Genomic DNA, 243,793 nt, shown 5'->3' on the forward strand with positions numbered 1-243,793 from the left:
ATTTCGGGGCACCTGGGTGGCTCAGTCGGTTGAGCGTCCGACTTTGGCAAAGGTCATGATCTCGTTGTTCGTGAGTTTGAGCCCTGTGTGGGGCTCTGTGTTGACAGGTGAGAGATTGGAGCCTGCTTCAGATTCTGTGTCTCCCTCTCTCTCTACCCCTCAGTCGATCATGAGTGCGCATGTGCACTCTCTCACAAAAATAAACAAAAATTTTTTTAAAAAACTAAACTGTTTCATATACATTAATGTTAAATTGCTAACATCACCAAAATAAGCCATGAAAGAGGCCTAAATTCCTATCCAAAGACTACTGCCATATTCAAGTTATAATAAATCTGTCAATCTTTTTTTTCCTAATATAGCAAGGGCCAACCCAACACATTGTGGGGAAGCTGCATGAGTTACAATTCAAAACATGTCCCAGGGTACTTGGTCATAGAAATGAAAGATTGGCTGGCTCAAAACAGTCTAAACTCCAATGCTCCAGATAAATGATTTGAGCAAGCCACTTTCCCTCCAGAATCTCATTTTACTCACCGATAAATTAGAAAACATTACACTTCGAACTTCACAGGGCTGTTGTGAGGCCTGAGAGAATATGGAGAAAGCACCTCTGACACGGCTACATAGTCACAGCCGTAGATCCCCACCCGGTCTCACACTTGGGGTGCTAAGCTGCTGACTGAGCTTGTTCCCCACCCCTCCCCTCCAGTGCCTCTGAACCGAGCCAGGTGTGTGTGTTTAGGTCCCCGACCCTGGGCTCCCACCAAATGCCCACACCCTCGAGGTCAGAGACAACAGGTTTCAACACTGTCCCATGGGCTCTAGCTCATGCTGGTGGGGTCCGCCTGCCCTTGCTCTCCACAACTTTCTGTCTTTCATTCCTGACTGCCTGCCTCATGGACTTCAAGCTCCAGCATCAGACAGACACGGAGATCACAGCTTTATAACCAGTTCCCATGACTGAATAAGGTCAGATCCCTTGGTCCCCATCTGCTACTGATTCTGCTCTCTGGCTGGACCTTGACTGACACACCCACCCTCATACCACCGAGCACCACAGTGCTCACCACCGTCCTCAGAAGAACTGCCCAGAGCATGGCTTCCCCTCCCTCCAGCTCGTCTCAGGAATTCCCTGGATCTTTGAGCTTTTCCTCTTTGACAGCAACTTTGTCAAAGGCCATAAAGCTGCTTAGATTTTCCACAGGTTTGAAAGAAAAGCCCCTCCGTGTAGACTGGCGTCAATTCAGAAGGGAATTTGTCAGTGTGTACTAAAACCTTTTCCAAAATGAACATATCTGCTGCCCCAACCTGCTCTGTTTTTAAGATTTGAAAGACACAATCTTGGATGTACACAAAGGATTATCATGTCAGTTTAATTTATAATGGCAAAATATTGGGAAAATATTAACCAGAAGACTGATTAAACTATATCTTAGCCATATGGTGATGATTATGCATCCATTAGAAGAGGTAAAGGAACAAAATAAATTGCATTTTACAGAAGAAACATACACAGCCCATAAAAATATGAAAAATGCTGGGGCACCTGGGTGGCTCAGTCAGTTAAGCATCCGACTCTTGATTTTGGCTCAGGTCATGAGATCATGATCTCACGGTTTGTAAGATCAGGCTCCATGCTGATCCTACTTGGGATTCTCTCTCTCCCTCTCTCTCTGCTCTGCTCCCCCTGCCTCAATAAATAAACACAAAAAAAGAAAAACATGGGACTTCTGTCCTCTAAAATAATATATATATATAATTTTAATCAAAAAATAAAAACAAACAAAAAAGAAATATGAAAAGTGCTAACTTCGTTAAGATTTAAATAAATGCAAACCAGGATTACAAGATACAATTTTACAGCCATTAGTTTGACAAAATTTAGAAGTTTGATGGGGCACCTGAGTGGCTCAGTGAGTTAAGCGTCCAACTTCGGCCAGGTCATGATCTCATGGTTCACGGGTTCGAGCCCCACGTCGGGCTCTGTGCAGACAGCTCAGAGCCTGGAGCCTGCTTCAGATTCTGTGTCTCCCTCTCTTTCTGCCCCTCCTTCACTCATGCCCACATGCTCGCTCTCTCTCTCAAAAATGAATAAACTTAAAAAAAAAAAAAAAAAGGTAGATCTGGGGTGAAGGTTAGGAGACTGTAATAGGAAAATGTAGATACAAGTTTTGGGTAACATTCTAGTTCTTGGATTCAGTGATAGGTACACAGTATTCATTATTAGGCGTGATACCTAATAGTGATGTTACACATAATATTTTGTGTATATCATTTTTTTTTATTACAAAAGACATTTTAATTGCAAAAGTCAAGTGAAGTCAATTTTGAGGGTGGCCAGAGGAGGGTTGGTTGGGGCATCGCGCACTGAAGGGTTAGCTCTGTTGGCAATATAAAATACTGAAAGAAAGAAGGACTATGTAAGACTACTTTTTGTTTCTATATATTTCTACCTGTTTCTTCTAACCATGTTTCTGCATATTTCATAAGCTCTGCTTCTCAAAAAAAGGTCCTTACAAGGTAGTTGATGCCATGTAAGTTACTTCTGCCAAGTCTCTGAGTAATGCGTCTGAGCAGCTGAATAGCATCATAGTATAGTGGTAATGAGCTCATGCTCCAGAGTCCACCTGCCTGGCTCTGAACCTGCTCTACCAATTTCTAGCTATGTGACCTAAGGCAAGTTTACTTAGTCTCTCAGTCTCATTTTTGTAATCTTTACAATGAGGATGATAGTAAGAGTCCTACCATATTTCACTCATGTGAGAATTAAATTATTTAATTGTGTATTAAAATGCTTGACCCTGGATATTTAGTAACAAATTTTTCATTTCTGGAAATATGGTACACTAGGTACCCATGACAACATTCCTGCAATAAATAAATACATAAATAAATACCTCAAAAATTTACCACATAAAATATTTTATTTTTTTTTTTTTTAATGCATCCTCAGTCAGCAAGAAAATAAAAACTACTTCTATCCTAATTTTTGTCTCTAGTACCATTCCCCACAAAAAGAAACCAGGGCTCCCTGGAGAAAGAGCTGATACCAGAAGTAGAACAGGAAGAATAAAAGGGGAGCCTGGGACATTTGGGTAGTGCTTAAAAACAAAGACACTTTGGGGCGCCTGGGTGGCGCAGTCGGTTAAGCGTCCGACTTCAGCCAGGTCACGATCTCGCGGTCCGTGAGTTCGAGCCCCGCGTCGGGCTCTGGGCTGATGGCTCAGAGCCTGGAGCCTGTTTCCGATTCTGTGTCTCCCTCTCTCTCTGCCCCTCCCCCGTTCATGCTCTGTCTCTCTCTGTCTCAAAAATAAATAAACGTTGAAAAAAAAAATTTTTTTTAAATAAGAAACAAAGACACTTTGAAAGATTAATGGAGTCATAACAAAAGGACCCAAGACTCAGTTAAAGGAGATCTACATGGCCTAACAGTAGCATTAAAAAGAATAAATTAATAATAATGATATAATAATATTAATAATAATAAAATAATAAGAGTTGATACAAGAGAGGGCAGGGGAACATCTTCACAAAGAGAAATTCATGCCTTGCTCTTAGGCAGATAGGAGGAAGCCTAAAGTCTTTCTGCATCTGCTATTTCCCGATTGCCATTTTTCAATCAAAATAATCCTCATGCCAGGGGCGCCTGGGTGGCTCAGTCGGTTGAGCGTCCGACTTCGGCTCAGGTCATGATCTCACAGCTCGCCGATTCGAGCCCTGTGTAGGGCTCTGTGCTGACAGCTCGGAGCCTGGAGCCTGCTTCAGATTCTGTGTCTCCCTCTCTCTCTCTGCCCCTAACCCACTCGTATTCTGTCTCTGACTCTCTCTAAAATAAATAAACATTAAAAAAAATTTTTTTAAGTAATCCTCATGCCAAAATGGCATATTTTGAGATGATATATTCTGATCCCCATCAGTGGGTAAACAACATGTAGTGAATCTTTACTCATACTTTAATCCTACTATTCATCAGTAAAAAGAAACAAACTTCTGATACATACAACATGGCTACATATCAAAATAGCACATTCCATATGATTTCATTTATATGAAATCTAGAAAAGGAAAATATCATTTGTAATGACAGAAAAAGACCACTGGATTCCCAGACACTGGGAGGACACTGACTGGAAGGAAAACAAGGAAACTTTTCGGGGGGGTCATGGAAATGTTTTAGATCTTAATTCTGTTGTTGGTGACACAGATGTATGTATTTGTCAAAAGTGCTCAAACTATATACTTAAAATGACTGCACTTTATGTAAATTACCACTCAAGTTGGTCTAAAATATAAAAAATATTAGCAAACTGAATCTAGCACTGCAGAAAATGAAACAAACTCATCCCCTGCCAGAAAAGAAAACCCCTCTCATGACCAAGTTAGTTTTATTCCATGAACAAAGGTTAGTTTAGTATTAGATGAACACTTAATGGCACTTACTACATTAATAAATTAAAGGAGGAAAATCTATAATCATCTATAGAAAGATCATGAGATAAAAGTTAGCAACCATTCATAACTATATGAATTTTTTACTTTGGCAATCTAGGACCAAAAGGGAGCATCCTTATTCTGATAAAGAGGATCCACAAAAACCCTGCAAGAAGTCTTTAGTTAGTATTAGCTATAATTACACATTCAGGTGCTACCATTTAATGGCTAATGTGACATGTTCCACAATTCAAGAAGCATTGCTGAACCTACTAAACGCCAGATTTGGGCTGCAAAGAGATAGAATTTATAGATCCTGACTTCAAAGACACAGAAAATCTGTTGATGGAGTTTTAAACATAATCATTTAAGAAACTCATTCATTTGAAGTGAGATTTAAACATTTATTTTAAATGCAAACTAACACGGGATTAATACCAAGTGGTTGATATCTTTACTGCATTGACAAATTTTATATATATGCATGTATATATATATTTTATATTTATATTTATATACATATATTTATATACATATATATATATATATATATATATTTTTTTTTTTTTAAGAGAGAAAGTGAGCACAAGCAAGGGAGAGAAGCAGAGGGAGAGAGAGAATCTTAAGCAGGCCCCAGGCTCAGCGTGGAGCCTGACCAGGGCTCAATCCCATAACCCTGGGATCATGACCTAAGCCAAACTCAAGAACTGGGTGTTCAACTGACTGAACCACCCAGGCACCACATTGACTAATATTTATTGAGTGCAAGGCACTATGACCAGATGTGAAAAAAAAACAATGAACCAGAGTTGGGAGACTTTTTTTTTTTATTTTTATGAAATCATGTCATGTTCTAGGGATTTGTCATACAGGAGAGGTAAAATTGTCTCCTCAATTACGTTTTATTGTCTACATTTTGTGTTTATCATTCAAGAGTTGTATTATTGAACAGGTTTCCCAATGCACAGGCTCATGAAAAATTCAACAGCTTATTAAGGACTGGGAATTTTCACAGCAAAACTAAGACATGACATATTTCTGGTTTAGGGTGTATAATAAATTATTAATAAAGACTCGTACAATTGTTTTTTCGAGAAAACAGTGACAAGGGGAAAACAAAGATCAATTGGTTTTGCAACAAAAAGGGCAGCAGTGACTGGCTAAATATAAGTCAGCATCTCTCGCCAGAGCACAACTTCAAACAAATTGAAGAAAATTACAAGCTTTGGTGTGTCATGAAAAACCACATTGTTAATCTGCTCCAGTGTCTGTTCTTTGAGTTCCCTTCTCTATTTAGAAGAGCATAATTACTCGGCTTCAATAATTTTGCATTTACTTTTCCTTCTGGCTTCTTCTTTCTAGCATACACTGTAAAGTCACCAGTACCCTAAATGGCCAGCGGTCTCTTTTCAGCCTCACCTCTCCGCTAATTTCATAGCTGGCACTCTTTTTGTTACCCCTCTCCTCACCCAACTTTTGTGATGATGCTTGTGTTCCCTAATTCTCCCTCCACCTCCTCGAACACTTCCCCCCAGTCTTCTCTCTCCCAGAAGGATTCTCAAGTAACCCATGGTTGCAGCCTCCACTGAACAGTGATGGTTCCCATACCTGAACCCCTCCCCCCTTTCTCCTGCACTCCAGGCTCCTGCTTCTGCTCCTGGAAAACGCCACTTCACAATGTTCAAAACTGAATGTACTGTCTGTCTTTCTCTTACTAAACCTCTACCTTCACCTGTGCCTTGCCACTAATAACATCACTGCTCACCTGAATGCCAAGGCACCAACCTCAGAATCAGTGCCTCCATTTTTCTCATCATTGCCATATCCAAAGGGTCTCCAGTTTCGCCGACTCAGCTCCTGAGCATCTACTACTTCTGGACACTCCTCATCTCCAGCTGCCCTAGTTAAGCCTTCATCCTCTCTTACCTAGATTATAGGTGCTAGGCCACCTGCCTTCAGTCTCTTGCCTTCACCCCATTCTGCCTCCAGGGTGTTATTTTAAAATACAATCTGCTTAACTTGCTTTCCTGCCTGCTTGAATCTCTCAATGTTTTTCCAATGCCAACAGGTTAAAGTGCTATTTCCTTAGTTTAAGATGTAAGGCTTAAAAAAAAACTGGATTCTACCTATTTTTTCAGCTTTATTTCATATTTTTCTCCACACTGCACCCCCACACAAAATACACATGCACACCTGTTTCTCCCACACTCACATTATGCTGCAGCCATACTGAACTGATACTTCTTGAAGACGCCTTTCTCTTTCGTGCTTCCTTGCTTTTGTACATGTGAGTCCTCTGCTTGGAGTGCCCTCCCTTATATCCAGGGTCACCAGATTTAGCAAATAAGAACATAGGATGCCCACATAGATTTGAATATTCCTATATGACATGAAGTATATCCCATATACCATGTTAACAATTTCACCTTTTACTCACCGATAAAACTCGGGTTGGCATTCAACGCTAAGAACATACCTCCCTCACCAGAGTGTGGCAGAATGTGGCCTCTTGCTTTAAATGTCACAGAAATGCATGTCTGTCTCAACTGTGGATGTTGTTTTAAAAGCTACTGTTATTCAGTGCTATGATTAGGCTAAGGGATTCACATGCATTATGCCTTGTTTATCATTTCAGTTGTCTTTGAGGTAGGTAATATTACTAATTTTCATTTCATAGATGAGGAAACCAAAGCCTTGAGAAGATACAGAACTTGGCCAAAATTATATCATAAGTGGAGAAGCACCAGAATTTAAACCCAAATAGCCTCACTGCAGAGCTCTTATGATTCATCTTTGTGCTTTAGTAACTACTTATGTTTGCATAGTACCATGCACTTTATGAATTGCTTTTTTTCCTCTTCCTCATGAGACATCTTGCAGAAAACTATAAGAACAATATGACCAAGACTCATGTACCACCATCCACAAAAATTACAACACAAATAAAGCCAAAGCCCAATAACATTCTCTTCCCCAGTACATACCATGTTTAATTGGTGCTTACCCTTCTAATTCCTGTATATGTAGTAATACAGCGTATAATATTATTTTATATATTTAATATACTATTTCTATACTGTATTTGTCAGCAACTTGCATTTTTCTTTCCTATTGTATTTTCTAGACTTAGTCAATGTTGATATATGTCATCCTAGTCATTCATTTTCACTGCTATATAATTCTTCATTGAATGACTACATCACAATTCATTCATTCTCTTGTTACATGGATATTGTTGCCACTTCTGGGTTTTTGTTTCTTGCTTTGGCTTTCATTTTGTTTTGGATTTTTGCTTGGTTGATTTTGTTTTATTATTGGTTAGAAGTAAAGGCTATTATTTAATTTTTATACATGGCTCCTCACACACACATGCAGGAATTTCTCTTTAGTAAGTATGTAAAGAGAGGGGTTTCTCTTAAGTGTATGTCCATTATTATATTAGAGGTCCTAGACAACAGAGTAAGACAAGAAAAAGTAAAGTCACAAGAATTAGCGATTAAACTGCCAGTGTTTACAGTCAATTTTATTGACTACATACAAATCCAAAATTCAGGGGCACCTGGTCAGTCAGTTAAGCATCTGACTCTCCATTTCAGCACAGGTCATGATCTCACAGTTCATGGGTTCCAGCCCTACATCAGGTTCCACACTGACAATGTGGAGACTGCTTGGGATTCTCACTCTCCCTTTCTCTCTCTGCCCCTGCCACACCCCACCCCCTACTCACATGTTCTAATAAGTCTTTTAAAAATCCAAAATTTAATAAGCCAAAAATTGTATGAGAGCTCAACAAAAGTAGCTATACACTTAATGTTCAAAAATCTGTTGCATTCTTATACTATTGCAACAAAATAATTAGGACATATAAAATTTAAGAATAATTAGGAATAGGGGCACCTGGGTGACTCAGTCAGTTAAGCATCCAACTTCCGTTCAGGTCATGATCAAATAGTTCATGGGTTTGAGCCCCCCATGGGGCTCTGTACCAACAGCTTGGGGTCTGGAGCCTTCTTCAGATTCTGTGTCTCCCTCTTTCTCTGCCTCTCTGCTCACTCTCTCTCTCTGCTCTCTCTCTCTCTCTCCCCCCCCCCTCTAGAAAATAAGTATTTTTTTTAAATGGAATAATAATTAGGAATAAATTTTATAAAAGATATATAAGGCCTTTAGGAAGAAAATGATAAAAAAATATAAGATGCATTATAGACCTAAATAAGTAGAAATACTCAATATCATAAAATGTCAGTTTCTCTCAAAGTAATCTGTAAATTCATTGCAATTCTAATCACAGTCCCTACAAGATCACCACAGACTGGGAGAAAATACTTGTAATGCATATATCCAACAAAATATCTGTATCTTGGATATAAAAAGAATCATACAAGTTAAGTGAAATAAGTCAATCAGAGAAAGACAAATGCCATATGATTTCACTCATATGTGGAATTTAAGAAACAAAACAAGCAAAGGTAAAAAATGAGAGAGAGAAACAGACTCTTAATTATAGAGAACAATCTGATGGTTACCAGAGAGGAGAGGTGTGGGGGATGAGTTAAATAGATGATGGGGATTAAGGAGTACACTTGTCATAAGCACAGGGTGATGTATGGAACTATTGAATTACTGTACTGTATACCTGAAACTAATTTAACACTATATGTTAACTAACTGGAATTAAAATTTTTTTAATTTTTTTTAAAAAAGAATCATAGAAGACAAAGTGAAACAAATAACATAGGAATATAGGCAGTTTATATGTTGTGGTTCAAAATACATCACAAATTCTATCCACACTTCCTTCAAAAGGCAGAGTTAATTCCCTTCTCTTTGAGAGTGAGCTGGGTTTGGTAACTCATGTTGAACAAACAGAGTAAGATGGAAGTGATAGTATGTATGTGATTTTTAAGACTAAGTCATAAAAGACATCACGAACTTCATTTTTGGGCAGTCTTGGATTTATTGCTCTGGAAAACACTTGCCATGTCATGAGGACACTCAAGCAGCCCTCTGGAGTGGTCCAAGTGGTAAGGAATTGAGAACTCCAGCAAATAACCATGTAAGTGATCCATCTTGGGATCAGATTCTCCAGCCCAAGTCTTCAGATGACCACGGTTCCAACTGATATATTGAGATATTATGAAAGATCCTGAGACAGAATAATATAGTTAAGCCACTCCCAGATTTCTAACACTCAGAAATTATGAGATAATAAATGTTTGCTCTTTTAAGCTGCTAGTATAGGAGTGATATGTTATAAAAAATGACAAATACAGGCAGTTGTGTATTAACAGCATAGTCACTGAGAGCACAAATGCTGAGCCAAACTGTCTGGATTCAAATTCTGGCTTCACTGCTGATTAATCAAGTGACTTTAAGAAGTGACTAGCTATGTGACGACTTCAGTGTACTTATCTGTAAAGTGTAGTTAATAACAGACCGTATAGGACCACCATGAGGAATAAGTGAGAGTTGATACAAGTAAAGCACCAAGGAGAGTATCTGGTCCACAGGAAGCATTCAAGAAGTGGTAGCTACAGTTATTAATTCATGAAAGAGTAAATGTGAATTGAAAGTTCAAAAGAATAAATAACACAAAAAACCCAATCCTCTCCCTCCTCTACCCTTACACTAGAAAATGCTCTGTCAATATCAAATACTGGCAAAGATGTGGAACAGAAGAGCTCATATCTTGCTGGTGAGAGTATAAATTGAGACAGCTATTTTGGAGAACATTTTGGAAATAGTAGCAAAAGTGAAAATGCACAATATTTTACTTGAATAATACATAAACTTGCTCTATTATTTTTCTGTATCTTCTTCTAACTTTCATTTCTGTTAAGATGTTGATGTGAGAGAGGAGTGCCTGGGTGGCTCAGTCGTTGGTGGTTAAGCATCCAACATCAGCTCAGGTCATGATCTCACGGTTCGTGGGTCCAAGCCCTGTGTCAGGCTCTGTGCTGACAGCTCAGAGCCTGGAGTCTGCTTCAGATTCTGTGTCTCCCTCTCTCTCTGCCCCCCTTCCACTTACACTCTGTCTCTTTCTCTCAAAAACAAATAATAAAACATTTTTTTTTCTTTTCTTTTTCAACGTTTATTTATTTTGGGGACAGAGAGAGACAGAGCATGAACGGGGGAGGGGCAGAGAGAGAGGGAGACACAGAATCGGAAACAGGCTCCAGGCTCTGAGCCATCAGCCCAGAGCCCGACGCGGGGCTCGAACTCACGGACCGCGAGATCGCGACCTGGCTGAAGTCGGACTCTTAACCGACTGCGCCACCCAGGCGCCCCAATAAAACATTTTTTAAATGAATTGTTGAGATGTAGAAACCCAAATTGAGCTTCAGGTTCCCCACAGGTAGAAAAGCTTAAGGCAAGACATGAAAACTGAGAAAGGACTAAGAGAGGCAAAGGGGAATAGAGAATGTTTTGGATAATAGGAGAATCATAAGAACTGGAGATTAGAGAGAACACAGTTCTTCAGAAGAACGTTCAAAAGCTCACCATGGGGGAGGTCTCAGAAGAAGATGCAGAGTAGGAGGATCCTGAGCTCACTTCCTCCCACAGACACACTGAGGCAACAACTACATGTATTGTAACTTCCTCTGGAAATGATCTGAGACTGTCAGAGAAGATCTTTCACAGCTAGTCCTAGAGAGAAGCCACATCAAAAAGGGTAGGAGGGGCAGAGATGAGACCAGGAACCAAATCCCCAGCTTAACTAACCACAAATGGGGAGGACAGCACAAGCACAGAAGAGAGAGATCAGACCCCACACCAGACACCCCCAGCCCTAAGAACCCACACTAGGAAGCAAGTCCACATAACGTCTAGCTTTGCAAAGCCCACTGGGACTTAACTCTGGGAGAGCCAGAGGATGATAGAAAACTGAGTCTCTGCAGGAGCCAGCACACTAAATAAATTGGTTAGAGACACAGACAAAAGCAGCAGTTTGAAAAGCACCTAGGGTATACCTGAAGGGGATTTATTTACTAATTTTAAGATGTGGTGTGCCAGATAAGCAGAGATCTGCATGTTTCTCTGGGAAGTAAAGTGCTGGCCTGGACAATTTTTCTTGCCTTCTGTGAACTTAGATGGCTGGTGGCTTTTGGGAATCCCTTCTAACACTCTTCATCTACCTTAGCAGCACGCCAGCCCCTACAGACCCACCCCATCCAATCCACCCACCACCACCACCACAACCCTCCAAAGCAGATCCCACATAACCACACCTAGTAGGCAGCAGCAGCTAGGACCAGCACCCCTCCAAAGTGACTCCTGCCCTGGGAGGGAAGGGAGCAAACCATGCCCCCCAGCACAACCACAGCAATCACAGTGGCTAATTGCAGACAGCCTAGCTGAGTGCTGGCCCCATCTACCAGTGATCCCAAGGCAGCTGTAGGCAGGCCCTTAAGCCAGCAGTATGAAAAGGAAACCCTGCCCACCAGCATGTCCACAGTAGCTGTAACTGGGCCTCACAGCTAGACACACAGGAAGCAAGTCTGCACACCAGTGCACCCACAGTAGTCAAAGCTCAGCCACAATGGAAAAGTATATGCAACACACACTGGGGACACCCTTGAAGTGCATGATTCTGGTGATGAGGATTGTGCTACCAGGGGCACTACAGAACCTCTTTTACACAATGCCACTACTTTCTCAAAACCAGGAGACATAGCTGACCTACCTAATATATAGGAACAAACACAAAGAGTAAGACAAAATGAGGAAACAGATGAATATACCTAAAATAAAAGTACAAGACAAAAATCACAGAAAAAGAGCTAAACAAAACAGGGATAAGCAATATGCTTAATAAAGAGTTCAAGGTAAGGATAAAAATACTCAAACTTGAGAAGAGTAGATGAACTCAGTGAGAACTTCAACAAAGAAATAGAAAATATAAAAAATATGGGCACGTGGGTGGCTCAGTCTGTTAAGTGTGTGACTCTTGATTTCAGCTCAGGTCATGATGTCATCGTTTGTGAGATGAAGGCCTGTGTCTGTGCTAACAGCACAGAGCCTGCTTGGGATTCTCTCTTCTCTCTCTCTCTCTCTCTCTCTCTCTCTGCCCCTCCCCTGCCCATGCTTTCTCTCGCTGTCAAAAATACATAAACTTTAAAAAATCCTTTAAAAAAAAGAAAATATAAAAAAAACAGACTGAAGAATACAATAACTGATATGAAAAATATATTAGAGGAAATCAGCATATGAGAGGGTGCAGAAAAACAGATCAGCAATCTGGAAGACAGGGTAAGGGAAAACTACCAAGTTATACAGCAAAAAGAATAAAGAATAAAAAATGAGGATACACTAAGCGACCTCTCAAGCAAAATAAAATTTGCATTATAGGAGTCCCAAAAGGAGGAGAGAAAAACAAGGAGACAGAAAACTTATTTGAAGAGGTAATACCTAAAAATTTCCTTAACCTGAGGAAGGAAACAGATATTCAGATCCAGGAAGCAGAGAGAGTCCCAAACAAGATGAACTCAAGAAGGTCCACACCAAGACATGTAATAATTTAAATGGAAAAAATTAAAGATAAAAAGAGAATCTTAAAAGTGGCAAGAGAAAAGCAAACAGTTGCTTACAAAGGCAATCTAATAAGGCTATCAGCTGATTTTTCAGCAGAAACTTTACAGGCCAGAAGGGAGTGATATATTCTAAGTGCTACAACCAAGAATATTCTATCCAGTAAGATTATCATTCAGAAATGAAGGAGAGAGAAAAAATTTCCCAGACTAACAAAGTCAAAGGACTTCATTACCACTAAGTCAGCCTTATAAGAAATGTTAAAAGGGATTCTTTAAGTAGAAAGAAAAGGCCATAACTAGAAGAAAATTATGAAAAGTAAAAATTTTACTGGTAAAACTAAACATAGAGTAAAGGTAATAGATCAATAATTTACATAGCCAATAGAGAGATTAAAACACAAAAGTAGTTAAATCAAGTATATATACAAAAATTAGTCGAGGAATACACAAAATTTAAAACTGCAAAATATGAGCCACCCAGGTGCCCCCAGTCAGCTAAGCGTCCGACTTCAGCTCAGATCATGATCTCACAGCTTGTGGGTTCAAGCCCCGCGTCGGGCTCTGTGCTGACAGCTCAGAACCTGGAGCCTGCTTCGGATTCTATGTCTCCCTCTTTCTCTGCCCCTCCCCCACTCGTACTCTGCCTCTCTGTCTCAAAAGTAAACATTTAAAAAAAATTTTTTTTAAACTGCAAAATATGACATCATATGCATAAAAATGGATAAGGAAGTAAAAATCTAGTGCTTTTATAATGTGTTCAAACCTAAGCAACCATCAACTCAGTACAGACTGTTATACCCAGAGGATGTTATATATGAACCCCATAATAACCACAAACTAAAAACCTATAAACGATACACAAAAAATAAAGGAATCAAGCATAACACTAAAGAAAGCTATCAAACCACAAGAGAAAAGAGCAAAAGAAGGAAGAAAATAAGAACTTCAAAGACAACCAGAAAACAAGTAAAAATATGGCAATAAGTACACACCTATCAATAGTTAATTTAAATGTAAATGGACTAAATACTCCAATCAAAACACAGAGTGAAAGACTGGATAAAAAATAAGACACATCTATATACTGCCTACAAGAGAATCACTTCAAACCTAAAGATACTTACAAACTGAAAGTTAAGGGATGCGAAAAGATATTCCATGCAAATAAAAGTGAAAAAAAGCTGGGTTAGCAATACTCATGTTAGATAAAATACACTTTAAAACAAATACTGTAACAAGAAACAAAAAGGGTCATCATATAATGATAAAGGGATCAATCCAACAAGATGATATCATAATTGTAAATATCCATGCCCCAACATAGACACACCTAAATACATAAGACAAATATTAACAGATATAAAACGAGAAATTGAGAGTAACACAATAATAGTAACAGACTTTAATACCCCACTTATATCAATGGATAGTTCACTCAGACAAAAAAAATCAATAAAGAACTGGTGGCTTTAAATGACATATTAGACCAGTGGACTTAAATATGTACGAACATTCCACCCTAGAATAGCAGAATACACATTCTTTTCAAGTGTACATGGAACCATCTTCAGGATAGATAACATGTTAGGCCACAAAACAAGTCTCAACAAATTTAAGATTGAAATTATATCAAATATCTTTTCTGACCACAACAGTATCAAACTAGAGACCAATTACAAGGGGAAAAACAAAACAAAACAAAACTAGAAGAAACACAAACATGTGCACACTAAACATGTTATTAAACAACAAATGGGTCAAAGAAGTCGAAAGGGAAATCAAAAAATATGTGGAGACAGATGAAAACAGAAACACTACAGTTCAAAATCTTTGAGACACAGCAAAAGCAGTTCTGAGGGAAAGTTTATAGTGATACAGGCCTACCTCAAGAAACAAGAAAAATCTCAAATAAACAATACAACCTTATACCTAAAGGTACCAGAAAAATTGGAACCCCCCCCAAAAACCCCAAAATTAGGGAAAGAAAGGGAATAATAAAGATTAGAGTGGAAATAAATGGAGATTTAAAAACAATAGAAAAGATCAATGAGACTAAGATCCAGTTTTTTGAAAAGATAAATGAAATTGATAAACCTTTAGCCAGACTCATCGAGAGTGTACTCCAATAAATAAAGTCACAAATGAAAAGTTACAACTGAAAACACAGAAATACAAAGAATTATAAGAGACCACTATGAAAAATTATATGCCAAAAAAACTGGAAAACCTAAAAGAAATTAATAAATTCATAGAAACATACAGTCTTCCAAGACCAAATCAGAAAAAAATAGAAAATCTGAACAGACTAATAAAATTATATCAGTAATCAAAAAAACTCTCAACAAAAGTCCAGAATCAGATGAATGCACAGATGAATCATCAAATATTTAAAAAACAGTTAAAACCCACCCTGCTCAAACTATTCCAAAAAAGAAGAGGAAGGAATGCTCCAAAATTCATTCTATGTGGCCAGCATTACCCTGATATCCAAAACAGACAAACACACTACAAAAAGGGAAAATTACAGACCAATATCCCTGATGAACATAAATGCAGAAGATCTCAACATAATATTAGCAAACCTAATAAAAAATACATTAAAAGGATAATTCGCCGTGCTTAAATGAGATTTATTCTGGGGATGTAAAGATGGTTTAATATACATAAATCAATCAATATGATACATATTAACAAAATGAAGGATAAAAATCATCTGATCATCTTAAACATGCAGAAAAAGCATTTGATAAAATTCAACATCCATTCATGATAAAAACTCTCAACAAAGTGGATATAGAGGGAACATACTTCAACATAATAAAGACCATATATGACAAATCACAGCTAACATTACACTCAGTGATAAAAAGCTGAAAGCATTTTCCACAAGATCAGGAACACGACAAGGATGTCAAATATCACCACTTTTATTTCAACATAGTACTGGTAGTCCTAGCTGTAGCAATTCGACAAGAAAAAGAAATAAAAGGCATCCAATGTGGTTAGGAAGAAGTAAAACTGTCACTATTTGCAGATGACAGGATACTATACATAGAAAACCTTAAAGACTCCATCAAAAAATAAGTATTAGAACTAATAAATAAGTAAAGTTGCAGGATGCAAAAATCAACATGCACAAATCTGTTTCATTTCTGTACACTACTAATGAAATAGCAAAAAGGGAAATTAAGAAACAATCCCATTTACAATTACATCAAGAAGAATAAAATACTTAGGAATAAATGTAACCAAAGGTTTAAAAAGTGGTGAAAGAGGTGAAAGACCTACTCTCTGAAAAGTATAAGAGATTAATGAAAGAAATTGAAGACAACACAAATTGAAAGACATACCATGCTATGGTTTAGAATAATTAATATTGTTAAAATGTCCATACTATCCAAAGCAATCCACAGATTCAATGCAATCTCTATCAAAATACCAATAGTAGTTTTCAAAGAACAAGAACAAAATATTCTGAAATTTGTATGGAACTACCAAAGACTCTGAACAGCCAAAGCAATTTTAAGAAAAAGAACAAAGCAGGAAGTATCACAATCCCAGATTTCAAACCATCCCACAAAGTTATAATAATCAAAACAGTATGGCTGGCACAAAAACATATATAGATCAATGGAATAGAATTACAAACCCAGAAATAAGCCCATGCTTATATGGTCAATTCATCCAAGACAGAGGAGGCAATATATACAATAGGGAAAAGACAGTCTCTTCAATAATTGTGTGGGAAAACTGGACAATTGCATATGAAAGAATGAAACTGGACCACTATCTTCCACCATACACAAAAATAAAAGCAAAAATAAACAATTAAGACTACATTAAACTAAAAAGCCTTTGCACGATGAGGGAACCATCAACAAAATGAAAACACAACCTACTGAATGGGAGAAGATACTTGCAAATGATTTATCCAACAAAGGGTTCATGTCAAAACATACAAAGAACCCATGCAACTCAATACCAAAACAAACTCAACCAAACAAATAATTTGATTGAAAAATGGGCAGAAGACCTGAATAGATATTTTTCCAAAGAAGATATGCAGATGGCCAGACATATGCAAAGATGCTCAATATCACTAATCATCAGAAAAATGGAAATCAAAACCATAATGAGGTACTACCTCACACCAGATAGAACATCTAGGATCAAAAAAACAGGAAATAACACATATTGGCAAGGATGTGGAGAAAAGAGAACCTTTGTGAATTGTTGGTGGGAATGTAATTTGGTGCAGCCACTATGGAAAACAGTATGATGTTCCTCAAAAACTAAAAATACAATACAAGCTAGTAATTCCACTTCTGGGTATTCACCCATGGAAAACAAAACACTAGTTTGAAAAGATATATGTACTCTTATGTTTATTGCAGCATTATTTACAGTAGCCTAGATAAGGAAGCATATCCACTGATAGATGGATGGATAAAAAAGATTGGTGTATGTGTTAGTATTGGAAGTCTTGGCCTCTGCAAGCAGACAACACAAAGACATAAAAGGCATCCAAATCGGCCAAGAAGAGGTCAAACTTTCACTCTTTGCAGATGACATGATACTCTATACGGAAAACGCAAAAGATTCCACCAAAAACTGCTAGAATTGATTTATGAATTCAGCAAAGTTGCAGGATATAAAATCAGTGCACAGAAATCAGTTGCATTCCTATACACCAACAATGAAGCGACAGAAAGAGAAATCAAGGAATCGATCCCATTTACAGTTGCACCAAAAACCATAAAATACCTAGGAATAAATCTAACCAAAGAGGTGAAAAATCTATATCCTGAAAACTATAGAAAGCTTATGAAAGAAATTGAAGACGACACAACAAAATGGAAAAAGACCCCATGCTCCTGGATAGGAAGAACAAATATTGTAAAATGTCGATATTACCCAAAGCAATCTACATATTCAATGCAATCCCTATCAAAGTAACACCAGCATTCTTCACAGAGCTAGAACGAATAATCCTAAAATTTGTATGGAACCAGAAAAGACCCTGAAGAGCCAAAGCAATCTTGAAAAAGAAAACCAAAGCTGGAGGCATCACAATCCCAGACTTCAAGCTATACTACAAAGCTGTAATCATCAAGACAGTATGGTACTGGCACAAGAACAGACAGATCAATGGGACAGAATAGAGAACCCAGAAATGGATCCACAAACATATGGTCAACTAATCTTTGACAAAGCAGGAAAGAATATCCAATGGAATAAAGACAGTCTCTTCAGCAAGTGGTGCTGGGAAAACTGGACAGCAACATGCAGAAGAATGAACCTGGACCACTTTCTTACACCACACACAAAAATAAACTCAAAATGGATGAAAGACCTCAATGTAAGACAGGAAGCCATCAAAATCCTCGAGGAGAAAACAGGCAAAAACCTCTTTGATCTTGGCCGCAGCAACTTCTTACTCCACACATCTCCAGAGGCAAGGGAAACAAAAGCAAAAATGAACTCCTGGGACCTCATCAAAATAAAAAGCTTCTGCATAGCGAAGGAAACAATCAGCAAAACTAATAGGCAACCGACAGAATGGGAGGAGATAGTTGCAAATGACATATCAGATAAAGGGTTAGTATGCAAAATTTATAAAGAACTTATCAAACTCAACACCCAAAAGACAAATAATCCAGTGAAGAAATGGGCAAAAGACATGAATACACACTTCTGCAAAGAAGACATCCAGATGGCCAACTAACACATGAAAAAAATGCTCAAAAGCACTCATCACCAGAGAAATACAAATCAAAACCACAATGAGATACCACCTTACACCTGTCAGAATGGCTAACATTAACAACTCAGGCAACCACAGATGTTGGTGAGGATGCGGAGAAAGAGGATCTCTTTCGTATTGTTGGTGTCAATGCAAGCTGGTGCAGCCACTCTGGAAAACAGTATGGAGGTTCCTCAAAAAACTAAAAATAGAACTACCCTACGACCCGGCAATTGCACTACTAGGCATTTATCCACGGAATACAGGGGTGCTGTTTCTAAGGGACATACACCCCCATGTTTGTAGCAGCACTATCAACAATAGCCAAAGTATGCAAAGAGCCCAAATGTCCATTGATGGATGACTGGATAAAGAAGATGTGGTATATATATACAATGGAGTATTACTCAGCAATCAAAAAGAATGAAATCTTGCCATTTGCAACTACGTGGATGGAACTGGAGGGTATTATGCTGAGTGAAATTAGTCAGAGAAAGACAAAAATCATATGACTTCACTCATCTGAGGACTTGAAGAGACAAAACAGACGAACATAAGGAAAGGGAAACAAAAGTAATATAAACACAGGGAGGGGGACAAAACAGAAGAGACTCAAATATGGAGAAGAAACTGAGGGTTATAGGAGGGGTTCTGGGAGTGGAGGATGGGATAAATGGGATAAAAAAAAAGGGCACTCCTGAAATCATTGTTGCACTATATGCTACTTTGGATGTAAATTTAAAAAAATAAAAAATTAAATTAAAAAAAAAAAAAAACATCACACTTCTTCCCAAAGCAACAACAACAAAAAAAAGATTGGTGTGTGTGTGTGTGTGTGTGTGTGTGTGTGTGTGTGTGTGTACATACACGATGGAATATTACTCAGCCATAAAAAAGAACAAAATCTTGCCATTCATGACAGCATGGATGGACCTAGAGGGAATTATGTTAAGTCAGAGAAAGATAATACCATATTATTTCATTTATATGTGGAATCTAAAAACGCAAATGAACAAAAAACAACAACAGCAAAAAGAGAAACAGACTCATAAATACAGAGAACCAACTAGTAGTTGCCAGAGGAGAGGTTGGTGGGAGGATAGGGATAATAGGTGAAGGGGATTAAGAAGTAAAAAATTCCAGTTATATATAGAGAAAAAAACTTTTATCACAGGGGAGGTGGGGAGATGGGTAAAATAGGTGATGGGAATTAAAGAGTGCACCTGTGATGAGCACCGACTGTTGTACGGAAGTGCTGAATCACTAAATTGTACACCTGAAATTAATATTACACTGTCTATTAGCTAACGAATTTAAAACTTTAAAAATTTTTCAGTTATAGGGACGTCTGGGTGGGTCAGTCAGTTAAGCGTCTGACTTCAGCTCAGTTCATGATCTGTGAGTTCCAGCCCCGTGCAGGGCTCTGTGCTGACAGCTCAGAGCCTGGAGCCTGCTTCAGATTCCGTCTCCCTCTCACTCTGCCCCTCCCCTGCTTACACTTTGTCTCACTTCGTCTCTGTCTCGCTCTCTCTCTCTCAAAAATAAATAAACATTACATTTTGTTTTAATTTTTCAGTTATAAGATAAATAAGTCACGAGGATGAAAAATACAACATAGGCAATATAAGTCAATAATATAATAACTCTCTGGGTGACGTATGGCAACTAAACTTACTGTGGTGGGCATTTTGTAATATATGTAATTGCTGAAACCACTATGTCATGTTGTATACCGAAATTAATGTCAACTATACTTCAATTAAAAATAAAAAGGGGTGCCTGGGTGACTCAGGCGGTTAAGCCTCAGACTTCAGTTCAGGTCATGATCTCACAGTTCATTAGTTTGAGCCCTATATCAGGCTCCGTGCTGATGGCTTAGAGCCTGGAGCCTGCTTCAGATTCTGTGTCTCCCTCTCTCACTGCCCCTTCCCTGCTCATGCTCGCTCTCTCCCTCTCCCCAAAATAAGTAAACATTAAAAAAAATTTTTTTTAATAAATAAATAAATAAATAAATAAATAAGAGGGCCCCTGGGTATCTCAGCCAGTTGAGCAACCAACTCTTGATTTCTGTGCAGGTCACAATCCCACAGCTCAGAGCCTGGAGCCCTGCTTGGAATTCTTTCTCTCCCCCTCTGTCCCTCTCCTACACTCATGCGCTCTTCATATATAAATAAAAATAAAATATAACTAAAATGATTAAAAAAGAAAAAGAAAAGTATACCAATACCAAAAAATAAAGAGTTACATTAAAATTTAAAAATAAAAATGAGAAGAAATCTCATCATTACTAGAACATGGAGTATGAAGAGTAGTTCTAGAAAAGGTTTCAGTAACACTGAAACGTCAGACCAAAACTTTTGGCTTAGGCAAATGGAAAAGCATCGAAGGGCTTCAAGGTGGGAGGATGAGAACCTCATCTGTAATGTAGACAGGACTCCGGCTTCTAAGCACAAGATGAAGAAGATGTAGTTCCACACTTGATTTGGCAAGCAGTCATGGCGATCTCATTCCCCTTTGCCAGGACTGGTCTGGCAGTGGATGTGTGACTAAGTTCTGGCCAAGGAGACATAAGGCAGAGAGCGTATGAGCTCCTGAGGAAAATTTCCTTTCACTGGGAGGAGGGGAGGGGCAGAGATACATTCCTACCAAGATTCGTTACCTGACTCCTATCATGAAGAGTATCAGAAAAGCCCAAACTGAGGGACAGGAGACTGACCTACACCCAGGAACCATCTGGAACAAGCATGAAGATGAAAGCTGACATGCTGAAGGAGGCAGAATGTAAAGATGGAGATCATCTGGGTTCCTGACAACTGTGTTTTGCTACCAAATTAACCAATTCTAGATCTAATTTTAACCAGAATTTACATGGTTTATTATTTAAGCCAAATGAACTTTGTGATTTTGTAGCATGTATTTAAAAAGTGATATTTATATGACACATGGGTAAGCAGATAAGGATATCCATGCTTAGTTCCTCAGGGCTCCAGGCCACCGTAGGCTTTTACCTGGTTGCTCCAAGATCTAAGGAGATCAGTATCTCAGAGTACCTGCAACCCACCTACTGCACACTACTGAGCCTGGGCACACTGGCTGCTAAATGCTGGCTTAAGCCACCGTTAGTTGGGTTTTTTGGTTCTCTGTAGCTCAAAGGTTCCAACTATCTGGCTAATACCCGAGTCAACACACTGTTCCCTCAACCACCCAATCTAAAAACCCAGGAGTCATCCTGCACTCACTCCCATCATTCACCCCCTCATGTCTACCCTTCTCCCTCTTTGAAATCTCCATATTCTTTTTTAATTTTCTTTTAATGTTTATTGATTTTTGATAGAGGCAGAGACAGAGTGCAAGTGAGGGAGGGGCAGAGAGAAAGAGGGAGACACAGAATGCAAAACAGACTCCAGGCCCCGAGCTGTCAGCACAGAGCCCAATGCGGGGCTCGAGTTCATGAACTGCAAGATTATGACCTGAGCCAAAGTCAGACACTTAGCCCCTCTCTTCACCCCCACTGCTATGGCCTTCACCCGGATGACCAAAAGTAGCCTCACATTGCCCTACCTCCAACTCACTAGTCTTTAATTCATCCTAACATAGCCAGCAAAAGCTCTGAAATGCAGATCTTCTCAGACTACCACTCTCTTTCAATCACTACTGGAGGCCACCAATCCTAACTTTGCATCATGATCACTTGTGATGAGCCCCACAGATAATTTGTTAAAGTAAGAGTCAGAATACTAAAGTGTGCTGATGATTTGCTATTGAATATAAATGAGAATATATCCAAATTTGTCCCAATAATATTTGTTTTACATTCTGACATGCTTTTTTGAATGTTAAGATTTACTGGAAGAACACCAAAAATTTCTGCAGCAACTATTTACCCTCTCGTGTTCCGTTCTACGTAAGAGGGAGTAGAAATGAGATGAAGGGAATTATCTTAGCTTTGAAAAAAAAAAAAAAAGACACTTCCTGTGAGACAGGAGTGAAAGAGAAAAGGAAGGACAAACATGCAAAAAGTTGAAGAAATTGAAACATCTAAACTTAGGAAGTCTTAATCTTTTCAGAATAATAGGTATCTTTGTATCAAGAGAAGGTATACCAGATATCTTGTTTGACTTCCAACTTTTATCCTTCTCTGAGCCTGGGAGGCTGAATTTTTTGAGCTAATTCAGTAAGACCCTTGCCTCCAAATCAGAATAGGACTCACCAGTGGGAGACTTTGACAGATCAGAGCATGGAGGAGATTGAGGTTGAGTATTTTTCCCACAGCTCCTTCCCTATCAGGTACCACAGGTTGGCTATGTACTTGCATCCAAGACCACAGATGCTGGCAGGTCAGGTTTCCATGTAACTACCTTCCTGATATTCTAGTAACCATCTCTTTCTGTTGTGTCTTCAGGACTAAGGTGATAATAGCCCCCAGCTGTCAGTATGGCCGGGATACTACACTATCGTCCATTGACTTCCTTAAATCCTGTACATATCTTTGTAAATAATCCTCTTTTTAAACTCTCCTCAAATTAGTCGGTTTCAGAATGCCATCTGTTTCCTGCTGGGGCCCCCAGTGATTTTGACTTACAGAATGGGATGTGGGTCAGGCTGGAGGAGAATGGAAAGTTTTGACAAGGTCAAAACTAAGACCGTTATAGGCGTTTACTAGGCAAGCCCGTGAATGCACCACATACATGCACTCATCCTTCCTCATCTTTGGGAACAGAAAATATTTAAGAAACTGATGATTTATTGGGCTGAAACCACCAATCAATAAATTTAATTTTTATCATTAGTAATCAATAATTACATATTATTATAATTATATTATCGCATTATTGACCACCAAATGATCAATATTTTTCACTCTGCGCCTACTAAAGTTAGCTATGATTATACACGCGTTTCCTTTTCTGTAACTAGATAATCTCTAAATTCCTTTATGACTTCAGCAATCTGTGATGATAGGATTACAATATTAAACCCAGAAATAAAAACAGGGAAGATGGAAAGGTAGAAACAGCAAGGACGAGTCGAGAGCACATTCCTCGTGTATGTACCTCTGTACTTTCTCCATGAATCTTTACTAACAGCAGCCCTGAATAGTAGCTCTTTTCTAAATGTTGATGGCACAAATCCTGTATCACAAAATCCAGCTTTCCGTTACAGGTTTTATGCCACCCTCTTACCTCTAAACATGGCCCAGACATCAGTTTACCCTTGCCTTTACGCCTCCCGAGCAGCCACAGGCTCATCAAGAGTAGGGACTACACAATGTATTCCTCTGTCAAGTGTTGCCCAACACTTTTTTTTCAGATATTCAATATACGTTTACTGAATTGAAATGGTAAACACAAGATGACTCATTTCCATGTATCAGGATGGGATACTAAACCTTCACCACATACTTTTATTTTCATTTGTGTTTGTTTTTGTGGATGTGTTTTCGTAAGAGGAAAAAGGTAGATTGCATTCTGGGGCAGGAGTTAATTTTCTCCCAATTTGTAAATATTTTTATTTACAGAACTGCTCTATTAGTTAGGATAAGCTAGGATGTGGTTACAAACAAACCCCAAATTTCAGTTGCTTAACATAACGTCCATTGCTTAGGGAACACAAATTTATTCCCTCGCAGTTCTGGAAGTCAGAAGTCTGGTGAGCTTAACTGTTTCCTTGCTCTGGTCTCACAAGGCTACGATTGAGTTGTCAGCCAGCCTGTTCTCTCACCTGTAATTTCTAGGAGGCATTCCAAGCTTATCCAGGTCCCTGTTTCCTTTCTGTCAGCCAGTGTTACTTTTTAGCTTCTAGGGGCCTCCCTCCAGTTCTTATACATGGTCATATGGCCCCATACCTCTCAGGATCAACAAGGCAGTAGCACTAACCCTTCTCAGGCTTGGGAACTCGGACTTCTCATTCTTCTGTATCTCTCTGCCTCCAGCCAGAGAAAGTCCTTTGCTTTAAAGGGCCCATGTAATTAGTTTGGAGCCTCATCAACAATCCAGGGTAATTTCCCCAATTTTCAAGTCTGACACCTTGATTATACCTGGAAAGTCCTTTTTGCCGCACGATGTAACTTCATGGGCTTCATGGGCTCCAGGGATTAAGGTGTAGACATCTTGGCGGTGGGGGGGGGGGGGGGCGGTCATCTGCCTACAATACATGGTTTTATATTTGTGCCACACGCTATCCTGGATGCTTTACATACATCAACTGATTTTTTTAAAAATCTGATGATTTGGTACTTTGAATATCATAACTTTTTTTTTACAGGTGGGGACCAAAGCAAAAGAGGTGAAATAAGCTGACAAAAGTCACCCAGCTTGTAAGTCGCACTGGGGAACTTCAAACCCAGGGACTCTGGCTCCCACACCTGTGCTCTTTACTGGTACGCCACACTCCCTCTATAGGACTGCTTCTGCAGCCCAGAGCATGTGTTGTCAGAGGGCTACATGGATGGGGCACATTGCCAAAATCATCCCAGGCCCAGCCAATATAAATTCTTTACTTTTTTTTAATATATATTCAACAAAACTACACGTTCCCTTCAATTCTTCTTAATAGTTGTTTAAACCCACATCAACCTTACATTTGCAAATAACCAACTTGCCCACAAAGGCATTTATTAAAAATCAAAGTCAATCATTTACTTAAATAAAAAAGCAATTTCCTAAGAAATGTATTTCAATGTGCTGATTATAAAAAGATTATGAAGTTTGGCAAAAAAAAAAAAAAAAAAAAAAAAAACTATACACACACACACACACACACACACACACACACACATCCCCAAAAGTTAAGGAATCTGTTTCTAGTGTCCAAGACTTACATATAGTGAAAAGAGATTACCAGATGACTTTTCAGTGGAATACTAGCCTAGTTGTTTTAGCTATCTATTACTGAGTAACAATGACCCCAAACCTTAGCAGTCTTAAAATACATCATATATATATATATATATACATATATATATATATATACATATACATATATATATATATATACATATACATATACATATACATATATATATATATATATATATATATATATATACACATATTTTTTTTTTCTACAGGTCATAAATCCAGGAGAGACTCAGGTGGGTGGTTCTACCTCGGAGTCTCTCATGAGTTTGCAGTCGAGGGGACAGCCTGGGCTTCCGTTATCAGAAGGCTTGGCCAGAGCCAAAGGAGCATTTTCCAAGATGGCTCATCCATGACACTGCTGTAGGAGGCCTCCGTTCCTCACCACCTAGGCCTCTCCATAGAGCTGCTCAAGCGTCCTTACAACACAGTAACTGGCGTCTCTGTGTGATTAAAGTTGGTCTACAACTTGCTATCACTGTAAAGTGACTGAAAGGTCGAAAGGGGATATAGAACCATTACCACCATTACTTTTTAGAAGCTACTATGATTTATCAAAAAGAATTTAAGGGACCTAGGGGAATTCACCACTAACAAGTGGCAAAAACACATCAAAATCCTATCCATCTGACATCAAAGACTATGTTCACTCCTCTACCTGACACTGCCTTACAGAATTATCATTCTGAGCTGTTTTCACTATTGCTAATAACATTTCCTAGCTGTTCTTTGTGAATATTTCTGAATCTTGTGATTTTCATCTTATACAAGCTCAGTATATGAAAATCTGAGTTTTTCCTAAAAAATAAATGGTGTAATAAGATTGAGATTCTTCATTTTTCAAAAGGTCTAACAAGATTTGTTTCCTTTCAAAAGAAAGTTTTTTGGGCTCATTTAAAATGTGATGTAACTTATGAAAAATTAATATACAGAGAACATGAGCAAAGACAAAGTAGAAAGGATAGGGTGTTGAAGGAAGAACAAATAATCTAATTTGGCTGGAATATAATGTATATGTCAGGAAGTGTGAGAGATAAACCTGGAAAGGTAATTTATTATAATTATTTATGTATAATATCACATGTGACTGTGCCTCATTAGGCGACATCTGCTTAGTCTCAGAAGTATCTAATCAAAAGCACAGATAGAAATCTAATTAAGAAGATATTGATGTGTAACGTACAATTTTCAAAAATGACTTTGCTATAACTTAGATATTGTAAAGGACACATGTCTTAATTGTATAGCTAAAAAGATTTTATGCGTTTACTCCCGCAGATCAAAATACAGAACAATTTCAACACCCCAAAAGGCTTCTTCATACACTCTAGTTAAAACTCACCCCCCACCCCAAAAAAGAAACTCAATATTCTGACGTATCACCACAGATTAGATTTCTTGTTTGTTCTTTTTTTTTTAATAATTTTTTTAATGTTAATTTATTTTTGTGAGACAGAGCAGGAGAGGGGGAGGGGCAGAGAGAGAGGGAGACACAGAATCCGAAGCAGGTTCCAGGCTATGAGCTGTCAGTACAGAGCCCCACGCAGGGCTCGAACCCTGAGATCATAACCTGAGCCAAAGTCGGATGCTTAACCAACTGAGGCACCCTTGTATGCTCTTGAAGTTCATATAATTTGTGTGTCTTTTTTTTTTTTTTTAAGTTTATTTATTTTGAAAGAGAGCATGAGCGGGGGAGGGGAAGAGAGAGAAAAAGACGGAGGGAGGGAGGGAGGGAGAGAAAACCCCAAGCAGGCTCCACACTATCAGCACCGAGCCCGATGCGAGGCTTGAACTCACAAACCAAGAGACCATGACCTGAACCAAAACCAAGAGTCAGACGCTTAACCAACTGAGGCACCCAGGCGCCCCAGCAGCTGTAGTGTTTTATTGCTGTGAGGTTCTCCAATGTATGGATATGTATTTGCAATACTAATACAGTTAACACCTCCATTCAGCTGTTGATGAGTATTTGGATTATTTCCAGTTTGGAACCATTATACATTTGCAACGAACATTCTTTCACATGTGTTTTGGTGTGCTGAATGTTTATTCTTGTTGCCTATGTACCCAGGAATAGAATTGCTGGATTATAAATGATATCTGGTTAACTTTAAATGTCTTCTACCGGGGTGCCCTACATTGTGTTCTGTGCCGACAGCACAGAGCCTGCTTGAAATTCTCTCTCCCTCTCTCCCCTGCTTGCCCCTTCCCCCACACACTCACTCTCTCTCTCTCTCAAAATAAATAAAATAAAATAAATGAATGAATGAATGAAGTGTTCTACCAATTTATACTCCCACCAGCAATATAGAATTCCGAATGTTCCACAGCTTCCCCCAACACTTGTTATCATTAGTCTTCTCATTTCAACCATTCTGGTAGAAGTATAGAAGTACCTTGTTCTGTTTTTTGTTGGGTTTGTTTTTTTTTTTTTTGTATTTATTTATCTGTTTTTGAGAGAGAGAAAAAGAGAGAGCACAAGCAGGGGAGGGGCGGAGAGGGAGAGAGAGAATCCCAGGCAGGCTCTGCGCTGTCGGCATGGAGTCCAATGTGGGGCCCAAACCCACAAACCATGAGATTATGACCTGAGCCGAAATCAAGAGCCAGACACTTAGCCAACAGAGCCAACCAGGCACCTCCTTCATTCTGGTTTTAATTTGCATTTTCCTGATAACGTAGAGCACTTTTTCATGTTTCATGTTGCCATTAAGCTATCCTCTTTTGTGAAGTGTCTGTTCATGGAATGTAGACTTTACCCAAGTTTTTTTTTTTTTTTAAAGAAATAAAGGTGTAGGCTTTTATACAACATAAAGTAAGCCCTCCCCCAAAATCCCCCTTAAGTATCTTTCTTTCTTCTCATGGCAGTTGCTTCATTTTTCCCCCCTCTCCTCTGTCTTCACATAAAGATAAAACTACATATAAGATCTTCTCAACTTCTCCCCCACACTTCCACGAAAAAAATTCTTCATTCCTGCTCTACAAGATAATAGCTAATCAAACTTTACTCAGCAAAATGCACACTTGGTTCACATCTATTGAGTCATAAACTTGCTGCCCAGGGAACCTCAATACAGCTCATTCATAACAGGTCTTAAATCTACTAGACTATAAACCCCTCCCTTCAAACTCATCTTGTTTATAAGTTAATTTACTTAATTTCTATCTGTTCTCAGTGGAAGTTGTTTTGTTCAATGTTGAAACGCAAGTGCCTAGAAAGAGTGCCTAATACATAGTAGGTGCTCAGACACTTATTAAATAAAATGAAGATTAAAAAGAAAGTACTGATTACATGAAAAGATGCTCAACATCACTAATCATCAGGAAAATGCAAACCAAAACCACAATGAGATATCACCTCACACCTCTTAGAATGGTTGCCATCACACATAAGCCATACAGAGAAAGACAGATACCATATGGTTTCACGCTTATGTGGTTCCTGAGAAACTTAACAGAAACCCATGGGGGAGGGGAAGGAAAAAAAAAAAAAAAAAAGAGGTTAGAGTGGAAGAGAGTCAAAGCATAAGAGACTCTTAAAAACTGAGAACAAACTGAGGCTGATGAGGGGTGGGAGGGAGGGGAGGGGGGGTGATGGGTATTGAGGAGGGCACCTTTTGGGATGAGCACTGGGTGTTGTATGGAAACCAATTTGACAATAAACTTCATATATTGAAAAATAAAAAAAAAATAAAAAAGGAATGGTTGCCATCACAAAGACTAGAAATAACAAGTGCTGGTGAAGATGTGGAGAAAAGGGAACACTTGTGCACTGCTGGTGGATATGCAAACTGGTGCAGCCACTGTGGAAAACAGTATGGAGTTTCCAATAAAAGTTAAAAATAGAACTACTGTATGATCTAGCTATTCTACTTCTGGGTAATTACCTAAAGAAAATAAAAAGAGGAATTTGAAAAAATATGCACACCCCTATGCTCATTGCAGCATTATTTACAATAGCTAAGATATGGAAACAACCTAAGGGTACATCAATGGTTAAAGAAGATGTGGTATGTATATTACATGTGGTTTTTTTCAGCCATAAAAAGAAGGAAATCCTGCTGTTTGTAACAACATAGATGGACCTTGAGGGTATTATGCTAAGTGAAATAAGCTAGGCAGAGAAAAACAAATGCCATATGATTTCACTTATAGGTGAGAACCTAGACAAAGAAAAAGCTAAGCTCATAGATACAGAGAACAAATTGATACTTTTCAGAGATGGGGGAGGGGGAGCAAAATAGGTGAAGGGAATCAAAAGGTATAAACTTCTCATTATAAAATAAGTCCTATGGGAATGCAAGCTGGTGCAGCCACTCTGGAAAACACTATGGAGGTTCCTCAAAAAACTAAAAATAGAACTACCCTACGACCCAGCAATTGCGCTACTAGGCATTTATCCACGGGATACAGGGGTGCTGTTTCAAAGGGACACATGCACCCCCATGTTTATAGCAGCACTACCAACAATAGCCAAAGTATGGAAAGAGCCCAGTGTCCCTCGATGAACGAATGGATAAAGAAGATGTGGTATATATATACAATGGGGTATTACTTGGCAATCAAAAAGAATGAAGTCTTGCCATTTGCAACCATGTGGATGGAACTGGAGGGTATTATGCTAAGTGAAATTAGAGAAAGACAAAAATCATCTGACTTCACTCATAGGAGGACTTTAAGAGACATAACAGATGAACATAAGGAAAGGGAAACAAAAATAATATAAAAACAGGGAGGGGGACAAAATAGAAGAGACTCATAAATATGGAGAACAAACTGAGGGTTACTGGAGGGGTTGTGGGGGGGGTGCTAAATGGGTAAGGGGCACTAAGGAAACTACTCCTGAAATCGTTGCACTATATGCTAACTAATTTGGGTATAAATTTTAAAAAATAAAACTTAAAAAATGGTAAAATAAAAAGCTGTATTATATGCAGATCTAAAATAATGACATTCATTCACAGAAAAAAATATATTAAAATCCAATACTTAACAAGAAGAGGAAGGCAAAGAATGGGTACAGTTATTGGAATTTGTGTTTTTCTTTTTTAACTCACCAACCAAAACTAAGGTACTACCCATAGTTTAATGCTATATGGACAGCAAGTTGGACTCACATTAGAATTAGCCAGGTTTTGAACTGACAATCCAAGGACAAAGCAAATCTGGTTGTCAGTCTGAACTCAGCTTTGGTTTCTATGTCAGTTAATTTGCTGTTTACTTTCAAAACTTTAAGTTGTTGCCATCCTCAAACCTTGAGAAATGAGTCATTTGTTTCTGTCAAGTGGATAAGGACAAAATCAGCAGGAAAGGAAATAAAATAAAATAAAAAGTCTTAGGTTGTAACGTACAGACTATAGTGACTATAGGCAATAACGCTACATTGCATGTTTAGAAGTTGTTAAGAGTAAGTCTTAAAAGTTCTCAGCACAAGAATTATAACTATGATGATAGATGTTAACTAAACTTACTGTGCTCATTTTGCAAATAGACAAATATTGAATCATTATGTTGTACAGCTAAAATAATGCAATGCCAGTTATACCTCCATAAAAAAAATAATAATCCTAAAGCTTCAAGCTTTAAAAAAAAAAAAAAAAGTACTGAGAATATTATTGTATCCTTCCTGACATCCAAACCCCTCTAATAGGAAACCATCCCAATTTCAGACTAAGTATCCACATGTACCCAGTGAAGCCCATATCCTACCAAAGAACCCAATCCCACCCCTCTCAAGGGGAAGTAGGTAGCACTCTGAACCACATAATCCTATCTTCTGGCCATAGCTAATGGTCCTATGTCAGCTAATGGGATTGAGGGCAACACCAACTGAAGAATTCTAGAGAAGAGTGTTTCTTGCTATTCGAGAGACTTTCTGGAAACCATCTGCTCTCTCCCCACCATACAATTACCTCCACCTCAGATGTGGACAAGGGGGTAGGTAACTCAGGGGTGGTCAGCAGCTGTCTTGTAATGCCAGCCTTGGAATGAAAAGGACCCAATAGAACATGGAAAAGGAGAAATAGGGGTTCTTTGTGACATCACTGAGCCACTGAACCAGACCACCCCTGAAGCCTGTCCTACTACTTACATAAATCAATAAATCTTCCTTATCATTTAAACCCAGTTTGAATTGGGTTTGTGTTTCTAAGAACAGAACATTCACTGTAGGTAAGAGGAACAGCAAGAGCAAAGGTAGAGAGAAATTGAATAGCATGACCTTAGGGGAGCTATAGGGACTGCAGTATCTGAGCATAGAATAGGAGGAAAGCGAGGCACCTGAGTGGCTCAGTCAGTTGAGCATCTGACTTTGGCTCAGGTCAAGATCTCACAGGTTGTGAGTTCAAGCCCTGTGTCAGGCTCTGTGCTGACAGCTCAGAGCCTGGAGTCTGCTTTGGATTCTGTGTCTCCCTCTCTCTCTGCCCCTCCCCTGCTCACGCTCTGTCTCTCAAAAAATGAGTAAATGTTACAAAAAAGAATTAAAAAAAATAAGAATAGGAGGAAAGCAAAGTCAGAATGAGACTGAAGATGTAGACAGGGGTCAGAATAGGAGACTAAATGTGTGCCATGCCACAACACATTGATTTCATCCTATAGGTAGTGGCTTAAAATGAAATTTGAGGGGGCAGAGCTGTTGCCTCAGTTTTTATTTGAGATAGGTCACTAGCAGGTTTGAAATGGGTTAGCTAGGAAAGAAATTGTGAAAACCTGAGCAAAGACAGAGTAGGGAATGTAGATTAGGGAACAGGTGTAAGATTTCAGAAGGTTGAGCCTACCTAGTTAGTTCACCTAATGGATGGGAGTAGTAAAGGAGAGGGAGGGGTCAGGGCTCATGCCCACCTTTCTAGCTTGAATTTCCTGGCTGTCAGTGGCATCATTTACTGAAATGGAGAATACAAACTAATGAGTTCCTCTTTTTGACAGATTGAGTTCCAGGAGTTGTGAAATATACAAGTGTTGTTTGACAGGTATGATAATGTCCTGCATGGTGCTTTTAGCTTTTTAAAATCAATTGCTGATATTTCATGATTGTATTTTTAGCATAAAAATCCAAATTTACCCCTTCTCTTGAAAAATCAGAAGATCTGACCACATTGAGCCAGTATCCCCACATGGTAAATTTAAATTGTGCATGTGCCCTTCCATTAACCATTATAGCATGCATCCCATTGTCTTACACCCAGCCTGCTCCAACTGCCCCCCCCCCTTAGGGATCTGAACTTTCAGCCCCTCATACTGATGCAACTGATGTCAATGGAGTATCACCCCCTGAAGCAAGTTTCCATCACTCCCATGTACCCCACATTCTAGGTACATTTCTAGTGGCATCTAAAGCCCTTCCAGCAACGAACTCTCTGGTTACCACGTACTACCACCTTCTGTAGTTGGGTTTGCTACTACAGCTCTCTCCCAAAAAGAGTGCCTGGTTTCCAGGTCCCATGGCCAATACCTCTAAGCTCCCATCCAGCATTTCCCCCTTCCGTTGTATTTTTTTAGTTCTTGTTTCTTCTGATAGCAGAAGGGTAGACCTCTGTCAAGAACAGAAGAGGAAGGGTCAGAAATATATCAGCCTACTCAGGACAAACTGAGCTAGATTGGAGGAAACTAAAGGTTTCCAGGAAACCAGCCTCCCAGGAAACCCAGGGCTGCCACTTTAACGGAAACGGTAATGGAGATGATAACACACTCACATGGTACTCTCCTGTGGCTAAAATTACCCATTCACCAAAATCTCCTCCCTTCCTCCAAAATGACTTCTTCTCCTATCAACTATATTATCAAGTACTTTTTCTTTTTCCTTTCTTCTTCCTTTTTTGCACAACTCAGCATCTTCCTTTTTTGCACATCTCAGTCATCTACATGACTAAACTTTACTCAATAGTTGAACTTGAAAACTCAAGTAATTTGCATCAAGAAGTGAGTAAAATTGAACTCTGCTATGGATTCTGGCATTAGGAAAAGAAGCTTCCTAGCTTAGACGATTAGTAGGAAGTTGTGTACCTTGGGGGCCCTACAGTCAAGTGCATTTCTGAGCAGCCACAGAGCAACTTATTAAGAGACTATTCTCAGTTATGCCCAGTTTATACCAAAAGGAAAACAGCGGAGTTCTTGGTTGCTGGCATTGTACTGATCCTGGGTTATCTGCACAGGGAAGCCTGGCATGTGCTCTTTGTCTGAAAACAGGCTGTTCTCATTAGCACTAATGTCCACATCCGGCCTGCTCATGAACACTAAGGAAATAGAAGCTCTTCACTTCCTTTGCCTTGAATTATTGCTTCCTCTCTTGGCTTTCAGAATTGTAAATTGAATCTTATACAGGAAAATGTGTCTTCCGCACACTGGCCACATGCATGCTTATATTTAGAACAGCTCCCTCTACTCTTCTCTATACCAATAATATCTTATAGGTCTTATGTATCTTGAAAAGGGCACCGCTAAGAGAATTATTGGTGGTGGTGATGGTACAGGTGCTGTGATTTAGCTTCATTAACAATATTAAAGAAAAAAATGTTGAAATAGTAATAAAATCTAAATCCCACTACCCTTACATGTTTTCATTTTTTATATAGCTTCATTCAGTGTGTCCATATTAAATGTATTGTTTTATAATGTTTATATTCTTATCATTTAACATACATTTAAGTACCTAGTGGTGTGTAGTTTGTTGGGTGATTGTGAGTGAGATGACCATCATTCTCACCAAGTCTTAACTAGATGTTTTCATTTATCAATACAACATTAATCTTTACTGGCTACCAGAGCTCATGGATATTTCCTTAAATAGCATTTGAGAAAAAAAATCTCAGATGTGTTTTTCCACACCACCAAGCAATTAACTCAATCTTCCAAGGACACAGACCGGGTGTCCTACGAATTTGACTCTGTTCTGACACTATCTACTTGGAGATAGCCACTTCCAATGCAAATCGAAAGTCCAAGTTATCTCCTGTGCTTCTGACCCACTGGCTAAAAATCAGAAGTTCCACAACCCACTCTTTGAGTTTAGTTAATCTGACAGAGCAGCTCGTAGAACTCAGGAAACCATTTACTTACCAGATTACCGGTTTATGACAAAGGATACAAATGAACAGCAAGAGGTCCTGAACACAGGAACTTCTGTCCAGGTGAAGTTTGGGACCCGCCACGTAGATGTGTTCCGGTTTACCAACCCGGAAGCTCTCTGAAGTCTGTCCTTTGGGTTTTTAATAGAAGCTTCACTACACAGGTGTGATTGGTTAAATTATTAGCCATTGGCAATTGATTTCACCTGGAGACCCTCTCCCTCTTCAGAGGTCAGGGGGTGGGACTAAACTAGTCACAAGGTTGGTTCCCCTGGCAACCAGCCCCACCCTTAGATGCTTTCCAATAGTCATCTTATTAACGTAATCTCGGGTGTGGTTGAAAGGTGCTTGTTAGGAATATGAAACTTTATCACTTAGGAAATTTCAAGGATTTTAGGAGTTCTGCACCAGAAATAGGGACAAAGACCAAATATATATTCCTTATTATAAATCACAGTATCACCCTGAGGTGATATTCTAAGGAGGGCATGTAACCTTTAACTCTTTGCTTCCCGACCCTTGTGGAAAGCTCAAACTTGAGAAATAACATCCACGTAGAATTGCATGAATGCCCTAATTCAAGTATTACTTTATATTCTACTCCTCGATCAAGCAAGTCCCTGAAGTTGCTACCGAACTTGGACTTTATTTGACTGAAATCTACTGTGTTAAACTCTTAGTGTACCTCAAGAGACATTGACAGAATTAATCATATCAAATCTTATAACAAGAAGTATAAATGGAAATACATGAAAATTTGTGTTATCTCAAAAGTCATCAAAGAAATTTAAACAGTGAGATGACTATTTTTGCTTATCAGATTAGCAAAGTGTTTTTTTAATGGATAATGAGTACATTACTAGATAACCACAAGTGTTTTGATCTAGGTGGAGCATCAAGCATGAGACAGGAACACAGGACATAGAGATCCAATATATTCATTCCTGCATTCAACAAATATCTTTTAAGGTCATACTGACGTGGGAAGCAAAGTTAAAAGAAAAAATTAAATTTCTTTACAGTGTACAGCCCACTGACAAGTCCTTGAGACAGGCAGAGTGACCTTCCTCTAGGAACGCAACTGCCTTGGTGTTAATATTAATACTTAGCCAAAGGCAAAAGGCGAAAGCTTAACATTATCCTGACCCCAATGGGATCCTGTAAGCCTCCTTTAAGATACAAAAATTCCTATGGAAACTTCCTTTATCTCTACCCCCCAAGATAAGTGTTAGCAATCATCCTCCAAGCATATAGCCCGTTGATATACATCTCATGGTCTCATAACTAAAGGTTTATTAGACAGTAATAAATGACCTTTTCCTAACAATAGCTAACCCCCTCAAGGTCCTGGAAACCTTGCTTCCAAAATTCCTTAGAGACTTATGCCATCCCTAACACACTCCCAACTTGAAAGTACATAATCAGCCACCTATCACAACCCCAGTTCAGCTCTTTCTGCCCATGAGTCCTCTCCCTGTACTTTAATAAAACCACATTTTTGCATTGAACACATCTCAAGCATTCTTCCTTGGCCATCGGCTCCAAATCCCAATGTTTCCACATCAATACGTGTGTACCGCGCACTGGGATAGATGATGAGGACATAATGGTGAGTGAAACAAATATGATACCTGCTCTTGTAAAGATTACAGTCCTAGGGGGATAGATAAATATCAATCAAATAATCACACTAATTAGTGTATCATTGCAATCTGGGTTGCCTGTACTGCCACAGAAACCACTAGGTGTCCCCATATCCATTCACTCCATCTACAGTAACAGATCTCCAGGTTTAAAGCTGGGCATATGGCAGCCAAAATAAAGACTACTTTTCCCAGCCTCCCTTGCAGTAAGATGTGGCCATGTGACCAAGTTCTGATCAGTGAGAGGTGAGTAAAAGTAATAAGCACAATTCCTGAGTCATGCCCTTACAAGGAGTGATTATGCCCTCCCTTTCCTCTTTCTCCCTTCCACTGACTGAAATGGAAATATGGTGGTGAATTGTCTTAAAGCATGCTGGTGAGGGTAACTTAGAGATGTCCACAAAACAAGGTAGAAAAATTCTGGGCTCCCAACATCAGAGAGACTCTAGAGAAATCCTGGGCTGCTAAGGCCAACATTATATTGTCAGCAAAAGATAGAGACTTCTGTCTTATTAAATTCACCATGGTCTCTGTTTCAGCAGCAAATCTATGTTCCAAAAAGAAGAGCATTTGAGAAGACACAGTAAAAGTGTCCTGACCTACGTTGGTCAGAAGGTGGGCTTCTCTGAGGAGTTGAGGCTAGAACTTGGATTGATGGATGGATGGATTTAATCAGGCTGGAGGTTGAGGTGGGGTAGAGAGGAGTCCTGGAGGAAAGCTTGTTTAAAGAACGGAATAGAAGGCCACTGTGGCTAATTAGCCTACAGAAAGGATGTGTAAGAATAATGGTGGGAGCTGATGCTGGCTTAGAAGGACTTAAAGCTGTATCAGAGATATGGATCTTGATTCTAAAAACAGCAGGAAACCATTAAAATGTTTCAAGCAGGGACATGAGATGACCAAGTCTGTGTTTCAAATACATTGCTCTAGTTGGGATGAGGGTTAAGGTTGGTGTTTGGATAATATTGCAGAAGTCGAGAGAAATTATGGTGCCTTGTCAACTGTTGTAGGCCTTGTGAGCACAGGGTACACATACAAGATTGTTCATGGCAACATTGTTTGTAATAGACAACATGAACAACGTCATGTGGCCACAAAATGAATGAGTCTTACAAACACTGTGCTGACCAGAAAGAAGACAGAGGTAAAAGATTACATGCAGTATAATTCTATCCGCACAGTTCAGAAACAATCCAAAGTAGCCTGCATTAAATCTAGGGTGCCATTGATTGTAAAACACTCCATTATTTTATATTTCTGTATTTATATTTTATACCTTTTCTCATAAAGAAAAAAATGCTGCAAATTAGACCATGACAAGCCATCATCATAAGCATATCTCAACTTCAGATATGCTAAAATATGAAAAAGAGATCTTCTTGGATTTGGTAAAATGAGGCATAACGTTTAAAGATTCATACACGGGAGGTAAAATTTAAATGCAAAAACACTGGGCACCTGGATGGCTCAGTCTGTTGAGCGTCTGACTTTGGCTCAAATCGTGATCTCACGATTCGTAAGTTGAGCCCCACATCAGGCTCACTGTTGTCAGCACAGACTTCAGTTCCTCTGTCTCCCTGTCTCTCTCTGCCCCTCCCCCCTCATGCTCTCTATCTCAAAATTAATAAACATTTTTTTAAAAAAGCAAAATGCTATCATAGAAATCAGGACAGTGGATACTTCTTGGAGAGAGGGCTGATTGTGTAATCAAGAAAGGGCACTCAGGAGTGGGGAGGCTTCTAGAAAACAGCAATGTTTAATTTCTTAACCTAGAGAGTGGTTTATGATTATTCCCTAAACTGTGCATGCAGGTTTTGTACACTGTTCTGCGTGGCACACTTGGCACACTGAGGCTTGTGGGGGACAGGTTGATTCAGATGTGCTAAAGGTGGAGGGTATGAGGGCAAAAGACCCAAGGCTGCAGAATGAAGGATGGGTAAGAAAGAAAAGCCTAAAAGCACGAAGACCAGTCAAGAGGTATATAAGCCTGACCTAAGTAGCAGCATGAGTATAGAAGAAAGGGAACAAATGGGAAAGGTGCTTGGAATTTAACATAACATGGTCTTGGATCTGGCTAGATATACTGGTTGATTGGATTATGGTTACATTGACACAATCTTGATTATCATTACCATAGGCATCATTTGGGGAGAGATTACTACATTTCAGACAGTGGCATTTTGCACACATTGTGTTAATAGTCTTCACAACCATCTGAAGTGTTAAATATTGTTATCGCCAGTATTTTAGAGATGAAAACTGAGGCTTAAGTCACACGGTTAGTGGCTGAGCCAGGACACAAAGCCAGGTATGACCAGCACTCCCACCATGTCTTTACTAGTCCCCTATCATTGCACTCCAGGAGCAGAGTAACTTTTCTCTTCCGTTGTGTGCACAAAGATTGTGTTACTGGGCTCCATGCTTTATCCAACTTTCTTTCTGTTTTGTTTTTTTTTTATCCAACTTTCAAAGTGAAACAAGCAGCCTGATCTTCCATTCACCCCTTCTCTACCCCTGCTGTGTGCACTGGCCTGTGAGACTGTGACAACTAGCCCCTTTGCATTCTGGTTTCATTGGGTTCAGTCAGTGGAGAGCCCAGCAGGAGATCTGAGGGAGGTAGCAAAGTGCAATCCCTCCCGGTGGGGCTACTTCCAGCTGGTCTAGATGCACAAAGGAGGTAGGGGGTCTCAGCATCTCTCAGACAGACACTCTCTGTCTCCAATTCCTGTACGCGGTCCCCTACTCTTGAGGAATAATGGAGTCCACTGATCCTAACCCTGGGTACTGCGCTATTCTGCATGGTTTCCTTACATTTGGTCCTCCGTAAATAGTTCTTTATTAAACCCTCCTTAAATTATCCTAATTTAAATGTGTCATCCGTTTTCTGCTGAGACCCATCCTGACACAGTAATAATACCTTACAGCTAAAGGCTTTTACAGTTTCTCATTAGTTTATTTGTACTTGAATAGCACTTTTTCAAGTTTTCTTTAAACAATAGACCTAGAAATGCAAGTGTCCATGTTTGATTCTTAGTCACTCTGCTGTAAGTAGAACTGAACAATCTCTTTGTTCTTGTCACAGACATTTTTATAGACTTTGTGTTTGTATTTCCATCCGTTGTTCCCTGAGAGGTCTTTATACTTATATAATGTTAAGGCATGAAACCGCTCCTTCCCATTTGATCTTTGCTTTTTATCCTCTAACCTCTGGACTCAGAAGCCTGTGCAGGCCTCAAAGACAGGGAAGTGTTTTTCTATTTGTATCCTCTGCATCAGTCACAGAGCCTGGCAGGGAATAGAACTCAGGACGGACATTTTGAATGAATGGAGAATGATGTCTATTCTGGATCTCAGTTATTGGGGAACAAAACTCATCAGACAATAGTCTCCTGATAGAGCGTTCGTGAGAAAAGTAAATAACGCTTGGTAATCAAGTCAGAGAGGGGTGTCTACAGGGAGGGCAAAGCATATGGAGAACTTACGGGCAATCAGAAGTTGAGGTAGCTCATAGACTTACATTGCCTTATACTTCCCTTCTTCAAAAATTCAAAGATGACCAATTCTTTTTCTCTGAGCAAATTATCCCATTTAAACATTCATGAATTAACCACATTAACTTACTTCTAACGAAGAGAAGAAATAGTTTCTGTCTCATACATTTCAGCTATCTTGTACTCAGGAGATTGTCAAGTTGAAAGATTTCTTTTTACGTTCCTCTTAATCCACTCTTTCCCATGAACAAAAATTTACTTCAAACTGGGAAGTGAGAGTTTGGATTCATCTGTAATTTTTGACTCACATTATACAATCTAGCTCTAACTAAGCTGTAAAAGCATACAACACTCAAGACAAAATGAGAAAATAATAGAATTCTTTGACAGAGTAAATTATGTGTAGGTTTTCCTGTTTCGTCAAGCCAGGACCATTAGAAATGATCCAGTTCAAACCCTTCTCTTGGTAGATGAAGAGAATAAAGCCTGAGGTCAGATTGGTGGTAGGTCCAGGTCTAGGGCCATTGTTCCCTGGCTGCCCACCTGAAAACCAACTAGAAATGGAGGGCTCTGGGCTCCTGGGCTAGTCCAATGGTAGAGAACTTGACCCACCTGAGCGCTACCTGGCCATCTTCTGAAGCACACCCAATAGCTGACAGGGACTGGCCAGACTCTGGAGAATGACAGGCAAAGCTGAGAAGCAGCTGTGATTGGTGACAGCCAAAGGCCACTGAGACAAAGAGGCCTGGAGGGCCAGGCCCTAAGTTTTGTTTTAAAGCATTGCTAGTTTCCATCTTTGGATAGGTTAGTATAAAAAGAAAACATGGAAAAGCAAGGTCAGGGGAGATAAATACCATTTATGTCAAACCTACCACATTCCAAGTTCCCTCATCTTAACCTTGCACCACTTTTGTGAGGTAAATAGTTCTACCCCTAATTTATTTTGTATACTGGAAAATTTCATTTTTATTTTGTGTAAGTACTACGTTAAATTATTTCAAATAACTGGAAGCTCTTCGCCTTTTTTATATTATGGAAATTGCCTGAGGTCATAAAGCTAGTTAATAGCAGAACAAGAACTCAATTAAGATATGTTTAATGCCAAAGTCCTGTAATGAGTTCCATCTCCTAAAATTCTAACAAGTTGAATCTTCAGAACATCTTTATTCATATATATTACATTCTTAGTATTTGATTTCCACTAAACTATATGCCTGGCACTTGGTCATTATTTTAACCTTTAGAATGCCAAAATTTCAGTTTTTAATCTTGCCTAATCATCCTTTTCTAATTCAAGTCATAACTAAGAATTCATCCATTTTTATCATATCAGTTAAATTTTGCTCTTGACAATTTAAGATGTGTAATGTGTAAATGTGCTTACAAGTATCCCATAGTTGGCTGGGCTGTCAGAAAGCAGGTATATTTATATGTTACAAGAAACAATGTGAATTAAAAAAAATAAAACATTAGGATCTTAAAACAAAAAGAAAGAAACAATGTGAATTAGTTCAACTTTCTGGAAAGCTATCTGGTAATATTTAAAAAAAAAACTATAAAATTATGGATGTCTTTTGTCCATTTTGGAAGAATACACACCAAGTGAGTAAACCACACCTATATATATGTGTGTGTGTGTGCGTGTGCGTGTGTGTCTATATACACACACGCACACACACACACAAATCTTCATAGTGTTGTTTCTAATTACAAACATTATAAGTAATCCATATGCCCAACAATAACAAGCAGAAAAGCAAAATGAAGCACATCAGGCCAATTCGAAATGACAAACGTGTGGGTCACCTAGCAACAACTAACATGAGCAAATTCCAGTCAACCTCAACCGGAAAAAGGTCACTGACAATGGCAGTGCCCCACTGCTGCCACATACTCTCTTCCCAGCCACCCTCATTGAGTATTTCACTTCATTGTTTTCAGGTCTAAGTTTGCATCTTACCTCTCCAAAGCCCTGAATAAAACCCTCCTGAACTCTGACAGCCAGAACCCAGCATCAACACAATTGTGATATACAAGATGTGGTCTTTAATTTCATTGACAGTCACTTCATCCAGCATGTCTCTCCAGCTCACCACCTCCAACCACTCTCCCTTCAGGGCACTCTTACCTCTGGATGACTCTGTAATCTTTTTTTGAGTTAGTGATCCTAATCTGCAACGATAAATATTCACTGCCATCTACTGTGTGCCAGACATTAGACACTGATGAATGAGACTATTTTGATTTGTGTATTAACCCGCCTATAGGCCATTTCCTCTTTAAAAGGAAATAAATCAAAAGTTGTCCAGATCCTAAGGGCTGAATTTTCAACATTAACTGTTAAGGACTGCAAAAGTCTGGAAACTGGAACTTTCTACAACCAATATATATACATATATACATATATATATATATATATATATATATATATATATATATACATATATATGTATACATATATACATATATATGTATATATACATATATGTGTATACATTTTTTTTTAATTAAGAAATTGCCTCTGGGGGCACCTGGGTGGCTCAGCCAGTTGAGCCTCTGACTTTGGCTCAGGTCATGATCTGGCAGTTTGTGAGTTCGAGCCTTGTGTTGGGATCTGTGCTGACAGCTTGGAGCCTGGAGCCTGTTTCAGATTCTGTCTCCCCCTCTCTCTGCCCCTCCCATGTTCATGGTCTGTCTCTGTCTCTCAATAATGAAAAAACGTTTAAAAAATTTTTTTAATAAAATAAATAATAAATAAATAAAATAAAAATAAAAATAAAAGTAAATAAATAAAAGTAAATTAAAATTTAAAAATGTATTTAAAAAACAAAGAAAGAAAGAAAGAAAGAAAGAAAGAGCGAGCCTCTGCAAGATTATAGCACTCATTTATCCTACCTAAGTGCCATACTCTTGTTGGAACATACTGGTAAAAAGAGCAGAATTTTGAGTGAGTCCACATCTCAAAATCTATTAGTGTGACTAGAAAGGTATAATGCCAGTATCCCTTTGTTTTTTTAAATTAATTTTTAAATTTTATTTTTAGATACTTTTAAATATCTTTTGTTTTATATGTATTTGAGAGAGAGAGATAAAGAGAGAGAGTGCAAGCAGAAGAAAGGGGCAGAGGGAGAGAGAGAGAAAATCCTAAGCAGTCTCCATGCTCAGCATGGAGACCTATGCAAGTCTCCATACCACATTCTGTCTCTGTCTCTCTCAAAAATAAATAAACATTAAAAATAAATAAATAAATAGTTTCAAATTTACAGAAAAGTTCCAAGGATAATAAAACTCTCATATACCTATATTAACCAATTTTTAACATTTGCTACCTTTGCTTTATAACTCTCTCTGTAATATGTGTATATATATATATAAAAAATATGTGTCTACATATATATTATTTTTTCTTCTAAACCATTCAAGAGAGGATTGCACATACCATGCCCTTTACCCCTTTTAAGCAAGGATATATATGCTTAGATAACAAAGGTAAATTCAGGAAGTGTAATAAGGAATTTGAATTTAATCTAAAGTGCACTTTTCATTCTCATTAAAGGTCCTAAGAATTTTTTTTATAGGCAATTTTTATTTGGGCCAAGATTACTTATTTCATTTAGCTGCCATGTCTCAGCCTTTCCTTGCCTCGTGACACAGACATTTTTGAAAAACACAGGCCAGTTTGTGTTTTTTTAATGCATCCTCCTGATAAGTTTGGTGCTTCTTGGCCGCAGTGCTACCAAAGGGTAGTGCATCCTTTCAATGAGTCCCCTCTGGAGGCACATGATGATGCCCATTTACACTTCATTGGTGATATTCATTGTGATCACTTGGTTAGGATGTTGTTCAGTTTCCCTACTGGATAGTTACTGTTTTTCCTGTTGTAATTATAATTTCTCTTCAAACTTTCCCTCCCTAGATTTAGCATGTATATTTGATTCTTCCCTAAGTGATATTGGACCATAATGGTTAAAAATGTTGGTTTTGGGCACCTGAGTGGCTCAGTTGGTTAAGAGTCCAACTCTTGATTACACTCAGGTCATGATCTCACAGTCATAAGATCAAGCCCCGTGACAGGTTCCTCACAGGGCATCAAGCCTGTTTAGGATTCTCTTTCTCCCTTTCCCTCTGCCCCTACCCCACTCATGCTCATGAAAATGCATGCATGAGCTTACTCTCAAAACAAAAGAAAAACAAAAACAGTGGTTTTGTAACTCCATTCTTCTTCTTTGTTTAAAAAAGGATATTTTAGGGGCGCCTGGGTGGCGCAGTCGGTTAAGCGTCCGACTTCAGCCAGGTCACGATCTCACGGCCCGTGAGTTCGAGCCCCGCGTCGGGCTCTGGGCTGATGGCTCAGAGCCTGGAGCCTGTTTCCGATTCTGTGTCTCCCTCTCTCTCTGCCCCTCCCCCGTTCATGCTCTGTCTCTCTCTGTCCCAAAAATAAATAAATAAACGTTGAAAAAAAAAAAAAAAGGATATTTTATTTATTTTGAGAGAGCAAGAGAGAGCAGAGGAGGGGCAGAGAGAGGGAGATAAAGAATCCCAAGCAGGCTGCACGCTGTCAGCAAGGAGCCCCACACAGGGCTTGAACTCACAAATCTTGAGATCATGACCTGAGCCAAGATCAAGAGTTGGATGCTTAATCAACTGAGCCACCCAAGCACCCCACTCCATTATTCTTCTAACTCCATTATTAGTTGGCATATAAGAAAGAACACTCCCTTCTCTCCTATTTACTTATTCACTTATTTTACTTACTTAATCTGTGTATTACTAGTAAGGACTCCTCGATTTTCTTTTTTCCTCAATGAGTAGTAATCTATTACTCTTCTTACACATATTGATGCACTAATTGGCCAGATTGTGGCCAGTGAGCAACATTTCAAGCTGGTTTCTGAGTATTTTTAACATGTTGCCATCAATGGGGGTTGGGAGGAGGTACTTCCTTACTTTTATGAATAATACAATGTCTTAGGCTTATCAGACTTTCCTTGCCTCAATCCTAAAATCAGCTATTATGTAAAGAGTACAGATTCCATTTCTAAATTGAATTGTTTGTTTTTTTTGCTATTGAGTTGTATGAACTTTTTATATTTTGGGATATTAGCCTTTGATCAGACACATGATTTGCAAATATTTTCTCCCACTCAGTAGGTTGCCTTTTCATTTTGTTGATGGTTTCCTTTGCTGTGCAGAAGTTTTTTAGATTGATGTAGTCCCACTGTTTATTTTTACTTTTATTGCCTTTGCCTTTAGTGTAAGATTCAAAAGCTTATCACCAAGATCTATGTCAAGGAGTTTACTGCCTGTTTTCTTTTAGGAGTTCTATGGTTTCAGGTTTTACTTGCCAGTCTTTAATCCATTTTAACTTAATTTTTGTTTATGGTGTAAGATCGTAGTCCAGTTTTGTTCTTTTATATTTAGCTGTCCAGTTTTCCCAACACCATTTATTGGATAGACTGTCTTTTCCCACTGGGCTCCTTTGTTGTAAATTAGTTAATCATATATGCAATCAAATAAACATTTTTGGGCTGTCTATTCTGTTCCATTGATCTATGTGTCTGTTTTTATACCAATACCATATGATTTTAATCTATAGCTTTGTAATATAGTTTGAAATCGGAGAGCATGATGATCCAGCTTCGTTATTTCTTCTCAAGATTGCTTTGGCTATTCAAGGTTTCTTGTGGTTCTATACAAATTTAGGCTGGTTGTTTCTATTTCTGTGAAATAGAAATTTTTTAATGGGCAGAGGATCTGAATAGACATTTTTCCAAAGAAAATATCCAGATGACCAACAGGCACATGAAAAGATGCTCAAGGAGATGCAAATCAAAACCACAATGAGATATCAGCTCATACCTCTTAGAATGGCTATTATCTAAAGGACAAGAAATAACAAGTGTTCGTGAGGATGTGGAAAAAAGGGAATGCTCATACACTGTTGGTGGGATGTGAATTGGTGCAACCACTATAGAAAACAGTATGGAGGTTCCTCAAAATTTAAAAATAGAACTACCACTCCTTGCAGATACCGCACCAGAGGAGTCACACATAGTTGTCATTGCCCTCTTTGCACGACTCTTACAGAAGTTTCTCTCTGAGCACATGGCGACTCTTAAGGAAAAACGGATGGCACCAGTTGCAGAAGAAGAGACAACGTCCCAAACAATAAGATCACTGCAATGGGTGTTGAACAAGTTGGTATGGCCTGTGCCATCAGCATTCTGGGAAAGTCTCTGGCTCATGACCTTGCCCTTCTGTACGTTTTAGAAGGTAAACTCAGAGGAGAAATGATGGATCTGTAACATGGGAGCTGATTTCTTCAGACACCAAAAAATTGTGGCAGATAAAGATTACTCTGTGACTACCAATTCTAAGATTGTGGTGGTAACAGCAGGAGTCCACCAGCAGGAGGGAGAGAGCCATCTCAATCTGGTGAAGAGGAATGTTAATGTCTTCAAATTCATTATTCCTCAGATAGTCAATCACAGGCCTGATTGTATCATAACCATGGTTTCCAACTCAGTGGATATTCTCACATAGGTTACCTGGAAACTTAAGTGGACTACCCAAACACCATGTGATTGGAAGTAGGTGTAACATGGATTCCACTAGATTTTGCTGTCTTATGGCTGAAAAACATGGCATTCGTCCCAGCAGCTGCCATGGATGGATCTGGGAGAACATGGCGACTCAGGTGTGGCTGTGTGGAATGGAGTGAATGTGGCGTTTCTCTCCAAGAACTGAATCCAGAAATGGGAACAGACAATGACAGTGAAAATTGGAAGTAAGTGCATAAGATGATGGTTGAAAGTGCCTATGAAGCCATCAAGCTAAAAGGATATACCAACTGGGCTATTGGATTAAGTGTGGCTGATCTCATTGAATCCATATTGGAAAATCTATCCAGGATTCATCCAGTGTCAAGAATGGTGAAGGGGATGTATGGCATTGAGAATGAAGTCTTCCTGAGCCTTCTGTGTATCCTGAATGATCGGGGATTAACCAGTATTATGATCCGGAAGCTGAAGAATGATGAAGTCACTCAGCTCAAATAAAGCAGATACCTTGTGGGACAGGACCTAAAAGACCTGTGAGTTCCGACTTCTAGGTTGTCGAAATTTAAAACTACAATGTGATTAACTGTGAGCCTTTAGTTTTTCATCCATTTACATGGATCACAGTTTGCTTTTATCTTCCTAAATATATGAATCAGGGCTCACAGAATCAGAGCCCATCTTTGGTTGAGTGCTTGCAACAGAGCCCTTGAACAAATAAAATTAACTATTGTAGTATGCTTCTAAAAAATAAAAATAATAAAAACAATAAAAATAGAACTACCATAGGGGCGCCTGGGTGGCGCAGTCGGTTAAGCGTCCGACTTCAGCCAGGTCACGATCTCGCGGTCCGTGAGTTCGAGCCCCGCGTCGGGCTCTGGGCTGATGGCTCAGAGCCTGGAGCCTGTTTCCGATTCTGTGTCTCCCTCTCTCTCTGCCCCTCCCCCGTTCATGCTCTGTCTCTCTCTGTCCCAAAAATAAATAAACGTTGAAAAAAAAAATTAAAAAAAAAAAAAATAGAACTACCATATAATTCCACAATTCCACCTCTGGGTATTTATGCAAAGAAAACAAAAACACTAACTCAAGAAGTTAGTGTTTGCACCTCCATGTTCATTGCAGCATTATTCACAATAGCCAAGACTGAAACAACCTAAGTGTCCACTGATGGATGAATTATAAAGAAATTGTGCTATGTACATACAATGGAATATTATTCAGTCATAAAAAAGAATGAAATCTTGCCATCTGTGACAAAATGGATGGACCAAGAGGGTATTATGCTAAGTGAGATAAGCCAGACAAAGACAAATACTATATGATCTCTTTTATTTGTGGAATCTAAGAAATGAAAAACAAAACAGTACTAGTCCATAGATACAGAGAACAGATTGGTGGTTTCCAGAGGTGGGTGTGAGGGGTAGAGGGGGGAGGAAATGTGTGGAGGGAGTAAAAAAAAAAAAAAAAAAAAAGAGTACCAATTCCTATTAGTAGGGAATTTCACTGTGTGCACTAAATTTAACCCTTCAATTAAAAGAGTTAGGAAAGATATTAGATATCATAAACTCAACTAATACCAATTCCAGTAAATCTTATAGGGTTCTTCTTCTTCCCACTGTCCATATTTGTATCTCCCTTCTTATGTAATGAGGACCCTACACTAACTCCCAACGAACTAATATATTTATTCCTTTGGTCAATCCTACAATACACACAAAGTAGCTTTAAAATTGCTATTTGCACCCTACTTTGTAGGGGGAAGAAAGAACTACTAAGAAGAACACTGTATAGAGAAACTTAACAGAAGACCGGGGTGGGGGGAGGGAAAGGGGAAAAAAAAGTTACAGAGAGGGAAGGAGGCAAACCATAAGAGACTCTTAAAAACTGAGAATAAACTGAAGGTTGATAGGAAGTGGGAGGGAGGGGAAAGTGGGTGATGGGCACTGAGGAGGGCACCTGTTGGGAGCAGCACCGGGTGTAGTATGGAAACCAATTTGACAATAAATTTCATATTAAAAAAAAAGAGACTCAATAGTGAAGAAAAGTAATATTTTAATACAGTCTTTTGAAAAAATCAAAGGAATGCAAAAATAAAATCCATGATGAATAAAATATTAAAAATTTTGATAAAGACAAAAAAAGAACGGTGTATAGTCAAATTATCGTATAGTCAAAAGTTACTTGGATTAGTTCTTTTTTTCTCCCTTCAATGTAGACATGACATTCATTTAAAAATATAATTGGCTTTATGTGTTTCTATTTACATTCCATGTTAGGAAATTTTTGATCCGTGTTGATTTCTTTTATTTCAAAATATCTAGAACATTAACATAACTCAAAGTCAAACTTATATACAAAGGTGTGGTCAGAGAAGTGTTACTCCTGCCTGTATACTTTTCATGTCTCCTCCACACACCCTCTGTATAGGTCACTAAGTTCATTAAATTTTGGCTAGTGAAAATAAGCAGACGTATGCATTTTCTTTAATTTCTCCTTCTCTCTTCAACAAAGCTGGGTACTACACATATACTTTTGCAATCTCCTTTTTTCACTTACTATGTCCTAGAAATCCCTATCAGTTTTAGAGATCATCCTACCTACAACCAGATTGTATGTATGTGACAAAATTAATACAACCAGTCTTCCATGTATGTGACAAAATTTATACAACCAGTCTTCCATGTTTAACCATTAAGGTACTTCCCAATATTTTGCAATTACAAGTAATGCTGCAATGAATCACCCTGGGCGTTTATTTTTGTATTGTTAGAGGCTATGTTCCTGGTGAATTTCTAGAAGTAGAGTGCCGGGTTTGTTAGATATTGCCAAATTCCCCTTTGTAGGCGTGGTACAATTTGCCTTCCCAGCAGCAATGTTTCCTCATAGCCTTGCCAACAGAATATATCATCAAGCTTTCAAATCTTTGCCAATCCAAAAGAAGAGAAATGGGGAATTTCAATATAGTTTTTTTTTCCAGTGTAGTTTTAATTGGATTTTTTAAAGCAAGTTTGAACATCTTTTTATATGTTTAGAGGCTATTTTATATAAATAATTCATGAATTGATTCTCTTCATAAAAACTTGAAGCACTATGGATACGTCCCTTTTAACCATCACCCACCATCTGGTCCCCTTTTCCTTTACCCAAGGATAACTACTGTGATTAATTTGGTGTATATCCTTCCAGTTCTTATCTAATGTCTTTATATACAAATATATGTCCCCATAGAAAGTACACTGTATACTTTGGCATGTTTTGAATTTTTTTCAATGTATCATACTATATATGTCTATCTATGGCTTAACATTTGTTTACGGTTTTTTACAGAGAAGTAAAACACTTTAATGCCTCAATAATTCCAATGTTTTAAATTACAGTGTACTAAATGTTTTAATATTTTTCCATTACCCTATATGCTTATAACCAGCAGAGTTTCTAATGTTTTGATTAAAATTTTTTATTGTGGTAAAACTCACATAAAATCATCATTTTAACCAGGGGCACCTGGATGGCTCATTTGGTTAAGTGTCCGACTTTGGCTCAGGTCGTGATCTCGTGGTCCGTGGGTTTAAGCCCTGTGTCGGACTCTGTGCTGACAGCTCAGAGCCTGGAGCCTGCTTCACATTCTGTGTCTCCCTCTCTCTCTGCCCCTTCCCAACTCATGCTCACTCTCCCTCTCTCCCTCCCTCTCTCCCTCCCCAAAATAAATAAACATTAAAAAGAAAGCAGATTCCCGTTGTTTTGAAAGAGACTCTAAAACTTTTCATTTGACAAATCTGAAACTCTGTATGCATTAAGCAATTCCCCTTTTCCCCTGACCAAGCTCCTGGTAACTACCATTCTACTTTCTGTTTCTTGACTACTTCAGATACCTCATATAAGTAGAATTATACAGTATCTGTCTTTTTGACTGGCTTATTTCACATATCTTGTCCTCAAGGTTTATCAATGTTGTAGCACTTGGTAGAATTTCCTTCCCTTTTAAGGCTAAATAATATTCCACTGTATATACCACATTTTGTTTATCCATTTGTCTGTTGGTGACATTTGGGTTGCTTCCACTTCTTGACTATTTTGAATAATGCTGCTATAAACATGGGATGCAAATGTCTCTTTGAGACCTTACTTCCAATTCCTTTGGATATATATCCAGAGGTAGCATGGCTGGATTATATGGTAGTTTTCTTTTTCATTTTTTTTAAGGAAACTCCTGTTTTCTATAGCAGCTACACCATTTTACAACCTCACTAACAGTGCATAAGGGTTCCAGTTTCTTCTCATACACAAATAACACTATTTTTTTTTATAGTAGCCATTCTAATGGGTATGAGATAATACCTCATGATGGTTTTGATTTGCATTTCCCTAATGATTAGTGATGTTGAGAACCTTTTCATGTGCTTCTTGGCCATTTGTATATCATTGGGAAAATGTCTATTCAAATCCTTTGCCCATTTTTTAATTGGATTATTAGATGTTCTTGTTGTGTGATGTAGGATTTCTTCATATATTCTGGATATTAACCTCTTGTCTGATAAATGATTTGCAAATAGTTTTCACCGCTCCTTAAGTTCCTTTTTCACTATGTGCATTGTGTCCTTTGATGCAAAAAGTTTTTAAGTTTGATATGGTTTCATTTGTCTATTTTTGCTTTGATTGCCTGTGGTTATGGCATCATTCCAAATAAAGCATTGCCTAATTCAATCCATGAAGCTTTTCTTACAGGTTTTCTTCTAGGAGCTTTAGGTCTAAAACTTTAGACAGTTTTAGGTCTTACATTTAAGTATTTAATATATTTTGAATTAATCTTTATACATGGTGTAAGGTGAGTGTCTGACTTAATTCTTTTGCATGTGGATATCATTTTCCCAGTACCATGTGTTGAAAATGCTGTCCTTTCCCCATTGAGTAGTAGCCTTGGTACCTTTGCTGCAGATCATTTGACTATATGCACAAAGATTGATTCTTAGGCTATTTTATTCCATTGGTTTATTTGTCTGTCTTTATGGAAGTACCACACTGTTTTGATTACTATTGCTTTGTAATGTTTTGAAATCAGTAACTGTGTGTCCTCTAACTTTATTCCTTTTCAAAATTGTTTTGGCAATTCAAAGTCCCTTGAGATGCCATATTAATTTTAGGATGAATTTTGCAGCTTAACTTTTTAATTCAGCAATATTGCTTTATTTATCCACATTAGTACAAATACATCTACATCTACCTCATTCTTTTAAACTGCTGTATAATGTGTATTAATTGTTCTACAATTTCCTTTGAACATTATCCAAAATGATTGTCACTTACCTTGTTCCCAATTTTCACTGATTTTGATTGGAATCTTCTACATGTTCCTTTAACTTTAAATAAGTCAATGGGTTTAAGTGATTAATAATGAAAGCATTCTTTTTTAAACTTTTTATGTTTATTTATTTTTGAGAGAAAGAGTCAAGGTGCAAGCAGGGTAGGGGTAGAGAGTGAGGGAGACACAGAATCCAAAGCAGGCTCCAGGCTCTGAGCTGTGAGCACAGAGCCTGAGGCAGGGCTCAAACCCACCAACAGCGAGATCATGACCTGAGCCAAAGTCAGACACTTAACCAACTGAGCCACCTAGGCATCCCTTAAAGCATTCTTTTTAATGTCATTTTAGCTGAATATAAAAATCAATATGTACTCAGTATTAAAAAAAATGATGCAGAAAAATACAAGGACTAAATCTAAAACGCCTATAATCCTACCAAGATGCCAGGTAACACATCACAGAATGGAGGGATTTATAGTACAGAGATTAAATCCTAGATCCTCCTTTAACGATGTGACCCTGGGCAAGTTACTTAACTTCACTAACCTTATTTTTCTCACCTTTAAAATGAAGACAATAATATCTACCTGTTGGAAGTTTTGTGAGAATTAAATGAGATAATACTTAGGATATTGGGTAGCACTATATTGTATATCTATGCTATAGATTCTATAGGGAAATGGGTGACTAAATTATAGTATAGTCAAACAATAAAAATTTTTATAGCCATTAAAAATAATGAGGTAGCCAAACTGTGGAGAGAGCCCAAATGTCCATCAACTGATGAATGGATAAAGAATTTTTTTAAAAATCTAAAGAGAAATTCTAATTTTAAAAAGAAAAAATAACTTTAAAACACAGAACTACTTTACAGAATCATCCACCTTTGTTTTTTTCAAAGTTAACAACACCTTGTGAAAAATGATTTCAAGTTAAAAACAGCAGAAGCAAATAGGCCACCTAAAACCTTCCAACTATGTTCATCCTGAAGTAGTATCCAGAAAGGTTTACAGGAGCGCCAGGGTGACTCAGTCTGTTAAGCGTCTGACTTCAGCACAGTCTGTGAGTGCTGCTTTCAGCACAGAGCCTGGTTTGGATCCTTTGTCTCCCTCTTTCTCTGCCCCTCCACTGCTCATGCTCTCAATCTCTCTCAGTAATAAATAAACATTTTTTTAAGAAAAGGAAAGGTTTACTTAGTGCAGTTCTGCAGGAGAACTTGTGAGATCAATCTGAACCTTCTGGCCTAAAATGATCAATCTCAGATAAAATAAGCATCTTCTACATTTCCCCTGGCTTTTATTAATGTAGGCCCCTGGCTCATTTGAAAATTGGCCACACCAGCTTTCTTACACAGAATAGCAATCCATGCAAATCTTTTAGCCTCAGCTGCCCAGGGCTATACAAGTAAACCATTACAGCCATGGTCTTTTCTTAATTCCTAAAGGAAATCAATGGTGAGGTGAAAAGACTACTTCCACAAACTGTGGGGTTTTCCATTATATGCTTATGATGGTGTAATAAACTAATCAAAATATCAGATTTGCTATTTTCAGGATATGCTTGAATTATGTTTGTAGATCAAGGAGAACTTTCTAAAAACATATTTACTATAATAATTTCTATAAACATATTTATAAAAGGGATGAAAACTAAAAAGAACAAAGGGTATAATTTTATTTTTTAGTTTATTTATTTTGAGAGAGAGAGAGGGAGAGATGTGCGTGAGCAGGGGAGAGGAAGAAAGAGGGGGAGAGAGAGAATACCAAGCAGGCTTCATGCTCAGCACTGGGCTTGACACAGGGCTCAGTCCCATGACAATGAGATCATGACCAGGAGATCACGACCATGAGATCATGAACTGAGCCGATATCAAGAGTTGGACGCTTAACTGACTGAGTCACTCAGGTGTCCCCAAAGGGTGTAATTTTAAAAGAGCTTCAGAAAGCCAGCGCAATGTAATAGCTACAAATTACTTGTTACTTTCACAAATGAAATTTACTCTTCCATAAGCAATGTAGAAATCCCTAAGAACAATTCTGATAAAGCTCAGTTGAGGAATTCATTGAAAGGTAAAACCAATTATTTGAGGGAGGGGGCAGGGAAATTTATTGATAGGAGAGATATGAGATTATAAAATAGTTCAGGCACAAGGAAAAGTTTCCACTCCATAAATTTTTTTCTTAATAATGATATGTTATGGGATGAATTGAAATCTAGGATTAATTAAGCCAGTTAGGATATTTAAAATACAGTGAAGAAATTGAATGTGCAATTACGTTGAAAAATCCCAAAATGATTCCAAGAGAAAGAATACAAGATCCACATCTAAGCAATATTTTTATCATTAACTCTTTATGAACAATGAAAGATCAGTAATAAACTAGAACGAAGAGAGTAGTGTCTGATAATTTTACAAAATTGTCTATTAAGTGGTGTTGCTATAGAAAGGTACTATCTGGGTCACAGTACCATGAAGATCCATTTTGACCTTTCAGACCAAGGCCAAATAAAAGGTTCCAGGTCCTCAAGTTATCATATCAGTGCCAGATGAGAGAGAAATATGCTTCTATTTTATTTAAGTCACTGCTATATAGGGTCTTTGTCCCAGAAGACAAATTTGTATCCTGACTAATATTGATGACATCTGATTGAAATGAAAAATATTGAAGTTTTTTTTTCATCTGCTAAACAAAAGATCATACCCCCAGAATGTGGTGATCTCAACAAGACATTACCATCTAGTCAGGTGGCCTACCTCTAGTCAGGACGTTTCTCTCCAAAGTCATCTCCTACACTGCAAGAAATGCTTGTAAGTGCAGCCAATGAAATCAGGATGGATCCCAGTATTCAAAAATCAAGCTAAAATACAGCTGAGAAAGAGCATTTATATGTACAATAGTCCCTCCCCCCATCTGTGGTGGACACCTTCCAAGATTCCCAATGGACACCAGAAACGGTAGATAGTATCAAACCCTACATATACTATGTATTTTCCTACACATACATACCTATGATAAAGTTAAATTTACAACTTAGGCACAGTAAGAGATTAACAAAAACTAATAATAAAATATAACAATACACTGTGATAAAAACTATGCATATGTGGTCTCTCTTTCTCAAATATTGTATCGTACTGTACTCACCCTTCTTCTTATGATGATGTGTGATGACAAAATGCCTATGTGGTGAGAAGAAGTGAGGGGAATGACTTAGACATCATAATGTAGCAGTAGGCTACTGGGCCAGGAGGAGGATCATCTGCTTCTGGACCATGTTTGACTGTGAGGAACTGAAACCATAGAAAGCTAAACTACAGATAAGAGAGGCTACTGTATATCATAAAATCCTTCACTATTCCTTTAAAGTTAGCTCCTCCTTCAGATTGTCCTATTTATGTTTGTGGCACCATGATCCTTCCTCTTCAGAAATCTCAGAGTTATCTTTGAATTCTTCTCCTTTTCCCCTATAATAAGCAGTGGTTGTTAGGTTTGTTAGGACTGTACTTGGCTGCATGTGAGAGGAATCCACCTAAGGCAGCTTAACGAAACAGAAGTATATATTCCCCTCAAAACCAGAAGACAGGAGTAGGCAGTCTGGAGCTGGAATGGCATCCAAGTCAGTGACAGTATCAGAGAGTCAGGCTCCTGGCTTTTAACTACCAATCTTTGCATGTGACTTTCATAGAGCTTGAAAGATGGTGCCTCCTCTCTGACACCTTTTGTGTTTGTCTTAGCCTAGGAAACAGAGAGCCCGAGGCAAGGTAGAAATGCTAATGCTTTATTGGGTGATATAATCCCCAGGCATAGAACAATAAACAAAACAAAGTTCCTTCCCCCAGGGAGTACATTTTAGTGAGGGGATTCGAAAATAAACAAATAAATAGATATATAAACTAGAGAAGGTGACAGAAAGTAATAGTTCTATTTTATATAGACTCTCAGAGAAGGACATTCTGAGGAGGTTGTATTTGAGCAGAAACTCGAATGAAAAAAGGAATAAGTTATGCAAATATCTGGAAGATGTACGTTCCATGTTCAAGGAAGGATGACTGCAAGGGTCTGAGATAAGAATGTACTAAACATATTGAGGGAAGAGAAAAGAGACCATGTGGTTGGAACCAAATGAAAGATGCCAAGAGAAATGTCATGAAATTGAAAGGTGGTCTTTTGGGACTAGATGGTGTCAGATCTAATGGGCCAGATTGAGAGATTTCATTCTAAGGATAATTACATAGGCCAATGGAGGGTCTAGGGAATGAGAAGCAAAGTAGAAGAGTAGACATCATTAAGAAGGCAACTGCAGGGTCCAAGAAGAGAGGGTGTGGTGGATGTGGTGACATGAACATGGAGGTCAAGAAGAAGCAGGGCTGGATTTCAGAAGTAGGACTATCCAGCAATGCAGTGCTCTTCCCTGCCTCACCTCCAACAACTCTCTCATCTTCTGCCTTCCATTTGTATCTGGAAAGAAGATGAGAAATCTAAGCCTGGAGACTGTCAGGATCCAACCCCAGCTCTGCCACTTGCTACATATATGAACTTGAATAAGTTACTTTTATTTTCTATACTTCATCTTCTCCATCTTCCTTATCTATAAAATGGGGATAATAATAGTATTTCTTCCTTAAATTCTTGACATGCAAAATGCCTAGAAAAGCACCCACCACCTGACATGTTTAGCATCAATAACCGATACCTAATATCACTACTAGATGTTTTCAACATCTTAAATGTGCTGTATCTCTCTCACTTCTAAATTTGTCACCTGCTCTTCTCTACAGCTGGAATGTACTTTGTTTAATTAATTCCATACTCATCCTCCAACACTCACCCTAATGTCACTGCCTCTAGGGGGCCTTTTCTGATCCTGTAGATGATGTCTCTTACCTCATCACTCCATACTTAACCCTCATCATATTTTCCAATAATCATTTGTTTTGTTTGATTTTCCTACCAGATCAAAAACTCTGTGAAGGAAAGAACTGTTCTTGTTTTGTGCGCCTCTGTATCCTCAAGGCCTTGTATAGTGCCTGAAAAACAGTAGGCATTCAATAGATATTGAAGAAATCAATTCACCTAGCAACCTGGTAATATTAGCAAAAAACAGAGTATGTAGTAGCCAAGCACCCAGGGCCACCTTATGACTTTCATGGGTCCCATCCTGCACAAATATATATATTTATAAATGTAAGTACTGTGCCCACTGTGCCTAATAGATAAGTTGGCCCCATAAGCATCAGCAAAGGATGGGTTAAAAGCAATGGAAAAAGTCAGCAGGAAATAGAGGGCCAGAACTGGAAATTAGCCTGACTTCTGAGATGTGGTAGACAAGGTAACTGTAAATCACCTAGAATGTTTTTAACTGCAAGTAAGAGAATCCTGACTCCAATTCACCAAACCAGTAACAGAGAAGTCCAGATATAGGGCAAGGTCTGGGCTTAGTTGATTCAATGACTCAACAGTGTCTGCAAAATTTCAGGTTCTCAAATGTTTATTTTTAGGAGAGAGAGAGAGCGAGAGAGAGCGAGGAAAGGGCAAAGAGGATCCAAAGCAAGCTCTGCACTGACACCAGCAAACCCTATGTGGGGCTTGAACTCAAGAACCGTGAGATCATGACCTGATCTGAAGTCAGATACTCACCCGACTGAGCCGCCAGGCGGCCTTCAGTTGGTTTCTAAATCCCCATCCTTCTGTCCATAGCATCAGCTTCATCCCAAGGCCAGTTTCCCCTTATAGTCATCACATGACTGGCAGCAGAAAAGAAGCCACATCCCTCTTTGTTTTCATCCAGTGAGACAACCAAGACATTTTAGTCCTTCACTGTAGTCTGATTAAGCCAACATCAGACATGCATCCAATATGAACCAATAACAATCCCCTGGGGAATACCTCACACTGGCTGATCTAGCAAGTCAGGATCCTTTCCTAGAGCTAGGGATCAGAACAAAATCAGGGAACGGGAAATGTCTGTAACCCATTCACAACTCTTAAGCCCCTCAAGAATTCAAGAGACGTGGAATGAGTTATCAGATACCAACTACATAAAAGTATATAAAGTGTTTACAACAAGTAGTAAAATGTATTTGCATCAAGTAAATAAAAAGGAAGAGACCATTTAATCCAAGGGAAGATCTTTAAGGAGAAGACGTGTGGAGGGTGCTTTTGGAGAAAGCTTTCCTGTGAGCTGCCTCCCCAAACCCTTCCCCTTAAAGAGGGTGGGAAATTGAACTAAGTAAGGACCTGCCTACCTTAGGGGATTCCACCAGGCTTCTCAGAGAGCTTAATATATGAGCTCTATATTGGAGTGGTGCACATTGGAACTGATGCCTACTAAATTTAGAGGGCTCTCTATTGGTAACATTATCAAATCACAAATGACCTCCACATTGCTAAATCAACACTCAGTCTTCATCTTATTTAACCTATCAGCAGAGCAAAACAGTTGAAACTGGCTTTTCATAGACCAACATTCCAGATTTTCCCTCTACCCTCATGATCCCTCTACCCCCATGATACTCCTCTTTTGCTGCCTCCTCCTCACCCCCAATGCCTTGATGACAGAGTACTCCAGGGCTCTGTCCTTGAATCTGTTATTTTATCCACCTACACTTATTCTTTCCATATGTTAGCAACTTCTAAATGTTCACCTCCAGTCCAGAACTCTCTTCTGAACTTCAGATTCCTATATTTCCTGCCTTTTCAAAGTCTCCACCTGTATAGATATCTATATCTATAGATATAAAAGTCTCCACCTAATAGATATCTGAACATGTGCAAATGCAACTTCCTGATTTTTCCCAATAAACCTGTTCCTCCTTGACTTTCCCATCTCAAGTAATGGCAACTCCATCCTTCTATCTGCTCAAGCAAAAAAGGCTGGAGACATCCTCTCTCTGTCTCATATTCTACATCCAACCCATCAACAAAAGTATTTTTGCCATTGTCTCTGCTTTCAAAAACTATCCAGCGTAGATCAGTTCACATCATCTCCTCTATCATCTTTTGCTCAGGATTGCCTCTTTTCAGCATCAAAAGTATAAGAGTTGCACTCCATACTACCTATTGATGATTCCCTGAGAAAGTAGTACCTGACCAAGAAGGATCCACACTCATTACAGAGGTGAAAGGGTGAGGGCAGAATGGAGTGGAGGAGTGGAGTCAAGACAGGAAACAATGGCTGAAGGTTCTAGAGGGAGAAATGTGGCCCATTCTGGAACACAGAGAGCAAGGGGAGAGTGGTGGGAATAGGGGCTAGAAAGGGAAAGGGTGGGCAAGGCCTGGCAGGCTTTCCAAAAGATTCCAACTTTATCCTAAAAGGAATCAGAAGCCACAGGAAGGATCTTGTTTGGTTTTGCTTCATTTTGTTCTATTTGCATTGTGGTGACATGAATGGACCTGTATTTTGACAGTATTATTGAAACAATCCTTATGGAGAATACTTCATCAAAGGCACCTGACCAAGTACAGGAAGCTCAGTCAGGAGGCAGCAGAGTAGTCTAGGGAAGCAATGCTGGTAACTTGCCCCAGAGTAGAGAGGCAGGAAATGGGGAGAAGTCAACCAGTTCAAAAAATTTTACTGCCTATGTGTTACGGGCTGAATTTTGTCTCTCCAAAATTCATATGCTTAAAGCCCTAACCCCCAGTGCCTCAGAATGTGACTGGATTTGTAGGTAGCATCTTTAAAGAGGTAACTAAGGTCAGTAGGGCAGGCCCTAAACCAATGTGACTGGTGTCCTTATAAGAAGAGATGAGGACACACACACAAGGGGAAGACCATGTGAAGACACAGGAAAGGCAGTCATCTACAAGCTAAAAGGAGAGGCTCTAGAAGGAACCAAACCCATCCACACTTTTATCTCTGATTTCTAGCCTCCAGAACTGTGAGAAAACAAGTTTCTAATTGTTCAGGACCCCCGTCTTTGCTGTTTGTTACGGCAGCCCTAGCACACTAATACACTGTGGGAAAAAAAAATTTAAGTCAGCAATAAGACTTTTGAAAAATAAAAATATACTCCATTTATTCTAATTGAAATTAGGGTCATGTATGACAGTAAAATTCAGACAAAAGAGCATTTCTTCAGTATTTCCAGTGATGGCTTCTGCAACACATCTGTATTGTCCCTAAAATGAGGAATAAGAAATACAAGTAAATAAAATGTTAGATGCCTCTATTTTATAAGACTTTTATAAGAATTTTGTCTTATTAGGAGGAAGCCATTTAAATTAAATTGGTTATCATTATCTCAGTTTCCTAATGAGATGAAATTTTGTATGCCTTTTGAATCCAGTGAGCAGAAACCTATTTATTTCCCAACTATAAAGGGATATTATAAGGGGATTTTTTTAACAGTTTTTTTAAACTAGTCTGTGAAATTTTCAAACATACAGTATCCTTAGAAAAATAGGTAAGGATATGCATATTAAATGACTATTTTAAAATAGTCACCCAAGGGTGCCTGGAGGGCTCAGTCTGTTAAGCTTCTGGGCCCCGCATCAGGCTCTGGGCTGACAGTGCAGAGCCTGCTTGGCGTTCTCTCTCTTTGTGTCTCTCTCACTCTCTGCTCCTCCCCCTCTCACACTTGCTTTCTCTCAAAAAATAAACTTTCAATAAATAAATAAATAAATAAATAAATAAATAAATAAATAAATAAATAAATAAGATAGGTACCCAAAGTGAAACATATCCAAAATTTCTTTGCCAGGCATCTAATGCAAATATCTAAAATTACATCATTACTATTCATGGGGGCAGTTACTGAGTTATACATGGCGGTCATCCAGTGCTTTTACCCAAAGATATTCAACATATTAATTATGAGCATTTGCATTACTTTTAGCCATGGATGTTAGAGGAAAAAAATGAAGTGAAAAAGAGCTTTTTTGTGTGCTACTTTTCCATATTTCCATATTCTACAGAAAGAAGAAATAGCAAAACACCCCAAACTAAATAAAAGCAAAAACCAAAATCTTAAACACCTTAAGGTTGAATAGCTATTTTTGAAGTTGTGAATGGCTTGTTTCAAATTCTTAACACATCTGTTACTGCAAAAGATTAAGAAAGTACAAAATGACTCTTGAACAATACCTTAGAAAATCGTATTCCCCTGAAGGAGAAGCCTACTGTTGTATTCACAGTCTCTACAAACAAAATACAAAATACAAAAAATTATATTGGTCGTCATCGGGTGATTTTGTTTTAATATAGTATGGAGTGTACCTTTTATGCTGCTACTGGCAGCAGCAGTCCCAAGCGAATTGTAGAGAAGCAACAAACTTCCTACCCCGGCTATGGGTCTCCTATGGCTTCCTCGCCACCCCAAGCATCTCTCAGTATCAGCCTATATTTCATCCCTTAGGGGATACAAAATTTTAAGGCCTACTTGTCTCAATAGTGAATGAATGAATAAGCCAGTGCTAATATGCTTTATCCCAAATTACATGTGTGCATATTTAATACTGCTACTCCTTCAACAGAGTAAAATAGATCTTTATAAAGGTGGAGGAGAGAGTTGGGAGGCAGCCAGGAAACCAAATCTCCTTCCAATCCCACCACTGAGAAGCCTAAGTAGTCACTGCTGAAATGCACAGCCATGGACCTGGCCCTGCAGAAGTTGTGGACAGAGTCAGAAGTGCAGGAAAAAACATACTCCACTCTCCCACTCAGAAACACCAAAGGAGTGAATTTACAGGGTAAGGATAGAAAAGTAGAAATGTTTTGAATCTCTAACAAAAGCAATAGTGGCCAAAAATATCTTTTAAAGTAATATAAATAGTCAAATGCAAACTATAACCATTCTTGTTCTCCTAACTAGCCAAAGAAAATCCTTAATAGCAAATGAATAGATTATGTCTATTTTCACAAAAAAACATCTATTTGCTTCTGGATGTGAGAAATAATCCCACTGCCCCAATCAAAGGAGGGACACTGAGACTTGGAGCACAGTGAAGCGAGGCTTTAATCAACATTCTTGAAAGAGCAGGTATCTGATGGACAGGCACACTTGGGGCAGTTACAACAGACAATTTATCTCCTAGCATGCAAGTCCCTCCCCTGATTCCTCATTGGCTGAGGACTACAGAGGTTACAGCCTTGCCTGGAAGTTGCCTATACCCATGTAAGGCCAAAAAGTAGTCTGACTGGAACAAATGTGTATTCCTTGAGGTAATTCAGAGACTTCAGTTCTTTGGCACATGGTCATTGCAAAGCCTGTGAAAAATAAGCCCAGGAAATGAAGAGAGGAAGAAGAACCAGGAAGTGAAATGTCTAAGGGTTTGGGACTCCATTGTGTGATGGGGAGGGCTTTGTACATTATTTCCAACAGGTTGTAAACCTACTGTTAACTAGACAGCACAGCTTTTATTTGGCATTTCTGAAAATGAATCATCTCACTTCTCACAAGGGTATATCCTTATTAGGGGTGTTAGCACACGGAGATGTTATTTCTTGAGCCTAGTAAAGTGATCATGTCTTCATGATATTCTGATTTTTCATTCAAGACCAATCCAATTCAAATGTAATAGTTCAACAAGTATTTATTGAAAGCTACTATATACCAGGGATTGAGGAGACAAGGGGCAAGAGTTAAAGTCTATGGGGATATAGGCATGCAAAGAAGCCATTCCAATACAATGCAATGAAAAGATGCAGTAAGGATTAAGGGAATATAGCATTTTGGTAAGAGTGATAGTTCCAGATCTGAATCCCAGCTCTCCTACTTACTTGGAGTGTAGCCTTGGCCAAGTCACTTAACTTCTCTGTGCTTCAGTAAAATGGCAATGGATAGTAACACCTACCTTTTAGGAGGATCATTAAGGCTATATGAGTTAATACATGTTAGTGCTCAACAATGCTTGGAATGTAGCACTCATTAAATGTTACTAACAGTAAAATCTTAGTTATTATAACATTAAATGTTATTCCTTCTCCTTTCTAGACCCTCTTTCCATGGCATCTTGTGAATAACAATGATGCCATTAATATTATCATTGATATGATAATGACTGTTATTCAAAAGATGCTGGTGGGAAGGGAATCTAGAAAAGAGAAGGAAGTGGGATGAATTGTCATAAAGGATGGGAAGGAAGGACAAGAAGGATTTTCCAGGTGGCAGGAAAAAAAGGAGCAAAGGCAGGAAAGTGAAAATCAGTATGACTAATGCATACACCTGCAAGAGGCTCAGCGTTATTAAAGCAAAAGAGAAGCAGGAGTGCTAAGAACTACATCTTGTGCTAAGAAGTAAGCAAAAACGGGCTCAGGTTCCACATTTAAGAGAATGGAGGCAATGAAAGAACAGCCAAGAGTGTGAAATGATCAGATTTTATTTAGAAAGGTGGGTCACATGACCATATCACACATGAATTTAAGGGTGGCACTAAGAGTCAGGGAGACCAGTTAGAGGCCAGGAGGTGGTGACAGCAGTGAAGAGAAGAAGAGGTAAATGCCTTCCATGACCACCAGCTCAGGTGCCCTCCCCCATTATGATCTATCTCATTAGCCTGCTGCTCTCCTTGAGAGCACTTATCAGAAACTGAATCTTATTTCATTTTTGTCTTATTTCATGACTTAGTAATGATCTCGTTTACTAGTTCATGAGCTCCATGAGGACAGGGGCTTTGCTTTGGTCACTTCTGCATCTCCGACTGCTAGTACCTGGTCCCTGGGTACCTGGCTTCAGGAACAGCTATAAAATTTACAAAGCCCAGTGCAAAATGAAAATGGGGGCCTCTTATTCAAAAGGCAGGAGAGACATCCTATGAAAAGTACTGAAATATAAAGTTTTTTCTTTTCCTCTACAGTCTCTCTCTAGACTTGCCATGATATTTTTAATTTGTTATTTAATTTCATTTGAAGTAAAACAAAATTTTAAATTATCATTCATCTTAAATTGCACAATGACAGGTTTTTTTTAATGTTTATTTACTTTTCAAGAGAGACTGTGAGTGGGGGAGGGGCAAAGAGACAGAGAGAGACACAGAATCCAAAGCAGGTTCCAGGCTCTGAGATGTCAGCACAGAGCCCGACGCGGGGCTCAAACTCACAGACCGTGAGATCACGACCTGAGCCAAAGTCAGACGCCCAACTGACTGAGCCACCCAGGCATCCCTGCACAATGACAGTTTTAAATACAAATATCAGAGCTTTTAACTCTGAGGCAGAATCACTGAAATTACACAGTTTGTATTTGGTGGCTCATCCCCAGAAGGTGCTTCAAGCTGACCAGAGAAAACTAGCACAAGCTTAACGTCGGACATTTGAAAGAAGGAAGAGAAGATATGGCCAGGCATGGAATGATCCAAGGGAATGGTCTCTTGGCTCAGAGTGAAAGGTGAGTATAGAAGCTCAGGGACACCCAGGGGGCTGCTCCATGAGTGGGGCACTTATGCGAAGCGTGGGCCTGAGAGCTGCCTGATGGGGGCCTCCCTCCCCTGTGCTGCCAGGTGCCTCATGCCTCAGTTTGGGGCAAAAAAGACAAATTAGGCCTCTTTCCTTCCCAAAGGCCCACTGTCACATGAGTTACCTTCAAGCGTTTTGCAACTTCCATGTAATACCTCCAGGAGCTACCTGTTGGTGGGGAGGCAACCCACTGATAGTTGGAAAACCCATGCACCCATGGTGCTGCCAGTCCAGGTGGGGTGGGTCATGGCCACATTGCACTTCAGACAGTGCAGGGCACCTGCACCTGATCCTGACCCTCCCTGCATACAGGCCCTCACCAGCGATAGAGGGCAGCAGGGGTCACTGGCTGTAGCTGGGAGGGGGTCCCAAGCAGGGTCCAGGGTGCCAGCAGAGGAGTGGGCAGCTAGGAGCCAAGAACCCATCTAGGGGAACTGCATGCATGCCCCACTGTCCCATCAGACTTCACTTATAAAACACACACTTAAAGGGGCGCCTGGGTGGCTCAGTCGGTTAAACGTCCGACTTCAGCTCAGGTCACGATCTCACGGTCCGTGAGTTCGAGCCCTGCGTCGGGCTCTGGGCTGATGATGGCCCAGAGCCTGGAGCCTGCTTCCGATTCTGTGTCTCCCTCTCTCTCTGACCCTCCCCCGTTCATGCTCTGCCTCTCTCTGTCTCAAAAATAAATAAACGTTAAAAAAAAAAATTAAAAAAAAAAAAAAACACACACTTAAAGATAAAATTAATAAGAATCTCAAGTCTATGATCAGAGAATATTAAACTCCAAATGTGAAGCCCTTCTAAGTACGAGGCCCTGGCTGTGAAGCCAATCCTGAAAACTTTGTGTGAGAGAGGAAGGTAAGGAGATGGACAAGACTTGAGAATTTGAGAAAGAAATCAAGAGTAACTCTAAGATTTTTATCTGAGGAGACTGCCCAAATGTTTACCAGGTCAGGTGGGAAGAAGGGGCACTAACCTCTTCTGTACAGCAGTCTTCTTTTTCAATTGTTTTGTCTCTCTTAGAAAGCTCATAGTTTGCTCATAGATCCCATTCTATTCTTATGGGAAGTTAGCTTGAAGCTTCTGCCCACATTCAAGAAGCCAGGAGAGAACTAAGGCAGGGCCAGAGAAAAGGAAGACAGAGCCCCTGTTTAGGCCCCTCTCTACACTTCCCATGCAGCTCACTTGTGGTCCAGCACACTTTTCCTACCCACCATGTAGAATGTAGGACCCAAGCCTCAGATGGTGTTTTATTAGTTGAATCGTGTCCCTCAAAAAGATGTTGAAGTCCTAACCCCAAGTGCCTGTGAACATGGCCTTATTTGGAAATAGAGCCTTTGCAGATGGTCAAGATGAGGTGGTCTCTAATCTGACTGTGTCCTTATACAAAGGGGAAATTTAGACACAGAGACAGAAATGCATAGAGAGAAGACTGTGAAATGGCACAGGAAGAAGATGACCATCTACAAGGCAGGAATCGCCTGGGGCCTTTAGAAGCTAGGAGAGAGGCCTGGAACAGATCCTTCCCTCACGCCCTCAGAGGGAGCAAAGCCCTGCCAATACTTTGATTTTGGACTTCTAGCTTCCAGACAATCAGATAATAAATATCAGTTGTTCTAAGCCATCCAGTTTTTGGTATTTTGTTACAGCCACTGAAGCAAAACCCTGGAAACAGGTCTAATGGATAATTAAGTTTAAGATGCCTTTGAAATAGCCACTTATTTATTTTCAAATGTGTTTTTAAAAAGAAACAAGGGTGTGTGTGTGTGTGTGTGTGTGTGTGTGTGTGTGTAAGATGTGGTAATACTGTGGGTAATTTTCATTTTATTTTTGCTTGCCTATATTTTCTAAATATCACATCCTAAAAATATATGACTTTTGTAACAAATACCAAAAGGAAAACTATTTTAAAAGTAGATATGTATGGTACTTACTAATTTGATTCCCAAATTTTCAAGGGTCTTGATAGCATCAATGCTTCTTAAATCAGAATGTCCTGAGCTCTGAGCCCATATACTCAGCTACCAGATGGACATGTTTACTTAAGTGTTCCAAAATTACCTTGAGCTCAATATGCCTAAACTAGAACTCATTGCTTTCTCTTTAAAAATCTGCCCCTTCTGCACACATCATTTCAGATAATGGCACTTCCACTAATCCCAGTCACTGGCCCTCCACCAGCCCTTGATTTTACCTAAACTTTGCCTGCCACATCAAATCAGTCAGAATGTCCTGCCAGTTCTGTCTCCAAATATGCCCTCTTTCTTCACCTCCCCTCTGTTCCCAGGCCGCCATCTTTGTTCAGCCCTTGTGGTCTCTCACATAGCCTCCTGGCTACACTTCCTTCCGTCCCAGCTTCCTACCTCAGCCAACCCCCGCCTCCTTCCATATGGACACTAGTTATCTGCAAAACTGAAAATCTCAGTGGGTCATCCCTACCCACTGATGACAAGATGCAAGCCAATATCTTGTGCATGACTTACATGCTCGCTCCTGTCCCCTTTCCTAGGCTCATCTCCAGCAATTCCCTACAGCACATTCTGCTCCAGCTACAAAAAACTACTCTCCAAATAAAGCATATTCTTTCAGGGTTATATGTGTTTGCATATGCTGTTTCTTCTCCAAGGAATGTCCTTCCTCCTCCTCTCTGATGTTCTCAGATTCAAGACTTTACTAAAATACTCTCTGAAACCTTATCTGAGTTCTGTCATAGTAAATTGGTAACTATCTAGTTAAACTAGGAGCATATAATTCTATCAGCATTTATGACATTTTATTTTAATTTTTGTCCAGGACTGTCTTTCCCAGAAAGAGGGACCTTCTGAGGAAGGACCCTATCATTCAACTTTGGATCGCCGGAGCCTAAATCATGACTTGCTCAAATTAGGTTCAACAGATGTTTGTGGAAGGAAATGCAGGAGGGAAGGAAAAGCCAGCAGACTGGGTTGAGTCTGACACATTTTAGATCTCAAGAAAGTGAAACTTTGAAAACTCAGACAAAATGTCAACATAATCTATCAGAGATTAGGTGGGATTGTGAAACAGTTGCTTTAAAAAAAAGTAATCTGCCAAAAGGGTTTTTGTTTGTTTTTTGTTTTTTTCCCAAGAGAAAGCATGGTACACTGGAAGACTGGGCCTTAAGAGTCATGAGGCTACTCTGTTACTAGCTCTCCAAATGGCGAAGGACATGTTCCTGAACCACTGCAGGCATCAGTTCCCTCACTTGTAAAAATGACAGGACTGTAAAATCAGGAACAAAACGACTCCTAATACCCATACCAATATCTATTATTCGACAACTATAATTCTTGAATTCTTATTCTAAGTACTGCACTAACCTTTTTATATACATTTTCTAATTATAGCCTTAAAACCATGTACAATAGGTTTCACAGTCCCCATTTTACAGGTGAGGAAAACGAGGCTGATAGAGGCTAAATCACACACACAAGCTCACACTGCTGGTAGATGGAAAAGCTGGGACAGAGCCTCAGATCTTTCCAACTCTGAGCCCAGACATATAAGCAATGCCAACTCCATTATTTGCATATGGTTTGGGGGTGGCAGACAAGTCAGAGCTGTGGAGAGATGGTCAACTGGAAGACGTATCTTGAAGTTTCACTTGCATAGCAAAAAAACTAATGTACTTAGAAGCAATTTTCTTAGTGAATGCTAGGAAACACAAGATCAAATTGATGTCCATGTTAGAGCCGGTATAAGCCTGTTATGAATTTTTATGCTACTCTCATTCCATTCATTCCCAGCCATTATTTTCCAGTTTTTGTCCCATCTATATCTAATTTATGCTACGTTGCTAAATTTAATATATTCATGTAAACTACCTCTTTTTTTTTTAAACAAGAGAGGGTACAAGTTAATGGTAATTAATTATATAAGAAAATATGCAACTGCAATAGTAATTTTTAAATGTTAATAAAACAATTGGGTTTTTTTTAAACCTAACAGTTGTTTTAAAACTTCTTTTTTTAAAAATGATAATGCCCACTATTAACAAGAGCTGAGATTAAACTACAGAGATTAAAATACATACATGTTGATGGTGACATAATGTATAAAAGGGTAGATTCCTTTAGAAAAGTGATTTGGCCTTATGTAAACAAAACCACAAATACAGTCAACCCAATTAAGCTTGGATATTTCCCTGGCAGTTATATGTAACCCCTGCAAACATATTCAAATCTAAAATATGAGAAAAATTATATACAAAGATATATCTATTACAATATTATTTATAATAGTAAAAATGTCAGAAGGAAAGTAATTAATTGTCCAATAGGAGAATGGTTAAATAAATCAAAGCATACCCACTAAGGAAGATGTTTCACTATGTAATGTTTATACTTCAATTTTTGAACCACATGAATTATCTAGTCAGAAAATTAAATGGATTAACTTTTAAAAAGAAAATTATTGGGGCGCCTAGGTGGGTCAGTTGGTTAAGTGTCTGACTCTTGCTTTTGGCTCAAGTCATGATCCCAGGGTTGTGGGATAGAGCCCTGCATTGGGCTCTGTGATGAGTGCTGAGCATGGAGCCTGCTCGAGGTTCTTTCTCTCTCCCTCTGACCCTCTCTCTCTCCCCCGACTCTCTCTCTCAAACAAAAAATAAATAAAAAGAAAATTATTGGGGTGCCCGCCTGGCTCAGTCAGTAGAGCATGCAACTCTTGATCTTTGGGTTGTAAGTTCAAGCCCCACATTGGGTACAGGAATTACTTAAAAATAAAATCTTTAGGGGCGCCTGGGTGGCTCAGTCGGTTAAGCGGCTGACTTCGGCTCAGGTCATGATCTCTCGGTCCGTAAGTTCAAGCCCCGTGTCGGGATCTGTGCTGACAGCTCAGAGCCTGGAGCTTGTTTCAGATTCTGTGTCTCCCTCTCTCTGACCCTCCCCCATTCATGCTTTGTCTCTCTCTGTCTCAAAAATAAATAAACGTTAAAAAAATTTTTTTTAATTAAAAAAAATAAAAATAATAAAAATAAAATCTTTAAATTAAAAAAAAAGAAAAAGAAATGATTATAGTGTAGCATAGTTATAAGTACATAAACAATGTACATACATTGAAAACTCAGGGGGCGCCTGGGTGGCGCAGTCGGTTAAGTGTCTGACTTCAGCCAGGTCACGATCTCGCGGTCCGTGAGTTCGAGCCCCGTGTCGGGTTCTGGGCTGATGGCTCAGAGCCTGGAGCCTGTTTCCAATTCTGTGTCTCCCTCTCTCTCTGCCCCTTCCCCGTTCATGCTCTGTCTCTCTCTGTCCCAAAAATAAATAAACGTTGAAAAAAAAAAATTAAAAAAAAAAAAAAAGAAAAAGAAAACTCAGAAGGAAATACTCCAAAATGTCTTTGGAAATAAGATTCTCTGACTTTTTTTTATACTTTCCAATTTTTTGGTAATGTGACATTCTAATATTTATAAACATTTAAACTATTTAAAATACTAGTTTAAAAATTTCTTGATTTATAGTAAGTGACCTTTAAGGTCCTGAACTCTGAAATTTTCTTATTCTGTGAATATTATCAGGGCAGAAAAAAGCAGGGGAAGATATTGAGGAAACCACTGAAAAAAAAAAAAATCGAGTGAGTTTCTTTTCTTTTTTTTAATAAAATTCTTAAAAAGTACTTTTTTTTCTTTCCCTGCTGATTCCACCAAGCCTGTTCCCTTGGCTGTGGTTTACTGAGTTTCTATAAAAAATAGTAAGTGTAATGTTTAGAAAAAGGGATCCATAACCAAGGATAAATGTACAATATTAATCTGAACAAGGTAAAAATTTTAGTATACCTTTTAACACACTCAAATAAGTACCATCTTAATAATAATTCAGTAACATAATTACAAAATGTTGTTTAAGCTGCTAAAGTAAAAATCTTTGGATAAAAAAAAATGATTAGAAAAGGGATTTCACATTTTCAGTGCATTTAACATTCAGAACATTCTCACAAACTATTATGTTCTATTCTGAAAGTAATATGAATCGAATGCTTACCTCCCTTCAGAGCTCTGCAAAAAGAATAAACATCATCAGATCCCCGGCAAATAACTTCTTTGCGCACTGGCAAATCCATGGAGTTTATGGATAAATAGAGATTGAAATATAACTTTTTAATATCTCTTCCTTAAAAAGAAAAACAAATCTCATTAGTCCCTCAAAAAATAGATTCTTTTATAAATAATAATGAACATGTGTTGTACACTTAAAATATGTCTTTTACTTTTCCTACATTATTTCATGTAATCACGACAACTTGCTACGTGGGTATTGTTATCCTTGTGTTACAGATGAGAACACTGAAGCTCAGAGAGGGTAATTAACAGACGGTAATCCAACAGAATATTTCACAGTGAAAATCATGTGCACTAGTAGTCCTAAAAATAGAGGAACCTATGTGTTTGAGAAAACTATCAGGTGGGTATGTAAAATTTCCAGTTCTAGTTCCAGTTCTGCTAGGAAGTTCAAGAAAAAGGAAAGGGAAAGGAAAGGAAATGAGGATAATCAACTCATTCCCATATTTTAGGAGTTTTTTTTTTAATGTTATTTAGAGAGAGAAAGCATGTGTGGGGGAGCAGCAGAGAAAGAAGGAGAGAGAGAATCCCAAGCAGTCTCCATGCTGTCAGTGCAAAACCTGATGTGGGGTTCAATCTCATGAAACTTGAGATCATGACCTGAACCAAAATTAAGAGTTGGAGGGGCATCTGGGTGGCTCAGTCAGTTGAGCATCTGACTCTTGACTTTGGCTCAGGTGATGATCTCATGGTTTCCTGAGTTCGAGCCCCACGTTGGGGTCTGCACTGACAGTGGAGAGCCTGCTTGGCATCCTCTCTCTCCTTCTCTCTCTCTGCCCCTCCGCATTCACACTCTCTTTCTCTCTCAAAAAAAAAAAAAAAAAAAAAAAAAAAAAAAAAAGAGTTGGACTCTTAACAAACTGAGCCACCCAGGCACCCCTTAGGAGTTTTGATGAAAGACTTCTTGGAGAATAAAACTGAACCTTTTGATTAGAAATTATACATATGAGTTATCTTATTATTCTTTCATGGTTTCCCTTTTACCATTTAACATGGAAAATTCCAGTAAACACTGCATTTTGCTCACCTCTTCTAAGTTATTCAGTTAGCCCAACTGGAAAATATGTACAATCTTTTTTATGATAAAAACAATTATTGTGGGCTCCTGGCTGGCTCAATCAGTAGAATATGTGACTCTTGATTTCAGGGTGATAAGGTCAAGCCCCATGTTGGATGTAAAGATTACTTTTAAAAAATTTATTATAGGGGCGCCTGGGTGGCGCAGTCGGTTAAGCGTCCGACTTCAGCCAGGTCACGATCTCGCGGTCCGGGAGTTCGAGCCCCGCGTCGGGCTCTGGGCTGATGGCTCAGAGCCTGGAGCCTGTTTCCGATTCTGTGTCTCTCTCTCTGCCCCTTCTCCGTTCATGCTCTGTCTCTCTCTGTCCCAAAAATAAATAAACGTTGAAAAAAAAAATTAAAAAAAAAATTAATAAAAAAAAAATTTATTATAACCACTACCTCATTGAAAATATTTTCCTAATAAAATCACCATGACTCATTGTAGCCATAATCAAAAGAAAATTTTTCCATCTTTAACTTGAACTTGGTGTGCTTAACAGAAATGCCAGCTCCTTCCTCAAAACTCCTTCCTTTGGCATTGGTGCTACCATTCTCTCCCAGTTGTCTTCCAACCTCTCTGACTCCTTCTCCTCATTGACTTCTCTTTCTTAGGGCTGTATCCTCAGCTCTCAATTTTCACTTTGCACACTCTCCTTGGCTTTAAGTGCCACGTAAGGTGATAATTCCCAAATCATCATCTTTAGTTTCAACTTTTCTTCTAACCACCTGTCCCGCATATGCATTCAATATCTGTCTTCAAGTGTTGTCCGTTATCTCACCCAACAGATCCAAAAATTGATTTCCTCACCTTCACCACCATATAGGCACTAGAATCCCCAACTCCAGTAAATCTCACTAGCCCACTTTTTATCCCCATCGGCAGTCTCTTAATGCAGGCCCTCATCACTCTGAGCCTAAAGTACCACCAACTTCCTAATTTGTCTCCACTTCTCTACTTGTAGGGTAAAATGTGGAAAAGAACATCATAGGGTCTGTTCCAAACAGTGGTTCTATGGTCCACTCCATGAACTGTGTCTGGCATCACTCCAAAAGCAGGGATGTGTGTAGAAGTTGAAGAGGTGTCTTCACCGGGAATTCCTTGAGACATGGGTATATGGCAGTACTGCAGTGCTAGCAGTGGTGATGCAGGACAATGAAACTTTTTTAATTTCTGCATGGAACACAGCATGATGCCAGTCTTCAGTGACTCCAAGAGAGGAAGTGCTGCTTTGACATCTCAGCAGTTTACATCTTGAGAAGCTTTTTGCCCTTGGACATCACTGTGGTCATGTTGGACACATGAACAATGGTCAAAGTGAGGTACTACTTGTATGAATCAGTAGGCCAGGGATACCAATGTGGGTATCAGAGTGAGAGACAAGAAACATGTATAACAAAGAGAACTGTTTTTGAGTTCAGCTAAGACAACTCCAAGAACTTTCAGATGTAACTTTGAAGGAGGCTTAAAGTCCAGCTTTATTTTTTTACTAATCAGTTAATAGCATATAAATAATTCACCAGAAAAGCTATAAAGCCTCAAAATAAATAATTTCCATACCTAACCTATTTTTGGTTCAAGTTATTATAAATTTTATTGAATTGAAGTAGCTATAGGCCCATAAAAATAAGGTTGATTTCTATGAATATGGCCCCAAACTTTACACAGACATTCTAATACATTCTAGGAAAACTCAGGTCATAATTGTAAAGCATTATAAGAAATATGACTAAATAATCAATGAAACCAGGAATTGATTCTTTGAAAAGTTTACAAAATTGATAACCTTTAGTCAGACAATTTAAAAAAAAAAAAAAAGAGGAGGGACTCAAATAAATAAACTCAGAAATGGAAGAGGAGAAATAACAACCAACACCATAGAAATGCAAAGGATTATAAGAGAATATTATGAAAAATTATATGCCAACAAATAAGACAACCTAGAGGGATGGATAAATTCTTAGAAACATACAACCTTCCAAAGCTGAATCAGAGAGAAACAGAAAATTTGAACAGACCAATTATCAGCAATTAAATTGAATCAGTAATCAAAAAACTCCCAACAACAAAAGTCTAGGACCAGATGGCTTCACAGGTGAATACTACCAAACATTTAAGAAAAGTTATTACCTATTCTTCTCAAACTGTTCCAGAAAATAGAAGAGGAAGGAAAACTTCCAAATTCATTCTATGAGGCCAGTACTACTCCAATACCAAACCAGATAAAAACACTACAAAAAAAGAGAGAACTACAGGCCAGTATTTCTGATGAACATAAATACAAAAATCCTTAACAAAATATTAGCAAACCAAATCTAGCAATACATTAAAAAAACCATTCACCAGGATCAAGTGGGATTTATTCCAGGTATGCAAGAGTGGTTCAATATTCATAAATCAATCAACATGAAACATCACATTAACAAGAGAAAGGATAAAAACTGTACGACCATTTCAATCGATGCAGAAAAAGCATTTGACAAAGTACAACATTCAAAAACTCAACAAAATAGGCTTAGAGGGAACATACCTCAACATAATAAAGGTTCTATGTGAAAAACCCATGGCTAAGATCATATTCAATAGGTAAAAACTGAGAGCTTTTCTTCTAAGATCAGGAACAAGACAAGGATGTTTACTCTTACCATTTTATGCAACATACTACTAGAAGTCCTAGACGTAGCAATCAGACAACAAAAAGAAATAAAAGGCATCCAGATTGGTAAGAAAGAGGTAAAACTTTTACTATTTTCAGATAACATGATACTATATAAAGAAAACCCTACAGATTCCACCAAAAAAATTCTAGAACTGATAAATGAGTTCAGTAAAGTTGCAAAATACAAAATTAATATACAGAAATATACTGCATTTCTATACACTAATAATAAAATAACAAAAAGAGAAATTAGGAAAACAATCCCATTTACAATTATACCAAAAAAAATAAAATATCTAGGAATAAACTTAACCAAGGAGGTGAAAGACCTATACTCTGAAAACTATAAAACATTGATGAAAGAAATTGAAGATGACACAAACAAATGGAAAAATATTCCAATGTTCATGGACTAGGTGAACAAATATTGTTAAAATGTCTATACTACCCAAAGCAATCTACAAATTAATGCAATCCCTATCAAAATACTAACAGCATTTTTTATAGAACTAGAACAAATAATCCTAAAATTTGTATGGAACTACAAAAGATTCCAAATAGCCAAAGTCCTCTTAAAAAAGAAGAACAAAGCTAGATGTACCACAATTCTAGATTTCAAGATATACCACAAAGCTATAATAATTAAAAGAGTATGGTAGTGGCACAAAAATAGACACATAGATCAATGGAACAAAATACAGAACCCAGAAATAAACCCACAGTTTCATGGTCCATTAACCTATGACAAAGGAGGCAAGAATATACAATGGGGAGAAGACAGTCTCTTCAACAAATCGTTTTGGGAAAACTGGACAGCCACATGCAAAAGAATGAAACTGGACCACTTTCTTACACTACATACAAAACTAAATTCAAAGTGGATTAAGTACCTAAATATAAGACCTGAACCCATAAGATTCCTGGAAAAAAATAAGCAGTAATCTCTTTAACATCAGCCATAGAAACATTTTTCTAGATATGTCTACTTTGACAAGGAAAACAGAAGCAAAATTAAACTATTGGGACTACACCAAAATAAAAAGCTTTTGCATGGCAAAGGAAACCATCAACAAAACAAAATGACAACCTACTGAATGGGAGAAGATGTTTGCAAATGATATATTCAATAAGGGATTAATATCCAAAAAATATAAAGAACATATACACCAACACCAAAAAAATATAAATAATCCAATTTTTAAAATATGACCAATTCTTTTGTTGCTGAATTAACATAATGTTATATAAATGTTATATTTAGTGAACAATTAAGGTATTTGTGGTGGCCACAGAGGTAAGGTACTCAAATCTCCCTTCCAAAGAACCTACTGGGAGAAGGGTAGTTGGCAGACAGCCTTCAGCTGCTACACTTTCAGATCTATCTCAGAAGTCATCCAGAAGCCAAACTCCTATAATGCTCCTATCATGACCAAAGCTGCTCCTATAATGACCAAACTCCACAAGGACACTAGAGCCAAACTACCCCTATCTGTCTCAGTATATCTGTGATGTGACAGCAATCTTTGCTCTAAGGCTCCCCAGTTACCTGGCTCAGAATATCTCAGGGATGCATTTTGGTCTGATGACCCTCTTACCAGATACTCCTTCCTTTCCTCTCTCATTTCAAAGGTATCAGACCTGCATCTCAATCTGAATTTGCTCCTTGCCTACTCTGGCTTCCTCTTCACTTTATTTTTCACATCATTTCCCCTAAGAAATCTCTTGTATGTCTAATTCCTTTTTGGTATCTGCTTTCCAGAGAACACTAAGTGACTCTGTATTGTATTATTACTTCAGCCTGGAAGGATACAATCTGCTTCCTGTATGTAAGGGCAAGAGGTTCAATTGAAAATGAGGGCATTTGTTATGTAAATAATGACTTCTGCCAAATGTGGGCAGAGGGGGGTGGTAGATAAAGCACACCACATAAAGCAGTAAACCAAACCTGAGAAAAAAGGAAGAAATTATAGAACATCAGCCAGGCAAAAACTTAGATTATTTCTTTCGCCCATGGCCAATAAAGTGGAGTGAACAGAATTGATTATTCTTTCTTCTGTGCTACCACTAAGCCTTAATGCTATCATTTCACTTACCGTACCATATTATCTACAGATCTCTCTCTCCCATTGCACTGATTCTTGAGGGTCAAGAGAAAGTCTTATTTATCAATGAATTCACAATACTTATCACACTACTTAAAATATACTATGCATTTCTAAATATTTTTTAATGAATACATGAATGCAGAAACAAAGTTTCAAAATACAGGTTAAACGATTAGATTCAGGAAAAATAAAACACAAGTTTATCGTGTACTATTTCTGGGTTCTCAGCAAACTTTTGTCTTGTAAACTGAGAACTAAAATCAGGGGAGAAATGTTTAAGTTTATTTATGTGAAAGCATTTTTTTAAAGTGTAAGCTCCAAATATAGGTTAGGATGTAAATGATGGCGATGATGAAAACAACAATGATAATGATGATAATTAGAACTGAAGTTTCCTGGGATCCTAGGGCTTACAGGCAACAGAGCTGACTAGCAGGAGAGGAAGCAAATTTTGTGTTTTCACAGACACTCAAATCCATCCTGATGCTATCACCATCACCCAACTTAGTTTTTACTAAACTGATGACAAATGAAATCATAGAGAGGAAAAACAAGACACAACACAAAACAAAACAAAAAATATTGCCTTCTTTTATCCCATCATCATCATAGTTTTTTCTAGAAAGATCATCTTCATATGTTTAAAAAAAAGTTGTGACCTACTCATATACAGACCTTTCACTAGTGAAAACCCAACTTTACTCATGAGCTGAATAGTTAATGGCTGACAAAGGATATACCTATTACATTATTCAGTCTCACGTTATTTCCATTTTTACCTCCGTGTCATTATGTAATCCCCCCCCCATGAGTGTGAGCTAGTCTAGTGCCTTGCTTCTAACAAATGGTATACAGCAAAGGCCATAGAGTGATACTTCCATGATTAGGCTACATAAGATTGTGACTTCTATCTTGTTAGCTGACTGTCCCTCTTGCTGGCTTTGATGAAGCAAGAAGCCATATCGAAAAGGCCCATATGGCAAGGAACTAAGTGTTGTCCAATAGCCAGACAGGAGCTGAATACTGCCAACAACCACATGAGCTTAGGAGTGGATTCTTCTATACTTGAGCATTCAGAAGAAACTCCAGTCCTCGCTGGCACCTTAACTGAAACCTTGTGGGAGATCCTGAAGCAGACACAACTAAGTCATGCCTACACTACTGACACACAAAGCCTGCAAGATAATAGGGGCGCCTGGGTGGCGCAGTCGGTTAAGCGTCCGACTTCAGCCAGGTCACGATCTCACGGTCCGGGAGTTCGAGCCCCGCGTAGGGCTCTGGGCTGATGGCTCAGAGCCTGGAGCCTGTTTCCGATTCTGTGTCTCCCTCTCTCTCTGCCCCTCCCCCGTTCATGCTCTGTCTCTCTCTGTCCCAAAAATAAATAAACGTTGAAAAAAAAAAAAAAAGATAATAGATGTGTACTGTTGTAAGCCACTAAAATTGTGGTAATTTATTACATGGAAATAGAAAATAAATACATGTACATTTGGAACACAATCATTTATCATTAATACTTATTGAACCCTTTTCATTGAAGTACAAAAACAAAACATTGGACTTACTTGGAATGAAGGAAAGATGCAAGTATCCCCGGCTTCCCTTCATTGACATACAGGGTTGAATAGCTATTGAGATAGGGACTTTCATGTTATCTAAATGGAAGAATAAAGATAATGTCAATAAATTATTATAAATCATTTGTAGTAAGTAGAGTATTCTGAATATCATTCCCCAAAAGATGCCATTAAAATTGTATAATGAGAAAAATTGAAGGCAGTTAAAAACATCTCCCTCCCTGAGGGAATGACATCAGCAAGATGGCAGAGTAAGAAGTCCAAGACCCTCCTTCCCCTCATAAACATACCAATTCAACAACAACTCATGGACAAATTCCCTTTGAGAGAAATCAGAAACTAATTGAAAGTTTTCTGTATCCCAGAAGAATGTGAAATCAGACTCACCAGAGTCAGTAGAAGGCCTCCTTTTATCAGAAACCCTGCACCTGGCACAGCACCATCAGGAAAAGATCCCCTATCCTCCAGCTTCACTCAGGAGGCAAGAGGTTGGTTCCTGTATCCAAGTTTCCTCCAAGGTGGATACCCAAGGACTAACAAATTAGAAAGTCTGAACAGACCTAGAACTGGTATGGAGATTGAGGAGTAATCAAAAATTTTCCAGGGGCGCCTGGGTGGCTCAGTCGGTTAAGGGTCCGACCTCAGCTCAGGTCACGATCTCGCGGTCCGTGAGTTCGAGCCCCGTGTCGGGCTCTGGGCTGATGGCTCAGAGCTTGGAGCCTGCTTCCGATTCTGTGTCTCCCTCTCTCTCTGCCCCTTCCCCGTTCATGCTCTGTCTCTCTCTGTCTCAAAAATAAATAAACATTAAAAAAAAATTAAAAAAAAAAATTTTTCCAACAAAGAAGAGCCTAAGACCAGATAGCTTCACAGGGAAATGCTAACATTTTTTTTAAGTTTATTTATTTATTTTGAGAGAAAGAGAGAGAGAAAGAGAGTATAAGCAAGTAGGGGAGGGACAGAGAGAGAGAGAGAGAGAGAGAATCCCAAGCAGTCTCTACACTGGCAACATAGAGCCCAATGGAGGGCTCAAAATCACAAACAGTGAGATCATGACCTGAGGTGAAACCAAAAGTCAGATGCTTAACTGACAGAACCACCCAAGCACCCCTCTAACAAACATGTAAATAAGAATTAATACCAATCCTCAAACTCTTCCAAAAAAAATGAAAGAGACCATTTCCAAACTTATTTTATGAAGCCAGTGTTACTCTGATACTAAATCAGACAAAGACACCACAAGAAAACAATGGACCAATATCTCTAACGAATATGGATACAAAAATCCTTAACAAACTACTAGCAAACTAAATTCAACAACAAATTAAAAGGATCATACACCATGACCAAGTGGGATTCAATCTTGGATGCAAGGATGTTTCAACATATGAAAATCAGTTAATGCAATATACCACATTAATAGAATGAAGGATAAAAATCACATGATTATCTCGATAAATGCAGAAAATGAATTTGACAAAATTCAACACACTTTTGTGTTGAATAAAATAAAAACTCTGTTTTTGTAATAAAAACTCTCAACAAACTAGGATTAGAGGAAATGGCTTCAGCATAATAAAGGTCACACATGAAAAGTCCGTAACTAACATTACACTCGGCAGTGAAAAACTAAAGTTTTCTTCTAAGATCAGAAACAAAGCAACGACACCCACTCTTAACATAGCACCAGAAGACCTAGTCAGATCAATTAGACAAGAAAAAGAAAAATGAAAAGCATGCAAATCAGAAAGGAAGAAGTAAAATTTCCCTTGCATGCAGACATGATTCCTTTTTTTTTTAAGATTTTATTTTTAAGTAATCTCTACACCCAATATAGGGCTCAAACCCACAACCCCGAGGTCAAGAGTCACCTGCTCCACTAATTGAGCCAGCCAGGCACCCCAAGACATGATTTCATATATAGAAAATCCTAAAGACCCCATTAAAAAACTGTTAGAACTAATCAACAAATTCAGGAAAATTGCAGGATTCAAAATAAGTGTACAAAAATCAGTTGCATTTCTATATACTAACAATGAGCTACCTGAACAGAAATTAAGAAAACAATCCCATTTACAATAGCACAAAAAAGGAATAAATACTTGGCATTAAACAAAGGAGGGGAAAGACTTGTATACTGAAAACAATAAAACACTGATGAAAGAAATTAAGCAAGCACAAACAAATGGAAAGACATCCTGTGTTCACTGATTAGAAGAATGAATATTCTTTCTTTTTTAAAAAAATATTTTATTTTTAAGGAATCTCTACACCTAATGTGGGGCTTGAACATACAAGCCCAAGATCAAGAGTCATAATGTCTACCAACTGAGCAGCCAGATGCCCTAGAAGAATTAATATTCTTAAAATGTCCATATTACTCAAAGAAATCTACAGATTCAATGCATTCCCAATCAAAATCTCAATGGCATTATTTTACAGAAAAAAAAAACTCTAAAATTCATATTGAACTATAAAAACCACAAATAGTCAAATTAATCTTGAGAAAGAGGAACAAATCTGGAGGCATCACACTTCCTGATTTCAAACTATATTATAAAGCTACAGTAATAAAAACAGTATGGTACTGGCATAAACACAGACATAGAGACCAACGGAACTAAACAGAGTACCCAGAAGTAAATTCATGCATATATTGCCAACTGATCTTTGACAGGGTGCCAAAAATGCACAATAGGAAAGGGATGGTCCTTTGAAGAAATAGTGTTGAGAAAGCTGGATTTCTACATGCAACAGAATGAAATTGGGGGTGCCTGGGTGGCTCAGTTGGTTAAGCCTCTGACTTCAGCTCAGGACATGATCTCGTGGTTTGTGAGTTCAAGTCCCACATCAGACTCTGTGCTGACAGCTCACTCTCTGTTTCTCAAAAAATAAATGTAAAATAATTTTTAATAAAAGAAATGGAATTAGAACCTTATAATACACTGTACACAAAAATCAGCACAAAATGGACTAAAGACTTAAACATAAAATTCAAAATTATAAAAACCCTAGAAGAAAACAGAGGGAAAGTTTCAAGATATCAGTATTGACAATGATTTTATAAATATGACACCAAAAGTACTGGCAGCAAAAACATAAGTAAACAAATAGAACAATATCAAACGAAAAAGCTTCTGCACAGCAAACAATCAACAAAGTGAAAAGGCAACCTATGGAATTGGAGAATATATTTGCAAACCACATAGCTGATAAGGGGTTAATGTCCAAAACATATAATTATAATAATTCAATTATAAAAAAATTAGTAACCTGATTTAAAAATTGGCTGAAGACTTGAGCAGACATTTCTCCAAAGAAGACGTGCAAATGGCCAACAGGCATATGAAAAAATGTTCAATATCATAAAGTATCAGCGTAATGCAAACCAAAATCACAATGAGATATCACCTCACACTTGTAAGGAGAGCCATTTTTTTTTTAATTTTTTTAAGTTACGTTTATTTTTGAGAGGCAGAGAAAGACAGAGTGCGAGTATTTCCAATGAAGGTTCCCACATGTCTGAAGTTGTCTGATTATGATGACAAGATCAACAATTCAATACAATCAGACAAATGTTTAGAGAGCCCCTGTGGGTGCTCAGTATGGGGCTAGGCATCAGAGCAGGTGGGCAGGGGCCTCAGGTGTTAGAGAGTGGAGAACAGAGATATAAGGCTTAGTCTTAACATAAGGAAGTCTATGATTTTTCTGGGAAGACAAGACCAACTTACAAAAAATAATTAGATGTAAGAATCAAAAGATTGTATACCACTGTATGGCATGTGATTTTATTATTTACAAGGGTTTGGGAACTATTGGACGATAGCTTCATTATTTTAGAGTTACCATGTATGTGATCAAGTTCTATATGTGGTTTATTACAGAAAGTGGTAACCAGTTTCAACAAATGCACAGAACAAGAGGCTCCAATTTACCTGCAGCCATAAAGGCCAGCATTGCTAATCCACCATAGCACTTTTTCCTACTGAGTACTGCCTCAGAATCTTTCTTAACCCATCATTCCAGGCAATGGCAGCTGGCACAGAAAACGAAACCAATGCCACTCTGAGTGTTGGCATTAAGTATTTTTAGAGGTCTAGGGAGGAAATGTTGGCCGGAATTGAACCATCATAGCACTTAATTTTACCTCTTCAATGGAATTTCCGGTACATAAGTATGCAGTCCCTTTTGACAGGAACGCACTTGTCATCATCAGTCAAGACATTCTTTCTCCTCCTTCAAAATGTATTCAAATATCATCAACACTGTTAAGCCTTCCCGGACTCCCCCACACCTCCTTACTCCCACAGTCACAAACACACAATCATTCATAGTATTTGACCATCTTTCAATGGTCATTTGTAGATCTTTACTACAATTATTCACTTATATATCTATCTTCTTCATAAAAACAGCATCAGCCTTCAGGACAGGAAGAAGGTCTCATTTGTTTTTCATGTCTCTGGCACAGAGCACAGTGCCGGGCACATGGCAAATGAGAAATGTGTGCTTACTTACTTTTGCTTGGCCTATTATGTGACAAATATCTCTCTAGGCACCAAAGAAACAACAACGAACAAGAAGTCATGGGCCCTGCTATTGAGAAATGTACATGCCAAGGGGCACTTGGGTGGCTCAGTTGATTAAGTATCTGACTCGGGATTTCAGCTCAGGTCATGATCTCACAGTTCATGAGTTTAAGCCCTGCCTCAGGCTCTGCGCTGACAGTGTGGAGCCTGCTTGGGATTCTTTCTCTCTCCCTCTCTCTCTCTCTCTCTCTGTCTCTCTCAAAAATAAACATTTAAAAAATAAAAAATTAAAAGAGAAATGTATATGCCAATAAAAAAATCAAATAGGGTCATGGGATAAAGAGTGTGTGTGGTGGAAACAGAGGAGTGGGGACTAGGGATGATGGACTTACTTCAACTACGTTACTCAGGGAGTGACAGGAGGAAACCAGGCCTGTGGAAACTGGAGAAACAGCGTTTTAATCAGAAGGAATTCTAGTTAGTGCAGACTTGGAGAAGTGAAATGACTTTGACAGGTCAATAACAACAACAAAAACATACACATACAGACACACACACAGACACAGACACACAGACCATAATATGAGGTACATGGAATAGGCAAACTCACAGAGACAGAAAGCAGAGTGGAAGTTGCCAAGAACTAGAGGGAGGGAGAAATAGGGAATTAATGTTTAATAGGTACAGAGTTTCTCTTAGGGATTATGAAAATTCTGTTAATGGGATAGTGGTAAGGATTACACAACATTGTGAATGTCCTTAATACCACTGAATTGTACACTTAAAAATGGTTTAAAGGGTAACTCTTATGTTTGCTATGTTGGTAATATAAACAATAATGATAATAAAAGCCAGTGTGAAGGAAAGTTATGAAACAGGGTGGGTGGGAATCATAGGGATGAGACAAGTAGGCAGGGGCAATCTTTAGGGGTCTTGGAGGTCTTGCTATAAAGTTGGGATTTCACTCTAATTGCAGTGGAAATCCACTGGGAAGTTTTAAACAAGGAGAGTAACATTGTCTGACTTATTTACATTTTCAGAAGACCTCTCTGGCCCCTGTGCCAAGAACAAATTACATAAGAGCAAGAATTGAAGTGAAGAGAGAAGAATCTGAGAGGTCGCTACAAAGGCCAGAGGAGAGACAGGGGTGTGAGTGGTAAGCAGAGGACAGTCATTAGTAGTTGGCTTTAGAATATATTCTGGAGATAATGAAAATGTGGACCACCAATAATAAATTGAATGTGGAAGATAAGGAAAAGAGATAATTTTTTTAAATTTTTTTTGTACATTTATTTATTTTTTGAGAGACATAGAGACACAGAGCACAAGTTGGGGAGGGGCAGAGAGAATAGGAGATACAGAATCTGAAGCAGGCTCCAGGCTCTGAGCTGCCAGCCCAGAACCCGACGCGGGGCTCAAACTCACAGACTATGAGATCATGACCTAAGCCAAAGTCAGATGCTTAGCCGACTGAGCCACCCAGGAGCCCCAGTAAAAGAAATAATTAAAAGGTACCCCTGGTTTGGGGCATAAGGAATTAGGTGAATGATAAGATGGGAAATATAGGAATAAACAGGCTTAGTTCAGCATAAGTCAAGAGTTCTAGCTCCAAATGGCTATTGGACTTACCAGTGGCCATGCTCAGTTTACAGAATGAATGAATGAATCCTCAGGTCATGTACAGTTATTCATCCTACTACACATAAGACAAAAGCCAGAAGTTCCTTGAGATACCAGCCATAGCTTACCTAACTTTTGCATTTTCAGTGCTCCTTAGCATAACTAAACTTAATGCCTGTTAAATAAAGCTTGTTAAACTGCATTAAATTCAGCTGACTTGACTAGGCTCTGTAGGGCACATAGGGCTTTGGATGGACCACAAAATGACTGCATGAAACAGAAAGATGAATACAGATATTTCAAGTTACAGAACAGCAGAAGTACAACTAAAGGCCAGAGAAGAGGCTGGCCTGCTCAGAGTGGGGTATCATGCAACATACCAAGATATACCTGCTTAGCTGGAAGGGCCATGCTACAAGCACACGCCCAATCAGTCAGTAGGTCCTGTCAGCTCCACCTTCAGAATCCTTGCAGAATCTTCTCATCACCTCCACCACTATTCCTTTGGTCTGAGTCACCATTATCTCTCTCATCAGGGTTATTGTGCAACAGCCTCCCAACACATGTTCCCCCACCCTCGCCCCCTTATAGGTTATTGTCAACACAGCTGCCAGACCAAGGTTTGCTTGCAGTAAAAGATAATCTGGCCCCTGACCTGCAAAGCCTTCACCTCCTCTCCATTTCCCTCTATGACCACATCTTCTACTGCCTTCCCTCTCACTCACCCATCACAGCCACACTGACCTCCTTGCTATCCTTCCAACATACCAGACATGTCCCCACCTCAGGACCTTTGTGTGTGCCCTGTGCTCTACCTCTTCCCCTAGATATCTGCATGGCTCATTCTCTCAACTATTCCAGGCCCTTGCTAAATGTTACCTTCCCAGGGAGACCTTCCTTGGCCATGCTACTTTATAATGCAATACCCTTCCCCATCTGTGCACTCTGTCTCTTCCCCTGCTCTATTTTTCTTACACAGCAACTGCCACCATCTTACATGCTGAATATTTTACTGGTAAAAACTCCATGAGAGCAGGGACTTTTGTTTTTGTTATTCGCTGCTATATAATATCCTCAATGTTCAGAACAGACATGCTAGATGCTCAGTAAATAATTGTTTACTTCAATAATCCATTAATTCTTGGGTTTCTGGACTACCTATAGCTAAATAAATAAATAAATAAATAAATAAATAAATAAATAAATAAATAAAATGAAGGCTAGAACTGAATCAGAGTCTGATGACTTCAGTTACAAGGGGGCATGTGTCCAGGGTCTTTTAGACTGACTTGCACACCCACATCTTCTACCTTTTCCAAAGTTGAGGAACATACAGCTAATTCTTGCCATTTCTGTAGGTTTTTAGCTGAACCCCCCTCCCCACCACCAAATTCATACGTGGAAATTCTAATGTGACTGTTGGGAGATAGGGTCTTTAAAGAGGAGATTAAGTTAAAAAGAACCTGTTAGGGTGGGCTCTACTCCAGTATGATTGGTGTCCTTATAAGAAGAGGAGATTTAGACACGTAGAGAATGTCACCAGGCTTGAGTGCACACAGAGAAAAGACCATATAAAGACACCGCAAGATGGCAGCCATACACAAGCCAAGGAGAAAAGCCTCAGAACGAAACAAAACTGATGACTCTTGATCTTAGACTTCCACACCCAGAACTGTGAGAAGTAAAGTTCTGTGAAGTCATCCAGTCTTTGTTTTGTTACAGCAGCCCTAGCAAACTAATACACTGTAAATATCCCATAGCTTCACCAAATGGAAATCATCCTCACGGAAAGACTAAATAGGGTGTTGTTTTTGTTACCAACGTCCTCACAGGAATACCTATAGGAATCAGTGCTTCCTGCCCATGCATTTTGGGCTCAGCCAGGACAGATTCTCTGAGGTAGGGAAGAAAATGACATGGCAGTGGGCACAGCACTGCTGTAGCTGTGTACTCTGTTTGCTCCCCTCAGTCCCTACATCAGCGAGGCAGCAGGAAAGGACCACAGGATTTCTCAGCATTAGACAGAAAGACACAAACTCCTCCCTCAAAAATCAAATCAAAAGACAAATCATATTTTTGTTACTAAAAGATTAAAAGCTGAATAATTGGGCTACCTGAGTGGCTCAGTCAGTTAAACGACCAACTCTTGATTTCAACTCAGGTCATGATCTCAGGGTTTGTGAGATCCGACCCTGCATCAGGCTCTGTGCTGACAAGCTAACAGTGTGGAACCTGCTTGAGATTCTCTCTCTCTTCCTCTGCCCCTCCCCGGCTTATGTGTACTCTCTCTCTGTCTAAAAAAAGAAAGAAAGAAAAAAACCTGAAGAATGATAATAAGTGTAAAATAAATAAGGACACATGAAACATGGCACAGAGGTAACATAATTGGGGTGCCAGCCTGGCTCAGTTGGTAGAGCCATGAGACTCTTGATCTCAGGGTTGTAAGTTCAAGCCCCATGCTGGGTATAGAGATTACTTAAAAATAAAATCTCAAAAAAAAAAAAAAAAAAAAAGAAGAAGAAGGTGACATAATCAATGTATGGTACACAGAAGTCAAAGGAGAGGAGAGAGTTGGCTGCAGAGTTCACTGGGAAGGCTTCCTGAAGGGGGAAACTGATCTTCTATGATGGAGAAATTTCAGAGATAAACTGAAAGGGAATTCAGTATAACCCACACATGGAAAAAAGCCACAAGTGTAAAAGACTAATCACACAGCTAAATTGTGTTCTCACACCTGGCAATTACTCTAATGCCCTGGAAGTAACTTTATATTAGCATTTGTCAGAGTGTGTTTTCCAGAACAGTCAATACACTCAAAAAATACAATAAAACAGAAAATCTGGGGATTAAATAGTTTTTTTTTTTAATTACAGAACTTTTCAGAACTCAGAGTACGTTTGCAAATCTCCCCCAAATGATTAAACCACCAATCCTTTTTCCCAACAGAATCTCAAAGAGCTAGCATTTGTGGAAGGTATCAAACCTTCCCGATATAGCTAGTAGGTAGAAAAGGGCAGCCAACCCATGATAAGAAAGCAATAGAAAGTACCAAACCAAAACAGCAGTCAAGCCCTGATGCTGTGTATTCAGTCTGGCAGACATTTGTGAAGAAATAGGGAGGAAAAACAAAAAAACAGTGATACAGCTAGTTAACAGCATTAGGGTATGGCTGATTTTTTAAGTACTCAGTACTGTTGTTTCTACATGGCTATGTGCTAAAACTTTAACCTACAACAATCCTTGTAAAACAGCTTTAAAATCACTTTCACTTTGGGGAGCCTGGGTGGCTCAGTCGGTTGAGCATCTGACTTCGGCTCAGGTCATGATCTCACAGTTCATGTGTTTGGGTCCTGCGTCAGGCCCTGCACTGATAGCTCAGAGCCTGGAGCCTGCTTCAGATTCTGTGTCTCCTTTTCTCTCCCTGCCCCTCCCCCACTCACTCTGTGTCTCCTTCTCTCAAAAATAAAAACATTAAAAAAAAATTTTTTTTAATCACTTTCATTTTACAGATAAAAAAGCTGGGACACAGAGAGGCTAAGTATTTTTTGCTGAAGATCACACAGCTTGTAACTGACGGAACCAGGCTAACATCCACTTAGGGAGGTAATTCCAAGACCCCTCAAAAGTCACAGCCTGAAACACTTAAAAAGCACTGGTTACATGCCCACTGCTTTGCTGAAGAAAAAAAAAATCACATACCAGAGCAATAATCAATTCTAAAAGGCAGCTAGGATGATTCTACCTTCTCAAGCAGAACCAGTAAGTTTGGGTCTGAGGCAAAAACTCAGAAGCAAAGAATTCTGCCAAAACTGGGAAGAATCTGAAACTGGGATCACAGTGGAGAGAGCTGACCACAGGGAACAACAGAAGCACTCAGAGGTCAAGTTCAACACAGTTTAGAGACTTGGGAAGTCTGTGAAAAATGAAGAAAATCCACATGGACAGTCACCTGCCATCACATTTGCTGCCAGCAGCAGCAACTGGAACACACTGTCACTTCCTGTGTTCCCGCGACAGCAAAGTGACGTTCGTTCCTGTAAAAACTCACCCTTGAAGCACTTGTTGCTGTTTTACTTACCACAGTGGGAATACCAAACACTGGAATCAGAAGAGTTGCAGATCCACTGTAGCTCCCCAGGTTCAGTGAAGGTGGAAGAAAACAGAGTAGAAAAAAGTATAAATGGAAACATGATTCAATATCCCCAAAACTTTAAAAACGCAAGGAGAATCAGTAAGTAATCATCAGACTCTTTCCTTTCAGTAAGCAGAAAAGATTTAACTTAGTCATTGGTCACATGATTTCTGAGCTTCTGTCCAACTGTTTCCTCTTTTGTGTGTCTGTATTTAGTATTTGAGTACTTCCGGAAAGGGGAGAGAGGGAAATGATTTAGAATATACTTTTCTAGAACACTTGATGCAAATGAGAGCACAGACCGTTAAAAACAAAACAAGGTACTTCTCAGTCAATAGTAACAGAACCAGTCTGTAGGTCTCCCCTAGAATCCCAACAGACTGGTACGTCTTTTTCCATCTGTATTGCTGTTCTCTCCTACAAGTTTTTTATATGACAGTGTCTCATGGCCCAGGGAGCTGGACCTATAGGTCTGAACCGAATAGTCTTATGCAAACTATTTCTGCTCCACAATAGGTGCAGCCACAGAGCAGAGCCGGACTAGATGAGACCCCAGACACGGGATATTACCATAGCTCTGCGCTGTGGGCAGGGGCCACACCAGGCTTGAGAATGCACTGACTTAAGCAAACTGCAGCTCCAGGGAATATTTTGACCCCTGATAATGAAATGGTCATTATTTTGCATGCGGCATGAATTTCAAAGTTCTCACTCTGTTCTAGAAAAAATAGGTGATCTTTTAGATACTTTGCTACTTGAAATCATTAAAAAAACTTTTTTAAGTTTATTTAAGAGAGACAGAGAGAGAGAGCACAACCAGGGGAGGGGCGGGGCGGGGGGCGGACAGAGGATCCAAAGCAGCTCTGTGCTGACAGCACAAAGCCTGTTGCGGGGTTTGAACTCATGAACCAAGAGATCATGACCTGAGCCGAAGTCAGACACTTAACTGACTGAGCCACTTAGGTGCTCCACTACTTAAAATCCTTCAATGGACATAGTTTGGAATTAGTAGCCAAAATAGCATGGAGTCAAGGCCTAAAACTCTACAAGTTTGGAGGAAAATAATCATATGTTGGTAAAAGCTTCCACTAAAGAACTGGGCTGCTTTCCCATTTTTAGAAAGGCAAAAATCCATGGGAGGATGGGGGAAATGGGAGCAGTTAATGGGTATTGAGTTTCAGGTTTGCAAGGTAAAACCTTCTAGAGATCTGTTGCACAGCAATATAAATATATAGTTAACACTACTGAACTTATGCTTAAAATTGGTTAAGACAGTAAATTTTATATTATATATTTTTTACCACATTTAAAAAGTAAGAAAAATGAGGAGGAGGAGGAGGAGGGAGGGGAGGAGGAGAAGAACCTATGAATGCCCCTAATGGTCTCAAAATACCATTCCCCACTAAAAGGAACAAAGACTGGAGAAATTGCTGATTCCAGGTCTGGGGCAGAAAATGCACAAGATGGAGCCTGGAACACCTTATCACATTAGATAACCAATATGAAGACAGTCCCCACTGACCAAAGATAGGTTTCTTATCGATGTTGTAACAAATAACACTAACTTAGTGACTTAACAATACAAATGTGTTCTCTTACAGCTCTGGAGGGCAGAAGTCTGGGATCAGTTTCATTGGGCCAAAGTCAAACCTGGTTCCTCCTGGAGACTCTGGGAGAAGAATCTGTTTCCTTTCTCATCTTAGAGAGCTCCAACGTCTGTATTCCTCCATCTTCAAAGTTCAGCATTCCCATCTCTGCTTCCATCATCACATCACCTTCTCCTCTGACCTTCTCACCTCCTGACTGCTTCTTATAAGAACACTGTGATTACACTAGAACCATCTGGATAATCCAGGATAATCTCCCCAAGATCGATCTATAAAATTCTTTTGCCATATAATATGACATTCACTGTTTCCAGACATGAACATCTTGGGGGACCATTATTCAGCCTACTATGTAAACATTAAGATAGTTAACTGCAATGAAGTGTACATATTTGTATATAAATATGAGCTATGAGCTCATATTTTTTTTAAAGTCTAATCATCAGATGATGCTAGGAAGCCAGCTCTTTTAAAAACCAGTAAATAAAGGGAAAGAATCAAATATTTATCCTGACTTCTCTATGGAAACTCAGCTACTGGTAACCAGACAGTAGATGGGGCAAGTTTCCCTTGCCTCCTCATACTATTTTCTCTACTTTTAGAAGTATTCAGCTAATATATAAAAAAGTAACAATAGAATATAACCATTTTGCAACACCTAAGGAATTACTTAACTTAGGCACTGAACATCAATGGTTACTAACTGCACAAAGAGAGAGACAGAAAGACTGTATTTCTTGATAGATGAACACTGGTAGACAGCCTCCAAGATGGTTCCCAATGATCCTTACTTCCTAGTACCCAAACTCTTGTGTAGTAGTCCTCTCCACCAGTGAATAAGGCTGATTGTGTAATATTGCATAATTACTGCGTGCAACTTCCAAGATAGATCATATACATCATTGTGGCTTCCACCCTGCTCTTTTGGATCATTTGCTCTAGGGGGAGCAGGTGGCCCTAAGGAGAGAACCACGTGGTGCGAAGCTGAGCCCTTTTGCCAAAAAGCCAGTACCAGTTTGTCAGTCATGTGAGCAAGCCATCTTGGAAGCAGTTCTTCCAGCCCCAGTTCAGCCTTCAGATGATAGCAGCGCCAGCTGATATCTCAACTGCCACCTCATGAGAGAAGCTGACTCAGAAGCATTCAGCTAAGCCACTCCCAGATACTGGATCAACAGGCACAATGTGCTATGTTTGAAACCTTTGACTTTTAGGGGCTATTTCTTATGCAACAATAGATAACTAATACAAGCAACATTACCTATGAAATGGTTTTGTCCAAAATAATGAAATCTCAGTATGATGAGGGGCGCCTGGGTGGCTCAGTCGTTAAGCGGCCGACTTCGGCTCAGGTCAGATCTCACGGTCCGTGTGTTCGAGCCCCGCGTCGGGCTCTGTGCTGACAGCTGAGAGCCTGGAGCCTGTTTCAGGTCCTGTGTCTCCCTCTCTCTGACCCTCCCCCATTCATGCTCTGTCTCTCTCTGTCTCAAAGATAAGTAAACGTTAAAAAAAAAATTAAAAAGAAAAGAAATCTCAGTATGATGAAGCTTCAAGTCCTACTGCCAATTTACAGGAGATACAGAGGACAGAGAAACACGTTAAACTACACCTCAGGGATACAATCAGAAAATCTAGACCAGGAAAAGATGTAAAGGACAAACAACTCTGTTCCTTCAACTGATAATTTACAAGGGAGAAAAAAACAAAGTGAAAGAAATGAAGGGGCCTATAGAAGAGTCTGAAAAGACATTTCGTAAATTGGTATGAATAAGTATGAACTCTTCCTAGATCTTAATCCAAACAAAATGTGGGGAGGCATTGGAAATTTGAACAGACTGGATATTTGATAACTCTGGGAGAGGGCAGAGGTTTGGGTATTATAATGGTATTATAATTTTTTAAGTCCTTATCTGGTAGAGTTACAAAATTAAATATTTAGGAAATAAATGTTATGATGTCTGGGATTTGCTTCCAAATAATTAGAGGGCTTCCAAAGTAGTAAGTGGTTGGGGTGTAGATGAAACAACACTGACAACAAATCGGTTGGTAATTGTTGAATCCGGATGATAGCCATGTTGATTTGTTGTACTCCTACTTTTGAATGATTTAAGTTCTCAATGAAAAGGAAGCCAACAATGTATAAACTGTATAAACTGAGGAAATCAAATACAGTTTTTAAAACTGTATCATTCAGACCTAATGGCCATTTTGTTACTTTTGCTTCCAAAAGCTGGATTCTTTCAGGATGATGAAATTGGTATTGAAAAAAAGGATTACAAAATATTTTATTACCAACGGGTTTTATTACCTGATGTAACCCAGACGTTAAGCCAAGATCATCCTGCCTTTTGAGATTCAAATAAAACTGACTCAATGCCCTTTCTATATGTAGTGGGACACTCCTCACCCCCCCAACCTTTCCAAGATTACTCTGAGTAAAGTGGCATAAGAGAGATGTATATAAATTTCTCCTCCTCACCTTGGTCTGAGTTGTTTCTGCTGACTTATTTCAGTGGTGAATCACATTCTACACATGCTGTTCCTTTTCTACTTCTTGGTGTCACTCCAGACCACGCACTTGAGAAGTCCTCTTTCTCAGTATTTTTGGCTTCTTTTCCCTAAACAACCAAGTTGTCTTCTGAATTATGATGATACTAATAAAAATAGGTTTTTCACTCCACTACACAGGTGGCAAAATGGTTATATGGATACAGGACATTTAAAGAAAGAGATATGACGTACTCAAAACAAGTTATGAACGAAGTGACACTTGGAAGAAAACGAAAATATTAACAATACTGTTTTTTCTTCTAGGAGTAGAACTAAGTGATTCTTTTTTCTTGCTTCTACTTTCTGATACTTGATGAGCATTTGATTATGGAATAATTTTTAATAGAAATCTACAAATCACATTAACTGCCAAGATGGTAACAGGTATTGATCTAAGTGACATAGGACAGAGGAGCAGGCAGAGGCCCAACCCGAGGATGGAGACGGCACCAGCTTGTTCACCTGAGACCTAGAGCCTGCTCTCTACTAGGATCATAAACTGGCTGATCCTAGCAGAGGGTGCTCTAGGTCTCAGAAATGGGAGCACTTTTCTACCCTACCCTCCCTCCTACAAGCCTCTAGCAGGTTCAGACCTGATCTGTCAACTAGTGATGCTCCTTGCTCCTTCCCCATCAACCTTCCTCAAACACAGATAAGCCATGATGGTATTTACCATCATGGCAGATAGGAGACATGAGGCAGCTCCACACAGACTGGGTATTTTGTTCTTGACTTGACTGACAACTAGCACAGTACCTGGCACACACTGGGCACCTAATAAGTTATCTACTGATCTAAATAGCATGGGGGCGCCTGGGTGGCTCAGTCGGTTGGGCGTCCGACTTCGGCTCAGGTCATGATCTCACGGTCCGTGAGTTCGAGCCCTGCGTCAGGCTCTGTGCTGACAGCTCAGAGCCTGGAACCCGCTTCGGATTCTGTGTCTCCCTCTCTCTGACCTTCCCCCATTCATGCTCTGTCTCAAAAATGAATAAATATTAAAAAAAAAAAAAAAATTAAAAATAAATAAATAATAAATAACTAGCTAGCATGATTTAAGGCCTTTTGCTCCTTGCTGAAAATCCTTCACAAGGACCAACTTTGATTTTACAACTAGAGGTTAAAAATCTTAAAATGCCAGGACTTCATAAAGTTAGCATAAACATGGCCATTTTATAAAAGGTCCGGTCATCTATTTAGTACCTATGATTTTTCCTGCTCTGATAGGATACATCAAAGAAGAGTGCACAGAGGGACAACTGGGACCACCAAAGACATCGCTACTTAGATCACCATTTCTCCTGTAACTACCACACTCAACTGGACATGGAGATTCTTTTTTATTTAAATTTTTTTTTCAACGTTTATTTATTTTTGGGACAGAGAGAGACAGAGCATGAACGGGGGAGGGGCAGAGAGAGAGGGAGACACAGAATCGGAAGCAGGCTCCAGGCTCTGAGTTGGCAGCACAGAGCCCGACGCGGGGCTCGAACTCACGGACCGTGAGATCATGACCTGAGCTGAAGTCGGACGCTTAACCGACTGCGCCACCCAGGTGCCCCATGGAGATTCTTATTATGGGCAACTATGCCAGAGAAGATAGGCAAAAACTTGTGGTTTGAACCAAAGGGAGATTAACACTGCTTCCTATAATTTTTGAAATTACTCTAATTTTTAAAATTATAGAGATTTTAATGTGGGTAAAGTTAGTATCTATACACTTAGAAAAAACCAAAAAACAGCTCTATTTGCTTCTGACATCTGATCCCCAGGTTAGAGGCAGCCACACTTATTATATAAAATTACTTATGCCTATGCCAGCATGAACGTGTATTCTCACTTTTTAAAAACATAAATGGTAGAATATTACGTTTTGTTTTTCAAACATAGCTTATTTTATTATACAGAAACATAATTCTCTGAAAATTAATTAAAAGTTGTTTGATACAACTTCAAATTGGTTTTAACAGTCAGTCACTAACAGAAAACAAAAGGCAATTTAATTATTATACATTGGAACATAAATCACATTTAAGCACAAACATGAAAACAGCAGACTCATTTCTCATCTTTGACTTGTTTCTTTTCACTGTCTTCTTCCATTTCAAAAGTGAATGGTTTGTCATAACCCATTAGATGGTTATAATCTTCAGGGTTTGGAAAGAGCACTGGATTAACTAACAGTGATTTTGTTTTAGCGTAAAACGTGGTAAACACATGTGTGCTGTCTGGAATCTTCACGTCATTTTGGTGAAACACTGTACTCGTTTCTGAAAGCACAACATTATAAGTAATGGCTTTGTAAGTGTCTGTTGTAGCTTCATGGTACAACCGAATGACATAGCCTTTTGTAACAAAGTGAAGCAGTGCTGGAGTGATCACCGTAAAGCTTCCTATGATGCCATAAAATAATATTTGCAAAGGCAGACTTCCAAATATAATATTATTTTGTGCAAAAATGTATGGTAGAAATGCAAGGCTGATGACACTTGTAGAATAAGAGAAACATTTCACACCTAAATAGGAAAAAAAAATGGGAAAAGATTAATATATATAAATTTTATAAAACAATCAATCTATTCAATTAATACTTCCACCTTCTTATAGCATCACCAAAACAATAAAATCAACACACACATATAGTGATTATTATTTCCTAGGCTCTGTCTTTACATACTTTATATATTTTATTCACGAAATCTTTGAAAAAGCACTATGAAATAGACGGATAATTATCATCATCACTCCCATTTAAGACATGAGAAAAACAATGCACTTGCTCTATATCACAGAGCTACCAAGTGGCAGAACTGGGATTCAAACCCAGGCAATTTGACTCTAGTGCCCAGGCCACTGACCAATACACTGCACTGCCTCTCCAGGTAAGAAATCTGCTTTAGGGTTAACTGGCCCTCTACCTCAGTTCCCCAAGAAAAGATTCAATATTACTCAAAGATCCTTATGAATACTATAAAAATTAATTCAGCCAGCAGATTATCAAATAAAACTCTATTAATAAGCACTTCCACATACCTAACTTTAAATGTTTATATATGAGGCTAACATTATCAGGCTAAGTGCCCAGGATTAAAACAGCAAACTACCAAAACAAAAAAACAAACAAAACTGAAAACAAAACAAAACAAACACCAGTGGTTAAGAAACACATGGGAAATAAGGCGCCTGGGTGGCTCAGTTGGTTAAGTATCTGACTCTTGGTTTCAGCTCAGGTTATGATCCTACAGGTAGTGAGTTAGAGCCCTGCAACGGGCTCCACGCCTGCTTGGGATTCTCTCCCTCCCTTTTTCTCTGCCCCTCCCCCACTTATGCTGTATCTGTCTCTCTCAAAATAAAAACTTAAAAAAAAAAATAAGAAAGAAACACGTGGGAAATATATTCAACTTCTTTACCAATGAAAGACATTCAAGTTAAAACAGTGAGATATTTTTACCTGTCACATTAAAACATTAAAAAATCAATGACTTCTGAAATGCATAGTTAAAAATGGTTAAGAGACACCTGGGTGGCTCAGTAGGTTAAGCAACTGACTCTTGATTTTGGTCAGGTCATGTTCTCATGGTTGGTGAGATCAAGCCCCACATCAGGCTCTGTGCTGAGGTGTGGAGCCTGCTTGGAGTACTCTCTCTCCCTCTCTCTCTCTGTACCCCACCACTTGTGCATGCTCTCTCTCTCGAAATAAATAAAAATAAAAAAACATTTAAAAAATAAAAATGGTTAAAATGGTAAATTTATGTTACATATATTTTACCACAATAAGTGACTTAAAATGTAAATTTCTAGAAGATTGACAAGTTGAGATCCTAGACAAATTGGTTATAAATTTAACTTGGAAAAACAAAGTAAGAAAAAAGGGTGGGAGAAGTTAGATATTAAAACATAAGTCTATAATTATAATGGTGTGGTCCTGGTGCACAATAAAACAGATCAGTTGAACAAAATGGAAAATCTAGAAATAAACCTAACTGCATATGGAAATTTATATACTATAAATTTATATACCATACATCTCAAATATATGGGCGAAAACGGTGCTAGGACAACTGGATAGCCATATAAAAAAGATAAAAACTCAATCCATCCCTCATACCATCTACTAGGAAAATTCCAAATAATCCTGATATTTAAATGTAAAAAATAAAATCATAGAGATAGAAGAAGAAAATATCCATGCAGTCCTTCATAATCTGAGAATGGGAAAACTTTTCTAATTATGACTCAAAACACAAAAGCAATCAAGGAGAAAGGTAAATCTGATTAAAAATGTACATGGACATAAACAAAGTAGAGACAAATGAGAAAAATATTTGCAACTTATATCACAGAGTGTTAATATCCCCAACATATAAAAGGTTACTAGGATATGAGAAGATCAATAACCCTGTCCACAAACATGCAAGAAATAGAAGCAGATGGCTCACTAAAACAAAAATAACCACAGCCCTTAAACAGAAGAAATGTTAATAAACCTCAAACATAAGAAACATGAAATTAAAACCACGATGAGATATTTTCCTCCAAAACTGCCAAAAACCAAGTTTGACAACATACTGTTAATGAGGCTGTAACACAGTCTTATACATTGCTATTGGTTACAGGCTTAATTATCTTGCATCAGTAATTTAAAAATAATTCCTTCCTTCCTCCCACAGGTAGTTGCTATGACACTGGTACACATACAATACAATACAATACAATACAATACAATACAATACAATACAATACAATAGGGATACAATGCGGACCAAGATGCCTTCTATAAAAGCCACCTTAGTCCTTCCAACTACCCTTTTTTTCCCAAGACTTTTGTCACACTATGGTGGGTTGAATAGTGTACCTCAAAATTCATGTGTACCCAGAACCTCCAAATGTGACCTCATTTGGAAATAGGGTCTTTGTAGACAATCAAGATTGAGATGAGTTCATCCAGGAACAGGGTGGGCCATGACTCCAATGAGAATATCCTTGTAAGGATAAAACATGACAGAGACACAAAGAAAACATGGCCCTTCCCAACACTGATTTCAGAATTCTAGCTTTCAGAACAGGGAGAACAAATTTCTGTTGCTTTAAGCCACCAAGTTTGTGGAAACTTATTACAAGAGTCCAAGGAAACTAATGTACCATATACTTTATTTTGCCTGAACTGACGTAACTGTCATTTTCTAAACAATATATTCTGGGCTTTCCCAGCTTCATGTCTTTTCTCGTACTACTCCATGCCCGGGATGCCCTTCTTTCACACCTCATGTTCAAATTCTTCTCAACCTAAATGAGACTACTGTGACATCAGTTAATTATTTGTGGAGGAATTAAAAGGAACAATCAACTAAAAGACTCTTCAAATGTCTTTAAAGTAGGATCCATTTGGTAGTTTAAAGAATCTCCAAGAACGTTACCTCTATCTTTATGTCTCTCATTCAGTTTTACATAGAAAAAGTATTTCTCTCTCAGTTCCTACATAAAAAAAATAGTAATCAGGGGCGCCTTAGTAGCTCAGTTGGTTAAGCATCCGACTCTTGATTTTGGCTCAGGTCGTGATGTCACGGTTTATGAGTTCCAGCCCCACATCAGACTCTGCCCTGACAGTGCAGAGCCTGCTTGGGATTCTGTCTCTCCCTCTCTCTCCGCCCCTCCCTGGCTTGAGCTCACTCACTCTCAAAACAAATAAATAAACTTTAAAATAAGTAAAGAAATAAAACAGCAATCTCTATAAAGTATATACAGTGACTTTCTATCACCATAATGTTGAAAGAACTCAAACATTAAATTCTTATAGAAGTTACAATTCTAGAACTTGGAATACCATGGATGGCTATGCTTTTCCACAAATATGACATCGTAACCACATGAAAATTAACCATTTATATTCTCATCTTTAAAGAAGGAAGTCAAATGGAAATAAATAAATTAGTAAGCCTTCCCTGCATTTGAAGTAAGGGTCTGCTCAGAACAAAGGGTATTATGGGTATCACTGTTAACATGTCTAGTAGTTTAAATCCAGGTATCTCAGGTCAGAAATGTGACAAATGCTCAGTGGCCTACTTATGTACTGACTCCTAGAGGAATTTCTAACCACTGAAAATTAATTTTTCCAGTAACTTCAGAACTCTTCTCAATAGTGATTACACTCAGTCCTTATTGCCAAAGTTTTAAATATCTACACAGTCCTCTAAACACAGTCTATTTTGATGCCTCACACTTGAGAACTTACAGATTCCCAGAGTAAATTAAAAAAATTTTTTTGGAAATTTATTTATTTTGAGAAACAGAGAGAGTGAGCAGGAAAGAGCAGAAAGAGAGAGGGAGAGAGAGAATCCCAAGCAGGCTCTGCATGGTCAGCACAGAGCCCCACAAGGGGCTCAAACCAACCAACCACGAGATCACAACCTGAGCCAAAACCAAGAACCAGCCGCTTGACCGAATGAGCCACCCAGGTGCCCCTGCAGAGTAAATTTTAGATGATCAGTTGACACCAGCATAATCAAAAACAGGAATGCAAATGAAGGTGCTGAGATCTTGTGGCTGACCTGGCTATAAAGTAATCCTTCGGATATTTCAGGTTATTCTTTTAAGATTATTAAAATGAGATACAACCTCAGAAACTTGAACAAATCACATACCTAAGTTCTTCTGACCTTCCCTAATAAATTATTCCATTCTAAATACCAAATTAAGAGCTAAGGAAAGAGCTTCAAACTTGTAGTCATTTAATAGAGTTTTTCTTCCCTATTAGTCTCTACCACCTACAAAAGCCACTAAACATGTTTCTTGAAAATTCTAAGGTGAACTGAAAAGCTGTAAAAGTAATGTATTTTTTTAATTATGAAAGTATTATATGCTCATTTTAGCTGCCGAATTTAAAAATATATGAAGTAAATGTGTAGTCTCTCAAAATAACTACTCTTTAAGGGGTATTCTTCCACATTTTTTCTCTGCGTACTCAAACATTACACAAATAAACGCACACTTCTTGTTCTGTTTTACTTTGTTGTTAAACACCTTGGGAGATGACCAAAGGATGGAAGCTTTAGCACCCAGCCATAAGATCACACAGCCATTAACAGTCTTCAAAAATCTTTTTTAAATCTCCTAGAAATGCAAGGGTCTCAACCTCTGAATCTTGCATTAAGAGGACACAAGAAAAAAATATATAACCTAATTTTTCCTCATATCTTGTGATTAAGAGGTACTAAAATAAGAGGTAACATCCTAAGTACATTTTACAAAGGAAATTACCCTCACTTCTGATTACCCACCAAACACTGTTCGGGCCAGATTCCCAGTATAAATCAGCCTTCCATCTTCTGATTTTTCAAGCTGTGTATGTAAGCATTGAACACACCTTTCCCAACAAAGAGGTATCTATTGAAACAGAGACCATTATAATGTGAGTACATAATAAAGTGCATTTAGACCAACTTTTAATTTTCTTTAAGTGTATTTTGTAAATTATAATGAAGAGTAAAAGAGAACTTGTCACATACGGTTATTTAAGGAATTCTCCCCAAATAATGTACAGAGCTAAAGAAATCAAACTAACAAAATCTCTTTCCTGAACTCCAGTCACAACCTGCGGAGTTGGAGAGTGAAGACCTAGGTTTGCACCCCAGCTCAAAGCCTTCTAGATAAAGCATGACTTTGAACAACTAAAAACTTCAGTGGAACAGTCTCTTCCATTCTATGGCTAATGAAAATGTCAAAAGTTTTAAGCGTATTAGTGTTCAAAAAACAAAATCCTCAATGTAACGTAAATACTGCAAATTCAATTTGTTTGAAGTCCAGGCCGTCTTTAATACTTCTATATCTCCTTGCTTCCCTTGTTCCTCTTAATATTTCACTTGAAATCCTGTATCACAGTTCACAGAAGAGTTCCCCGAATGTCTAAAAATTTATTTCACAGAACACACACTTCAAAATGTAAAAGGCATGCCTGATCCATTTATGTTGAAATTTAATGAAATTCCAATTCCCATATTAGGCATTTCCAAGTTTCAATCTTGTTTACTAATCTTGATACTTTACAGGGCAGGATTAGGAGGCAATTTATTCAGATAAAATGAGAGCATTAACGCCCCCAACCCCTTTTTCCAAAGAGCAAAATAATTCCTTACAATAAGCTCACCTAATAAAAAAAATAGAACAAACTTAAAGTCCGGTTATCTGAGTTCTTTCAGTTCAGTCTCCAGATGGTGCCTGTAATGTTGCAGATTAACCCCTCCGAGCTTCCGCTCAAGGATAGAAAGAGAAGAGTCGGCACCCACGAGCTGGGTTTGCAACCACCTGTAAATTACTCAGAACCGCCCAGAAAATGACCACTTTCCAACGGATATTCCTAGACTCGTGGGTGCTGTAAACCCCGGGATCCCGGGCCGGTTCCCGAGGCCCAGGCCCGATACTTCTGCGCTGCCCTCAGAGAGCTTCTTCCGCACCAGGGTCACCAGGCCGCCAGGGCGGGGGCTCCCCAGGCCCGATCTACCCTCACTCCCCCACCTCCACCCTCACCGCCCACCTCTACTCCCATCCTCTCTCGGTCCGCAAGCCTTCAGACTGCCGACCTGCGTTCGCACCCGACTCCCGAGGAACGGCCGAGCTCCCCGCAGCCCTTTGCTTCCACCGCCAACCAGCCCCGGGGAGCCGCTGCAGGAGGCCACACGCGACGAGGCCGCGCTAGGGCCTCGGAGCGCGGCAGCCGCCCACGGCACTGTCCTCTTCCCGCCGTGCCGAAGTCCGGCCGCCCACGGGCTGCCCAAAGCCAGAAGCAGCATCCCGCGCGTGACAATTGGCGGCCGACGGCGCAACGGCGGTAACGGGAACCGCGAGGCCCAGCTCCCAAATCGACCGCAGCTGGGACCAGCCGCGTTCGCTCCGCCTCCAGAAATTGGGGGGGTGGGGGCGGGGGGGGGGGCCAGGCTTGGCCTCACGCGCGTGCGCAGAACTCGCGGCCTCCCCGCAACCTTGGCCACGCGCGTTCCCTGCGGACTGAGCTCTGAACGCCGCCCACCGGAGACTGGTTGCAGGGATCTGCCAACGACCATCCTGGGCGCAGCTTTACTATCCCATACTTTAGCGCTCTTTAGGAGAATGTGGAAGGACAGAGGGGAGGGAGAGCCATGAGCGGAGGACAACGCCTGGAAGCCAGGGTTAAGTCTTTCATTCTTAGTTGGCGTCATTTTCTAGGCCCCCAAAACTATCTTCTTTCCGGAAAAGGACTCTGGCCTGTTAGCACAGAATAATAATGCGATTTGGACAAATATGAATGGTAATTTAATCCAACCATTGGATTGGGAGAAAATAAATGGAATTTATTCATATAATGCTGATACTTGTCAAATATCTCTTCTGGAATCCTTCGCATCCATATACACGTTTCTTCATTTACTTGTTTAAGAGGTATTGAAGACCTATTGTGAAGACTAAGGAGCAGAGGATATAAAGAGACCGCATAAAATTGGTCAGCTGGGTCTTGAAGGATGAGCATCCAACTAGTAGACACACCTTTGTTTACTATTTCAGAACAATGTTTTTGACTCCAGACGCTATTTGCATGTAAGAAGATCAAACTAAAAGTCTAAACTAAAGTTCTTGAGAACTCCAGATCCTGTTTACTTTTTTTTTCCTGGGTATCCAAAAGGATAAAATTACACTGCTTCTTTATGAATAACTTCATTTTCTTAAAGTTATTTTCCACTTACTTTTTTTTTAAGTTTATTTATTTAGAGAGAGTGCATACACATGCGTGCACTTGACTGGAGAAGGGACAGAGAGAAACGAAGGGAGAGAATCCCAAGCAGGTCTGCTGTCAGGGCACAGAGCCTGAGGTGGGGTGGGGAGGACTGGATCCCACTAACTGCAAGATCATAACCTGAGCCGCAATCAAGAGTCCCACGTTCAACAGACTGAGCCACCCAGGCCCCCCTCTTCCACTTAGACTTTTAAAATGCTTCTGTTTAGTGTAATCGATTCTGCAAATAGCAATTTTCCATTTTACTGATATATGTCTAAAATTTTCTTTTAATATAGTGTTTTAATATTGTTACAAAGATAAATTGAGATATATTTGAAATGTTTCATTTATATGAGCAAAAATTTATTCAAATTGGGCAGCACCAAACTGAAAGTGGTTAAGAGTCCTCCATTGAGAGGAGCTAGCGGCAACACAGAGAAGACGAAGAAGCAAAGCAAGGAAGTTATTTCATTTGCTATAGTTTAAGCATTTGCATTATTTGGGGAAATCTAGTTGGCTATTTGTGATTGGTTGTTCTTAGACATTTATAGGAATTAATTCTGGCTTAGGTTTGGTTTGCTTACATAGGCTATCAAGGTATTAGAGCCATCTCAGTCTAACGGCGTCCTTGACTGATTACTTCAATAATATACTGAGAACTTGAATTTTAACTTCTGTTAGGCTTAGTTTTTTTTTCCCCAACAGATACTATAAGCAAATAAAAATAATATTTGGTTTACTTCAAGGTTTCTAAATAGCTAAACTGAGATCATATTCTGAAAATTCTATGCTGTAGAATTACGTTGAATTGTTATTTATGCTTAGATTTCCCAGTTCTAGTAATATAGACGTTTGTTGAATATAAACTACTTGAATGGGATTTTAGAATGATACTAAGACTTTAAAAATAAGACTTGATACCCATTCATATCATCTAAGAGGTTCCCTTTAAAAACAGAGGCTGATAAGTATGCCTGGGTGGCTCAGCTGGTTAAGCGTCTGACTTCTGCTGAGATCATGACCTTGTGGTTTGTGAATTTGAGCCCTGCGTGGGGCTCTGTGCTGACAGCTCAGAGCCTGGAGCCTGCCTCAGATTCTGTGTCTCCCTCTCTCTCTGCCCCTCCCTGCTCATGCTCTTTCTCTCAAAAATAAATAAACATTAAAAAAAAAAAATGGAGGCTGATGTAAAACTGAAAAACAATTATCACTTGTAGAATGTATGGCCACCATTATTGTATGTCCTTTTTGTCTGTTTTTAGCTGTCTTTCCTCCCCATCCACCAGCTCTCTTTTCTTCCTTTAAGGTGAATTTAAGGGCAAAATGGCATGATGGAAAAAAGAAAAAAAATCGGTAAACCTAATACACTGATAAGAACCCAAAATATCTCTTTATACATTACTGGTTTAAAACATAAACAGAAGAATCTTTCTAGAAAATAATTTGTCAACAGATTATCAAAATCACATTTAGTCAATGTGTTTCTATACAGATGCTAAAAATGATGCCTGTTGAAACTCTGGCTACAGAGAAGTTCAGTTGGAAAGTTAACAAAATATAGAACCACATATACACAGTATGATTATGTAAAAATGCATGGAAAAAAACTTATCTGCAATCTATATTTTTTCATAATAAGCAATATAATAAGCACAGTAAGCATATTATATTGACTATGTAAATAAAAATTTATCCTAGACTAGGTTCTAGCGCTAAATCTGGCATTAGCTAGCCTCAGTATCCTCATCTGGAAAATTCTATCATTCTCTAAGCAACGAATATAATGATCCTTTAGAGGGTGATAATGCAATGAGGAAAAGAGGAAGATAGAAGGGGAGAAAACACTTCTGAAGTAAAGGAGGAAAAGTCTGATTGAAAAGGGCCCACAGCCTCCTCTCCTCACCCCATTGCCCCTCCTTCTTGCCAAACTCTATTCTGAGCTACCATTAAAACCAAAAACTTCCAAAAATGATTTTTGCAAAGTCTTTGAAAAGTAACAGAACAATCTGTTTGCAAAAAGCAAGAACTTTTATCTGCCAAATCAATAAAACATGTGTTTCAGCCTAAAGTTATTAATTAGGTCAACAAACTGGATCGCCTGTATCTATTTTCCTTTCGTGTATATTGTTAACACAACAAGCGCCTAGTTGAGCAACTTGTAATGATGAGTGTCTTGGCCCTACATTCCCTGCGTGCCACGGCCCGTAAACAAAGTGCAAACTTTATTTAGCTGTTTCAGCTTTTCTGGAAGGGTGCCTGAATTTAACCACAGTAAAGCAAGTAAAAAGGATAGGCCGACTGACAGAGTGAGAGAGGAAGGATGCTGGGGCAGAGAGCATGGAGTGTTAAAGAAGGTCTCAGAATTCAGTATCCGCGGCAGACGCCTGGAATCTCTGTGAAAGATCTCAGAATTCAGGACAGCTGAACAACCCCGGGCTGGGAGGGGAATGCAGGGAGGGTTTTGTGGGGAGGGGGAAAAGCCCCAACCCTGGGGGTAGGGACGTGATTAGTTTTCAGTAATCGGTGTCTGAGAGGAAATGAGGCCACCCGATTGCGTGAACAGTTGAGATGCTCTAGCAACTTTTCACAAGACAGATGCTGCTTTTTAAAGACCACGATCTTGTTAACATAGAAACCGCACTTCCACTTTGCAATTTTTTTCTCTGTAATCTCCAAGCCCCCACAAGTACCCCCAAACCAGAGGCAGAGACAACCTCTAAAATTACCAAAGATCTTAACATCCAATGTGAGAAACTACAAGTCCCAGGGTGTAGTGCTGCCGTGGAGAGTACCTGCCAGAGTAACTACAAATCCCAGGATGCAGTGCTGCGACGGAACTCCGAGCATCTCTTTCAGAATGATGTCCCTGCGGAAATCAGATCAGGCTCGGCGTTGCATGCTGGGAATCAGAGACTCAGAATCCGATTGGTTGAGATTTGCAAATGACCGCCGTCCGTGGTACTGTAGGAGTAGGGAGGAGGGCGTGCGCACTTCCTGTGCACGGAAGCCGGCAATAGACTGCGTCCCTGCCTTACCAGGTACCGATCTCCCGCGCGTTGTAGAAAGCGTCCATGACCCGGCGGAAGTGATTCCTCCAACTGCCCCGGAACCCACGGCGGCAGGCAGCTGGGGGTGGGGGGGTGGCCCTGGAGTAGGGGCTGTGGCGGTGCGCGGGGACCCGGCGCGGTGGCTGCGGTGGCTTCAGGGCTGACGAGTGAGTCTTGGGCTGGGATGGGAACGGAGCTCCAGATTCGTATGGAGAACGAGGAAGGCTTGTACTGGGCGCGCTCACAGTCCCACTTCCCACCCCTTCCCATTTGGGCGGGGAAGGAACGGAAGCTCTTAACCTCCCCAGGCCTCCTCAGCTCCTGGTTTGGGGGAGGGGAGAAGAGGGCGGCGGGACCTTTCTAGGCGCCTCTCGGTGGGTTTGGAAGCGGGAGAAGGAGGGGCGGTCGCCAGCGTGTCTGGGCCTTCCCCGGGCTGAGCGCGGGGAGGGTGGAGTTAGGAGCATGGCAGTCCTGTCGCTTTCCCTTTTTGCTTTCCCCGGGTGCACTCGGATAAGTCCTTTTCTTGGAGTCCGTCCCCAGTCACAGGAGTGACTCTCACAGTCTTTCACAGTCACCGTCCCCCTCTTTCCAGCTGCAGAACCCCGACAAGTTTACCTTCTGGGCAACTTGTCGGTCGATCTCTACCCGACTTGATAGTTTGAAACTGTCGTGCATCTACCTTCAGTTTTTCTGAAACGTATCTAGTACGGCGGCCGCTGAATTTCTCTTACGGAACTAAAATCTCTTTAGTAATCTGTAGCTGTGGAATTCTTGTCATTAGTGCGAGCATTTCTACTTTGCATCACCTTCAGTGTACGGAACAACCGAAATCCTTTAGTTTGAGTTTTAAAATCCTTATATGAAAACTGCCAAATTTGCTTTTTGACCCCCAAATAGTTGTTTCCTTTAGTGTATAGTAGACTAAGATGATAAATTGCTGATCTTGCTTACATTATAATTCATGATGTTGAAACATCACAGGTGGATTCATTCATTCTAGAGATACAATGGTAAGAAAACAGCTATGATCCCTGTCATCGTGGATATTTATTGCTAATTGCCAAGTAATGATTTGGGGTTCATTATTAGTTTTTAAATGGTCATTCTTTTTTCCCTTAAGTATGAAATGTATTTAGTAACTACGATTTCAAAATATATATACATATTTTTTTAAGTTTATTTCAACTCAGCTGCCGGTTTCATTACATTATGGTAATTGTGTAATGTAATTGGTAGTTAGTAGCCAGAGGTTATAGTCAACCCTATTTATCAAGTTCTGGTTTGTTTTTTTTTTTTCTTTTTTATGTTTATTCATCTTTGAGAGGGTGAGTGGAGGAGAGGCAGATAGAGAGGGAGACAGATGATCCGGAGCCGACTCAGCACTGAGAGCAGAGAGCCCAAGGCGGGGCTCAGACTCACAATCTGTGAGATCACGACCTTAGCTGAAGTCAGACACCTAACCGACTGACACATCTACACACCCCTATATATCAAGTTTTTCTTTTTTTCAAGTTTTAAAGTAATATTTGAGTGTACCTTATAAGGTACTTTCTTTGGTATTTTTTCCTTAAATAGGTTTTTCAGTACTATAAAATAATCTGGAAACTCTTTGCATTTACATTGATCTGTCTAAATGCATTTTGGCTCACTTGTAGTAAACGTTTACTGTTCCAGGGGCACCTGTGTGGCTCATTTGGTTAAGCATATGACTCTTGATTTAGGCTCAGATGGTGATCTCAGGGTCCTGAGATCGAGCCTGCTGGGGATGTTGTGCTGGGGATGGAGCCTGCTTAAGACTCTCTCTCTCTGTACTGTACCACCTCCACTCTTGGATGTGTCTCTCTCTCCAAAAAAAATTTTTAAAAAAAGTTTACTGTTCCATTATTAAATAAGATCAGAAAGGGGCGCCTGGGTGGCTCAGTCAGTTGAGCGTCCAATCTTGCGGTCTGTGAGTTCAAGCCCCGCATCGGGCTCTGTGCTGACAGCTCAGAGCCTGGACCCTGCTTTGGATTCTGTTTCCCTCTCTCTCTGCCCCTACCCCGCTCGTGCTCTGTGTCTCTCTCTGTGTCAAAAATAAATAAACATTAAAAAAAATTTTAAATAAGATCAGAAAAAGCCCATCTAGTCATACCTGAAATTTCAAGCCTTGAAATTGAGAAAACAATATTACCTTTCATTCAAGAAATATTTATCAAAAAAAGAAAGAAAAATATTTATCAAACATCTGCTATACGCCAGGCCTGCTATAGTCCTGCCCTTAGGGAGCTTGGGGAAAGCAGAGATACAATAAGTATATGTATAAGGAAATATAGTTTCAAGTGGTGATAGATGTGAAGAGATTATATCAAGATTAGAGTTAGGGTAAACTAGGTGACCAGGGTAAGGGTTTTGAATTTGATAGGGGAGTCAGCAAGGAAGATCTGCCTCTCTGAGGAGTTGATGGTTTTGCTTGGACAACCTAAATGATGAGGAAAATCTGAGGGAAGAGCTTTTAAGATAGCAGTAACTGCAAAATGCAAAGACCTTAAGAGGGGAATGAACTTGACCTATTACAATACAGAGAAGGCCAGTATAGCTGGAGCATAGTGAGGCAAGAATGATGGAAGATGAAAATCAGAATAGTTAGTAAAGATTAAATAAGATGCAAATTTATAGTCCTTTTTCTGTTTGTGATGAGAGGCCATTAGAGGATTTTGTGCAGGGGAGTAACATCTGACTCAGGCTTTCGATAACTAGTTACTGGTGGCAAATAGACCAAGTTGGAGGAAAGTGGGGAAACCAGCTCCTAAGGAGGCTTGTAGTAGTCCAACTGAGATATGGTACCTTGAACTAGAGATGTGGCGTGGAAGTTAGTAGAAATGGTCTGATTTGGAATACCATTTGAAGACAGAGCCAGGTGGGTCTTGCCTTCACCCTAGGACAGAACAAAATTTGAGGAATCAACAGTTTTGCGGAGCATCTGTGTGACCAGTAGTGCCATTTACTCAGATGAGGAAGACAAGAGGGTACACTGGTTTCTGAGGAATAAACTTGGAATTTTGTAAAGGAATAAGTCAGGAGTTTGATAATTATTGTACAGCTCAGAATGTGTGCACATAGGCAAGTTGGATATGTACAACTATTGCATGGGGGCAGAGTCATATTTTATAGGTAATATTTAAACCTGTGGACCAGAGGACATCAAGTGGAGAGTGTTAATGGAGAAGAGGGCAGATGACTGGGAGTACTGTGGTCAGAAGAGGAGCAAACAGTGATAGAAGCAGAAAAGGCAGGAGGATGTGGCATCTGTAACATTGAGGGAAGAAATTGTTTTGGGAAGGAGGTAGTAGCCAACTGTAAAACCCTGCTAAGAGATGACAAGTAAAGTAATTGAAATGTGATGAGCCCTTTGAGTGGATTAGTGGGCCAAAAGTCTGATCAGAGTAGGTTAAGGAGATGTGGATGGTAGTGATGTTACAGCATTTTGATGTGTATAGGAATAATAGGAATTTGGTAGGACTAATAGAACAAAGTCCTTGGAGAGGTGTGCTTACATGGAAGGGTTGGCCTTAGATAAGAAGGATTTTTTTTTAATGTTTATTTTTGAGAGAGACAGAGAGAGAATGTACACAAGTGAGGGAGGGGCCAGAGACAGAGAGGAAGACAGAATCCAAGCAGGCTCCAGGCTCTGAGCTGTCAGCGCAGATCCCTACACAGGGCTTGAACTCACAGACCCTGAGATCATGACCTGAGCCAAAGTGGGACACTTAACCAACTGAGCCACCCAGTGCCCCTATTTATTTTTGAGAGCAAGATAGAGAGCCAGTGGGGGAGGGGCAGAGAGAGAGGGAGACAGAATCCCGAGCACGCTATACCCTGTCAACACAGAGCCCTATTTGGGGCTTGAACCCATGAACCATGAGATCATGACCTGCGCTGAACCAAGAGTCGGATGCTCAACCAACTGAGCCACCCAGGTGCCCCAGGAAGAATGGTTTTTCAGCTTTTGAAACAGGAGGGTAGACAGAAGATATGGTATATACATGCAAGTAGAATGAAGGTAGAAAGACAAGGTAATTGAAGTGATATCTTTCTGTTTTCTTGATAAAATAAGTAAATTTGTCAGGGCAGGGAGGAGAAGGTGTTGGAGGTTTAGGAGAAGCTAGGATTTTTTTTCAGAGTAGAAAAGCCAGTTTACTACCAGGATCACTACAATGCCAGGTGCCTATTTAAAGTGTGTGGTCACAAATTTAAAGTTGAGGTCAGTCAAAATGGTTGTGTCTTTTTTCCAGCCACATCCATCTCTTGGTTGAGGCTTGAGCTAGGCAGAGAATTGGGTTTGCCCGGGATTGGGATGTGGGTGGGCATATACATCAGAGGGGAGGGCAGGGACATAGGGTATAAAGACTGTGAGATGTGCATGGTGCCAATCCTGATGAATTCAGTGGGATTAAGCAAGGTCAGAACTTGTTTTCTATTTGTTTTTTATATTTGTTTTTGGCCCATTATTCTGAGGGTTCTTTTAAATTAATTTATAATATGTAGAATCTAATTAGAGAGTATATAGTGGGAATATTTGCTCAAACCTTTTTAAACCAAAACAAAGGAGTTTGGAGATCATTGTCTAAGAGGGAGTTTAGGTAGTTTACAAGAGTGAGGAAGACAGACTCCGTTGAAGCACGTAGTGCTCTGGAGTCCTTAAGTGCTCTGGTGTATGACCGCAACAACTCTGTTGAATAAAGATGGGAAATTGGAGTTACAGGCATTTGTAGAGGGATGAAGAATTTCAGATGGGTATAGTCATGAAATAGTGGCTCTGGAAGGCACTTTTAGACACAGTTTAGCCCATTGTGTTTGGGAGATAAACAAGTATTATCACTTTAATTTATCAGGGTCTCAAGATAGAAATTTGGAGAGCAGAAATTTAGATGTGGACTTCCAGTGACACTTCTACTTTGTATGAAGGCCTTTCCCACCTCTCTCCTGATTTGGCTTATACTGTTACTTTGCTTGTATCTCCTTCCAGTTCTGCTTGGTAAAAATACCTCCTTACATTGAGACCCAGATCAAAACCTACTTTCCTTTTGTGGCCATTCACTTAAGAGATTCATAGTCCAAGATTTACTTCTTTAGGACTCCCAAAGTCCTACTTCTTCTCTATTAGCATCTGCAAATCTAGAGAATTTGGATTAGTTTTATTATCAGCATCAGTATCTTTTGAAAGGTTAATGAGACAAAACCATTCTGGATTGATATCTTTTTTTTTTTTTTTTTTTTTTTTTTTTTTCAACGTTTATTTATTTTTGGGACAAAGAGAGACAGAGCATGAACGGGGGAGGGGCAGAGAGAGAGGGAGACACAGAATCGGAAACAGGCTCCAGGCTCTGAGCCATCAGCCCAGAGCCCGACGCGGGGCTCGAACTCACGGACCGTGAGATCGTGACCTGGCTGAAGTCGGACGCTTAACCGACTGCGCCACCCAGGCGCCCCTGGATTGATATCTTTACAATGAAAAATACCTAAATTTAAGAAAAATCAATAAATTTTTAAAAACATCTTACTCTAACCTTATTTTAATTGAGATATAATTGACATACCCTGAAATAGTGTACCATTTAATTTTCCAGAAAGTTGCCTCATGTTCCTTCAGAAGCAACCACTGATCTATCACCATAATTCATTTTGCCTGTTCTAGAATTTCATATAAATGGAATAATGCAGTATGTACTTTTTTGTTTTTCCATTCAGTATAATATTTTTAGTATTCACCTATGTCTTGTGTACCAGTAGATCATCTCTTGTTGTTACGAATGGTATTCCTCTGTACAAATATATCACGGCTTATGTGTCATCAGAATAGTGTCTCATTTGTTTTGAATAAAGCTGCTCTAGACACTTCCATAAAACATTTTTTTCTTTTTTCTTTTTTAATGTTTATTTATTTTTGAGAGAGCACGTGTGCATACACGAGCAGGGGAGGGGTAGAGAGGGAGGGGGACAGAGGATCCTAAGCAGGCTCTACACTGTCAGCACGGAGCCCAGTGCTGGGCGCAAACTCACAAACCACGAGATCATGACCTGACCCCAAGTCAGACGCTTAACCGACTGAGCCACCCAGGCGCTCTGTACAAAATTATTTTGTGGGCAAGTTATTTCTTGGATGAATACTTAGAAATCAAGTGTGAGGATTTAGGAAAGACTTGTTTATCAGTTTGCCACTTGTAAATTAGTAAGCTATAACTTACCAAAACATAAGTAACTGAGAACCATCATTCACAGTGATCTGAAGTCCACTTAACATCACTGTAATGATTGCTGTGGTCTGCATCACCCTATGTAATATTTCTGATTGGTCATTTGGGGCGAGTCTAAAATAGAGTTTTTGAATATCAGAAGGATCTCTTCTAATCTAGATTCCTAAACGCCCATAGTTCACAACAGGCAGAACATAGGGCAGACATTTGTGAGGGTTTGTTTCTAGAAATGAAGCCCTGCTGATGGAATATTATAATGCAGTTGATTACTGAGTATTATTAGGTGTTATTATTTTAATAGTAAAAACTTGGCCATTTAGGACAACAATTAGGCTGTGACTAATTGTTAACTATCAGAAATAGATTGAAAATTGAGGTCAGTGCTTTTACTTTAAATGACCTAATAGATTCCCTTAGTAAAAGCAAAGAACTACCCTCTTTGAGCTAGTGTTAGTGTGTGTAGACAGCCACTGAGAACAAAACTTGTTCTTTTTTTTAAATTTTTTTTTTTCAACGTTTTTTATTTAATTTTGGGACAGAGAGAGACAGAGCATGAACGGGGGAGGGGCAGAGAGAGAGGGAGACACAGAATCGGAAACAGGCTCCAGGCTCCGAGCCATCAGCCCAGAGCCTGACGCGGGGCTCGAACTCACGGACCGTGAGATCGTGACCTGGCTGAAGTCGGACGCTTAACTGACTGCGCCACCCAGGCGCCCCCAAAACTTGTTCTTAAACTCAGGGATGTTTGGAAGCACATTTTAACCCCAGGAGATTTGAGGACATTATCAAACACAACATTTTCAGATAACTGAATTCGTTCCAGGAAACATAAAATTCTAGAGATCGTGTACAGAAATATATGTTTCATACACTTGCATTTATAATTAACAATTTGTGGTAGTCAGTGCAAAATTGTGAGACTGGCGTTTTGGTTATCATAATTTCATAAAATGTGGCTGTGACCTATGTCCTTGAAGTCTTTAAAATAATTATTTTAAGAACCAAGAATTCATATTGACTAAATTTTATTGTGAAAGATGGAATACCATCTCCTTCCTTCGTCATCCCCTCCCCTCAGTATAGCCCAAAATGTTTCAATAAACTTAAATAGAATAGTTTTCACAATGCTTGTCTAAAAGTTCTGTAAGTTTATTCAATGCCAACATCATGGGAAAACATAAAAGTAATTAATCTTGGTCAAAAGAATTGTACCTTTGAATAACTTTATTCTGTCAGAAAGCTCAGAATAGGAATATCTGTGTCCTTGGCCAGATACACTATTGTATGAAGTTTCACCCTGTTAACATTACCACATAATTACCATTGTGTTGGATACCTGGGTCATAAGGAGAGAATCTTGCCTTGTGGAAACTTACGGTTAGTAAGCAAGACAAAATGTATCTAAAAAGACACACTTTGAAGCATTTGCATCTAATAGTAAAGAAAACTATAAATTCCACAATGGAGGAAAAATGGGAGAGGAGTAGTACTATTTGCTAAAAGTATTAGGAGAGTCTATGCAAGAATTAGATATAGGAGCATTGTTATAAGTTAAATAGGCCAGAATGAGAAATTCTAACTCCTCTTGAGAGACATACATCCAGTGACACTATAAGCACATTCGGGCAGGATATTTTGATGTGTTATTACAAATTGGAATTGCCTTCTAACTTCTGTCAATTTGTATTACTTTGTTTTCCAAATTAATCATATTTTTACATATAGTTAGGAACTAATCAGGCTGACCATTGTTCCCTTATGAGCTGTTTGGTTCTATACGTTTATTTGTTTCTTTTTAAAAAATCAAATTTAGGGCGCCTGGGTGGCTCAGTTGGTTAAGCTCAGTTGGTGACTCTTGATTTTGGCTCGGGTCATGATCTCACACTTCATGTTTCAAGCCGCCTGGTCCGGCTGCACTGACAGGGCTCACCCTGCTTGGGATTCTCTTTCTCCCTCTCTGCCCTTCCCTGCTCACACACCAGCAGGGGAGGGGCACAGAGAGAGGGACACACAGAACTGGAAGCAGGCTCCAGGCTCTAAGCTGTCAGCACAGAGCCCCACCTGGAGCTCAGACCCACAATCCGTGAGATCATGACCTGAGCCAAAGTGGGACGCTTAACTGACTGAGCCACCCATGCACTCCTCAAAATAAACTTTAAAAACAAATTTAAACCACAGTTTTCTTTTAAAAAAGTTACAGTTTCCTAGTTATTTATACTTTGAACATGTATTTTTGTGCATTTTATTTATTCTGCAGAAAACATAATTAATAGGCAGGAAGCCACTTGTTTTACATAAACGGCACCAAACTATACCTATCATTCTAATCTGCTTTTTAAAAAATTAATCTTGGGGCGCCTGGGTGGCTCAGTCGGTCGAGCATCCAACTTCGGCTCAGGTCATGATCTCACGGTCCATGAGTTCGAGCCCCGCGTCGGGCTCTGTGCTGACAGCTCAGAGCCTGGAGCCCGTTTCAGATTCTGTGTCTCCCTCTCTCTCTGCCCCTCCCCTGTTCATGCTCTGTCTCTCTCTGTCTCAAAAATAAATAAACGTTAAAAAAAAAAATTTTTTTTTAAATAAAAAATTAATCTTGGTGGTATTTCATACATACATAGATTTAATTTATTCCCTTTCACTGCCCATAATAACTATCAATAATTGTAGATATACTATTTTTATTTAGGTCATTCCCTAATTGGGAACTTTTCAGGGGTTTTTTCAATGTTTCATTTGTGCACGTATTATAGTCAATATTCTTCTCCTTGCCTTTGTGCACAAGCTAGTGTTTCTCTAAAATAGATACCAAGAAGGAGAATTATTGCTAGCCTCCTGATGATTGTGCTGCTGCCTTCCAAAAACTGTTGTGCTATATATTTAGTATTATCCTCTTCCTCTTCTGTACCACTTGATTCTTAGCACATTTTAGTGTTTTAGTTTGGGTGTTTGGTGATTACTGTTGGGATCAAACATTTTTTTTGTACAGGTCTATGAGCTATTTTTATTTTTTTCTTCTGTTATTTTTCCAGAGTTCAGTGAGTTTTATTATATTTGTTTCTTTAATCTGTAGCATATTTTTTATGAATGGTATCAGTTAGATGTCTAACCTTATTACTTTTTCCAAGTAAATAGTGAATGTAAAGAGACATACAAAAAATAGATTTGTAGCTGCTGCTGTCATCTACTTAATAACCTAAGTCAATCAGTTAAAAAACTATTAGTACTAATAAGAGAGTTCTGCATAGGTGATGGGATACAAATCAACTTTTAATGGATTTAAAAGCTTTTCTTTAAAACACCAGCAATAACCTTTCAGAAAGTATAATAGGAAAACAGACAGAATTCATAATAAAAACTATAAAGTATCTAAAAGTCCACCTAAAAAGAAATGTGTATTGATAAAATGGGACTTGCCTGGACACTTAGAACATGTTTATCACACTGACTGTAATGAAAACAGTAGATATCTTAGGTATAAACAGGTTAGTGAGATAGAGTATAGTCTAGAAATTCCTTTAATAGTAAATGATTGCAGTAACATTTCAAATTTGAAGGATGGGCTGGCTGTTCAAAGATCTTTTCAATGTTCAGTAATACTAGATTCAAAACTGATTGCTTTGTGGGTGCTAGGCTCACCTAGAATTTCTATTGGTTCCCAAAAAATAAAAAACTATAAAAGAATAATGTTTATATATAACACTAAAAGCACAATATATCTGAGGACTTTTTGTTCATACTGTGTCTTTTGCCTAGAAATATTTTAACCTACTGCTCAACCACGTGTATTTACCTACCTAATTCGTATTTCCAGAACTCAGCTCAGTTATGGAATAGACACTCAAGTGTTTACCCTGAGAATTTTGTAAACCCAAACTGAGACTTATGTAGGTAATTTGTAGGTTACATCCCAATTTAATCACACTTTAAATATTTTTAACTTCTACCTAAGAATTAGGATTTACTCAACTATTAGTGTTAATATACTGTGGATTTTTTGTTGTTGTTGTTAGTGATGGGGAGTTTCTCTTCCCCCACCCACCCATCTTTAACCCTTGAATAAATGGTGAAATTGATTTACTATATTAAGAAGTCTATAGAGAAGCTGTTGCTACACAAAGGGCTTCTAAAATGTGACTGCATGGTTGCGTAGCTACTGCTAGTTAAGTAAACATCCTAGATGTTTGGCTCTGGAGATTTTCCAGATAGAAAGTTGGCACTTGAAGTTCTTGTTCTAGCTTTTCTATCATTTTTTTCCTTTTTTGTTTTCTTAGAATGATTACAAAGCAGTATGAACAGAATACAGTAATAATGACCAATGAATTTTTATCTGCTATTATTATCATAAAGTGGCAGAGTACTGCTTTTAGTACTTACACTTTCGATAAGTATCTAAGGATTTCTATCAGCAGCTCTTACCTAGCAGCAGTGGAAAACAAGTTTTAATGGGAGCCAGAATTTTTTTCCATAGCAGCATGGAATAATGGAAAGGAGTGCAGGCCCTAAAGCAGACCTACCTAGGTTTAAATCCTCTTGCTGCCACTTGAGCTATAGAAGCTTTAAGCAAGTAGCAGCCTCTTAGTGTTTCTTCATCTCTAAAATGAGAATAATAATACCCTTGTGGAAGTGTTGTTTTAAAATAATGTATGTAAAGCATGTAGTGCAATGTTTACCACTTATCAGGCCCTCAACTTGTTGGTAATAATATGACATTGCCCCTGTTGCCCTTATCTCGTGTTAGAAATGGTACTTACATATCCATGCTTAGCATTCTAGACTAACAAATAGATTTGATTCCTACTCTTACTCTGTCATTACTGCAACAAATCATTCAACTCCCTTATTACATCAGTGATGTTACTATTTTTTAAAATGAGGAATTACATAGGTTATCTCCAAGTTTCTTTCCTGCTATAAAATGTTATGGTTCATTTTCTTGGCCCTTCCCTTAAGGCTAGATAAAATACTGGTCAGGAATTTCTTAGAGAACAGGATGTTTTCCCATTAATAACATAAAAATACTGGTATAAATGAAATCTTGAAGAAATGATGTAAAAATAAAAAGTTACTCAAAACATGAACCCTTTTCCTTTTCTGCTCATCTTTGTAAAATTTAAGATTTGTCAGAATATTGAAGATTTTCTACAACTTCACTGTTAAACTTTAGAACTTCCATAGACTGCAGAAAAGATGCCACAGTGAAATGTATTATAAATGTGCACAATTACATAAGAGGAGGGCAAGCTTTATCTTTTTCATTTTTCTGAAGGCTACTTCATGTCCTTGGATTTATCATGTTATCAATGATTTAGCAAATACGTGCTTTAGTGTCTGCTAGTATCTAGTAGATACAAGTATACAAAGATGATTAAGGTCAGCGATCTCCTTCAAGTTCAATTCAACTCCTAAGGAACAACATCTGTATTTTTAAACTGTTGTCAGAATAGCTACCTTAAAGGGAAGGAAAAAAACAAATCTGTATTTATACAGACCACTATTCTGAAGGTGATCATCTTTTCCTGCCATGTTCAGAAACTTGATACTGTTCCATTTATGGTGGCTGGGAAACTCCTGCATAGCAGAGAGAGAGTTTTTAAACTTGTAATACCAAGGATATATTAAATAGTAATGGGCGAAAACATGTTATTCCAGCATTAATCTTAAAATAGCATTGTTATATTTTCAGGAAACTACTAAAGTTCCTGTGGAAGTAAAGTAGAATTTCATAAGAACATAATGGGTAAGTTACATAAAAGTCATTTTTTATTGCAACTAGTAGAAGCTGGTCTTCTCAAAGATAGGCCTTTGACATTGGTGAATGCAATCAGAATAGACTGAAATTAGTTGTTTAAATCTACAGCATCTGCTTACTGCAGGCAAACCTCAGAGATATTGTGGGTTTGGTTCCAGACCACAGCAATGAAGCTAGTCAAATGAGATATTTGGTTTCCCAGTGCTTGTAAAAGTTATGTTTATACTATACTGTGGTCTGTTAAGTGTGCAATAACATTATGTATAAAAAACAAAACACAACATAATACCTGCTAAAAACAAGGTATGCCTGTACATATTTTTGAAAGGCAGATAAGTAATGTTTTTGTGCCAAATATATTTGTGATCGCTAGTAAGAAATAGCACCTTAAGAAATTAGAAACTTTCCCAACAAGCATATAAAATACTTTAGCTTGCAAAAAAAACACAAGAATTGCAAATTTAAATAATTAATAATTGTTTTTATTTTTGTTCTAAGGGATTGATAATACCTGCTAAATATCTATATGCTTGAGTAGTCTATAATTTAAAAGTTACTTGCATCTTTATGAATGTCCCTGCTTTTTATTATGAAAAATTGTGAGAGTCATACACTACATAGACTTCAGTGATTGTTAATGTGTGGCCACATTTGCTTTCTGTGTGTGTGTGTGTGTATGTGTGTGTATGTATTTATATATCCACATACACATGCTTGCTTTTTTCTGTACCATTTATTTAGTTGTGCAGTATCACTTCACACCAAATACTTGAGTAGGCATCTCCTAATTCATTGCATATTCAGAATTTTCTCAGTTATTTCAGTAGTGTTCTTTACAGCAGGTACATTATAGACATAGCTCATTTTATTGTGCTTCACTTTATTGCACTTCACAGATACTGCAGTTTTTTGGTTTTGTTTTTTGTTTTTGTTTTTGTTTTTTTACAAACTGAGTTTATAGCAGCCCTGTGTGGAGCAAGTCTATTGGTGGCATTTTTCCAACAGCAGTTGCCCATTTCATGTCTCTGTCACATTTTGGTAATCTCACAATATTTCACTTTTTCATTATTATTATTGTATCTGCTACGGTGATCTGTGATCAGTGATCTTTGATGCTACTGTTGTAATTGTTTTGAGATACTATGAACCATGCTCACATAAGACAGGGAACTTAATCGATACATGTTGTGTGTGTTCTGACTGCTGCACCGACTAGCTATTCCCTCATCTCTCTCTCTCTCCTCAGACCTCCCTATTCCCTGAGACACAAAATATTGAAATTAGGCCAGTTATTAACCCTACAATGACTTCTGAGTGTTCAAGTGAAAGGAAGACTTGCACATCTCTCACTTTCAGTCAAAAGCAAGAGATGATTAAGCTTAGTGAGGAAAGCATGTCGAAAGCTGAGACAGGCTGAAAGCTAGGCCTCTTGCAACAGTTAGCCAAGTTGCAAATGCAAAAGAAAAGTTCTTGAAGGAAATTGAAAGTGCTACTCCGGTGAACACACAAATAATAAAGCGAAACATCCTTATTGTTGATGGAGAAAGTTTGAGTGGTCTGGATAGAAGATCAGACCACCCACAACAGTCCCTTAAGGCAAGGCCTAATCCAGAGCAAGACCCTGACTCTTCAATTCTGTGAAGGCTGAGAGAGGGGAGGAAGCTATAAAAGAAAAGTCTGAAGCTAGCAGAAGCTGGCTCATGAGTTTTAAGGAAAGCTGTCTCTATAACATAAAACTGTAAAGGTGAAGCAGCAAGTGCTGATGTAGAAGCTGCAGCATGTTATCCAGAAGATCCAACGAAGGTAATTAATGAGGGTGGCTACACTAAACAACAGATTTTCAGTGGAGATGTAACACTTTGTTTTGGAAGAAGATGCCATCTAGGACTGTTGTAGAGAAAAGTCAATGCCTGGCTTCAAAGGACAAGCTGACTCTCTTGTCGGGCTAATGCTGCTGGTGACTTTTAAGTTGAAGTCAGTGTTCATTGATCATTCTGAAAATCCTAGAGCCCTTGAGAATCATGCTGAATCTACTCTGCCTGTGCTCTACAAATGGAACAACAAAGCCTGGATGACAGCCTTACTGAATATTTTAAGCCTACTCTTCAGACCTCCTGTTCAGGGAAAAAAGATTCCTTTCAAAATACTACTACTTACTGACAACGTACTTGATCACCCAAGAGTTCTTATGGAGACGTGCAACAAGGTTAATGTTGTTTTCATGCCAGCAAACATAGCATCCATTCTGCAGCCCATGGATCAAGGAGTGACTTTGACTTTCAAGTCTTGTTACTTAGGAAATACATAGCTGCCATAGATAGTGATTCTCGTGATGCATCTGGGCAAAGTTAACTGAAAACCTTCTGGAAAAGGTTCACCATTCTAGATGCCATTCAGAGCACGTGTGATTCATGGAAAGAGGTCAAAATATAAACACTAACAGGAGTGTAGAAAAAGTGGATTCCAACCCTAATGGATGACTTTGAGGGGTACAAGACTTCAGTGGCAGAAGTAACTGCAGATGTGGTAGAAATAACAAGAACTTGAATTAGAAGTGGAGTCTGAGGATGTGACTGAATTGCTACAATTTCAAGATAAAACTTTAACAGATGAGGAGTTGCATCTTATGGATGAGCAAAGAAAGTAGTTTCTTGAGATGGAATCTACTCCTGGTAAAGATACTGTGACAGTTGTTGAAATGACAAGAAAGGATTTAGAGTATTACATAAACTCAGTTGATAAAGCAGTGGCAGGGTTTGAGAAGATTGATTGCAATTTTGAGAGAAGTTCTCCTGGGGTCAGATGCTGTCAAATAGTATCACGTACTACAGAGAAATCGTTCCTGAAAGGAAGAGTTGATCAATGCTGCAAATTTCATTGTCTGATTTTATATAATTGCCACAGCCACCCCAGCCTTCAGTAACCACCACCCTGCTCAGTCAGTGACCATCAACATCAAGGCATGAACCTCCACCAGCAAAAAGATTACTACTCACTGAAAGCTCAGACAATGGTTAGCATTTTTTTTAGCAATAAAGTATTTTTAATTAAGATATATACATTTTTTTTTTTACATATAATGCTATTGCATACGATGGTATACTGTAAACAAACTTTTATATTCACTGGGAAACCAGAAAATTGATTTGACTCACTTTTGCATTGCTTTTTTGTGGTGGTGTAGAACTGAACTCACAGTTATCTCTGAGGTATGCCTGTGTTTTATATCCAGTCAGGGATCACGTATTGCATTAATTTGTCTCTTTAATCTCATCTAAACAGTTCCCTCCTTTTGGGGGTGTGAGGAGTGAGGTCTTTGATGACCATTTAAAATTTAGATTTGTCTGGGTTGTTTACTCCTGATTAGATTCAGATTAAACATTTTGGACAGCAGACGAACATTAATGATTTTTTAATTTATTAATCCTAATTGGAAGGATTTTTAAATTAACTACTAATGAATAAGTAAATGGATGTTTATAGCTTGAATACTCCAGTTTTATCCTCTGTACTCTTTTTCTTGGGCTTCGTAAGTTTTTAGAATAAGCCTTAAGATATTTTCTTTCAGATATTGGTAACCATAAAAATAATTCTGTCAGTACAATACTGTGAGAATTCTAGATGTTAGAAAGATCTTATGGGGATATACAAAAATGCATACTCCCAGAAAAGTTATATTGAGCTAGCTACTGTGGCAGAAGCTGTGGTGGCAATGAGGATAGCTGGCAGTGGAGTAACATCTACGTGCTCTGTGTCCTCACCTCCACTTGGAATTTTCAAAGACTGGTATTTGTCTATATTCATTACTTCAATCGTGCAATAATTTAAACTCAGCAGTAAAATGTTTGGATTATTAATATGGACCAAGAGCAAGATGCTGAGTAAAAGGAAGCCCTAACTTTTAGAATTAGGAGCTTATCAGGGAAGTTGAATTCACATGACATATAAACATTCATTCATAAACACACAATGTGTCATATTTTTAAGATGAGTATTTCAGGTGATTTAAAGTTTTACTATTTGCTTATTTTATTTGAGCCTTTAAATTTGAATGTGCTACTGTGTTCACAAAAAAATTGTTAATACTTCTTTGAAAAATACTAGTAAATTTTCATCTAAAATCATATTCTTAAATGTAGTTTATTCTGACATTGGAAAATGTTTAGAGAATGATAAAACAAGGAATTAAAAAAACCTAAAATCTTGGTAGATCTTACCATCCAGAAGTGTTTTGGGTCTGAGTTATTCAAAAATTAACCTTGGGGGGCGCCTGGATGGCGCAGTCGGTTAAGAGTCCGATTTCAGCCAGGTCACGATCTCGCGGTCCGTGAGTTCGAGCCCCGCGTCGGGCTCTGGGCTGATGGCTCAGAGCCTGGAGCCTGTTTCCGATTCTGTGTCTCCCTCTCTCTCTGCCCCTCCCCCGTTCATGCTCTGTCTCTCTCTGTCCCAAAAATAAACAAACGTTGAAAAAAAAAAAAATTAAAAAAAAAAATTAACCTTGGTAAACCTGTTTATTTTAATTTTGTGATTCAAAAATCATTTTACTACTTACTTTAGATGGAGAAGAGAAAACCTACGGCGGCTGTGAAGGCCCCGATGCCATGTATGTCAAATTGATATCTTCGGATGGTCATGAATTTATTGTAAAAAGAGAACACGCACTAACATCCGGAACAATAAAAGCCATGTTGAGTGGCCCAGGTAGGTACATTTCTTTATTTTCTGTTAATAAATCTTTACTTTCAGTATGTTCTTAACTTGAATTAAGCTCTTCATAACATTAAAGGAAAGAGACAGTAACTTTTCTAACATTATTTCATGATTGTGTTGCATTGGAAAAATTGGTTCCTGCCATTTCCTGTTTTCAGTTATTTACCCTAATAGGAAGGATCATTTCCCTACATTAGTTTCCATGTTTAATTTCTTCACCACAGTAGGACTCTGATGGTGATGTGTGCTCCTAACTACGTATAAAGTTTATGTTTAGAAATTTACCACTTCCCAAACATCTATTCTTACCATTTTCTTTTTTTTTTTCCCTTGAGAGGTTTTTGGTTTTTTGTTTTTTGTTTTTTGTTTTTTGTTTTTTGTTTTTTGTTTTTTTTTTTACCTTAAAATTTTTCTTGAGGATTTGAATTTCTGGAGCACACAATAAATAATTCTGTGTTCAGCTTTTGGAGGAAACACCAAACTTTATACAGTGGCTGCACCATTTTATATTCCTACCATCATTGTATGAATATTCAAGTTTCTCCACATTTTCACTGACACTTATTTTCCCTTTTTTTTTGATTCTAGCCATTCTAATGGGTATCAAGTGGTTTCTCATTATAGTTTGGATTAACTCTTCCGTAGGGACTAATGGTGCTGAACATCACTTCTTGTGTTTGCTATACAGTTGTATATCGTCTTTGGAGAAATGTCTATTCATATCTGTTGCACATTTTTCAATTCAGTTGTGTGTCTTTTTGTTAGTGAGTTGTAAGCGTTTTTTTTTTTTATAAATTCTGGACAGTAGATCCGTATCAGATATGATATGCAAATATTTTCTTACAACAGTTGTGATTTTTTTTTTTAATGTTTATTTATTTTTTTTGAGAGAGAGAGAGAGAGAGAGAGAGACAGAGCACGAGCAGGGAGAGGAGTGGGGGCAGAGAGAAAGGGAGACACAGAATCTGAAGCAGGCTCCAGGTTCCAAGCTGTCGGCACAGAGCCCAACATGGGGCTCGAGCTTGTGAACCACCAGATCATGACTGGAACCAAAGTTGGACACTTAACTGACTGAGCCACCCAGGTGCCCCATAACAGTTCTGATTTTACCTCTTACAGTTAGGTCTTTGATTTTCACTTAATTTTTGTATATGATGTGAGGTAATGATTCAATTTCATTCTTTCTTATATGGGCATCCTAGTACCATTTGTTGAAGAGATTGTTCTTTCCCTCATTTAATGGTCTTGGCACCCTTGTTGAAAATCAGTTGACCATAGCCACATGGGTTTATGTATGGGCTTTCAACTCTCCCCCATTGATCTTTTTTTTTTTTTTTTTTTTTTCTTTAAAGTAATCTCTACACCCAACATGGGGCTTGAACTCACAACCCTGAGATCAAGAGTCTCATGCTCTACCCGCTGAACCAGGGCGGGGGTGGGGGGGCGGTGGCATTGCATTGATCTGTCCTTATGCTAATACCACAGTATTTTGATTACTATAGCTTTGTAGTAAGTTATGAAATGAGGAAGTGTTTTATTTTTTCAAGATTATTTTGGCTATTTGAGGTCACTTGTTTTGGGTCTTCTTAGATTTGCTTTAAATTCTAGTTAATACACAGTGTAATATTAGTTTCAGATGAACAATATAGTGATTCAGCACTTTCCTACAATACCCAGTGCTCATCACAAGTGCACTTCTTAATCCCTATCACCTATTTAACCAATCCCCCCACTCACCTCCCTTCTTGTAACCATCATTTTGTTCTCTATAGTTAAGAGTCTGTTTCTTGGTTTGCCTCTTTCTCTTTTTTTTCCCCTTTGCTCATTTGTTTTGTTTCCTAAATTCCACGTGAGTGAAATCATACGGTATTTGTCTTTCTCAGACTTCATTCATATAACGTATTACTCTAGCTCCATCCAGGTTGTTGCAAATGGCAAGATTTCATTCATTTCTTTCTTCTTTCATTCATTTCTTTCATTCATTGGTAATATTCCAGTGTGTGTGTGTGTGTGTGTGTGTGTGTACGTACACACACCACATCTCCTTTATCCATTCATCAGTTGATGGACACTTGAGCTGTTTCCATAATTCGGCTGTTGTAGATTATGCAGCTGTAAATATTGGGGTGCATGTATCCCTTTGAGTTAGTATTTTTGTATTCTTTGGGTAAAAACTTAGCAGTGCAATTGCTGGATCATAGGGTAGTTCTATTTTTACGTTTTTGGGGAACTCCATACCGTTTTCCAGAGTGGCTTCACCAGTTTGCATTTGTACCAACAGTGCACGAGGGTTCCCCTTTTGTCCACATCCTTGCCAGCTACCTGTTTATGGTGTTGTTGCCTTGGGCTATTCTGACAGGTGTGAGGTGATATCTCATTGTAGTTTTGATTTGCATTTCCCTGATGATGAGTGATGTTGAGCATCTTTTCATGTGTCTGTTGGCCATCTCTATGTCTTCTTTGGGAAAATGTTATTCATGTCTTCTGCCCATTTTTAATTACATTATTCAGTTTTTGAGTGTTGAGTTTTATAAGTTCTTTATATATTGTGGATACTATCAGATATGTCGTTTGCAAATATCTTCTCCCATTCCATAGGTTGCCTTTTAGTTTTCTTTTTTTTTTTTTTTTTTAATTTTTTTTTTTAACATTTATTTATTTTTGAGACAGAGAGAGACAGAGCATGAACAGGGGAGGGGCAGAGAGAGAGGGAGACACAGAATCTGAAACAGGCTCCGAGCTGTCAGCACAGAGCCCGATGCAGGGCTCGAACTCACGGACCGTGAGATCATGACCTGAGCCGAAGTCGGACGCTTAACTGACCAAGCCACCCAGGCGCCCCTTAGTTTTCTTGATTGTTTCTATTTAAGGTCACTTGTAATTCCTTTTCCATATTTTTTACTGTGAAATTTTTATTTATTTATTTAACTTTTTTTTTTTTTTTTTTTTTTTTTTTTTTTTTTTAGGGAGAGAGAGACAGAGGACACAAACAGAGAGGGATAGAGAATCCCAAGCAGGCATTGCACTGTCAGTGCAGAGCCGACGTGGGCCTTGAACTCACAAGCCGTGAGATTGTGACCTGAGCCAAAACCAAGAGTCAGATGTTTAACCGACTGAGCCACCCAGGCACCCCTACTGTGGAAATTTTAAAACATATACAGAGAGATTAGTATAATACACTTGCACGTACTCATCTCCAGCTTCAATTTTATCAATCTTCTGCATTTATTAGAATTCTCCTATGAAGAAATATTTGGTTACCCTGAAATATACTCTGTATAGCAAAAATAAGTGCTTGATTTTTTTCTGTTTACATATAATTTTTGAGTAATGAAATTATTCTTCAGCATCCTCCAGTAGCAAAGAGTGTTTGGGGTTTTTTTGTTTTTTTGTGTTTCATTTTCTTGTGACTTTTTATTATTTAAGGTTTTCTTAATCTAGTGTAGTCCTTCTCACTGATGCTCAAATTGCCCCCATTTGCTCCATTTTTATTCAGAAGGAGCCACATCAGGTTGGCTTCTGTGTCCTTTTGACCTGGCTCTGGTAATCTGGGATAGCTGTACTACTTTCTATAATGACAAGATTTCCTAGGCTCATTTGGTACATAATTCTCCAGTCTGAAAAAGAGCCATTTTTCCAAAGAGCCATTTTCTCCTAATGGAAAATGGGCCTTAAGGACCCCAGTCTGGTTGTTAGCAGTACTCCTTGCTCATGGGATGAATTAAGTTTAGACTTTTCTACTGGATAGAGCTAGGATTTACTTTAGAAAAATAAAATCATGGGTGCCAACAAATTTTAACTAAAAATTAAGATTAAAGGATGTTTGTTTTTTGTAAGTGTGGTCTCCTTTAATATATCTGCAGCCCCGAACTAATGTTTGCATAAAAAAGAATGAGGTACTGGGGCGTCGGTTGAGTGGCCGACTTCGGCTCAGGTCATGATCTCGCGGTCTGTGAGTTCGAGCCCCGCGTCGGGCTCTGTGCTGACAGCTCAGAGCCTGGAGCCTGTTTCGGATTCTGTGTCTCCCTCTCTCTGACCCTCCCCCGTTCATGCTCTGTCTCTCTCTGTCTCAAAAATAAATAAACGTTAAAAAAAAAAAATTAAAAAAAAAATAAAAAGAATGAGGTACTGATACTTGCACCTTCAGAATATGCTAAGTGAAAGGAGTCAGATACAAAAGGTCGCATGTTGTAGGATTCCATTTATATCCAAAATAGATAAATCCATAGAGACAGAAAGATTGGTTTTTGCCAGAGGCTGAGGGTTGGGAAAATGGGGAATAACTGCTTAAAGGGTTTAGGATTTTATTTTGGGATAGTGAAAATGTTTTGGAACTAGATAGCAGTGGTGGTTGCACAACATTGTGTATGTACACTGAATCGTATGCTCTAAAGTGGTTAATTTTATGTTATACGAATTTCACCTCAAAAAAAAAAACCCTAATGTTTGTCTAGTATCAAAGGCTTAATAAGTGTCTATTGGTAGTATTTCGTACGTATATTCAAGAAAGAGAATTTTAGTCATTGACAAACCAAAATTTACCTCATTGCTGTGAATTACTCATTCAATCCTGCTCTCTTTTCTTCCCACCCCACCCCCAAGCAACAATTATTAGAAAACTTTTAAAATACTACTACATTCTCAGAAAGTACATTTTTCTACTTTTTATATTCAGTACTCGTGCTAGACTGCTAAGAAACTATTTTATCCCTATAGTAAATGCTAAATGCTATAACCTTTATATAGCTAAAGAAATTTTGAGAGATCATTAAAAACAGTTCATAAAGTGTTACTAAAACAAAAAAAAGTAACTTATGAGGAGATCTCAGGAACATAATCATACTTTTAAAAACTAAAGGGGGAAACAAACATTTATTATTTATTTTTATATGGCAATTCACTATAGCACAGGGCTCCTGATGATACATAAAGACTTGATTCCCTAAACTGAATCTTCGAAAAGATTGTCTCTTTTTTTTTTTAATTTTTTTTTTTAATGTTTATTTTTGACAGAGAGAGACAGAGCATGAGCGGGGGAGGGGCAGAGAGACAGGGAGACACAATCTGAAGCAGGCTCCAGGCTCTGAGCTGTCAGCACAGAGCCCGACACAGGGCTTGAACTCACAAACCGCGAGATCATGACCTGAGCCAAAGTCGGCCACTCAACCGACTGAGCCACCCAGGCGCCCCAAGATTGTCTTTTTTTATATACTATTCACCTTTACTTAATCATGCCACCATGATTCTTAGGAGAAGCTAAAATTTCCAAAGTCCTTGGAAGAAAATTAGAATTTTAAAATTAGTCTTGATTAATCTCAAATACTATCTTAATAAAGATTTCTTTTTTATATTTATACTCAGAAATCAGAATAAGTTATTTCATGTGATGCTAGTTGGGTTTATTCTTCTCACGTTGTATTAGTTTGCTAGGGCTGCTGTAACAAAGTACCATTGACTGTGTTATTTAAACAATAGAAATTTATTTTCTCATAATTCTGAAGGTTAGCAATTTGAGATCAAGGTATTGGTAGAGTTAGGGGCGCCTGGGTGGCGCAGTCGGTTAGGCGTCCGACTTCAGCCAGGTCACGATGTCGCGGTCCGTGAGTTCGAGCCCCGCATCAGGCTCTGGGCTGATGGCTCAGAGCCTGGAGCCTGTTTCCGATTCTGTGTCTCCCTCTCTCTCTGCCCCTCCCTCGTTCATGCTCTGTCTCTCTCTGTCCCAAAAATGAATAAACGTTGAAAAAAAAAATTAAAAAAAAAAAAAAAAAAGGTATTGGTAGAGTTAGTTTCTTCTGAGGCCTCTCTCCTTGCCTTGTAGATGGCTGTCTTCTCTGTGTCTTCACATTGTCTTCCCTCTGTGTGCATCTTTGATCTATAACTTCCTGTTCTTATAACAATACCAGTCATTAGATTAGGGCCCACCCTGATAATCCTGTTTGGCCTTAATTATCTCTTTAAAAATACTTCCTGCACATGGGGCGCCTGGGTGGTGCAGTCGGTTAAGCGTCCGACTTCAGCCAGGTCACGATCTCGCGGTCCGTGAGTTCGAGCCCCGCGTCGGGCTCTGGGCAGATGGCTCAGAGCCTGGAGCCTGTTTCCAATTCTGTGTCTCCCTCTCTCTCTGCCCCTCCCCCATTCATGCTCTCTCTCTGTCCCAAAAATAAATAAACGTTGAAAAAAAAAAATTTAAAAATACTTCCTGCACAGAAAAAATAAAAAAAGAGGAAAAAAGGATCCTATCTCCAAATACAGTCACAGAAGTACTGAGGGTTAGAACTTCCCAACATGGGAATTGTGGAGGAACACAGTTCAGCCCATAACAAACATACTTGTTTTCTTTTACAGGTCAGTTTGCTGAGAACGAAACTAATGAAGTCAATTTTAGAGAGATCCCTTCACATGTGCTATCAAAAGTATGCATGTATTTTACCTACAAGGTTCGCTACACTAACAGCTCCACGGAGATTCCTGAATTCCCAATTGCACCTGAAATTGCACTGGAACTGCTGATGGCTGCGAACTTCCTAGATTGTTAAATAAAATAAATTATAATAAACTGTTAACTTTTTTCAGTATTTAATACCTGTAGTTCAGTTAGTAATTTTTTCATATATAGCATGTTGCCTGTGTGCAGTTGAACTTTAAAGTTCATTGCAAAGCAGATTATCTTCTGTTCTTTTGCATAGCAATCAAAGTTGAAATTTGTTTGCTACATCAACAAATTGAGGACATTTTCACAAATTGAGAAATAAACAAATATGCCAATTCGTAGGTGGTTTTGCCTTATCCTTTGGATGTGATTTTTAAAATTAGAGCAGTGGTGATATAGTAAAACTGAAATTTAAGCATAAATGAACACATTCTACAGGTAAATAATGGGGCTACGTATTTTTGTGTTTTTAGTGTTTTTTTTTTTAAAAAAACAAAAACAAAAACCTGATCTTGTAGCCGTTGTTAGCATTACTAGAGTTATGCAAATAATTGCATTATAAACATGTTTATAACTTAGCCAAAACATTGATTTTTATAACTGTCAAAGACATAAGAGTTGAAATTTCTTATGTGTCTTTTGATAAACTGCAGTATTGTTTAAGTGTATCTTGTTTTTTTGTTTATTGCTGCAATTTAAGAACTTTATTTAAAAGCAGTCTTGGAAGATTACTAGGCACAGCTTTTGAAGCAATCACTTTTTGAACCGGTAGCCACATGGTCAACAAGTAAACTACATGATTGATTACATGTGCATTGTGCATTTTGGCCAATCCAAAGTACTGTACCTGCATTGACTATAAAGCTTCCTTTGCAATATTCTTACATAGTCCCTTGTTGTGACTGCACTTCTGATTATTTAAATGTTTTAAAAGACTCATTATGGACTTTAATCGGCTCTTAAAAGCTAGACTTTTCAGAACTATTCTAGTCTTCCTCCAACAAACTGAAATGTTATAAAAGATTAAAAACATGGAGAGATGCAGTGCAAATCTTATCATGTACTTTGATATAGTATATGAATTATCTTCTATTAATTAAAATATGTCCCAATAAGTATGATGCCCATAATCTGTGGGTCTTCTACTGAAATCAGATTTACAAAGAGGTCATTCAGCTTTTATACTAAACAGAAAAACTATGACCGAGCCCCTCTGCTTAGGCATGAGAAAAGAAGTACTGGAGTGGGTTTATTATTATCTCTATCTTAGTGGTAAGACAAAACTATCATTATAGGAGATATATATTTAAGCCTTCAGCTTAGTTCTTTAAGACTGATTTAATATGGACCAGTTTTTCTGGAACCTACAAGAAACATAACCAAGATCTGTAAGTAATTTTTCCTCATAGAAGACCTAACATTGTACTTTCCAGCTTACTGAAAGCAATTAAATGTGTTAATTGCATATATTTTAGTAACTTCTCAAGACATACTGGTACATATTTTAGTATAGAAGACTATCAAGTACAAGAATTATATTCTATCTACTTGCTGACAAATAATGTCAAAAACCTAAATGATGATTCTAAAGGTCAAAGTGACAACTAGACTAAAGTTTAACTTTGACCAATTTTAGTAGGTTACTTTATGTGTTAGATCCAGAAGTAACCTTAAGTTTAAGATATTGAAGTAGAACTGAAAGATTAGGAAAAACTGTATATCTTGCGGCAAATGATACTTGCATGTTAATAAAGGCTCTTGACTGAAAGGTTTGATGAACACTTGGTGTTTGATCTTTTTAACTTTAATTTTCTCTTTTTTCTGAGAATTCATGAAACCACTTGCTTCAGGACATTTGCCATATGATTGAATAGCAGGAATTTTTATTTGGTTAAATCAAAGAGATACTTTTACATAGCATTGAAATCTTAACAGTTTTCTGAGACTTGATAATTAGTTTACCTTTCAAATGGGCAAATCTCAATTTTTTTCCTGCACATAAAATATTACCACAAAGTCCTGTTTTATTCAGTCAATACTTTATTTTTGTACTAAGATGATTTTATGCTTTTTAGGTTGCTTATCTTTCATGCAATTATTGACAAATGACAGTCTCCTTACTTTTGAAATCTTGTTGATACTGAGAAATGCAGTTTACTGTAAGCAGTAAATTCACCTCATGTTAGTAGAACTACATTTAGAGACATCTTGCTACATATGGAGTGGTCATCTTAGTGTGAGCCATATTGCTAAATTTATCGACTCTTCAAAAATAGTGCAAATATTCTGAGAAATAACACAAATGTTTTTGACCCAAACCTACTGAATAAAGGTAAGTGGCCAGGCTGGTTTAGGAAGAAAGTATCTAACTAAAGGAATTAGAGTACCTTTCTCAAGTAGCCAGTAATCTGGTTCAGGTAGTATGGCATGTCACAAAACTAAGTATAAGAATGCAGCAGCATCCAGATGCCTAGGTGACTTAGTCAGTTGAGCATCCAACTCTCCATTTCGGCTCAGGTCATGATGTCATGGTTTGTGGGATCGACCCCACATCAGGCTTCATTGCTGGCAGTGTAGAGTATGCTTGAGATTTGGGATTCTCTCTCTCCCTTTCTCTGCCCCTCCCCTGCCCGCTCTCTCTCAAAATAAATAAAAACTTTAAAAAAATGTAGCAGCATCAAAGCTGTAATTCAAAGGGATTTCACAAATTTGCTTTCTTATAATGCAACACATCATTTCTTAATTTGTTCAAAGTAGACGGGGTTTAAGCATTGTGTTTCCAACATTTTGGGGTTTTTTTCCAACATCATATTGAAAGGCAATTTTCCTGTTCTGGGCAAGAATAGACTGATGAGGTACCATACCATCCTTAAACACTGAAGGTACTCTGATGAAAACCTGTTCCTAAAGAATTGAGTCCAGGAAGTTACACTGACTAATGGAATGGCTATATATACTAAATTTACAAAAATACAAAAGCTTGTGAAACTAATGAAACAATTTAAGTTGTGTGATTTTTTTTTTTAACACAACTGTTTTCATTCTTTGCCTAGTGGCAATTTTTGCCTTATGTACATCTAAAAACTAGATGGTAAGCCAGCAGGAATGAAGGAGGAAAATTATTTTCTTAGGTGGTATTGATTGGTTATCTTTCTTAGTGTCCAGCAGAATGCCATTACGTTGCAGGCATTCAATAAATGTTGAGTTGAATCAAACTCACTGGTGTGTAAAGGTAGTGTCTCAGACATATTCCACTGCAACCCTAAAAGTTTTATGTCCTAACTACTAATATGTAAATGTTAAAAGATTAGCCTGAGCCTAATTGGAGATATCTGCACATCATCTGGTCTGCCACTTGCAGGGAAGACTAATGAATAGCAAAGGCAGGAAAGCTAGGTTCAAGGTCATTGTTAATGATCTAGCTTCTTGATGTTCTCCCTTGAAAAAAGAATAGCTGTCTCAGAATAAATGTTTCTCCAAAGAAGGTACACAAATGACCAACGATACATGCAAGTCTGCTCAAGTCATAAGTCATTAGGGAACTAGTAAGCCACAAAAAGATACCTACTTCACAACCACTAGGATAGCAATAATATTTTTCTAAAGGACAAATAATAAACACTGGCCTAGATGTATAAATTGTAAAAATTACAATTTATAAATTGCAGGTGTGAATGTAAAATGGTGCAGCTCCTGTAGAAAATAGTCTGGCACTTCAAAAAATTAAACGGGGAGGTTCCAGTTCAAGAAGGTGATGTAGGAAGACTCTGAACTCAACCTCCTCCATGGAACACCCCAAACTACAACTATTAACAAAACAATTGCTCCCGAAGAAAAACCGAGAGCTGACTGAACAGCTACTGCACAGCATAGAATAGCAAGAGAAATGGGGACATGCCACAGTTCAAAAGAGTAACCTATCCAGCTAGCCAGCAAAAGTCACTAAGTCCACATAGCCCGAGTAGGGGACATGATACGCAAGACCACTACTTAACTTTAGGAGAAGTAGCCATTTCACTTAACCCATAGGAAAACAACAACAACAACAACAACAACAACAACAACAACAACAACAACAGAAAGCCAAGCAAAATGGGGAGACAGGAGTATGTTTCAAAAGAAAAAGAAAAAAACTTCAGAAAAAGAACTAAATGAAACAGGATAAGCAAAATGCATGATAAAGAATTTAATAATCACAAAGATACTGGGTTGGGGGAAAGAACTGATGACCTCAGTGAGACCTTCAAAAAAGAGATAAAAAATACTAAAAATCAATCATAGTTGAAGATTACAATAACAAGTAAAAAACACACTAGAGGGAATCCACACTAGAGGATGCAGAAGAACATATCAGGATCTGGAAAACAGGGTAATAAAAGGCACACAAACTGAGCAGCAAAAAGGGAAAAGAAATTTTTGTTTTAAGTTTATTTTGGGGCACCTGGGTGGCTCAGTCAGTTAAGCATCTGACTCTTGATTTCTACTCAGGTCATCATCTAGCCCTACACTGACCTCTGCACTGACAACACGGAGCTTGCTTCAGATCCCCTGTCTCCTTCTCTGTCCCTCCCTGCTCACGTGCTCTCTCTCTCTAAAAAATTAATAAACATTAAAAAAAAGAAAAACAGGAAAGAAAAAAAATGCAGATAAAATAAAAAAAGAAAACAATGCTCAACATTTGTTATGAGAAAGGTTATACACAAAAATGAGAAAAGTTTTTAAATTCATGAGATTATTATATAATCATACCAATAAATTTTTGAATTGTGATTGATTTACTAGGAAATTCTAAATTATGAAAATTAAAGAAAAATCTAAATAGACCAATGAACCATGGAAGAAAATAAAGTAGTTGTCCATATATTTCTCCCACAGGGGCATAAGACTAGATTATTTTTACAGTTAAGTGTTTTATTTTTTTAATCTTCAAGGAACATGATTCCCACAGTAAACTGTTCTAGCACATAGAAAAAGATGGCAAATTTCCAAGTCACTCTTACAAAGCCAGGATTATCCTGATAGATAGATAGATAGATAGATAGATAGATAGATAGATAAATTTTAAAAAAGCAATCCACAGAGGCCTCTCTCACAGGAATATAGAGGCAACAATTCTAAATGAAATACTGGCAAATCAAATCCAGACTATAGTCAAAGAATACTACACCATAATTGACAGTTATTCCAAGAAAGCAAAGATGGTTGAAGGCAAGAAAACGTATTGATATAAATTTACCAAAGAAAAATGTAGGATCATCTCTGTAGATATTTAAAAAACACTTGGTGGGAAACCTGGGTGGTTCAGTTGGTTAAGTGTCCAACTTCGGCTCAAGTCATGATCTCACAGTTTGTGGGTTCGAGCCTCGCGTCAGGCTGTGCGCTGACAGCTCAGAGCCTGGGGCCTCCTTCAGATTCTGTGTCTCCCTCTCTGCCCCTCCCCTGCTTACGCTCTGTCTCTCTGTCTTTCAAAAATAAACATTAATTTTAAAAAATCATTTGGTAAAATATTCTTTCCACTTCTGATTTTAAACTATTACACTAGGAAAAGAATATTCCGTACATTATTTTCAAACAATACCTGGGGCACTTGGGTGGCTCAGTTGGTTAGGCATCTGACTTCAGCTCAGGTCATGATCTCATGGTTTGTGAGTTCAAGCCCTGCATCAGGCTTTCTGCTGTCAGCACATAGCCTGCTCCATATCCTCTGTCCCCCTCTCTCTCTGCCTCTCCCCTGCTTGCACTCTCTCTCTCTCTCTCCTTCTCTCTCAAAAAAAAAATTAAAAAAAAATTTTAATAAAAAAATAAAACAACATCAAGCCAATAGTTACCACACTTAAAAAATATTTATCACATGCAATTTCATTTAAAATGAGGGCAAAATAACAAGTGTTGGTGAGGATTCAGAGAAAAGGGAAAATTTGTCTACTGTTGGTGGGAATGTAAGTTGGTGTGGCCACTATGGAAAATAATATGGAGGTTCCTCACAAAATTAAAAATAAAACTACTATATGATCCAGAAATCCCACTTATGGGTATTTTTCTGAAGAAAATAAAAATACTAACTCAAAGAGATATATGCCACCCTCCAACCCCATCCATGTTCATTGCAGCATTATTTATAATACCTAACATATAGAAACAATCTAAGTATTCATCAATTAATGAATGGATAAAGAAAATGTCATATGTATATACACACACACACACACACACACACACACATATGTATATATACATATATATGTACACACAAAGAATGGAATACATTTATTTCAACCATAAAAAAAGAATAAAATCTTGCCATTTGCCACAACATGTCAGACTTTGAGAGCATTATGCTAAGTGAAATTAGAGAGAGGAAGATGTGTACCATATGATCTCAATTGTATGTGGAATCTAAAAACCAAAACAAAACAAAAACACAAATCAAGCTCATAGATACAGAGAACAGATAGATTGGTGGTTGCCAGAGGTTGGGGCGGGGGGTGGTGAAAGGGGTAAAAAGGATCAAAAGGTACAAACTTTCAGACTAGTAAGTCACAGGGATAAAATGTACAGCATGATGACCATAGTTAATAATAACGTGTTGCATATTTTAAAGTTGCTGAGAGTTGATTTTAAAAGTTCTCATCACAAGAAAGAATTTTTTTTTCTAACTATGTATGGTGACAGATGTTAACTAGACTTACTGTGGTAATCATTTTGCAGTGTATACAAATATCAAATCATGCTGTACACCTGAAACTAATATGGTGTTTCATGTCAATTACATCTCTAAAAAACAAAAGTGAGGACCAACATACAAATACTTGCTATCAATACACTACATAGTATTTCTTGGAAATTTCCAGACAAAGTTGTAATTTTTAAAAATTAGGTGTAGGGGCACCTGGGTGGCTCTATCGGTTAAGCATCCAACTTTGGCTCAGGTCATGATTTCACCGTCTGTGGGTTCAAGCCCCGCATTGGGCTCTGTGCTGACAGCTCAGAGCCTGGAGCCTGCTTCGGATTTTGTGACTCCCTCTCTCTCTCTTCCCCTCCCCTGCTTGTTCTCTCTCTCTCTCAAAAATAAAATAAACATAAAAAATAAAATCAGGTGCAAATATTGGAACAAAACAGACAATAACATCTGCAGGCAATATAAGGTCTCACAGAAAAATCCCCTAAGTATAAACTTGAAAATTCTGAAATCTCAAAGAAGTTGAAAATGTAGTGGCCATTTTTATGGGATGTTCTGTTTGTTTACTTTGGTTTTAGCTATATATCATAATAGTCCCCATCCTGGACTTGGAAAATACCCATTATCTAAAAACAAGTGAAGATGGGGCCCCAACAGAGGGGGTACTACAGAGGTAAAAAAAAGATTTCTTCTCAGCTTCCTGACTACCCATGCATTGGGACATGACCAAGGAACACTCCACATCCTTCCAATAATTGCCTTTTATTTTCTACCTAGGCTTTAGTTAAGGCCTATGACTCTTACAGAAATTGATGTTAAAGGTAGGTTATAGGCAACAAACTCTCAAGATAAAGGGGGAAACTGATATACATTTTTTAATTACCTTGCCTAGCTAGGGCCAAAAGTAGTGGCAATTCCATAGAATTCATAAATGGTAATCTGAGAGTCAAGAGCTCAGGAGGATTAAATAGCTATGTGAGTTACTTCTTTCCCATTGAGGACAAGGCTTTGGATGCTTGCAAAGCATCTATCAAAGAACAAGATGGAAGATATAAAGAATTAACAGTGTGAAATTATAGCCTGAGAGGTGGAATTATAGCTTTTAATGGTACTGAATAGCTTAAAGAAAGAAGACAACCACAAATTCCTGTTTCATTTCAAGGCACAGTTAGAATCCTAGGAAATTTCTATTATGATGTTCTTCAGCCACAGACAGCTTTTTTTTTTTTTTAGATTTATTTTTAAGTAATCTCTACACCGAAAATGGGGCTCGAGTTCACAACCCTCAGATCAAGAGTTGCACACTGTACCTACTGAACCATCCACGTGCATCCACAGGCAGCTTTCTGATCACTGTAAAACCAAATGTGAAGATTTATCCAATAAGTTGCTGAATTAAAATGTTAGTTGAGTTGGCAACTGGTGGTTACATGTCTACTGTGTGAAATTTAAGATATTAAGAAAAGAGAAGGAACCCACAAAATTAAACAAGGATCATTTCTAATCCCTTAAGACCCTTCTCGACAGCTAAATCTACCACAGTGTTCTAGCTGTAAAGAAGTAGGGACTCCTTTAGACTTGGAGATATACTCTGGGGAGAGCTAATTCTTACCTCACCCATCATTGTTTCAGACTAGGAATATAAATTGATCCCTGGAGATTTTCTAGATCTAGCATCAATGTTAATGAAAGATTACTGCAACTACGTGAACACAGAATCACCAGGAGCTCAGATCCCCCAGGAATAAGTTTAGGGCACCCCATTGATGCCAGGTTTACTGACTGAAGGCAAAGTAAATACAATAGAAGAGGGAAATCATAAAAACCTGCTTCAACCTTACAATCAGTTGTAAAAATGACAATTACAACATCTAATTACAACTTACTCTTTCCTGCTATGTCCTATGTATATCTACATGTGTTAACTATCGTCCTTCTTTTTCCACCATCTCCTTTTTTCCCCACTATTTTATTTAGCACTTGTGGTGGTTTAACTTTATAATTAGTCCTTGAGGGGATCACAAGAGAACTGCAGGAGAAACAGACATAATGTAGAGATCTTGGATTTGTTTTTATTTTTTAAAAATGCTTATTTATTTTTGATAGAGAGAGCAGGGGAGGAGCAGAGAGTGGGAGAGAGAGTGAATCCCAAGCAGGCTCAACACTGTCAGCACAGAGCCCAATGCAGGGCTCAAACCCACAAACCATGAGATCATGACCTGTACCAAAATGAAGAGTCAGATGCTTAATTGACTCAGCCACCCAGGTACCCCTCAGATTTATTTTTAAACTCAATAATTGAGATATTGTGGTGGAAGGAATTAAGATGGTGCAGTAGTAGGGGGACTCCATGCTTGCCTCATCCCTCAAACACAGGTAGATAAATATCAAATCATTCTGAACACCCAAGAAATCGATCTGTGGACTGAGAGAGCAAACTGCACAACTAGAGGAAGAAAAGAGGCCACACTGTGGAAAGTAGAAGCTATGGAGATGAGATTTGCAGAAGAAAAGAATCCCTGGTGTGGTGGAGAGGAGGGAGCCCTGATCATGGAGACAGGGGAGAGGGAGAGAGAGAGAGAGAGAGAGAGAGAGAGAGAACAAGAGTGAGAGAGAGAGAGAGTGCAGCACGCAGGGACTTGCACAAGAAAAGCACTTCCCCAAAATTACTGACTGGGAAAACAAGAGAGGCTGATAATCACGAGTTTTTACAAGCAGCAGAGCTCAAAACCTGAAGTTTTGGAAGTTTGTGCCATTGCCAGGGTCAAGCCTGGCTGGCATAGCAGTGCTCATGTGGAGGAGGGCAGAGGACCAAAAGCAGAGAGCATGGTCTGAGGATGCCCTGGGTCACTTTGGGAGAGACAGTTCCCCTTCCTGGAGTGCATTTGGGAGAGGTAGCATTGCCTCTCAGGGGACAAAAGACCGTTGAGCTGCCTCATTCATTAGCATAGCAGCAGGGGCACCTGTTGAGGGCAGCTAACTTGGACACTGGGTTTTTGCTGCTTTTACCATAAACTACAAACCCCGCATGGTCATGCAACTGCTTTTCTGGGACAAACCAGCACCAGACACAGCTTGGTGACACCCTCTCCATTAGAGGATCAGTACAGGTCTGTGCCATGCAAGGTCCCTAAAATTTGGAGTTTTGAAACTCAGCCATGCTCCTGAGATAAAACACAGGAGTACTGTGCTGCCAGATGGGCAAACACTTAGACACAGACAAGGTGAAGGCAGAGATTTGACAGAAGCCTCAGACACAAGAGAGAAAATTGTTCGTTCCTCTGTGAGGGCTTCCTGAACATCAGTGGGTGCGAACTCCCCTCTCCAGGGACAAGAGAGCCAGGTGACACCATTTTTCACCCCTTCCATCAACACGCATGGACTTCAAAGAGACACAATACTCACAGTAGAGGCTTGAGCCACTTACACCAAGCCCTGTCCCCCTGCGCTCTATAGGTTTTTTGTTTGTTTTGTTTTGTTTTGTTTTACAGAGGGCAAATGTGCCTGAGAGCCAGAACAGCAACATGCCTCTTCCTCAGAAGACCAACACAAAACCCCTGCACACACCAAGTCTAGTAGCCACAGAGTGCTCCAGAGCTCCAGCTCTAGGGGAAATAGGATCTAGCCTTTTTTAACAAGCAAACCAAAACACACAGAGTTAAAATTCACCACACACTAGACAAAGTCCAAACACTCCTCACTGCAGGCAAGGAGAAACTCTGCAGAGGACTGAATTGAGGGAAAGAGCAGCCAAAAGACAACAGCAGAGTGCACACAACAAACACCAAAAACACTTCCTGAAGTGACAGGCCATGCACAGCATGTGACCTTTTCTTAATATAGCCATTACTCTCTGAAGTAGGAAACATAACAGGCTTTCCTAACACATGGAAGACAGAGACCTAGACAAAATGCCAAGAGGAAGGAATTCATCCCAAAAGAAAGAAAAAGAAGAGGTCATGGCCAAGGATCTCTCTCTCCACACTCTGTCTCCCCTCTCTCTCCCTCCCTCACTCACACTCTGTCTCTCTCTCTCAAAAATAAATAAAATGTTAAACAAAAAAAATTTTTTTAATGGAGCAGAATAGAAAACCCAGAAATGCACCCACAACTATATGGTCAACTAATCTTTGACAAAGCAGGAAAGAATATCCAAAGCAGGAAAGAATATCCAATGGAAAAAAGACAGTCTCTTCAACAAATGGTGTTGGGAAAACTGGACAGCAACATGTAGAAGAATGAAACTGGACCACTTTATTACACCATACACATAAATAAACTCAAAATGGATGAAAGACTTAAATGCGAGACAGAAAACCATCAGAATCCTGGAGAACACAGACAGCAACCTCTTTGACATCAGCCCTAGCAACTTCTTACTAGATGTGTCTCTGGAGGCAAGGGAAACAAAAAGAAAAATAAACTATTGAGACTTCATCAAGATAAAGAGCTTCTGCATAGTCAAGGAAACAATCAACAAAACTAAAAGGCAACCTACGGAATAGAAGATATTTTCAAATGACATATCTGATAATAGGTTAGTATCCAAAATCTATAAACAACTTATCAAACTCAATACCCAAAAAAGAAATAATCCAGTTAAGAAATGGGCAAAAGACATGACACACATTTTCCAAAGAAGATATATATATGGCTAACAGACACAGAACAGATGCTCAATGTTACTTATCATCAGGAAATACAAATCAAAACCACAATGAGATACCACCTCACACCTGTCAGAATGTCTAAAATTTACAACACAGATAAAAACAGATGTTGGTGAGGATGTGGAGAAAGGGGAAACCTCCTACACTGTTGGTGAGAATACAAACTTGTTCAGCCACTCTTGAAAATAGTATGGACTTTCCTCAAAAAGTTAGAAGTCAAACTACCCTATGACCCAGCCATTGCACTACTGGGTATTTACCCAAAGTATACAAAAATACTGATTCGAAGGGGCACATGCACCCTGATGTTTATAGCAGCATTACCAATAATAGCCAAATTATGGAAAGAGCCCAAGTATCCATCAACTGATGAATGGATAAAGAAGCCAATGGATTATTCAGCCATCAGAAAGAACAAAATTTGCCAATTGCAATGACATGGCTAGAGCTAGAGTATCATGCTAAGTGAAATAAGTTAGAGAAAGACAAATACCATATGATTTCACTCATGTGTGGAATTTAAGAAACAAAACAAATGAACATAGGGGAAGGGGAAAGAAAAGAGAGAGGGAGGCAAACCATAAGAGACTCTTAACTATAGAGAACAAACTGATGGAGGTAGGTAGGCAGGGGAAGATCTAAATGGGTGATTGGCATTAAGGAGGGCACTTATTGTGATGAGCACTGGATGTTATATGTAAGTGATGAATCACTAAATTCTACTCCTGAAACCGGTATTAACCTATGTTAACTAATTAGACTATAAATAAAAACTTGAAAACAAAAACAAAAATAAATAAAATAAAATAAATAAATAAACTCACTAATTGATAAGACACTGAGTTGCTCCTCTTCAGGGAAGGGGTAGTGCTTTTTTTTTTTTTTTTTCAAATTTATTGAGATATAATTGACATAGAGGACTGTATAAGTTCATTTATCCATTCTACTGTTGATGGACATTTGGGTTGTTTCCAGTTTTGAGCTCTTAGAAATAATGCTGCTATGAACATTCTTATATATGGCTTTTGGTGTTCACATATACACATTTTGTGTAAATACCCACAGGTAAAATTGTGGAATATGCATATGTTTGGCTTTACAAATTTCTGGCTAATGGCTTCCCAAATTGTCTGTGACAATTTATGCTTTCTCCAGCAGTGTATGAGAGTTCTAATTACTCCACATCCTTACCAGCCAACACTTAGTATTGACATTTTCATTTTAGTCATTCTAGAGTAGGTATAGTGGTATTGTATTTACTTAGATACTCTCTTTTGTGAAGTGCTTCTTTTGCCCAGTTTCTACTGAGTTGCCTGTCTTCTTTATATTTTCTGTATATGCATCTTTTTTGCTGTAAGTACTGAAAATATCTTCTCTCAGTCTGTGGTTTGCCTTTCACTGTCTTAATGTTGGATTCTTATGAACAAAAGTTCTTAATTTTAATATGACCCATATTATTTTTTTCCTTTAAGGTTAATACTGTGTTAAGAAATTTCAATTACCCCCAAGGTTCTGAAGCTATTCTCTTATGTTCCCATTCACATTTAGAATTACAATCCATCTAGAACTGATATTTATATATGGTATTAGGCACAAGTCAAGATTTCTTTTTTTGCATATTAATGTCTAATTGACCCAGTATCATTGACTGAAAAGGCCATTATTTCTTCTGCTGCACTGCACAGTTGCCTTTGTTGTAAATCAAGTTACTGTGTATGTGTGGGTCTGTTTCTGGACTCTTTCTTCTATTATTATGGACTAATGAAAAACAAAGCCACTTTCTTTCATTTCCAGATGATTCTGAAATATATTTGATATCACTCCCCATACATATAAAATAGTTTTCAAGGCCAGCCACAGTCTGAATCCAACCTATATTTCTAACATTACCTCCCACCAGTGGCTGGCACAAGAATCTTTAGCTCTAGCTGAGTCATGCTGAGTCCCTGGTCCAATTCTGGTTAAATAATGTATTTTAAAAACTTCATCTCCATTACTTCCTGGTGACTAGAACGAACTTTGCTGCTCCCAAGCTAATATCTCATGAGTCTGGGATATATTGATGGAATTACACCTTGACTCTTAATCTCTGACTCCATGCTTTATTGGTCTGACTTTACATTTGCCACAAGGTCCTGATTCTAATTCAATTTCCTTACCAATTATGGCATAAACCTGGACTTCCTGCTTGACTGGGACCCAAACACCATGCCTGAATATTGCCAAAATGTTCTTAATGAGACTAAAAATGTTTCTGTGGAAACTCAAACCAAGTGGGATCTGTTTCAAATGCTTCTTGAGACTGTAATGCACCTCCATTGTTGGCTGCACTTGTGAGTTTTGCCTAGAGATCCGAGCCATGGTGTCAACTCTCTAAAGTAAGCTCCATGGGTAATCATTGCAGTCCCAGGTCATGTATCTTCTTGAAAGTTGTGATGTCAACAGATCACGACTATGAGGGCCAGCCCAGAGCCAGGCCTTTCTTGTAGTCTTTATCCTACATTTTCTCTTTTTCACTCTTTCTCTCTCACCTGCAGTTCGGCAGTCATATTCTGTCTTGCTTCATAATCAAAATCATATGTATTTCAACATCTAACCTATGTCTCTAACTTCACAAGCAGCCATGCCATCCTAATCATCACTTATAAACATTCCAACCTTACTGTCTCCATGAAAAGATGCTTATTCTTATGCCCCTCTATGTTAATTGCAGTATTATTTATGATAGCCAAGATATGGAAGAAACCCAAGTGTTCATTGATAGAGGAATGGATAAGAAAAAAGATACACACACACACACACACACACACACGGACTATTACTCCGTCATAAAAAAACAAAATCTTGCCATTTGCAACAATGTGAATAGAACTAGAGGGTATAATGCTAAGTAAAATAAGTCAGTCAGAAAAAGACAAATACCATGTAATTTCACTCATATGTGGATTTTAAGAAAAAAACAACCAAACAAGAAAAAAAGAGACAAAAAAAAGGACAAAAAACCACTCTTAAATATAGGTTGTCAGGGGGGAGGTGGGTGGAGGGAGGGGTGAAATAGGTGAAGGGGATTAAGAGTACGTTCATCATGAGCAATGATGTATAGAATGTTGAATCACTATACTATACACTGGAAACTAATATAACACTGTATGCTGTTACATTGGATTAGAAAATTAATTTTTTAAAAGATGCTTATGCTTTCCCTTCTTTTTTCACAGCTCTACCTCTCCCTTAAGACCCATCTCAAATCATCCCCTCCCAATCTCCTTTCATTTGCTTTTATCTGTATGTCTACTTCAGCATGTATCACAACTAGCCTTAGATCATAAGTAATTATATGTGTCTATATAATTCTATAATTACATTTGTCTGTTTCCCTTACAGACTGTGGAACACTGGGCAATATTTTTAATACCTATAAATCTGTCTTGGGCCTTGTGCATAGCAGAGTTGTAAATATTTACTGAGTTTAAGTTGTGTGGTGGAGGGGAAAAGATAGGATTGAATACTGGCTATACCACTTATTTACCTGCTACCCCACATGCCTGCTGTGTGACCTTGGCCAAGTCATTTAATTTCTTTGTGTTTCTCAGCAGCAAAATTGGGAATAATTGGGAATAAACTGCCTTGCCAGTTTATTATTAAATGACATGATATGTTTAAATGCACTTAGCATATAGTAGTCTCATAGTAGAAACAATTTAAGTCTTATTTATTAAAGTCATCTCTACATTCAATGTGGGGCTTGAACCCACAACCCCAAGATCAAGAGCCAGACACTCTTCTGACTGAGCCAGCCAGGCACCTCTAGTAGATTTGTTTTTAATATAAAGTTTCCTAAGTATAAAACAGAGAATAGAACTAACAGATGAAATGATGAGTTTCCCAGGAATAAGTGATTGGAAAGTTCTTATGCTAGAAATCCCATCATTTTATGTTTCGATTTAAAATTATCAAATATAGGGGCACCTGGGTGGCTCAGTAGGTTGAGCGTCCAACTTCAGTTCAGGTCATGATCTCATGGTTCATGAGTTCCAGCCATACATAGGGCTCTGTGTTGACAGCTCAAAGACTGGAGCCTGCTTCGGATTCTGTCTCTTTCTCTCTCTGCCCCTCCCCCACTAGTGCTCTGTTTATCTCTCTTTCTCAAAAATACACATTAAAAATTTTTTTTAAATAAATAAAATTATCAAATCATATTACAGTGGGGTATTTTAAGATATTAATCTCTGGTCTCACTACTTACATGCCATCACCAACAGTAAATGCTATTTCATATAATTTAGCATCAACCTGATAGGAAATTTGAAGTGACTATAAGTAAATAATGTCCATCAGGATATAATTGGATAGGCAAATTATTTCTAACCGATGAAACATTTTCCATTAACTGCTGTGGAAGCTGGAAATCCTACTACAAACAAGAGTGGGGTTGCTTTAGAGCATTCATACTACCAGACCTTAGTTCTATATCTAGGCTGGCTGTACTCTCCACATAGGGGATTCTTTTTCCCTTGGCTCTTCACGTGGCTTACTGTTTCTCAGGTTTCATGTCCCAACTTGAATATCAATCACAGTTATTTCCTGTGGCTACCCTATCCAAATGAGGTACCACTCCCTGCCTAACTCTATTATTTTTTTTATATACCAGTCTCTTTGTTTCCTTCCTAGCAATTGGTAAAGTGTAATTGTTTATGTATTTGTTCAATCAGCCTGTCTCCCTCTATACACTATAAGTACCATGAAGGAAGGAACCATGTCCCTCTGGGTTACAGCTGATCACCAGAGCTAGTGCATAATAGGTACTCAGTGAATAACTAATGGACTGATTAACTTAACAATGTAAATAAACTTATTGCTCACCACTACCCTGTTTACCTCAACAGCTTCTTCATTCAACTTTTAGTTGGCTGAAGAGCTCTCAGAACTAAATTCCACGAGTTTTTACTTCAATGGTTCTAAAATTTGGGGCCATATTTTCTCTTCCGCAAGGGTTTTTTAGATATTGATCTACTGTTTTTTAGTGCCAGAATGGAGAATTCTGATGCCAAACTGATTTATTCTTCTTAATTTTGTAAGGCAATATCTATAGGAGTTTTTCTTTATGTTTAAATTCTAGTATTCTTATTAGGCTATGTGTCTCTGCTGATTGATCTGTATTACCTTTCCAAAAAATTTCATTAGAATACATTTTTAACTTTTCCCAATTTTTTATAAGAATTTCAAGCTTTGAGAAAACAATACTACAATGAACACCTGTATACTCTTTACTTAGATTTATCAGTTAACATTTGCCACATATGCTTTATCTGTCTTTATATATATATATAAAGTTTGTTTTAAAAAATTGGCTCATGCAGTATGGGGGCTGGCAAGTTTGAAATCCATAGGGCAGACTGGCAGGCTAGATATTCAGGTAGAAATTGATGCTACAGTCTTGAGGCAAGATTTCTTCTTGAGGAAAGCCTCAGTTTTTGCTCTTAAAAGCCTTCAAGTGATCAGATGGGGTCCCACTCAGAGTATCAAGGATAATATCTTCTATATAAAGTCAACAGGATTGTACATGTTTATCACATCTACAAAATACTGTTACAGCAACATTAGAATGTGATTAAATAACTGGGTACTATATACACTAGCTGAGATGACACATGAAATTAGCTATCAAAATTATCTCTACATTTCTCTATGTAGCTATAGCTCTTTATGTAGAATACATATACATATGTGTGTGTAAAATTTGTCATTTTGACTGACCACTTGAAAATTGCAGAAATCCTGACACCTTTACCCAGGTGTCCTAAAGACTATTCTCATATATAACCACAATACAGTGAGTACAATAAAGTAACTTCAATACAGTTAAATTAAAATTTCCCCAATTGTCATATTTTAAATCTAGCATTTACTAAAAATTACTTACTGCCTTTTTTTTGTCTTTTTACTCTTCTTTCTCCCTTTCTCCCTTCCTTCCTTCCTTCCTTCCTTCCTTCCTTCCTTCCTTCCTACCTTCCTTTAAACTCTATAGTCAATGTGGGACTCAAACTCATGACTTTGAGATTAAGAGTTACATGCTCTACTAAGCCAGCTAGGCACCGCATCATTTTACTCTTTAATTCTTGCACAATCCTCTTCTGTTACACTTGTCGCGCTGACTTTTTTTTTTTTTATGCTGACATTTTTTTAAGAGCCCTGGCCAACAGTGTTAATGAATGTCTTACAATCTGGATTTGACTGATTGTTTCCTCATGATTAGATTCAGGTTAAAATTTTAGTCAAAGAACACTAAATAAGGAATGCTGTATATTTACCATTAAATCCCACTAGGAGGCATATAATATCAGTTTGTCTCTTCATTGGTAATACTGTTTGGTTCATGCAGTATCAGCTAAATATCTCTATTAGCAAAGAATATGCCTTACCCTTTGAAATTTATAAGTAATCTAAGGGTTGGTCATTTGTGACTATCCTCTTCTTCAGCAACATTTTATCTAATGGTATTAGTGTCCATTGATGATCTTTGCCTGAATCAGTTATTACACTGGTAGTTACAAAATGGTGATTTTCTAATGATCATTACTTCCTCATTTATTAGCCAACATTCTTCTATAAAAGAGAAGTTTCCCCTTTCCCTTTTCTTTTGGAGCACTGTTATGATTTGTGGATTTTTTTCTAATATTTTATGATTCATTACCATAATTATTCTTTTTTATAACCAAAATATATCAATATGACGAGTGGGAACCCCTTCAAAATAGGATACTAGTTCCTTTTCACATGTCCCCATTATTATGTGTACACTTACTTTTTGTCACAATGATATGTTTTTGGCTAAGCTTGAGCTTTCCGTGCCCCAAACTTCCTTTTAGTGAGGAATAATACTTGAAACCAAGTCCTGTGCTCATTGTTACTGGATTATCATTAGTTCTATGCCCTATCAGTGGGTAGAGCTAGAGTATGTATGCATGTTTGTGTGTGTTTGTCTTTTCCTCCTTTTTTCATATGCATAAGATAGCATGCCGTATCCTCTTCCATGCCTTGCATTTTTTCACTTAATCATTCCATGTACATTCAAAGAGATCTTTCTCATTATTTTTATAGTTACACAGTATTCCATTGTGTAATTGCACCATAGTTTATGAACTGTTCTACTATGGATAGACTCTTATATTGTTCCAATAATTTTGTAACATAAATAATTCCACAAGTAACCTTGTAGAAATTTTATGTTGTATTTGTGGAGGGGTAAATCAGTGTGAATTTTCTGAAGCAGGAACGCTGGAACAAAGGGTAAATGCATGTTTACTGTTGCTAGATATTGCCAAATTCCCCTCCAGAGAGGTTGTACCATTTTTCATTCCCAACAACAATGTATAAAAGTGCCTGTTTTCCCACACTATTTTAATTTCTACCAATCTGAGAGCTGAGAAATGGTATCTCAGTGCAGTTTTACTTTGTGTTTCTTTTCTTTTCTTTTTTTTTAATGTTTATTTATCTGTGAGAGACAGAGAGAGAGAGAGCATGAGCAGGGGAGGGGCAGGGAGAGAGGGAGACAAGAATCCGAAGCAGGCTCCAGGCTCCAGCTGTCAGCACAGATCCCCACGCGGGGCTCAAACTCACGAACCACGAGATCATGACCTGAGCTGAAGTCAGACGCTTAGCCGACTAGGCCACTCAGGCACCCCTGTGTTTCTTTTCTTATGAGTATAGGTGAACAGTTTCTCATGCATTGAAGGTCCTTTCTCTTTTTTTTTCTGTAAGCTGTCCGTTCATGTCTTTTGACCGTTTGCCAGTCAGGTGTTTGGACTTTTTATCTCCCTTTATTTTTAAGTTATTTAGATATTAGCGACATTATTTCTTCATCTAGGATTGCCATATTTTCTCCCACTTTGTCATTTGTCTTTTGATTTTGCTCATGGTGCTTTACTTCTAGTAAATATGTGGTTTCATTTTTTACATTTAGATCTTCAATTCATTTGGAAATTATTATGATATATATTGTGAGGAATAGATCCAATTTTATGTTTTTTCAAATGGCTGTCTAGTTATCTCAATACCATTTATTAAAACATCCATCTCTTCTCTGGTGGATTGAGATACCAGTTTTCACATATTAAATTTTCATACATATTTTGGTCTCTTTCTGGATTTTCTACTCTGTTATACTGATTTGCCTATTCACATACCAGTACCATGCACTTAAAAAAAATGTCTATTTATTTATTTTGAGAATGCAAGCATGAGTGTGCATGCATGCAGGGGAGAAGCAGAGAGAAAGGGAAAGAGAGTCCCAAGCAAGCACCACACTCAGCACGGAGCTCCATGAGGGGCTTAATCTCACGAACCATGAGATCATGACTTGAGCTGAAATCAAGAGTCAGACACTTAACCAACTGAGCCACCCAGGCTCCCCCATGTACTTTTAATTGTCTGATAAGGCTAATCTGCCATTATTATCTTTTTCTCTTTGTGTAGCTATTCCTGCATGTGTATTTTCTCATGAATGCCCTTTAGGATCAACCTACATAGTTCCAGGGGAAAAGATTATTATTTTTATTCAAATCACATTAAGTTTATATATTAACTTAAAGAAAACTGGGATATTTTTAAACTAATACATTTTATTTTTTTAGAGGAGCTTTGGGTCCACAGCAAAACTTAGCAGAAAGTACAGAGTTCCCACACACACACCTGGCCCCACACATGTATACCTTCCTCAGTTAGTGACATCTTGCACCACATTGTACATTTACACAGTTGTACACAATGTACCACATGGGACATTTACTAAAATCAATGAACCTATATTGACACATAATTACCGCACAAAGTCAATAATTTACATTAGGTTTCATTCTTGGTGTTGGACACTCTATGGGTGTTAGATAAATGTATAACGATATGTATTCACCACTGCAGTATCATACACAGTAGTTTCTCTGCCCTAAAATAAGATTCTGTGCTCTGCGTATTCATTCCTCCCTCCCCCTAACCCCTGGCAACCACTGATCTTTTAATTGTCTCCATAGTTATGTCTTTTCCAGAATGCCATATAGTTGGAAGCATGCAGTATGTAGCCTTTTCAGATTAGTTTCCTTCACATAATAATATGTGCTTGTTTCCTCCATGTCTTTTCATGACTTGATAGCTCATTTCTCTTTAGGGCTCCAATAATATTCCAGTGTTTGGATATACCACAATTTATTCATTTACTCACTGAAGAACATCTCAGTTGCTTCCAAGTTATGGCAATTATGAATAAAACTGCTATAAACACCCATGTGCCGGTTTTTGTGTGGACCTAAGTTTTCAACTCTTTTGGGTAGATATCAAGGAGCACTATTGCTGGGTCATATAAGAATTAGTTTAGTTTTGTAGAAACCTCAAACTGTCTTCCAAAGCAACTCTACCATTTTGTATTCCTGCCATCAGTGAATGAAAGCTCCCATTGCTCCACATCCTCTCCAGCATTTGATATGGTTAATATTTCAAATTTTGGGTATTCTAATAGGTGTTTATGACATGTCATTGTTTTAATTTGCAATTCTCTAATGGCATGTGATGTTGAACATCTTTTCATATGCTTACTTGCCATGTGTATATCTTCTCTGGTAAGCTGTCTGTTCAGGTCTTCTGCCCATTTTTTAATCTAAGTTGTCATTTTCTTATGGTTGAGTTCCTTGTATATTTGGGAAGACTGTTAAGTTTTTATCAGATGTGTCTTTTGCAAACATTTTCTCCCATGTTGTGGCTTGTCTTATCATTATCTTGAAATTATCTTTTGCAGACAGGAGTTTTAAGTTTTAATGAAGTTCAGCATATCAATTATTTATTTTGTAGATCATGGCTTTAGTGTTATGTTTAAAATGCCATTGCATACCCAATGTTACCTAGATTTTTCCTGTGTTATCTTCTAGGAGATTTACAGCTTTGTGTTTTGGATTTAGGCTTATGATCCATTTTGAGTTAATTTTTGCAAAGGATGTAAGATCTGAGTCTTTTTTCTGTGTGGATGTCTAATTCAAGAACCATTTGTTGAAAAGATTATCTTTACTCCATTGTATTGCCTTTGCTCCCTTGTCAAAGATTTGTTGACTATATGTGGATGTATTTCTGGGCTCTTTATTCTGTCCCATTTATCTATTGATTACTGTAGCTTTATAGTAAGACTTAAAGTTGAGCTGTATCAATTCTCTGATTTTGTTCTCCTTCAATAGTGACACAACTATTCTGGATCTTTTCCTCTCCATATAAACTTTAGAATCAGTTTGTCAACAACCACAAAATAACCTGGGATTTTGATTGAGATTGCATTGAATCTGTAAGTCAAATTGGGATGAAGTGACATCTTGACAATATTGAGTCTTCCTATCTATGAACATGGACTATTTCTCCATTTATTATTTCTTTGATATCTTTCATCAGTTTTTAAAAAAGATTTTTAGAACTTTTAATTTTTAATTAATCTCTATACTCAACATGGGACTTAAACTTATAAACCCAAGATCAAGAGTTGCATTCTCTGCTGACTCAACCAGCAGGTGTCCCTATCTTTCATCAGTTTTTAGTTTCCCTTACATAGGTCTTATGTTTCATTACATTTATACATAATTATTTCCTTTTGGGGGGTGCTAATGTAAATCATAATGTGTTTTTAATTTCAAATTCCACTTCCTCTTTGTTAGTATACAGGCCATCTATTTTTGCATATTAACCTTGTATCCTGCAACCTTGCTATAAACACTAATTAGTTCTAGGAGTTTTGTCAGTTATTTTTGGGTTTTCTATATAGATGATTATTTTATCCATGAACAAAGACAGACTCGTTTCTTCCTTCCCAAACCATATATTTTTTATTTCCTTTACTCATTTTATTGCATTAGTAGGACTTCCTGTATGACACTGAAAAACAATGACAAGAAGGACATCCTTGCCTTGTTCCTGATCTTAGAGGGAAAGATTCTTATTAGTCATCATTAAGTATGATACGAGCTATGGGTTTTTTATTTTATTTTATTTTTTAATTTACATCCAAGTTAGTTAGCATATAGTGCAACAATGATTTCAGGAGTAGATTCCTTAATGCCCCTTACCCATTTAGCCCATCCCCCCTCCCACAACCCCTCCAGTAACCCTCTGTTCTCCATATTTAGAAGTCTCCTATGTTTTGTCCCCCTCCTGTTTTTATATTATTTTTGCTTTCCTTCCCTTGTGTTCATCTGTTCTGTGTCTTAAAGTACTCACATGAGTGCAGTCATATGATATGTCTTTCTCTGACTAATTTCGCTTAGCATAATACCCTCTAGTTCCATTCACGTGGTTGCAAATGGCAAGATTTCATTCTTTTTGATTGCTGAGTAAGACTCCATTATGTATATATACCACATCTTCTTTATCCAGTCATCCATCAATGGACATTTGGGCTCTTTGCATACTTTGGCTATTGTTGATAGTGCTGCTACAAACATGGGGGTGTATGTCCCTTAGAAACAGCACCCCTGTATTCCGTGGATAAATGCCTAGTAGTGCAATTGCCGGGTCGTAGGGTAGTTCTATTTTTAGTTTTTTGAGGAACCTCCATACTGTTTTCCAGAGTAGCTGCACCAGCTTGCATTGACACCAACAATAGGAAAGAGATCCTCTTTCTCCGCATCCTCACCAACATCTGTGGTTGCCTGAGTTGTTAATGTTAGCCATTCTGACAGGTGTAAGGTGGTATCTCATTGTGGTTTTGATTTGTATTTCTCTGGTGATGAGTGCTTTTGAGCATTTTTTTCATGTGTTGGTTGGCCATCTGGATGTCTTCTTTGCAGAAGTGTGTATTCATGTCTTTTGCCCATTTCTTCACTGGATTATTTGTTTTTTGGGTGTTGAGTTTGATAAGTTCTTTATAAATTTTGCATACTAACCCTTTATCTGATATGTCATTTGCAACTATCTCCTCCCATTCTGTCGGTTGCCTATTAGTTTTGCTGATTGTTTCCTTCGCTATGCAGAAGCTTTTTATTTTGATGAGGTCCCAGGAGTTCATTTTTGCTTTTGTTTCCCTTGCCTCTGGAGATGTGTTGAGTAAGAAGTTGCTGCGGCCAAGATCAAAGAGGTTTTTGCCTGATTTCTCCTCGAGGATTTTGATGGCTTCCTGCCTTACATTGAGGTCTTTCATCCATTTTGAGTTTATTTTTGAGTATGGTGTAAGAAAGTAGTCCAGGTTCATTTTTCTGCATGTCGCTGTCCAGTTTTCCCAGCACCACTTGCTGAAGAGATTGTCTTTATTCCATTGGATATCCTTTCCTGCTTTGTCAAAGATTAGTTGGCCATACGTTTGTGGGTCAATTTCTGGGTTCTCTATTCTGTCCCATTGATCCAAGTGTCCATTTTTGTGCTAGTACCATACTATCTTGATGCTTACAGCTTTGTAATATGGCTTGAAGTCCGCTAGCTATGGGTTTTTTATGAATAATTTTTATCAAGTTGAGAAAGTTCCCCTCTATTCCTAGTTTAATGAGAGTTTTTATCATGAATGGGTGTTGGATTTTGTCAAGTGTTTTTCTGTATTTATTGATATGATCATGTTATTTTTCTTTTTTAGTCTATTGATATGATGGATTACATTGATTTTGAATGTTAACAGTCTTGCAAACCTGGGAAAATTCCTACTTAATCATGGTGAATAACTCTTTATATATTGTTGGATTATACATGCTAATATTTTGATGAGGACTTTTGCATCTATATTCACGAGAGATATTGGTTTTCTTTTCTTGTAACACCTTTGTTTGGTTTTGATATTAGTGTGATGTTGGTCTCATAGAATGAGTTAGGACATATTACCTCTGCTTCTATCTTCTAGGAAACATTGTAAAGAGTTTGTATAATTTCTTTCTTTTTTATTTTTTTATTATTTTTAAGGTTTTTAAAAAATTTATTTATTTTGAAAGATAGAGAGCAAGCAAGCAGAGGAAGAGCAGAGAGAGAATCCCAAGCAGGCTCTGTGCTGTCAGCACAGAATCCGACATGGGGCTCAAACTCACAAAACTATGAGATCATGACCTGAGCTGAAACCAAGAGTGGGACGCTTAACCGACTGGGCCACCCAGGTGCCCCTGTATAATTTATTTCTTAAATGGTATAATTCACCAGTGAATCCATCTGGGCCTGTGCTTTCAGTTTTGTAAGGTTATTAATTATTGATTCCATTTCTTTAATAGATGGAGGACAATATTTATTTAAAGAGAGCATGTGCGAGTGGGGAAAGGGAGAGAGAATCTTTTTTTTTTAATTTTTTTTTAACATGTATTTATTTTTGAGACAGAGAGAGACAGAGCATGAAGGGGGGAGGGGCAGAGAGAGAAGGAGACACAGAATTGGAAGCAGGCTCCAGGCTCTGAGCCATCAGCCCAGAGCCCGACGTGGGGCTCGAACTCGCGGACCGCGAGATCGTGACCTGAGCTGAAGTCGGAGGCTTAACCGACTGCGCCACACAGGCGCCCCAGGGAGAGAGAATCTTAATCAGGGTCCACACCCAGTGCAGAGCCCAACGTGGGGCTCGATCTCATGTCTGTGAGATCATGACCTGAGCCAAAATCAAGAGTCAAACACTTAACCAACTGAGCCACCCAGGTGCCCCAATGTAGGACTACTTAGATGTCTATTACTTCTTGGGTGAGCTTTGGCAGAGTATGTCTTTCAAAAAATTGGTCCCTTTCATCTTGGCCCTCAAATTTGTGGGTACAGAGTTGTTCATAATAATATTCCTTTATTTTCCTTCTAATGTGCATGGGATTTGTAGTGATGTTCCTTCTTTCATTTATGGTATTAGTAATATGTGTTTCTTTTCTTAGGTAGTCTGGCTTTAAGCTTATTGATATTATTTATTTTATCAAAGAACCATATTTGGTTTTGTTGATTTTATTGATTTCTTATTTTCAATTTCATTGATTTCTGCTCTAATTTTTATTATTTCTTTCTTTTGTTTACCTTGGATTTAATTTACTCTTCTTTTTCTAGTTTCTAAAGGTGGAAAATTTTATTGAATTTAGACCTTTTTTCTTTTCTAATATGTGTATTTGATGCTGTAAATTTCTCTAAGTACTGCTTACACTGCATCCCATAAATTTTGGTAAGTTGTAGTTTCGTTTAGTTCAAAATATTGTAAACATTTATCTTGCAGTTTCTTCTTTGACCCATGCATTAGTCAGAATTGTGTTGATTAATCTTCAACTATTTTGAGATTTTCCAGGTATCTTTATGTTGTTTCTAGGTTTTTTTTTTTAAGTTTATTTTGAGGAAGAGAGAGAGAGGGTGCATGTATGGGTGGGGGAGGGACAGAGAGGGAGAAAAAATCTCAAGCAGGCTCCACACTGACAGTGAGTAGCCCGATTCAGGGCTCTAACTCACAAACCATGAGATCATGACCTGAGCTGAGATCAAGAGTTGGACTCTTAACAGACTGAGCCACCTAGGAGCATTTTTCTTCCTAGTTTAATTTCATTGTTGTCTAAAATCAGACACTGTATGACTTCCATTCTTTCAAATTTGTTAAGGTGTGGTTTAAGGCCAAGTACATGGTCTCTCTTGGTGAATGTTCCATGTGAATTTGAGAAGAATATGTATTTAACTGTTGTTGAATGAGATAGTCTATAAATGTTAATTCATCCAGTTGATTGGTGGTTATGTTGAATTCAACTATATCCTTAATTATTTTCTGCCTGCTGGATTTGTCCATTTCTAAGGGAGGGGTGTTGAAATTTCAAATAGTGAATTCATCTATTTCTCCTTGCAGTTCTATTAGTTTTTGCTTCACATATTTTGACGCTATTTTAAAGTGCATACACATTAAGGATTTTTATGTTCTCCTGAAGTATCAATCCTTTTATCATTATGTAATACCCCTTTTTATCCCTGATAAGTTTCCTTACTCTGAAATTTGCTGTGTTTAGAATTAAACAGTTACTCCAGCTTTCTTCCGATTCGTGTTAACATGATATATCTTTCTCTATTCATTTCCGTTTAATCTGAAGTGTCTTTATATTTAAAGTATGTTTGTTGTACATAGCATATAGTTGTATCCTGTTTTTTGATCCACCTTGATAATCTCTGTCTTATTTAAAGTGATTGTTGATAAGAGTTGGATTAAGGTCCACCATATTTTTTCACTGTTTTCTACTTGTTTCCATTCTTTGTTCCTATTTTTGTTTCCCTTGTTTATGCCTTTATGGTTTTAACTGAGCATTTTATTTTTTTATTATTATTTTTTTAATGTTTATTTTTATTTTTGACAGAGACGGAGACAGAGCATGAGTGGGGGAGGGGCAGAGAGAGAGGGAGACACAGAATCGGAAGCAGGCTCCAGGCTCTGAGCTGTCAGCACAGAGCCCGACGCGGGGCTCAAACTCACAGACTGTGAGATCATGACCTGAGGCGAAGTCAGACACTCAACCGACTGAGCCACCCAGGCGCCCCTAACTGAGCATTTTATAGGATTCCATTTTCTTTCCTTCCTAAGCAGTGTGTATGTGTGTGTGTGTGTGTGTAGTTTTTTAGTGATTATCCTACAGTTTGCACATTTACAACTAATCCAAGTCCACTTTCAAATAACACTATACTGAATCAAGAGTAGTGCAAGTTAATTTATAATAACAAAATAATCCTAACTCATCTCTTCCATCCTTTGTATCATTGCTGTCATTTATTTCACCTATACATAAGTTTGTATAAATATATATGCATATACACAATTGAATACATTGTTGCCATTATTAGTTTGAACAAACTTATCTTTTGGATCAACTAAGAAAAACAAAAATGAAAGTTTACACTTTACCTTCACTTATTCCTTCGATGTCTTCTTTATGTAGTTACAAGTTTTTGATCTATATCATTTTCTTTCTCTCTGAAGAACTTCATTTAACATTTCTTGCCAGGCAGGTCTACTGGCAATAGATTCCCTTTTGTCTGAGAAAGTCTTTGTTTCTCTTTCCCTTTTGAAGGATAATTTCACAAGATACAGAATTGTAGTTTGGTCATTTTTCCCTCTCAACAATTTAAATATTTCAGCCCATTCTCTTCTTGCTTGTATGGTTTCTGAGAAGTTGAATATAATGCTTTTCTTTGTTCCTTTATAGGCTGTCTTCCCCTTGTGGCTTCTTTTAAGATGTTTTCCTTTATCTTTGATTTTCTGCAGTTTGAATATGTTATGCCTACACTTAAATTTTTTTGTTTTTGTTTTCTTGGCATTTACCCTGCTTGGTATTCTCTGAGTTTCCTGGACCTGTGGTTTGGTGTCTAACATTAATTTGGAGACGTTCTTAGCCATTCCTGCTTCAGTATTGCTTCTGTTCCTTTCTTTCTTCCTTTTTCTTCTGGTGTTCCTATTGCTTATACACTACACCTTTTGTAGTTGTCCCACAGTTCTAGGATATTCTGTTCTGGTTTCTTTTTAGTCTTTTTTTTCTCTTTGCTTTTCAGTTTTGGAAGTAAGTTTCTCCTGTCATATCCTCAAGCTCAGAAGTTCTTTCCTCAACCATGTTCAGTCCTCTCATGGGCTCCTCAAAAACATTCTTCATTTGTTACAGTGTTTTTGATCATTAACATTTCTTTTTGATTCTTTCTTAAAATTTTCATCTCTTTGCTTAATTACCCATCTGTTCTTGCACGTTGTATACTTTTTCCTTTAAAGTTTTTGGTATTTAATCATATTAAAAAAAAATTCCTGCTCTGATAGTCCCAACATTCCTGCCATATCTAACTCTAGGTCTTACATTTATTCAGCCTCTTTAAACAATTGTCCTCCTAGCACAGGAATGTGTTCACAAACCCAAAAAACTCTGTTTCTGGGGTTTTTATGGAGATATCATCATGCAGGCATGTTCAATTACTAACTCAATATTCAGTGCCTCTCACCTCTCTGGGGGTTTGGAGAGTTGGACTGGCATTCTAGGCTCCTAGTCAAGGCTTGATCTTTTTGCCCATCAGCTGCCATCCTGAATATATACAGGGGCCTGTCAAGAGTTAACATATGATGCTCTATCACTGAGAAAATTCCAAGGGACTTAGGAGCTTTGTGTCAGGAACCAGGAACAGAGGCAAAATATATATTTTTTATTGTACTACATATTTTAAAATATTTTTTGTTCCATTTTTTGCTTTTTTTCAGAAGTCATCAATTATGGCTATATATTTATATATATGAGTATTTTTATGTCTTCCATATCTATCATTTCTTCTCTACTCTTTTTTTAAAATGAATATCCAGTCTGTGTTGTTTTTTTTAAGTTTGTTTGTTTGTTTGTTTGTTTATTTATTTATTTATTTATTTATTTATTTATTTATTTTGAGGGTGGGGTGGGCAGGGGGGTGCAGAGAGAAAATCCCAATCAAGCTCCGTGCTATCAGGATGGAGCCCAATGTGGGGCTCAAACCCACAGCTGTGAGATCATGACCTGAGCCAAAACCAAGAGTAGGACACTTAGCCAACTGAGCCACCCAGGCACCCCCAATCTGTTTTAATTTTCTATTGTCTCAAAAATGTCTGTTTAAAACTGAGGGTGGATGGGGGGTGGGAGGGAGGGGTGGGTGGGTGATGGGTATTGAGGAGGGCACCTTTTGGGATGAGCACTGGGTGTTGTATGGAAACCATTTTGACAATAAATTTCATATATTGAAAAAAAATGTCTGTTTATAGTTTGTTTGGATCAGGTTCTACACAAGTTTATAAAACTACATTTATTTAATACCCTCTTATCTTTCATTCTGTGAGTTTTCCTCCACTTCTCTTTTTGTTATTTATTGAAGAAATTATATCATTTGTCCTTAGAATTTTCTATAATCTGACTTTAGCTATTTGCAGCCTCATGATGCAGTTTAATAAATTCCTCTATTTTGCACCTCTCTCATCCTTATTTCCTATAAACAGAGCATGAGATATAGAGTCTTGATAAGATTTTTTTTTTTTTTTTTTGGCAAGACCACTTCACATTACTTCCTATTGTATCATCTTCAAGAGGCATATACTATCTGGTTGTCCCACTGTTACTGACATTAAAATTGATCAATTCATTCAGGTATATCACTATGATCCATCCATAATAAAGTTCCATCCATAACAAAAGTTCCCTTTAACTTTTGTTCAAACTGATTCCTTTGGCACCCATTAATGATTGATGCCATGTTTCATTATTTCACTAGGGCTAGCACAATTATTCTTTTCCTTTTTTTTCATAGCTTCCATGTACAATATCTGTAATTCTTCTGTAAAGAATTACCTTTCAGGGGCGCCTGGGTGGCGCAGTCGGTTAAGCGTCCGACTTCAGCCAGGTCACGATCTCGCGGTCCGGGAGTTCGAGCCCCGCGTCAGGCTCTGGGCTGATGGCTCAGAGCCTGGAGCCTGTTTCCGATTCTGTGTCTCCCTCTCTCTCTGCCCCTCCCCCGTTCATGCTCTGTCTCTCTCTGTCCCAAAAATAAATAAACATTGAAAAAAAAAAAAAAAAGAATTCCCTTTCATCAATTATTGGGTCACCTTGAAATACAATTTATATAGGAAAGGCAGGAAAATGCTAATCTTTCCTCTCTCTCCCCAATGAGTTGGTGACCTAGCAAACTCTAAAGATGACCAATGAGGGTTTTTTTTTTTTTAGTATTGTTATGAATTTAAATTTTATGACACACAAACATACACATATATATTTCCATGTATACAATTATGTGCTTCAGTATATTACAGTCCTTACTTGTTTTGTTGCTCAAACCATCTTCTTTTTGCCAGAAGATCCCCTTCAAAGTTGGCTTCTCTGATAATTTTGAACTCTGTTCATTTTTCATTTCATTTGGTAAAGCCAATTAAGCAAACAGAGCCAGCAACAGAATAAAGTGTAATATTTACCTAATGATTCTCTAAATTTTCACATAAGTAATTCTAAGTGTACCCTCAAATCCCCAGAGTCTGAAGAACATTCTGTTTTAAATAATTTACCCAACAGTAAAATTCATGCTCTAAGAGGATGTACTATATTTACCCTGTGATTTCATATACCCTATAATCATAAGATTATATTTCCCCCAGTCCTATGATATTATGATTTAAGAAGCTATTAGGAGCCTTCCTCAACATCAAATCAAATAATTATGACCAATATTGCCCTCCTTCTTCAGTTGGTAACATTTTCAAATATTTCCCACTCTATTGACTGTCTTTAGCCTACGAAATTGCTCAAATCTCTTTCTGATAACAAACAAGAAACAAAACTTTCCCCCAACTCTTGACTTGGCATTTATCTCAAGTATAGTCTCATCTCCTTCTTTCTCTTCTCAGGTAAGACTCTTGATGTCTCCATATCTTCCCTTACCAGTTCACTCAACAATTCATTCCAATGAAAAGTAATCTGATGACTATCAGTGATATACTCCACATTGCCAGTTCAGTTAAACTTTTTTTTTTTTTTTTTTAATTTTTATAAGTCCTCTTGGATGAATTTACATTACTGATTACTTACTCCCTGTTCAAGACTCTTTGGCTTTTAGGCCACTCTCCTTAAATGTTAGTGCTCCCCTAGCCTCTGACCTCAGCAACATCTTCTTCCTAAACTCTCTCTTGGGGTAATCTCTTTATTTTCATAGTTTCAAATATAATCATTTTACTTAATGAGCTGTACTCCATGTGGTGCAGTCTCCCACTCTACTTTCAAAACTGCCCCATGAGCTTTCTTTGATGAAATCTCAGGAAAGAGCTAGAACTTCTCCAATTCCTCTGTCACAAGAACAAGCTTGTATCAGTCATTATAATTTTCAGGCCATCTAATGTTATATCACAATCTAAAACTTCACTTAAATGAAAGCTTCTCCCTACCTTCTCCCAGCTTAAGTCTGTGATGTAAGATTATCTGCTGAATATATTCCATTTAATTGTGGTAGTGACTTCTGTCCTTTTTGTCTCTCAGGCATTTCTTTTGTCATCTCCCCTCATTCTAGTATGAGAAGCTTCTTTCTTATAGGAGAGCTCATCACATGTGATTTGAGTGGGGCGGACTGCCTCCCCCCCCCCCCCCCCCCCATGCTAGGAGAGTCAGCCCAGGCCTAACCAATCAGAGTACCTCACCTCTCTCATCACTGATTTGTTGAGAGATAGAGCTGATGAGAGCTAAGCTGATTGGAGGCCCTCCCAGATATTTGCTGCTAGAATTATCCACTAGGGCTAGTTAGCTGGTAGGATGAGTCTGTAGACTAGTAGCCATTTTGCTCACCACAAAGACTGACAGAAAAAGAGCCCTCCATATCAGCTGAGCCTCTGTTCTGAGGCTTTTCTAGTGAATTCATTTGAGATATATTTTACAATTTCCCTAGAAAAAGGCATGACAGATGTCCTATAGTTAATTTAAAATCCTGAAGCATGTCCAAATGAATTATTTTTTTCTTCCCCTTCTACTTCCATTTCTTCTATATCTACCAATTCCCATATTTTCTAGTCAAAAAACCTGGCACTTAACTCTTTCCTTGTCCCCTTCATACAACAAATCTTAGTCCTATCTGTTACCCTGCCTAAATATCTCAAGAGCTCTTCCTTTTATTTCTCTACATGCCCTAGTCCAAGCCCACATCCTCCACTTGTCAAACACTTACAATAGCCTCCTTTTATGATTTTTCTTTTCTGCTCTTACCTGACTAAATCTGTTCACTCACCAGAGAAGTCAGGGCAAAACACAAATCTGGTCTTCTACTTCCCATTTGAAAACATCTCACATTTGGCAAATGGTTTCTAAGATAAAGTCCAATCTCTTCATGAACCAACAAAGCCTTCCAAGGCCATGTTTTGCCTGCCTCTTGTCTCCCACCTCCTTCCATCAATTTCAATTGGGCAATATCAAACTTGTCATTCCCTTTCAACACCAATTACATTGTTCCTGCTCCCTCTGCCCAGAATGCCTCTCTTTTACTGTTTTTCACCTCTGCAAGGTCCTTAGTTCTTCCAGAAAGTGGTCTTAAGCTCCTAGACAAGGACAAGTGCCCCCCACTTATGATCCCATAATAGCAAGTAAGTCGCTTTTTCCATATTCTATCAAAATCCTTTCATCTGTTTTCCTGATTGTAAGCAACATGAGTATGGGGACTGTTTCTTACTCATTTTTAGATCCCCAGTGCCTAGCATTCAATATATGCTTTTTGGACAAAATTACCACAATTTTTTTATTTTGTCAAACTGTCTGAAAAGTCACAATTAGATATATTTGGGGGCATCAGATATTCTTGGTAAAATGTAAAATCCACATTGCCTATTAAATTTCATAGTTTAAAATGAATCAACTTGATTAGAGTTATTTTTATTATAAAACTCCATTGATATGGGTTCTTAAGAGAATAGATTTGGAAGGATTTTTTAAAGAATTCAATCTGTAGAGTTAGAGTTCCCAAGGTAGAATTCTGATTCTGCTATGGATAAGCATGTGACTTAGGCAAATTATTACCTAGCCTCTCTAGGCCTGTTTTCTTACCTGTAAAATGAGAATTGTTTTATGTATTTCATAGTGCTGTTTTAAAGATTAAATGATACAAGAAATACAAGTCTCTCTTGCATTGCCTATATGGCACATATAAATATTCAATCCCAAGTAGCTGGCATCATTATTATTAATAAAGGCAGGTCTGGAAAGATGCCACATGTGGGGAAGGACACTGGGTGGGGCTGGGAAAGGCAACATCCTAACCTTGAAACTTTGCTTATGGCAAGCTCAGTTCAAAGCACAGCTTGGTTCAAAGACCAGACTGCTTTATGTTCACAAGGGGTATGAAATTTGGGGATCTTGTCATAGGTATTTCTCAGTCACTGCCACACACACCCCACTTCTTATCTCTAGCCAACATGTCATCTGCCCACTGGAGAGAGAACTTGGAGTAAGTCAGAAGAAAAAGTAGGTATTGCCTGTCAACTGGATGATGATATGCAGTTCACAAAGCTTCTTCGCATTAATGATCTCACCTAACTCCACCACAAACCACGTGTTGGCATTTTTGTCCCTGTTTTACAGTTGACGAAACAATGTCCAGAAAAGTTTAAATGACCGATTCCAGGTCATGAAACTAAGAAGTAGCTGAGTTAGGATTCAAATGTAGGCCTTCTGATTCCTAGTCTAGAGCCTTTTCTGACACATGGTAAACAGAGATCAGGCAAAAGGGGGCATAAAAAAGGGATGAGAAAGTTAGGCACGAGGGAAGGTCATAGGATGAAAAAGAACTATCTGGCAAGGACAAAATCAGTAGGGCTGCCATCCAACCTAAGCAGCAGAGAAAGGATAAATATGTTTTTGGGCAATGATGGCCTTATGAGAGGTGAAAACAGGGAGATATGAATTATGATGACACAGTTATGGAATTTTTTACAAGGAAAATCATTTATCCGGAAAGTTTTGAAAAAATAATTGACTCCCCATTTTACAGATGGAAAAGTCCAGACCGAGGAGATACCTACCCAGCCTTCAATCTCATATCATTAATGGGAGAGCCAGTCCAAAGACCAACCATGACTTACTGGTATGGATATATTAAAATCTTGAAGTGCTTTTATTTTTTAAAAAATAGCTTTATGGGGGAGGGGTGGGGGATGCCTGGCTGGGTCAATTCGAAGAGCCTGCGACTCTTGATCTTTGGGTCATGAGTTTGAGCCCCACGTTGGGTATAGAGATTACTTAAAAAAAAAAACCAATAAAAATAGAAATAAAAAGCTCTTTAGGGTATAATTTATTTATTTATTTATTTATTTATTATTTTTTTTTCAACGTTTATTTATTTTTGGGACAGAGAGAGACAAAGCATGAACGGGGGAGGGGCAGAGAGAGAGGGAGACACAGAATCGGAAACAGGCTCCAGGCTCTGAGCCATCAGCCCAGAGCCCGACGCGGGGCTCGAACTCACGGACCGCGAGATCGTGACCTGGCTGAAGTCGCATGCTTAACCGACTGCGCCACCCAGGCGCCCCATAGGGTATAATTTATATACCATAAACTTCACACATAATTGCTCAAAATGTTGAGTAAATTTATACACTTGGGTAACCATCATCACAATCCAGTTTTAGAACACTTCTATCACCCACCCCCCTAAAAAATAAAACACTGAAATACTTCAGTAGTGGTTAGTAAATAGCCACTTCCCTCAAACCCCCAATCAATCCTTCAATCCTCTGAATCACCCCAGATCTTCCTATAATCTAATTTCAGATACCTGGTCCATCGGGTAGGGAATATCCAGGCTCCTGCCCCAGCATTGAGCAGCTTCTGTTCTGCAGGGCTGGAATCTTTGCCACACCTGTGCCACATCTGTTGTAAAGTAACTTCAATATCACCCCTGGGAAGGATGAAGGCAAGCATATAACTCCTCTGGTTCCCAATCTGGAGCTTTTCACACAGGACCCTGCTTTTCAGAAACATAGGAAAATACACAAGTGAACAAAAGAAAGTAAGTGCTATGAAATTATATCTACATAAAGGATAAACTGGTTTTGAAAGGTCAAGAGATTGAGCTGCTATCTATCATGACAGTTACCTCTTCAGTAGAGGTGTTCTTACCTTGAGGTTTATACACGTCTGCTATTGGATGAAGTTCTTCTGAAGGTCAGGTAACTCCCTGAAATACAAAATTTCACAGGTATGCGCATTTTTCTGTGGAGTGGGTCCATGGACAAAAAGGAAAAAAAAAAATAGGATAACTTGCTAAGAACATGTTTGATAAGAGGTTTAGGGGAGAAGCAAACAAGGAATGTGCTCAAGGAATGTAGACATGGGGAAAAGAATTCTAGCTAGAGGGACAGGTAAAGGGGAGAAAGTGAAGACGAAGTTCTCTTGATTCACAATTTTGTTTACAAACCAAATATGTATGTGAATCAACTATTTTTGACATATAGAATAAGTCATACATATTAGGTCATACATATAAACCATTTGCTATTTTCCTAATTTTCTTTGTCCTTTATTAATAGATTTCACATGAAATGACTAGTTTGGGTTACACTTTTTTTAAAAGGAAACTTCATTTATTTTTATGTTTTATTTTTGAGAGACAGCAAGAGTGAGCATAGGCAGGGGAGAGGAGCAGAGGCTCAGCATGGAGCCCAACACAGGGCTTGATCCCATGACCCTGTGATCATGACATGAGCTGAAATCAAGAGTCAGACGCTTAACCGCCTGAGCCACCCAGGGTTATGCTTATCTTAAATTATCACTCGGGGACGCCTGGGTGGCTCAGGCAGTTAAGCATCCAACTTTGACTCAGGTCATGATCTCGTGGCTTGTGAGTTTGAGCCCTGTGAGTTCGAGCTCTGTGAGTACGAGCCCCACGTAGGGCTCTGTGCTGACAGCTCAGAGCCTGGAGCCTGCTTCAGATTCTGTCTCCTCCTCTCTCTGCCCCTCCCCTGCTCATGATCTGTCTCTCTCTGTCTCTCAATAATAAATAAATGTTAAAAAAAATTATCTTAAAGTATCACTCTAAATTGTGAATATGGAATTTTTTCTACTTTATTAAATCCCATCTGTAGCTCAACTGGATTACACTAGCATTTTAAAATTGTTAACTAAGGCCTCCAGTATGTCTATATAAATTGCAGTGAAGTCAAATTCATTCCCAACATATTTATAAACATGATTTTTTTAACTCAAAATAGTACAGCATTCCCATTGCATTTTATCTTAGACTTTTTAAGATAGTATTTTGGATATATCATTTAAATTTTTGATTATCTCTAGTAGGTACGTGGAATTTGAAATCTGGAAGAAACCTTCAAGATTATGCAGCCAGACTTGCTCATTTTACTGATAAATAAGCCCAAAGAGATTAGGAGCCCTGACCAAGCTCACTAATGACAGAGGTAGGATAAGACTATAAGCATTGGATTCATAGCTTGGTGTCTTTTCCAACATCCAATTAACAAGCTAATGATTACTGAACTACCTACATTTCTTTGATGAGATCAGGCAGTAGGAGACGAACAAACCATCTGTGGAGACACAGACTCAAGTGAAAACTTCTCAATTCTACCTCTTCACACTCCAACAAGCATATTCTCATAGGACTTCTCCTAAGTCTCCAGTTTAGTGCATCACTAGAACTCAAACATTCATAAATCAGATTATATTATCAATATTGCAGTATTTGCCCAGTGATCACTTTGTAGGTTCTTCAAGTTACTAGACTCTGGTTTCTCATATTTCCTCCCTTTTTCTGCCAGGAAGTCCAGCTGCTTTTAGTCCTCTGTATCACAGGCTCTGCCTTTGCCTTGGTAGGTAAGACCTCAGGCACATACATAGCTTGTGTATGTCCTCTTTTCTTTTGTCTTCCAGGGAGGTGGAGGTGGGGGTAGTTTGTGAGATGAGGGAGAATCACCTCCTTGAACATGATGGTCATTTGTAATTGACGTGGAAATCAAAAATTATCAAATACGTTTTATGTTTAAATTTCTCCAGTTGTCTCAAAAATATCTTCTTTACAGTTGGTTTGAATCAGGATTCCAACAACATTAAACATTTGCATTGGTTTAATACGCCTGTTGTATCTTTTATTGCAAATGGTGCCATTAAAAAGGTTCATTAAGGGTATGGGAAATCTTAATTTTATTATCGTTGAACTGTTTTCCAAAGGGATTGTACCCATTTCACTCCTATAGAGTTTACGAGAGCTTCACCTCCTCCTCCACTTTTGGTATTGTCAGACAGTTTGCCTTTTGCCTATCTGATACTAAGTCCCACACTGTAAAGAAATGATATGTGAGCCTAGTCTTCAAACACTGTATAACGAAATGTTTTCGATAAAAAGATTTCATGCTCCCTGGAAATACTATACACTTCACCCCATCTGAAAGTCATTGTTTTAGTTCCTGAGTACATCAGGATCTTTCTGTTACACATCAAAGAAAAAATGAAAAAGATAGTAAGCATATACTATTTAATATTTCCCAGGAAAGATATAGTTGGTACTGACTTATCCCTCCCATAAAGATCCTTTTTAACATACATATAACCCAAGGGACCAGATGTTGATTTTACTGTGAGGAGTGTTGTAAGGAATTCTGTAACTCCTTTTCTTATTAGTATGTCATGGCAGGTTGTTGGTTCTGCTGATGTCATAATGCTTTGTTTGTGGGGGTCATCCGATGTCGCTTATACTTTACGAAGACTCAGCTTTTTAATAAAATTAACTCTTGGGGTGCCTGGGTGGCTCAGTTGGTTAAGTGCCAACTTCAGTTCAGGTTATGATTCCGTGGTTCCTGGGTTCAAACCCTGCATCGGGCTCTGCGCTGACAGCTTGGAGCCCATTTCAGATCTTCTGTCTCCCTCTCTCTCTCTCCCCCTCCCCTGCTCATGCTCTCTCTCTCAAAAATAAACAAACATTAAAAAAAAAAGCTAAATAAAATGAACTTTAGATGGTAAAACCTGACCTTCTGGAGAAATTTTCTGAGATCATAGGGATAAAGATTTCCAGAAGAAAATTTATCTGGAAAAGCTTTCCTCTTTCCTTGGGATATATGGGTTTTACTTACAAATGAAATGTTGACAACACAACTGAGCTGACACCAGATATGCTTCTGGATGATTCCTGGTTGCCAAGACCCTCCAAACATTCCTCAAGGACACAGTCATTTTGCACAACAAAGGGAAACCAGCCCATTTCTGGCAATAGGGTGGAATTCTAAGAGGAAAAAGCAAATCAATATAACTTCCTCTCCAGTGATGAAGAATGATTCATTTATATTATACTATAGAATAATCGGTCTTTTTAAAAGATCTTTTTCCTTTTTGAAAACACTTTAGAGAATTTCTCAGAGAACGTAATGATCTATCTTTAGGGGGAGAAGAATAACATCCTACATTGCTCTTATATTTAAAATCTTACAGAAATTTGCAAAAAGAGCCCAAGTTAATAAAATGATAGATTTTAAGCGTTCCTTCTGGTAAAGTAAAAACATTCTATTCAATGTATCAGCCACCTAAATCTTTAAAAGAACATGAGGTACAAGCCTTTGGCTTCCATTTTCCTGTTAAAAACCAACGACATCTTCAGTCTTGGGATAGCTTTTAAAACTGTGGCTTCTGATAAATGTTGGCAGAACTGGTGCATTCCCAGAATAAATTCTGAATGCTCAGCTTTCCCTATTCAAAAACATCCCTCGGTCAAATGACTACAAAACTGCCCACCATGAAACAAGCTGAAGAGAAGTCCGGATGTGCTACAAGCTGTAAGTGTAAATTATAAAGTGCACTGGCACATTATGTCTAGGATCAAATCTCTATAAACAAATGTGAATGCCCTAACAACCCTATTACTGATACACGTGAAGTTTAAAACTGAGGGGCTGGGGTAGTGAGGAGACAACAGCACACAAACAAAAGAAAAACTTCCCTTTTCAGGCAAGTTTCAGCTCTATCCTTGCCTTTAAAATACCTAAGTGCTGTTTTGCTCTCAATTCTTGTCCCACTGTACAAAGAAATCTGTGTCTCTATCCCCCAAATTAGGAATATGAGAAGCTTTCCAGACCGTAAAGACCAGAAAGCAGCCCCGCAGGTAACTGGCCCCAAGGGTGTGAAAGCGGGCATGGTGGTGTGGAAAGCCACGCGAAAGGAAAAAAAAATCTGTAAACCCTACACCTGTGGTTGAAAACAAACAAACAAGAACACCCCACGGGACTGGACATCATCAAAATCTCGGGGTATAGAGAGAAAAAACCAACCACCATGGCGAGATCAGAACCAGAGCGGCGTTTCTTAGACGGGTCAGCAGGTGAGCTCGCCGGGCACGCCGGGGAGCTGGATGTGACTGAGTACCGACAGCGCCATTTACCGTGCTCTCGCCTGCCCCTCCCCCACGGAGGCCCAGCGCTTCAGCCAATCCCCTCCCGCCGTCCCCTTCCCATCGGAGGCCCCGCCCCCCGCGCCCAGGATGCTGGGCCCCCGCGGCGTGACGCGAGCACGGCAGCTCCGCCCCCTGCGTCTCTGGCCTCGCCGGCCTTGGGGGGATGGTTCCATCATGGCGTCAATGCAGGTGAGAGGAGTTTGCAGCATCTGGGCGGGCGAGGGAGCCGCCGAGAGAACGCAAGCGTTTTGTCAGGGGCGGCGTCTGGGACTCTGGGGCACCCGGGCGGGCTCGGGAGCGGCCCTGGTAGCCAGTCCTTTCCCAGCCTCAGGACGTTGGGGAGGGGTGAGAGAAGGCGAGAAGAAGGGCGGGGGAGGGGGGTCCTCGGTCGGTCGAAGCGGACACCAGCCGGCCGGGAAGTTGGGGGATAAAGAAGGCTAAGAGGGGGGGAAAGGGCGAAGTTTGGCGTTGGTTCGGCGACAGTGGTCTCGAAATCATCTGTCGTTCACACACACACACTGGCCTGTCCGCCCGCCGCAGGGATGCCTTCTTCGCGGTCCCCGGCCCAGCGGAAACAGCTGCTTTCGCCGTTGTCACTGGGGCAAGGGCGGCCCTGAGAGGGGCTGAGTGTGGGGTAGCTGAGAAGGCGGCTGGCTGCAAAGGCGCCTCGCGGCCTCTGCTCAGGCCTCCCACGCCCAGCTTCCCTGACTATTCGGCCCCTCGGCTCTCCTCTCTTTTGACTCTTAATCCTTTGCCCCGTGTATCTTCCTCTGTTAGCCTTCGCACTCTCAACTAGCATTAGTCCGGCAGCTCACTTTGTAGCTCTCCCCGAAGCTGCCCTTAGTCCATCAACATCATTTGCCGCCTAGTATGCAGTCTCCCCGAGATCTGAGTCACCAGCCCCCTTATGCCTTCGGGATAGCTCGCCCTCAAAATTTTTTTTCTACGGTGCCCCACCCTTGTGATCGCGGTAAGGCTACAGCCCTTTGCCCTTCTTCCCCAGGTCTTTAGTGGAATCTTAGTTTGGTAGGAGGCGTTTATTAAACCGTGTCATAGCTACCTGAGTTAGCAGTTCATGGTTTTCTGGCTTTCCAACTTAATACATTCTTTTTTTCCCCAAGCCATGGAGTTTGGTGTTTTGTTTTGTTTTGTTTTCCAGGCAAAGATGGCAACCACAACTGCAGTTTTGTAAAGATTGACTGTGTTATCTATAGCTGCATTTAATTTTACAGATGAAGACTAGCTCTAATGAAAGTATATGGGAAGAGAAGGTAGAACTCTTGTTTGGAGTGTCAGCTGAGTGCTTTTTAGAGTTTTGACATCATCTTAAAGAGACTGACATTTTTCTCAGAAGGATTTAGTGCTTTTGTTTCTAGAAGAATAAGCAAATCTCCCTATCCCCCCCTCTGTTTTTTCTCTCGTTTCTAGGCAAGATCACTTTTTCTTCTCTTTTCTGCATCTTCCTCTTTTGTGGACATACTTGCTTCACATTTACTTCTGTGCTTTTTCTTATCTGTTCCCTTTCAACTTATTTTCCGTGCGATATTTTTACTTTTGCTTCTCACTCTGGACTTTCCTTCAGAATAGAAAAATGTATATAACGTTCCTAGTTGAAGGGATGTCACAAAATGGTGCAGGGAAAAAAACAAGAACAATTTGAGGAAACATTATACTTTACACTAACCTCCCCAGAGACGTTAGAGAAGTTTCGTCATTTGAGGCCAAAAAAGGAACTGTGGAACACTAGTTGAACAGTAGATAGGCTATATGACTAATTTAAGATTATTTGTATTAAGATTAAAAGTATTTGTTTTAAGACTAAAAATTAAGGTTAAATCCACAACACTTGTGAGATTGTATTTGACCGAGAATTATAGGGATAACTAATTGGTTAGATTTAGACTCCAGGGTTCTGGAAAAGGCAGATTTCAGTTTTTAAAAGAAAAAAGTACAGAACTGAGTCAGTACAGAACTTAATGGTGATAATCTTGGATTTTATATGGCGACTTAAGCAATGGAAAAAAAAAAAAAAAATACTTGCCACTGCATTTTTCTGTGTCCCAAGTACTACCTCTGAGTATCTTATTACCCTTTATTCCTTAGTGTCTTCTGATTAGAGGAATGGAAAACTAAGGTTTCCTATTTTAGTTAAAATAAAACCTTTCCTTTTGTGTGTATTTTTGAAATACCCGATAAAGGTTTTCTGGTAGTAACTAGAAAAATAATTTTAATATAGATAAATCAAACTTCTGAAACACATTACTACTTTCAGTGTGTTTATTCTGTCTTTGGTGAACAAAATTTTTTCCTGACCATCTTAATAGCAAAAAAAGTTTTTTGTAAAGATTTTGTTTTTTTAAAGTAATCTCTATACCCAATGTGGGGCTCAAACTTAAAACCCCAAGATCATGAGTCACATGTTCTATGGACTGAACCAGCCAAGTACGTCTTAAATTTAACTCTTCAAAAAACTGAATTACATATAAAACTGCAACCAGATTATCAAATTTGTTTATTTACTTATCAGTTATTTTTTAAGGGCCCACTGTGTCGGGTACTGATCAAGGTGCTGGAGATAAAGCAGATAAACTAAAGCAGATCAGGACTTCTGCCTTTGTGGATATATTAGTCTAGCTGAGGGAGACAGATAAGAACTAAATATTTAAGTTAATTGCATAGTATATTAGAAGGAAGGTGTTAGTGCTTTGGAAGGAAGTTAGGAAATGGATATTTTGAGGATTTCAGTTAGGAATCCTCAGCTTAGGAAAAAAAGATACTGTACACAAATGCTGCTCTGACCATGTCTTACCTAAAAAGTTTTCAGATTTCTTTATCTTACCCATACCAGGATATTATTGCTGCTGAAGAGATTACGTAAGCTGTGAGAGGAACTGTGTCTTAAAAACATAAATACTCTACAATTGTAGGATTTGATTACTTGGTAAAATGAAATAAGTCTTTAGGATCAATAACATCAAGTAGACTTTGATTTTCTCATTGGAGAATATTTTGAAGTTGAGCTTTTAACTTCTTTACTGTACCCTATCAGTGCCTCCCAGCCTTTTCTCAGGTGGTGGCATACCTAGGAAATAATTTTTGAATCAGGTACTAAGGTGGATGAAATAAAACATTGGTGATGAGTATCATCACATCTGTACAGATCTGTACATCTGGCACCTCTGTAATGCTGGAGGTGCTGTCCTCTATCATACTGATAGAGTTGTTCTTCAGTATACAGTGCAGAATTGTGGTTTTCAAACTTATTTGAGCCTTTGAGATATTCTTTCCCATTTTTTTTTTCTTTCCAACTGTTTCTTCCTAGAACAAAGTCACATATTACCAGGATAATGGTTAGATTATGTTTTAAGAAAACATTCTTAGAGAATGGTGGGTTTCTGGCAGTGCTTAACATTGGCAGGAGTTAGAGTAAAGAAATAGATCCACATTTAATTTTGACAGTTCTAGAAATGTTGAATTACTCTTGCAAATTTTGTGCATTTTTTCTCTCTTACCTAAAGGGGACTTATTTATTAACTGTTGACTTAGCTAGATGAAGGAGATTAAGATTTAGAAACAGGTGGACTTTGAATGGGTGCTTCTTTTCAGAGGATTTAGAAAGAATAAATTATTTTGGATTATTCACAACACTGCACTGCTCTTTACTCAAGTATCTGGCTGTAGTAATTGAGAGGTAGAATATGGGCCCTTACTGACATTTTTAGTAGTCACATTGCCTTGATGGACTCCATATAAGTGTTTGTGATGTGAAGGGTTACAGCATAATCAAAGGTTAGAAAATTGACTCATCTTGGATCTTGAGGTTTACTGGGTACTGATACCTAGAATTATAGTATCTGAGAAGGTTGATTGGATAATCTGGCTAGGAACAGGGCTGTCAGGGAGCTTTTAGGAGAAGCCAAGGAAAGGGGGAACAGAATAGAATTGAAGGTATTTTGTGTGAATGATAAATATAACTAGATAGTAGAGTTACTTGAGTAAAGGATAAAACTAAGGTAATCATCTTAACTTTCAAAGCAGTCATTGTGATACTTTCTTTTAGCTGTTAATCAATTACTGCTTAATGAGATGCCTTCTATTTTTATCCTAAAGTGTTTGGGTGTTTTATTTAACTTTTCAGGTCTCTTTCACTCCCATGGGCCATAGATCTCCCGAGAACAGGAAAAATACCTTTTCTCTGTCTCTTAAATGGGTGCATAGTGATTACAGCAAATGTTCATTGCTTGGCAAACCAAAAAGCGTTTCTAACTATAGCAAGTTCTGAAATAGTTTAATTCTATTTTACAGAAATCTTTTTTTTTTTTAATTTTTAAAAATGTTTATTTTTGAGAGACAGAGAGACAGCATGAGCGGGGCAGGGGCAGAGAGAATGGGAGACACAGAATCTGAACCAGGCTCCAAGCTCCAGGCTCCAGGCTCTGAGCTGTCAGCATTTAACTGACTGAGCCACTCAGGCACCCCTGAGAATTTTTTTAAGCAATTCTGTAATAGTAAGGTTGAGGCCCTATGAGGAATAATTTAAAATTCATATTTATATATATGTATTCCCCCAAAAGTTGGCTTATTTTCTTAGTTTATCTTTGCCATAATTTTTATGTTTTGCAAAGTATACTTAACGTTCTTTCTAGATTCTTATTCCAACCTTGTAAAATGGAAATCAGATAATCCTGTTTCATTTCAGTAGAGACGGAGAGTAATCACTTATTTGGAACGTGACTTACCCCAAATTATGTAGCGACTGTGTGGTGAAGCTGTGATTAGATCTGTTAATGCTATGAAGTTGTAGGTTATTAACATATTAACAAGTTTGGCATTATAGAGAAATCATTGGGACAATTACTTAACTTTACAGTCAAGAAGTAAACGTTTGCTAGAATATTTTATAGCTTCTATAGCTGAGAGGATAATATTCCCCATATTTTGTAATATAAAGTTAATGCATCACATTTTAGAAAGAATTTTTTTATGCATGTACTTGTGTGCTGAGTAAAACTATGGCAAATCTTTGCTGTTCAAAGATAGTTTTTTAAAAAAATATGTTTATTTTTGGTTGAGCACAAGTGGGGTAGGAACAGAGAGAGGGAGATGGAGGACCTGAAGTGAGCTCTGTGCTGACACACTGACAAGCAGTGAGCCCAATGTAGGGCTCAAACTCCGGAACTGTGAGATCATGACCTGAGCTGAAGTCGGGCGCTCAACCGACTGAACCACCCGGGTGTCCCAAGAGTCTTTATTAATCAAGGAGAATTTTTTAAAAATTTATTTTCAGTTTTACTCTTTTTTGAATGTTTATTTGTTTTTGAGAGAGAAACACAGCATGAGCAGGGGAGAGGCAGAGGGAGAAGGAGACACAGAGTCCGAAGCAGGCTCCAGGCTCTGAGCTGTCAGCACAGAGCTGGACACGGGCTCGAACCCATGAGCTGTGAGATCATGACCTGAGCTGAAGTTGGACGCTTAACCAACTGAGCCACCTAGGCACCCCAAAGAGAATTTTATTTTTATTTATTTATTTAAAAAAAAATTTTTTTTAACTTTTTATTTATTTTTGAGACAGAGAGAGACAGAACATGAACGGGGGAGGGTCAGAGAGAGGGAAACACAGAATCCGAAACAGGCTCCAGGCTCTGAGCTGTCAGCACAGAGCCCGACGCGGGGCTCAAACTCACGGACCGCGAGATCATGACCCGAGCCGAAGTCCGCCGCTTAACCAACTGAGCCACCCAGGCGCCCCAAGGAGAATTTTAAAAGTAGGGGTGATCTGGCATCTTTCTGCAAGTATAGTTCTGCGTAGTATTTATCTAAATTGAACATTTGTTATGTGAATTTTATTTCTTTGTGTCATTGCTGTCTGCTTTAATTTTACCTACACAATACTTGTTCCTGTTTGTCAGGTGTTTTTAATAATTCTTCATTTGATAGCCTTTATTTGTGAATGCAGGTTTTGGGTCACCAACAAATGGTGCGTGCCTTTGAGTTATTTTATTCTGATAAAAACTAACTTCAAAAAAAAAACAAACTAATTTCATTCAGTAGGTCTTATAAAACTTCATTAGAAAAAAATATAGGATCTGGAATCAGAACACCTGGATTTAGGTTCTGTTTCACTACTTAATGTCTGTGTTGCACAGAAATCAGTGTGTCAAGTTAGTGGTTAAGACAAAAGCAGATTGATGGAGGTAAACATGTATGAAACTGCTTTTTTTGACTTTACTTCCCAAACCTGTTTTTTTCTCCTGTAGTATTCTTCATATTGGTACATGACAACTTTATTCATCCATTTGTTTAACCAGAAACCTTGGTTTTGTCCTATCCCATAGTCAAAACATCATCAAATTCTATCCAGCTCTACCTTCAGAATATATCCAGAATGCAACTGTTTGTCCTGTCTTCTGAATTACTTCCTGATGGAAATCCTTGTCATCCCTCATCTGGATTATATCAACAATTTCATAACTGATTTCCCTGCTTCTGCCCTTGTTCTCTGTCTTTTCTCAGCCCATTATTTAGATTCTTTCAAAACAAAAGTCATATGTCACTGCACTCGCATCCCTGCTGTGGCTTCCCCGTTTTACTCAGAATATACAGTTGACCCTCCAACATTGCAAGGGTTAGTGGTGCTGACCCCTGCGCAGTCCAAATCCATACATAACTGTTGACTCTCCAAAAACTGTACTAATAGCTTACTGTTAACTGGAAGCCTTACCGATAACATAGTTGATTAGCCTGTATTTTGAATGTTATATGCATTATATACTGTATTCTTAAAGTAAGCTAGAGAAAAAAAGGAAAGCCATAAGGAAGAGAAAATGCATTTATATTACTCTACTGTATTCATAAAAAAAAATTCATATGTAAGTGGACCTGTGCAGTTCAAACCCATGTTCAAGGGATTACACCTGTAATCCAGAGTCCCTGTTAGAGCATAGAATGCCTTACATTATCTATCTTTTTCCCCTCCCTGCTCAGTTACCTACAGACTCCTTTCTATTTCTACCTCAGGGCTCTTGCCTTTTTTTCTCTTCTTGGAGTCTTCACCTATTGGGATGGCTCACTTCCTTTATTTATTCTCAGATCTTTGTTCATATGTAGTTTTCTCAGAGAACCCTTCTTTTGACCACCCCAGTGTAAAATAGCTCTTCCATCCATGGCAGTCGTAATTACCCTGCTAAGTTTTTCATAGCCCTGACATACTATTTATTAATTTACTTACTGTTTTTCCTGAACATGACTCAATGCCTGGTATTTAGCAGGCCCTCAGTAAATGTTGAAGGAATAAATGAGCGCAGCTTCTGGATTCAGATAAACTTGGTTTGAATTGATTCTAGCCTTGCCACTTAATAGTTGTATAACCTTTTTGCCCAATATAAAATAGGAATAATAATCATATGGGATAAAGTTGCAAATTACTTCATGTCATGGATCTTTAGAGGCTATAGGCCTCTTATTTTAAACTATAGTATCCCTATAAGATACTCACTTTTTAATTTTTTTTTTTAATATTTGTTTATTTTTGATAGAGTGTGGGGAGGAGCAGAGAGAGAGGGAGAGACAGAATCCAAAGCAGGCTCCAGGCTCTGAGCTGTCAGCACAGAGCCCGACGCGGGGCTCAAACCCACGAACCATGAGATCATGACCTGAGCCAAAGTTGGATGCTTAACTGACTGAGCCATCCAGGCGCCCCCAGATACTCACTTTTTAAAAAAAATTGTCTGATTCTTGCTCCTGTGTTGGCTATCAATGGGAAAAAGCAGATTTCCTATATGATCCTGTGTCAAATGAGATCTCTCCTATTTCCACACTATAGGAGGGAGAGAAGAAGTATGGTTTCTAATTAGCATGTATGCTTGACTAATTCTCAAATTTTGAAGAGGATTAGCAAAGTAATATTTTGACTTTTTATAACAGTTTAAATGGCACATTCACATTTTTTTTAATTTAAATATAATTCACATACTATAAAACTTACCTTTAAAAAAAATTTTTTTTTTAATGTTTATTTATTTTTGAGACAGAGCATGAGCAGGGAAGGGGCAGAGGGGGAGACACAGAATCCAAAGCAGACTCCAGGCTGTCAGCACAGAGCCTGATGTGGGGCTCAAACTCACAAGCTGTGAGATCATGACCTGAGCCAAAGTCGGATGCTTAACCGACTGAGCTACTCAGGCGCCCCAGAACTTACCATTTTTATTAAAATGTACAATTCAGTGATTTTTAGTATATTTACAACCATCATTACTATTTAATTCATCCCCAAAAGAAACCTTTTACTTATTAGCAGTCACTCCCCATTCCTTCCCCCCTCCTCGACTCCCCTTCTCTTCCACCCCTGCCCCTCCAGATGGAAATCACTAATCTGTTTTCTGTCTCTTTTTACCTGTTCTGGGCATTTCATATAAATGGAATCATACAATATGTGGCCTTTTGTAACTGGCTTCTTAGTATAATGTTTTTGAGGTTTATCCATATTGTTGCTTGTATCAGTACTTAATTCCTTTTTATGGCTAACAGTCCATTTTATGGTTATACCAGTTTATCCATTCATCAATTGATTGACATTTGGGTTGTTTCCTGTTTCCATTTATCAGTTAACTGGCAATTTGAATTGTTTCTACTTTTTGAATGCCACTATGAACGTTCATGTACATGTTTTTATTTGGCAGTGTTTTAATTTGTCTTAAGTATATACCTAGTAGTGGAATTGCTGGGTCATTTGGTAACTCTGTGTTTAACTTTCTAAGGAACTGCTAGGCATTTATGACAGCACCATTTTACATTCCCACCAGCAGTGTGCAAAGGTTCCAGTTTCTACACATTCTGGCCAGTGTCTGTCCACTTTCTTGATTACAGCTATCGTAGGTGATGTGAAGTGATACCTCCTTGGTTTTTTGTTTGTTTTGTTTTCTGTTTTGCTTTTTTTTTTTCTTTTCTTTCTTTCTTTCTTTCTTTCTTTCTTTCTTTCTTTCTTTTTTTTTTTTTTTTGACAGAGAGAGTGCATGTGCACACAAGCAGGGCAGGGGCAGAGGGAGAGAATCTTAAGCAGGCTCCATGCCCAGCATAGAGCCTGACTCGGGTCTCCATCCCATGAACCCTGAGATTATGACCTGAGCCAAAACCAAGAGTCAGACATTTAACCGACTGAGCACCCAGGCGCCCCTCTCCTTGATTTGCATTTCTCTAATAACGAAGGATGTTGCGCATCTTGCGTTTATTGGTAAATTTCTTGGAGAAATGTCTAGCCAAATCCTTTGCCCATTTAAAAAATAAAGTTGTCTATTCAGTGAATTGTAAGCGAGTTTTTTTCTGTGTGTATTCTGAATATAAGCCCCTTATCAGATACGTGATTTGCAAACATTTTCTCCGAGTTATGTTTGCACGTTCCTGATGGTATCCATGCCAGCACAAAATTTTTTATTTTGATGAAGTCCAATTTAACTGTTTTTTTCTTTTGTCAAATTTATGCTTTTGGTGTCATATCTAAGAAATCATTACCTAATCGAAGGTCATAAAGATTTACACTTTATTACAGCTATGTTCTCTTCTGAGAGTGTTACAGTTTTAGCTCTCACATTTAGGTCTTTGATTCATTTTGAGTCCACTTTCTATATGATGAGGCATATTTAGTTTAATAGCATTAATATGGCAGCTTGTTTTTTTCTTTTTGAAGTTGCCCAAGGTGAGAGCCTATCAGATTTGATAGTATCCTGCTGTATTCAAATTATTTTTTTAAGTCAAGTGGAGCTGTTAAGCTGTTTTTCAGATGACAATTTGTATTGCAGCCCTACTACTAAAAAATGTTGATTGTGGTCTTAATAAAGTGTTACTGAGAATATTTATTCACATACCCGCTTTTATCATAATTAAAATAGGCATACCAACTTACTTTTTAGACTTAAAAAAACTTCACGCCACAGGGCATTTTAGAGGTCATCTGATTCAGCCAGCATACCTTTTCTTTAAGTCATTGCTGTATTTTGTGATTAGAAGTGTTTGATAAAATATAATTTGTTTACTTTTGTACTACATGAAAAGAAGATATTTGAGCAAATTGAGTATACGGGTGTTTTTTTTTTTTTTTTTTTTTAATGTTTACTTATTTTTGAGAGGGGGGCACAGAGAGACCAGAGACAGAATCCAAAGCAGGCTCCATGCTGTTCCCGGAAAGCCCAAAGTGGGGCTAGGCTCAAACCCACAAACTGTGAGATCATGACTTGAGCTGAAGACCCTCAACCTAGTGAGCCACTCAGGAGCCCTGAGTATATAGGCTTTTTATTTATTTATTTTTTAATATAGATTTGATATGAGAAAAATTGTCACATTCTTAGGAAATCCAATTTAGGAGTTCTAGTGGAGAAGATTACATAGGTGAGCATATTGGTGTCATTGTTCTTGATCTTGCTTAGTGGAAACTCAAATAGAATTCATTTCTTTGTAACGATTTGAGCTACCTTGACACTTCTACAGACTATTCTCAGTATTCATGGATTCTGTATACAGGATTTGTGAACCTGCCTGCTTGGTAAAATTTATTTGTAAGCCTAAAGTCAATCCTCATGGTGCTTTTGTGGTGATTTGTACACATGTGCAGAGCTGTGAAAAATTGGAGTACCTAAATGTGCACGTTCCCAACTGCAGTCAAACAAGGCAACACTCTTTCATGCTGTAACTGTTTCCGCTGTCATGCTGTAAACAAGTGTCCTTTTTTTGGTCTATTTAGTACTTCATGTTTTGGGGTTTTTTTTTTTGCATTTATGTGCTTTTCGAGATTTCACTGTTTAAAATGGTGCTCAGGCATATTATTGAAGTGCTGTCTAGTGTTCCTAACTGCAAGAATACTGGAATGTACCTTATGTAGAAAAGGTGTGTGTTAGATAACCTGTTTTTAGGCATAAGCTCTTGGCCTTAGGTTCAATGTTAATGAGTCAACAACATATATTAAGGATTCTTTAAACAAACACACAAAACCAGGTTGTTAACTGATTGGTTGAGTGTGACCAGAGGATGTAGGAACCTAACTCTCTTTCCCTTAGGAACAGTGTGGTTCAATATTTGCTAACTTAGTATTTGCTGTGATTTTATAGTCTGTAACATAACTACTGTGAATACTGAGAATTGGCTGTTTGATTTAAATTTCAGTCTGCCTTTGATTTAAAATATATTGCAACCAGGTTAAAACTGGTAAAACTTGCTACATCTAGGTTCCTTGTTTCCTTTTTTACCTTTTTCTGCTGTAGATCGATGCCTTCTAGTTTTTTTACTTGAGTTACCCGTACAATTCAAGTTGGTGGTTTCCCACTTTGGCATTATATTGAAATCACCTGGGGAGCTCTGAAGGGAGGTGGGGGGGGGGGGTGGGGACCTATCCCCAGAGATTGATTTAATTGGTCTGGCATGCATCCTGGGTATTGGAATTTTTCTCAGCTCCTGGGTAATTCTAATGTGCAGTATAAGGTGAGAACTCATCTTTACTACAGGGGGTGAACTTAGGCGTGCAAATGATGTAAATTGGATCAGGTGTAATCCATCTCCTTGGACCAGATTTAGAGTTCAGGAGATAGTAGACATTTCTTTCTTCTTCTTCTTTTTTTTTAATTAGACCTTCTTTTTTAATGTTTATTTTTGAGAGAGCGAGTGAGAAAGAGCATGCACTGGTGCTCACAAATGAGGAAGGGACAGAAAGAGAGGGAGACAGAGGATCTGAAGTGGGCCCCGTGTTGACAGCAGAGCGCCCGAGTCGGGGCTCGAACCTGCGAACCGCAAGATCATGACCTGAGCCAAAGTTGGACGCTTACCCGACTGAGCCATACTGGTGCCCCAATAGTAGACATTGCAAAGTTGATACCTCTGGAGAGAACTTTAAGAACCAAATTTGAGACTGACAGTGTTTCTATGTGTTCTTGGCTATCTGTATAATTACAGTTCTATCAAAGAACATCCATTTCCTGTACATATCAACCAGTGTTGACTGCTTTATTAATTTTAGTGGATTCTCTTGTTTGGTGGCTATTTTATACAAAGAAAGTTTCTGCCAGGAGAGTTCTTTTGTGGAGGAGGATACTTTTGTGAACAAAATACATTCTGTGGCTGCTGTGTGGTCTTCTAGGCTCAGTTATGAGTTGAGTGATTTTTCTATGCCAATTGTGTACCTAGACAGACTTTCCAATTTTATTTCATGAATCTGTGGAGCTGAACTTGAGTAATTCCAATCTCAAGTTGTTTTGTTGTTGTTATTTTAAATAATCTTAGGGGCCCTGTATTAAAATATGAATAGTTCTTGGAATATTAGTCTTGTCTTTAGTCTTCTGGCCCTTCCTTAGGGCCATTATTATTACTGGCCCTTGCATCTCCCATTCTAAGGCCTATGCTGAACTTTTTTTTTTTTTTTTTTTCAACGTTTATTTATTTTTGGGACAGAGAGAGACAGAGCATGAACGGGGGAGGGGCAGAGAGGGAGGGAGACCAGAACCGGAAACAGGCTCCAGGCTCTGAGCCATCAGCCCAGAGCCTGATGCGGGGCTCGAACTCCCGGACCGCGAGATCGTGACCTGGCTGAAGTCGGACGCTTAACCGACTGCGCCACCCAGGCGCCCCATATGCTGAACTTTTTATCAGTCCATTAAAATCCCTGAGAGTCAGGTTGTTTATATGATTCTGGGTGCTGGATCTCTCTCCCCTGTCCATTGGTTGAAGTGGACATTACTGCAAACATGTAGATGCTGCACCCTTAACTTGCTAGGAATACTTACCAATTCTTTTTAGTCACTTTTTATATTGAACATCCATTTTGAATTCTGGGTCTTTTTTTTTTTTTTTTTTTTTTTAATTATGAATTCTGGGTCGTTTTGATAGCCCTCCTTCTTCTTATTGTTCCTGGGATTAAAAAAAAAACAAAGTTAGCCCTTTCACTTTGTACCTGACATCATGCATGAATCCACCAAACTTAGCTTCAGTCCTCACAGTGTATGCACTTTTTCCTAACTCCTAGCACATTTTACCTCTTTCATTAGTATTTTTCATTTCTACCTCTGTATAACTCACAGAGCAGTGTATTAGTGGTAAGCACTCAGGTGTTTTCTGAGTATTCAATTCGGTAGAACAGAGACTCAGGAAAATGCTTTTTCAACATAGGTCAGAAATGATATGAGAACATGGATTTCTTGCTATATCTCTTATTCCTTTGGTGTCTCTTTTTTCACTTCTGCCTTAGCCCAATTACACCAAAGAAATGAGGTGAATGGGAAAAAGTATATAGAATTTTAAAATCAGTGTAATATTTGTTAATTACATAAATCTCTCTCAACTAGATTAATATTTTTGGTAATTCTTTCATATTGGAGAGACCTTTATGAACTCAATGCAAATCTATTTTTTTTTTTTCTCGTGATTAAACTTCCAGTCCATAACCCTTATGGTAACAGCAGATAATCTTAGGTCTTGCTTCATTGATAATAAAATAATGTGGTTGCTTTCTCTCTAAACCAAAATATGTTGTGTCTCAGGATATTTCTCATGTCTGAAATTTATTCTTTTTCCAGATGTTTTATTCTTAGGGTGTGTCTAGGTGTGGTTTGGGTATAGATCTGTTTGTGTGTGCTTGTCGAGGTAGGAGGTTGTTTGGGGAGAGAGTGTTGTGGAATAGGGAATTTGTGATTGGTTCCTTCAGATGTTGCAGAAGACAGGACCTCTGTTGATGTCTATAAAATACAGACTGGTTTCTGATAAGCCTTTTTATCTTTAAACATAAAGCTTTTGCATAGTGACAGAGTTTTACTTCAGATTCTTCCAACTTAAAGTACATGGAAAAAATTGGTCAGTTTAGAATACTCCTATCAAAAACAAGACAAAAAAACAGAAAAATCAACCCTGAAAGGATAAAGAAGTTTGGCTCAATCCTGGCAAGCTTATAGTTTTCAGAAGTTTGTGCTGACAATGATAGAAGTACCAGGGGAGGCTAAGACAGTTAATGATGAAGGCTTGGAAAGCATTATCCATGATCCTAAACAGTAAAAATGGTGTCAGTAGGTACTGCTCCCTCTTTTTTTCAGCACCTAGTCTAAAATTGATAATTTTTTTGTATCAGCTTCTGACCGAAACCAGGTTTTTTAATTTAAAATATGTTGTTAATGTGTTTTATTATTGTATTTTACATTTTCATAAAGTGGCCAAAAATAAGGTAAAATTCAGCTCTAGTTTTGTAATTGAAAAAAACTTTAAGGTAAATTGATATTTTCTTAAACTGGCAACATTGGTTGCCAAAATTGATTATATAAATCAGTCATTTATACTTATCATATTTCTTTTTGTTTTTGTTAGGATGAAACTTAGTGTAAATACATTTTATGTTCTCTTTAAGTTTATTATTCAGATAGACTGTTTTACTCTCTAGAGTGTTACTGTGTTACTCTCTAGAAAAAAATCAAGTTGTTGCTTTTTGTTTTAATTTTTTTTTAGTAATCTCGACACACACCTCGTATGCTGGAACTAATGACCCTGAGATCAAGAGTTGCATGCTCTTCCAAGTGAGCCAGCCAGGCTCCCTCAGGTTTTTAGTTAAATCTCAGTGGCCTTGTATTTCCAGAAATTTTACATACTAATGTTAAAGAAGTTGCTGACTTCTGAGTTTGCATGGAGTGAAAGAAACGTGCTAAAGGTATTTTTAGACTCTTAGAGTTATACTGTGGCTATTTTTGACAGCTGAGGCCCAAATATGTGTAAATTTGTAAGCAAAAATTATCATTAAGAAGACAGTGATTTGGGGTGCTGGCTGGCTTAGTGGAGCATGAGACTCTTGATCCTGGGGTTGTAAGTTCGAGCCCCACATTGGGTGTAGCGATTACTTAAAAGCTTTTATTAAAAAAAAAAGACTGGGGGGTGCCTGGGTGGTTCAGTCAGTTAAGTGTCTGACTTCGGCTCAGGTCATGATGTCATGGTTCGTGAGTTCAAGCCCCGCGTCCGGCTTTGTGCTGACTGTGAGGAGCTTGGGATTCTCTCAGTCTCTCCCCTGCTCGTGTGGGTGCATTCCTTCTTTCTCTCAAAGTAAATATATAAACTTAAAAAAAAAAATAGTAGCCTTTCTACTACTATACTATTTATACTGTTGTAGCCTTTTATAACACATTGATGTCTTTTATAAAACATAAACTGAAACTATTCTGAAAAAAAAAACCTTTTATTTTGATCACTTCTACGTATGTACATATATATGAGATACTCTGTCATCTACCTTAAGCACCAGGTCTTAAGCATATTGCCGTATTTTTCATGTTAAAAATATTCCTGTAAACATTAAATATGATTCTATTTTTCTTTTCTTTTTTTTGATTCTTATTTGCCAAAGTTAATCCAATCTTATAGAGGTTTCTGCTGTGTCAAGGGAAAGTATTGATGGAGTAAATCCCTAAAATCACAGGATAGCGTAACTGAGCATGCTGAGGAAGAAAACAAACAACTGTTTATCTTCAGTGTAATAAAAAAGTTGCACAAACTATCTTTTCATTAAATGGATATTTGGGTTTGGCAAAGTAACTAACTTGGAATCTTAAGGTTAGTAGTTCACTTTATGATTTTATTCTTGCTGATGGTAATCTTTATAAATAGTGCTTAGAGAGGCATCACATTTTGTGGGCGTTTAAATGGGTAAAAGGTGACAAGGGAAGGGAGGAAAATTGTTTATACTGAGTAGCATTTCCCCCAATACTATTTTTTTTTAGTGTTTATTTATTTTGTGAGAGAGATGGAGCACACGTGGGGGAAGGGCAGAAAGAGAGGGAGACACAGAATCCGAAGCAGGCTCCCGGCTCCGAGTCATCAGCACAGAGCCTGATGTGGGGCTTGAACCCACATACAGTGAGATCATGACCTGAGCTGAAGTCGGACTCTTAACCAACTTAGCCACCCAGCTGGCTCCCCATACTATTTTTAATTAAAAATGGAAATTTGCTTGCTTTAGACAAGATACAAGGTAATGATAAAATGAATTATGAACCTGTTTGCTTTCATACTGGTGATTTGTTCGTTTGGCTAACTAAAAAAGTTTGTATAGTAGATTTTGTAATTAGAAGGAAATTTAGAGAGCTACAAAGAGAAAGTAGCTCTTTGTATAGAAGCCTTCTCTTTATTTGCATTTTTGCCTCTGTGGACCAGAAGCAGACAGTACTCCTTTTGACATATCGATCCTTTGACAGGATGTCAGAAGGTCACTTATACCCTAATGCTAGGTCACAGTGCCTACATCATTCACCTCATTTTGTCTCATTATGTAGGCATTTTAACATCTCACATCATCACAAGGAGGGTGAGTTTAGTATAAAAAGATTTTGAGAAAGACTACATTCACATAATTTGTAGTATATTGTTATAGTTGCTGTATTTTATTATTTTATATGATAATTTATTATAATATTTTACTGTTGTTAATGTCTTATTGTGCCTAGTCTATAAATTAAACTTTATTGTATGTATGTAGAGGAAAAAACATAGTATACATGTAGGGTTTGGCACTCTCTGTGGTTTCAGACATTCACACGGGGTCTTGTAGTGTATCTCCCTCAGGTACGGGGGCACTGCTGTATTTAGTTTTGGAACACGTTGTAAACCATTGTAGTTATGTAGAGATCTGGATATACAGAAATAACACTATGTTCACGTTAGATGAACATATTATAATATATAGGATTTACAAGATAATATACAGAAGTGCTTAAAACTTTGATGAGATTGTATGCATCACTTGTAAAACTACAGAAAACTAATTGCGGGTAAATATTGAATCAGACTGAACAATGTCTAGAGGAAGCTGCATGTAGCTTTGACTTGTGAAAACAAGTAGAATGGGTTCTGGGATTTTTTAATTAAAAGGAAATTTAGAGATCATTTAATCTAATTTTTTTTTTAATGAAAATATGGGCCCCAATTTGAGGTGACTTAACTTGGCTAGGTTCATACTTCTCAGATAACTCTACTTAACAGACAGAACAGATATGTTTTCAAAGAAATTGTCCATATTATCAATTTTATCTTTCCAAGATGAGTTCCATTACAAAACTAGATTTTACTCAGAACAGTAAAAATCACAATAAGAATGCAGTACATCTTTAAAAATGTATGTATTTATTATATGAATGTTCTAATATTTACTTTCAGTAAGTTCCAAATCATCAGAAGTGTGTTCCTTTGGGATTAAGTCTATAAAAAGGAAAATCTGTCCAACTAAGATCCATCAAGTTTGTGGCTTAAAAAGATCTTATAAAATCTTCTTAGTCGTAAATATTAAAAGGTAAAGGCGCAGTCGGTTAGGCGACCGACTTCAGCCAGGTCACGATCTCGCGGTCCGTGAGTTCGAGCCCCGCGTCGGGCTCTGGGCTGATGGCTCAGAGCCTGGAGCCTGTTTCCGGTTCTGTGTCTCCCTCTCTCTCTGCCCCTCCCCCGTTCATGCTCTGTCTCTCTGTGTCCCAAAAATAAATAAACGTTGAAAAAAAAAATTAAAAAAAAAGAAAAAAAGGTAAAGGCCCTGGAAGCTGTCTTCTGGTATAGAGAGTTGAGTGTCAGTGTTTGTTCTAACAGCCTGTCATGATCTAAATAGTCATGTTCCTGTTGTTTCCACTTTTTCCCCCCATTATGAGCTTTCATTCTCTTCCCACCCCTCAATTTTAAATTATTCCTTAGAATAAATTTTTAAGAATAGTGTTCCTGAGTCACAGAATTCAGTATTTTCTGGCTCTTGAAATACTTGATGACAGTTAATTTAAAGTCATTGGGTTGGAGCTTCCCCAAAATGGTAGAAAACTATTTTGCTTTAGGGGTACCTACAAGAAGAGTGGCCGGTAAGTAAGACATAAGCATAGCAGAAATGGGAACAGAGCCGTTTTGTATAATAGAATCAAAAGGGGTAAAGCTTTTCACGTGGAAGATTATAAGTGATAAGTCACCAAAATGGGTGACTTTGTTTTTAAGTAGGCTCCACACTCAACGTGAGGCTTGAACTCACGACCCGAAGATGAAGAGTTGCATACTATACCGACTGAACCAGCTGGGCATCCCGAACCCCAGTAGAATTTAATAAGCAAGTAGCATTGAACCTTGAGAAGTTTTGAGGGGTTGAAGCTTAAGTGAATGTATTAGAGGGGAAGTAGAGAGGCAGTGGATGTTGGCTGAGTTCAAGGAGTTGGGATAGTGAAATGAAAGGAGGAAATGGACAGAAGTAGAGGATAAAGGATGACTTTTTGCTTATTTTAAAGCTGGCAGAGACCCAGTTGATGGCTGAAGGGAAGGGATTCTGGAATGGCAAAGAGTGAAGTTATTATAAGTCAAATTATTAATTTGATCCTAGATGACTTGATAAGATCCAGTGAGAGACTGATGGGAATATTTTGAGAAGGGAAAAGAATCTCCTTTGTCTGGGACTTCAGTGAAGGACCAGAGATTGACTATAGGGACCATGTGTTTTGTTCTGTTTTTTCTTTTAGTTTTAGCTAAAGATGAGGAAACAAGTTGTGGTTTGCATTCTTTGCATGTTTTAGTATTTTTTGCTAAGAGGAAGCTTTCCATTAATAACTTTTGGAGAACATCTGGGGCTAAATTTATAGATTGCAGCTGAGAGAGACGCTGGAGTTTGTTATTTAAAAATATTTCCCCAAAGCAAATGAAGCTGATGCATATTTTTATTTGTTCTCTAATAAAGTTGGTTAGGGAAAACTCATAATTTTAGGATAGTAATCTTTTATTTCTTTTTATTTGCCATCTTATTTTTTTTTTTTGTCATCTTTGAATTTTGATACTAGTGTGTTTATTTGGAACTTTCAACTTTTCAAAATAATGTTTTGTCTGTTGGACAGTCTCATTCTATCCTGTTAACAATCTGAGGTAGATACTTAATTATACAGCAATTAAGATAAAGGTTATTATTTATTCAAAGTTACATATATAATATACACTCCTGAAAACAGGTATTGAAATATATGAATATTTGAATATATAATGAAATATATCCCTTACAACATATTCTAATTTATACTCTTTAAGGTTTGTGCTTTGCTTACCTTTAGAACAAATAAGTGACAGAACCTACTATTCCTAAATCCTAATTCTGGTTTCTTGTGATAGATCTGCAGTTTGATTTGAAGGTCAAACCAAACTTTCCGCTCTTTGAGGACAGTATTATCCATCATTTTATCCAGCATATTTATTTAAGGTTTGATGTGTGCCAAACCTTGGCTAAAATGTGCATTTTCCACTACATAGCATGTTTTATGCTTTATGACATTTTATTTTCCTGAGTAATTTCTTTATTAACACTTACAAAGTCTCTGGATATAGCCCAGCCTGGCAAACTGGAAGGTAAAAAATTTTGAATTGTACCTTTACAGGAGAAAAAAAAATTAATATTCTTCCGAAGTTTAAAAAGGTTAGCTTAAATGAGACCTCATCTCAATCAGGCTTAATGCTGATGACTGTTTTTCATCTACAGTGTGAAATGTAGTGATCAGAAGGAGAAAGTAGACTCAGCACTGTATTTCATTTCATCTGGAGTCAGTGTTTCTGGGTAACTTAAATATTTTATTTGGAGTTATAATTTTCAAAAACTCCAGATAATTTCTGAACTAGCTTGAGAAATTCAGGTTTGATTCTGGGGTTGTAAACTCATTGCCTTCTGAATGAAGCAAAGCTGGTTTAAGGTATAAAGTATGTGTGATGCATGCATTGAGTTTGTAGTAGAGAGCCTACCCAGCCTAAAGAGCCTCATTTAAAAGGAGCAACTATGCTTCAACTCTGGTTGATTGACTTACTTTCATCCATCAGTCTGAATGTTCACAAGAAGCTTGAATTCCACAGGTTCAAAACTGAATTTAGTCTCAGCTGCCTCCAGCTCCAAAGAGAGATCTGCAATTCCTGCCTGTTCCTCTTAACTGTATTTCTTTCAGATTAATAGCACCACCATCCATCCAAACTAACATCCTGGAGTCATTCTTTTTGCTTCTCTTCCTCCCCCCCATCCAGTTACCACTCAATCCAGTACATTCTGCATCCTAATATAGTCCTGTGATTGCTCTGGTTGTTCAGTAGTAGTGTCCCAACCCTTCTTTTTCTAGTATTCAATCTGACTTCCTGGTCTTCCTTCTCTTAACTTCTCCAGTGTATCTGCCCACCATTATTGGAGTTACTATTTTTACTAGAAAACTTACACACGTTTAATGTTGAAATTATAGAAAATTACAGATAGGCAAAAAGAAAAATCACTACCCCAAGAAAATCACTGATGTTAAGATTAAAGGGTATTTTAATTTGTAAATATTTTGGTTTATATCTTTCTTTCCTAGGTATACAACATTTGCCCTTGAAAAGACACTTCCCTTGTAAAATCAGTCCCTGCTCCTGAACTCTAGGTCCCATCTTCTTATAGGTTTTTTTTACATCAGTTATCACCTTCTGTATTTACATGTGCTTCAGTTTTTCCTTCAAAAATAAACACCTCCATCTACCACTTCTGCCAACTGTCATTCTATTGCTGTCCCTTCTTTCACAGCCAAACTTTTGAGAGTGGCCTAGAAAAAAAGATGATGAAATATACATACAAAAGAATTTAAAAATTGCAGGTGAATATTTAAATAATATTAATAAAATACTGAACTTAAATAAAAGTTACCATTACTTTTGAAGTTTTCTTTCTGCCCCTTCTAATTGTACCTCATGTCCTTCGCTGAGTAAATTTCTCTTCTGGTTTTTATCCCCAATTTTTTATTGTAGATTTACCTTAAACTGTATATTGTTTTGCTTTTTTGAACATTAAATAAATGGTATCATACTGTAAGCTTTTCTGACTTTTGTTTAGCATTTTAAGATTAATTTATCTTGATGGATGTAGTACATTTTTAAGGTTAAGTAGTGTTCTTTGTTACAAATTCTATCAGTATTTATTTTACTCCCAAATTATTATGAACATTCTGCTTTAGATACACTGATACCTCTTGCCTGGTGCACACGTGTATGGTTTTCTTTAGGATATATATCTAGGAGTGGACTTACTGGGTGGTACTATGTCTTTGTTCAGTTTTACTAAATGTCAGAAGTAGTTAAATCAGTTTATGTTTTTGCTGGTAGTACGGGAGTCCCAGGGATACCACATACTCCCTGATATTTGGTATTGTCTGAGTTAATAATTTTTGTAGGTGATATCATTGTGGTTCTGTTTTACATTTCCTTGATTATTTGTTTATGGGCCATTTTTGTTTCCTCTTGTATGAAATGCCCATTGATTGTTGTCAGTTCATTTGTCTTTTTATTGATTTATAGTTCTTTTGTATGGCTAAATTCTTTTCCCAATTCAGGATTTGTTTTTTTGCTTTCACAGGGTCTTGATAAACCCCAAAGAAAATGTCAGTCTTTTCCTTTTTGTTCGTATTTTTTGCATTTTGTATAAGAAATCCTTTTCTACTCTGAGGTCCTGACATTTTTCTGAAATTTGTCCTAAAACGTTATCTTCCAAAAAGTCTTATGGTTTAGCTTTTCACATATTAGTCTTTTAATCCTTATGGTTTTAGGTAGAAATCCAATTTCTTTGTTGTTGTTGTTGTATTTTTTTTTTTTAATTTGTTTTAATGTTTGTGTTTATTTTTGAGAGAGAGAGACAGAGAGACAGAGCACAAGTAGGAGAAGGGCAGAGAGATAGGGTGACACAGAATCCCAAGCAGGATCCAGGCTCCAAGCCGTCAGCACAGAGCCCGATGTGGGGCTCGAACCCACAGACCGTGAGATCATGACCTGAGCTGAAGTCAGACGCTCAACTGACTAAGCCACCCAGTTGTTTGGTTTTTTTTACTCCCTATCCAGTTTGTCTCTGTTCCATTTACTAAGAACCTTTACTGTTTGGTCATCAGTCAAGTTTCCAAATAGTATGGGTTGACATCTGGGCTCTTTCTTCTACCCTATTTGGTCTATATGTGTCCATACTTCACAGTTTATGGTGAAATCTTGATACCTGCCAGGGTGAGTCCTGCCATCTTGCAAATCTAGATATCTTTTCTTAAGGCAGACATTAAGGGAAATTAGCAAAAATATAAAGTAATATCAATTCTTATAATTTCTGTATCAGAAGTAAAGTTATCTTCATAAATATTTGTATGTTGGGGTGCCTGGGTGGCTCAGTTAGTTGCGTGCCTGACTCTTGATTTCAGCTTAGGTCAAGATCTCACGGTTCTGGGATCAAGCCCCGCTTCAGGCTCTGTGCTGACAACATGGAGCCTGCTTGGGTTTCTTTCTCTCCCTCTCTATCTGCCCCTCCCCCACTTGCTTACACACTCTCAAAATAAATAAACATTTTTTAAAATAATAAAAGATTTATTAAGCAATAAGTTTATTTTATTTTTAAATGAATTAACAGACTTTAAAATTTCACAATTCAAATTTCTAATACAGTAGTTATCTATGTGTCTGTTTATCTATCTATATCTATATCTATATATATATATATCTATATATATCTATATATATATATATTTGCCCCATATTAACAAAAGCTTTTTGGGGAACTAAAAATCTTGTAAGTATAAAAGCCTTCTAAGACGGAAAGTTTAGTCTATGGCCATACCACCCTGAATGTGCCTGATCTTGTCTAAGACCAAAAAGTTTAAGAGCCATTGCTTTAAAGTAAACATTTAAAACTATAATATAGTTTATGTTAAGTACACTTTTAACTGTATGTCATAAGTTTTATAGGTAATATTTTTGTGATAATTTCTGAATATATTTGGTCTCCACTATGATTCCTTCTCTGATCATTGTGTGTAAAAGTGTGTTTTAAGATTTCTAAATGTATGCACTGTCTCCTATTTCTTTTTGCTATGTCTAACTTACTGCATTGTGTTCAGAGGATGTGATTTGTATCATACAATTCTTTGAAATTTGTTGAACTAGATTTTATTGCTTAACACTGGTCATTTCTTACAAAGGTTTTTATAAATGCTTGAAAAACTTTTTTTCTCTAGGTATTAGTGTCAGTATTTTAAATATGCTCTATTGATCTGTGAGCAGATAGGAAAATAATAACTACTGTAGGTATTTTCAGGCAGAGAGTTTTAATGCAGGTAATTGGTTACTAGGGTGTGGTTAGGACTAGACCGGCCAAAGGGAGGGGAGAGGGGTTGAGAGGAACAAAGGAGTTTTGTTTTCTTTCTGCCCCTCCCCCCCCCCCCCCAAAAAAAGATCTGGTTGTTGTACTGCTTAATGGCTGGAACCAAAGAGTTTGCACTTGCTACTAAGCTGCTGGAGCTACTCTGAGTTACTGCTATTGGTAGAAACCCACTACCAGCTCTTGACTTCAGTAGGAGACATCTTCATTTTGGAGACATTTTCAGAATCTGAGGGGTGGAGACTGGCATTTTCTTACACCTTCCCCCCCCCCCCCCCCACTACCTCCTATTGGCAAAACCAAGAAGGGAGTCTGGCAAAAGTAGTTTGCAAGTTGATTTGTCTGATTGATTTGTCCATTACTTTGAGATATGTTAATAAAATTTCCTGTTATGAAGGTAGATTGATTTCTTCTGTTGATCAGTTTTTGAGGCCAAGTTGGGTATATTCAAGTTCTATGCTTTTGGTGAATTGAACCTTCTATCACTATATAGATTTCTTCTTTTTAACATTTTTGGCCTTAAAGTTGGTTTTAGCAGATACAAGTAAACTATGTCAGCTTTCTTGTGGCCTGGTATCTTTTTTTTTGTCCTTTGACTTTGAACCTTTCTGTGTTTTTGTTTTAGTTATATCTCTTAAAAATATCATAAGTATATATTTTTACCATTTATTTAACTTTCTTTACCATTTAAAGAACTTAATCTGTGTTTTTAATGAGTAACTGATATGGTGGAATTTGTTTCTTTTTTAAATGCTTTTCATTTATCCTGCTTTTGTTCTGTACCTTTGTCTTGTATGGATTGATTTCTTTTTCCTTTTTCTCATTTTGTTTTTCCCACTTCCACCTGTTTAAAAGATATACCTCCTATTCTTTTTTAAGAGTTACCCTACCCGTTTTTGCATTTCTTTCAATGTTGTCATTCATGTTTTTATTCCAAACTGTAAAAAATTTTTTTTAATTTATTTTATTATTTTTTTTAAATTATTTTTGAAAGAGAGAAAGCATGAGTGAGGGAGGGGCACAGAGAGAGGGAGACAGAGAATCCTAAGCAGGCTCTGGGCTATTAGTGCAGAGCTCTGTGTGGGGCTTGATCTCATGAACTGTGAGATCGTGACCTGAACCAAAATCAAGAATTGGGACACTTAACTGGCTAAGCCACCCAGGCACCCTTTTTTTATTTTACAGAGAGAGTGCAAACCTTGGAGAGGGACAGGGAAAGACGAGAGGGAGGGAGAGAGAGAGAGAGAGAGAGAGAGAAAGAAAATTTTAAGCAGGTTCTCCACTCCACGCAGAGCTTGATGGGAGACTCCCATCTCAGGACTCTGGGATGACGACCTGAGCCTAGCAAGAGTTGCATGCTCAAACCCGTTCAACTGATTGAGCTACCCATGCTCCCCCTGTTCCAACCTTCTTGTTATGAAAATTTCAAATGTTCAGAAAAGTACAAAAGATAATACATCTATAGTTTTTATATAGATTCAACACTTAACATTTTCCATGTTTATCTTTCATTTATTTTTTGTTTAATAAAATTTTTATTAATCGTTTTATTGAGAAGTAATTCACATACTATGGTCATTTGTTTAAAGTATACAATCTACTGGCTTTTAGTATATTTGCAGAGTTGGTCACCATAGTCAATTTTCGAAAAGTTTGATGAATGTTTTTACTGAGATATAACATGCAGAAATCTAAATGTAGAGTTTATATATTCACAAAGTGAATGCTATCACATACAAAGAAATAGAATAATGGTTGTACATCAGGAGCCTCTCTTATGCCCACTCCCAATCGCGACTACCTTCTGCTCTCCAAAGGTAATCACTATCTTGATTTCTAGTGCCATCACTTTGCCTGTTGGCAAGCTTTATATAAATGGAATTATATGATACGTATTTTTTTCTTTGACTTCATTTTCTCAGCATTACTTCATAAGATGATCTATGTTCTGTATAGAACTGAATAATTCTTATTGAAGTGTATGAATAGACCACAAATTATTTACCCATTTTACTTTTGATATTTGTTTCTAGTTTGGGACTATCACGAATAATGCTGCTATAAACATTCTTATACATGTGTTCTATTGAACCTATATATGTTGGGTAGATACCTTGGAATAAAATTGGTGGAATAAAACATAAAATAGTTTATATTCAGGTTTACAAAAATGCGAATTGGTTTGTCCACCAACTGTATGAGAGTTCCAGTTCTTGCACATACTTGCCAACGTGGTCTTGTCAGTTGTTTTTAATTATAGCCATTTTGGTAGATATATGTTATTACAGTAATATGGTTTTAATTTTCATTCTCTGATGATCAGTGAAGCTGAGTACTTTTTCATACAAATTATTCATTACATTGCTTTCTGTAAATTGTATGTTCTAGCCTCTTGCCAATTTTTCTGTTTGGTTGTCTTTTTCTTAATGACTTCTAGGCATTATGATACCTGATTTAACATGCACAGCTATCAAAATCTAAAGCTTACCAGTGTTAACTGGTATTAACTGGTATTAACTGGTACTGGAATTAAAATAAAATAATAAAACAACAATCATTGTCTTTCATACAATATAAAGCTTATGAGTATGTTTGTACTCTTTTACTCATGACCCTGAGATTGAGAGTCGCATGTTCTGTAGACAGAGCCAGCCAGGCTCCTCTGTTTTGCGCTCTTCTAAGACAATGTGATCTTAGAATGTTGTAACTCCCATCACCTGTCTTCCAATTTATGTATTAATTGCCCTGTATTTTGGTTCTGTTCTGTTTTAATCTTACCAATTGATACTTTAGGCTCCTATCTTTTGTTGAAATCCAAAATCTAAAAAAAGGTTTAGAAACCAAACTTCAGTGTATGTTGACCAAAGATTTTTCTAGTGGCGAAACGTGCCCTGAGTGGACATGAGACTGCATAGTCTTGAAAAAATCCCATGTATTCAAAGTGCTGAAGCCTAATTTGTGACATTTTTAAAGTTTATTTTGTTGAGACAGTGTGAGGAGGGAGGAACAGAGAGATGGGGGCGGGGGGTGCGGGAGTGTGGGTGACTGAGGATTCAAAGCATTCTCTGTGCTGACAGCAGTGAGCCCAGTGCGGAGCTTGAACTCATGAACTGAGAGATCATGACCTGAGTTGAAGTCTGACACTCAACAGACTGAGCCACCCAGGGGCCCCTGTGACTTATTTTGAGAGAGACTGTAAGCAGGGGAGGGGCAGAGAGAGGAAGAGAGAATCCCAAGCAGGCTCCACGCTATTAGCATAGAGCTCAGGATGGGGTTCCATCCCCATGACCTCATCATGACCTGAGCCTCATCATCCTCATCATGACCTGAGCCAAAATCAAGAGTTGGATGCTTAGCTGATGGAGCCACCCAGGTACCCCAATATTGTTATTTTTATAAAATTTAAAAATTTCTTAATTTTGAAACACATCTGGCCGCAAGACTTTATCCATAAAGAATTGTGGGCCTATGTTTTATAGCCAGTGTTTAGATTTATAGATTTACTTATATATTTATGTATTTTTGCTCACCATTCCTTTGCATCTTAAACTTGCAATTTGGGATCCTTTTCCAGAAGGAAGTCAAGATTTATTGTTGGTTGGTTGCTATTGGTGGTAAACTCTGTTTTGTCTGAAAATACCTTTTTTTTTTTTCACTTGTGTTCCTGAAATTTAGTTTAGTTTTACCAGATATAGGAGTTAAAACTGTCCATTGTTTTCACTTACACTAAAGATAAAATTCCAGTTTTCTAAGTTCTAGTGTTATCTGACTTCCATTGTTACTTTTAGGCCATCAACCTAATTTCCATTTCTGTGTGGCTAATCTGTCTTTTCTCTCTAGTTTTAGGATTAAGCTCTTTTTAAATTGATGTTCTGTACTTTAAGTTCAGAATTCTTTTTATTTCGCTGTTTGGAATTCATTGAATTTCTTGACCTGAGGATTGATGTCTTCAACAATTCTGGGAAATTCTCAAGCATTATTTGTTTAAGTGTTGCCTCTTATTCTCCTTTATGTTCTTGTTTCACATTTTCATCTCCATTTCTCTGTTATGTCCTGGATAAATGCTTCAGGTTATTGTCCTAAGTACTAATTCTCTCTTCACCTATTTTAGTCTGCTACTTAATCTATCCATTGAGTTTTTAAAAGGTTTTATTTAGATAAAATTTATATGCTATAAAATTTAACCATTTAAAGTGTACAATCAGTGGTTTTTAGTATATTCACCTGGTTTTGTACCCATCCCCATAATCTAATATTAGAATATTTTCATAATCTCCAAAAGAAAACGCGTACCCACTAGCACTCACTGTTCTGACACTTCACTCCACATCCCTCAGGCAGATAACTAGTCTACTTTTTGTATCTATAGACTTGCCTATCCTATTACATGAAATGTAAATAGTAACACATACACTAGTTTTTTTTGTGACTGATTTGTTTCACTTGGCATAATGTTTTTGATGTTCATCCATGTTACAGCATGTGTCAGTAGTTCATTCTTTTTTATGGCCAAATAACATTTTATTATCTGGACACATTTGCTTACCTCTTCATCAGTTAATGGGCATTTGGGTTTCTTCTTTTTGGCTGTTGTAAATAATGCTACTATCAATATTTGTGTACAGGTTCTTATGTGGATATGTTTCCATCATCCATTGAGCCCTTAGTTTTATTTAATTTATTTTTTAATGTTTCATTCATTTTTTGAGAGAGAGTGAGCGAGCAGGCATGGGGGAGGGGCAGAGAGAGAGGGAGACACAGAATCCAAAGCAAGCTTCAGGCTCTGAACTGTCAGCTCGGAGCCCAACAGGGGGCTCGAACCCATGAACTGTGAGATCATGACCTGAGCCAAAGTCGGATGCTTAACCAACTGAGCCACCTACGTGCCCTTCATGTTTACATTCTTATTGCTTTTAAAAGAGTCATAGTTTAAAAGTATATAGTGCAAATAGAGGTGTCTTCTTTCTCCTCCATTTCCACTGCTAGTAGGGTACTACTGTAAAATAGTTGGATATGCTTCCTTTGGACGTCTTTTGTATACATTTATATAACATTTGTACAATCTGTTGCTTTTGTTTTAACATGAAGGAATTCTATGTATTTTGAGACTTGCTTTTTCTTTTTTTTTATATAAATTTTTTTTTAATTTTTTTTAACATTTATTTATTTTTGAGACAGAGAGAGACAGAGCATGAATGGGGGAGGGGCAGAGAGAGAGGGAGACACAGAATCGGAAGCAGGCTCCAGGCTCTGGGCCATCCCAGAGCCTGACGCGGGGCTCGAACTCACGGACTGCAAGATTGTGACCTGAGCTGAAGTCGGACGCTCAACCGACTGAGCCACCCAGGCGCCCCTATAAATTTTTTTTAAACATCTATTTATTTTTGAGACAGAAAGAGAGCATGAGTGGGGGGAGGGGCAGAGAGAGAGGGAGACACAGAATCTGAAGCAGGCTCCAGACTCTGAGCTGTCAGCACAGAGCCCGATGCAGGTCTCGAACTCTCAGACTGTGAGATCGTGACCTAAGCCTAAGTCAGATGCTCAACCAACTGAGCCACCCAGGTGCCCCTAGACTTGCTTTTTCTTCATCAGTATATTTTGAGGTTCTTTTGTTAGTACACATAATTCTTAATGGTTGCATAGTCTTATTTCTATATGCCGTAATTTGTCTAAGTTAGCTATTGATAGACACATATATTTTTTCTGGATTTTGCCCTTGCAAATAGTGAATTGGTCAACACCCTTATTAATTTTTTAGACATGTAGTAAGGCAAAAACCATTATTTGCCAGGCACAGTTTTGAATGCTAGAAATACACAGAAATAGACACAATCTGTGCCTTAGAGTTGCTTACAGTTATATAAATCCTATAGGACATAAATTAATTGGGGGATCTGGTACTATTCTGAATGCAAGAGAAGATAGATTTTTATCACAGTGGGTATTGAATGCTATTGTCTTCTGAATAAGTTCTCATTTGGTTCTTATTAATTTTTAATTTATCTTCCTAGATTCTGATAAGTGAAATTGTTGCCTCCAAAGGTTAGAACTTCTTTTCCTCTAGGGTTTATATTTGCTTCTGCCAGTTGCCTGGGCATTACTTCCTGGACTACTTTGATTAAATTCTTGTCTAAGGTTGTAGGAATTCATACTGAAAATCCACGTGGGTGTCCACTTGAGGTTAAGACATTTCATGGAAGAAATTTTTTCTTCCTCCGCCCATTGCTGAGTTCAAAACAGGCAAATTTCTATGCCCTTTCTCTTACACTGAAGAGTCATAGTCTTCTGTTAGAAGCCTCACTTTCTGGCCTTGCCCTCCTTGGGTTTGGTAGAAATCCCCAAGGCGAAATCCAACCATGATCCTTTTATTTCAGGATTCCTACACTCACTTTTTGTTTGTTTTTTTTTATAGAATTATTCAGAGTCTCTATTCTACCATTGTGCTGAAAATGAAATTGTTTAGTTTTTGTAACACATTCTTCCTTTGGTTTTCAGTTTATCATGATCGTGGTTTCTTTCTGTGCCCACTCCTCTCCTTTCAGGCACTGCTATACCCTGAAAGCATGTAGAAGCATGAAAGCATGCAGTTTTTGTTGTTTTTTTTAGACTGTGGCCTCTTTGTAAGAAGAGGAATCTTTAAGTCTTGTCGCTTTTTGCATTCCAAGCTAATTTTTGAAAATGTTAGTTTAAAATAAAGAATGAATACCTCTATTTGTTGGAGGCTTTCCATTTCCGAAAAGGGGCAAGAGTTTCAACAAATGCCTATTAGGAACTAAGTCTGTAGAAGTGTATTTAGAATTCAGTAGGAAAGGAAATGTTTCCTTAATTTGCATGAATCAAATTCTGCTTCATTTTACAATAAGGTAAAATCATTTCATTGCTTAGCCTCTCACCCTGAAAGAAGAGAGATAGCTATTGTTATAATTGTTTAATGTTGTTGGGGGGAAAAATAGTAGTTGTTTGATAGTGTAATGATACTAATGTGTCTAGTAATCTTATTTTTATTCCATTGTGTTCCCCTATTGTTAACCTTCCACCTGTTGGTTGTTGGATGAAATGAGAGAAAAACAGTGTTGGCCATTTCATGTACAGTTGCATTGGCATCCACTGACATTTATTTCTACATTTTTTTAAATGTTTATTTATTTTTTGAGAGAGAGAGAGACAGAGCATGAGAAGGAGAGGGGCAGAGAGAGAGGGAGACACAGAATCCGAAGCAGGCTCCCGGCTCTGAGCTTTCAGCACAGAGCTGGATGTGGGGCTTGAATTCAAGCTCATGACCTGAGCTGAAGTGGGACACTTAACCGACTGAGCCACCCAGGTGCCCCTATTTCTACATTTTTAATGTTTTCCTGTCTTTATATTTTTCCCTACCCTAAATAAGGTTTTTTTAAATTTAAAACCTTTTTAAATAAGGTTTTTTTAATCCTTTATTTTTTTTAATATTTTGAGAGAGAGGGCACGTGTGAGTGAGGGGCAGAGAGAGAATCCCAAGCAGGCTCTGTGCTGCCAGCTCAGAGCCCAGCGCAGGGCTTGGTCACATGAGCCGTGAGATCATAACCTGAACCAAAACCGAGTCTAGACACCTAACCAAGAGTCTAGAGCCACCCAGGTGCCCCTAATTTTACCCATTAGAATATAGGCATACCTCAGAGATCCTGTGGGTTTGGTTCAGACCACCACAATAAAACAAATATCACAGTAAAATGAGTCAGATGTATGTTTTGGTTTCCCAATGTATATAAAAGTTGTATTTACACTATGTTATAGTCTGTTATATGTGTGGTAGCATCATGTCTGAAAAAACAATGTGCATAGCTTAATTAAAAAACTGCTAAAAATGCTAACCTCCATTGAGCTGTTAGTGAATTGTAATCTGTTTTGCTTGTGGAGCTTCTTGCCTGGATGTTGATGGTCATTGACTGATCAGGGTGGTGGTTGCTGAAGGTTGGGGTGGCTGTGGCAATTATATGAAATCAGACAATGAAATTTGCAGCATTGATCAACTCGTCCTTTCAGGAATGATATCTCTGTAGCATTTGATGCTGTTTGACAGCATCTGAACCACAGTAGAACTTCTTTTAAAGTTGGAGTCAATCCTCAAACCCTGCCACTGCTTTATCAACTGAGTTTATGTAATACTCTAAGTCCTTTCTTGTCATTTCAGAAAGTGACAGCATTTTTACCAGGAATGGATTCCAACTGAAAAAACCACTTTCTTTGCTCATCCATATGGTGCAACTCCTTATCTGTTAAAGTTTTATCATGAGATTCCAACAATTCAGTCACATCTTTAGGGTCCACTTCTAGACCTTGCTGTTTCCACCACATCTGCAGTTACTTCCTCCACTGAAGTCTTGAACCCCTCAAAGTCATCCATGAGGGCTGGAATCCATTTTTTCTACACTTCTGTTAATGTTAATATTTAGACTTCTTTCCATGAATCATACAGGGGTTTTTTTGTTTTTTGTTTTTTGTTTTTGAGAGAGAGAGAGAGACTCCCAAGCAGGTTCTGCACTGTCAGCACAGAGCTTTATGTGGGGCTCAAATCCATGAGCCGTGAGATCATGACCCAAGCTGAAATCAAGAGTTGGCTGCTTAACTTAGTGAGCCACCCAGGTGCCCCAAATCACACATGTTTTTAATGGCATCTAGAATGGTGAATCTTTTCCAGAAGGTTTTCAGTTTACTTTGTCCAGATGCATCAGAAGAATCACTGTCTATGGCAGCTGTGTATTTCTTAAGTAAAGACTTGAAAGTCAGAATTACTTCTCGATCCTTGGGCTGCAGAATGGATTTTGTTTGCTGGCATGAAAACATTAATCTTGTTGCACGTCTCCATAAGAACTCTTGGGTGATCAAGTACATTGTCAGTGAGTAGTATTATTTTGAAAGGAAGCTTTTTTTCCCTGAGCAGTAGGTCTCAAAGTAGGCTTAAAATATTCAGTAAGCCATGTTGTAAACAGATGTGCTGTCATCTAGGCTTTGTTGTTCCATTTACATTGCACAGGAAGAGTACATTTAACGTGATTCTGAAGGGCTCTAGGATTTTTGGAATGGCCAATGAGCACTGCCTTCAACTTAAAGTCACTAGCTGCATTAGCCCCTTAGAAGAGACAGCCTGTTCTTTGACTCTTTGAAGCCAGGCATTGACTTCTTTCTAGTTATGAAAGTCTTAGATGGCCTCTTCTTCCAATAGAAGGCTGTTTCATTTCCACTCAAAATCTGTTGTTTAGTGTAGCCACCCTTGTTAATTACCTTAACTACATCTTCTGGATAACTTGCTGCAGTTTTATATCTCTTACTGTTTCACCTTGCACTTTCATGTTAGAGAGATGGCTTCTTTCTTAAAACCTCATGAACCAATCTCTGCTAACTTCAAATCTTTCTTCTCAGTTTCTTCACTTTCTCAGACTTTACAGATTTGAAGAGAGTTAGAACCTTGTTCTGGATTAGGCTTTGGCTTATGGGAATTTTGTGGCTGGTTTGATCTTCTATCCAGACCACTCAGACTTTGTCCATATCAGCAATAAAAGGCTGTTTTGTTTTCTTACCACTCAAGTGTTCACTGGAGTAGCACTTTTAATTTCCTTTAAGAACTTTTTATGTTGCATTTACAACTTGGCTAACTGGTACATTTCATTTGATGATGTATTCTTCAGATTAAACAGTAATGTTCACTACAAAATGACCATAATAGTAACTTTTTTTTTTTTTTAATTTTTTTTTTTTTTCAACGTTTATTTATTTTTTGGGACAGAGAGAGACAGAGCATGAATGGGGGAGGGGCAGAGAGAGAGGGAGACACAGAATCGGAAACAGGCTCCAGGCTCTGAGCCATCAGCCCAGAGCCTGACGCGGGACTCGAACTCACAGACCGCGAGATCGTGACCTGGCTGAAGTCGGACGCTTAACCGACTGCGCCACCCAGGCGCCCCACTTTTTTTTTTTTTTTTTTTTTTTAAATACAGTCATACTCATCATCCTTAGCTGTGTGAAGAAGAAAGACTGGAATTAATATATGACTGTGGGCATTGATGAAAATGACAATAGCTGAAGAGGCAGAGATCACATCATTGGGATGAAACTCCATGGTTTAGCACTGTGCTACACAGAGTATGATCTGTAGATGTTACTGGGCCATGCTTTTCATTTAATGAGGACTTGCAGAAATTACTCCTAATTTCTCCAGTTCGTTTCAGTGAGACAGTATATGGTTTAAGAGCATGTGAAGGAATAAATGTTTGCCACTGTTAATGCTAGCCCTAAAGATGAGTATGGTTAAACAAAAATAAAGTGATATATTCAACAAAATAAATAAACTCTTTTGCTAGGTAATGCAGGGTGGGCTTGCGGAGAGGGAAACAGCAGATGAAGGAGAGAAAAGAGGAGAAAGGAAAATAAGATGTCAGTGAGTAGAAGTTAGGTATTGTGATAAGTTATTGGCAATGAAAAAGCAGATGACAGTAAAAAAGAAAAACAAGTGGAAAACAAGGATATCAGACTATCACAATTTGCTGCAGAGTTGGTTGGGCTTATAGATCTCATTGTTATTTAAGGCTGTCACAATAATGCAGTCATTGTTAGGCTAAATTATGTTCAGTACACAATGGCAGGGCTCTTTTAGGATAGAGTTTTGCCACACTTAAAAAGTTTTTTGGACTTCTGAGATTTTATGTATATATGTATTTTATGTCTATATAATTTGTTTTAAGTTTTTATTTTAATTCAATTAACATAGTATTTTATTACTTTCAAGTGTATAAGATAGTAATTCAGCACTTCCATACATCATTCTGTGTCCATCATAAGTACACTCCTCAATCCCTGTCACCTATTTAACCATCCCCTCAGTCCCCACATTAATTTAAAAATTTTTAATATTTAAAAGTGTTAGTCTTTGTATTTATCCATTATCTCATATCTTGATTATGCCAGGGAGGCATATGGCGTATTCAAGCTTGATTTAACATTATGAGTGTATATTGGGATAGCTTTGATATTTTGAGTTGGGGGAAATGGAATAGGACTGTTAGAATACAGTGATTACAGTTTTAAAGTGATTATCTTTTAAATTGCTTTTTTCTCTTTTGTATACAAACTGGCTTGAGCCTTCCAAGGGCTTTCCATCTCGTGAAGTTAAGAGTAATAATAAATGTGTCTGTTCTTCACTATGTTGACTGTTGTGTTTCCACAGTTCACCTTTGGTGTGAAGCAGCTTACTGTAGTAATTCTTGGAGAAGTAATAGTGGAGAGAGGGTATGTTAAGCTCCAGAGCAGCCTTTTAATACTATATTAATTTCTTTCTTCAACCCAGTACTGTAGTAATAAGCCCCAGTCATAGGGGAGAGTAAATCTCAAGAATAATCCCGCACATGCATTGAGTTGGAAAACATTTTAGGAACTGAACTGGTGTCACTGTAAGTACAGGGTTACAAGTCCTAGGCTGTTGTAATCTAGAGCAGAGATTCCCAGCTGTGGTGTTATGACATACTGGAGTGTCTTTCAGTTTTGTGGTGTGCTCCAATACCTTGTCATTGATGATAGTTGTAAAATTTGTCAGTGGTTTTCTTAATACTCCCCACCCCCAAAGGTAATAAATTAGAATGGATTCATATCACTTTGAACCATTTGCTTTTGTGAGGAAGGAAAGAAAAGGAGGTGCTGGCTGGATTACTGAAGCCAGAGCCACTGAACAGCCAAATCAGTTTTTTGTTTTGTTTTAAGTAGGTTTCACGCCCAACATGGGGCTTGAACTCACAACCCTGAGATCAAGAGTTGCATGCTCTGTTTGCTGAGCCAGCCAGGTACCCCAAGCCAAACCAGTTCTGAAAATGTTTAATCATTTCTCTCTCAAGGTATTTAGATGTATCAGGATCTTTCTTACTGATTATGTAAATCCATCTGGATCTCTTCAGAGCTCAGATTCCTGTGTGTTTTTCAGACTTGAGCCAACATAAGAGATGGCTTAGTTGGGAGTTTTTCAGGTTTACTCTAGATTTGTGGTGCTTCCAAACATTTAGATTCTGGACCTGACCATTTTTGATGAATGAGGTGAGAAAAAGAAATTCTTTTGCTAGTAGCTTTAGGCCTTTTTGTCTGGGAGGACAAGATGTCGGTGCACTTTTATGCAAATTCTGGAAAGAAAATGCATGTTTAAAGAGTGACTGAAATCATGTATTTTTGTTTAGGTATTAAATATTGAAATAAGAATCATTTTCGGCATTAAATTTATTCAGCAACTTAATTTTTATTTTTCAAGTAATTCTGGTATTTAAGTATTAGGAAAATTAAACTTTTATTAATACAATATTCATAGATTTTTAAATGCAGTTTTTTCATATTTAATCCAAAATGAAGATATGTCTTACCAGTGGTGTGTTACTATTCAGTAACCCTTCTTTTTTCAGGGTTATATAAAATAATGGTGCATCTTAAGACTGATGATGTTTCTTAGATTCAGAAAATGATGATACATTTGCAATATATGTAATTAGTTTTTCCATATCCTCACCAATTTAGGTACAGACAAGGGTGATATTTGGCCAAGAACCATTGCAAATTTCTTGGCTTCTTCCCCTCCCAGTAGTTTCAGGGTAGTTCTGCTTCTCTGGTTACAGCCGTTACCTTCTGCAATTAGTTTCTGTTATCTTCAGTTATTTTAGTCTGTAGCTGCCATTTTCAGCACTGTATGGGAAAGCCGGCCATGTTGCCATAATGGTTTTCACAGCTGGTGGTATCATCACTTTTGCTAGTGTTTCTCATCCACTTTTATAATACTTTGTCTTCAATGATAGGAGGAGCTGAATGCTTTCCTCATGTGATAATAGCTTTCTGTTGATTGATACTACATGGTGTGATCTCTAAATAGATCACTAGCTCTTTACATCCTCAAGTAAGTATGAATTCTTGTTTATTTTTACATCAAATTTTTAGGTCCTTCTCTTTTAGCTTCTGTGTCCGTGTTCAAGAAACTTAGGGCTAGTTTCTTTGTTGTTGCTTTGTTTTGTTTTGTTTTGGAGTATACCTCATTAGAACCAATTTCTTAGATGATCCAAAGGACCCTTGAGGGGACTGACTGCTTATTTAAAGACATGTTCTGCCTTCTCCAATGAATTATTGTTCTGAGAATACACCAAAGGATAAATTCCCTGTTTTGTGAACCAGCCAAATAGACAAACCATTTGACCTTCCATTCTTTGTATGTTTTTTTTTTTTATGTTTTGATTTTAAGTGCATGGGTGAATTATTACTTTTATTAGTGGGCTTAGTAAATATGCATTAGCCCCCAAAAGGTTGGTCATGCTTTATCTCTTTATTGGAGGCGATGTGGATGTGTGCAAAGTAGTTTAAGGCTTAGTAGCTAAGACATTAAGGGGCTGGCATGAATTGTCTTTTTATGTAGTGACTCACCCGCTCAGTAAAAAAAAAAAAAACTTTTTATGTAGTGACTCACCCCCTCAGAATGTTTTAGATTCTGACCTGTGATATTGAAATGGAAAGTGGGTTGTAGATTATAACCCCTTTTCATGAGGGGAGTTTGGAACAGAGATCCTGCATTATCTGTTGCTATATAACAAATTATCTCCAAATTTAGTAATTTAAAAGAACAAACCTTTATAATCCCATGTCGCCCAAAGGGTCTGGAATCAGAGGCTTAGCTGGATGGTTCTGGCTTAGAGTCTCTCTTGAGTTTGTAAGCAAGATATTGGCCTGGGCTGCAGTCATCTGAAAGACTGGCTTAGGGTTGGAGAATATGCTTCCAAATCATACATGGTTATTAGCGGGAGGCCAGTAATCTTAGCATGCAGACTTCTGAATTAGGCTGTTCACAATACAGCAAGTGATTCTAAAGAGAATGACCAAGATGTAAACCATATTGTTTTATAACCTAATCTTGGGAGTGACATACCATCATTTCAGCTATGTTCTGTTAGTCACACTGTTGAATTTTGGTACAGTGTGGGAGGGAACTACACAAAGATGGGAATACAAGAAAGCAGAGTTAATTGGAGATTCTCTTGGGAGTTTGGTCATCACAGGTCTTTTTCTTTGTGGACATGTAAGAATTAGTGTCAGGGTGAGGAAAACATTTCTTTTTTCATAGCACTCTTAATCATTATGTTCAGGAGACGTAAGGGATAATGATACCAATAAAACTCTTCTTAACTTACCTTTATATCCTTATGTTTCAGTTAGTACCTGTGCAAATTGCCTTATATATCCTTGATTTGATAACAGGGCTTGCGTTCCCTGTTTTAGTAAAGTTCTCAAGATCTGGAGAATTTCTACAGCAGTGTTACCCAAAATGTGATTATCGAAACAAGACTTTTCAGAGATGCTCTACACTAATGGGTTTCCATTACTTTTGGAAACTTCTTTGTTATCTTCTTCTCCTTGGAGAATCAATGTAGAAGTCTCTGAGAAGTCCCGCATTGAAGATACCAGTTTTTCCTTGTTGCACCCAATGTTCTTAAAAACTCACTTGAGGGGCACCTGGGTGGCTCAGTTGGTTAAGCATCCACCTTAGGCTCAGGTCATGATCTTACAGTGGTTCATGAGTTTGAGCCCTGCATCAGGCGCTCTGCTGTCAACACGGAGCCCATTTCAGATCCTCTGTCCCCTTTTCTCTGCCCTTTCCCCACTTGTGCGTGCACTTGCTCTCTCTCTCTCTCTCTCTCTCTCTCTTCCGAAAGTAAACATTTAAAAAAATAGTAAAACAAAATAATAAAAATTTACTTGATCAGGGCACCTGGGTGGCTCAGTTAAGTGTCTGACTTCAGCTCAGATCATGATCTCGTGGTTCGTGAGTTTGAGCCCCGCATCACATTGGGCTCTTTGCTGTCAGCCATAGCCCGCTTTGGATCCTCTGTCCCCCTCTGCCTCTGCACCTCCCCCTCTTCCCTTCTCCCCATCGCACGTGTGCATGCTCTCTGTCTCTGTCTCAAAAATAAACATTAAAAAAATTTACTTGATCATTGAATCACTGTATTATATACCTGAAACAAATAATAACACTGTATGTTAAATACACTGGAATTAAAATTTAAAAACTTGAAAAAAATATACTTGATCATATAACCTACATTTGTTAACATAAGTGGAATAAATTAAAAACCTTGTTCTAACATAGAACTTTATCACAAATATATTTCTTTATTCAAAACAAGTCACTTAGGCAGCTTTATTTCTGTATTTTAGATACTTAAAATTTTTCTTAACTGCTTTTCAATTTGTAATTATTTTGCATTTTGGAAGGCAGCTGAGATCAGAAATTGCAAGTAGTTGATACCTTATTTTCATTTTACTAGCAATTATGATACTGCAGGATCTAAGGAAAGATTTCATTCTTGGCCACTTTAAGAGCCATTTAGGAATTTAGTTTTTTTTTTTGTTTTTTTTTTTAACATTTAGTGATTTATTATCGATGTTTTTCAGCATATTCTAGACTCTGGGGATTCTGTGATCAAAAACATAGTCTGTCCTCATTGTGAGACGAGAGCCAAACAAATGTAGGAGGTAATTGCAGAAAGGCCACAGAGACCAAAGTAAAGGTGTGGTAGTCCACAGATACCTGCTTGTGGGCCAAGTGTGTGTGCCTATTAATAAGTTCTTTTCCAGTGATTCTCAACAGAGAAGGCAGGAGGTTTTTTTGTTTGTTTGTTTGTTTTTTATTTCTTTATTTTGAGAGAGAGAGAATGAATCCCAAGTAGGCTCTGCACTATCAGCACACAGCCAGACGTGGGGCTCAAACTCATGAACGGTGAGATCATGACCTGAGCCAAAATCAAGAGTTGGTCGCTTAACCAACTGAGCCACCTAAGTGCCCAGAGAAGGGAGGAGTTTTCCAATCTGTAGTGGTATTGGATGCTGTTAAATTTACTTAAAGGCATCATAAACTGAAAAGGTCTAGAAATATTTGTTAGTGATACTTGATTGTCCAGCAACAGCACAAACTAGCTTTTAAGTAGAGAACTGTTGAGTTCTGAACAGATACCCATTTTGGTCTACTTTATTCCAAGAAAAGATGCTCATTAAGAGTATTTATAATGTTACATGAAATAATTTCTAATAACATGGGTTATTTGATTTTTAAACCCGTAAGTTGCAGGCTTCTATGGTTTTTGTTTTGCTTTGTTGTATACTGATAAAGAATGTTCACTAGTGATAACAGAAGAGTTGAACAGTAAAAACTTATAAACAAGAATGTAAATACATAGTCATTTGGGTTATGTGGAAAAATAACTGCATATCTTGGGCCCAGATATGTTATATTCTGATATTGATAGTTTAAATTATGTGCAGATACCCTGTTTAAGAAAACAAATATGGGCTGTAAATTGTAAATTAAATTATTTAAAATGTTTTCAAAAGGCTTTTTGCATGAATGGTTACTTGTATAGTTTCTCTGAAAAGCTTGCATGTCTGAAATGACACCTTTTTTAAGGATGATGGAGAACTGTGGTTTTTACAATTGGAAAGCAGTAAAGGAAACAGTGCTGAAACTTTTAAGCATTTAAAACCTAGGCTGAGATCTTGTAACCCCAATGGAGTAACAGTGAAGTTTTGTAGGTAGCTGGCTGCTCTTCATAACCACTTTACAGCATCAATGTTTTCAAATATATTTGGAAATCTTTTGATTGTGAATTATGGGACAAGCAATTAAAACTTTGAGAGTGAGGCATACATACAAGGTGTAAGGGACTTGAAAAGATATGAGTAGCATCAATGTTTTCAAATATATTTGGAAATCTTTTGATTGTGAATTATGGGACAAGCAATTAAAACTTTGAGAGTGAGGCATACATACAAGGTGTAAGGGACTTGAAAAGATATGAGCCTATGGAGGAAATTTAATCAAGGATTTCATTCTGTGTAGAAGGATATTTACATTGTCATTTTTCTTAAAGTACAAATTATTATTGATACTCTTTTCTAGAAACGATTGCAGAAAGAACTGTTGGCTTTGCAAAATGACCCACCTCCCGGAATGACTTTAAATGAAAAGAGTGTTCAAAATTCAATTACACAGTAAGTAGTTAATTTATTATTATTATTATTATTACTTAACGTTTACTTATTTTTGAAAGAAAGGGGGCACATATGCACACGAGCCGGGGAGGGGCAGAGAGAGAAGGGGACGGAGGATGTGAAGTGGGCTGACAGTCAGATGTGGGGCTTAAACTCATGAATCATGAGATCATGACCTGAGCCCGAGCTGAAGTCAGATGCTTAACCTACTGAGCCACCCAGGTGTCCTGGTAGTTAATTTTTGAAGTACTTACGTGTTTCATTTATTATTAGTGTAATGTATGAATATATACTTACTTTTTTAATGTAGAATTTTCATATTTAATTCCACTCTCTTCTATCAAGAGATAAACAAATAGATCTTATTCTATGCATTTATATATACAATTTGGTGTTATGTAATATCATATACATTATATATAATGTATGATTTGTAACCCTTTGTTTTTTAAAACCATATGTTTGATTACTAATTTTTTTTTTTTTTTTTTTTAGTGTTTATTTTTGAGAGAGGGACAGAGTGCGAGCAGGGCAGGGGCAGAGAGAGAGAGGGAGACACAGAATCAGAAGCAGGTTCTGGGCTGTGAGCTGTCAGCACAGAGCCCAACACAGGGCTCAAACTCATGAATCGTGAGATCATGACCTGGGCTGAAGTCAGACGCTTAAAACAACTGAACCACCCACGTGCCCCTGATTAGTAGTTTTTAAAATGTCTCTTGCTAAGAAGGCAGCATTTAAACATTTATTTATTTTTGAGACAGAGAGAGACAGAGCATGAACGGGGGAGGGTCAGAGAGAGAGGGAGACACAGAATCTGAAACAGGCTCCAGGCTCCGAGCTGTCAGCACAGAGCCTGATGCGGGGCTCGAACTCACGGACCGCGAGATCATGACCCGAGCTGAAGTCGGCCGTCCACCCGACTGAGCCACCCAGGCGCCCCTAAGAAGGCAGCATTTAAAAACTTAGGTCTGTCTTCATTGATGAAATGATCTTCATCTTAAATAACACAATTTGGCATGAAGTTGTTTATCACAGTTTTCAAAACCACATGTAAAGGTTTAAAGAGAGTAATAGTCAAGAGGTGTCTCCATCCCATGAACACAGTAGTTGCCCTGTACAGAAGGGTAAATAAATGAATGTCAGACCCTCAACAACCTCTTTTAATAGATAAGAAACTTCTTCATGAGGATGAAAAAGTGAAGCATGAAAGGAAGACACAGAAATATTCTAATTCCGCTCCTTCCTTGGGAGTAAAGAAGTGAAATCTTTTCCCAGATACAATACCAAGAAGGGTAGAGAGATATGTGTCCTCTTGCATAAAAATGAGCATTTGAATTAGTTTGAAACATTTTCAAGGGTATCACTTTAAGTCTCCAACCCTGTGTAGTCTATTTTTTACCACTCCTTTGATTTAATATTTTATTAGACAAGGGTAAATGGTCTGAAATTGGGGGGGGGGGGGTAGTGGTGGAATTTAAAATAATGAACCCTCTTCTTAAAAAAAAAAAAAACAACTCCAAAAACATAAAAGGGATAGGAGGCAACAAGATGAAAGTATACTGTAGACCAAGTTGTAGGGCAAACACTTAGTGATAGTCTAGGTCCAGAGAGCAAAAGTGACCAAAATTCATGGACTAGGGCACCTGTATGGCTCAGTCAGCCAAGTGTCTAACTCTTGATTTCAGCTCAGGTCATGATCTCATGGTTCATGGAATCAAACCTCACTGTCAGCACAGAGCCTGCTTGGGATTCTCTCCTTTCTCTCTCCCCCTCTTTCTCAAACAAACATGTAAAAGAAAAAAATTCATGGGCATATTTATCTTTTTAGAGAAACAGTTTTGGTTACCTTTGACTTTGATACTTGAGTCAGTACTTAAGACAGAAGTCAAGCCTTTTAAGAACAGGGCTATGAAGAATGGATCTACTGATGGTTGGATGGATATTGATGTTTGAAAATGTAGTGTAGATTTCTATCTCTATAACAATCATTTAAAAAAAATTTTTTTTTCAACATTTTTTTATTTATTTTTGGGACAGAGAGAGACAGAGCATGAACGGGGGAGGGGCAGAGAGAGAGGGAGACACAGAATCGGAAACAGGCTCCAGGCTCTGAGCCATCAGCCCAGAGCCTGACGCGGGGCTCGAACTCACAGACCGCGAGATCGTGACCTGGCTGAAGTCGGACGCTTAACCGACTGCGCCACCCAGGCGCCCCTATAACAATCATTTTAAAACATTGCTGGGTTGGCAAGTATTTTTAGGTTCCCTGCAAAACTGAGCAGAAGATACAGAGATTTCTCATATATCCTCTGCTCTCACTAACGCAGTCTCCCCCATTATCAACATCTTGCTCCCAGAGTGGTATATTGGTTATAATTGATGAATTATGATTGACACATCATAATTACGCAGAGTCTGTAGTTTACATTGTAATTCATTCTTGATGTTTCTAAGGATTTGGGCAAATGTACAGTGACCTGTATTATCATTATGGTATCATACAGAATGTTTTCATTGGCCTAAAAATCCCCTGTGCTCCAGCTATTCATCACCTCCCCCAACCACTGATCTTCTTACTTTCTCTGTAGTTTTCCCTTTCTCAGAATGTCATATAGTTGGAACCATACAGTAAGGAGACTTTCAGATCTCTTTTACTTAGTATTATGCATTTAAGGTTCTTCCATTTCTTTTTGTAACTCTCAATTGATTTTTCATTTCCATCAAACAAAATTTGAAAATGGAATGTATGGCATTTGTTCTGTATAATTATGTGATTTTTTTTTTGTTCTGTATAATTAAACAGAATATATTCCATTTTCATTGGTAATAAGTGCTTCCTCTTTCAGTCTTTTTTTGGTGGGGCAGGAGGACTACACAACACAATGATTTATAAAATGTTAATGGAATGTTCTGCATTTAAAAAAAATTTTTTTTTAATGTTTATTTATTTTCGAGAAACAGAGTGCACGTGGGGGAGGGGCAGAGAGAGAAGGAGACGCAGAATCTGAAACAGGCTCCAGGCTCTGAGCTGTCAGCACAGAGCCTGACGCGGGGCTCAAACTCTTGAATCATGAGATCCTGAGCTGAGCCGAAGTCAGACCCTCAACTGACTGAGCCACCCAGACGCCCGTTTTACATTTTTATAAATGGAAACATTTGTATCAAGTAATTATACCATATTATATTATAACTACCAAAACAGCAGCGTCTTTGTTGCAGGATAAACCTGTCATTTAGAGAGGTTTGTCAGGCAGTTTTTCTTTTAAAATAATTTATTGTAAATCAATCACAAAAGTTTTATATCTTTATCTTCCAGGATCTATAAATACTCTTAAAAAATTCTATCTTAAAATATGTGTTTAAATGGGATAAGAATTATAATGAAAGCACATTAAGCTTTCTGGAAGACAGTTTGGTGGCATATATTAAGATATTTAAAAATGAGAGTGTCATATCCTTTGACCTAAGAAATAAACCCATGCTGTCTTAAGGAAGGAACAGAGATACAGAAAGATTAGCCCGGGGCACCTGGTTGTCTCATTCAGTAGAACATGCCACTCTTGATCTCTGGGTTATGAGTTTAAGCCCCATGTTGGTGGACATAGAGCTTATTTAAAAAAACAAAATTAACTTAGAACTAACTATACTTCTTTCAACATTACTATTTCTGGGGACAATTTGGAAACAATGTAAATATCTATAATTGGGAAATGGTTTCTCAGTGAAATGGCATCCCCTGAGTTACAGCTGATAGCATGAAAAACAAAAATTTTGTATAGTCCTAATTACCTGTGAAAATCCTTAGAGAGGCAATATTGGTATGTATCCTGTCTTAATATATCCAACAGAGCTGGTTTTTCCTCCGGAAGGGAATAGTTGGTTGTTTTTTTTTGTTAGTAGGAGCTATGAATGCATGAAAAATACCTGTCTAAACATTAAAATCCTAGAACAATAGTTATTCACAGGAAGTTAAGAACTGAAACTTCTCTCATATTCATCCTCAGAGGCATGTACCCATAATTGGAATCATAAACACTGGTGATTTGAATGTATATAATTTAAGTGTGCACATAATTCAACTATTAGATGTCAATATCATAGATAAAGAAACTACAAAATGACTAGAATGAAATGTGCCCCAAAAATTTCAACAGTGATTATCTTTGGGAGACTTTTGTTTATTTATACCTTTCTAAATTTTCTGTGGTGAACAAACATGCATTACTTTTTTAATTAGCAAAAGTTATTTAAAATTACCCTGTACAGTGTTGAAAATTATGCCTTCTTTGACCGATCTCACCCAGGTATTGGAAGGATTACTGAGATATTTGCTTAGCTATTATTTAAAAGCTGTGTTTGGATAGATCACACGTAAATTTGTGGTACATTATATCCTAAAATTTGCCTTTAAACAGAAAGAAAGGGCACCAGGAAGTCCTCTGATTTTTCCTTGGAATAATCACTGCATAGTGGATGTCAAGATAGCTAGAAAGGACCCAGTTTTTAAAGAGAATAGGTTTTTGTTTTTAATGCAGTTTATGCATTATACATTTTCTGAACGTTTTTATTCATTTTTGAGACATGGAGTGTGAGTGGGGGAGGGGCACAGACACACACACACACACACACACACACACACACACACACACAATCTGAAGCAGGCTCCAGGCTCTGAGCTGTCAGCAGAGCCCGACTTGGGGTGGGGTGGGGGGGCTCAAACTCACAAACCATGAGATCATGACCTGAGCCGAAGTCAGACGCTTAACTGACTGAGCCACCCAGGTATCCCTGCATTATATTTAATTTACTGCGCACTGGTTCTAATATCAGGAAAGTGCTATGCGATTTATCTTTCCAACACTTTGAGATGAATATCTATTTTCAGTGAAATTTTAACTTGTTTTTAGTATCAATTTTACAATTGAAATAGTTCAAACAAGAGAGGTAAAACAGCTTACTCATGGCCACACAGCTAAAGGACAGACCTGTGTAATTTCATGATAAAATATTGGCTCTTGGCTTATATTTTTTATTGCCATGTGTAGTATTCAACACGCATTCTGAAAATGAATAGCTATGTTCTTAAGGGCCTATATGTGTTAGCTGATTGCTTTCAGAGAGTAGACACATTTATTATTTTACATACTCTAAAGTCCATAGTATATGGAATCGTGACTAGAACCCCAACCCTGTATTCTCAATATTACTTCCTTTTGTTTCCCTGTACTTAAAGTAATACATTTTTATACCTAAAAAATTTAAGAGGAAAGGAATTGGCCAGAGAGATAATTAGGAATTCATTCTTATGACTGGTCCATTTTTGCTTCGCAATGTGACCCTATCATCTTTGCCACCATAACCCTTGTTCTACTCCTGTTCCTCCTTTTTTTTTTAAAAGAGCAAGAGATAGGTGTCTGACTGGCTTGGTCTGTAGAGCATGCGACTCTTGATCTCAGGGTTTTAAGTTTGAGCACTATGTTGGGTGTAGAGATTACTGAAAAATAAATTAAAAGAGCAAGAGATAAGTGTACAGACTATAATTATAAACAGATTTGTATTCATGATTGTTATATGTGGAAACAAAGTATGCTTGTAAAGAGGCCATAGAAATCTCTTCTAAGTTTTATTAAACAACTGAAACATAAGACACAAAGGAAAGGCATATAGAGCCTTGAATAGCCATCGGAGTAAGTGGACTGATGTCAGCTTAGCTTCTTTTTCCTGTTTAGTCTTCTCTAGAGTACTGATGAGAAGATGTGTCTAACGGCCATGATTCTCTAGTCGTTGTTGATATCTAGTTCCACCATTGTTTCTAAAATGACATCAGAAAGGCAGTTCATTTGTTTCATGTTATCTATAAAATCTTTTCAGTCGTTGCAGAAATAGTGTTTCTGCATATAATAAATAGTGTTATAAAAATAGTGTTCCTGCATATAATAATTTCTGCATAAAATAAAGAGCACAGGCTTTAATGTCAGCACACTTGAGTTGGGTTTTATTTTGTGTTTTTAGACCTGGGTTAAAATTTGGCCCTGTCCTCTGCTAGTTGTCTGACTTTGATCTGGTTAAATAACCCTTGAGTGTCAGAGAAGGGAATAGGGCGAGGGAGTTAATGTGCAGTAGGATGAAATATGCTGTTGCAAGCTAATGCCTGGCGTAGAGGAAGCCTTCAGTGTTCCTTTTTTCTTTCTCATCCCAATTCCTCTTATCTGAAGTTTTTACATTTTTTTTTCCTGTTCTAGGTGGATTGTAGACATGGAAGGTGCACCAGGTACCTTATATGAAGGAGAAAAATTTCAACTTCTATTTAAGTTTAGTAGTCGATACCCTTTTGACTCTCCTCAGGTAACTGCCTTGCTTTTTAACATTTTATTGTGTTTTTAGATTATAGCAAAATACTAAATTAGTGACTTTTTACTAAATACAAACTTAAAAAAAGAAATCCATTATAATTATGTAAATATATTTGTTCCTTTTTCTTATTTGTAATATAATCAAGATCTTAGGAACATTTACTTTATTGAGATTAGGACTTTGCTTTTGTACTTCCAAGAAGTTAACATTGTTCTTATTCATAGATGTTAGCGGAAAAGGGTTTGGAAATCTAACCCAGGCCCAGGGGTTGTGGGAGAATTTAACATTTTGGAATACCTGGAGGCACTTATTCCTAAATAAGATGATAGAATAATTGTGAGGAGGCAGTGCTTTGTTGAAAGGAACACTTTCCTGATTTTGCATTAACATGCTGTCTTTGTAGGCTTTTAGTACTGTAAAGATAGAACATATTACAAGATGTTGAATATCTAAACATAAGCCCTAAATTTGATCATTATAATTTGAGGCACAGTTAGTTTAGGTAATGGGTTAATACTTAGACAAATGATAATGGTGATAGAACTTTTTTGAGAGCTGTTTAACTGGTGAATGATTAATCCTTGGAAGTTAGAGAAAAGGAGACTCTAGGATGGCGTCCACATTGCTGGCTTGGAAGATGGGTGAATGAGTTACTAGTGGCAAAATGTTAAGACTTAATGCCAACTGTGTCTCATATTGCTGGATAATGAGGTTATGGATAATGAAATTTCCCAAATACCTAAAATTCAACATTTGAAGTGCTAAAATATGTTATTTTTGAGGAAAATCATATTTTATTGCCACTTTAAATAGAATATACCTAACAGTGCTCTTGGCCATGTAGGGGTACAGATGGAAGCCAGTTATTGTATTGTGCTATAAATAAAGAGGTCATTGTTTTAAGGCACAGAATTAAATGGAACTGGACTCCTTGAGTGCTACAGTTTTTTAATGTGAGCAGAAAATTAAGATAAGCTTATTTTTATTATTTCATAAAAATAAAGCCAAGGGTAATGACCTTTAAGCCTCTATAATAAGCACCTGTAGACTATGATCAGAAACCAAAGCAAACATCTTCTTTCTCTCTAGAAAACCATCTTCACCTTTTGTTGCCTTTTGGCTTATCAGCATCATTTCAGATTGTTAATGCTTAAAGGCAGTGTGGTCTCAGGCATTCCCTTCTCACCTTCAACCTGTTCTACTTCACTTCAGCTAAGTTTGTGGAAGGTATATGAAGGAAGAATGTGATTTATGAACTCCAAAATGTTGACTAGAGGGATATTGGAGAAGGCTTACTCCAGGAGCCCACAGATTGTTTTATCATGTTTTATCAGAGGAAGATAATATTTCTGTAAATAGGAACCAAGGCAAAAGTATCCTCTAAACTCTCTCCTTAGCATTTAATTCTAAGTCAAATATCACTCTGCAGCATCATTTGAATTTCATCTTGAATATTTCTGTAAGTTAGAACATATATAATGAATTCTATCATATCTCAAAAATTTTTTTTGTCCTTCCCTGGTTTGACTTCTGCCCACTTTTCTGATTCTTCTGATTTGGGATTCTTTATTCACTACCCCCGAAACTTCTCACTCTTTTCTGTAATGTCTTCAACCATCTTAAGCGGCTAACTCCCAGATCTACAGTTATGTGTACAACCTCTTCCTGAGGTTTAATTTCACACCCTTGTTGGATATTGCTACTTAAGTACCTCCAGATGTCTCAAATTTAACACTTCTAAACTCAATCTTTTCCAATAATAAAATAAGAAAAATTTTTTTCCTTGGGTTATTGTCCATCTGTCTGCTTTTGTTGAAATTCTTTTCTTCACCATTAAATGCAGCTTTTGAGGTCCTTTTGCAGTGCTTAAGTCAATCCCTTCTTATCTTACAGTCAGTGGTGTACTCCCAAGTTTCTATCTTTCATGCGGGCTATTATGTAATAGCTTCTAGTTCTTTCCACCCCCCACCATCCTTTGACAGTGCTGTTAGATTTCTCTGAAGGCGCAATTACCTCATTGGTTTGCACAGACACACAACACTACCACCACTACTACAACAATCCCTATCCTCCTCCATAAAACTTCTAATGCTTCTTTATTTTCTGTGAAGTCAAGTCTGAAAACTCTTTAGCTTAGTGTTCAAGTACAAACTTAACCATTTCAGCCTCACATTTACCTCCATGACTTCTATGTAGTAATATTTGTATCATATTTTCTACTGTAAATTCCATTCTGATTTTGTCTTGTAACAGCTCTAATGAAGTGGTTAGGGAAGATGGATTCATTCTCGTAAGTGAAGAAAGTGAAGTCTATAGAAGTAAAATGTCTTGTTCATGGCTTAAAAGCTAACTTGTAGGATAGTCAAGACTTAAAACCCAAGTTCCCTCTTTCCATGCTGCCAATTAGGTCTGAGTACCAGAATGGGGAAAATGCCTATTTATCTAGACAGTAATATTATCTCTAAAAGTGAAGGATTATATATAGAATGATAACTTTGAAAGCTCTGGGCAGTTGTTCCCAGTCTTTTGGACTGTGGGGATTCCTTTTTTTCTTTTTTTTTTTCCCCACTCTTCTCATGGTTTTTATTCAACATTGATTTATTCAACGTGTGTGTGTGTGTATGTTTTTTAATCCAAGTTAGTTAACATATAGCATAATACTGGTTTCAGGAATAGAATTTAGTGATTCATCACTTACATACAACACCCAGTGCTCATCACAAGTGCCCTCCTTAATGCCTATTACCCATTTAGCCCATCCTCCCACCCAGCACCCCTCCAGCAACCCCTAGTTTGTTCTCTGTATTTAAGAGTCTCTTTTTGCCTCCCTCTCTGTTTTTATTTTATTTTTCCTTCCCTTCCCCTATGTTCATCTGTTGAGTTTGTGAAATTCCACATATGAGTGAAATCATATGTCTTGACTGATTTATTTCGCCTAGCATAGTATACTCTAGTTTATCCACATTGTCACAAATGGCAAGGTTTCGTTCTTTTTGGTTGCAGAGTAGTATCCCATTGTGTATATATACACCACATCTTCTTTGAGGATTCCTTTTTAAACATCACTCCACAGAAGCTGTGTATTCTAGTATCCATGATTGAGAAGAGCTGCTCTAAGTCTAGTAATACTTTAAAATTAGTTTTTTAGTTTTTATTAATCACATCATCTATATGATTATAAAATAATTATAATGGTCTAACAGTCAGTTGCTTGATGTGCATATCAACTTTGAGGTTTTCCAATAACTGAAACTTTCCATTGGTCTATTGCCCTGGAGAAGTGATTAGAACCACTCCAGGGCAGTAAAATTCTCATTCACCACAGATTTTATTTGATGAGACCCAGAAACACTGGCACTTGCTGGAAAATTAGTTTTTGATCTTCCTGTGCAATAATTAGTACTGAATATACCACTACTTACAAAAGTAGAATTTGGGAAAATAAACCTAAAATAAGCCAGTCTGTTGTGAGCTTAGTACTTTTGCATCTGTAAGTTAGATCTTTAAGACTGTATTAACTTTATAGTCTTTTGTGTTTTCTTTCCCTACTAGTTGTAGTTAATTTCTCATATATCTCGCTTTATAGTGAAAAAGCTGCCTGTCTAAACAGGTGTTTGGCCCGGTCATTTGCTTTAAAAGAAACAATAACGACAACAAAACCTTTTTATATTGGGAGCAGAGATGAGGCACTTTTCCATCACTGTTTTCTGCTAATGTGCACTTACCATCAGCCATACAGAAAATAAAATATCTTTCTGTATTATATTGTTTTTCTGTGCTAGGATCCAGGTAAGTGATTGGTTGGTTTTGAATTAATGGGTATTTAAACATGAATTATGTGCCAAATACTGTGCTCTGTACTTGAGAGATTAAAAAGAGTACAGAAATTAAAAGGCATCGGGCCTACCTTTAATAATTGGTTAGGTATGTGGATAGTCAGACACAGATTAATTCATTCTGTAAGGGGTGGAGGGCATAGGTATGAGAGATAATTTGGGCTGGAGGGTCCATCATAAATGGTGTAGGACATTTATATCCCATTGTAAGAATTTTGACTTTTACTCAGAATGAGATGAAAAATCTTTGAACATTTTGAGCAGAGGAATGACATGATCCTACTTAAAAGGAAAAATGTGGCTATTGTGTGGCACATTGATTGTTGGGTGTACAAGAGTACAGGGAGACCAGACTACTATTGCATTAATCCAGGTGAGAAGTGATGGTGGCTTGCACCAGAAGGGTAGCAGTGGAGACTATGGAAGGTGGCCATATTTTGGACCTTTAAAGGTTGAGCCAACAGGATTTGCTCATGAATTGAGGAATATGAATGAGGGAAAGGAGACAGAGAAGACTTCCACAACTTTTGACCTAGGCAACTAGATGGACCACAAATTGAAGTATGAATTGTATGCTTTGGGGGCAAAAGAGAAAGCAGTGACCAATTTAGATTAAGATGAGGAGACAGAAAAACCTGTTTGTACTGGGACTTAAAGTACAGGAAGAATTTATGTCAACAGTGGAGCAAGTCACAAGAAGACGTGGCCTCTTCTGAGATTTGTGAGCAAATATAGTTTTATGTATAGATGCTGGAGGGCTGTGGGAGAAGATGAAAAAGGAAGGATGTTTTGGGGTTTATCCAAGAGAGTCTTGCAGTATGAAGGATTTGGAGATTTATCTCGAAGGAATTGGGAGGTATGGTCACCTCTCCATCCAAACTGTGAAGTCCTCAAGTTTAGTGTCTAGTGTTTTGCTTCTTTTCCTTTCTACTTCGTCACATTAGCAGCCCTTCTGTTCCAAATATCTATGATCTTATACCGTCTTTCTCTGTCAAAACATCCCATTTGAATGCAATGAAACTGAAACACATCTATATTATCTTGCAAATGTCCTGGTTATACCTTGTTTTTAATTAAGCTTTTCAACTCTAATTTTTGTTGAAGAAATTTTAGGCATTTTAGAAATAGGTGGGGAAGTATTTTTTTAGGGGGAAGAGAACACTGTACTTGGCCCTGAACCCATACTGATGCTAAAAGTGGTGCTGGAAATATACTTGCCTTGATTACAAAGCTTTAGAAACACTGGGTCAGGTCGCTTTCTCCTTATCCTTATCCCCCTTCCTATTCATGCCCCCTCAACAGGGACCCTTTTGTTCTGTTGCTCAATACTCCTTCATTGAAGAGATCCAGAAACTATTTTCATAGTGTTCTCATAGTGTGATTCTCCTTGTTCTTTCATGTGAAGGGGGTTAAGCTTTCCAAAGTTTTAAATAACCATTTTTATTGCTTTAAGTTGTCTAGCATCTAGGATACCCGATGAGGAAAAAGTGAACAGTGAACCCTATTTGTTGAAGTCTGGTAAAGCAGAGGGAAGATAAATGGAGAGGACTGGTAGGCTAGAAGAACACAGCTTGTAAAGGAGAGAGAATGTACCATCCAGGGAACCCAAGTTTAGTTTCATTGTATCCAGGAATTTTTTCTGTGTAATACTTGAACTACTTGATGCTACTAATACATGTTAAATGACTAAAAGGGGAGCACTGAATTAAAAACTATGCTAAAACTCCAAATCTCCAGTTATTTTTGTCAGATATTTACCATTTGTGCTAGCCTGCCTATATCATACATTATGAATAATTACATATCTGATTCCAACAAACTTTGCTTTTATGTACAATTTCTATAGTTGCCCATTGAGTCTTGTCATCTACTTACAGTTTTAATAAGAGAAAACATTTCCTTATATTGTTCCTAGGGAAGTCTTTGTATCCATTTTGTAGATTGGCTTTGATATTTTATAGCCTGTTTTGTACTACTTATTCTTGTCATGTGTTTTGACCTAGTTTGACACTATATTAGGTTACTCTCTAATTAGTTGCAGAACATTAGTGTGAACTCAGTAGTATATGCCTTCCTTGTGGTCAGATCTCAGTATTTGTGGGCTCATTCAGTATCGACTTGATATTTGGAAATCCTAATGTACTAGTACCATGAATTTCATATTAGAAACAGTTACCTAATTTCCATTCTTTATTTTGTCACTGTCAGTGGCTTTCATTCTCAGATTAGTAGTTTTATGAAAGACACTACATTTGGTACCAAAAGTTACCCAGGGGTTGGCTTGCTTAAAACTTTAGGTTAGATGTGCTTACTTACCTCCAAAATTATGCGGATTCTGAGCATAGTTTTCTTAGATCGCACCTACTGTGGAAAATACACCATAATGATAGATGTTTGGAAATTTAGAGATGTCTGAGGACTGTTTCTCATGCAGACTCAGAACTTGGGATGTGATTCACGTGCATTAGATCTAAAATCATTAGATCTAAAGTCATGGCTTTTTTCCCATAAAACAGCTTATTCTTTAAAATCTGTACTTCCATTTGATCGTTTGGTTTATGCAGTAGGGAGTGTGTGCAGTCTCTGTTAACTGTTTATATGCTAAATTTGAATTTGAATAAATTATTTAAAAAATAAATAACTTTTAAAATAAAGAAATTAGCAATGTTCTTATTCCCTTTTGTTTCAAATTCATTGTATTCAGTTGTCTTCTTAAATCTGTTTTGGTTTTGTCAGTTACTTGGGATTCCCCTCAAAAAGTTTTTTTAATTCTGAAAACAACTCTTCATCTCTTAAATGTTCAGAACTTGCTTGGCTGCAGTTAAATAACTGAAATGTCCATTTCCTCCTTTGGATTGTACTGTGTGTTAAATAAATGAAGATGGTTAAGAGCATGATCTAAAAGAAATTCAGCCTTGGTTACTTTCCCCATCACATGCAAAGAACCAGAATCACAGAGTTTAAAACTGTCTGTGGAAGCTGCTTACCAGCCTTTTTACATGAATAAGCTGTTGAAAAAAGTTTTTTCTTTTATTTCAGGGGTTCATCCTGGAATGCCAGTTACATCTGGCATGTAAACTCAGCCTTTCCATGTTTAGGCAAACTTCTAAAATTCTGTATCTGGCAGGTTAGGTCCTAGGGGCTATCTTAATATGTGCAGCTTATTGATTCCGCTGTTTTAGGCTGGCTGCATTGGCCCTGCATGCAGCATGTTAAAAAGCCCCAGCTTTTTTTTTTTTTTTTAAAGGTTTATTGAGATCTGATTAAGTTTATTACTTAAGTTCCCTTAGAGTTCAGAGCTGTTTCTGTCTTGATTTCTGGCTCTCCTCTGTGCTTGTCAGGGTCTGCTGCTCCTGCTGTAGGTATCTTCTGCATTTCATCCCTTCTCTCCTGCTTTCCTTGTTCATGGGCCCTTCTTGGCTCTCAGGCCAAGTGATTTAGTTTGTAATCCGTTCTAAGAGAAATACTCCTTTCCTTCTGCCTTGTGAATTGGCTATTCGAAGCATGTTGTGATAACCTTTGTATTTTGCTGTGTATTTTCCTTGATGGTCGCTGATGCATGCAAAGAAGATATCTTAGCAGTTCTTCATTTTTTGGTACTTTAAGAGCACTATTCTGTGTGACTTTTTAAAAAGGAGACCTTACTAGAAAAGAACTATCTTTTAAAATATATTTCGTGGCCAGGGGATAAGGTCTTGCTTGGGCACTGTTTGTGTTATTACTGAAAATACCCTACTGGCCAAACGGGATTTTGTGGCAGAATGAATCCCCCAGAGCAGATGCATATTCTGTGAGATTATAAACTCCCACTCTAGAAATCTACAACACATTGTGGGAATATCAAATGCATGTAATAAACTACATGTTTATAAAAAATAGAATTTAAAATAATCGTGGGTAGACTCAAAAAGTATGGAGCTGCAAGACCATTTAAGCAGTCATTTCCTTTTAGGGTAGCACTTTTTTAGCAAAAAAGTGAATGAAAAGGGTAATAACACTGATAGATAAAATTGAGATAAATAATATGCTTTAAACACAGCTGTGCCAGAGTCAGGGATTGGGTGGTCGTCTATAATCAGGCAGAGCAAGTAACTTGATATCTCTTATTTTGAGACTTATTTTTAGTTTTCAGCTTTACTTTAGCTCTTTTCAGTGGAAATGGAGGGTGCATGACCAGAATTTAAAGAAATAAAAATATGCAAATGTGCAAAGTTATTCCTTTGAGAAGAAAATTCCTTTTGTTGTCTTATATTAGCTTCAGCCCAGGCAATGAGTTCCATATGTTAGTAGTATATTTGAAGTGTTAGAGGACTCCTGCTTATGAAAGAGTGCTTTGTTAAAATGTAAATATTTGTGAAATTATAATAAAGTCAGAATTGTTAGATAGATATTTTAAAATAAAAGCAAAAACCCAGCTTATGATAACTTTCCATAACATCCCATATTAAATAATGACATACCTTACCCTAGCCATACTTATTTCACTGGCTTTCTATAAAAGGGAAAATAAGTTATGCCTAGAGTAACAAATACTTCATCAGTTTCTGACATAACTGAAGGTAGGGTTTTTTACTAAGATTTTGCTGTATTCAAGTGTGAGGCAGTTTGTAGGGCTGAGAGAGATTACTGTAAGTCTCTTTTGGGAAGTACTGGTTTGTATTTGATGAGCTTTATAAAAATCTCATCATACCTATTGAATCTGTATCTATGAAAGTGGGACTCTTGAATTCTTATTTTTTAACCAAACTTTCAGGTGATTTTTTTTTTTTAAGGTCAGGTCAGAAATTAGTAATTACTACTAAACAACAGAATAAAAATGGTACATCTTACTGCAGCATAAAATTAATGTAAAGATTGGTGGATTAATTTTTATATCAAAATAAGTAATTTTTTATGAAGTAACATATATAAGCATTCTTAAATATTAGACTTCTGCTTTCTTTGTCCTACTTTGGACTGTGCTTACAGATTCATCAGAATGTATGAATTCATTCTCTTGCCCATTCAGATGCTTAGTGTACATAGGGGTTTTGTTTTTAAATATGGAGTTATGTGTTTATTTTTGTTTTTTTTAAATACATTTATTATGTATGTATTTATTCCTTCATTCTTTTTTTTTGAGAGAGAGAGAGAATGTACACATGAGTGTAGGAGGGGCAGAGAGAGGATCATAAGCAGGCTTTACACTCAGGGTGGAGCCCCAACGGGGCTGGATCCCACAACCCTGGGATCATGACCTGAGCCAAAATCAAGAGTCGGACACTCAACCAACTGAGCCACCCAGGCGTCCCAGTGTAGATACGTTTAAGAAGCACTAACAGGATTCTTAATGAATTATTAGGGCAAAGGAGGGAATAATAGATTTATTACCTTTCAAAAAACAGTGCTGAGGCAAGGAAAGTTGGAGAAAGGAAAAATTGTTAGAAGAATTGAGTAGAAGAGGCAGAGAAAAACAAGTAATTGGGAGACTCATTCAGCCATTGTTTGTGTGTGTGTGTGTGTGTATGTAGGCACATAGTTATTTGCTGATTAATAAATAGTAATTTGTATCCATCATAATGGACGAGTGAGTTTAGAGCAGGTGTTATATATAGCAGTCATTTCCTTTTGCATGTAGTACCTTAGGTGATAGCATTGTTACAGGTGGAAGGGGTGCTCCTATCATCTAGAATTCATGTTGTCCCCAAATTGAATACTTTCATATGATTTCTATATGCAGAGAGCAATGAGTAGAATTTGAAAAAGCATTCTTATAAATATAGTAGTCTTTTGCTAGGCTAAAAATGCATGATTAATTTATGAATTTTTAAAAGGAATTTGTGAAAAATAGTTGAAATAAAAAATAGATGATCTGGGCTTTTTCCCTATGTGTACCATTCCCTACGTGCTCATTCATACAGTGAAACCAGTTCTTCGTGAATTGATGAGAATAAACAATGAGCAGTTATTTTTTAGTTGCTTAGTTGGTTTTTAGAATAATAAGTTCTGTGGAGAATATTTTATTTCTTGATAACACAGAATATTTGGGTGTTAATGGAATTTTATTCTTTCTTAGGTCATGTTTACTGGTGAAAATATTCCTGTTCATCCTCATGTTTATAGCAATGGTCATATCTGTTTATCCATTCTAACAGAAGACTGGTCCCCAGCGCTCTCAGTCCAATCAGTTTGTCTTAGCATTATTAGCATGCTTTCCAGCTGCAAAGAAAAGGTAGGACTTTTCAGAATTATTCCAAGTAATATCTGTTCTTTTAGTTTGGGTAAGAAACTATTTTAATATATGATTTATTTGAAAGACTTAATGCCTTTTATTATGAAGTTATAGGTAATATCATGTTTAGTAATAGATTGGAAAATTACTGTGATAATTTTTCATTCCACGTAGAAGTCAGACATTGTTTTATATTTCTTAAACAGAAAAGTTCTGCAGATTTCTTAAATAATCTGATTTTTATTTCTGTAAGCATACACAGGGCAAATGTGTACAAGAAATTCTTGCTTCTGGATTTCACAATGGAAAGCCCCAGGAACAAGTTTTCATAGCTCCCTTCTCCACTCTGTTGGCTCCCACCCTATCATCCTCTTTTAGGGAATTTCCCAGGAGCCAGAGCTTTCCTATCATTATGATCATCATAATGACTAGGTTAAAGGAGGAGGATTAGATTACCAGTAGAATTTTCAGGACTTCCCTCTAATTCTCCTTTACTAATCCACAAATCCTGTGTCTGATGGAAAGGCAAAAATTACCAGAAACAAAAATCAAATGAGTCAAACTTAGGATACCTTTTTAAAGTATCTAAATCCTATGTGCATTTCTGATCTTCTTGTCATTTCTGCCTGAGGGTTAGTGTAGCACAATATTCATATAATTCTATATTTTAAAGACTCTCTTTCATAAGGGTTTCCTTTTGTATTCGGTTTAAAGGAGAAACAAATTTACCTTACGTATTAGGGGGTCTGTGGGGTTATTTCAGCATTTTTTTTCCTGTGTTCTCCAAATTCAACTATCATTTTTACTAAATTAGTGTTTAGAGAACTTGAAGGTTAGTAGCTCATTTTTAAATGGTAAGTTCTCTAGACTCTGAAACACCAAGACACTGTTTGCAAAGTAAGTTTCTTGGAATGTTAGTTCCATAAGATGTTTCTTGGTGTTAGTTTTAAAAAAACAAATAGGTTTTTTTTGTTCAAAGAAGTATGGGAAATAATGGTTTAAATTGTATTTTTTAAAAATATGGCATTATAAGCCCTTAACGTACAGTTTTATATACCTAATATAAGAAAGAAAAAAACTTCCGGCGGTAAACTATTACACCATTAGTTAAAAGGTATATATCCCCATTCAGGAATATTAAAATGTGCAGAAAAATGTACACTTTAGAATAGAGGAAATAAGGTACATACTATCTAATTGTGGTATAACTTTTTAATTTAAGTTTTCTCTTTCCCTGTGGGCTTTTTCACATTGCATATAAAGGCTACACTTGAGCTTTTGTTAACCCCAAGGGCTTTGGAAACAACTCTTACTCATTTATTGCTTCCATATTTTCTCATCCCCACACTTCCAATCCCAGCATACATAAAAATTTTTAGGTGTAGAGCAGAGCAGTTTGCAGTTACAAAGACTTCTGTGCCCGTGTTAATGTTTAATGTCTTCAGAAAGGTGAGGCAGTTAAGTATAAAATTTAATAAGAAAAATTGAGACGAACACCAGTGATGTGTGCACGTAACTCTTGCATGTGCCTTGAATTAATTAGCACTTTTTTACATTTTAATGTATTTTAAAATACGTGTAATGATTTACTCTTAAAAGCTAGAAATGACTATATTCTTTACCTCCTTTATCCTTTTCTAATCCTCACTATTCACATTTCAGTTTTCTACTAGTTTTCTTGCATAGTTAGTAAATGACTATTCCATTTAAATTATTGGCAAGCTATGTTATATAATATAAACTTCATTATATTTAAACAAGATAATAATCTGGAATGTAGAATTCTGGCCACATTAGTTCTGTGAAATATGAGGAAAATTCAGCAAACATTTCGTAGGTACCTACTAGGTGCTGTTTTTACTGTGTTAAGTACAAGGTTACAAACATGAAGAGGAAACTTGGTTTGAAACTGAGGGGATCTAGCTCCAAACAAGCTTTTAAAAATCTTTTAACTACTCACCAAAAGCTCTTCTTTTAAAAGAGGTGAGTTTTACTCTGTGGCCAATGTGGTGCTGTGAGTTTCACTTTAATATTTGAGTTGAATACAAATTTTAATTTTTACTATAAGCATTTGGGAACTTTGATTTAGTCATAATTCTTTCACTCCAGTTTTCTTTTTCACAGGCAAGAATGGTTCCCTAAACTGAGGGCATTTAAATCCATTATGTCAGTAGATTTCAGTAGTTAAAAATAATTTCTGATATTGAGAGGGCTTTCAGTAATCTACCATTTATTCTCAGTGCCCTTGTAATATAGATTATCCAAACTTTCCAGCTTGTATTCAGTTCCTAAAACAATTTTGGTAATCCATCTTTTTGTATAGTTACTTTATTTTTCTAAGAACCATGTCTCTGTGATCATTTAGTATTTTGGTTGTATTCTTGACTTAAGCAAATAGAATGAGTGTATTTTCTTCCTTAAACATGTATATATATATATATTTTTTTGAAGATTGGGTTCTAATCAATATACAGAGAAAATGAGTTTATGAAATTTGTTGCAGTGGTAGCAGTTTATTCCACATGAACACAGATTATGACTTTGCAGGACAAACAGCAACAGACCATCTATTCTTTGAGGTAGCCAGGCATCTCATTTCATAATACTAATTTTTCAGGTATTTTCTTAATCTGTGTCAGCAGGGTAATCTTGGGATAGCTGTTTAACATCTTATACTCTACTCTTCCCTTTTGTTAAATCACTATTAACATTGACTTATAAGAGCGTTATAAGGCTCAACTAAGATCAGAGTTCTGTACCTGAGTTATAGAAGTGCCAAGTGGACTGCCTATCTCCCTTCCTGTTGTCTAGGCAGTCCTGCTCGCCATTAGTTGTTGGTTGGACCTATCATATTACCTACTAACCTGCCCTCAATGGCTTTAGTACAAACTTGACATGTTTCCAAATTTTTGTAGAGAGTCACATATTTGTTTTATGTAACCAGTATCCGACATTTTCAGTGAAATTCCCTTCCATAATCTGTCGTCAGTGTTGTTGGCATCACTTTTCCTGCTATAGCTCCCTTGGAGAGCTGCCATATGTTTCTAATATTATGCTAGTCGGGACATATGTATAGCAGATATGCCAACATAGCTTTTCCCCTTTTTTCTTTTTATATATTGTTTGGAAACTGAATCTTTTAGTTTGTCCTTGGTGGTACTATCTTACAGGAAAACCATAATTCTTTGTGGAGGTCTATAAGTTGCTGTTAGTTTCTCAGACAAACCTAGTAAAGTACACTTCTCTGCCTTTTTTTTTCTTTTTTTTTTTTTTAATTAGTTTCTAGAAGTAATTACTAAATTATTTCTAGGGAGATAAATGAAAGCAAAATTCTTTAAAACCTAATGCTACCACTTTGGGTTAATAGTTGGAACCTAATCCAAATCACACATGCATACCTTTATTTTATTTTATTTTATTTTATTTTATTTTATTTTATTATTTAGTTTCGGTGTCAAGACTCTTCTTTTCCTGGAATATATTCATTTGTGCCACATAAACATTTGTATTTTTTATGCTGTCTGTAATAATTCTGCTAAAGCTTTTATTAAAACTGCCTCCTTAAATCTTCTTCTATTTTATAACTTCTTATCTATTTAAATTCTTTTTGGTTTCAGAGACGACCACCAGATAATTCTTTTTATGTTCGAACATGTAACAAGAATCCAAAGAAAACAAAATGGTGGTATCATGGTAAGCAGTTTTATTTTAGCATTTTGGTTTGAAAGATTATATATCTGGGGAAAAGAAGGGAATATATAACTGATGTAATTTTGTAATATAGAGAAGAGTCTTTAAAATATTTAAGACATTTAATGGATACGTTGGACTAGGTTTTTAATGGGGCACATAAAATCATACCTATCATGTAAGTAAAATCTAAAATCACTTTAACATTCTAAAATGCTACCATTTTATCACCAAAAAAGAGTCTTTAATAATCTTTAAGTGAAATTGAAATTAGTTATTTGGAAACCTGCTAACTTAAAATAGAAATTTTGATGTCTTTTGTAATTACTTAATTCTGGTACTGTTCTTAGTGGCAGGAGGGGGAATCACATTGTAAGAGATGATCCGTTAAATAAAGCTCTTCCTATTCTAATAGTTAGCCCTCAAAAATTTGTGGTTTTTCTGATTGTAGCTGTATGAATACAGTACTCTCCCTGATTTTGTTTTACTGATTCTGTTGGGAGAGTGCTGGTAGCTTTTTAATTGAAAACTGCCAGTCTTTTCTAAACTGACCTCACCTCTTCCTTAAAGAGGTATATTTGAAATTCACAACAAAAATTTTATACTCTTCAGTGTACTTTTTGAAGGGAGTGAACAAAACCACCCTGATGTATTCATCAGAGCATTTCCTTTATTTTTCTTTTTTTAAATGTTAGCCTAATAAAAAATGAGAACTGGGGCGCTTGGGTGGTTCAGTCGGTTGAGTGGCCGACTTCAGCTCAGGTCATGATCTCGCGGTTTGTGAGTTCGAGCCCCGTGTCGGGCTCTGTGCTGACAGCTCAGAGCCTGGAGCCTGTTTCTGATTCTGTGTCTCCCTCTCTCTGACCCTCCCCCATTCATGCTCTGTCTCTCTCTGTCTCAAAAATAAATTTTAAAAAACGTTAAAAAAAAAATTAAAAAAAAAAAAAAGAAATGAGAACTGACAGCTAATTAGTAAGAATATGATCTTTCCCCCCTTATCTTTCTATCAATTGTGAAACCTTCTGTTACCTGAGTTAATTTGAGTCAATTAAAAACTTTTTAAATTATAAAGTTCTGTAGGTGTTGAGATAAGTGATGGCTAGAATCAATACAATAGCACTATGCCAACAGTTACATGTTAGAAAGCATAGTGAAAGAGGAATGACCCTAAGAACCATGGAAAGGTAAATACTCATGTTAATGACAGTTATAGATGACCTAGAAGAAAAAATGACAAAACTTGTAAGAGCTATCAAAAAATAGAGATATTTGGGGCGCCTGGGTGGCGCAGTCGGTTAAGCGTCCGACTTCAGCCAGGTCACGATCTCACGGTCCGTGAGTTCGAGCCCCGCGTCGGGCTCTGGGCTGATGGCTCAGAGCCTGGAGCCTGTTTCCAATTCTGTGTCTCCCTCTCTCTCTGCCCTTCCCCCATTCATGCTGTGTCTCTCTCTGTCCCAAAAAATAAATAAACGTTGAAAAAAAAAAAAAAATTAAAAAAAAAAAATAGAGATATTTGATGACAAACTAGTATTATATAATTTTCAAATTATGGGTTTAATATAATTTAGTAAAAATCCAGTGGAATGATGGGTGAGTGCTTGAAAGTTGGAAAAAAATAATAGGTGAGAAGAGCAGTTTGGATTTTGAACTAAAGGATAGTGAAAGAGAATTGGTCTACTAAATACCAAAACATATTAATGCAAGAATAGACATCAAAATAGAATTACTCTTTTCTAGGCCTTTTTATATATAAGATTTGAATATATGGTGAATTAGGTGTCACAAATCAGAAGGCAAAAAATTATTTAGTAAGTTAACCTGTTAGAAAGTTGGTAATCATTTTGGGAAAGAAAAATTTACATTTTTACTTCATATATAAAATATTTCCTGTGGAATGAATTAAGTACTTTTTTTTAAACAAGGGAAAATATTTTCTTAAAGTTCGGGATCATCTCTAGAGGAAGGAAGAATTTCTGAAATCAAAAGGAATCACAAATGTTAAATATTAAAAAGTTGTATGGAAATTTAAACCTTTTAGAAAAACCTCAAAGCACAGCCAACCTTTATTTTAAAAATGTGAAAAACACTTACAGTTTATTAAAAATAAAGACCATTTATGAGAGTTGCTTAACATAATAAATAAAATTAATAAAAAACATTGGCCAAAAACTTCACAGTAAAATAATTACAGATTTAATATTTTGAAATTAGTTTTGAATTGGCAGAGTTGTATAAAATGAGTGCAATCTTGGAAAAGAATAAAGAGTAGAAAAAAAATAGTGCTTTCGTATTTGTTGATGGTATAGCAAGTTCAGCAATATTTAACAAAGTTTAAGATCAAGACTTTTGTCTGAGTTACCAACTTCTGAGAATCCATCCTAAGAAAATCATCTTTTAATTTTTTTTAAAAATATTTATTTATTTTTGAGAGAGACAAAAACAGAGGGTGAGCAAGGGAGGCGCAGAGAGAGGGGGGGAGACAGAATCCGAAGCAGTCTCCAGGCTCTGAGCTGTCAGCACAGAGCCTGATGCGGGGCTTGAACTCACGAACTGTGAGACCATGACTTGAGCCCAAGTCAGTTGTTTAACTGACTAAGCCACCTAGGTGCCCCAATCCTAAGAAAATCATTTTTAAAACAGGAAGTGTTTTATACATGGAATGTTCAGTGGAGGATTATTTATAATACACACTATTTGTTATCTTATGTACTATTTGCCTGGATTCATTCCAGGCACAGACATGCACACAAACACACCTACCTCAACGAATCCTTCCGCTACACACACCCTCAGGAACTCCTTCAGCAAAGTCTTGTTGATTGCTTTCTCTTTTAAAGAATTTAATAAACTTTATTACTGTGCCTAGAATGCTGGTTTTGTTTTAGTCTTTAAGGTATCCCCAGATAATTCTGTTAGAGCTTGACGCTTGAGGACTACCGTTACAGGGATTCTGAGATATAAAAGGACAGGTTTCCATATAAAATGAATTAATAAGCAGACTTAAGGAATTCTTTCTGAGCACTGAAAGTCTACTAAAACATTTAAGACCCTACTTTAAGTAAACAGCCCTTTAATTCAATTTACACTGCTGGCTTGTCATTCTTTTTCATCCTCTTGCCTAGGACCAAACACCAAACTACCTCTTCCTTCCAAAAAAAAAAAAATTCTTGAGTGTCACAGACCCTGTATCTTAGCATAGAAAGTCCCAGATTGATCAAAAATTCAGATTAGTCAATCAATATTGAGAAACACACTAAATCAAACATGTTTTAAAGTGTCAAAGTTCTAAAGATAGTATAGTCCTTCTGTTTCAAACTCAACTTCACTAATCATAAAAAAATGCCCCGTTGTCTTTTCCATAGATTTTAAGCCACTTGTGTTTTCTAATAAAACTTGAGAGGAAATTGTCTTGGAGTGATGAATTTTAAAAATACATATAATTTGAACATATAAACTGCTATCTTGCCTCAGTGTGTTCGTACATTTTCCCTTCCTTACTCCCTGGTAGGGAAATTTCAGAAAGATACAGTCTTTCGGGCCCTCTGATGCTGCCTTATATAGATAAAAGGACTTATGAGAAGTCCTTTATCCAAGAATATTCCCAGAATTTCTCATTACGTGCTGTTGAATAAGAAATGGAGAGGGGCTCTTGGGTGCCTCAGTTGGTTAACCAACTCTTGGTTTTGGCTCAGGTCATGATCTCACGGTCATGGAATTGAGCCCCATGTCCAGCTCTATGCTGACTGTGGAGCCTGCTTGGGATTCTCCTTCTCCCTCTTCTCTCTGCCCCTCCCCTACTCTCTGTCTTTCAAAATAAATAAATAAACTTTAAAAAAAAAAGAGATGGAGAAAAGTCCCATAGTGAAACTAGAAGTATAAAATTAATTATTTAAAACAAAATACACTTCATAGAAGTTATTTTTCATAGTTAATAGTTTCTTTCTGTTAACTGAGAAATTTATACTTTCATAACTAAAATAGAAAAAGTCTTTTAATAGGTTGGACTATTACATTCTCCACCTTAGCCAAAAAGTACTAAGAAAAGAGAGGCTTTTCAAAGTAAATTAGCTTCTTAGTGTCCAGGAGTTCATTTTACCAATAAACAGACTAAAAGTGTCTCTCCCCCTTCCTGCCCCCAAAATACAAATTAGCCATCTTTAAAGGACTGGATTGTATTTCAACTAAATTATGACTATTCTAGCTCAGTTTCCAGTCCCAGGTACAGATACATTTTTTTTCATTTACAGATAATTCTGTTTAAAACATTCTCAGATTATTGATTTACAGTGACTATTCTTAACTCAGTATGTTTTGTACTCATGCTTGAACCCTGCATACCTGAATCATTCCCCTCCCAGAATCTCTTTAAATCGACAGTTTGCTTCATGAGTGACCATCATATGAAATCAAGAAAGGGTAATACTAGTTATGCTTTGAGATGATAGAGCAGCTGCTCTTTCATAAAGGTGAGTGGGTATAGACAGTCTTCCTTGAACTTTTCCTTCATCTTTAAAAACTAAAGCATTTCAGCTCTGTAGCATATATTATCTCTGCCTTTATACATTTCAGAGTGGCAGTTATAAGCAATGTGAGAAATAGCTCACCTTGACCTTACAGCTGAATTTGAAAAATCTTATCAAAAAGGTAATCATACTCTCACTCATAAAGCAGAATACGTCAGCTTTGTTTTGAGTTTTCCAGATGTCAGCTTATGTTTTTCTGTTTAGCTGCGTTAGTTCCAAAAGATCTTCATTGATCAATCATGTTCTCCTTATAACACCAAATTACCAAGAAATATGGACTCTTGTTATTTCTTAACATCATCTAATTCTGAAAGGGCTACAAGGTCAGGCCAGTGTCCTGACATGACCTACAAACTTAAACAAAAAGATCCAGAGACTAAATAAAGACTTGCTTGGAATTGGATGAACTTACTGAAACACTTAACATTTCAATTTCTAGAAGAAGTTGAATTCTGCCCAAGCAGAATTGTGGGCCTCAGGTATAGGCTCCACAGTCCTTGGGTCAACGTGGGTCAGAGTGTTCGTCAGTGTTTGTAATCAAAAGAGACAAGGGAGGTTTGGGTTTAGTTTCATAATATCTATGCACTTGAGAGGGCTTCCTGGCTGCAGGATGAATGCCACTATTAATGAAAAACAATAATTCAGCAGTTCAGAAGATCTCCTGGATTTGGAAGAGTAGGTTTCTGCTGATACACCAGACTTGAGCTGCCAGATAGATACCAGTGTTGGGTGCTTGAAAAAAAAAGCCTCTTTCAACTTAAATCTGTGATCTTCCACGTTGTTAGTATACTTTGAAAATGTAGGACAGTCACTGCTACCCTACTGTTACTCTCTTTGTAGTATCATATCTTCTGCATTTCTTTCTGCATTTCTTTTGAGATTCTTTTCTAGCTCCTTAATATTAAAGTGCAAAAATTTCCTGAGATGTGAACACACATTCCTTACTGTTACTTACTTGAAGTTTACTATCAACCTGTTTTCCAGAATTCTTTGATAGTTTCTATTCACTAAAGAATTAAGGCCATTGGGATACAAATATTCTGTGTTGCAAATTAAGGCCAGGGGTCCATATGCTTTGAAAAATTGGTTAAATGGAGAGAATAGGGTTAAAAAAATAAAGGGAACTAACCAAAATAGGTATTTGAATAGACAACTCATTTCTGCATACATAAGGGGAATTTACCTGTAATTCAGGGCTAAGATGGTAGCCAGTTTAGTGCACAAATGTATCCAGTTTAGCATACAAATGAATGAATGAGCCTAAAGTTCAGTATCAAAACAGACATAATTGTTCTTGAAAAAGAGAAAAAGTATCTTTTTATGGAATCATAAAAATATTTCTTTAAAATTTTTTTTTTTCAACGTTTATTTATTTTTGGGACAGAGAGAGAGACAGAGCATGAACGGGGGAGGGGCAGAGAGAGAGGGAGACACAGAATCGGAAACAGGCTCCAGGCTCTGAGCTGTCAGCACAGAGCCCGATGCGGGGCTCGAACTCCCGGACCGCGAGATCATGACCTGGCTGAAGTCGGACGCTTAACCGACTGCGCCACCCAGGCGCCCCAGAATCATAAAAATATTTCAATAAGATAGCCAATAGAATCCATTAATAATATGATCCATCTGTTTCCTGGGATCCATATTGAATGTATATAACTTAGTTTCATAATGATTGCTTTTCACAAATGGCAGTACTGATCTGGTTCTTGGAGCATTTTCCTTAAGGTGATAAGAGAATTGAGCAGTATAGCTTAAGACTGTTACTGAGTATTGGCTTTAGAAAACTAGGCTTACAGGAAATAGATTGGCATAATGTTTAGATGTTATGTCCAGTAAACTGTTGAGTTTATAAGTTTGGGGAGGAGTAGAAGAATACCTCGCTCTCTTTATTTATTTATTTATTTATTTATTTATTTATTTATTTTTTACAAAACTTTAAACTACATTCTGGTTCCATTCAGCTGGACCTGTAAAATTTTAAGGATTATAAGGTGATAGGAACATAAAATTGTCTCAGACTAGTATTGATAAACTCTTTTTCTTCCTGTCTTATAGCTGTCTATAGAACTATAGTACTTATAGAGTCTATAGAACTTATAGTAGTCTATAGAACTACTTATGTTAGGTGTAAACCTTTTTATTTGCACTACCTTACAAAATCATTTTCTAAATTCCTAAGTCCAAATGTTTACGCAGCTTAACAGCCTTTTCCCTTTATTTCCTGCTAGATAACAGTTCTGTTGTCTATTGTGAAATCTTTCTTGAACTGGTTCATCAAAGTAAAATTTTAATTCCCTAAACTGTTAAGACACAAACCTAACTGTAAAGATTTATTTTTGTCTTTCTTAGAATTGGGATCCCACTTCATATCTACTGACTTATTACTGTGTTCCTTTTGTCCCTGGGAATATCCAGGGAGGTGGTTTCCAATATAACGTGATGGTTGTGGTGTCCATTATAATGGGATGGTTCTTATACTCGGGAGAACTAAATGACATGCTTCTAATATAGTTCTCTTCCACTCATATTTCCCAGAAGCCTAGTGAAGTTAGCCATGGTAGATGTCACTTCTTTGGAACTGGTGATTTGTGTATTATATTTGAGGGTATAGTTTTAATAAGCGCTTACACAGTTCCAGAAAAAAAGTTTAAGGGATTAATCTAAGATTTTTTTTCCAGGCCTTCATTTTGCTACAAATACTTTATTCAAGAGGTTAGATATATTGTGTTATTTGACCACGTTTTATAGACCTATATTTGTCTTGATCTTATTAAATTAACAACCTTTTTTTGTAGGTCATCCTGGTATTCAGTAATCTTTTTCATCTAGTTAGGAAACTGTGTTCCTTTTGCTAACAAATGAGTTTTTTGCTTCTTAGTGATGGCCTTTTTTTCCTAGGAAAAAGTTTGCCCGGCTTTGGCTCATACTTGTCTCCATACTTAAGTATTTGCTCATAGACTCTTTGGTTATTTACAGCCATGATGGATTTGTAATGTTAAATCCATGTGTCCTTGTGGGTCCAGCTATCAGAGATCATGGAACTCTATTTTCAAAACTTACTTAGTACATTTATTTCTCTAAAGATAGAGTATTTAAGGCAGGGAGTATCATATTCGTCCTCTAATTTTTTTTTTTTTTTTAACTTCTGATCCAGAGTGGAGATTAGGGTAGGGAGAATAGCTTTGTATGGATTTCTTACTCATTTTGGTGGATTGTAGCACATTCTACAGCAGCCCACTATACTGAAAAACTTCCAAAATGAACAACCTGATGCAGATACATTTACAGTATCACCTATCAGAGATGATATCTTTGGAAATAAAAGCTTATTTTTGGCAGTTAACTAGGTATATGATGTTCGAATTGAATTTTGTCTCACCTTTTTATTGTATACATTGTCATATGGTATGATACTTAAAGTTTGACTTATCAGAATTTAGTGCAGTCCCTTAGCTTAGAGATCTAAGGGCAGTTAGTTTGAGTATTAATTTCAAGGACCCTAATATTATAAATTACTCTGTTGGAAAAGTGATGTTTTAACATTTTTTATATTCTGCATCCATGACATCTGTATCTCCTCTGTATTCCAAGTTCCACAGTAATTGAGGAAACATACTTTCATGTGACACTTAGAAACTATAAACTGTCCATTTACTTCCTTCTTAAAGATATTATTTCTTCAAAGAATTCTAATGATTTAGGTAAGATTTATTTTAAAAATCCAATATATTTCACCCTTTAGATCACCCTTAATGTACAGGGGATGGAATATTCCACGAGTTTGCCTAGCAGAGAATTCAGATATTCTGGGTTTTAGCTCTCATTGAATCATTGGGAATGGGGATTTTATTAACAGTGTATTGATCCTAACATGGATATTTTATAAAGTATTTTAGCCAATTTTTCAGAAATGTTTTAGAGAGCTTTCACAATTCTTGGGTAGTTGTTACTAGTCTTCCTTCTAAAGCCTCTTTCTGAAGAGTAACCAGTCCTCAAAATAAATCCTTCAGATATGTCTTGTGAAATAAAATTTGTAAAATAAGTTATGAATCCTCAAATTTCATGTCTTACATAAATATGATGTGTTGAGGCTACCAGAAGTCATTACTAAATTATTTTAGTTTTTTTAACCTCATTTGCATATGTATCTATACTTGCTAAAAAATGTATTTTTAAACGCATTTTCCATAGAGAAATTAATAACATTGACTATGTATTAATTGATTTGGAGATCATACCTTATTTGTGAAGTTATTTCCTTCATACTAAAGGCACAACTTGTATTATCCTGTGTTAAATAGTAGGACACTGTTGGTCAGGAGTTTGCTTCCTGTCTCATTATAATTTAAAATTGTGGCCCTTAAAACAACTCTTGAGAGATAAATCCTGAATATGTGCTAACATATATCAATTTATTATTTTAAGTAGAACTAACACACTAATTAATGCATCATTTAAGATCTATGTGAACTACATTTCCATGAAAGAATTGAATTTGATGTGTTTGTCACTATATAATTGAACACAAATTGGACTTTTTATTTGCAAGGATTGGGGGAGGCAAGTCAGACAAATACATCATGTTCTTCTTGCTACTTGAAATTATTTATATGTTAGGCTAACTTGTGGATTTTACTTATGCAGGCTTGACTTTTTTAATTATCTTTTTTCTCCTTTTCTTAAAGATGATACTTGTTGATGCCACTGTTATCATCCTCCTAGCAGAAGATAGTCCTACTGAGAAAATGAGCACTTTGATCATTCAGTCTTTGAACTTTAACCTTTGACTGGAAGTGACCTATAGGCAATGAAGACTACTTCCTTTTACTGCATTTTTACTCGTGTGCATTCTGGGCGCATGTTGATCGCTGGTTCAGTCCAGGCAACTGACATGCTTTTATTAGTCATACAGTATTAATGCAGGTGTCAGGAAATGTCAAATATAATTCCATTTTTTATTTTTATTTTTTTAAGCTTTTGGAAAAGTTCCAGGTCCTCATGTATTGTGCAATAACAATGACTTCCTTGGCGGTTTTGGGACGTTCATTGCCGGCAATGGACGTTTAACAGGAAAAATTTTCATTAACTCCTGCCACCCAATGATTAATGCATGATAGGGCCTATGAAATGAACTTATTGGTTATAGTGGGATTATAAATAAAGTGAGGGATCCAACATTACCTTGAAAGTCACCCCAACTGTTTATATTTGGATTCTATGCACTGTGATCCTAAGGTTAACGGCATGAATTAACATGCGTCTTTAAAGGACTGTAATGAAAGATCATTGCGTATTTATTGAATTGTTTATATCTGCTGTCAAATTGTTTTGACATGGAAGGTTTTCAAGTAACATTGGCAGAGAGGTACAATATGTTATCCCTATGGTGAAAATAAATTCATTTGTTGTATATAGTTCCTCAATATCTGAAGTAAAGGTATGAGTAATATAGGGTATGAATGGTTTAATCAAGGCTTTATTTTGGAAGTAAGAAAAATGGCAGTGATGATTCAACTGCTGCAGTCCATAATTTGGGCTTATTTGTACATTAACAGTTTTTCCAAGTAGATTACACTCTGTTACTTCCTGCTAGCCATCAGCATGAGCCCTACTGCCTAAACACTATTTCATTTATTTATGTTTGGAAAATCCATAAACAGTTTTTGTTTGCAATTTTGTTTCTTTTGTTATGTTTTAAGTCAAGATTGAATGTTACAGTACTTCAATTGGAAAATTTTTGTCAAGTTTTTTCCTGTAAATTTTCTTTACTTGTAAGTATCATTTTGTCCTTTAATCCTGTACCCTAAAATAAGAAATACATTTTTGACAGAGGCTTAATGTTTTAACAAAAGAGTGTGGACATTTTTATTTTAAAATTTAGGCAAAAGTACACTATAGAATGGTATGTTTGCTTATTTGTCTCACACAACCATACAATTTTTCCTGGAGGGATTAGTTTTGTTTTCTTGTTGTTTAAAAGACTTTGCTTACAGCTAGATAAAGTTTTCTATAGAAAAAAATTGTTGAAACGTCCAATTCTCAGTACCATGTAAGTTAATGATACTGCAACTAGGTTCTCTTTTTAAAAAGCGATTATGTATTTTATAAATTACCTTTTCACATATGCAAAAATCTGTTTCTACTACAATGTTATTTTTACTAATGCCTGTTGTTGCACTCTTTTTGACATATCCTGCAGTGAATAAATATATGAATCAATTTGGGCTTAAAAGTAAAAGCCAATTGGCTGAAAGGTTTGAAGTACGTACCCCAGCAAAACCATCCAATCAATAATTGGCGAGGAGCATTTTCAAAATTGTTTTTAATCTCTGTATAGATGACATTTTGTAGCTTTGTACATGTTGTTAATTAAGGGCATATAATTTTACACTCTAAAAGTATAATTGCTGAACTCAGGGGTGGGTAGACTTCAAAAATATGTCTGCTGTAGAAATAACTTGAAAAACAAATTAAAACTATGGCCAGCCACCAAATTGTGGACACTGTTTATACTATAGTTAGCAACTACCACTTTTTGAAATTAAACACATTTTTGTTCTTTCTTCACTAGATACACCTAAGTTCTCACAGTAGTTTCTATCAGTCTTATTAGTTGCCCTGTTTAACCAAGACAAAAAATGTTTTTTGGAATGCTTGAGCTACTCTTAGTTTTTAACTGCTTTTTAATATGAAAATTGCGGTGACAAATTATATATTTTTCATATTTTACACAACTCTAAACTGATTGACTTGATCATTTGTGGGGGTGGGGGAATCTTTCTCCATAATGCTGGTCCTCTTACTAAAATTCTTTTATAAAGAAATGACCTGTGACATTTATTCACCAAAGGAATTAATATACCAGGTCAAAGATGAACAATGCTGTCCTGTAGATTAATAGGTGGTATATAGCCTCAGTTGAGTTTTGTAAAATAAAAATAGCAGTATTTTAAGATACCTCTCTCTCTACCTAGAGTTATCATAAAATAAATTAAAATGAAGCAGAGGAAAGTAAAGGAAACCAAATAATTTCAGTACACTTTACGGTTTAAAGAGAAGGTGAAATATCCTAAAATATAGAAATACCAATCATTCAAAATTTGCAATAAGGTAACACTTTATTCGTTACATTACTCCCTTGAATTTAGTAATTATTGGAAACTCCTTTGCACTTAGATTTAATTAAGTTGATTTTAAATGTAAGTTACATTATTAAAAGACATAAGATGTTTACTTAAGTCATTGCTCTAGAGAGCAAAATTAATGACTTTGTAATAATAAACAATATTTCTCTGTAACACGTTGTTGAACGACAACCAGAATACCAAGAAAATGTACATAGGAATATGCTACTTCCCTCTTCCCTTGCTCTATGGGGCACTGTCTGCTACATAGGCCTACAGAATTATACTTTCATATTTAGACAATATGTACTCTCTATTTATTTATTTATTTATTTATTTTAAGGCCATTCTTCTGGTTTGCCAAATTCTGTTAAGGCAGTGATACATTCATTTCCTTATTTTGCATGTTTATATCATGAACTTGGTGCCCTTTCAAAAAAAAAAATATTATGTCAAGTAGGTATTAATGCCATAGATTTTAATGAGAGAAATGGTTTTCAGTTTTTTAAGATAAATTTTTTAAAATACATTTTATCGCTGTTCTCTTAAGGAATTTAATATTCACCTCTAAAGGACTCACTTGTAGTGTATGAATTCCTCCTTTTAGCTAGCAGGGACATAAAGCTTTTTTTAATCCCCAAAAGAAAATGCTAAAAAATAGCTTTTATATACGGTTCATCTGGAGAAAGACTTTAATCCTTATTTGTTTTGACTAGGTATATAAATATTTGGTATAAAATAACTAGAATAGTTTATTACTTTTTCCCTTCTGAAATTTTAAATATATGCAAATATATATCATTAGATTCCTGTGGTGAATAATAATTTCTTCAGATTCTAAAACAGGTATCTAGTGACTGCTTAATTATTTCCAGATTGCATCAAAGATGAATTGACAAATAATGGAAATGAGTAGTGATATGAAAATGGTATGTAACCACATATTACTTGTTTCTGGTAATCAAATCTTATTTTTTAAAAAGCCTATTGTTTTTGAGAATTGAGATATTTAAACTTGTTACAACTTCTTCCTAAAAATAGAAGAGAAGAGGAGGTACTGTGTGTTCAAAAATTTTTTTTAAATAAAGAATTCAGTGTCACTAGTTCTAAGCCTTTATGGTCACTGCTGCTTATATTTCTTGATCTCACTTTTATTTAATTTTTTTGTACATATTCGAGATGAATGCTTAGGATTATTAAGTGTATATAAATTGGTTTTCTAAAAGAACTGAGGCTTACCCATATCTCCTCTAAGGATTCACTGTTACCAAAATCAGCTACTGCACGATTCTGTGTTATGCTAATGCCTTTGCATGATTAAGATCTGTGAAGGTGTTTTTTAATCTGCACCACTTGGCCCAATCCTCTTTGCAGTCTTGTTTTTCTCTCTCTTCTTTCTTCCTGTCTTCTCACAGATGTCCACTATGTCGGTCTTCAGCAGTTTCCCGAAGTTTTCCTCTCCCTCTCCCTTCCTTCCTTCTTTCCTCCTTCCTTTTCTTGAGGTTAGGGAATCCAGAGAAGGAAGACTATTGAAATTACATCAGAAATTTTTCTTAAATAAGAGGTCTCCTTCCTACAGATAAAATATGTAGAATTTCTGATACTTTATTTCAGTTCAAGAGTAGGTGGCTAAATTTATTGAATAATTGACTACTTGATAAATGAGCTGTTAATTGTAATTTAGTTCTTAAATACTAATATTAAGGGAGTTCTGCTTACTTTTTGGATGGTGACTCTCCCAAAGTCTAATTATTGCCCAAATGAATTGAATTAATTTTTTTGGTAAAAGTGTTTTTTCCATTTAAGTTTCTAAGCCATTTTGAGATTTGGAACTTTTTTTCTTTTTTTTAAATAATTTGTGGGAGACTTTAATTTTCTCAGCATGAACTGCATTAAAGACAGGCTTGTATGCATCATTATCATTAGAGGCCCGTGGAGTCTTCACATGTACTTCAAACTTTAGATCTTCATCTTTAAAGTTGAAGTTCTGGTTCTGACTATCGTCCTGATGATTGAGGTGTTCTCTGTGACTTTAATTCTCAAAAGTTACTGGGACTGATAGTTGAGGATGAATCTCCAGAATGGTTATATGACTGTTTTATCAAAAAATTGTTTATAAAACAATATAATATCTGAAGACATTTTTGAATATGTGGAAGGAAAGCTTGACTAGAAGCTGGTATGTTTTACCATACCTAAAGAACTGCAGTTGTGCAAGTTGAGTGCAGTTGACAGGGAGAAAGAGAAACAGTTCTTGTTCTATTTCTTGGTGCATACTTTGTCAGGGTTTTGTCAAAAGTTTGCTTCTGCAGTAATTCTAAGCAGTTTTCTCAAAGGCAAAGCATGGTTCTGGGCTTTGGCTTGTTAGGTGTGGCCGCACTTGTCAAATTTCCTGGTAAATGGAAAGATTGAATAATCCCACCTCTCTAATTCTAAAGCCTGAAACAAGACTAGTGAGGAATGTGGTAGAATGTCAGATACCATGAATATAAATGCGAGTCTCTTAATAGTTAACCACAGATTATTTACATAAATGCAAATTGATTGTCATTCTCGGGGTAAAATCATTAATCGAACAGATTATCATGTCAGTTATCTGGTAGCCAAGAATTAAGTCCATGTTCAAGTTAAAGTGGATTTGTTGTTTTTAGTTGGTACCATTTTTCTCTCAATATTCAGAAATACAGATTGTGCATTTTATTAATAGGAATGGAAGCTCATGCTTGAGGATTTGAATAGGGTGGATGTATATATTTTATAAATTCAAGTTGTAAAATATGTAAAGCTGCTGCTTTTTGAATAGAATATAAATGTTAAGACATAAATCTATATATTATATATTTTTAAATACATGTACCAAACTTTTGTTAGTTGAATATAAATTACATTGTGTGCTTTATGGAATTCAGTAACTTTTAATAATAAAGCAGTTGTCATTGATTTTTTTTATGTAGACTTGAATATTAAATTGGATAATTAAATCTCTTTGTAGTTTATAATAATGTAAAATTTTACTTATGTACTAGTTTCTCATTACAGAGGACTGCGATCTTCAAAGGTTTGTGGAAACAGTGACATGTCCATTTCCAAAAATAGGTGCAACAGCACAAAGATAGTCCCTAACGCCACTTGTTTATTTATTTAATGGATCATGTTCACTTAGCAGTGTAGCCTAGTATATTTTAGTGGTTCTTCATGCTTTAATTGAAGAAGTCCTGATTGAAAGACAGGCATCTTCAGAAAAGGTGGAAATTGAGACCCAAGCACTTGCTTAGAGTTCCATCATGAGTCTAGTGTTGCTGAACTTTAAGTTCTATTAGATTAATAAGGACATACCATAGAGAACTTTGGAATACTTTCCTGAGTATACACATAGATCAACTAACTTATGTAGATGAGTGACTCGTGAAACTATGAGAAAAGCAGAGGAGAGGCTGAAGAATCAGGATACCTGTCTGCATCTCAGTTATTCACAGCAGGAAGAATGCTCTGCTGATATTCTAAGTTCTCTATCCAGGGGGGCCCTGCTTGCCCCAGGAGCACCTCACCCCTCACAGGGGCATGAAACTGCCTTACCTCAACATGCTGTTTCTCCATCCTCAACAGTAGATGAGTAACTGGTTACATAAATGCAAGACCCATCTTTGTACTTTGATGACATTCTCTCCCTTTATTATAAATCTTAGAATAATTTCTACCTCTCTCAGACGGTTTAAGCAACACTGTGGGTAAGTGAGTCTTTTGAAGTCCTCTCTACATTCCATAGTACTTTTCACACTAACATGCAGCAAAATTAAACATGAACTGAAGAGAAGTCAAATGACATAGCTAAGAGTTTTCTGTGCTTGGATAATAGGGTCCAAGGCCACAGTGCTTCTATCTGTTGGGAACTTCTGTCAATAAATCTTTTAAATTGCTTATGAGATTTCTTTTTAATGTTTGCTTAAGGCAAAACATGTAAGTGAGTACCTGTGTGCTCTTTCCAGTCCAGTGGAGTTTGGAAATGTTTTAATAAGGAAAATTGAAATAAGAAACTAAGGTAGAAAATACCTTCTCATATAGGTACTTGACCTTCAAGGACCCGTGGTGGGTAGATATAACTCATCAGGCAAGAACCTAATAAGGATGGCTATTTCCTGCAGAAAACGTTTCCAACTTAACATTAAAATTTTCTTATGTCCTGGGGCACCTGGGTGGCTCAGTTGGTTAAGCGTCCCACTCTTCAGGTCATGATCTCACAGTCATGAGGTCGGGCTTCGCACTGAGCTGAGCGTAGAGTGTGCTTAAGATTCTTTCTCCCTCTGCTCCTCTCCCCCACTCACACTCCCTCTCAAATTAAAATAAATAAAAATAAAAATAACTCTTTAAAAAATGTTTTATGTCCTCTTTCACACCCCAGAAAGCATGTTTCTCTTTTCTTTCCTGTTATAATGGCATTCTATCCAACCTAGTTATCCAAACGAAGACTTAATCGCTATTTACTGGTCCTCTCTGACATTTTTCATCATTAAGTCCTTTTGAGCCTCTCTTTAAAAATGATCTCAAATCCCTCCTTTCTCCTAGTGTCCTTGTCATTCTGTCCCTTCACTACCTGCATCCTGTGTTCCCAGGCTGCTCTTCAGCCATCCACACACTTTGTTCCTTAAATAGTAGCAAAAGAAGACTACCTATACTTTGCTAATGTTCTTCCATGTCCCTAGAGTGTTTTTCATCTGCTTTTCTACCTAAAAAGTCCAGTTCAAATGTTCTAAGGTTATATTTGTCCTTCCCTTCCCACCCCCTACCAGTCTTCTGTCCTGGATTCTTTAACAGTAGGGGCAATGTCTCAAATGCCCCCAGCATGTAGCACACAGTACACAACATACAAGCTTTTAATAAATGTTTGTTAAATTAACTTGATTGTA

General features: G+C 37.7%; 4 protein-coding genes, 2 long non-coding RNA genes and 1 pseudogene across 9 annotated transcripts; 3 read left to right on the top strand and 4 right to left on the bottom strand.

Moving 5' to 3' along the window:
• Positions 1-25,752: 25,752 nt before the first annotated feature.
• On the bottom strand, positions 25,753-31,542 carry LOC123584925. The gene is made up of 3 exons (XR_006705785.1): positions 31,478-31,542; positions 30,677-30,836; positions 25,753-26,051 (listed from the first exon to the last, which is right to left on the bottom strand). It is a non-coding gene; the product is annotated as an uncharacterized LOC123584925 (long non-coding RNA).
• A 14,318-nt stretch (positions 31,543-45,860) lies between these two features.
• On the top strand, positions 45,861-46,828 carry LOC123584926 (annotated as a pseudogene).
• A 12,773-nt stretch (positions 46,829-59,601) lies between these two features.
• On the bottom strand, positions 59,602-87,938 carry LY96 (lymphocyte antigen 96). Its single transcript, XM_045454885.1, has 5 exons — positions 87,697-87,938; positions 77,461-77,550; positions 70,001-70,129; positions 60,696-60,748; positions 59,602-59,731 (listed from the first exon to the last, which is right to left on the bottom strand). Exons 1-5 carry the CDS (start codon positions 87,806-87,808, stop codon positions 59,633-59,635), a joined length of 483 nt encoding a protein of 160 aa, XP_045310841.1. The 5' UTR covers positions 87,809-87,938; the 3' UTR covers positions 59,602-59,632.
• Positions 87,939-93,772: 5,834 nt separating this feature from the next.
• TMEM70 (transmembrane protein 70) lies at positions 93,773-100,800 on the bottom strand. The gene is made up of 3 exons (XM_045454886.1): positions 100,478-100,800; positions 99,179-99,284; positions 93,773-94,417 (listed from the first exon to the last, which is right to left on the bottom strand). The coding sequence occupies exons 1-3, from the start codon at positions 100,685-100,687 to the stop codon at positions 93,960-93,962; spliced, it is 774 nt and encodes a 257-aa protein (XP_045310842.1). The 5' UTR covers positions 100,688-100,800; the 3' UTR covers positions 93,773-93,959.
• A 3,779-nt stretch (positions 100,801-104,579) lies between these two features.
• On the top strand, positions 104,580-129,588 carry ELOC (elongin C). 3 transcript variants are annotated; one of them, XM_045454887.1, is made up of 4 exons: positions 104,580-104,681; positions 116,604-116,657; positions 121,227-121,370; positions 127,725-129,588. In XM_045454887.1, exons 2-4 carry the CDS (start codon positions 116,654-116,656, stop codon positions 127,913-127,915), a joined length of 339 nt encoding a protein of 112 aa, XP_045310843.1. In that variant the 5' UTR covers positions 104,580-104,681; positions 116,604-116,653; the 3' UTR covers positions 127,916-129,588. The 3 variants fall into 3 exon arrangements, with proteins under 3 accessions (XP_045310843.1, XP_045310844.1, XP_045310845.1); XM_045454888.1 differs by lacking the exon at positions 104,580-104,681 and adding an exon at positions 104,745-104,857; XM_045454889.1 differs by lacking the exons at positions 104,580-104,681; positions 116,604-116,657 and adding an exon at positions 119,574-119,682.
• LOC123586051 lies at positions 116,324-166,981 on the bottom strand. Of its 2 annotated transcripts, none has more exons than XR_006706570.1 (5): positions 166,865-166,981; positions 165,674-165,822; positions 162,711-162,768; positions 162,367-162,555; positions 116,324-116,488 (listed from the first exon to the last, which is right to left on the bottom strand). It is a non-coding gene; the product is annotated as an uncharacterized LOC123586051 (long non-coding RNA). The 2 variants fall into 2 exon arrangements; XR_006706569.1 differs by lacking the exon at positions 116,324-116,488 and adding an exon at positions 143,912-144,696.
• An 89-nt stretch (positions 166,982-167,070) lies between these two features.
• UBE2W (ubiquitin conjugating enzyme E2 W) lies at positions 167,071-241,829 on the top strand. Its single transcript, XM_045454890.1, has 6 exons — positions 167,071-167,172; positions 207,060-207,151; positions 213,394-213,496; positions 223,397-223,552; positions 227,170-227,245; positions 236,451-241,829. Exons 1-6 carry the CDS (start codon positions 167,071-167,073, stop codon positions 236,462-236,464), a joined length of 543 nt encoding a protein of 180 aa, XP_045310846.1. The 3' UTR covers positions 236,465-241,829.
• Positions 241,830-243,793: the final 1,964 nt, after the last annotated feature.

The sequence above is a fragment of the Leopardus geoffroyi genome, chromosome C3 (assembly GCF_018350155.1).
Source record: "Leopardus geoffroyi isolate Oge1 chromosome C3, O.geoffroyi_Oge1_pat1.0, whole genome shotgun sequence".
Lineage (NCBI taxonomy): Eukaryota > Metazoa > Chordata > Mammalia > Carnivora > Felidae > Leopardus > Leopardus geoffroyi.

Bases quoted from the DNA above. Each gene is read 5' to 3' on its own strand.
- UBE2W (XM_045454890.1), top strand. From the start codon at position 167,071: ATGCTGGGCCCCCGCGGCGTGACGCGAGCACGGCAGCTCCGCCCCCTG. The intron at 167,173-207,059 runs GTGAGAGGAGTT...ACTCTTTTCTAG, and splicing joins CCATCATGGCGTCAATGCAG to AAACGATTGCAGAAAGAACT. The intron at 223,553-227,169 runs GTAGGACTTTTC...TTTTGGTTTCAG, and splicing joins TTTCCAGCTGCAAAGAAAAG to AGACGACCACCAGATAATTC.
- TMEM70 (XM_045454886.1), bottom strand. From the start codon at position 100,687: ATGCTGCTTCTGGCTTTGGGCAGCCCGTGGGCGGCCGGACTTCGGCAC. The intron at 99,285-100,477 runs GTCGGCAGTCTG...CTGTTTCAATAG, and splicing joins GGAGTCGGGTGCGAACGCAG to ATACCTCTTTGTTGGGAAAG. The intron at 94,418-99,178 runs GTGGGTAATCAG...TTTCCTATTTAG, and splicing joins TCTGGCCCGAACAGTGTTTG to GTGTGAAATGTTTCTCTTAT.
- ELOC (XM_045454887.1), top strand. The intron at 121,371-127,724 runs GTAGGTACATTT...TTTCTTTTACAG, and splicing joins AGCCATGTTGAGTGGCCCAG to GTCAGTTTGCTGAGAACGAA.
- LY96 (XM_045454885.1), bottom strand. From the start codon at position 87,808: ATGTTTCCATTTATACTTTTTTCTACTCTGTTTTCTTCCACCTTCACT. The intron at 70,130-77,460 runs GTAAGTCCAATG...TTTCTTTTTAAG, and splicing joins GCATCTTTCCTTCATTCCAA to GAAGAGATATTAAAAAGTTA. The intron at 59,732-60,695 runs GTATTGTTCAAG...TCCTCATTTTAG, and splicing joins GGGGAATACGATTTTCTAAG to GGACAATACAGATGTGTTGC.